Source organism: Saimiri boliviensis, chromosome 11 (assembly GCF_048565385.1).
Source record: "Saimiri boliviensis isolate mSaiBol1 chromosome 11, mSaiBol1.pri, whole genome shotgun sequence".
Classification (NCBI taxonomy): domain Eukaryota; kingdom Metazoa; phylum Chordata; class Mammalia; order Primates; family Cebidae; genus Saimiri; species Saimiri boliviensis.
The window spans coordinates 81,527,129-81,784,886 of NC_133459.1; the positions used below are offsets into that span (position 1 = coordinate 81,527,129).

At 36.4% G+C, this 257,758-nt stretch overlaps 2 protein-coding genes, 1 long non-coding RNA gene, 1 other non-coding gene and 1 pseudogene across 12 annotated transcripts; 3 read left to right on the forward strand and 2 right to left on the reverse strand.

Annotated features, from left to right (window-relative positions):
* Positions 1-52,416: 52,416 nt before the first annotated feature.
* On the reverse strand, positions 52,417-71,068 carry LOC141580450 (uncharacterized). The gene is made up of 3 exons (XM_074381543.1): positions 71,044-71,068; positions 70,239-70,931; positions 52,417-57,782 (listed from the first exon to the last, which is right to left on the reverse strand). The coding sequence occupies exons 1-3, from the start codon at positions 71,066-71,068 to the stop codon at positions 57,646-57,648; spliced, it is 855 nt and encodes a 284-aa protein (XP_074237644.1). The 3' UTR covers positions 52,417-57,645.
* On the forward strand, positions 70,841-207,817 carry PRKACB (protein kinase cAMP-activated catalytic subunit beta). Of its 8 annotated transcripts, none has more exons than XM_074381083.1 (12): positions 70,968-71,112; positions 149,082-149,105; positions 150,826-150,849; positions 155,194-155,255; positions 157,334-157,462; positions 159,459-159,557; positions 160,849-160,931; positions 170,832-170,958; positions 172,290-172,385; positions 177,208-177,330; positions 189,103-189,267; positions 204,526-207,817. In XM_074381083.1, the coding sequence occupies exons 1-12, from the start codon at positions 71,067-71,069 to the stop codon at positions 204,649-204,651; spliced, it is 1,104 nt and encodes a 367-aa protein (XP_074237184.1). In that variant the 5' UTR covers positions 70,968-71,066; the 3' UTR covers positions 204,652-207,817. The 8 variants fall into 8 exon arrangements, with proteins under 8 accessions (XP_010345382.1, XP_074237184.1, XP_074237189.1 ...); XM_003921370.4 differs by lacking the exon at positions 70,968-71,112 and adding an exon at positions 138,575-140,277; XM_074381084.1 differs by lacking the exon at positions 70,968-71,112 and adding an exon at positions 140,298-140,867.
* LOC141580286 (thioredoxin, mitochondrial pseudogene) lies at positions 75,802-84,479 on the forward strand (annotated as a pseudogene).
* A 1,220-nt stretch (positions 207,818-209,037) lies between the features above and the next one.
* LOC141580287 (uncharacterized) lies at positions 209,038-238,351 on the reverse strand. Of its 2 annotated transcripts, none has more exons than XR_012512466.1 (3): positions 238,036-238,351; positions 223,535-223,658; positions 209,038-211,953 (listed from the first exon to the last, which is right to left on the reverse strand). It is a non-coding gene; the product is annotated as an uncharacterized LOC141580287 (long non-coding RNA). The 2 variants fall into 2 exon arrangements; XR_012512465.1 differs by lacking the exon at positions 209,038-211,953 and adding an exon at positions 217,668-219,151 and having other exon boundaries at positions 238,036-238,347.
* A 6,340-nt stretch (positions 238,352-244,691) lies between these two features.
* LOC120366229 (small nucleolar RNA SNORA2/SNORA34 family) lies at positions 244,692-244,828 on the forward strand. The gene has a single exon (XR_005580964.1). It is a non-coding gene; the product is annotated as a small nucleolar RNA SNORA2/SNORA34 family (small nucleolar RNA).
* Positions 244,829-257,758: the final 12,930 nt, after the last annotated feature.

A 257,758-nucleotide genomic window follows, 5' to 3' on the forward strand; every position in this document is an offset into this window, starting at 1 on the left:
ACACCTATGATCCCTGCATTTTGGGATGCTGAAGCTGGTAAATCACTTGAGCTTAGGAGTTTGAGACCATTTTGGGCAATATGGCAATACCCTGTCTTTATGAAAAATATAAAACTTAGTTAGGCATGGTGGTACATCTGTAGTCTCAACTACTCAGTGGACTGAGATGGGAGGACTGCTTGAGCCCAGAAAGTTAAGACTTCAGTGAACCATTGTCATACCACTGTACTCCAGCCTAGGTGACAGAGGAAGACCTTGTCTCAAAAAATATATATATATGTATTAAAAATAATGCTACAAAATATTTACTGAAAGAAAAATGTGCCTTTGTAGAATGCCAACAATCACCCAAATAATCATATAAATAATAAGATTTTCACACTCTTGAACTATATTATTAGGTAATTTTACTTGGAGATCTAAGTCAATAATTGCGAGTATATTTGCTTAATTTTATTCCCAGTAGAAGCTACACTTGAGGACCTTCACACATCCTATGTTTATATTATTCTAAGTCCTTGTAGGTTCTAAAAACAAATTTCACAGATACACTCTTAAGCACAATATGGAAATATAGGCCCTACTAGAATGAAAAACCATATTCACTTTTAATCCTAAATCAAGGATGCAAATAGGTATTGATGCATATTATATACTCAAGATAAATGTTTAAAAAAGAAAATGCCTCTTACTCTGAAATGTCAACCCCATAACATATGTAGCAGTAAATGTTTCTTTCTGCCAAAAACACTCATTTGGCACTGATTTTTGACAAGTGAAAAGGCTTTTTGCACATTTGTATATATAGTTCACTTAATTTTGAGAAGCACTGATCCTTCCCTTTCAAATTTTCCTTATCATTTAAGTTGTCTATTTCCCTATCATTATTGTAGCAAATTCCAGAAACAACTTGTTTATACTTTCCAAAAAAATAATGGGTTGAAATGTATGTGTATTACCTAAGGAGGAAGCTGGTATAAACTGTAAATAGGCATCGCAGAGTAGTTTTTTAAAAATTCAGTTAACTTGAGAAGACACTTTTTCCTCAAATACTTGAAAAGGAAAAAACCAAAAAGACTAATAAACCAATAAAAGTCGTCCTCTTATTTACATATGACAGCAAATACTAGCATCTATTGTCAAAACTAGTATCTAAAACAGGCAGCTATAGACCAATTTCAAATCTCATTATGATTCTGCATGCTAATTCTGCCTGGCTTTTTCTCTCTAGCTCCATTTTTCACATTGTAAAAACGGTGGGAATAATATCTGCCAATCTGTAAAATTCTAGATTCAAGAGATGCTTTAAAAATTATCATCTAGGATATGATCAAACCTAAAGCTAAATGAAAATGCCCCCATGTGGTTTTATAAATATTAAACTGCTTATAGAAAGTATTCAGGTTCTTTTTTTTGGGGGGGGGAGGGGGAATGTTCAATGTCTAGCTTTTCTCTCCATAAAACAACTAGCATGTATTTGTTAGTTAACTGCAGACTGATTCTAAATATAAACTAAGTTGTGTACTAAAATTACCATCCTGATTTTTCAGCAATCACTATGAATATTACACATGGTCACAGATTTTGTTAAGTACCCGGAAAAATAGATTTTTAAATCATAGTGATGACAAAATACACATGAAAACTTTCCCATCAAATGCAATAATTGAAATTAAACCCAAGATGCTAACTTTTTGTGCCAACACTACACATTGTGACCTAGTATTAGGACCCCATCAATTAAAGTAGAATTTTACAAAATAAAGTTTAAGTGGAGTCATTTCACTTACAAAAACAAAAATACCTCACCTTACAGGAGAGGCATACCTGGGCATCCTGAAGATTCCAATCTAACAAATAGCATTGAAATTATCTTGAAGCTGCTACCTAGATTACTGCTGAGCCACCTTCCAAATCTAAAAATGCTCCATTTATTTTAAAAAGTCAACTTCACTACATATATACTAATGGAAGAGGGAGGAAAATGTTTATAAAAACAGCTACTGCCATATTGTTGAATTAGACATGGCACCAGCTCACACTCTGCAAAATAGTGGGTAAGAGAGATAAAAATGTTCTAAATAATCCCTTGTCAAATATACTGTTCCATTATACATAACTAAGCAGAAAGACAAATATAACACAGAAGTTAGAAAGCTCAGGCACTACAGCACAATTTAGAAAAAGCAAACAATGTGGATGGTTCAATATGCCCAGTGGACCAACAATCTCATCAATTTCAAAAGAAAGGATCAGAGATCTTTGAGTCAGCCACAGAGAAGACCCAGAGAATGCTGGACTACTTAACTCTAAAGCTTCAAAGGAAATGTAAGCCAATTAGTTGCATGCAAGTAAAAGTTGAAAGAAAAAGGGGGAAAATTTACTTAGCATTCACCTTCCCAGAGCCAAAACAATTCCAATACCTTGAATCTGTCAACTACTGTGTGTGCTATAGGCAGAAGTGTGTTAACAGATAAATGTCAAATGGGAAATAACAAAAATAAAGATTAGTGGAGAAAAGTCAAGCTTATTTAACTTTTCTACTTTAACTGCAGGGAAAATGTTTGCTAAGCTCACTTCAATTTTGACAGATAATGCCTGAGAGAAATGGAGATAGATTTACCACCTTCTAAGAGCTTACAAACTTTTTAATAATAGGTTTCAGCTAAGCACAGGACAAATTCTGCCTAAAATACTCTGCCTATGTCAGTGTTGAACTTCTATCAGAAAGCCTCTTTCAGGACCTGAAAAATGGGGTGCAAATCCTTTTTTTGGTTTGAAATGTGATGCTTTTGCTTTCATTGTTTCAACTCTTTCAAGACTGATGGCATATTATAAGAACCTGCCTCTCTGTTCCCTAGTTGTGCCCTCAGGCATATTCATCTGCCTTGGCTCTGCCTCCACTGGCTCTCAGAGATGCTTAAAGGCCTGCCTACCCAATAGATTCCCAGCCTTGTGACCTCAATCGATTCCCAGCCTTGAAAGAGAGTGGAGGCAAGACAGAAAGGAAGCTCAGAGAAGTACCTGAGGAGGAAGTCAGGAGCCCAGCCAAAGTACCTGTCCAACATTGGGCCCCTGCCTTTCTCATTGCAAGAAGGTAGTACCATATATCCCTTCAATGGATAGAGGAAATGGAGGCACAGTTTCTCTCCTCAATGAGGGGAATCTCCTCTGGTGGAGGGATGCTGGAGACAAGGGGAAGGGAGCATCTGAATGCTAAGAGATGTTGGGAACGTTATGCATCTCCCAATCACTGTTCTCAAAAGTCATCTCTGCAGGGGAGGCATGAGGGCTTTTTAATGTCTGTCAAGTGTGCTTCCCTTACACCTTATACCTTCTGCGCAGGACTACTGCTCAGACCTATGCAAAGGTCCCATATTTCTTCCCTCTCCTTTGTGAATTTCCCAAATTAGAGTGCAAAAGTCAGGTCACAGCTGTGCCTTGCAATACCAGGACACTGAAGCTGGAGACCTGGGAATCTAATACAGAAGAATGGAAGAAGCTGAAATTTGAAGGAGATAGACATGGTGTGTGTTGTGAGTCAGGGAGTGCAGTTGAAGTCCACAAAAACAACACTGGAACCAGAAAATAGTCTATCACATATTCTCCTTCTCTGACTATAAACTCTTGCTCACTCTTACCAAGCCTCTTCTCCAAATTAACATCTTCTCTCCTCAGTAACACCAACTGCCTGCCTTTCTCCCAGTCCCCATGATTTAATCAGTCTTTCTAATCAAAAGAAGTTGCTTGAAAGAGTATAATCTGAGGAGCCACAGACAAGATTGAGTGTTATTAATTATTAATATGCAAATACTCTATAATCAACATGTAAGTGTTCCAAATGGAACATGGGGAAATGATATGGTTTGGATATAGGTCCCTATCCAAATCTGATGTTGAATTTTAATCCCCAGGGTTGGAAGTGGGACCTGGTGGGAGATATCTGAATCAGGGGGACATATCCATCACGAACAGCTTAGCCCATCCCTTTGGTGATAAGTGAGCACTCAGTCTGAGTTCTCATGAGATCTGGTCACTTAAGGTGTGTGGCACCACCCCCTCACTCTCTCTCTCTCTCTCCTGCTTTCCGCTATGTGACATGCCTGCTTCTCCTTCCCCTTCCCAATGATGGGAAGCTTCCTAAGGCCTCCCCAGAAGCAGATACTGATATGCTTCCTATACAGCCTGCAGAACTGTGAGCCAATTAAACCTCTTTTCTTATAAGTTACCTAGTCTCAGGTATTTGTTTATATCAGTGAAAGAATGACCTAACACAAGAACCCAGTAGTTTCAAAACTTGCTTAATATAGTGCAATTCCAAGACCCTTTAACCCAGAAATTTTATTTCTGAGACTCTATGTTAAGGATACAAAATACAAAAAAAAAAAAAAAAAAGACCATATGCACAAAGATGTTCATCACAGTGCTATTATTATCATCAATAATTGTTTATTATGATGCCATCAATAGTGACAATGAGGAATGATTAGGAAACAATACACCTACCAAATGGAAAATTATGTAGGCATTTTTAAGCCTATTAGGCATTTTAAAACTAGCATTAAGCCTAATTGTAATTAAATGAAAACTAAAGTTATAGAATTTTAAATTTAAAAATAATATGAAAGTAATATAGATAGCATAATTAAAAATACACATGAAAAAAGTGGAAAGAAACATGTCAAAAATGAATAGTGATTGTCTTTAGTTGGTGAGATTATGAAGGTGTTTTTTTCCTTTTTGTATTCTTGTAGTTTCTAAATTGTTCATAAATCTCTAACGGGGGCCAGAGCTAAAAGGCAAATTCCTTTGGAAGAGGAAAAATTGTACTTGCACAGAAAATCTTTTCTGGGTTTAGTTGACAACTAATCCTTTTAGTACCCAGGAAACAGACCATTTCCTGAAAGAGGACTCAGGGCAAAGGATATGGAAAATGTAAGAAAGAGAAAGGATTAACAGATCAAAAACAGATCTCACTGCCTGACCAAGTTTCTTCATGATCTTTCACCATGTATCCAAAGAGCATATGAGCACTTCTTATCTGAACCTTTATGTGGCATTCTCTTTGCCTATCAGAAACCTTCCCAACTCTAAGACTGATTTAATTCACTTCAACCCATGAAGGTTTTTCTGTTCCTCTGATCATCCAAGGCTCTACTATTTCTCGTTCCTCTTAAGGTATTGCTATAGCAGTTAAGTCTGCACCACCTTTTTCTGGTATTAAGCCAATTCTAAGTTATTTGTTAATTACTCATGTGTAAGTAAATATTTCTCCTGCTAGACTTTAAGTTTCTTAAAGTGAGGAATTTAGATGGTTTACAGACTATAGTCACTGGACAAACAGAGAAGGAGAGAGAGAGCAGTTCTAAAGTCAAGTTGGTATTATATTAATACTCTCAGTGATGTCATCTAAGTAAAATGTGCTGCCTCTGTTTTAAAACATTGCTGCTGACCATCCATCACCAGGCCATGCACTTTCCTTTTTTTTTTTTTTTTTAACAGCAGTGATATTGTATTTTTGCTTATTCATTCATACCAGTGCTGCTGTCCCCCTTAGGATTAAACAGATTGGCTTGCAAGATGTCTTGCCAAGGTTCAGAATATAGGTTATAGCCATGTAAAGAACAAAATCAAATGACCTTTTAGGAATCAAACTCAAGACTTTTCACAAGACCCCACTTCTCATAGTCTCGTTTGAAAAACAAATATAAATCTGTACCTCCATTTTATGTCCTTATTTAGGCAGTGGATTTTATCAACATCCCATTAACTTAAAAAGAATTCTCCAATGCAAGTGGCTCAATACTTTAGATAATTTAGAAATGTAATGAATCAAGTAAACGATGGACTCATGATGGAATCTATTCCTGCCTATCATCAAATACTATGTTGAGTATTTAGAGATAATGAGCATCTGTACTATAGCAACCTGCCTTCTGAGACATAAACAAGAGATGTATTTCTTAAGAGAAAATCCGTAAGTCCCTAATGAAAGCAAGTCAAAAGACCCATCAACAGGCAAAGAAAGACCTAGCATCCATTATTTTTACAGAAGAACCATACAAGATCAATATAATTGTTGTCTCTGAAGGGCAGGGTAACAACAAACTAATTAAGTTTTCCCTATATAAAAACTACATTTTACTACAACATGCATATTTCTAAACTAACAGTCAAGGCTTGTCCAAATTCCACCGCTTACTGAGTGATCTTGAACCTTCTCTGAATTTTGTTCCTTAGTCTGTAAAATGGAGTTATCACCTGTTATGCAAAATCACAGAGTTGTAATGAATCAAGTAACATTATCTTAGTATGAGTGCATCTGTCAACCTACTGTTGGGTGCAGTTCAGTTGCCCACTTTATGAACTAAGTAACCATTATTATTGCAAATGTCTCCCTAACACTTAAGAAAAAGATTTCCAGAGTTCTTTCTACTTTTTAAATCAATTTCTCCAACCCAACACCTAAGCATCCACATGTCACTGCCAACAATGTGTTGAACATCTCCTGTTATGACCTCACTCTGTAGTATTGTTCACATATTATTCTTTGCCATATGCTTTCTAAGAAAATATATTTTTCATGATTCAAAGCATCTTACTTTCATATTGAAAGAGCAATAATTCCATATGCAGAAAGTTTACAGGTTGTTGCTGCTGTTTGATATTACTCCTCAATTAATTAATTCTATGTTTAATATCTAATAGCGCATATATATGTATACTTGGACACACTTCATTAATACAGTGGAAAGTCTATGAACTATACAGAGTCAAGAAAAACTGTATTCAAATTCCTGTCCTGTGACCTTGAGAATGTAATTTAACTTCCCTGCTCCTCAGTTTCCACATTTGGTTCTGGGTTCTTATGATGGCTTAATAAAATACGATATATAAAAGTAAGTGCCTAGGCTCTGAAGGTATTATTTCCTACCTTCCCTAAATCTTTTTTTTTTTCTATGCCAGTATCCATCAAACACACACAGAATACAAGGCAACTTTCACAGGGTATCTTTCACATCAGTCGAGGGAATGCTGAGATGTGATAAAAGTGGATGATGGCATGAGTCAGGCATCCACTGGAGCAAGACGTGTAGAAAGTGAGAGGTATCAACAAGGGCCCTAGACTTCACTCCCATGTGCGAAAAAGGCATTAATGTGACACACTTTCCAGAATGCCCCGCATACTCACGGAGGTTTATACCAAGACGTGGGAAAATGACGGTACTAGGGAATAAACCAGCAGAGAGCCTCCACCTTCACCCCACCCGACCTCGCCTGTCCGAGTCTTCCACCTGCTGCCTAAAAACTGAGGTGAGATCACGGCAACTGACCCCGTCCCCTCCGCCCTCTCCCTCCCCCATCCTGCCCAAACCTCTCGGGGCACCAATGGTGCTGAATCATTTGCACTAACGCAGCAGCTCCCGGTTCCGCGGCTCCCGGCGGGGACAGTGTCCCCAGAGCAGTGACGGTCCCGGGATGGGGGCCCGGGATGAGGGCCCGGGTGGAGCCTGTGGGCGTGGGGACGTAGAAGGGGGTCGGAGGTGGATGGCGGCGGCAGGTACTCACCAGGGTGAGGACACCCCAGCCCGAGCCCTCGCGTCTCCGCTGGAGGCGCTCCCCTGGCTGCTCCCGCGCCTCGAGGCTCCCCCGCGGGCCGCCGCCCGGGCTCCGCAGCCTGCGCTGGTGGTCCGGAGCTCTCCTCCGCCCGCCCACCGCCCGCGGCAGCCACGGCTCCGGACTCCGGCGCTCGACACGGAGCGCCTGGAACAGCTGTAGCTGTCCGAGCGGGTGGCTGCTACCGACGGGCCAGACCATTCGCCGGCCGCGGCCGGGGGTGTACGACGTGCCGAGAGGCGCGGGCGCCGGGGGCCGACGACGGTTGGGAGGAACCAAGGACGCGGGGAGTCCTCTGCCCCCTCGGAGTCAGGAGTGCTTGGGGACAGGAGGGACCCGCCGAGGGTCCGCTGCGGCTTCTGGAGATTTACTGAAGACACTGCTCGAGCTTTCCCGCGCCACCCCCGCTCCCCGTTTGCCTTGGTCCCGCTCGGGGCTCCTTCGGAACGCTGCAAACAGAGGACTTAGCAACGCCAGCGCCGGGGCGGCGCCCCTCCTCGCAGAAGCGCGAGGCGCCGGCCTGAGCGCCTCCTGCCTCCTCCCTCCACCTCCCGGCCCGAAGCGCCGCTGACCACAGACATCTTCCCACGAAACAGTGGTTGCTTCTTGAATCGTTGAAGAGAGTCTTCAGATCGTTTAAGCACCTTTGTGAAGCAAAGAATAAACAGCTCGAAAGTTAGGAAATAAAATCAGGTGGGGCCCCATCCCGTAGGTGCTTTGTAGATCCAGGGAGGTGAGGGACAGTTCGGACCTAGGAGTTCCTGCTAAGCAAATTTTGAACCACGGCAGATGGGGGGGAAAAATGTAGATTTAGGAAGCCATTTCAAGATAGATTTACAAAAGATCATTGCAGAAATGAAAGAAGATTGGAGGTTCATTGTTCACCATTTTAGAGATGAGTGTCTTGAAAACGGAAAGGCAATCATGTCCTCACATAAAATGAATTGTATAGAACTGGAAGAAGTCCCCACACATGAATTCCTTAGACTTTTGTGGTCCCTACCTCTGTCACACTGGGCTCACAGAGGTTCATTTCAGACCATGGTGACGATCAGGACAAGTGTACAGTTTTACTATAAGAAAGAAAAAAAAAAAAAAAACAGAACTGGCAAGTACCTATAAAATGTGATTAAAGGTAGCAAAACAAAACCAAAAAAAAGCCCTCCAAATGCATCCCAAATAATCTAAAATTTTGCAGTTTAAAGTGATTTCCTCTGGATTAAAGTTTTGTCCTTTGTTGAGTAAATCAACATAAATTGAGCCCTTCCTATAGACCACTGTACTGAGAGCGGTCTCATTTTCATTTCTTCCTTTATACTTCTAAAATCTCCGGTGAGATTTGTAATATCTGAGAAACTGGGATCAGGGTTTATCATGCTGGGTTAAAGTCTCACGGTAATAAGCGGCCGAGCAGACGTTGCCACCTGGAGTTTTCAACTTGTTCCTTTCCCCTAGAATACCTCTGGGTACGGTACATGTTAAACAATGTCACATCTATGAATCCAACCTGAATGTGAGTCTATTTAACCTTCCTTTGTGAAAATAGGTTTTAGAGTGGAGAGAGGGGGCAGTTAGGTATCTAGGGTAGGCATCACCTTCAGGTAAAAAAAGTGACCAAAAAGAAGCTGGACTTTATCCAGAGCTAGCCAAATATCGGCGTCACAATATACTGTCAGGGTCATATGAGGGTGAAGAGGAACTCTCCACTGCTGCCTTGTTAATCATCTTTTACATCATCATTTTCACTATATTACACTTTGCACTACACGTACACTATTACTATGATACATGTTATCATTCTACCATTCCCAGGAAAGGGCAAGAATTTTTCAGTGAACCTATTATAATGGATCCTCATATACCTTATCAAAATTTTTTTTAAGTAACAGAAGTATTCGCAACGCTTAACATCACCTCAAGAAATCAGGAATAAAATTAAATTGTTTCCATATGATATGGCATTGTTATTATGTTAATCGTTGTTGTAAAGTTTCATCCGTCAGCACCAGTACAGCAGAAATCCCCAGAGCTCCATGTTGCCAAGGAGCTGGAGCATTGGTTCCCCCAGTGGGCCAGAGTAGCCTCAGGCTATTCATATATGAATTTATTTGTATTCACAAACTACCATGATCTGGGAACATTCCAATGATATTACTTTTTAAATAATACCAGTAAGAAGAGAGCTAGAGAGAAAGAGAATACTTAATGCCTTTGATAAAACTGCAGTGTGAGCCACAAAATGTTAAATCTTGATGCAAGATATTCAAGTACCTGCTATGTGTTGGTCTCTTACCAAAACGTGGTGACAGTAACCTTTCAACTTACTCTTGCTGAATAGAGTGTTTAATTGTGTTGTTTCTGTTTGCATTTAACTAACACTTATTAAATCATAAGTGTGTTTCAGTGAGTAACTAGTATTCTGTGAAGTAAGTACTATTATCACATTTTATAAATAAAGAAATAGAATTACACTTCTATTATTAATTTGTTGCATTAATTTGTCAAAGATAGCACAACTGGAAAGAGACAAAGTTGGATTTCAAACTCAAACCAATAGGTGATATTAATCTCAGCCTACTTTTACTGTCTCCTGCTGTAGAGAGAACATGCAGTAGAAAATATATTCTTTATTTATTTTTTAAAACCTGTTTTCAACTCTCATTTCTCAGAGGAAATGAATCATTTCCCACAAAGAGGATTTAAATGACAGTCCTCCCAATGGAAACATTGGATACCCTTTTCTAGGTTTCTGTAAAAAATGAACCTTCTAGCATAAAATTGACCAGTGATGCCTAAAATTCTTGCTACAAAGTTATGGTTGCAGGAATTCTTGCATTAGACTCTGGAAACTAGATTCTTACGAAGTTCTGTAGGTAGTTCTAATGTACAGCCAAGTTTGACCAGACCAAAATGGACAAAAAAAAGTTCAGCCTCCTAGACTTAACATCTTAATCCCATCTTTTATTGAGAAGGAAATGTGAGAATGGTATTTAAAATTTACTTTATGTAATTTTACATTTATCATGTAAAATGTATTTATTACAGGGTTTAGAATTTGTTTCAGTGTTGTTTTGATTATTCCTAACAAATCTTCAAAAAGCCCCAAATTTAAAATTATACTTATTCACAATTACTTTTATGTATAGATATTGGACTTTAGGCCCTTTTCAATTATTATATGGCATTTTATATAAGACAAAAAATAATTAGTAGTGCATTAGATTTATGTATTAAATTTTGGAGAATTGACATGACAGTAAGTCATTTCATCCAAGAAAATGATAAGATTTTCCAATTTTTATTTTCATTTCCAATCATATTTTTATAATTTTGCTTATATATGTTCTGTAACTTTCTTACCAAATATACCAAATTTTTTATAGCACTTGCCTTCTGAATGAAATGTTCTTCCCATTTCCTTTTCTGGGGGCTTTTACCAGAAAAGAGAGAAGATGATGCTTTCTGTAATTTATTTCATATTCATGCAGAGCAACAAATTCTCTTATTACTTGTTTTTTCATGAGTCCCTTGGATTTTCTAAGAAAACAGCCATATCAGGCCAGGTGCGGTGGCTCACACCTGTAATCCCAACACTTTTTGAGGCTGAGGCGGGCAGATCACGAGGTCAAGAGATCGAGACAATCCTGGCCAACATGGTGAAACCCCATCTCTACTAAAAACACAAAAATTAGCTGGGCATGGTGGCGTGCACCTGCAGTCCCAGCTACTCTGGAGGCTGAGGCAGGAGAATTGCTTGAACCCGGGAGGTGGAGGTTGCAGTGAGCCAAGATCGCACCACTGCACTCCAGCCTGGCGCCTGGTGACAAAGCGAGACTCTGTCTAAAAAAAAAAAAAAAAAAAGAAAGAAAGAAAGAAAGGAAAAAAAGAAAACAGGCCTATCAGCAACAACAAAAACTTTGTTTCTGACTGGGCACAACAGCTTAAGCCTGTAATTCCAACCCTTTGGAAGGCTAATGTGAAAGGATCACTTGACCCCAGGAATTTCAGACCAGCAGACCAGCCTGGGCAACATAAGGAGATCTGGCTCTACAAAACATTAAAAATAAGCTGAGTGTTGTGGCACCTGTCTGTAGTCCCAGCTGCTCGGGAGGCTGAGGTGGGAGGATCCTTTAGTCCAGAAGTTCCAAGCTGCAGTGAGCCTTGATCACACCATTGCACTTTACCCCAGGCAACAGCGTGAGATTCTGTCTCAAAAGATATATTTTTTTTATCATTTATACCAGTTATTTTATTCATATTTGTTCAGATCACTAATGTAAGTGTTTATGGTAATGCCTGATTCCAGATTTTAAGTGAAGGATTTAATTTTTGTGATTTAGGATGACGTTCACTAGTGGGCTTTCCTTGATTACATAAGAAATTTTTTTCTGATTCCATTTTGCTTAGAGTCACTTGACTTTTATCTGTTGCTTTTTCACAACTTATGGATAATGGTTGAGCTCTTTTCCCTTTAATTTTTAATGTAATCAATATGTAACTAGACTTCCTGATATTGAACCACGTTTTCATTTCTCTAATAAGGCCTATTTTTTCACTCCATGTTATTCCTGTAATTCATTCCTCTGCTGTATTCTGTAATATGTTATTTATACACTTGGCAACTATATTCAGAAATGAAATCGCCCTGTACTTTTAATTATTGTTGTACTCCTTCTTAGGCTTTGGTATTCAAGTTATTCTGGTTTCAAAAAATTAACTGAAGAGTGTTCCATTTTTTTCTAAGACCTACAATAGTTTAAATAATATTGGAATTATCTGTTCTTTAATAGTTAGATTAAAAATTCAGCTGTGAATTCATCTGCCTGCGGCCTTTTCCAATAGCAGATCATTAATCACTTCTCCAATCTCTTTGGTAATAATTGCTCTTTTCAAGTTTTTCACTTCTTCTGTGTCATTTGTGATCATGTATATTTTCCTAGGAAACTATTCACTTATTCTAGGTTTTATTTTTCTAATGTATTCCTAGTACCATCTTTAGTATTTAATTAGAATTGTTTTAATGTCTTTCCTGCTTTCACACAATTAATTGTGTCTAATTTTGATCGTATTATCTTTTTCTTAGCAGGCTCACATGTTTATTTGTCTTTTTAAAGAAGCAATCTTTGAATTTATCATTCTTTTCTACTATTTTACCTATTTTAATAATTTCATTGTTGATACCCTCTTCAGTTTCTTTTGTTTTGTTTTTGCTATTGTTTTTGTTCTTAAGTGAACTCGTTACTTAATTCCTCTAACTCACCTTTCTGCTTCTGTAATTGAAGGCAACACATTTTCCTGTGTTCAGTTTTTGCTGTGCCCCATTATTTTTAAAGTGTTTGATTTGTCAGTGTTTCTGGATATTTCTTTATTCTTTAATTTCCTCTGTCATACAAGGTGTGTCTTATTGTGTGCTTCTTTATTTTCAATTTATTTTAGTGAACTGTGGTAAGAGAATGTAATCTGTAAGCTTTATACTTCTTTGATTTTGATTTTCCTTTCAGCTAAACACATGATTTGTTTTGTGAAAGTTTTAGGGAAATATGAAATATATTTATATGTGTGTGTATATATACGTGTGAGTGTATGTGTGTATGTGGGTGGGGATGTGTGTGTATAGGTATTTGTGTGTGTATTCAAGAAATAAAATGTTCTACATTAATATGTGCTCATGTCTGTAATCTCATTACTTTGAGAGGCCAAGGCAGGAGCATCTCTTGAGGCCAGGAGTTTGAAACCAACATGACCAACAAAATGAGACCCTGTTTCTACAAAAAAATTGGCACACCTGTAGTCCCAGCTACTTGGGAGGCTGAGGTGGGTCACTTGACCCCAGAAGTTCGATGTTACAGTGAATGATGACCACACCACTGTACTCAGTCTGGGTGACATAGTGAGACCCTATCACACAAAAAGAGTGCCATAGACTGAATGTTTATGTTCCCCCAAAAATTCATATGTTGAAACCTAATTATCACTGTGATATTATTAGAAGGTGGGGGTGTTGGAAGATGATTAGGTCATGAGGGCAGAGCCCTCATGAATGAAATCAGTGCCTTATAAAAGAGGCCCCAGCAAGCTGTCCTGCCCATTCCACCATGTGAGAACACTAGCAAGAAAACATCATATATGAACCAGAAAGCAGGCTCTCACCAGACTCCAAATCTGCTGGCACCTTGATCTTGAACTTTGCAGCCCCAGAACTGTGTCTATGGTATTTTGTTATAGCAGCCTAAATGGACTATGGCAATGCTTAACAAGTTAAGGTTAATCATTGTATAATTTACTTACTGTATGTTATCTCCATAGCTTTTCTCTTTTTTTATCGAAGTTACTTCATTTCTGGGAGAGATACACTGAAAAAATCCAGAACAATTATTTTTATCACGTTCTTTAATTTCCTTTTGTTAATTGAAATAAAATGTTCCCTTGCAGTTCTAAAGTTTTGCTTGTTTATTGAGGTTTTTTATTTTGTTTGCTAAAAACAGAACATTTAATCAATTTTATAATATCTTTCCTAATATTACTTAGTGCTTTAACCTTCTATTCTGCATTGTTTGCTATTAAAATTGCCTCTGTTCATGTCTTTCTGTGCTTTCCCATTGTTTGGTTTGGTTCTTCTTTTATCTTCAGATTTTTTTATTACCGTATTTTAAGTATGCATTTTTCAAAAATGTAAATCTACTTTTTTAAAATAAAATCTTTTTTTAATAAGAGAGTTTAAGTCCAATCACATTTGTGAAATGCCTGACATGCGTAACTTTATTCTTCCTGTCTTATTTTGTACTTACTTATCATATTGTTTCCCCTTTTACATTTTTTGTGGTTGCCAGTGTGATCACGTTTCATTAATTCCCCTTTCTAATCATTTATTTGCTAGCTTGCTGGGATTTTTTCTTTTCATAAATGGTTATCTTCCCTTCCCTTACTCTTATAATAAAATAGTATTACCATATCATCATATGAAGGAAAGATATTATTTTCCTGTTAGTTGTATTAGTTCATTTTCATACTGCTATACAGTTTTTATACTGCTATACAGAGCTGCCAGAGACTGGGTAATTTATAAAGGAAAGAGTTTTAATTGATGCACAGGTCTGCATGGCTGGGGAGACCTCAAGAAACTTACAATAATTGCAGAGTGGGAAGCAAACACCGTCTTCTCCACATGGCAGTTGCATGGAAAAGTGCTAAGGGAAGCTGGGGGAAAGTGCCTTATAAAACCATCAGATCTCCTGAGAACACACTTGCTGCCATGAGAACAGCGTGGAGGTAAGCACCCCATGATTCATTTACCTCCCACAGACAGGGTCTCTCCCACGATTCATGGGGATTATGGGAACTATAATTCAAGATGAGACTTGGGTAGGGACATAAAGCCAAGCCATAGCATGGGTCCTATATTTCCTCTCTTTCCTGCATTTGAATAAGACAAGCCTTGTATAATATCTTCACTTAACTTCCTTTTTCAACATTCTTTCTCTCCTGTCCTCCAATTCTACTTCTCTCTTCATCATCCTCCATCTCTAAAGATTTCTATTCTGGTCTATTTACTGTTTGGTTCAGGCCTTTTCTTATGGATTTTCCTGTGATAAATACTAAGTAATAAACTCTTTCTTGTATATCTATGAATATTTTTATTTTGTGTTGAGAGGTGAATCACATCCTGTCCAGGTACTGAATCCTTTGGTTAGGGTCCAATTCTTAAATTATGGATACTAGTTAATTTTTGTTTCTAGCTTCCATTATTACAAATGTGAAATGTGATGCAAATCTAATACTTTTTTATTGTAGATAATTTGTTCTTACTGCTTGAAACTTGCAGAGTTTTCCCTATAGCTTTAACATTCAAGAATTTTACCACAAGGCCCAGGTGTGGTAGCTAACACCTGTACACCAACATTTTGGGAAGCCTAAGTGGGAGGACCACTTGAAGCCAGGAGTTCGAGACCAGCCTGGGCAACATAGTGACACCCTTTCTCTAAAAAGAGAGAGAGAGAGAGAAGAATTTCACCACGCTTCGGTCTTAAACTAGGAAATTTTCTTCTGGTTATTTTAAATTATTGCCTTTTGAAATTCAAAACATACTTTTATTTCTTTTTGAGGTTCATTCTCTTTTGCCTTAAGCTTTGAAGTATTTCTCAGACCTTGATCTTTCAGACCTTCAGTTGAGATTTCTATAGAGAGTATCATGTCCTTCAGACCTTTTTGTGAATTTTTTATTTGGGGAGCCATGTTTTCAGTTCCAGAAAGAATTTTTTATGCTGCTCTTTAATGGTAATTCAAGTTGTCACTGTCTCCTTTAACTCTAACAGTGCTTTGTTTGCTCTGATGTGTGCTCTTCCCTGAGCCATTGGATAGGTTATTTTTCTATATCAGTTCATTGGAGCTCGGATGCTTAATGACAGGAATCTCACCGACAGTGAAAGATAAAGCCCTCTCCACCTAGAGGGGCTTACAGTTGAAAGCAGAGAGGCCATCAGACCCTGCTCCAGGTCTTGAAGGAAACTCTCCTACTCTTAAGTCTCCTGGTACTCTCAGAGCCTGAGAAACAGGAAGATCCAGTCTTCCTGCACATTTCTTTCTTGCCTTTCTGAAGGTATGGAGATCTGAGCCAACATTGTCTTCTGTCCAAAGATCCACAGATCTCTAGCCACCCAGCATTCCCCAGGCTCCGGTGCTCTTTGTCCTCACTAAGTCCCTGCTGTTGTTCTTTGCCCATCCTTTGGGAGACAGAGCACTGGGCTAGGTACCCTCTGCTAGAATCCCCACAGAGCCAGAGACCTCACTTCTACCCGGTTGCACATGGAAGCTAGCCGCCATTAGACTCCTGAGAGGCAGACATATTAAAGCTGAGGATGAAGGGAACTGTGTTGTGTCAACATATGACAAGGTCTCCCTTAGGTCTAACTGTATTTTTCTGTAACTCAAATTAACTTTTATTTGAGTCTCTCACTCCATCAGGCCACAAAGATTTAGTCTCAATCAATTCAAGATCTTCCCATATTTTCCCTGGATCATGGTTCTATGGTTCTTATATGATGGATGCTGAGATGTAAAGGCAAAAATATGCATCTAATCTGCATCATCTATTTTACTACCTACATAGAGCCAAACTGTCTGTATTAGTTATTACTGCATGCTGCACGTTCTAACATCTATTTTCATGTTATAAAAAAGATACATAAACAACAATAAAGCTAAGATTTACAGGGCTCTAGGTAGTCTATGCTTTGAAGATCAGTTAGGGCTTGTCTGGAAGACTAATGTCTGCCAAGAATATATCTGAATAAGGGTCTGAGGAGTTTCTTGGTAAAACAGAACTCATCCTGTGCATGTCCTTTGTAGGGACATGGATGAATCTGGAAACCATCATTCATAGCAAACTGACACAAGAACAGAAAACCAAACCCTGCATCTTTTCATTCATAGGTGGGTGAGAACACACAGACACAGGGAGGGGAGCATTACACACTGGGGTCAGTGGCGGGGGCTAAGGAAGGGACAATGGGGGTCGGGAGGCTGGGAGGGATAACATGGGAAGAAATGCCAGTTACAGGTGACGGGGGTGATGATGGAAGCAAACCACCTTGCCAAGTATGTACCTATGCAACAATCCTGCATGATCAGTGCATGTACCCTAGAACCTAAAGTACAATTAAATAAAAAAAAAAAAAAAGAATTCATCCTAAGGGAGAAAAGTGCAGGCACACAAATTTGTTTCAATAACCTTGACTTTGTGCCAGAAGGAAGGGATGATTTTAATTGAGTTTGATATCTATTACTCACACTGTCCTCCAGCCCAACTCCCATGTTTAAGTCCTGGGAAGATGTTAGTCCTGCAACACTAAAGAGCCTGTTATATTGGAAACTCAGTAAGACACAGAAAGCACAAAACACCTGGGAACTCCATGACAAAGATAGGTGAGACTTTTTGTTTAATCTTTGGGTTATTGCTATTTATTTGTTTTACTAATTTCAGTAGCTTCCATTTCTGTGAGTGGTAACTTATCACTGACATTAGCAGTACCAGCAAACTAGGGGAGAAGTGGCACAGAAGGCAGCAGCAGACTCGGATTTCCTGGGATCTCGAGCAGAGGGGAAACTCATGCTGCCCCATGGTGACCAAGCATCCTTAGCTGAGCAACTCCCCACCAGCCCCATTCATCTCCCTGAAATAACTAGAACATGCTAAGTGGAACTCAAAGTATCTCAGAAGATACAGAAAGAACCAAGTTTAACTACTTGTAGTTTTTGTGTCTCCATTCACCCCCAGCAGCTGAAGTTTGAGGAAACACAATTTTATAATCAAAATCTGACCCAAAATCTTAAGGAAACTGGGTCCCATAAGAAATCAATGATTGGACCAAGGATTAAACCAAGTCATCTAGCTCATAACCCATGTTATTTATGGAAGGAATGACTCAAAGTAAATCACAAACAAAGCACATGAAAAAGACAAACCCTTAAATATTTGTTCTACTAATTATGGTTCTATGATTTTATGGTGCAAAAAATTTGAAGACTACACATTTGTTAGCACCTCAGACAAAAAGTGATCTCTGGTCTTCCACATGACTGCCATACTCAGCTGATACAATCTCAAGAAAGAATATGGCTCTTCTTTTTTTTTTTTTTTGATACAGAGTCTCACTCTGTCACCAGGTGCCAGACTGGTGTGCAGTGACGCAATCTCAGCTCACTGCAACCTCCGCCTCCCGAGTTCAAGCAATTCTCCTGCCTCAGCCTCCCGAGTAGCTGGGACTACAGGCACATGTCACCATGCCCAGCTAATTTTTGTATTTTTTTAGTAGAGATGGGGTTTCACCACATTGGCCAGGATGGTCTCGATCTCTTGACCTCATGATCCACCCGCCTCGGCCTCCCAAAGTGCTGGGATTACAGGTTCATGGCTCTTCTTATCCATTGCAATCCCCACTTCTTTCTTTCAGGGACGTGGCTTAAGGTTTTTTGTTTGTTGCTCCTGGCAATGAATACCTTAATTGTAATTTGCAAGTCTGATTATTTGAAGAGTGAGACTAAAATTTCTAGTTGGTAATTATAGTAAGTCAATGTGTTAATAACAGGACTCAGTAAATCAAATTTATCTTCATAAAAAAATTGTAAGCAATTAAAGCTAAATCACTCACAGAAACTACAGGCTTGGTAGATTATTACAGTAAAAGAGCTAATAATGATAGTTATTTTTACTAAGCTTTCAGTAAGCACAGTACTCTCTACAAAATATTTCATTTTATTCTCATTAGAAGGCCATATTATATCCATCTTATAGATAAGGAAAGTGAAATCTTCAATGTATCAAACAACTTTCTCTGTTTACAAAGGAAAGTGAGATTCAAAACTCAGTTTGTCTAAATCCAGTTCATTCTGATTTCTGGCTTCTCTTCCTCATTAAGGAAGAGAAACCAGTATAGTTCATCACATCTGGGGACTCAAATATGAGGACAGACATACAATATTTCATCCCCAGGCCAATTCCTTAGGAAATCATTCCATTTGCCAAGAAAATAATGCAACATTAAACTTGCTAACATTTTGGTTCACGCTCAGATTCCAAGATAATTTCCTTAGAAGCACAAGGAATGAAATCCTGACTCACAATAAATAATCCTATCAAATGGAATTCTGTACTGTCTTTGACCTTGCTCTTTTGCCTTAAGTCACTGCCAAGACTAATATAGATCTCGTAATATTCTCGGTGAATAAAGAACAATCATTGACATTCATCTAATTATAAAAAGAAAAAAAAGTATCTTTACAATGCACAGATCATTTGTTTTCCAAAAACAGCTCTTTCCTTAAAGTATCATATAATAATCCACATGATGATTTTGCATTTTCAGTGTGTAAAAATAGTTACCCTAGTATTATTTTCTACCTTCCCTCATTACTCACTGCCAAAACAAAAGATTAGCATTTTACATGTTCATTATTACCTAAATATTCAAGAATAAAACTAAGAAATAAAGCATAACAAATAATAATTTAATTCACAAATGTTATTTGGTATTTTTTTGTCTGTAATTTCAACAATAACATTGTTTTGCATATAACAAATACCAAATAAATATTCGTTGAGTGAATGAATGAATAAAATCTGGATTACAGATTTCTGAAATCTGTAGACCTATTGCAAAATTATTTTGTCTTACCTGCCCAGAATCCATTCACATTACTCAAGTGATATAACAACTATCTTGCTGTGTTACCTATTCTCCATTGTGTCTTCCTGAAACATAGTGTCTTCCTAAAACCAAGGGATAAGTGTGAGGACTAAGCTGGTTATCAGAAATACTCCCAATACTTTAACTCTGGAGTACCAATGACAGTTGGAGTTCATTCCTTTTAGTCGAGGTACCCTAACAAGATAGTTAAGTAATCTTTGTTGCCTAAACCCTTGGAAGTACCCTGGTTCTTGTGTAATTTTGAATTTTTTTATGTTTATTGTTTGTTTCTTTCTTTTTTTAGAGACAGAGTCTCACTGTATTGCCCAGACTGGAGGGCAGTGGCACAATCACGGTTCACTGTAACTTCAAACACCTGGGCTCAAGTGATCCTCCCCCCTCAGCTTCCCAAATAGCAAAGACTACAGGCATATGCCACGATGTCTAGCTAATTGTTTTTTAATGGTTTTACAGAGACGGGATCTTGCTGTGTTGACCAGGCTGTTCTTAAACTCCTGGCCTCAAGGGATCCTCCTATCTCAGCCTCTCATAATACTGAGATTACAAGTGTGAGCCACTGGTCCTGGCCTAAACCTCTTTCTTTAGCTTACCTGTAGGTTCAGTTAGTGCTCCAATATCAATATAAGTCTTTTTTCTTAAGTTATCCAGAACCGAGTTCTATTACTTAAAACTAAAGAATGAACAATTTCAGTTTTCTTTTAAGATATTTGATACAAAGTTAGTGTGATACGAATTATCACTCTAAACCTATAAACAAGAAAAAGCTGATTAATCTATTAAAGGACAACGCGCCACGGAGCATTTTAGAAAGCTGCAATCACTAGGCAGCTGAATTGAGTAAACTGAATTCCAAAGTGAGACAGATTCCTTCAAAAGGAGACAGAGCACATGAATATTTAGACCTCTGGCAAAGTATGGGAAAAACTGGTAGTCATCATATAAGTGGATAACAAAAAAAATGATCTAAAATAAATTTAAAACAAAATTAAGCCATATGTAGGACAGCATGTGAGTTTTGGATAATTGACAGTCTCAGAAACAAAGAGAGACTTCACCCTTGGACTTTTTTCACAGCCCACCACAGGGTACTCACAAAAGACTGAGGTTCTGGCTCAACTCACTGGCTCAGGTGTGACGAAGTGATTGGTAACTGTTAGGGGATGGGCACACGACCCGACTTGCTTTTGGTTCCTTTTCTTCTATGAAGCAGACACCTTAAATCACTGGGAAAGGAGCAGATAACTCTTTTACCTACAAGCAAAGACCCATTTCACATGAAAAGGGTAGCAGCAAAATGCATCTCCCTCTTGGGGAGAGGCAAGAAACCGTCTTGGGCCCTGTGTCTTACACCCCTACTAATCAGAAATCTGCTGGCAGTGGGGGAGAAGCAAGATACTCCTGCACAAAACCAACCCCGGATCAAGACAGTTTCACTTGGAGGACGTGCAAGAACAGTGAGAAAGTGCCACTCTGTAGGTCCAGCTGCAAAGGGCCCAAGAATGAAGCTGGAAAAGGACAACAGGAAGCCCCTCCCTGGAACAGCATTATACCATTGAGGAATGGGGAGCACGAGTGTGGGGAGAGATTCCCTCTGCAGCACAGGTGTGCAGAAATGACTGAAAGCTAAGGGAGTAACAAAAACAATGAAAGAAACCCTTCAGCACCCTGTTTTCTATCCCAAAGGGTACAAGGTAGTAAGTAGTAGTGTAACCACTAAAGGAATGAAGTCTGTGGCACACTGAAAGCAACAAATGAAGGACAATACCCAAAGCGAACTCAACACCTAACTAGGCTGACCCAACTCCACACTAACGGCCTGACAGAAGAAGAGCATATCCAGAAGTTAATACTGTTTACCTGCCTGTATACATGCAGGCCGCATATACATAATGGCCCAATATTCAATCAAAAATTACAACACTGAGGCTGGGCGCCATGACTCATGCCTATGATGCCACAGCACTTTGAGAGGTCAAGGCAGGAAGACGGCTTGAACCCAGGAGTTGGAGACCAGCCTGTGCAACTTAGGGAGACCCTGGCTCTACAAAAATTAAAAAAAAAATAACCAGATGTGGTAGCACATGCCTGTGGTCCCAGCTAGTCTGGAGGCTGAAGTTGGAGGATCTCTTGAGCCTGGGTGGCTGAGACTGCAGTGAGCCGTGACCATACCACTGCACTCCAGCCTAAGTGACAGAGCAAGATCCTGTCTCAAAAACAAAAAAATTACAAAACTAAACAGAAATAAAAAACAACCTACTATGAGGATGTAAAGCAATTCACAGAACCAAGTTTAGAGATGATCCAAATATTATTAACTAACAGATGAAATCTTTAAAGTAATTATGAATAATGTGCTAACAGATCAAACATGTAAAGTGTACAACATGCAAGAACCAATGAGGAATTTCAGCAGAGAAATAAATCAAGAGCCTTCTACATTTTTGAGGAAATTAGGTTGCTAAACAGTGAGCTCTAACTAAAACAGCATTTAGCTATTTGAGATTTAAAACAACTTTTAAGGCCCAAAATGTGCACCAGAAATAAATGGGCTTTGCTATTGTCAGTAATACTGCAATGAACACTCTCATTCATGTGTCTTTGTGGTAGAATGATTCATATACCTTTGGGTATATACCCAGTAATAGGGTTGCTGAGTTGAATGGTAGTTCTGTTTCTGGGTACTTCAGGAATCACCGCACTGCTTTCCACAGGGGTTGAATTGATTTATACTCCCACCAATAGTGTATAAGTGTTCCCTTTTCTCCACAACTTAAATGCCCGACAATGACAGTTTGGATAAAGCAAATGTAATACATATACATCATGGAATACTATGCAGCCATAAAAAAGAATGAGATCATGTTTTTTACAAGAACATAGATGGAGCTGGAGGCTATTATCCTTAGCAAACTAAAGCAGGAACAGAAAAGCAAATACCATGTGTTCTCATGAAGCAGAAGCTAAATGAGGAGAATTCATGGACAAAGAGGAAACAACAGACACTGGGACCTACTTGAGGGTGGAGAGTGGGAGTTAAGAGAGAATTAGAAAAAATAACTACTGAGTAGTAGGCTTAGTACCTGGGTGATGAAATAATCTGTATAACAAACCTCCGTGATGTAAGTTTACCTATATAACAAACCTGCATATGTACTCTCGAACCTAAAATAAAAATTAAAAAGAAAGAAAGGACTGAGCTGTGAACATTGGCGAGGGCCTCGTAAGAAGAATTTGCTAATGGGTTAGATATAGGATATGAAAAGAGAGAAATTAAGAAAGCTTCCAATCCATCCTAATTAGAACTATCCAATTTTGTTAACTGAGCTCTAGAAGCCCACCAGATAAGGTTGTTGGGGGCGGGAGAAACAAGCAGTTGCATTTTAGACACATTAAGCTTAAGTCGTTTATTAGACATCCAAGTGGAACTGTCAAGTAGAAAGTTGAATGTATGAGACTGGAGTTTCAGAGAGATATCTGGGCTGGAGAAATAAAATCAAGAATTAAAAACATACAGATGGATTTGAAGCCATGAATCTAGCTGAGGGATATAAGAATGGATGTATATAGAAACAGAAAAGTTTCAAAGACTAAGCGTCAGGGAATTTCAAATTTAAGAGGTTGGGAAAAAGAGAAGAATCCAATAAAGGAGACCTATCCGCTATCCCTAGACTAGACATATCTGATTGTTAATGAGCCTTATATGACTGGTCATCTTAAAAACCTGGAAATATAGACTTTTAAAAATAACGAGCAAACATAACATTCTTCTATTTGTACCAGGTTTTTGAGCTAATATTTTTTTGCCAAACTGAAAATTTAAAATGAGAATATATGTCACTTTCTGTTAATAGAGTTTTTTGGGGTTTTGTTGTTGTTGTTTTGTTTGTTTTAAGAGGGAGTCCTACTCTGATGCCCAGGCTGGAGCACAGTGGTGCAATCTCAGCTCACTGCAACCTCCGCATCCCAGGTTCAAACGATTCTCTTGCCTCAGCCTCCTGAGCAGCTGGAATCACAGGCACCCACCACCACACCTGGCCAATTTTTTTGTATTTTTAGTCGAGATGGGGTTTTGCCATGCTGACCAGGCTGATCTCCAACTCCTGATCTCAGGTGATCCACCCACCTGGGCCTCCCAAAGTGTTGGGATTACAGTGCGTGAGCCACCGCACCCCGCCTAATAGAGTATTTTTTAAATGTATAGAATGGTTGGTTTTTAAAATAATTTGCGTTTAGCCAAACATACCATTATATAAATCTATGAATGTAACAGTGACATAAAAAGAATATAAATAACAAGTTCTGCAGTATTTGCACTTGTATAGGAAGTACTGCCAAATGGTGCTAAAGAAAATAAATTTGCAGTTATAACGAACTATAAATTCTGCATACTAATGAGGACTTTAATGTTTTTCAAAGCTTTGGATATTTTCGATACAAATTATGGCTGCATCTTTTCATAGAGTCAGTCATGAAGTATGACATACTTTCATGTAATAACCATGTGTTCTACCTTTTGCGTTTGATGTTTTGACATCTGGGGCCTTGCTGACCATAGAAGGGCAGCTCCTCCCAGGGACAGCTAATTCCTAGACGGCATGCAGCTCACCTGCCCGCACATCTCTCATGTAGTAACCAAGCAATCCTCACCTCCCTCCTTTACAGCATTTTATGCCCAGTGCCACTATTCACCTAACCTAGTCAACCCAGATTCACGTACCAGAAAACTAGGGACAGCCCTATGCCCCAGAGACTGTGAAAATTGTTTAAACTAGACAATCCTAAACTTACTAACCAACCATGGTACTTCCCCATATAGCCCTGTGTGGTGAGACAGCTGTTTCTCCTGTTTCTAGGTAACTGTGAGTGAAAACTTCTTCCTTCATGACCATCATTTCTGTGTCTTTGTGTCTTACCACAGCTGATTAAAATAAATCCTGGGTACCTGATTAAAATATTGTGCATGTAACCTCACAGTAGGAGGTAACTAGAACAATACCAAATTTTTTAAATGTCTAGCTCAGAAAAGGCAAAAATCTCCCAATTCAAGTTTTTCTTACTGTCTGTCTGGCCTCTTACGTTAATAAACAAATGATACAGTCCTCTCTGGTTTGCTGTAGGTAACATTAAGTAGGAAAACAAAGCTTTCTATTTTCACCATGTACCATAACTTAAGGCCTAAAGATAAAAGGTTTCAGTAGACAGAAGTTTTTGTCATTTTCCCTTTTTTTCAGAACAACTTTTTTTCTTTTTTTTTGAGTTAGAGTCTCACTCTGTCGTACAGGCTGGAGTGCAGTAGCACGATCTCAGCTCAAAGCAGCCTCTGCCCCCTTGGTTCAAGCGATTCTCCTGCCTCAGCCTCCTGAGTAGCTGGAACTACAGGCACACACTGCCACACTCCACTAATTTTTGAATTTTTAGTAGAGACGGGCTTTCACCATGTTGGATGGTTTCGATTTCCTGACCTTGTGATCCACCCTCCTCCGTCTCCGGAAGTACTGGGATTACAGGTGTAAATCACTGTGCCCAGCCTCTGAACAGTTTTTTAATTCATCTTGGAGATGATTAATATCTGCTCCAGTTCTACTGTATTTTCTAGTATTCCTTTTCTGACAATTCTTAGCAGCCATTTTATTTTTATCCCTCGTATACATGTATCATTTAGAAGTTTAGAAAGAGATTGGCTGAAATTAGCCAAAAAGTGTGTGCTATTATTTATACTGGACTCTCCTATGAAAGCAGAATAAAATTCATCACATTTATTTTTATTTTATTAAGTTGGTGCAAAAGTAATTGCAATTTTTGCATTACTTTTAATGGCAAAAAACAAGATTACTTTTTCACCAACCAAATATTTCACTATCATCTTTATAATAAATTCAAATGTATTAATACTTTGAATTTTAAATTGTATATATTTAATATATTACATTAAAATAAAATGTATTATCTTAAAGAGTTCTCTGTCACGTGGTTGAGGTTTTCTGTGGGGAGGATGCTATCTAATGAATCTTTGGAGAATCATTAATATGACATAAATTAAGAAAATTTATATTATAATTACCTACTTCTTTTTCCAATGAGAAGATTGATGTGTAGAAATGATAATTGTATTTTTTTTTTTGCTAATTCTTTTTTTTTTTTAATTGCATTTTAGGTTATGGGGTACATGTGAAGAACATGCAAGATTGTTGCATAGGTACACACATGGCAGTGTGGTTTTCTGCCTTCCGTCCCCTCACCTGTATCTGTCATTTCTCCCCATGCTATCTCTTCCCACCTTCCCACCCCCCTGTCCCTCCCCCATTTCCCCCCAACGGACCCCAGTGTGTAGTGCTCCCCTCCCTGTGTCCATGTGTTCTCATTGTTCAACACCCACCTATGAGTGAGAACATGCGGTGTTTGATTTTCTGCTCTTGTGTCAGTTTGCTGAGAATGATGGTTTCCAGGTTCATCCATGTCCCTACAAAGGACGTGAACTCATCATTTTTGATGGCTGTGTAATATTCCATGGTGTATATGTACCACATTTTCCCTATCCAGTCTATCATCGTTGGGCATTTGGGTTGGTTCCAGGTCTTTGCTATTGTAAACAGTGCTGCAATGAACATTCGTGTGCACGTGTCCTTATAGTAGAATGATTTATAATCCTTTGGATATATACCCAATAATGGGATTGCTGGGTCAAATGGGATTTCTATTTTTAGGTCATTGAGGAATCGCCACACTGTCTTCCACAGTGGTTGAATTAATTTACATTCCCACCAACAGTGTAAAAGTGTTCCTATTTCTCCACATCCTCTCCAGCATCTGTTGTTTCCAGATTTTTTAATGATCGCCATTCTAACTGGTGTGAGATGGTATCTCAATGTGGTTTTGATTTGCATTTCTCTAATGACCAGTGATGATGAGCATTTTTTCATATGTTTGTTGGCCTCCTGTATGTCATCTTTTGTAAAGTATCTGTTCATATCCTTCGCCCATTTTTGAATGGACTTGTTTGTTTTTTTCTTGTAGATCTGTTTTAGTTCTTTGTAAATTCTGGATATCAGGCCCTTGTCAGATGGGTAGGCTGCAAAAATTTTTTCCCATTCTGTTGGTTGCCGATTCACTCTACTGACTGTTTCTTTTGCCGTGCAGAAGCTGTGGAGTTTGATTAGTCCCATTTGTCTATTTTGGCTTTTGTTGCCATTGCTTTTGGCGTTTTGGTCATGAAGTCCTTGCCTACGCCTATGTCCTGAATGGTTTTGCCTAGATTTTCTTCTAGGGTTTTTATGGTGTTAGGTCTGATGTTTAAAAAAAAAAAGAAAGAAAGAAAGAAATGATAATTGTCATCAGTTTCTAATCAATTCAGATTCTGGACTTGGAACAGTGGTGATCTCAAGTCTGCTGTTTTGAATATTAAAACACTAATTATGGAATGGATCATAGCTCCTCCCTCTGCTATTTGAGTATTATTATCATATTATATCATATTATGCTCTATGAACCAACAATGAAAGAAATTTCAGGTGGCTAAACCAGATTAAGAGTAAGCAAGAACAGGTTGTTGAGGAGGCACAAACATCATGAAGGAATGGTGGAAGCATGGCTGCAGACACTCCAGTCTTACAAACTGGGATATCTGCCTATAGAAGTGTAGAATCAGCTGGGGGAGTAGGCTGAGCTGGTTGACTTGGGTGAGTAAACCCTTCTTTTCATCTAATTGTTGTGTGGCCCTCGAGGAGTTGATTCTGTGATTCCTTTTTAAGTTTGTCCTCTTTCACCAGCTTATGTTTCTATCACTGTCTGAAATTAAGCATATCATTTTGGTATAAGGGTTATGTCATGCCTGCAAAGTCTGTCAATCAAGTCCACATTCTGCTGGAATGGTAACTGAGTGGCCATGGGCCCAGGAGAGGTGACACTCCTTCCACCTTCTCCTTCCTTACTATTTTGCCTCTCCACCTTCCACCTGGTGGAGGGGGCAGTGTGGCACAGAAGCAAGAGCCTAGGAAAGCTTTATGAAGCCCACACAAATAAACTGCAGATTGCTTCCTAGTTTGCAAATTTAAAATTTTCTGCTGCAAATCAGGACTTTACTGCCAATTGCAGCATTCCTGAGGACAGCTGGGAGACTGGAATCAATGCTTGACTAGGTTCAGAGACACAACACCACTTAGTAGTAGCAATAATCCTGATAGTAGGTATTATTATTGCTCTAGGCACAGCACTATCTCATTCAGTCCTCTTAACAATCTTATGAGGTGAGTACTAGTATCTTCCCCATTTTACAGATTTAAAAAACTGGTTTAGAGGGATGACCCGAAATGACACAGTGTATGGCAGGGCTCAGTTTCAAACCAAGGTCTATGTGGCCTCTACTTCTGCACAAGAAAAATGGTCCTGTATTTCCTGAAAGTCATCCTCAACATTTACCTCCCGGTCTTTAACTTATACAGACTATCCTAATTGTACACTGCCAGAGCCTTCTGTACTTCTTTCTCAAGACACCCATCATATATATAAACAGCTTTTTTGATATTTGCCTCCCCTCACCTCTGAGGGGGACAGAACCATGTCTGCCTTGCTTCCCATTCTATCTCTCAGGCCCAGTGGTTAGTAGTCACTTAATAAAAGTTCTTAAAATATTTTTAAAGTCTCATAATTTCGGAATTTCCACTTTAACATACATGAAAACATTTGATTCTTATATCTCTGGAGCAAATTCTGTTTTTTAAAAGGTATACTCTTCATGACTTGAACAAGAAATTTGACTTGACTTCCCATGGATAACATACTTCTTATAAAACACAGATTTGTAAAGTCACAGCATATGACCATTTAGAAAGCTATGCAGTTCAAGTCTCTCATTTTATAGATTAGGACCCAAACAATCATGTAACTAAAACAAAGTCACACGGTTAAGCATAACAGAGCTGGAATCAAAAGCCTGACTTCTATTTAGTGAAGTTAGTGAACTTTTGAAGTCCACACGTCATTTAATTAGTTGACAGCTTTCCATTTCTAGAAACATAAATTCAAAGTTTTTGTGGTTGTGTGTAGTGGGGGGAAAACCTAAGCAGTAGAGTTTCAGGAAAATTAACATAATGTGATTTAGAGAACTTGGAAGACGAAAAAAAATCAGAATAATATTGGCTGAGACCTTAGATGTGTCCGATATATTCAAAATCAAAGGATAGTGTAGAAAGGACCAGGTGCTTGGTGGGAGTGTTAGGAATAAATCAACAAAAGAAACATGGCTTTCTTTGTAAATAGACAATTTCTTTTCCTGTTTCTTTAGCAGTGTGACCGTCCTTACATTATGTTATACATCTTGAAGCCTTTCATTCACAACCAGGACAAATGATGTGGGAGCAGACGCCATGGTTTGTCTAGCAACTAAATGGGAGCCCCACTGGAGCTTGTACCAATACAAACACTCCACTGTCTGTGTTCTGAGGGCAGAGAAATCCACAACACTCACAGAGTGTGCATTTTTTAAAATGTGCTTGGGAATCGCCTACTTCCACTCACAATGTATTCCCTCAAAAAATGAAAAGTGTCTGAAACTATGAAACTCAAAACTAGACACGCATGTTACAGAATTGTAGTGGTTTCTGTATCCAGAGAATTCAAACTTAATTATAATCATGTTTTAGACTATCTTTAATGATATATTTTATCATTTGTATATCTTTTAAAATTTTGTTATTTACTCTTGCAGTTATTAAAATATACACCAGGCTAACAGACAAAATGGGCTCCCTGCGGATAACTAATTTGCTAAAAGTTAAAATAGAATCAGGTGGCCATGGTGGGTCAAGGAGTGGTTACAAACTCTATGTTCTCGGAAACACGCTGTAAAAGTGTCACAGGACCTCTCTTTCTACAATTGAGCCAAACCAGTTCTTGTCCTGCCAAGATAAACTGCCACAGGAACTCTCCTGACCCCAGCAGTCGAAAGAAACATTTGACAGAGACTCCTGGTTTGGGGCTTGGAAACTGCTCAGTCAGGGCTTGGCTGTTTCGATCAATCAGAATTGAACCAGTTTGAATCCTTCACTTGCATAAATGAACCTGATTGAGAATTCAGACAAGAATTTTCCCTGTTTAAGCCAGACCCTCCCTTTGTTCTTCAGAAAGTACACTTTCACTCGTACACGAGGCTGTGCCTCCCCAGTCTGAAGACTTTTTTTAATATATAGAAAATAAAGCTCTTCTTTTTTCCTCTGTAGATCTCATGATCTTTTGTTAACACCGTTGTTTGGCATTGTACCAGGCATTTTATTTCATGTATTAGGCTGACCTGCTGTAATGAAGAGACTCAAAAATTCAGTGCTTAAAAAAAATAGAAATCTGTGCTCTCTCAAGTAACTGCCTGGAGTGTAAACCAAAAAGCATCTGAGACAGGTCTTAATCAATTTAAAAATTTATTTGGTCAAGGTTAAGGATGTGCCTTGAAGATAGGTCTATGCCTTTCTTTACAGACGATTTTGAGGGATTCAATATTTAAAGGGGAAAGGTGGGCTGTAGAAGAAAGAGGAAGTATATGGAAATCCACATATTGCAAGAGAACAGGACCAGCTAGGGGAGCAGTCAATTACGCATTCATGTGGTGCTCAGTAAATCAGCACTTTACATGAGATAAACATACAAGGTGAACATAGGGTAGCTAGCTACCTGTAGACATATTTAACCTCTTATCTGTAGCTATCTGATTCAGAACAAAAAGAAAGGCAGTTTCTTGCATGACTCAGCTTTTAGCTTAATTTTTTCCTTTTGACATAGTGAATTAGGGTCCCAAGTTTTATTTTCCCTTCACATTTCTTCCCCTTTTCTTTTTAAAATCTTTTTGAGAAGAAAGTTTAGAAGAAAATGAGTCTCTGGTTTTGGGTTTTCTCTGATCTCTTGTGGCTAGGACAATTTATTTCAAGACAGATAAGTCCCATGTTGTTAGGAAAATTAGTTTTCAGCAGATTGTGAAGTCTCACGTCTCACAAAGAAAAAAACAGGAGAAGAAAACAATAAAACAAACAACAACAACAAGAAGTCCTGGAAAACAGATAGCCATATTACTCCAAAGTCCATACATCAATAGGTAGGTATGAAAGTGGCTTACATATATGAAGAGGTTACTGTTCTTTTCTTCCAAAGTTTAAGTTCTCTGGCTTCTGTGTTTCAAATCAGGAAAAATGTTGGGGGTAGGGGGATAAAAATAAAGAAGGACAAAATTGAAACAAAACTAGTTTTGGAGACTTGTGGCCCAGGAAAAAAATTAGCATTAAGTCCAAATTATACAAAATAATAGAAATCAAAAAACATTGGACAAGGTTAGAATCTAATAACAGGTTGTATTAGTCCATTTTCATACTCCTGATAAAGACATACCCGAGACTGGGAAGAAAAAGAGATTTAATTGGACTTACACTTCCACACGGCTGTGGGGGCTTCAGAATCACGGCAGGAGGCAAAAGGCACTTCTTATGTGGTGGTAGCAAGAGAAAATAATAAGATGCAAAAGCAGAAACCCCTGATAAAACCATCAGATCTCCTGAGACTTGCTCACTACCACGAGAACAGTATGGGGGAAAGCACCCCATGATTCAAATTATCTCCCACCGGCTCCCTCCATAACATGTGGGAATTATGGGAGTACAATTCAAGCTGAGATTTGGGTGGGAACACAGAGCCAAACCATATCACAGGTGTACTATAATTTATTTTGAAACATAAATTTTCTATCTTCAATTCCCCAATTTTATTAACAACAAAATCATAGTAGGACCAATTTATTCTTAAAATAAATTTTAGTCCTATTATACTTGGAATGATTATTTGCATAAAATGCAGCACTAACAATCATTTGCCACATAGGCTCTCTCTCTCTTTTTTAAATTGGTTTTGCTTGGAAACATTTTCACAAGGGACCTTAGATTGACATTTTTAAAAGCCTCAAGCCAAGCCAATGATTTATCTGTGTCTGCAGATACTTGTGAATTGTGTGAAATCTCTTCTTTTTGAGGTCCCAAGAAAACTTAGAGTTCCTGGGCCTGTCAGAACGTGAGATTCTTTACTTAACATGGATCCGGATGCTGTAAAGGACAAGGTATGGGGCCAGTTTTTCTAAAGTGCTTCTATCAGCTCTACAGGTCAGCCTCATTTTCTCAAGACAGTCTGAAAATGTCATTCCAGTCAAAGCTTGGTAAAATAACCGGTATATAATGATAAATAATTATATCATAAATATATATAATTATATACAATATAATCATATATAATTATATCATATTATATATAACAGATTCTTATTGATTTTATGCAAATAACTATGTTGTCATAAATTAGGAATACTCACAAAAATAGTTTCCAAATTTGGGAGGAATTAAGCTGAGAGAAAGGAATTATGTTTCAACTTTTGCTCATAGGAGTAGAGTTTACACAATTGGTAAAAACTGTAAATAGCTTTAAACATGTTTTCTTGAGTATTAGAAAAAGAAAATAAAAATAATCAGCAAATATTTTCCATAAAAAAATCATAAATTATTATTTCAGTCTTCTGTTAGTTCAGTTCATGAATTATCTCCTGTTTTGTTCAATGCTGGATCAACAATCCTTACAAATACATCAGCTCTCCATGAAAGTTCTCCATGAAGGTTTTGTCTCTATTCCAATTATACAATCTCTAAAGTTACTGGAAATCTATATTTAAGAGTCCTCAGAGTTCTGTAGCTCATTATAAACCACTCTCTAAAAGGATCAAAGTAAAATAACAATTGTGGATGACAAAAGTCTTACAACAGCCATGGCTAAAGACACAATTTACAAGGATATTTGTTTACTTCTGTGGCATACAACAATGTCACATAATAATTATAATTACTACTACTATTATCCTAAAACATATCAGAATCACAGGAATCTCAAACAATTTTGGAACACATACCAATAATATATTTATATAAATGTATATCTCTAATTTTATGTATCCGGAGTGAATGGAAACAACCATACATATTTTCCAGTTTGACTTTTCTCTTTTGATTTTTATACAAATCAAGAAATCTTAAAGGTCTAGCAATACTTCAGTTGGCCATCAATCCATAATAATAATAGCTAATAACAAAAATAATAGCAACCACTTATTCACTCCTTTTAGTTATGTGGGCAATTAGCATTGGGGTGTTGTTAACGAAATTTCATAAGCATTCTGTGATTCCCAACTAAAGTATCATATCAGAGCTTATAGTCATAGCCAATCCAAAATTTTATTACCAAATTTCTATGCAATTTTCTTGTCTATTAACAAAACTACTTGTTGATCCCTAATACCAAAATGTGCCATCATTCCTTCCAAGTGGATGTGCAAAATCTAGACAAATTCTGAATACCTGGGCTACTGAACCTGGAGTTGGATGAAAGCTCAGACTCAAAGATATCAAACTAAAAAGAGAATAAAAGCCACCCAATGTTGCAAACCACAACTGGCATGGAGACAAGATGAAAGCAAAGGTTTTTAACTTTCTTGTAGAAGCGTTTTGCAGAATATCCGTTTTGAAGAAACAGTATAGCCATCCATGCTTTGTTCCTCATGTTGCCTATCCATCTCAGAAAGACAATATTAACAAATCACAGTGGATGGCATACCGGCCTATCTTTAATGTATCCCCAAGTTTCTTAAGTACCTTTGAGGGTCTCTAAAATCTGTCCCTGATGACAGTATGTAACTTCCCCCACCAGTCCTATGATGGGAGTATTATTATCAGCTCAATTTTGCAGATGAGGAAATAGAGGTTCACCAAGTAAAAATAACTTGCCCAGGGCACAAATCTAGGAAGTAGCAACCAGGGCTTAAACTTAACTCTGCATCTCTATACCTGCCCAGCTGCATGAAGCCCCAGATTTGGCAATCATTGGCGTACTCGTCATTCAACTTTCTCTCCCAGTCAGGCAGCAAGTACTATCGTTTTAATCTATACAATAGTTTTCAATTTGTTCTCATTTCTATATTATTATTGCTCTTGAGTTAGTTCAAGAGCTTTTCATTTTTTCCCAAGATTTCTCTAATTCTAATAATTACCTAATCTTGCCTTAGATTTTGTCCCACTTTTATTCCATCCTCTATATTATTGTCGAAGTGGTTTTGTTTTAATAACACAAATCTAATCTTGCCTCTTTCATGCTTAAAGCCTTCACTAGCTCTCTGTGGCCTCTAAATTAAGTCCAGATTCTTTGTTTGATATAAAAGACCCTTGGAAATTTGCTCTTGCTTAGCTCTTACTCTCATCAATCCCACCACCACCAACTCCTCTACCCAGCTGTACAGCCCCAATAAGGAAAAGGGTCACGTTTCCCATTACCAAGCAGCTCTGGTCATGGACTTACAAAGAATTCTCTATCTCTGTGATTAATTATCAAAAAATTTAAAGCACAAAGTCTTTATCAACTATATTTAGGTAACCATGTATACTTGTGTTTCTGTAAGATTTTTCATAGGCAATGATGAAATATATGGAGATGCTTTTTTTCTGTAACTTGGCAAATATACCCTGCTATGAGTGACTGGGAGTTCTATTTTCTCTTTCTGCAGTGAAGTGAGTAGTTGGTTTTTTAGACTGCCCTGACTTTTGGTAGAAAGAAGCATTTCCAAAATAAGCACTATACAAAAAGTTTTTTCTTGCTCCTTAGAAGTCATTTATTTCAGTGTGGAATTGTCAAATGTCAAACCATGACTGCGTGACTTGATATAATACATTAAAGGTAATCAAAATAATTGCTGTCCCTCCCCTTTAGGGCCATCCTTTGTGCCCTATTGGTGGCAGGCAGGCTTAGCTACGTGACTTGCTGTGACCAGAAATAGGGTAGAAGTGGTGATGCCAACTTTCAGCAGAAGTTCTATGAGCCCTCATATGATCTTACAATTTCACAATTGCAGCAATGGCTACATACAGGTTTACTTTTCAGCCTAACTCCAAGAGAATGAGATGTGGTACAGAATTTTACTCAATCTGAAGCTAACATAGAGTAAGAAAGAGATCTTTGTTTCTTTCTTGTTAGGCCACCAAGATTTTTGGAACTCTTTGTAACTCCAGCATACCTAGCAAAAACAGACCGATGCGATTGAGGCTTTGATATTCTCCTTCCCCGTATTTCACTATGTACATTATTTATTTACACATTCTCATCTGTAAGTATTTAAGCATCTTTGGTTGGCTTTCATATGCACCATAATGAAGTCTTAGCACATATCTTAATGAAGTCTTAGCACATATCTTCAAAATTCAAAGAGGGAACATTGACTCTCTGAAATCTCAGGTTTGAAAGGGACCTTAATGTCATCTGCCCAATTCCCTATATAACACTTGCACATTCTACATTATTTTCGTGACCAACGTCTGCTTAAACAACTCTGGTGGTGGGAAACTCACTCCTTCCCAGGGAAAGTCACATCATTTGAGGCAGCTTGACTCGTTAGAAAACTCTTCCTTATGTTTAGTGAAATTTGTTTTTCCCTTAATTTCATATGGTCAGTTTTAACTCTATAGCCATATGCTTCTCTCCTTTCTCCTTTTGTCTGGTCATCTCTGGGCTAATCATTTCTGGAGCATTTGAATATGTGTCATAGGCCATGATTTAAATTCCTCATGACCGTAATGGTTGCTTTCATCCAAAAGCACTTGCAGTTTGCATCGTCCCTCTTAATGTGTGTGCTCAGAACCAATTAGAGTCATAGAAGTATGCTTTGATACCTGGGGCAGAGTATAGACAGCCTATCATTTCCCTTTTTCTGGACTCTATATTTCTACTAATTCAAACTAAAACCATATCAACTTTTTTGACAATTACATCACATTATGGGGGAGAGGCTTTTCTTCTCAAGTAAAATTTAAATTTTAGAAAGGGAAATAGAAACAGAAAACAGATTTGTAAATATGAATAAGACTATACTACTGGATATGGAGAGAATATTTGCATTATGCCACAAAACCACTTCAATGGCTTTTGCTAACATTAAATGATCAACTCATAACCTCAGCCATTTTCCAGGCTTCTCGCCTTTTACTTCTCTTTCTAAATAACCTTCATCACCATATTCTTAGAGAGGTATACACCTCCTTCCATCCTAACTAAAAAGGTCATCTACTTTCTATCATATTTCCCAACTGCCCTACACAATTACTTTTTCTATTTTGTTTTCCTATAGCACTTTTAGATACATCTATTAAACCCACTTACCACACTGCATCATAGTTATTTACTTACATATCAATAAACATCACCATGAAGGATATTGTCAAATTTAAAATTTTATTCCCTGCACTTTAAAAAAGATATGGCTAACACTTACTGAGTTCTTACTACCTGCCACTCTTCTAATCACTGTAAATACACTATCTGGTTTAACGCTTATCACAACCTATGAACTAGGTACCATTATTGTCCTCATTTTTTCTTTTTATGATATGGGGTCTCACTCTGTCACCCATGCTGGAGTGCAGTGACATGATCATGGCTCACTGCATTTTCAACCTCCCAGTTGAAAATTGATCCACCTTAATTGATCCACCCACCTCAACCTTCTGAGTAGCTGGAACTACAGGCTTGCGACAGCATGCCTGGCTAATTTTTTAATTTTTTATAAAAACAGGATTTTGCCCTGTTGCTCAGGCTGGTCTCAAACTCCTGGGCTCAAGCAATCTGCCCACCTTGGCCTCCCAAAGTGCTAGGATTACAAGCATGAGACACTGCACCTGGTCCCTGTCTTCACTTTATTTATGAGCAAATGGGGCTTACAGGGGTTAAATAGCACTCCCAAGGTGGCACAGGCAAGACGAGGAAGAGTTGTAATTCAGACCTAGATCTTTCAGCCTCCAGTTTGTGTATAGCAAACACTAAAGATTTATGGTTCGGGCCAAAATGTCAATTTCTTAAAACTTCCAAGTCATGAATATAACAAAAATAGCTTACTCACTAAGTGTTATCCACTAAAGGATGATATTCTTTAGTGGTAATTTCTCTCAAACAGCCAAGGCTCTACCTCCAAGTCCTGTGGATCCCTTGGCAGGGTGCTGGTGGTTCCTGTCCTCTGATTTTCCACTACTGCTGCTACTGCTGCTGCCAGTCTCTGCTCCACCTCTTGAGGGCCTGGATCAGCTGCCTCTCCCTCCAACACTGTCACTGTCCTGTTCCCAGTTTTGTTGGTTCCTCCTCTTACTGCATAAGCAAGTTGCCCTATTAAAAATATTTATTTTAATTAAGACTCAGTTCTCATATCTGTGATATTTACCTCAAAGTGAGTGTGTGTGTGTAGACAGTACAGTACACGGAGGGTGAGAGTGTGGGGAATGGAAAAGAAAGGAGTCAAGACACATAAGTTAAAGTGAGTAGGACTACTGGTAACTTTCTTAATACTCAGTTTCCAGAGGAAGGCAAAAGGCTAGGCAAGCCCCCACCTCATTACCCTAACATTTGGTTACAGTAACTTTGAAAAAAATGTGATTTTAAAATCAATGCAAATAAATTAAATATTTATTTTAGATCTTTCCACAGATATATGCCATGTTCTGATAGCAGCTGACAAAATATTAGGTGGAATTAAATAAAACTTACCATTCATTGTTTATTGGATTAATAGTATTATACATACTAAAAGGTAGGAAAAGATGGAGAGGAATATTTTGAATGACTTAAATGGTTAGCATAGAAAAGAAGTGGCCATAGCCAAGCAAATTTATTTAGGAACTACCCAGAGCAAAGGGATTAACCCAAGAGACAATAGAGCAACAGGCAGGGATTAGAACTGTTGCAGAATAAATTTTTGTGTCTCTCCCCAAATTAACATATTGAAACCCCAACTCTCAGTGGTGTTGTGAAGCCTCTAAGGAAGTAAGATTAAATGAGGCCACACAGGTAGGGCCCTGATCCAATAGGATTGGTGTTCTTGTAAGAGACACCAGAGTTCTTATGTGCTCTAGATAGATAGATAGATCGATTGATTGATCTAGATCTATCTAGACATATCTCAGTTAATTTAGAAAGTTTATTTCACCAAAGTTGAAGACATGTACCCATGACACAGCCTCAGGAGGTCCTGATGACATGTGCCTAAGGTGGTAGGAGCACAGCTTGGTTCTATACAATTTTGGGAGATGTGAGACATCAATAATATGTGTAAGATGTACATAGATTCAGTCTGGAAAGGGAAAAACTTGAGGCAAAGGTGGAACAACCCGAAGCTGGGGAGGGAGCTTCCAGGTCATAGATAGATAAGAGACAAATGGTTGCATTATTTTGAGTTTCTGATTAGCCTCTCCAAATGAATCAGCCAGATATGCATTTATCTCAGTGAGCAGAGGGGTGACTTTGAATACAATGAGAAGCAGGTTTGCCCTAAGCCATTCCCAGCTTGACTTTTCCCTTTAGCTTAATGCTTGGGCCCCAAGAATTATTTTCCTTTCACATTTTTTATATATAGGGGTGTGTGTGTGTGTGTGTGTGTGTGTGAGTGTGTGTGTGTGTGTATACATATACACTATATACATATATCTCCTCTGTGTGCACATCCTAGACCACATAAGGATGTAGTGAGAAAGCAAGAAGGGAAACCTTTTTGCAAGCCAGGAAGAGAACACTTACTAGAAACCAAATTGGTAGATGTCCAAGATCAAGGTTCAAGACGGAACCTTGATCTTGGACTTCTAGACTCCAGAAATGTGAGAAAACAGATTTATGTTGCATTAGCTGTGCAGTCTATGGTATTTTGTTATGGCAGCCCAGTAGACTAATACGAGGACCTAGAGAGTATCAAGAAGTAGCAGCAAGGACCAACCATGTGCATCCTAAGGCAAGCAATCAGTAACACAAAACTGATTCAGGACAGGTCAGTAGAGACCACTGGAAAAAAGCAGAAACCTAAAATTTTGAGATAAGACTTTTGGATAGGGAACCAAAGCAATATATATATAGGGAGTGAGGGTTTAACTTAATTGTAAACATTTATAGACTACTTTTTACATGTCAGAGCTGTAGAGCAGTCTGAAAATTATAGTTACAATACAGACAAGCAATTAAGTCATTATTATTTCTATGTAAGTGAATTTAACTTGCTTATCATCTCCCCATGTACACTCTGCAGAGAAAAGCACCTCCAGTATTATAACACATAGGTTCCCTGCCATGTGAAGTGTGGGCTATTACAGTGGGAAAGGCCAGATGGAAGCCACTAGAACTGCCTCTACCAAGGAAAATAGTAAACAAAAAGCAACACCATATCGCTGGAGTGATTGCAGAGATTATTGCTGTGATCAAGCACTGAAGGATGCAGGGGTGGTGATTCCCCCAACATCTTCATTCAACTAACTTATTTGGCCTATGCAGGGGATAAGTGGAACTTGGAGAATGATAGTGAATTGTTGTAAGGTTAAGCAGATAATGACTGCAGTTGCAACTGTTGTATTAAGTTGGTGCAAAAGTAATTGTGGCTTTTGCCATTAAAAGTAATGGCACCAGCCATCGTGGCTCACACCTGTAATCCCAGCATTTTGGGAGGCTGAGGTGGGTGGATCACACGAGGTCAGGAATTCAAGACCAGTCTGGCCAACATGGTGAAACCCTGTCTCTACTAAATATACAAAAATTAGCCAGGCATGGTGGCATGCCTGTAATTACAGCTACTCAGAAGGCTGAGGCAGGAGAATTGCTTGAACCTGGAGGCAGCGGTTGCAGTGAGCCGAGATCAGGCCGTTGCACTTGCAACAGAGCAAGACTCCATCTCAAAAAAAAAATTGCCAGGCATGGTGGCACATACCTGTAATCCTAGCTACAGGGAGGTTGAGGCAGGAGAATCACTTGAACCTGGGAGGCAGAGGTTGCAGTGAACTGAGATTGTGCAGCCTGGGCAACAGTGCAAGACTCTGTCTCAAAAATAAAATAAAACAAAAATAAAAGTAATTTTTTTAATTGCAAAAATAACAATTAAAAGTAATGGCAAAAACCACAGTCACTTTTGCACCAGCTGAATACCAGATGTGGTTTTATCACGTGAATGAATTAACACATCCCCTGGTACCTGGTATGCAGCTATTCATCTGGCAAATGCCTTTTTCTCTATTCTTGTCATTAAGACCCAGCAGAAGCAATTTTCTTTCAGCTGGAAAGACCAGTAACATAGCTTCACTACCCTACCTTAGGGATTTCTCAACTCTCCAGCCCTATGCATAATTTAATTTGCAGGGATATTGATTGCTCTTCCCTTCCATAAGATTAATCCATTACATTGATGGCATTATGCTGATTGGACTTAGTGAGCAGGAAGTAGCAACTCCTCTAGAATTAATGGTAAGATATTTATTTGCTAGCAAGTGTGAAATAATCTGACAAATATTTAGGGAACTTCTAATTTTGGGGGCTCCGGTAGTGTGAGGCATGTCAAGACATCTCTTCAAAATGAATAATAATTTCTTGTATCTAGCCTCTCCTAAAACCAAAAAAGGGGTACAATGCTTAGTGGGCCTCTTTAGATTTTAGAGACAACATTGTGTTGGTTAATACTGAGTGTTAACATGACTGGATTGAAGGACACAAAGTATTGATCCTGGGTGTGTCTGTGAGAGTGTAGCCAAAGGAGATTAATTATTTGAGTCAGTGGGCTGGGAAAGACAGACTCGCCCTTAAACTGGGTTGGCACAATCTAATCAGCTGCCAGCACAGCTAGAATATAAGCAGGCAGAAAAATGTGAAAAGAGAGACTGGCCTAGCCTCCCAGCCTACATCTTTCTCCTGTGCTGGATGCTTCCTGCCCTCAAACATTGGACTCCCAAGTTCTTCAGTTTTGAAATTCAGACTGGCTCTTCTTCCCCCTCAGCCTGCAGATAGCCTACTGTGGGACCTTGTGATCATGTGAGTTAGTACTTTAAAAACTCCCCTTTATACAGATATGTCTATTCCATTAATTCTGTCCCTCTAGAGAACTCTTACCAATATAAGCATGTTCCTCATTTCAGTGTGTTACTCTGGCCCATTTACCATGTGATCTGAAAAGCTGCTCATTTTGAGTGGGTCCTAACACAAAAGATCAAAATAGGTCCAGGTTGTTGTGCAAGCCTCTGAGAAACACAGGCCATGTGATCCTGCAGATCCAATGGTGCTTGAAGTGTCAGATAGTGATGTAGTTTGGACACTTCAGTAGATCACTGTAGGCAAATTTCAAGGCAGACCCTTAGGATTTTGGAGGAAAGTCCTGCCATCCTCCACAAATAACTAATTTACTTTTGAGAAATAGCTCTTGGCCTGTTACTAGGCCTTAGTAGAGACTGAACACTTAACCATGGGTCACCAAATTACCGTAGAACCTGAGCTGTCCATCATGAATTGAGGTAACACCAAGCCATAAAGTTGGGCCTACACAGTAGTACTCCACCATCAAATGGAAGTTGCACATACATCATGAGGCCCAAGATAGCCTCAAAGGAACAAGTAAGTTATATGAAGAAGTGGCCTAAACACCCACGGTCTCCACTCCTGCTGCACTGCCTTCTCTCTCACAACCTGGACTATGACCTCACAGGGAGGTCCTTATGACTTGATGACACAGAAAAGGTATGAAACTGATTTAGAGATGGTTCCTTAGAATATGCAGGCACCACCCCAAAGTAGACAGTGACAACACTACAGCTCCTTTATGGTACATACCTGAAGGTCAGTGGTGAAAGGAAGTCTTCCTGATGGGCAGAAGATCAAGCAGCACACCTTGTTTTCACTTTGCTTGGAAGGAGAAATGGCCAGACACGTGATTATATCCTGATTCATGGGTTTTTGCCAATGGTTTGGTTAAATAGGCAGAAAATTTGAAGAAACATGACTGGACAGTTGCTGACAATTTGAGAAAGAATTATATGGGTAGACTTCTCTGAATGGGCAAAAAGACATAAAGATATTTGTATTACTCTGTTCTCATGCTGCAATAAAGACATACTTGAGACTAGGTAATTTCTAAATGAAAGAGGTTTAATTGACTCACAGTTCCACATGACTGGGAAGGCTTCACAATCATGGCAGAAGACTAATGAGGAGCAAAGTCACATCTTACATGGCAGCAGGCAAGAGAGCGTGTCCAGGGGAATGCTCCTTTATAAAACCATCAGATCCTGTGAAAGTTATTCATTATCATGAGAACAGTATGGGAAAAACTCAACCCCATGATTCAATTACCTCCCACCAGGTCAATACCATGGCAGGTGAGGATTATAATTCAAGGTAAGATTTCAATTGGGAAACAGAGCCAAACCATATCATTTGGCCCCTCCCAAATCTCATGTCCTTTTCACATTTCAAAATACAATCATGCCTTCCCAACAGTCCCCCAAAGTCTTAGCTCATTTCAGCATTAACTCAAAAGTCCACAATCCAAAATCTCATCTGAGACAAGGCAAGTCCCTTCTGCCTATCAGTCTGTAAAATCAAAAGCAAGTTAGTTACTTCCAGATACAATGGGGGTACAGGCATTGGGTAAATATATTTGTCCCAAATAGGAGAAATTGGCCAAAACAAAGGGGCTACAGGTGTCATGTAAGTCTGAAATCCAGTAGGGTAGTCATTAATTCTATTAACTCTTGAAGTTCCAAAATGATCTCCTTTGACTCCGTGTCTCACATTCAGGTCATACTGATACAAGGGTTCCCATGGCCTTCTGCAGCTCTGCCTCTGGCTTCACAGGGTAGACCCCTGACTCCTGGCTGCTTTCATGGGCTGGCATTGAGTGCCTGCAGGCAAAGTGCAAGCTATCAGTGGATGTACCATTCTGAGGTCTGGAGGACAGTGATCCTCTTCTCACAGCTCAACTAGGCAGTACCCCAGTGGGGATGCTGAGTAGGGGCTCTAACCCTATATTTCCCTTCTGCACTGCCCTAGCAGAGGTTCTCCATGAGGGCCCTGCCCTTGCAGTAAACTTCTGCCTGGATGAACATCCAGACATTTCCATACATCCTCTGAAATCTAGGCAGAGGTTCTCAAACCTCAGTTCTTGACTTCTGTATACCCACAGGCTCAACACCACCTGGAAGCTGCCAAAGATTGGGGCTTGCACCGTCTGAAGCCATGGCCTGAGCTGTAACTTGCCCCCTTTTAGCCATGGGTGGAGCTGAAGCAGCAGGGAATCCCTGGGCCAGGCCCAAAAATCCACTTTTCCTTCCTAGATCTCTGGACCTGTGATGGGAGGAGCTGCCATGAAGACCTCTGGCATGCCCTGGAAATATCTTCCACATTGTCTTGGGGATTAACCTGCAAATGTCTGCAGCTGGCTTGAATTTCTCCCCAGAAAATGAGTTTTCCTTTTCTACTGCATCATCAGGCTGCAAATTTTTCAAACTTTTATACTCTGCTTCCTCTTGAATGCTTTGCTGCTTAGAAATTTCTTCCACCAGATACTAAATCATCTCTTTCAAGTTCAAAGTTCCATAGATCTCTAGGAAGTTCCAAAGTTTTCCACATTTTTCTGTCTTCTTCTGAGCCCTCCAAACTGTTCCAGCATCTGCTTGTTACCCAGTTCCAAAGTCACTTCCATATTTTTTGGTATCTTTACAGCAGCACCCTACTTTACCAGAACCAACTTACTGTATTAGTCTGTTCATACACTGCTAATTAATACATACCCAAGACTGGGTAATTTATAAAGGAAAGAAGTTTAATGAACTCACAGTTCCATGTAGTTGGGGAGACCTTACAATCATGGCAGAAAGCGAATGAGGAACAAAGTCACATCTTACGTGGCAGCAGTCAAGAGAGTAGGGGAACTCCCATTTATAAAACCATGAGATCTTGTGAAATTTATTCACTATCACAAGAACATCACAGGAAAAACATGCCCCCATAATTTAATTACCTCCCACTAAATCCCTCCCATGACACATGGAGATTATTACAATTTAAGTTGGGATTTTGCTGGGGACACAAAGCCAAACCATATCAATATTTGTGTCTATATGAATGCTAATCTAAGTGTTACTCAGCAGTGGAGAAGATGGAGTGAAGAAGATGGCATGTCAGCCTCTTTCTCCAGCCACTACTGTCATTGCACAATGGACTCATGAACAAAATAGCTATTGTGGCACAGATGGAGGTCATGCATGGACTCAGCAACATGGGCTTCCACCCACCAAGACTATTTGGCTGCAGCCACTGCTGAGTGCCCAATGTGCCAGCATCTGGTACCAACACTGAGTCTCTGATATGGCACCATTCCCCAAGGTAATCAACCAACTACCTGGTGCAGGTTGATTCCATTGGACCGCTTTCATCATAAAAGAGGCAGTAGTTTGTTCTTACTGAAATAGACATGTACTCTGGATACAGATTTGCCTTTCCTGCATGCAATGCTTCTCCCATCCATCCATTCAGTCATCTATGGACTTATAGAATGACCTATCCACCATCATGGTATTGCACATAGAATTTCTTCTCATCAAAGATCTTACTTCGCAGCAAAAGTAGTTCAGTAATGTATCCGTACTCATATAATTCACTGGTCTTAACCGTATTGCCCACCATCCTGAACAGCTGGTTTGACAGAATAGTGAAATAGCCTTTTGAAGACTCAGTCCTAGCACCAGCTAGGTGGCAGTACCTTCCAGGGGTGAGTCAAGGTTCTCCAGAAGCTTGTATATGCTCTGAATTAATGTCCAGTATATGTTGCTGCTTCTCCCATAGCTAGGATTTAAGGTCCAGGAATCAAGGAGTGGTAACCGAAGTGGCACCACTCTCTATTACCCCTAATGACTCACTTGCAGAATTTTAGTGTTCTGTTCTGGTAATCTTATGCTCTGCTAGCCTAGTGGTCTTTTTTCCAAAGACAGAAATGCTTTTAACAAGAGACACAACGATTCCACTGAGCTGGAAGGTAAAACTGTCACCTGGATATTTTGGACTCTTCATGCCTCTGAATCAACAGGCAAAGAAAGGATTATGTTGGCTGTCTGAGGTGATTGATTCTAACTACCAATGGGAAATTGTACTGCTAATCTACAAAGAAGGTAAGGAAGAGCATATCTGGGACACAGGAGATATCTTAGAGCATCTCTTAGCATTATTATGTTCTGTGATTCATGTCAATGGAAAACTACCGCAGCCCAATGGGGTCAGAACTATGAATGACATGGACCCTGCAAGATTTGGATCACTCATGTAAAGAATCATAACTACCTGAGGTGCACTGGCCAAGAATGAGTAGTGGAAGATGGTAATTATATATGTCAAAACTATGACCACATATAATTGTCATGAGTAATCCTCATTTTTGTATGAATATGTGTGTGTGTGTAACTTTGTTTTCCTCTACCTCTTACTCTTTTCTCGCGTAATGTAGATATATTGACTTACTATCTTAATAGTTCGGTCTTCTTAATTTTGCACCATAGTGTTTAAGTTATGAGATACCAAGGAGAAGAGCAAAGACCACTCAAGGATTTGACCTCCCCTCCTGGGGAAGACGTCAGTGCATTTTCAATTGCACTCAGAATAGTTATATCATTTTAGGTGGAATTCTGACCTTCTTATTATCTTTATTTGGATATAAAGTGTGATTTAAAGAGATATGTATGGGTGTTAAATTGTGGGGGTGAATTTTATTTATTATTATTTGAGATGGAGTCTCACTCTGCTGCCCAGGCTGGAGTGAGGTAGAATGATCTCAGCTCACTGCAACCTCTGCCTCCCGGGTTCAAGAGATTCTTCTGCCTCAGCTTCCTGAGTAGCTGAGATTACAGGCGCCCACCATAATACTCAGCTAATTTTTTTTCCCTATTTTTAGTAGAGACAGGGTTTCACCATGTTGGTCAGGCTGGTCTTGAACTCCTGACCTTGTGATACGCCCACCTCGGCCTCCCAAAGTGCTAGGATTACAGACATGAGCCACTGCACCTGGCAGTGGTGGTTAATTTTAAAGTCAATTTGACCTGGATTCAGGGTGCCCAGGTATATGGTTAAACAAGTATGTGGTTAAACATTGTTCTGAGTGTGTCTGTGAAAGGGTGTTTCTGGGTGATATTAGCATTTAAATCAATAGACAGGGTAAAGAAGATTGCCCTCCCCAATTTGGGTGGGTCTTGTCTAATCCATTGGAGGTCTAAATAGAACAAAAGGAGGAGTAAAGAGAATTTGCTCTCACTGCCACCCTACTTGAGCTGGAACATTGGTCTTCTGCCTTTAGACTTGGACTTATAATATTAGCTCTCCTCGTTCTCAGGCCTTCAGACTAGAACTGCAACTACAGCTCTGACTTTCTGGGGTTCCCAGCTTTCAAACAGCAGATCGTGGGACTTGTCCTCCATAATCACGTGAACCTATTACATACACACACACACACACACACACACACACACACACACACACACACACATACACACACCATTGGTTTTGTTTCTCTACAGAACTCTAATAGAAAAATGGGGGTAATTTCTCACTCTCTTCAGGATGTGAATTGACTCATTTTCATGTTCAAACACCATCAGTTTCTCCATCCTGCTAAAGAATTTTCTTCTCACTCTTCTCCCTTCAACAGTGTCTGGATACAGCAGAAAAATCCTGAATCTACCAAATTATAGTCATGTGACCTTAATTTTTCTGTACCTCATTGTCTCATCTTTAAAATAGACTAGAATAGATTTTATAAGTTGCTAGGAGAATTAAATGACATAAAGCATATGAATGCTTAGATCAGGTTATCGCACATAACAAATACTCAATATATATTAGCCATCACCACCATATTAGAAGAGGGGTTTGCAAACGGCAGGTCATGGGACTCCTCAGCCTCCATAAAGGGAGGGGGTCCTGGGGGCTTCCAGCTTTAAAAATATACTGGTCCTTTCTTGCTTCCCCCAGTGAGGATGTAGCTTGTTCTTTGGTGTCTGGGAGTAAGTGGGACTGTGCGATTACCCCAGGCATCACCTTCACTCTCATGGACTTGCTGATTATTTGAGTCTTAGTTGAATCCTCCATCTGGTTCCTTGTTTCAGGTGTTCTACCTGTAACTTTTATTACAGGGTTTCCCTGACCGCTTCTATAATGTCTCCTTGGTAAATACACTGACTTTTAATTATCATCTATTTTCTGTATTTTTTTTTCCAGAAGGGCTAATGGCACCTTCTTGTTCTTCCCTATTCAATGTTTACCTTTAATACTATCTATGCTCTAAGTCCTGGAGTCTCTGGTTTTGGTGGTCCAAAGCAAATCTTTTTAGAAATTAAAACAAAACAACTTTTCTCTCAAGGCCTAAGCTTTGCAAATCAAAACTCTTTAGTTTCATACTGTGATGCCTGCTGAGTGTTTAAAAAATTCCACTTATTATTTCTACAAAATCTTTTGTTTTAAACTTTATCTGATTTGCCCCTGCTGTGATGAATATTAGCCCACTAAATGAAGAATTCAGATGTAAGCAAAATAATATCAAAGGAAGAAAAAATAATTTCAAATCATAGAAATCTGATAAATAGGATGGATTGACCTGATGTAGAATATACACCATTTATCTGCTTCAAACACATAGAAACACTGTATAAAATATAAAATATTGTTTTTAACTTGGTGAAATCAAAGGAGAAAAAGAAAAATTCAAAGTGCCAGAAATTCGCAGGAATTCAGAGTTGGAATGGTGAACAATTGCTTATAAGATTACCAGGACTGAACGCAATTATTAAAAGCAGGGGGCTAGAATTTTAATGCTTGCATAAAAAGGAAAATCCATGTCCCATGAATATCATGTTTAAGACATAAGTTGAGATAACTACATATAGCTTGAGAAACTATGTGCTGCCGTCTTCGGGGGCTTCCCAAATACTAAGGGAAAAAGAAGACAAAACAAAAAGCATCAAATGCTGCATTCTGTTCAAGGCCATGGATAGCAAAAGAGTCACGGAAAAATATTTGAATTCTCAACTTATATCAAACATAGAAGCAAAAAAATGCTGGTTAACAGAGTAATAAACCTGTGGACAAACTAAACAAGCATTAGATTTCCTAACAACAGGTAATAATATAGCATACATGTAGCAGAATTTCAAGCATTCTAAGATTATTATATTTTTCAGGAAGCAATGCAGACTTTAACTTTACACTTACGTGAGTGTTATTTTAAACATTCATGGTTTACCAAGAAAGAATAGAAATGTTCTTACTCCTTTGTAATACTCCTATGATAGCTACAAAAACCTACATAGTACAAAAAAAATTTTACCAAAAAGTGGAAAACTTTATGGAGAAAGTTATTAAACTTTATTAAGGACCTGATATGATTTGGTTCTGTGTACCCACCCAAATCTCATATTGAATTGTAATTCCCAGTGTTGGAGGTGGGGCCTGGTGGGAAGTGAGTGGATCATGGGGATGGTTTCTAATGATTTAGCACCATTCCCCTAATGCTGCCTGATGATAGACTTCTCAGGACATCTAGTTGTTTGAAAGTGTGTAGAACCTCTCTCTTGCTCTGTTTTTCTCTCTCCTGGCTGCCATGTGAAGACTTGCTTGCTTTTCCTTTGCCTCCACCATGATCGTAAGTTTCCTGAGGCCTCCTCAGCCATGCCTCCTGTACAGCCTGTGGAACTGGTTTTTCTTCATAAATTATCTTTTCTTCATAAATTATCCAGTCTCAGATAGTTCTTTATAGTGAGAATTGACTAATACACTGCCCAAATGGATAAAGAAAGATTTCATGCTCATGAATAAAGATAGTCAAGATTTCTTAAATATCAATTCTTCCCCAAATTAAGAGTATAATAAAATTGCAATTCAAATTTCAACACGCTTTTCACAGAATTTAAGAAGCTGATTATAAATTGGATGGGAAAGTAAAGGATTGAGAAGCAAACAGAACACATGCTGCCAGTCATCAAGTAATAAGAATTAAAGTACAGACATATGGAAGCAAATGAAACACTTAGAAACAAATTATGAATACATGGAATCTTGGTATGTGACAACGGTAGAATAACAAATCCTTGGCAAAATGATGAAATATTCAATAAATGTTGCTGAAAAAATTTGCTACTCACATCAAAAGTATATTACCCCATGTGCAAAAATATATTTTCAAAATAGAGTAAATTCACTAAACAGGATAAAAAACCCTTTAAACTCTTGAGGGAAAAGATTAGAAAATAATGTTAAGTATTTCTTATATGTGAGGCTAAGTATTTGGGGTTTTGTCCTGTAGGCTAAGGGAGACATTGAAATGTTTTAAGCACAGGAATGGCATAATGCATGCAGAAGACAGCTGAATTATTGTAAACTTAATCAGATGTTAATTTCAATTACAGCTGCTGTTCCACAGGAAGTCTTTGCTGGTGGTGCAAATCCACACATCTCTGATGCCTTATATACAAGCTGTTGATCTTGTGTACGCATTTATTTTCTCAACCTATAAATAAAACTCTCAGAAACAGTTTTTTGCTGCTAAGTCCAGCAACACACCCTGAAGCTCCTGCCTCAGCATTACAGCCACTATTTAGACCATGCCAAAATTTTTAAAATTTTTCCATAGGTTTTAGGGGAGCAGGTGGTATTTGGTTATATTAGTAAGTTCTTTAGTGGTGATTTGTGAGATTTTGATTCACACATCACCTGAGCAGTATGCACTGCTCAGTATACACTGAACCCAATTTGTAGCATTTTATCCCTCACTACCTTCCCACCTGTTCCCCCCAAGTCCCTAGAGTCCACTGCATCATTCTTAAGCCTTTGCATCCTTGTAGCTTAGCTGCTACTTATGAGTGAGAACATACGATGTTTGGTTTTCCTTTCCTGAGTTATTTTACTTGAGTAATAGTCTCCACTTTCATTCATGTTGCTGCAAAAGCCATTATTTCATTCCTTTTTATGATTGAGTAGTATTCCATCACACATATATGCCACAGTTTCTTTATCAACTCATTGATTGATGGGCATTTGGGCTAGTTCCCCATTTTTGCAATTGCAAATTGTTCTGCTATAAACAAGTATGTGCAAGTATCTTTTCCATATAGTGACTTCTTCTCTTCTGAGTAGATACCCAGTAGTGGGATTGCTGGATCAAATGGTATTTCTACTTTTAGTCCTTTAAGGAATCTCCTCACTGTTTTCCATGGTGGTTGTACTCATTTACATTTCCACCAGCAGTATGCATCCACATCACCATCTATTATTTTTTGATTTTTTTTATTATGGCCATTCTTTCAGGGATAAGGTAGTATCGCATTGTGATTTTGATTTGTATTTCCCTGATAATTAGTGAGGTTGAACATTTTTCCACATGCTTGTTGGCCATTTGTATGTCTTCTTTTGATAATTGTCTATTCATGTCCTCAGCCCATTTTTTGATGGGATTGTTTGCTTTTTTTCTTGCTAATTTGTTTGAGTTCTTTGTAGATTCTGGATATGAGTCTTTTGTCAGATGTATAGACTCTGAAGATCTTCTCCCACTCTGTTGGTCATCTTTTTTTTACTCTGCTGACTATTCCTTTTGTGGTGCAAAACTCTTTAGTTTAATTAAGTTCCACCTATTTATCTTTGTTTTTATTGCATTTGATTTTGGGTTCTTGGTCATGGAATCTTTGCCTAAGCCAATGTCTAGAAGGGGTTTTCCAATGTTATCTTCTAGAATTTTTATAGATTTAAGTCTTTGATCCATCTTGAGTTGATTTTTATATAATGTGAGAGATGAGGATCCAGTTTCATTCTCCTGCATGTGGCTTGCCTATTATCCCAGAACCACTTGTTAAATAGATTCTTCTTTCCCCACTTTATATATTTTTTTGCTTTGTTGAAGATCAGTTGGTTGTAAGTATTTGGGTTTATTTCTGGGTTCTTTATTCCATTCTATTGGTGTAGGTGCCTGTTTTTATACCAGTACCATGCTGTTTTAGTGTGACTATGGCCTTATAGTATAGTTTGAAATCAGGTGATGTGATGCCTCCAGGTTTGTTCTTTTTGCTTAGTGTTGCTTTGGCTATGCAAGCTTTTTTTGGTTCCATATGAATTTTAGAATAGCTTTTTCAAGTTCTGTGAAGAATGATGGTGGTATTTTGATAGGAATTGCATTGAATCTGTAGATTGCTTTTGGCAGTACATTCATTTTCACAATATTAATTCTACCCATCCATGAGAATGGAATGTGTTTCCATTTGTTTGTGTTGTCTATGATTTATGTCAGCAGTGTTTTGTAGTTTTCCTTACAGAGGTCTTTCACCTCCTTGGTTAGGTTTATTTCTAAGTATTTTATTTATTTATTTATTTATTTATTTATTTATTTGCAGCTATTGTAAAAGGGGTTGACTTCTTGATTTGATTCTCAGCTTGGTCACTGTTGGTGTATACCAGAACTACTGATTTGTGTACATTAATATTGCATCCTGAAATTATGCTGAATTCATCTATCAGTTCTAGGAGCTTCATGGAGGAGTCTCTACGGTTTTCTAGGTATACAATCATATTATCAGCCAACAGTGACAGTTTAACTTCCTTTTTATCAGTTTAGATACCCTTTATTTCTTTCTCTTATCTGATTCCTCTGGCTAGCATTTCTAGTACTGTGTTGAATAGTAGTGGTGAAATTATGCATTCTTGTCTTTTTCCAGTTCTTGGAAGGAATGCTTCCAACTTTTCGCCATTCAGTATTATGTTGATGGTGGGTTTATCATAGATGCCTTTTATGTTCCTTGTATGCTGATTTTGATGAAGGTTTTAATCATACAGGGATGCTGTATTTTTTTAATGCTTTTTCTGCATCAATTGAGATAATCATGTGATTTTGTTTTAATTCTGTTTATGTGGTGTATCACATTTATTGACTTGCAGATGTTAAACCAACCTTGCATTCCTGATATGAAACCCACTTGATCATGATGGATTATCTTTTTGATATGCTGTTGGATTCAGTTAGCTAGTATTTTGTTGAGGATTTTTGCATCTATATTCATCAGGGATATTGGTCTGTAGTTTTCTTTTTTTCATTATGCCCTTTCCTGGTTTTGATATTAGTGTGATACTGGCTGCATAGAATTATTTAGGGGAGGATTCCCTCTTTCTCTGTCTTGTGTAATAGTGTCAATAGGATTGGTAGCAATTCTTTGAATGTCTGGTAGAATTTAGCTGGGATTCCCTCTGGTCCTGGACTTCTTTTGTTGGTAGTATTTTTATCACTATTTTAATCATGCTGTTTGTTGTTAGTCTGTTAGAGTTTCTAAATTTTCCTGATTTAAGCTAGGAGGATTGTATCTTTCCAGGAATTTATCAATTTCCTCTAGGTTTTCTAGTTGGTGTGTGTAAAGGTGTTTACTATGTATCTCAAAATAATAAGAGTTATTTATGACAACCCCACAGTCAATATCGTGCTGAATGGGCAAAGGCTGGCAGAATTTTGGGCTTTCATAAATAGCTCTATCCATCCAAATTCCAACTCTATCACATGATGCTTCAATAGTTCCCTTTCGCTGTCAGGGTAATATAAAAACACATTAGGATAGGTTACGAGTCCCCTTTAATTTAGTTGTTTTCTATGTCACCATTGAAAACTGACACAAGATAAAGATGCCCTCTCTCACCACTCCTATTCAATATGGTATAGGAAAATCAGGCAAGAGAAAGAAATAAAGGGTATTCAATAGGAAGAGAGGAAGTCAAACTGTCTCTGTTTGCAGATGACATAACTGTATATTTAGAAAACTCCACTGTCTCAGCCCAAAACCTCCTTAAGCTGATAAGCAACTTCAGCAAAGTGTCAGGATACAAAATCAATGTGCAAAAATCACAAGCATTCCTATACACCAATAATAGACAGAAAGCCAAATCATGAGTGAACACCCATTCACAATTGCTACGAAGAGAATAAAATATCTAGGAATACAACTTACAGGGTATGTGAAGAACCTCTTCAAGGAGAACTACAAGCCACTGCTCAAGGAAATAAGAAAGGAACAAATTGAAAAACATTCTATGCTTATGGACAGGAAGAATCAATATCGTGAAAATGGCCATACTGCCCTAAGTAATTTATAGGTTCAATGCTATCCCCATCAAGCTACCACTGACTTTCTTCACAGAACTGGAAAAAACTACTTTAAATTTCATATGAAACCAACACAGAGCCTGCATAGCCAAGACAATCCTAAACAAAAAGAACAAAGCTGGAGGCATCACGCTCCGTGACTTCAAACTATACTACAAGTACAGTAACAAAAACAGCATGGTGCTGGTACCAAAACAGATATATAGACCAATGGAACAGAACAGAAGCCTCAGAGAATATCTAAGGATATCTAAGGAAGGGTGATTTTCTAAAGAAGGGTATGAAATTCTGTGCTATCATCAGTGTAGAATTTGAAATATAGAAGACAAATGTTTACTGTATATTATTTAGGACTTTGTTCAGCCGCTAAAAATAACATGAAACCTAACCAACAGAGGCTTAAAAGGGGATTATGTATTTCAGAGATTCAACAATGTCATAAAAAAAACTAGACTTCTCTATCTTTCTGATCTCTTATGGTTTTTGTCCTTATACCCAGGCAGAAAAAAAGGTGGAAAGATAGCTAGGAAAGAGAAGTACCTATATCAGTAAATTGAAAGCCTTTTCATAAATCCTTAGCTTGTATCTTCTTACTCAAATTGATCACATATTCATCCTGAGCTGTAAGGAAGCCACGGAAGCAACACTTCTTAAAAACAATATAAACTCAAATAAAATTGTGCTTATATTGGTAAGGAGGAAGAAAAAATGGACTTTGGAAGGCAACTGGCCATGTCTTTAGTCTTGAGCTTTTGCGTTTCGTTATTTGTCCTGATACTTAGTTATTTTTAGAATATAAATCACACATTTCTCTGTACAATCCTTTAGCTCACTTTCATTGTCAGGATAAAATAAAAACACATTAGGATAGGTTGCAAGCCCCCTTTAATCCAGTTATTTTCTACTTCCCCATCTATATCTTTTCCCACTTCCCCATAACAATCCTTCCATATTAGAGTATTTGCATTCCCCTGATTGATCTGACCACACTCACATTTCACTGCCTCTGAACAGGCTCAAATATATGTTCTGCTTCACATGTTTGTTCCCATCTCTCAAGCCCTCTGGCCAACTTCCATTTCCACTTCAATGCTCAAGTGTAACAATCTTTTTACTGAGTAGTTTCCCCAAAGTCAGAGTTAAATACCCTCCCTCTCAGTGCTCTCACAAAAACTAATGTGTGCTTATAACACTCTGCATTGGAAACACACACTGAATTAGATAGAGTTTGCTTATCTGCCTCTTCTCTTAGACGGAACAGGCAGAGCATACAGGCTCAGGAAATGTTTGCTAAATCAATAAATGAGGTCATCTCTATTACATGATGCTTCTAATAACATTATTTTAAAATATAGAAAGCAAATGTTGGGAAAATTATAAAGAAAGTCAACAAATCCACCATCCTAGTGGGAGATTTTATTACCCGCCATCAGTATTTGCTAGATTAAATAAATATCCAAAAATCAGTAAACTTCTATAACACTTGAACATGATTAACAAATTTAACTTAGTAGACATATATGAAACAGTAAAATAACTGCAGAACACACATGTTTTCATGCAGACTTTTGACACGTATAAAATTTGACCATTTAACTGGTCATAGAGCATGTCTAAACAAATTCAAAGAATGAGATAACACAGAAAAAGTACTCTCACAACAATGCAACAATAGTAGAAATTAATAACAAAATCTAACTAGAAAATCTCTTATAGCTATAGATTTCATTTAAAAATATGATACATTTTGAGTTAACTTTTGTATTTTGCATGAGGCATGGATCAAAGTTCTTTTTAAAAGATGGATATCCACTGTTACAGCAGTTTGGTTAAAAGGTTTTCCTTTCTTCACTCAAAATGTACCTTTGAACCTTTTGCACCTTTGCCAAGAATCAACTAAAAATATATGTATGGGTCTATTTCTGGCTACGTGTCTGTCTTTACACCAAAAGCATACTATCTTAATTACTGAAGCTTTATCATAAGTCTTTAAATCAGGCAGTATATATGTTACAGCTTGCTTTTTCTTTTTCAAGGTTGTGTTAGCTATTCCTTCTAAGTCCTTTGCATTTCTATGTGAATTTTAGCTTGTCCATGTTATAAAAAAAAAAAAAAGTAATGTGATTTTTGCTTGGGAATGCATAGAATCTATAGATAAATTTTGGGAAGAAGTGACATCGTAACAAAATTGGTCTTCTGATGCATGAACATGGCTTATCACTTCATTAATTTAGCTCTTTGTTAACTGTTTTTTTGTTTTGTTTTGTTTTGTTTTTTTCTGGAGATGGAGTCTTGCTTTGTCATCCACGCTGGAGTGTAATGGTGCGATCTCAGCTCACTGCAACCTCCACCTCCAGGGTTCAAGCAATCCTCCTGCCTTAGCCTTCTGAGTAGCTGGGATTAAAGGCATGCGCCACCACGCCCAAATAGTTTTTGTATTTTCAGTAGAGACAGGGTTCACCATGTTGGCCAAGCTGGTCTTGAACTCCTGACTCAGGTGATCCACCTGCGTTGGCCTCCCAAAGTTCTGGGATTACAGGCATGAGCCACCAAGCCACCATGCCACCAGGTTAACTTCTCACAGCAATATTTTATAGTTCTAAGTTTACAGGTCTTGAACCCCTTTTTCCTAAGTATTTAATATACTTTTGTCACATTTATTCCTAAGTATTTAATATATTTGATGCTATTATAAGTTGTGCTTTAAAATTTTTAATGCATAAACTAGAACTTCCAGTAAAATATTAAATAGAAGTAGTGAAAGCAATCATTCTTATCAGGTTTATGATCTTAGGAAGAATCTTTCACCACTTGTTAGCCTTGGGGTTTTTGTAGATGTCACACATTTGGATGAAGAAGTTCCCTTCTATTCCTAGATGAAAGTTGTTTTAAAATCAGGAATAAAATTGGATTTTGTGAAATAATTTTCTGCATCTATTTGGGATGATCATGCTTTCAATATTTTACCCCATTAATATAGTAAATTACAATACACTGATTGCTTTTCAAATGTTAATATAACCTTGCATTTCTGACAATCCCTACTTGGCAATGATGTATTATCCCTTTTATACATTATTAAAATTGATGTGTTAGCATTTCATTTAGAATTTTTGCATGTATGTTAGTAATTGATATTGGTTTATAGATTTTTTTTCTTTTTCTTTTTTTTAATTGAGTCTCGCTTTTGGACCCAGGCTGTAGTACAATGGCACAATCTCGGCTCACTGCAACCTCTGCCTCCTGGGTTCAAGCAGTTGTCCTGCCTCAGCCTTCCGAGCAGCTGGGACTACAGGTGCCGGCCACCACACCCAGCTAGTGTGTGTGTGTGTGTGTGTGTACGTGTGTGTGTGTGTGCACGTGTGTGTGTGTGTATTTTTAGTAGAGATGGGGGTTTCACTATGTTGGCCAGGCTGGTGTTGAACTCCTGACCTCAAAACAGGTGATCCACCCATCTTGGCCTCCCAAAGTGCTGGGATTACAGGTGTGAGCCACTAAGCCTGGCCTGTAGATTTTTTTCTTTTAACATCTTTGTCTGGTTTTGGTAACAGAGTAATGCTTGTCCCATAGAGTGAGTTAAGATGTATACCCGCATCTTTAACTTTCAGGAATACTTTGTGTAGACTTGGTATTATTTTTCTTAAATACTTGGTGGAATTCATTAGTGACGCCATCTGTACTTGGAGTTTGTGCCCCAGTGCTAGGCAAAAATTTGTTAGATATGACAACAAAATCATGATAAAAAAAAAAGAAAAAATGATAAATTGAATTTTGTTAAAATTAAGAAAAGAACTTCTATTCTTTGACAGCCAGTATTAGTAGAATGAAAGACAAACCACAGATTGAATGGATATATTTGCGAATAACATATCTGATAAAAGAACTGTATTCAGAATAAAGAACTCTCAAAATGCAATAATGGAAACAGAGAACCCATTAAAAATGGGCAAAATGTTTGAACAGATATTTCACCAAAAAAAGATACATGGATAGCAAGTAGGCATAGAAAAAGATGCTCAATATTACTAGCCATTAGCTAAATGTAAATTATTACCATAATAGAATACTATTATACATTTGTTAGAATACCTAAAATTTAAAAGACTGATTATACTAAAGTACTGATGAAAGTGTGGAACAATTGGAACCCTCATACTGTTGGAAATGTAAAATGTTAGAATATCTTAGGAAAACAGATTAGCAATTTCTTCAAAAATTAAACATATATATCTCATATAATCCAGCCATTCTACCCCTAGGATTCGCCCAAGATAAATGAAAGCATAAAATCATACAGAGACTTGTACATGAATATTCACAGTAGCTTTACTATAATAGTCAAAATTGGAAATAAATATTGATGAACAGGTGAATGTATAAAAATAGCCATACAATGAACTACTACTCAACAATTGAAACCAGTGAACTCTTGATGCATGAAACAACACGGATCAATCTAAAAATAATTATGCAGAGTGAAAGAAGCCATACCAAAAAAGAATACATACTGCCTGAGCCTGTTATTTAAATTGAATGAAATACAAACTAAACTATAGTGACAGCAAGCAGACATATCATTGACTAGGACTGGGTGGGGAGAGGGGCATGAGGGAAAGATTCCAAAGGAGCAAAAGGAAACTTTTTAAGGTGATGAATATGTTCATTATTATAATTAGAGTGATGGCTTCATGTGTACATAAATTTTAAAAATTATTACACACTGAAATACGTCAATTATTTTCAATAAAGCTGACAAAATATTAAATACATCAGAAATACTATAAAGAAAATAAAAAGTCCAACCATTTGTAGTGGTTAATTTCAGGTGTCAACTTTACTGGATTGAGGAATGCTTCTGAATCTGCCTGTGAGGGTGTTTCCAGAGTAGATTAACAGGTGAGTCAGTGAACTGAGAGAAGAAGACCCCTCCTCAGGGTGGGCAGGCATCATCCAATCAGCTGGGGGCATACAGATGAGACAAAACAGGGGAAAAAAGAAGTGATTGGTGATTCTCTCTGTCTGTCTCTCTCCCTCCCTCTCTCCTTCCCCCACACTCCTTTCCTGGAGCAGGATACTTTTTCTCCTTCTGTCTTTGGACACAAAATTCCAAGTTTTTCAGCTTTTGGACTCGGCAACTTGCACCAGAGGTTTTCCAGGGCTCTGGTGCCTGACTGGGAAGCTGTACTGTCAGTTTCTTTGGTTCTGAGGCTCTTGAACATGGATCGAGCCAGTCCTGGATTCTCTTCACCTTGGCGATACTGTGAGCCAATTTCCCTTAATAAACTCCCTTCCATATATCCTACTGGTTCTGTTTCCTCTTAGAGAACACTGATTAATACACGATGAATGGGGAGAAGATAATTGCCACATATATAGGCTACAAAAAGTTAGGATGTAGTAAATATGCAGAGCCCCTAAGAATCAATAAGAAAAATGTTAACTCAATACAGAAGTGGGTAAAAGTAATGGAGAGAAATGTCACATAAGTGGCTCTCAAACATGAAATTTTATACAAATTTTTTCAGCATGTAAATTAAAACCACTTTTCAAATTGGTTAAATGGGAAAAGTAGACAAGAAAGTATATGTGAGAATGTGGAATAGTAGGAAATAATTATTAGCAATTGCTGGTGTGTATATAAGTTGATGCAACTAGTTTTAAAAATAGTTTGCTATTACCTAGGAACATTAAGCATGCTCAAACTCTACACACTCTCAATTTCAGTATTAGATATGTATCTAAATACATTGTTGAGTGTGTATGCTTATAAGCAAGAATGTTTATGGAAACATTGTTCAAATAAAAAATATTCTAGAAACAGTCTAAATATCCATTAGCAGTCTAATAGACACATAATTTATGGCATAGTCATACAATTGTATATTTGTGATATTATAGACATGTAAAAATGAATGAACTACAGTACCAAACTCAACATGATTATACCTCAAAAGCAATGCTGAGTGAAAGAAGCAAATTACCTAATTCTTACAAATTCTTATAAATTTCAAAAACAGGCAAAACTGAAGAGCATATTTTTTAGAGCTACATGCTTAGGTAGCAAAACAACAACAATGACAAAAGCAACCCAAAAAATAAACCCACAGCAACTATAAAGTCAAAGGATGATTAATTAAATCAAGGTATTATTTATCTTTGGATGGGAAAAATGAATCAGGGAGAGTCAGTGCATCTGAGGGATAGTAATGTTCTATTTCTGGCCTGGATATGGGTACGAGGATTTTGTTTTTTATTAAATTTGTGCATTTATATTTATTTATATCTATATACTCCTTTTTTTAAGATACTCTCCACTTCACAATTTGAGAATATTTACTGCAAAGAATGGAAAAAAGATAGGAGCTAGGGGATAGGGACTAAATACAAGGCTCATGCAATTACTCACACAAAAGAGATCTGAAGACCTGGGACTATATGTTGTCTGGAAGTGGGATTGGGGACAGCATGAATCACTATTTTGGATTAAATGAGTTAATATCAGCGCTCTGCATGGTATGTGACCCAAAGTAAGACTCAATAATTGTGAGTTTTCCTCCTTCAACTCTTTTCTCACTGACTCCTCATACTGTAAATGTATGGGGAAAATATACCAGATAAACTTTCAGTACTAATTCAAGAAGTCCAGTACTATCTTGTAAGTACTCTTAAGTGATGTCTAACCAACTGTGTGTTGGGACTGTTGATCTAAAGCAGTTGAAACTTTGGATGCAAGAGAATAGTGTAGTGGTTCTCAAATTTAAGTGTGCATAAGAATCACACTTAAATATATAAGGATTAAACACACACATAAATAGCAACACACTTTGTTAAAAGGCAGATTTTTAATTGATACATAATAATTATACATGTTTATGGGGTACCCATGATACTTTGGTGCATGCTTACAATGTATAATGATCAATTCAGGGTAATTGGGATAACCATCGCCTCAAGCATTTATCATTTCTTTGTGTTGAAAATATTCGAAATCTTCTTTTCTAGCTATTTTGAAATATATATTACATTATTAATAACTATAATAAAAAAGGCAGATTATTTTGGTCCCCATGAAATATTTTGATTTAATAGGCTTAGTTAGAGTCTAGAAATATGCATTTTTACAACAAGCACTCTCTGATGGTAATAAAGCAGATGGTTTAAACTAGACTTTTGGAAACATTGGTTTTACTCGTGATGATTTTGGAATGAGACAGATATGGATTGAAATGAAGTCTATATAGTTCTTGATTTCCTAGGTATAAATATTCGGGCAAGTTATATTACCTGTCTCTGATGTTCGTCTTGTGAAATGGGAATATAACACCCTTTTAAATATATTACTTCATATAATTCACAGAACAGTCAATTGTGTGAATTATATGAAGTAATATAGTTAAAGGGTTTTAGTGCAGAGCCTAGTAGATACAGGAGCATTCACACAATTTAGTTAGAATTACAGTTGTTGGTGCTATTGGCTGTGATTTTGTAGCCCAAAGGTCAGCTGGGGCCATTCAGCTACATAAATCTGCAAAAAGTTAATTCAGATCCCAATCACATGGATTTTGTATCTAAAACCTTCCTCATTTTATACATACCTGTGATAGGTTTATATGTTAATATATAGGTCATATAATTTCTGAGACACTCTGGTTTTCTGATTTACTGTCTGTCAAAAGTTTTTGGCCTTTGCTGGATAGTATCTTATGGCTCTTCATTTCTCTATCATAATTTTAAGTCAAAGGCAAAAATGCCCTTTATACTTTATCATTTCCTTCAGAGTAACCACAAAGATGGGCTGTTGCTTGTAGCAAAACTTGAAGATTTTGGGGCTACTTTAAGTGATACACAGGAAACAACTCAGAATCACATGTTAGATCTTTTATCTGCAATAGCTACCCTTGTCTCCTGCAAACTTGCTAATTTTTCCCTTTCTATGTCTCTTGTTTACTCCCTTCTTTCTAGATTACTCTAAATTTGGAATGCTCCTTTAATTAAACAGAGCAGTTCAGCTCTCTCTAGCTACTCTTACACTTGCATAGTTACTGATTTTTTAAAAAATGTCTTTTATTTAGCAAGAGTTATTGTTTCTGAGAGAATAATTGTGGTTATAAGTAGTACGAAATAAAAACATAAAAATCACTTTAATGTACTACAATGGTTCTGCCACATCCCACAGATAGTATTTAAATATTCACTTCAACTTATAGGTCAGAAAAATTAAAAAATTATATTTAAATTCATTCTCTTTAATTAGACTCTGAGTAATTATTTAATATAATATTTTAAAAAGAAAATTAAACTTGTATTTCCTTCTTTATCCTTTCTGTGTTTGCAAATAATCATGAGTTATAGGGGTAAGAACTTCTAACACATCTGTGTGAAGTTCATTGAAACACTGGGTTGGGACTCTAGAGGCTAGGTTTCAGTCCTGGTTTGTTCTCAGACAATTTAACAAATCCACTTAACCAAACTCCCTGTTTTCACTGTTTTCAAAATGCAGTGGAGAGTATTCATTTTCTATTGCTGCTGTAACAAATTACTATAAAGTTTGTGGTTTAACACAACCCAAAATTATCATACAGTTCAGTAGGTTAGAAGCTTAACACAGGTCTCACTGGGTTAAAATCAAGATATGAGAAAGGTTGTTTTCCTTTCTGGAGACTACAGGAGAATTGATTTCCCTGCTCTTTCTATCTCCTAGAGGCTGCCCGTATTCCACAACTCTTGGCCCCCTTCCTCCATCTTCAAAGCCAGCAATGGTATTGAGTCCTTTTCACATCTCATCACTCTGACCTCCTCTTCTGCCTCTCTCTTCCACTTTGAGGAATCCTTTGATTACACTAGGCCCACAGGTATAGTCCAGGGATAACCACCCTATTTTTGCATCAACTAATTAGAAAAATCTTAATTTCTCATTTTCATTCAAGGAGCCATATTCACAAACTGTAGGAATTAGGACATGGACATCTTTGGGAGTGACATTATTCTGCCTACCACATCAGGTAACAGAATATTTCTAGTATATTTAATAAAAAATGTCTATGACTTTATAATAAACTTCAGCACATATTTTTGGAGGGGGAAAGGGGTGCTCCAAACAGCTCTACTGATAAGAAATATTTGTCTTTACTAATATTGTTAAACAAATCCTCTATAGTGGACATTGTTTTTTGTGTTTTTTCTTTATGTTTTTTTTTTTTTCCTAAGTGTTCAACTTCTATTCCATCTTCTTTGGTAATGGAAAATTTGTGCTCTAGCACTGATGAGTTTCATGGGACTGCTAATCATTTGCCTTGCTCTGGGTAAGAAGCAGAAATGTAACCCAAGGTAGGACAATTGAACTGTATCCTTAGAAAGTGAATTGCAGGAAAAGGAACAAAACTGAATAGGCTTTGTTTTTGTTTCCATTCCATTGGCTACATCAGGGGAAATAGTCAGGTAGTAACTGCTATTTCAGCTCTTTGTAGCTACCTAGTTCCTGAGTGTGCCAAGCCTGATTCTTTAGTTTTCCATTCCTTCCTACATGCAGCTAAACATTCTTCCAATAAATTTGTTTTGCTTATATTAGTTGGAGTCCATTTCTAGTGTGCAGTCAATCAAATTAATAAAAATAATATTCCTCTTTCTTTCTTGACTTTTATGACTGCATTTTCTTGTTCTTTTTCAACTTGTCTGACCACTGCAGGCTCCTACTACACCAGACTCCTTTTCTTCTCTCTTCTATAGCTATTTATTCTTAGCTGCCTTTTTTTCCTCTACATTCTCTATTTCATGCATAGTTATGGCTCTGACTCTCATCTTTATACTAAATTCACAACTCATGTATCTTTTTAATTTTTTTTCAATAGGTTTGCAGGGAGCAGGTGGTGTTTGGTTACATGAATAAGTTCTTTAGTGGTGATTTCTGGGATTTTGGTGTATTCATCACCTGAGCAGTGTACACTGTACCCAGTGTGTAGTCTTTTATCCCTCACTCCCTCCCACGCTTTCCCCCTGTTCTCCAAAGTCCAATGTATCATTCCTATGCATTTGTGTTCTCATGGTTTAGCTCCCACTTATGAATGAGAACATATGATGTTTGGTCTTCTACTCCTGAGTTACTTCACTTAGAATAATAGTCTCCAATTTCATCCAGATTGTTGAGATATATATATATATATATATATATATATATATATATATATATATACACATATATATATATCACATGTAATACTATTCATTCATTAAAAGGTATGAAACAATGGCATTTGCGCAATCTGGATGAAACTGGAGACTATTATTCTAAGATTATATATATTATTCTAAATATATATATATATAACATTTTCTTTATCCACTTCTTGATTGATGGGCATCTGGGCCGATTCCATATTTTTGCAATTACAAATTGTGCTGCTATAAACATGCATTTACAAGTACCCTTTTCATATAATTACTTCTTTTACTCTGGGTAAATACCTAGCAGTGGGACTGCTGGATCAAACAGAAGATCTACTTTTAGTTCTCTACACTGTTTTCCATAGTGGTTGTCCCATTTACATTCCTGCTAATAGTGTTAAAGTGTTCCCTTTTCACCATATCCGTGCCAGTATCCATTTTTTTTTTATTGTTAAATTATGGTCATTCTTGCAGAAGTAAGGTAGCATTGCATTGTGGTTTTGATTTGCATTTCCCTGATAATTAGTGATGTTGAGCATTTTTCTATATGCTTGTCAGCCATTTGTATATTTTCTTTTGAGAATTGTTTATTCATGTCCTTAGCCCTCTCTTTGATGGGATTGTTCTTTTCTTGCTAATTTGTTTGAGTGCTTTATAGATTCTGGTTATTAGTCCTTTGTTGGATGTATAGATTGTGAAGACTTTTTCCCACACTGTTGGTTGTCTGTTAACTATGCTGATCATTTCTTTTGCTGAGCCAACCGAATTATACAACGCCTTTAAAAAAATAATTTTTCTAATCTTATTATTACAACTTACATAGAACATTACAACCTGCCTAGACTTTGTTTTGTCCTAAATATCCCTTTTTCTTGAACAAACCAGTCATTTTATTTTAGCACAAAAATTTACCAAACAAGATTCTTTCTTGTATAAAATTACTTTCCTTTTTTTCCTTTTCTACTAAAATTACCTCTTCATAACTTTAGCCTTTTTTACATTTCTTATTTTTTGGTTCCTTTTACCTTGTTTTATATATAACCCTTAAATGAGCTTTCAATTAGACAAATATATTTACCTTTTAATAAGAATATTAAAAATTTTTTCCTATAAATTTTTAATTAAAAATCACCCAGATACTTAATATTAATAACATTGGATCCTAAATTATATAACATGTTTGTTTACAAGCATTTATGCCATTACATTTACCTGATTTATTTAACAATTTACCCATATTATTTACAAAAACTGTGATATTCATTATTTCCCTGTTAACTATTTCTATAGCTGTGAATTTTAGGTGTTAAGTAAGAAACTTAAGGTTAAATATAAAGTTATTTTTCTCAGTAACTCAGGATTTAGCTGTTTTCATTAAACCAATAATATTGCATGTCTTACTTGTCAAAAATTATCCAAGCAAAAATCATTTTGTCTTGAGCTGGGTTTTATAGTTTTATAGCCCTTATGGCTGATCTTATAGAATTCTGCAGGAGTAAACAAAAAACCACACGATCAAAAATGCCAACAATTTTTCAGACATCTCTAATGTTATTTTACCAATAATTTTAAAGCCAGAATTTTTATTAAAGAATTTACTTAAGTCACATTAACTTGAAAAAGCACTTGACTAGTCATTTCTTTTGATTATCTGATTTAAGTGATTTTATTTTTTAGCCAATTAGAGCTCTTTTATATATTTTTGATGCTGAAACATTGTGTACACAACACATAAATACATAGACATTTGGATATGCCAATAGAAATGCATCCTATAGATTCATAAGATCTTTTTTTCTTTTTTTTTTAATCTTAGACATTTAAGTTCTTGATAACCTGTTTCACTACCCTAGGCAGTTGTCAGCTAAATAGCCTTAAATTTGCATGTTAAAGAAAACAGCTCTAAGGTGAAAATCAGCAAAGTTTACAACTCAAGGTACTGGTATGCCAGAGAGAAATTAAAACAGATTGAATTTCTATAAACATAAAATTATAGAAATTATAAAGGCCTTTTAAATACACACACACACACACACACACACACACACACACACACACAGAACCATAGCTTTTACTTCAGAACTTTAGCCATGAGATAAATACAAATTCTCTGGCTTGCAAAATAATAATAATAATAATAATAATAATAATAATAATAAAACCTGTTAGATCCAAGCAGTGGTTTTTATCTCAGTAGAAAAGTAACAGCAGATTTAAAGTAGGCAGAAGAGAAAATAGAAAAAAAGAGAACTTAGGAATTCTATTGTTTGCAGGTCTACCTTAGCGCTCTTTTTCCTTCAGGTAAATGTGCATGAAGACCATATTACTTCCATTTTACACAAATAGAGGTGCCATAAAACCTAGAGTGGTTGAAGAGGGCGTTATTCCCCTTGTTTTCTCCTCATTCTTAGATTATTTGTTTCCTGTACTTTTTTTTTTTTTTTAAAGGAGGAACTGAGCTGTGGCCTAGGGCTTTTGTGGAGTGAAACAAAGTGTTTGCTGCTTGTGGGCAGGACTCCACAATGTGTCACCATTCATTGCCACCATTTCATGTGTCTCAGTTTTTCTCTCCAGAGATCTAAGCCCCTCCAGGTGGGCTCAAAGTGTGGAGTGACCAGCATCTATATGTGCTTGCTGGACTAGCCTTTTTAAAACTAATTTTGTTGGGGGTTCCCTGTAGGCCTGCTGCACCCTAGACATTCCCATGAGACATTCCCAGGGGTGCCTTTCAGTTGGGAGGAGCAAATGTTCTTTCTCTCTGGAACTGAAGAAATGCAGTCTCTCATTTTACCTATGAAAACAACAGTTCAGTTCCTCACTCAAATGTGAACCAACAAGCCAAATTGAGACTAATTTTGGAATAAAAGCAATAGAAATGACCCTTTAGAATGCAAGGATTAAATTAGGATCTGAACCAAAATTAGGATCCTTAAAAATCTTCCCAGGAGGAAAAAAAAAAAACTCAATAAATCAAGGACCCTCAACCAAAGGGAGGTGCAGGACTCAGGACGGCTCGCCAGATCCACGAGAGGAGAAGCTTAAAGTCAGGGAGGCTTCAGTGGGCCCCCACTGGTATGTTAGCACTGAGTTTGGGCAATTCCTTTGGGCCCTGAGTCTTCTCTGAGGCCCAACATGTTTGGGTGCCAAACTATTGCTGATGAAAATAGTAAAATTGTAAAATATTTTGAAGAAATTTATTCTGAGCCAAATTTGAGTGACCATGACCCTTGACACAGCCCCCAAGAGGTCCTGAGAATATGTGCCCCACAACTCATATAATGATCTTTTTATTTCCCTGCTGTTCATCATCCCCATAGAGAAGTCCCACTACCAACTCGAACTCAGTATGACCCACGTTACACATCTCTCACTAATTTAAAAACCAGTGCCGGGCGTGGTGGCTCAAGCCTGTAATCCCAGCACTTTGGGAGGCCGAGACGGGTGGATCACGAGGTCGAGAGATCGAGACCAGCCTGGTCAACATGGTGAAACCCCGTCTCTACTAAAAATACAAAAAACTAGCTGGGCGTGGTGGCGCGTGCCTGTGATCCCAGCTACTCAGGAGGCTGAGGCAGGAGAATTGCCTGAGCCCAGGAGGCGGAGGTTGCGGTGAGCCGAGATCGCGCCATTGCACTCCAGCCTGGGTAACAAGAGCGAAACTCCGTCTCAAAAAAAAAAAAACACAAAACAAAACAAAAAAAAAAAAAAACAGTTTTTTCCCCTTTATTCCTGATCTACTTATCCACTCACTCAGGATAGAAGATTGATATAGAGCTCTAAGTCTTTATTTTCGCTATATTGGGCATGTTATTTTTGTCTACTCCATATGACAGTTTCTTCTAGCAAATTATACTTCTCTCGTTTCATGTCAACCATGGCCTCCTTTCCTCATAAAAAATGTGAATGTGACCCATGCAGAACCAATGTTTATAATATACAGGTTGGCTTCCTAATTCAAAAATCCAAAATGCTCCAAAAGCCAAACTTTTTGAGCACCAGTATGATGCCATGGGTGGAAAATCCCATACCTGACCTCACATGACAAGCTGAAGTTGAAATGCAGTAAAAATTTTGTTTCATGTACAAAATAATTTAAAATATTGTTTAAAATTACCTTCAGACTGTGTATACAGAGAATATGAAATGTAAATGGATTTTGTGTTTGGACTTGGATCCCATCCTCAAGATGTCTCATTATGCATATGCAAATAATCCAGAATCCAAAATCTGAAAACATTTTTGGTCCTAAGCTTTTTGGATATGGGATATTCTACCTAACTTTATAATATATGGATGTTGGGAAAGAGAAGGCATTACTATTTAGATTGTTAAGCTGGGAAAATGTAAATTTGTCATGTGGAGAGAGCCTGTTTGACAGAATACAGTCAAATATATGAACAGAATAAGGATAAATATATAGAGATATATAGCCTTGGATCTATCTAATTCTAAAACCATATCCAACCTAAATTTCCTGGTTCTGTGACCTAGTAAGTTCTGCTTAATTTTTCTTATGCTAGTTTGAATTGGGCCTCTATCATTTGTATTATGCTAGAGAGTCTTAACACTTACCAAATTCTATAGATCTTAACATTCAAATATCTGACATGCATTCTTTCTATTTTCTTCCATTGCTGATGTACTATTGAATGACTTCCTCTCATTATTTTATTACAATAGTCACCTTGCTGCCAATCTATTGTTTCTCCAACATATCCATCACATTACTATAAAAGTTACCTTCTTAATAAAATGTGGGATTATATTACTTCTCTCTTTAAATATCCTCAAGTTCTCTATTGCATAATAAAGCCTGTATTTCTTTTCTTTTCTTTTTTTTTTTTTTTTTTTTTGAGACAGAGTTTCACTCTGTCGCCAGGCACTAGGAGGCTGGAGTGTAGTGGCACAATCTCGGCTCACTGCAACCTCCGCCTCCTGGGTTCAAGCAATTCTTCTGCCTCAGCCTCCCAAATAGCTGGGACTACAGGTGTGCGCCACCATGCCCAGCTGCTTTTTGTATTTTTAGTAGAGACGGGGTTTCACCATGTTGGCCAGGATGGTCTCGATCTCTTGACCTTGTGATCTGCCCGCCTCGGCCTCCCAAAGTGCTGGGAATAAAGGCTTGAGCCACTGCGCCCGGCCTAAAGCCTGTATTTCTTAAGTGGCATTTAAAATTTCCCCAAATACATACAATCTTATCTGAACCTACTATTTCTATTCATTTACTCACTCATTCAGCAAATATTTATTGAGTTCCTACTATATGCAAGGCATGATTCTGGATATAGTAGATATCGTGATGACGAAATCAAAATTCCTTCACATATAGCCTATATTCCAGTGGGAAAGTTGCGACCCTTACTACATTTTTCCACAACATCTGGTCTAGTACGACCTGGGGATAATTTGCATGCAAGCCTCTGCTCAAGCTGTTCTTGATGTTCTTCCCCACTTGTTAAACATCAAAATTCAATGTTAAATTATCTATGATTTAATGGCATTTACCTTTATGTTTCCTAATTGCTTACATTTATGCTATAATACAAATTTATCTCATTTTACGCAATTACTGATTTATATATTCATCTTGCCATACATAAAACCTCCTTGAGGACAGAGAACTGATTTTGTTCATTTTTATCCCTTTCATAATACTTTGCATATAATACAAACTCATTATTATTCTATTTCTTGTAATCGAATTTGTTCAATGAATGTTGTTGAAACATAAGCGTGAGAAAATAGAATGTTATTGAGGAGTGGGGGACAGAGTTATAGTTACTGAGTGCCTATGATATAACAAAAGTTATCCTAGGTGTTTTTCATAGACTTTATGATTTAATACATATTACTTCGCACTACAGGAAACTAAGTTAAGGTAAAAGAAATAATTTCTAGAAAGATTCCCTCTAGAATAGAGGGAATATCAAAAGTCTTTAATTTGGTATATATGTGGCTTAGTGCACACTATTTATTGAATTTTTTGTATGTGGGGCAAAATATTACATCTACAATACAAAACCAAATATGATTGGAGATGACATTATTGTGATATTGTTGCATGCTGACACAAATCTGCACATTATGTAGTCCAAATCCTTGCTTCCCGATCTTTATTTGAATTAATTGAAACCCAGAAAACAATATAATAAATTTCCTTAGGAAGTAAACTCACTCTCTTCAAGTCAATGGGATTTCAAATGGAGAGAAAGCAATTTACAACATCCACAAGTTTCTGTTCAACATTATAGACAAACGGTCAGACTTTGGAGCCCAATTGCCTGGGTTCAAATACTGCTTCCACCAGGTAACAGCTGTTAACCTAGGGTAAATCACTTCTCTATGCCTTAATTTGTTCGTAACTAAAATTACAGTAAAACCACATGCCTCATAGGGTTCTTATGAGAAGCAAATGCGTTCTATTTGTATAAAAGTTAGAATACAGTATACATTATTAATTTAACAGGATTAGCAATAATATGACGTTTACTAAGAATATTCTACTTATCGCTCCATTTTTTGTCAGTAATGAAAATTTTTTTTTTTTTTTTTTTTTTTTTTTTGAGACGGAGTTTCGCTCTTGTTACCCAGGCTGGAGTGCAATGGCGTGATCTCGGGTCACTGCAACCTCCGCCTCCTGGGTTCAAGCAATTCTCCTGCCTCAGCCTCCCTAGTAGCTGGGACTACAGGCGTGCGCCACCCTGCCCAGCTAATTTTTGTATTTTTAGTAGAGACGGGGTTTCACCATGTTGACCAGGATGGTCTCGATCTCTTGACCTCGTGATCCACCCACCTCGACCTCCCAAAGTGCTGGGATTACAGGCTTGAGCCACCGCGCCCGGCCCGAAAAATTTTTTTAAAGTCTGAGAAATTTCAAGTCAACAGGTATTCATAAAACACCTACGATGCCTGGTGCCTTGGGAACAGAATAAATTGGGAAATTACAGTCTTTCTATTTTGAATTTGGAATAGATGGAAAACACAGGGCAAGGTGCAATGGAACATGCAAGAACAGAAATGCTAGAGTGCCACATAATTTACCTAGGTAAAGCTAACAGCAAAATCAATTACTCCAAGATTTATATTAATAAAACCGCAACTAACAATTGGGAATGTATTTTCAGATCTACACAGAAGCTGCTAAATACAATACCATACATCAGCAAAAGTTCTGCAGAAATAGTAAAACTTTCCTTTATTTTCACTTGGGAAGTCTGAAAACATCACAGGGCTTGTGACTGGAGCCTACTAACCCCGAGGACAACGTGGTGGGCTCAGCGAATACCTCAATGTCCGAAGAAACGAGAGGCTCGAACCACGACCATGCCTAGGACCAGGCTTTTCCCGCGGCCGGTGCCTGGCAGATGCAGACTTAAGAGGCCACCCTCGCGCGCGACGTCCAACCCGACGGTGCTGCTCCCCTCGGACCTGGCACTGCGGGGAGAAGGCAGCCTTTGGGTGAGGAGCCGCCGCGTGGCGGGACAGAAGCAAAACCACACGAGCCGCGGCATAGTCTCCCGCGACTCCACTCCAAGGCACCGGAACGCCAGGATGAGGAAGCACTCTGCGTTCCGCAAAGCTAGCGGTTCCCACTCCACCTCCCACTATGTCAGGGATGGGCACCCGAGCGCCAGCCCGGGCGACAGCGGCGGAGGAGGCAGTCCGCACTACCTCAGACCCGGACCCCAGGCTCTGCCAGCTGCGGTCCACCGCCCGCCCCCGGGGTCCCGAGCCTACGTCACTTCCGGTGCGCGCGCCCGCCCGCGAAGATACAGCGGGGCCAGAGCCTGACCCGGGCTCGTGGCTGCCCGGGGGCGCGCAGAGAGGGCGGGCCGCGCGAAGGGGGAGTGTCTGCCCGCCGCCGCCACCGCTGCCGCCGCCGCAGTCGCCACCGAGGAGTTTGCTTAAACCCTTTTCTGAGACCCGGCCGGGTCTTCCCGCCCGGACTCAGGGCGCCAGCGCCAGTCGCAGTCACCACTCCGACGGGTACAGAAGCGGGAGTTGCCTCAGACTGTGGAGTGGCGGGCACAGCCCCAGCCCCCGCTTCCCCTCCCTGACCCCTTCTTGCCGTCGCCCCAGACATGGGGAACGCGGCGACCGCCAAGAAAGGCAGCGAGGTGGAGAGCGGTAAGTCGAAGGCCGGGTCTGGGTATCCGCTGGGCGGGCCGGCGCGGGGCACCGAGCGCTCCTCCGGGTCGCAGACCCTGAGGCCGCGGGCACTGGCCAGGCCTAGCAGCGGCCGCCGGGAGCCATTCTTGGGGGTCGGGGTGACCAGCTGCCTTCCTCCTCCATCCCGACCTCCAGCTCCGCGTTGAGGGTTGAGCGCGAAGGGCCGGATGGGGGGAGCTTGGGAAGAGCGTTCCCTGGGATTCCCTTTCTCACTCTAGCGAGGAGGACTTGCACACATTCTGGAACACTTCCCCAAATATGGTCCGAGGAAAGAAGTCCCTAGTGCCATCCCACCCCTGCTTTCCCCCCGCACCGACTCCTTTGGAGCTACAGGTAGTACTGTAAGGTTGGCTCTTCTCCCTCCATCACTTGGGTCCAGCCCAACCTTACAACAACGCGGGGGCTGCTAGTCTGGCTCTGTGCAAGTGAGGCTAATCCTGAGTGGACAACCCTGTCTTAGATCGCCTTCATCTCTTCAGATTAGGAATGGAAAGCATAATGAGACCAAACAGCAACTTTATCCATTAGAGAAAAAAGCCAGACAGGTTTGCGTTTTCTCTAGACATTCAAGGATCTGCTACAATGCCTTTAAAACTTAAAGGTCATTTGGAGTTGAAGTGCTTCCAGAACACGGTTAATTTCTTCTGAGAGCTGAAGGTGCGGGTACTCCACACTTTACATCAAACAGTAGAAAATCATCAAAGTGGAATTTCTGTATGGCTATATGGTGTGTGTGTGTTTGTGCACGCGCGCGCATGTATACACATGCATATATATGTATATATGTGTCAATCAGGATGGTTGTGCAAGAATTGGTTTGCCTTTGTAAAGTTCATCTATTTTTATAATTCAGAATGGCCAAATAACAAATGGTATTTGTTATGTCACTAGGAGTAAATGGCATCTTAGCACTTAAAGTGGGCCTGGTGATTTTAGTTTCTGTAAATCTTACTTGTAATGTTTATATGGTTGTAACATAAGAATTAGGCTTTATAATTTAGCATGAAGAAAATAGCTTTTTTCTGTATTAATAAAGTAGAATTCATTTAGAAGGATTTAGTCATTCATTTTGTTTAACATAAATAGTGAGATCAGATAATATGGTTTTTATGTTTCATCAATAAGGTTTTAGTTTTAATTTTCAGGAGCTCCAGAAAAGTTTGATGAACTATTATATAAACTATTTAAGAACACAGTATGCCATATGGAGATTTAAAAAGCCAACATAGAGGTAGAATTTATGTTTGTTTGTTTGTTTTTGGAGACGGAGTTTCGCTCTTGTCGCCCAGGCTGGAGTGCAGTGGCGCAATTCCAGCTCACTGCAACGTCCGCTTCCCAGTTCAAGCGATTCACCTGCCTCAGCCTCCCGAGTAGCTGGGATTACAGGCGCCCGCCACCATGCTCGACTGATTTTTGTATTTTTAGTAGAGATGGGGTTTCACCACGTTGGCCAGGCTGGTCTGGAACTCCTGACCTTAGGTGATCCAACCACCTCGAGCTCCCAAAGTTCTGGGATTACAGGCTTGAGCCACCGTGCCCAGCCTATGTTATCTTTTTTAAATTGCACAAATATGGTAACTACCCATACAGAAAGGATAAAGAATGCAAAAAGTGTAAAGAATTATTTGTACCTGATAGTGTTGTCATTTTTCGTGTTAATTTAAAGCTCTATTAACTTAAAACGTGTTAATTGTGTTACAAAAGAGTGTGCTTGGAGATTGGTCATATTAGTAGTTTTCATTAGCAAGTCTTGACCTGTATAATGTTTATATTTTTGATAATGATAGTAGACTGTTCTGTGACCTATATATTTTCTTCAGGGAGAATTGTTTTGGTAACTTAATACCCTTAGACAGTATTAATTTGCAACTCATAGTTGTAAGATAACCTCAGAATATTTATTGAAAATTAAATGGAAACTTTAAATGTGTATTTAAATTATTTCTATGAATAAATTCTTTCCTATGTTTTAAATGTTAATGACGGTCTAGTTCTTAAGTATGTTAGTCAGCTTTTTGTGTGACTGTATGTATGGAAACTGAAGGTTATTATAATAGTTTAAAATGCTGTTGTGAAGTGACAAAAGAAAATAGCAAGTTATGTGTTATGGGGAAAATTATTTGAAATGTCATGTGTTGATTAATGTTTGTAACTTCATTTGGAGCAATGTTATCAGGTATATGTTGCTGTTCTACTGTAGTGAGTAGAAATTGTATTGCTATGTTTTAAAACTTAATGAAAGAACTCTTATCATTACACACCTAACTGTTCTGTGTATTTTTTTAAAGAATTATTCTTGAAAATATTTTTCAAAACTTAGAAATATGTGACATGAGAGGTCAGCCTGTACAATCATTCCCTTTCAAAGATCCTGACCTCTGCAGAAGCTGGAGTTGAGATCATACTGTTAGTAATAATAGAGTAAGAAATAGAGTCTGATGCCTGGACTCCATTCAGCATCCCTAAATAATCAATTAATACATTTATTTTCAAAATATTCACTAAATGTTTTACTTTCAATTATAGACTATAAATAAAAGCTAAAAGTGTTACTGTCTAATGGAAAAGAAAATATGTATATGTAAGAGTTACCTGAAAGGCAAAACACAAGTGCTGACATTATGGAAAATGGAATTAGAACTCTGAAAATTGCTGTATGAAAATGTTTGATTTGAAAGTTGATTAAAAATGTCAAGTCGGTTAAGATTTCAGATTCAGTTAGAACCAAGCTTCAGAAAGATAGGTGATTCCAGAGCTCAGTTCTAAAAATATTCCAGAAGAATGAAGTTAGGCATAAAAATAATTTAGGAGGGTCTTGGTTAGCTTTGACTATCTGGTGCCTGTGTTTTACTCTACCGAAACTTGTCCCTCTATTAGAATAAACATTTTCTGGGGTAAGACCTAAAAGTTAGGTGAGATTCCATCTTCATCTCCACAGGTTTTGGAGATAACATTGAGTTGAGTACCTGTTGTTCTGCTATAGTGAATTAGGAAATTGTATTGATGTATCTCAAAACTTAATGAGAGAATAACTGGTACTCTTATATATATCTAACTGTTCTGTGTTTTTAAAATTACTCTTGAAGATATATCCCTTTTAAAATTTGAGCGTAGTTATTTAAACATCAGCTAATATGCAGAAGCATAAACTTTTAGAAATATAATAAACTTCTCATTTTAAAGTTTTAAACTCTTGTCAGTTAAGTTTGTTTTACTTATCCAGTCTTATCTTTTACTCCAGCCTCAGTCACCAACACAAAAAACATATGCCACTTCTTTTAACTTGGGAAGGGTTTTTAATTCATTTTTTAAAATACTATACCACCAGCTTGCCTGTGGGGCTTTGTGTTATACATTCATTGCAAAAATGTTGAGGCCCGTGGGTGAAAAGTGTTGGTAGAGATTTGGATGTAGATTCTTTCATTACTGCAAGTCATAAAGTCATCATGTGACCTAGTGTTCACACATGATCTTTGAATATTTTCCAGAGTATCTCTCTGTTCTATGCATTTGAAAGTCAATAGGAATTAACCAAAGAAATTCACCAGTAAACTAGGTTCAACTAAAATACAAGTTTCTTAACAACTAACATTTTTTGAGGACTAATATATGCCAGGTTCTCTAGTGCTTTGCATGTATAAACTTTTACTTAATCTTTTTAAACCTGAAGTACTTGAATTCTTTCCTCATTTACAGATGAGGAAACGAAGGCTCTGAGAGCCTACGTGACTTACTTAAGGTTGCATAGCTAATAAGACAAGAAGCAATGTTTATGAAATTCTAACCACTTTGCTGAAAAGTCTCTATATCCAATAGATTAGCCAATGCTAAGATACACAGAATAGCTTAGACCTTATTTTATTTCAGTTTATTATCAATTATAGCACATTTCAGCTTTCAAACATGACTTTATTTGGTATATTAAAATCTTAAATGAAAAAGTTTTTTTTCTTGTACCATTCTCTGGATTCAGTTTCGTCATCATTAAATTATCTTTTCAGATTCATACTTAAAGGTTTCATTACTACAGCCCTTATATTTATTTTTTCCCATTTGTAAATGTATACTTTTTCTTCTTGCCAAATAGTCAATCAAAAAATTATTATTTGAACTTGTATTACCATTTAAGAAGTATCAGCAAATTTGCATTTCACTGTGATTTAAAGTAGCGCTGTCCAGTCAAACTTACTGTGATAATGGAAGTGTTCTCTACCTGTGCTGTTTACTTAGCTACTAGCCACATGTCTAGTGAGCACTGGTAATGTGACTAGTACCACTGAGAAACTGTATCTTCAACTTACACGTGAGTAATTAGTGTTTGGTATATTGGAAAACACAGGTTTAGAACATAGCTGTTTTTGCATTTAATAAAAATGCCAATCCATCTTTCTGTCATCTTGGTTATTTGTGGATCCTTACAAGTATGTGTAGATGAAAGGAATGTTGGATTTAACTTTTCTCATTTAAGAATTAACCAGTTTCTTTAGAATTCTTTAAATTCATTTAAGAATTTAACCAGTTTATAAATGCTTATTCCCTCAGAATAAGCATTTATAAACTTAGTGAACAAATTATTATAGTTCAATAATTTGTGTATAATTTATTAACTACAAAGTTAAATTCTTTCTGGGGCTGTACTAGACTTAAAATTTTGTTGTTTTTAATATCTCAGTGAATATTCTCTTATTGGAAAAATTTTTATAGATTTAAATGTTGATGAACAACAAATTTAGTGATTTCTTATATCTTATGTATTTGTACCTTTCAATTATCAAAGGAAAATTAGTAGCAGATATTTGTTCCAAGTCAGTAGAATGTAGAATACTTGGGAAGTCTTTCTTGGGTGAAAGACAAGTAAAATCAAAACAATCAGTTATGCAATTTTGATGATAAATACATATGATCTCATCTAGTTCCATGATTCTGTGATTCTGTTGGTACAGATTGTCTACTGTATCAAATTATCTCATGTTCAGGAACCATTTTTCCTATTCTCCTCCTCAGTGTCCTTCACTTAGGCTGTAGACAGATTGTTGCTTTTTCATTGCCAGCAGCAGGATAATTAGAGGCATGAAAGCCAGCTTAGAAAAGTAAGCCATGGCTGAGTGACAGAAGCAGCATGTGAGAAGGTCCTAGGTAAGCCAGGATAGCTATTAAGATCCTGTCAGATAATTAATAGTTGACCATAATTCATTTTGACATTCCATTAAATTAATTTTTAAAAATGAGTACAATTTATGAAATTGTATATCTAGGTGATAAATGTCTGTATACATGGGTGATCAAATTTCCTCAGATTAATAAATCTTACATTTTTAATGAAAAACATTGTGTTAAATATAAAAATGTGAAATTTATGAAAAGTAAATATACTTAGGTCGGTCTCAAATTATTTTGAGTAATCTTACTTGTAAATGTATTCCTTCAAGAATGTTCTGTATAGTTCTTTTTTCATTGCTTCATTCATTCCTTTATTCAGTACACATAATTGAGCTCCTAAAATGTGACAGACTCTACACAAGATTATAGGAATAAAGATTGAATAGGACACAGTACCTGCTCAGGGTGCCCATATTCCAGAAGGGGAAGAGAGACATGTCAACAAGTACATGAAACCTGTCATGAATCCTTTCATTAAAGTTTAGTGGGAGAACCAAGGGAAAGAATGGTCATTTCCACTGGGATGGGGAGGATGAAGTTCAAAAAGGACTTCAAAGAGAAGTTGAGCCTTGAAAATTATAAATGTTCATCAGATGGATTATAGGAGGAAGGGTGTTAGGAGTAGACAGAACATTGTTAAGTGAAGATGCCGAGGAGTGAAACTGTGTAGCATATTCAGGATAAGGAAGTTACCCATTATGACTAAATGGTGGAATGTGGGGTTGGTGATAGGAAGAGGGGACATTGTATAATGATAGATGAGACTGAAGAAATGGACAGAGGGCCACATAATATAGAGTTTGAATTTTATCTTTTAGACACAAAGGATATATTGTACACTTGGAAATAAGAGAGAAACATGATACAAATTGGGTTTAAAAGAGGTTACTTTGGTGGTGATGTAAAGATAAATCATCAGGGTGCAAGTGTAGTAGAGGCAAGATCAATTATTAGACTCATAAGATAATTTGGGTGAGGGATTTTGAGGCTCTGAACCAAGATGGTAGAAGTAGGGATGGCGAAAAGGATCTGAAATGGGAGAAATTTGAAAAATTGAGCAGAATTTATTTTACTGATGGCATGTGTGAAACGAGGAAAAGGAGGATTGGGGATGACACGTTAAGTTTTTAGCTTCAATGTTTTGGTAGATGGGTTGTAACACCAGTAATAGAGTCAGAAAATGAATACAGAGGGCAGGATTATATTGCAGAAAGGGGTGGGGACATACTGAACTTGGGATACCCATGGCATTTCTGATAAATGATAGTTGATTGGTTATCACACGTGTGGATTATCTTTTATCTCCCAGCCTTGGGGGGAAATGACCTCAGCTGGCGAAGGGACCTTTTCCACATTTTATCTTCATTTTACTCCTCTTTTCTAAGACAACTGATTGGAAACTATAGAAACTAAACATCTGGCATAACTTACATAAATTAAGAATTTTATATACTGAAAGTTCAACCTTTTTGTTTTGAAAAGAGGAAAGCCAAAGTACTGATAAGAACAATTGTAACTTTTAAAGAAACAAAATAACTTAAAATAATAAAATACTACTCTTATAATGTAAGTGTGTGTCCTCTAAGGTATTGAGTTTTGTAGTTATGCAGGGTAATGGAAAGAACATGTAAAATATAGTACCAGCATCTATTATGTACTAAGTAAATGCCAGTTTTATTCCCCTAGAGTCCTTTAAAATAGATATTTAAAAGTTCAGGTGTAATTTAGTAGTAAAATCATAAACTGAGAGTAAGAAAAATCTAAATCCTTTTTTTCTAATATGTTCTAATACCTCACTTTGGATAAATGTTTTAATATCTCCAAGTGATGGTATAAAATTGAGAGGGATGAATTAGATAATGACACTGTAATCTCTTCTTCCAGCTTTATAATCCAATGCTTCTATTATATTTATTAAAAGAAAAAAAAATCCACTTAGGAAGCAGCAAGATTTGGGAATAAATCATAGACAGCGCTCACAAAATGTGTGGGCAGAGAAGTGGCAAATGATCCTCAATTGAGCAAATAAATATATATAATAGTAATATATTTAGGGAAAACTTTTGATCTAAAATTTACGAACGATAGTCTCCAACAGGAGTGTCCTTGACAGGCAGGGAGGGCTAGGCTGTGCATCCCTTCGCTTGCTCTGGAAGAAGATGGCTCAGCGACTTCTGAGGAGGTTCCTGGCCTCGACGTCTCCAGGTAGCCCTCTCAGGGTCAGTGGCAACCCGTCCCTTCTGAAACCCTGCAGACCCCACAATGCAGTCCTGCTGGCCTGACTGTAACACCCAAACCAGCCCGAACAATATACACCATTAGGATCTCCTCAATGACCTTTAATATCCAGGATGGACCTGACTTCCAGGACGAAGTGGTCAACAGTGAGACACCAGTGGTTCTGGATTTCCATGCACAGTGGTGTGGACCCTGCAAGATCTTGGGGCCAAGGTTAGAGAAGATGGTGGCCAAGCAGCATGGGAAAGTGGTGGTGGCCAAGGTGGATGTTGATGACCACACAGATCTTGTTATTGAGTCTGAGGTGTTGGTGGTGTCCACTGGGTTGGTCATGAAGAATGGGGACATGGTGGACAGTTTGTGAGCATCAGGGGTGAGGATCAGCTGGAGACCTTCCTGAAAAAGCTGATTGGCTGACAAGCAGGGACGAGTTCTGGTTCTCTTCCCTGAGTGGGACCCCAGTAGAACTTAGCCCTTCCGTGCGAGCCCTTCCTGCTTCGTCCCACATGCCTTTTGTCCCCTCCCTCCAGGGCCTGTGGCAGTTCTCCCAGGATGCGTGGAAAGAGTGCTGCCAGCCCACAGTGCTCTTGGTCAGGCAGTCACACCTTGGTCCTCATCTCTGGTCCTTCCAGTCTGAAGCCTCGTGCATGGCTTGTCTGCCACCTGCATTTCTCTTTCCTGCTGCTGTTTTGTAAAAAGAAAAAGAAAAAAGCCCAAATTAGCGAGAGTAATATATAATTTTATCATTTTCATAGGTCTTTAATGAAGTTAATCATCCCTCCTACTGTGAAGAGCAGACCCTGGGTACCACCCTGAAATCACCTGTAGTCACCCATCCCCACCCCCAAAGAGCCCCCTCCCACCTAGCCTCCCAGGCAGGGGGCCAGAAAATGAGTGATGGGCCGAAGAGCCCTGGAAAGCCTTGACTCTGGAAGGCTCCAGGCACCTCCTTCGCCCATTGGTCCTCTGAGCAGGGGGCTTAACTGAACAAATAAGACTGAAAAAGTAAGGGTCTGCACCTAAAAAGACAAATTTATGAATCACTGTACTGATGTTTGGAGATATTTTCATGTTGTACTACAGGTAAAGGAACCATCAAAATGTTCACCATCAGGGTAGAGTGTTAGAAATTAAACATGAAACATTCTACCATTATGTGAAACCATTAGTGTGCTATGTGTAGTTGTGGTGTTTTGTATATAGCAGAACCAGAGAAAGTTTAGATCAGGGGCAGCTAATAGGAGTAAGAGCATGGGAGGTCTATGTTGTGTGTGAATAAACTATATATATATATATATTTGTTTAATCTAGAAAAATTAGGGTTACATGACTAAAGCATATAAAATCAAGAAACAGGAGAACTCATGGACTATTCCTCCAAACTTATAAAAGCTAGTTGTAGAACAAGTAAAATGGATTATAGTAAAATCTTGATTTAAACTGGGCTTAGACAATAAAGGTATTTAACTGATTAGTCATTTATGTTTAAAGGTGAAACATATGTGTTTACAAATATAGGTAGTATTTTTAGCAATTTAGAAAGCTAGAAAATTTTAATGCTTTTTTTTCTCTTAATTTTTAAAATTTTTATTTATTTATTTTGAAACAGAATTTCACTGTGTTGCCCAGGCTGGACTCAAACTCCTGGGCTCAGGCAATCTTCCTGAGTAGCTGGGACTACAGGTGTGTACCACCGAGGCTTGTTTTTTTCTCTTTTTATAGGTTTTATAATCTCTGCAGCCCTGAGCACTTTCCAGAAGAATCATCAGTATTCATAAGATAGGTCTTTTTTTTTTTTTTTGATAATACTAAGGTTTACTACCATTATGCAAATAAATTGTTTCTCCTGATAGGGTGATATAGCTTAAATTGCTTTAGGTGGATTTCTTCATTTTAACCTGCTATAATTATTCATTTGGTTTATTTTTATTTCCTAACCAATGAAATAGGGAGTAAAGAGTTGTCTTCATATAGCTCACAGTCTGGTAAAAGATTTAGACAAGTAAAAGCACAATTACGAGAAGGTTGTAGGAAGTGGATTATAGGACATGTTTTTTTTTGTAATGTGAATTAGATTCTGTAATGCTGTGTATCTATGCAGAAAATTTTCCGAATCAAATGTGAGATTCTTATAAGAGAGAAATGCTCTAGTTGAATTGATACACTAGCATAATTGAAATTAGTTGTGCCTTAGAAAATCCAATGTAGATGCCTTATCTTTTTTGTGACCTCATGTAACAAGATATGAAGTCCCAGGCTCTGTGGCCATAGTTTAATGTTATATTTACTGTTGTCTTATATTCATATGTTAACTTTTCAGAGACATCTGAAACTTGTTTTGTTGTAAGACAACTGTGAAATGTAAACCTTTAAGTGTGTGACAAACCTGTTTTCTCGATCTGGACTTTGTCCTTAGAAAATTAAAGAAACTAAAATTATTTAGTAAAATAAATATTCCATTTCTGTACTGTATTCTTCTTAAGTAGATGACCATATAGTTTCAGCCGGCCATTGTTGTATGTGAGCCACAAACTTGAGAGAAGATATTGGTACAGGTTATTTGACCCTTACCAGGGACTGTCAACTAGAGCACCTACACGTGACCTCTACATGTGGCTTGAGCCTCATAACATGTGACTAAGTTCCAAGAAGGCGGGAGAGAGCCAGGTAGAAGCTGTATCACCTTTTATGACCTAGCCTCCAAAGTCAAGCAGCATCACTTTCAGCTGCATTCCGTTCATTAAGTGAGTCACTTAAATGAGTGTATCAAGAGAAGGGAAATTAGATTTTTCCCTTTCATGTAAGGAGTTAGAAAAATTTTGGGACCACATTTCACATCTTCTTCTGCAAAGCTAGTCCCTCCATTATGACTTTGGATCCCAGCCCCTCCTGTTTTCCATGGAGTCTTATGTATTCTTGTCTTTTATATCTATAATAATATGTCTTCTCATTTATTTAAAAAATGTATACCTCTTTCCCCTTCACTTTCAGTTTTCTCTTTGACCCTGCTGTCTCTTTCCCTTTCTCATCTCTCATGTACTAAAGTGAACTGGCCTAAGATTTACAGTATATGTGGTCAAATCAGTTGACTTTGGTGGCCAGGCAGGTAACTTTAATGTGTCTTAGGTAAAACTTGAGACGAGAAGAAAGAAAAAAGAGAAAAGTGTTCTTTTTCTGTTCTTGCTATGTTATAGTTACTTACAATCAAGATACAGAGAACTTAAATTTAATGTAGCTCAGCTTTTAGAATACAACTTGGTTGAATATTTTGCTCTGCATATTAATTTTTAAGTATTAACATGAAGTTATAATATGAGGTATGTAACCACATTAAAAAGGTCAAACTGGGTTACATGCACAACCTGGCTTAAAATGTAAGAACCTATTCTCTAAATACCTTTAGAATCTTTGACCTAACAATTTTTTGGTTCTTTATGATTAGATTTAACTTTCTTGTTTTTTGGTTTTTGCTGTTCTTTTGAGACAAGATCTCACTCTGTTGCCCAGGCTGGAATGCAGTGGTGCAATCATGACTCCCTGCAACTTCTGCCTCTTGGGCTCAGATGATCCTCCCACCTCACCCTCCTGAGTAGCTGGGACTATAGGCATGTGCTGCCATGCCTAGCTAATTTTTGTATTTTTAGGAGAGATGGGGTTTTGCCATGTTGGCTGAGTTGGTCTTGAACTCCTGGGTTCCAGCGATCCACCCACCTCAGGCTTCCAAAGTGCTGGGATTACAGGCATAAGCCACCACAACCTTCTTGTTCTATTACTCACACAGGTTTAGCATGAGAAGCAAACACATTAATGACTTCTTATCTTTAATCTTTATTGTACTCAAAGGCATCAGTGACCCAAAAATCTTCAAATGCTTTTTCCCAGTAATTTCTGTGACAATAACAATGGGAGCTGTAACTTTTTTGGTTTCTGATATGATTGGTTTTTGTTTTGATCTACTTTATAATATTCTGTGTTGTAGAATTACAAAACTATGTTACAGTAGTGCTATTTTCAAATCAAATTTAATTAAAGTATAACATACATTTCAAAAGTATTCAAATCCTAATTTATAGGTTGATGAATTTGATAAAGTTAACACCTGTGTGAATTATCACCCATACCAAGAGATAGAATATTACTGAAACCCCGGAAGCTTCCCTCCTGCCTCTACCCAATTATTACTAGCCTTAAAATGTGGCATACTGCATCATATTTTCCTTTGTGACTGCCTTCTTTCACTCGTGTATTTGTGACACTTATTCATGTTTTTGTCATAGCAGTGGTCTATTAATTTTCACAGATATATATCACTGTATAAAAATATAGCAAAACCTATCTTTTCTATGATTGATGTAAATTTGGGTTGTTTCCGGTTTGGGGCTCTTAGAAATAACGCTTTGAACTCACTTGTACATGATTTTTGGTAAATACATGTATGTTTTGATGAATATGTATTTAATGAATGTGTTTTATATATATACTGATATGCATACATGCATATATACATGGATGTGTGTCTTTGTGTGTGCATGAGAGAGAATGATATTGAATTAATTACTGGATTTCTGGGTCACAGATCATATGGTTCTAGTAAATACTGCCAAATAAATTTTCAGATTGGTTGAACCTATTTCTAACCAGCAGTGCGTGGGCTTATTGGCACTCCACATCTTTTCCAAACTTGATGTTTTTCGTATTTCTAGTTATACCTATTCTGGTAAACATATCCTGGTTATAATTTGTACGTCCCTGATGACTGATAGTGTTGATAACTTTTTCATGTCTATATTGGTCATTTGGATATCCTCTTTTTATATAATTTTTTTCAGGTAGTTCCCCATCCCTTTTTTGGGGTGTTCTGTTGTCTTTCTTTAAAAAAAATTGATTTGTAGAGTTATTTAACATGGGTACAGGATTTTTTTCCCCAAGATATGTACTACAAATGTCTTCTTCCATTTCATAGCTTGCCTTTTCACTTTCTTAACAATGTCTCCTTCATACTATTTAATATTTTCAAATTTAAAAATAATTTACAAATAATGATTTTTGTTTTATTTGGCCTTCTTTGGTCTTCTTTAAGAAGTTCTCACTACCCTAGAGTTACAGATACTTCCCTATATTAGGTTTAGAAGCTTTATTTTACCTTTTATATTTAGAACTACAGTCTATCTGGAGTCAAGTGTGTCTCTCTCTCTCTCGCTTTCTCTTTCTCTCTCGCTCTCTCGCTTTCTCTTTCTCTTTCTCTCTCTCTCGCTCTCTGTGTGTGTGTGTGTGTGTGTGTGTGTGTGTGCATGTGTGTGTATATGTGTCATGAGGTAGAACTCATTTTTTAATATCAGTATTTGACATATCATCATTTTAAAAGGAAAAAGAAATTGTCCCTTCAAAGCATTGTAATGACATTTTTGTTATCAAAGGCTGAAAACATTTGATTTACTTCTTTTCTGTTCCATTGGTATTGTCTGTTTTAGTGTCAGTACAAAACTGCATGAATTCATGTAACTTTGTAATAGAAGTCATCATAGTCAGTAGTATAAATCCTAAAACTTCATCGTTCACAGTAATTTTAAATATTCTTTCTTTTTGAATTTCCTTTAAGAATTTTAAGTCAGCTTGTCAATTTCCACATACATAGTTATATACACTAACCTTGTAGGAATCCTAATTAAGATTTGATTGAATCCATTTAGTAGTTTGAGAAGTAGTTTGAATCTAATTAGTAGTTTGAGAAGAATTTTTATCTCTATGATACTGAATTTTTAAGTCCATGAAAAGTATCTCTCCATTTATTTAGATCTTCTTTAACTTCTTTTAGTAATTATTTATAATATTCTGTAACTTCTTTTAGTCATGCTTTGTAATATGCTGTTTAAATTTTAAATATAATTTTAAAATTACATTTATTTTAGTTTTACATGCTTTTTTATGTTACTATAAAGGTTATCCATGTCAAAGTTTTATCTTATAATTTTTCATTGTGAGTATGTATATAAGCATAAGGTTAGAAATTTTATGCTGACCTATCTGGTCATCTTGCTAATTTTATTAACTGTAAATTATTTATAAACACATTTAGATTTTATATATACACAATCAAATCACTTTTTTGCTTAATTCTGACAGTGTAATTTTTTTCCTTTTAGTCCTTATACATTTTTTCTTGCCTTATTGCACTGATGAGGACTTGCAGTACAGTAATACATAGAAATAATGATAATAGCCACCCTTGTCATATTCCTGGTGTCACTGAAAAGCTTTCAATATTTTGGAACCAGGCAGAAAAATTTTAAGATACCTGTTATCTGTTTAAGGGAGGTTTCTTCTATTCCTGGTTTGTGAATTATTTTTCTTTTGAGAATGGGGATTTAATTTTATCAAATATTATTTCTGCATCTATGAGTTTTGAATGTTAAATTAATATTGCATACCTGGAATAAACCCAGTCTGGTTGCAATGTATTATCCTTTTCATATCTTTTTTTTTAATGTAATAGTGAATTTGGTTTGCTAAAATGTCTCAATATGTTTTCTCTTTATCATTATTCCATTGTTTTTTCTTTGAATGGCTACATTGGTTTATTTTCAGATATTTGGGGTTTTCAGCTTAGTTTCACTGTGTTCAAAGAACATGTTTGGAAAGATTTCAGTTCTTTGAAGTTTGTTGAGACTTGCTTTATGGCTCCCCATATAGCCATATACAGTAGTCACTTATAAATATTCCAATGACTTTTGAAGAGACTGTCTATTCTGCTTTTGTTGCCTACATCTACTTTCTCTCTCTCTCTCTCACACACACACACACACAGACAAGCTTAATTCACATTGAATTCAAGTTATTCTGTATCATGTTACATTTCTGTAGAGAGGATTTATTTTACTTCTGGTATGATTCAGTGTTATTCTTACTAATTACAGTTATGTACTGCATAACAACATTTCAGTCAAAAGCGAATATACAATCATGCTTCCAAAAATTATACTACTTAATTTTTAATGTACTTTTTATATGCTTAGATACACAAATACCATTGTATGATAACTGCCTACAGAATTCAGTACAATAACATGCTGTATAGGTTTGTAGCCTAGGAGCAATAGGCTATCCATAGAGTCTAGGTACGTAGTAACTGTCTAGATTTGTGTAAGTGTACTCTATGTTCGTACAATGACGAAATTGCCTAATGATACATTTCTCAGAATATATCCCTGGCATTAAGTGAGACATGACTGTATTTAACACCCCATCATGCATTATTATTATTGTTCAGGGCCATCAATATTTATTTGTATTTATCCTATAATTTGCTGTTTTCTTTTTTCACTTATTCTTTCATGCATTCTCCGGTCTAAGTACTTGTGCCATAAGTAAGCCTTATGTAAAGGTGTCCTACTGATGAATTATGTCAGTGTTTATTTATCTGGATTTTTGTATTTCTTACTTTTTAGGAAATATTTTATAAATATAGAATTTTAGGTTGAGAATTACTTTCTTTCTACACTCTAAAGATGTTTCATCATGTTATTTTCCATTGTTTTGTTGAGAAGTCAGCTGTTAGTCTCAGTGTTGCTTTTTGAAGGTAGTATATCTTTTTCTCTTTGGTTACTTTGAGATTTTCCCTTTGCCTTGGTTTTCAGTAGTTTCACAATACGCCTACGTGATTTGAACAAAAACACTACGTATTTGCAACTTTTTAGAACCGTGGCTCAACATATTTCATTCATTTAAGACAATTTTCAACTAGCATATCTTAATATATTGCCTCTATCCCATCTTTTCTTTTCTCTTCTTCTGGGATAAAAATTACATGTATATGTCAAATTTCTGATATATAATTTAAATTATTATATTTTTAATCTCTATAAAAATTATTTTTAATCTCTAGAATAAAAAATTCAGTTGATTTTTCAGTTTATACTTATAAAATTTTCTACTTATTTATCTTCTTGTACAAATTAATCATAGCAACATTAAAGTTCTATTGTCTGAATTTATAATTTATAATTTTTATTACCAGTGTGTTTTTCTGTAGTATGTTTTTTCTCTTATTTTTGGTTATTTGGTCTTACCTTTTAGCATGCTTGGAAATCTTTACTGGAATGTTGGTAATGGAGAATGCAAACTATTTTGTATCATGTTATATTTCTTTAGAGAGGACTTATTTTGGCTGATAAGAGTTGGGTCAGATTGCGTTGATCCAGTCAACAATTGAGATGAATTGTCTATTTCCTATTTATCCTTACTCCTATCCATGGAGCCTCTCAGCGGTTTTGACTGAAAGTCTGACGATGTTTATTAGGGCCCTACTCCATGCTAGCCCTGAACTTTAATTTTTGTTTCCTCACTGTGAGACTACTGAAATATTTGCTTACTTTTCTAATCTCCTAAAAAGGTACTTATTGATATCTGTTCTTCAGTGTCATGCCTTAGGATCTTAGACATCTGAATGCTTCAAGAAGAAAAAGAGCTGCTGGGCAGGTACGTTTAAGTCTGCTGTAGCAGAACTCATAAACCCTCCCTTTTTTCCCCAGATGCTCTGTCCCAGGGAATTAGGGCTTTATTTATGAGTTTCTGTTGTGCTGCTGGCTTTTTTCAGGGCTGCCCTGCCCAGCAAGGAGGCAGCCTAGTCACTGTCTGCCTGCAGAGGCTTTGCTGAGCTGCTGTGGGCTCCACCCAGCTGCCATGTGAACTTCCCTGCAGTCCTGTTTATATGGGTATAGTTAAGTACCTTGGCAATGGTGGCCCACCTCTGTAATGGCAGACTCTCTCTGTAATGGCAGGCTGCCTCTGTAATGGTGGGCTGCCTTGGTAATGGCAGGCTGCCTCAGCAATGGCGGACTACCTCCCTGGTGGTGGAGTGCCTCAGCAATGGCAGGCGCCCCTCCCCCACAGAGCTGGCCCATCCTAGGTTCAGCTGTGCTTGCTGTGAAACTCTAAATCCAGAGTGTTTCAGATTGCTGTTTTTTTGTGTGGGGGTGGGACCAGCCAAGCCTGATCACCTGGCTCCCTGCCTCAGAGCCTTTTTTTTTTTTTTTAGTTGAAAGGTCAACTGTCTCCCAGATATTCCAGTTGCCTGTTGAAAAGGCGTTGGGATCTGTGTGATATCCCGTTTGGGGACCCACTGCGCCAGCTGAAACAGCTGCGATTTGTTTGCACTTTTTTGCCTGGGAATCTCCTGGCCTGGCTCCCTGTTTCAGTCCCCTTTTCTATCAGTTGAATGGGCGACTCTGTCTTCCCGGAACTTCAGTCGCCAGCTAAAACGGTGCCTTGACCCGTGTATTTTGTACAGAGAGCTGCTGCACGGAAACAGCCCCCAGTGACATGTGGGGCTCCTCCCCCTGGGAATCTCCTGGTCTGTGGGCAATAAAAATCCGTCTGGAAATGTGGCATCCACTCACCCTCTGTGCTTTCGCTGGAAGCTGCAATCCTAAGCTGCTACTAATCGGCCATCTTGAATCCATCCCAGAAATAATTTTTACCAGCTCTATGGGCATCCCTTAGTCTAGTCAAGTTGATACATAAAATTAACCACCATAGTGGGTGTATATTAGGATATAATTGTGCTTTTAATTTTTGTTTCCCCGATGATTAATCATGTTGAACACCTTTTTATGTGCTTATTGGGTTATTCAGATGTACTTTTTTAGATTTAATGCCTAATTAAGTCTTTTGCCTATTTTTCTACTGAGAAAAGAAAATAGGAGTTATTATTTTGCAGAAATGTTACACATGCACATAGTTTATGAACATAAATAAAAATATTTTCTCCAACCCTATGGGTTGCATTTTATTCTCTTAATTATATATTTTGATGAGCACAGTTTTTAGTCTCAATATACGGAGGATGCTAACTTTTTTCTTTTTGCTTAGCCCATTTGTTTCCTTTTTAACAAAACCTTTTTAACAAATCTTTGCCTATTCCAAGTTCATGAAGATAGTTTATTTTTTTCTTTTAAAAGATGTATTATCTTTGTCACATTTAGGTCTGCTTGCATGTCTCAGAGCAGTAGAAAGCAATACTATCAGTTGTGAGGAAGAATTATGGGGAAAGTACTGGAGGTTTGCTAAAGAAGAGAAGGTATAGAAGTCATCTTGAAGAATAGGAGATTGCATGGACTAGGGAAGTACAATATGATTGCCAGAAACCAGTAAGTGTACACTTGAGGTTTCTGGTTATAAACTTCGAATCATGAAAAGTCAGAGTAGTTTGTTTTTCTCCAGCCTTATTCAGTTGCACAAGTACAGGCACAGAGTAGATGTAGAGATTTCACCAGGGTTGTGGTTTTTTCCAAGCAAGTATAGACAAAATGAGAGGGGGCAAGTGGCTAAAAATGTATGCAGGAAGTGATTATAATGCCTGGCTTTGGAATTTGTGCTTTTTAAGGAGGAAAAAAGATAATATTGGGGTATCAAGCATCCTGAAAAGGATTGGAGATCCTAGTAAGATTTAAAGATTGTTGAAGTTGAGATATTAAAAGGGAGTGATCTAAAAAGATAGAACATGGTTTTCAGAGGGAAATGGTAGAATGAAATGGGCTAAGGATATGATCTTTGGAGTCAATGACTAAGATAGGGTAGGATGGGAATGTATATATTAAGTGAATTTAGATATTGTATTAGAAAGGTTAGAGGATATACTTATTCAATGAGTATATACTACAAATAGTCCAATTTTATTTGTAGTGTTAAGTATAGTAAGAAATATAGGTACAATGCCTGTTTAAATATTCTACAAAATATTTTAGTGAAGTACTTTTTTAAAATTTAATTTTTAACTTAATGTATTTTTCAGGTAAAAGGATAATGTATTCAGTGCATTTTAATGGAATGAGATTGTAATTAATGTTGTATAGTAAAAGACATAGTAGTATCATGTTTATATATTTTCTAGAATAACATTTCAGTTTAAATGTGTATCTATTTTTGAATTTAAAATATTTATACTTGAATAAATGAGGATGTATCTTTATTTCTGTGGAAATATAGCTTTTATTAATAGCGAATATAAATGTGTCTACTTGAGAAAGTCATTGCATTGTACCCCCGCCCTTTTTTTTAATTAAATTGATATCCTTTGAGAATTTAGGCGCTAGCTACTTAGGGGATCAGAGGTTACTTACCTGGGCACTTAAATTATTAACCTGGCATATGGATCACATTGACATTCAGAAAGTAAAAAAATATTCTCAAAGAAGCAGTAATAGACATCAGAGAATATTTCATAATTCACACAGTTGCTTTCAGATTTTTCTCTTTTGCAAGATAGAAATAGTTTCTAATTGTGAGGTTCAGGTATCCTATGTAATGTGTTGCTCTTGGTACCCAGAAGATGCTCAGTAAATAGTAGCTGTTGTTTTTAAGGGGAATTCTTAAGCATGGTCTATATAAATTAGGCTCGTTTTTAACAAGTTATTTGTATTATCAGTCCGTGGACAACTAGAAACAACAAATTAACCCACTGGGAGTAATTTTACGCTAGATTGTAGGGAACTTTGTGTTTGTCCATTTTTACACTGCTATAAAAATATGAGACTGGTAATTAATAAAAAGAAAGAGGTTTAATTGACTCACAGTTCTGCATGGCTGGGAGACCTCAGGAAACTTACAGTCATGTTGGAAGGGAAAGCAGGTATGTTCTTCACAAGGTGGCAGGAGAGATTGTGAGCACATGAAGGAAGAACTGTCAAACACCTATCAGATCCCATCAGATCAAAAACCATCAGATCCAGTGAAAACTCACTCATTGCTAGGATAACAGCATAGAAGAAATCTCTCCCATGATCCAGTCACCTCCTACCGGGTCCCTCCCTCAACATGTAGGTATATGGGGATTACAATTTAAGACAAGATTTAAGTGAGGACACAGCCAAACCATATCAAATATATTTATATTCATATCCTCAGGATCATTAAGAATAAAAAGATATAAAAGTGAAAGGGGATATTTTAGAAAGTTATTTAGCAAAACTTTAATAATTACAAAATGTGGCTTATATCTCACATTTATTTCTCACAGTAATGCTATGTAGTAAGAAGAATACTGAGACTTAGAGAAGATAAGATCACACACTTATAATGGCAAAATTTGGAATGATACAAACTCCATCAGTCTGATTCTAGGCCCTCTGCTCATAAGCACCACATTATATCATTTCCCTCACACAGTGAAAATTTTTTTAAAAAAATTATGCACTTGAAACTCATCAAAACTGAAGGACCTTAGAAAATCTAGCTACCTACCTATTATGTTTTTAGAATATTGCATAGCTTTTCCTGTATGGCAGGCACTGTTATCAGTGCTATAACAACTCATTTAATCTTTACAACTCTTTGAAGTAGGAACCATTATTCTTATTCTATACAAGAGAAAATTGAGGCATAGATTAAGTAACTTGTCCAAAGCCACACAGCTAAAAAGTAAGCAAGCTAGGACTTGGACCTAAGCAGTCTGACTCTAGAGTGTTCTTAACCACCATGCCATATTGACTACCTTTCTAAAAATTCGTAGTTTTTACTTCATTTAGTTTTCTCCTTCGTTATAATCTTTTCAGTGATAAGAAACTCATTACGCCAAGGCTGTGTGCAGTCAGAGTTACATCAGAGAAACAGAACCAGTAGTATATATATCTGAAGAGATACATTGCAAGAAATTGACTTATTGATTGTGGTGGCTGGCTAGGTAATCTACAATCAAGGGCAAGCTGGACCTCTCAGTCATAGGTTGAAGCTGTACTTTACAGTCTGTTTCTTCTTTGGGGAAGCTTCATTTCTGCTTTTAAGACTTTCAACTGATTGAATCAGACCCATCCAAATTATCTGATAATCTTTACTTGAAGTGGACTTTAATCACATCTACAAAATACCTTCACAGCAACACCTAGATCAGGGTTGAATAACTAACGACTATACCCTAGACAGGTTGACACATAAAAATGTCCTGTAGGTAGGCAATTTTTTCCCTTAAACTCTGACAGGTTGGGGGATTGGCAGTTCATTTTCCCAAGTCAGAAATGGAACTTTCTACTTTCTTTTTAACTTTTGTTTATTTATTACTCATTCTTGTCACCTCCTCACCTCCCATTATCACAGCCAAAAAAGATTTCAGGTGTTTTGCAATAGAAGGCACATATGATCTTTAAAGCAAAATTGTAGAAACAAGAGCCTCGAAATCAAAGGCAAGAACATGAACCAGTAAACCTATGTTGAAGCTAGTTACTGTATTTGAGCATAAAATTTAGCACTTTTTACATGGTGAGAGTACAGTATAAAGCCACTTTCCTAGTGCCAAATTGTAACAGCAATTTAATCTATCTAAATACAGGGAGCAGTGATTTATATAATAAATGAGATAATTGTCATTTAATAAAGATTTAGAGAACTCTCTCTAGATTCCTTTGTTCATGAAGGAGGGTCTCAAAGCTGTCTGCAGTTATATTTTTATGGTAATTATTTATTAATATCTCTTGACTTTAAAATTCTCTTAACAAATAAAATAACTACCTTTAAAAAAATACTGTAAGACCCTTTGCTGTGACCTCAGATAATTTAAAGTGATGCCTCATAGGTCTTTAATTAGACTGAAAGTCTTATAAGAATCTTGTGTGTATGGCTCACATAACTCAACTAGACAGTTGGGGTTTTTAGAAATCTTAAGGACTTGCCCATAGCAGTCTTATGTGAGGCCCAAGGTAGAGAAGGTCCTCTCCAAAGGAAATGTGGATGTGGCTTTTGTCTATTGGAATTTATTAAAATTTGATATATGAGAAACTCACAGAGTTTTAAAAGAAATTGTATGAATGTTGATTGGAAGGGTCAGAGATAATTCATAATGAAAAAAAGTGTTCAGGCCTTTAACCTCCTGTGGAAAGGAAGCAAGCGGAAAAGCTACTGAGCTCTACACATAGGCCATTTCATGTGGAGGAATGACTCAGAGAAGGCAGTCAAGAAGCCAGAGTGTACAGCTAAGAGACAAGGAGAAGCACTGTCAGGACTAATCAAGCAATTAGTGACATGTGCCCAAATGGATTTTAGAATTGCTATTGATGAGGGAGTGTTACATACCTCTTATTTTCCCTCTTTTTGAGTGGGAGTATCCATTGCAATTTCTAATGCTATCTCACCATTGTATATTGGATGTGTATTGGCCAGATAACTTGTCTTTTTAGGTCACAGGTCTTCAGATTAAGAGAAACTAAGTATGAGAAGTTGCAATCAGGAAACTGGATTTGAGGGGCCTCATCTATACCTGCTTTTGATTTCAATTACATCCTGGATGTTAGGATGAGGCTTCTGGGGCTCTTGGAAGGAGTTGAGTATATTTTGAAAATGGAGGAATAGTCTGTGACAAAGTAAAGATGGCTGCAAATTCTTAACTACCCTTTTCATTTAGAAGCATAGCTAATTTCTTCATTCCATTGAATCTGGGCTGGGCTTTTCATTGCTTTAACCAGTATAATATGGTGGGTGTGATGCTGGATTGGTTACAGGGTTGAGCCTCTATCTTCTTAGAAGCCAACTGCTATGCAAGAAGTCTGACTATTCTGAGACCAACATGCTATTCGAAGCCCAGCTAGCCACTTGGAGAGAAAGGAAAAGAGGGATGGGTTGTGGGGATGGGGGCTAGAGATTGGTAACACCAGATAAGATAAATATTTCATGGAGCTTTTAGTCAGTGCAGACTTCAGCTGAAGATAGATGAGAGAGTGACTCTTCCAACAGTGTGAAGTGAGCCAGCAGACCTATTACTTCACTTGGGCTGTTCCAGCTTCTCGTAGCTGTTGAGCCACCCAGCTTAGACCCCAGACAATGTGGTATAGAGATGAACAGTTCCTACTGTGTGTTGCCCAAAATTTTTGACCCAGAAAATTTTGAGCAAAATGTGGTGGTTGTTTTAACTCTAAGTTTGTTACGTAACAGAGAGCTGAAACACAAATGGGAGAACTAAAGATAGAAAAATTTTATCACCTATCCAACCTCACAGAGCTAGTAAGAACCAGTGCTTTCCCCTTCCCTTTTATTTTTAGTTGACACATAATAATTGTACATATTTACAGGAATACAGAGTAATATTTTAATACGTATATAATAGACAATGATCAAATAAGGGTAATTAGCATATCCTTACCATAAACATTTATCATTTCTTTGTGTTAGGAACATTCAAATACTCTCTTGTAGCTGAAAATATACAGTAAATTATTGTAAATTATAGTCACCATACAGTGCTATAGAACACTAGACCTTTTCCTATCTAGCTGTAATTTTTAAAAATCTCTAATAACCCACAATTATCTAATTTTCTCTTCCTAACTTTTAATAACCACAACTCTCCTGTCTACTTGTATGAGCTCAAGTTTTAAAAGCTCCCTCATGTGTGTGAGAACATATGGTATTTATCTTTCTGTACCTGACTTATTTCACTTAATATAACATCCTTTAGGCTCATCCATGTTGCCACAAATGACAGGATTTCATTCTTTGTTATGTCTAAATAGTATGTCTATAAAATAGTCATTGTTTATGTATACCACACTTTCTATTAATCTGTTGATATACATTTAGGTTGATTCCATATCTTGATTATTGTGAATAGTGCTGCAATAAACATGCAGATATCTCTTCAGTATACTGATTTCCTTCCCTTTGCATTAATACCCAGCATTGGAATTGCTGGATTGTATGTTCTATCTTTAGTTTTTGGAGGAAGCTTCCATATTGTGCCATAATGGTTGTACTAATTTACATTCCCACCAAAAGTATATGAGAATTCCATTTCTCTGCATCCTCACCAGAATTCATTAATATTTTTTCTCTTCTTAACAATAGTCATTCAAATTGAGGCAATATGATATTGTGGTTTTGATTTCGATTTCCCTCATGATTAGTGATGTTGAGCATTTTTTCATATACCTGTTGGCCATTTGTATGTAGAACCAATGCTTTTAATCACATGTCAAACTGCCTATGTCCCAGTCCTTTCCAGAGGGCCCTCTAGAACACTTTTCCCATTGTAAACAAATTTATTTGCACCTACAGCTTTTCAATGGAATGGAGGTTTATTCTTTAGGACCTTGCATCTACTAGTTGGGCAGTTGGGGTCAGCATATCTTTTTGACTTAATTCTGTAGTAATGATATCTGAGATACAGCTGGGAACCATTCTTTAGTTTAAAAATCTCAAGCAGGACTCTCCTTGGAGTGTTCTCTTAAAAAAAAAAAGTGATTCTCTTAAAAGACAGTTAGCACAGTACAGCTGACTGAAAATTTCTTAAGTGAAATTCAGGATAGTCTGTATAAATACTAAAAGGTAAATAAACAACATAGTCCTCATGAGACAGTAAAGTTTTTTTTCAACTGTCCCTCTGACTGCACTAACTGAAAGTCTTCTTTCTTGACCATTCTTTAGAACAGAATACCACTGTGGTCACTCCTCCCTTCTGGATGTTTTTTTCTGGACCATCCAGTTCATTTCCACCCCCTTAGTATGAAGAGAAACTTTCCTCTTTCATGTAACAGTCAATCTGACATCAAGGCATCACAACTTGCTTTTAACAATAGAGTGAACATATCAAACTCTTTTTCTCAACAAAATAATTTTTGGAAAAAAATATTAAGAAGGTGAAAATTTCCATTCAACATTACATACCTGTAAGAAAAGAGGAAGAAAAATCTCTACCAGAATTCCAGCATTTACAGATAACCACTGTTAGCATTTATTTATTTATTTTTTGAGACAGGATCACCCTCTGTGACCTAGTCTGGATTGCAGAGGCGCGATCACGGCTCACTGCAACCTTCACCTCCTGGGTTCAAGTGATTCCCTTGGCTCAGCCTCTTGAGTAGTTGGAATCGCAAGTGCATGTCACCACAGCCTAGCTAATTTTTGTCATTTTTAATAGAGACAGGATTTTTTTTCATACTGGTCAGGCTGGTTTCTAACTCTTGACTTCAGGTGATTCACCTGCCTTGGCCTCCCAAAGTGCTGGAATTACAGGCCTGAGCCACCACACCTAGTGTGTTAGCAGTTTTTGAATACTGTTGGTTTTCTATATCCACAGATTCAAACGTTCAAGGATTCAACCAACCATTCAAGGATTCAACCAGCCATTCAATCAAAAATATTGAAACAACAAAACAATAAAAATAATAAAACAATAAAGAGTAGTAGAAATAAAAATACAATAACTATTTACATTACAGTGTAATAGGTATTATAAGTAATCTAGAGATTATTTAAAGTATGCAGGAAGATGTGCATAGGTTATATACAAATACTCTGCCACTTTATGTAAGGGACTTGAGCATCCATGGGTTTTGATATCCACAGGGGCCCTAAAACCAATCTCCCATGGATACCAAGGGATGATTGTATAACCTCTTTAAAAGTTTATGGGAGAGTTTCCTCCTAGTCAACATAGTATTGGAAGTCCTGGCCAGAACAGTCAGACAGGAGAAAGAAATAAAAGGCATTCAAATAGGAAGAGAGGAAGTCAGATTATCCCTGTCTGCAGACGACATGATTCTATATCTAGAAAATCCCATAGTCTGCCCAGAAGCTCCCTGATCTGATATACAACTTCAGTGAAGTTTCAGGATGCAAATAAATATACAAAAGTCAGTAGCATTCCTATACACTAACAGCACCCAATCTGAGAGCCAAATCAGGAATAGAATCTCATTCCCAATCCCCACAAAAGGGATGAAATATCTAGCAATACAGAGCTAATCAAGAAGGTGAAAGATCTCTACAATGAAAATTACAAAACACTGCTCAAAGAAACCAGAGATAACACAAACAAATGGGAGAACACTCCATGCTCTTGGATAGGAACAATCAATATGGTTAAAATGACCATACTGCCCAAAGCAATTTATAGATTCAATGCTATTTCTATCAAACCACCATTACATTCTTCACAGAACTAGGAAAAAACTATTCTAACATTCATATGGAACCAAATTTTGCTTCCTATTCTCTAATCTGGATGCCTTTTATTTCTTTCTCTTGCCTGTTTCCTCTGGCTAGCACTTCCTGCACTATGTCAAATAATAGTAGTTAAAGTAGGCATCCTGGTCTTGTTCTAGTTCTTAGGGAGAATTCCTTTCTCTTTGATCTTTTGGAATAGCTGCAGGACGATTTGTATTAGTTATCCTTTGGTAGGATAACTGTACATTTGGTAGAATTCAGCTGTAAATTTATTTAGTCCTTATCTTTTCTTTGCGGAGAGACTTTTTATTACTGGTTCAGTCTCTCTAGTTGTTATTGAACTGTCCAGGTTTTCTGTTTCTTCCTGATGTCATCTTAGTAGGTTGTATTTTTCCAGGAATTTATTCATTTTCTCTAGGTTTTCCAGTTTGTCAGCATTTAGTTGTTCATAACAGTCTCTGATGATCTTTTGTATTTTTGTGATATCAGTTGTAATGTCTGCTTTTTCATTTCTGATTTTGTTTATTTGCATCTTCTCTTTTCTTAGTTAGTGTAGTTTATCAATTTTGTTAATCTTTTCAAAGAACCAACCTTTTCTTCTGTTTATCCTTTATGTTGTTTCTAGAGTCTCTACTTCATTTAATTCTGCTCTGATCTTGTTTCTTTTCTTCAGCTAATTTGGGATTTAATTTGTTCTTGCTTTTCTATTTTCTTGAGGTATATTGTTATATGTTAATTTGTAATCTTTCTACTTTTTTGATAATAGGCATTTAGTGCTGCAAAACTTCCCATGATGACTATGCTCCCAAATTGGCATCTTGACACAGCTGTTCATGTCTAGGTGGGAGTGAGTGACCCAGCATGAATTCCTTGTCTGATGCAGTGCCCTCACACAATCTCCAAGTCACCATCCATGCTAGTTTCAGGGTTCCTGTTGGTGGAGGAGTTCTACTGAGGTTTAGTTCACAGCAGTCTGTGGCAGAGATGTGAACTGCTGAAGTTCTGTCACTTACCCTGTCCCTGCAATACTTAGCCCTTCTAGGCCCCAAGCCAATCTTGACCAAGCTGGTCACTTGTTTCCTTTTCCTTCTGTTCCTCAAACGTTCCCTATGTGTTCTCCATTACACTCTAGTGTTCTCTCCTAGATGTTCTATTCATGGTGTTTTAATCAATTAATAATTCCAATTCTTCTTTCTGGAAAGAGCAGGTACCTCATGGCTCTAGTCAGCCATCTGGTACCAAAATCCCATTATTCGTAATTTTCTAAATTTCAAATAGATGTGTATTCAAAATGAATACATTTTAACATTACAGACAGAAATATGGACTTGAAGCAAATATTCTAAAATATCAATAATAGTATTTCTTGGTGCTGGGAATAAGAGTTACAAAAGAAAAAAATCTAGGAAACCAATATAAAACAGCCATCATTCTCTTTGATTACCTAATATAAAGCTTAAAGTGAAGAAAAAAGCCTGGAAAATTGGCAATGAGGACCTGAGAACAGCAGAAAAGAGTGAAACAACAACTCTCCACCAAGGACACTGACCTTTGATTCACAGAATCAGTGACTATTGTAGGAAAACCTAGGACTCTGCTTGAAAACAGATATTTTAGGGATCACTTATAATAATATTTACTTCTTAAGTTGAGGAAGGTGGGAAGTCACTTTTGTTGTTACCTAGCAGCTCTTAGAGATGAATTTGTATACAAAAAGTACTTGACATATATATCAAAAGTAGGGTGATCTAAGAAATACTCTTGTTTTTGGAATATGTATTTAATACGTTTCTTTCAGTTGCAAGAAGCAGAGATCCTATTCAAACTGATTGACATAGAAATGAAATAAATTTTTTAGGTAACTTGAAAGTTCAAGTGGTGAAATAGCTTTTAAGCATTAGAAATATCTGGGACCTCAAATGATGTCATTAGATTTACATATTTTTCTTCTTCTTTCTGTGTTTGTCTCTGTGCCTCTGCCATCTCTTTCTCTGTCTTACAATATGGATATGATTTTTTTCATTGTTCAGAAGCTGGAGCTGGAAGTGACTAAAATAATTCCGAGAAACCGTATCTCCATGATCATGATTGTCATCACAAATATGTATTCACATGTCATAGAAGAGTATCTAGTGGGGAGAACTTTATTTTTATCCAAAACTTTAGGAACAAAGAATCCAGGAAATAGAGCTTTCCAGCCCATCCTACTATTATAGAAGGAGAATGGAAGGGACATTGAAAGAACCAATTTGCTATATCCAGCATGGTCCACTCTTTTAGCTATTCATCACCTATTTATACCTTTCTACTGACGCTTTCAAAGAGTGGCAATTACACTATGCTACAGCTAACTTAATGCTACTATCCTTCATAGAAATGAAAACCCTCAACTTCTACCCAAAAGGAGAGGTCTAAAAATCCATCAATCCCTATATCAATTTCTGGATGATATTCACTCATATCATTTAACCATAATATCACTTTGACTTTCTGCAGCCTTGGTGCTGAATTATAAAATAATGACCACGCCTTATGTAAAATTATTGGGGAAAAGGGAGAAGGAAATTGATGTGTTTATATATACACACATACAATGGCACACATATAGCATAGCAAGGTGGCATTTATGGGCAGCTGCTATAGTCCTTGTTCTGTTTGGAAGTTTGTTTTTTTTGTTTTTGTTGTTTTTTTTTTGTTTTTTTTTGAGATGGAGTTTCGCTCTTGTTACCCAGGCTGGAGTGCAATGGCGCGATCTCAGCTCACCGCAACCTCCGCCTCCTGGGTTCAGGCAATTCTCCTGCGTCAGCCTCCTGAGTAGCTGGGATTACAGGCACACGCCACCATGCCCAGCTAATTTTTTGTATTTTTAGTAGAGACGGGGTTTCACATCTTGACCAGGATGGTCTCGATCTCTCGACTTCGTGATCCACCCGCCTCGGCCTCCCAAAGTGCTGGGATTACAGGCTTGAGCCACCGCGCCCGGCCTTTGTTTGGAAGTTGGTTTGAATTTCCCACTGCCAGCATGTAAATGTAGAAGGGATTTTTTTTAGGATAGTAGTTTAGACCATCATTCTTGAATCATTGAGACCTTGGTAATGTTTCCTATATTGGATTACTGAAGTCTTCTCTGTTTTTACACTCAATATGCAAATTACAGGAAGTTTCTTATAGTACTATAATTTTCTTCCACCTATAACACAAATTTATGTCTCAGTAATAACCAGGATTAATCTCCCAAACAGAAGTAATTCTCCTTTTCGGCCTACTTTTTTTTTTTTTTTTTCCAGTGAAATGTGACCAGAATACCCAGATGGCATTCTAAACTTCTGGTTCAGGGTATTAATTGTTATGGGTACTTCCCATACTTGAAGAGTACTTCTATATTCATATTTCTTGATGAGTACTTCCAAAGATATTAAGATTTCTCAACTGTTAGAATCCAAAGTTACAGAGACAAGAAGTAGAAAATTTTCAAATGGGTAGCTTATGGTATTATAGTTCATTAATTCTAACATACATACTTTTTTCTCATATTTTAGTATATTTGAAATTAGGATGTTTCCTAAAATGATGACATCAGTCAGGCAATTCTTGTAATGTGCTTGTTATTGTCTATGTATGCACAAACATGAAAATGAGTATCAACAGGTTGGAAGAAGAAAATATAGGAAATAGTAGTAGAGTGCTTCAAGAAATACCGTGTCAACAAATATTTTTGATATCATAAAGAATAATAATTGTGTAAAAACACAATATTATATAATTTTTTGACTGACAATAGTAACTGTGAGTCAAAAAATGATCTGGAAGAGTCAGATTATGAATATGAAGGCATTTTAGGAATTTCTTAAAATTTCAAATGTTCTGTTCATTTTATATGTATACAAGAGTGATATAAAAAGTTATGTCTAAATAAATCAAAAATAGTTCTCTTAATAGAGAAAAAAATTATAAGTGACAGAGTAATACCTCATAGTTTAATTGCTGTACTCTTTTTCTTTTTTTTCTTAGTGGTACGTGATATAATGATGATTTTTATAATTGATAGTCATAGATTCAATGAAATAGGGTAGTGATAGCTACCACTTCCACCTCTACCTTCTGGTTCCCAGATATGTTTTTTATGATTGAAGAAACACTATGTAATGGTCCCTGAGAAGTTTCTTTTGTATGTGAGCTATAAGATTTCTTTCAAGTCTTGATCTTAGGTAATTTTTGAAGTAACAATATTCACTGATAATTTATCTTTAATGTGCTAGACTTCAGGAGTTTTAGTGTATCTTTGTTATTGTTACTATTTTGTGTCAATTGGCAAGAGACTTAAATGTCTTTTCTAACATGTTCATATTCTCTTCATGAATTACATTATGAAACAAAGTGTGTATTTCTTATTTTTATTTGAAATTTTTCCTTTTTTTATAATGTAGTGTATTTGTATGTTATACAAAATAACTTGAATTCACTTTTCCATATAGGGATATTTTAATTGATTTTATGTCTCATCTTTGTAATTTGTTTTATATTTCATTATGTTTCTCCTAAATTTATCTTGTTTTCTTAATATATAAATTTAAAGATGAAAAAGTAGGTACTCCTCGTATTTATGTATTACACACACATATTCACATACATATATATGTATACATTCAAATCACGAAGACTGTCATTTTTTACTTTTTAGTTGAAAAATCCCCAAACTTCTTTCCAATCGTAGCTAAAACTAACTGCACATTACCATCTTAACTTTCCCTTATCCAGATCTCTAAAATGCCTGCTACCACTCCATTAGCACCTGACATAATGGAAAGTGTGAAGGGGAAGTTGGATAGAAAAGAGACAGCAATCTCAACCAATTGCAATTAAAATGTCTTACTTTTGCAAGTCTTACAAAAGCATATGTCCTTGTGAACACAAGCTAGAATCTCTCCCAGGATATTCGAAAGGCCTGCACTTGAGAGGTCCTGAAATTTTTTCACAGTAAACCTGCTGTGGCCCTCAGATTTCAGTTCCGTTTGTGATAGAAGGACTCTCCTCTGGCTGGCCACTTATGATTCCCTTGCCCGCACTCTCTTTTGTGGGGTCCATAGGACATAAATGTATTTTCTCTGCTCTTCCAGGTTGAGCTCCCTCTCAACACAACTCTTTTCACCCTGCCACTGTGCAGAGGTGGCTTTATCTACCATTTAGTACCTTTACATTTTGTACATTTGGTGAGTTCTGCAAAACAGCTTCTAACTCTTATAAACTCTAAGTGATCCGGGTACATGTCAAGTCTCTGAGTGGTTCCCTTGAAGCACCTCAATTGATTTGAGGTAAGGGTGAAACACCTTCTTTCCTAAATGTGTTGCGTATCTCATAACTCCTCCAAAATAATTCTCTCCAGAACTCTTCAACCTCTCCCTTTGATGTAAATTGGCTAATGTTGGCAGATCTGGCTTTAAAATCTCGTTTTTGTAGGTGGTTTTGTTTTTCATTCAGAAAGGTTGGTCACGTGATAGAAAAATAAAAATAACCATGCTGATACAAATTGGTGTTTTAGCTGTCTGCTTAATTGCTTTCGGCCTTCAGTTTTCTCCAACATCTTATACTCAATTGAGCAAACGTTTCTTAATTTGAGGGTTTATGTGTTCTAAGTCCTGTGATAGGTACCAGGAATGCAGAAATAAACAGATCCATTGTAAGCAGTCAAATGTAATAGAATAATAATATGGCTGATCTGCCATATATTAAGTCATAGTGTCTAAACTCCATTAAACAAACCCAATATAAGAACAACTCTTTTCTTAGAAGTTATATGAGATTTTATTAAACATTCTACCTTGCTGTTATGTAGTAATTATGATTAAATATAATATAATGTAACATTTATTTGTATTTTTCCATTAAATTTTTTAGTGAATTAAAATGATATTTTGCAATTGTATGGGGGAACTTTGGAGGACTTAATTTTTTCATGGGGTTGTATAAGATTTATGAGAGAGGAAAAATGGGTATTAGTTTCTGATATGTCAGTATATGTGAGAGTTTTATAGTTTGATTTGTAAATATCAAATTTGTAAATATCATAAAATAATGTTATTGCATGGTTCTAATATATTACACTTTTATTTCTATAAGAACTTAAAATTGTGTTTATCTTATATTGCCAAAATTTAAGGTAATGATAATAAAAGATTTTTCTGGTATGTGAAGCCTAAATGGCCCCATTCTGCCACCTTCTGGCTGACTCCATTGCTTATAATACTGTGAGGTAAGTGCCATCTGTTGTGTCATGGTTGGCAGCACAGCATACTTTTAGGGGCCTGAGTGATTTCAAACGGGGTCAGTTAAAGCTATAATGTAGTTCTAGTGCCTCAGACTCACATTTATTTCATCATTCTAAAATGTGTTAGAATTTATTGGAGTAGGATACCGCATAGTGATGTGTGAGATTGTTTCTCCCAGAGTATGGAGTTGTAGTTTCTTTTGACTTTTCTTTAATACTAAAGTTTCTTCAGATATTACTTGATATTAAAATGATATCAACTTTGTTAGCTATTTATCAGAATCACCATAAGAAAGTTATTTGGGGCCGGGCGTGGTGGCTCAAGCCTGTAATCCCAGCACTTTGGGAGGCCGAGGCGGGTGGATCACGAGGTCGAGAGATCGAGACCATCCTGGTCAAGATGTGAAACCCCGTCTCTACTAAAAATACAAAAAAACTAGCTGGGCGTGGTGGCGCGTGCCTGTAATCCCAGCTACTTAGGAGGCTGAGGCAGGAGAATTGCCTGAGCCCAGGAGGCGGAGGTTGCGGTGAGCCGAGATCGTGCCATTGCACTCCAGCCTGGGTAACAAGAGCGGAACTCCGTCTCAAAAAAAAAAAAAACAACAACAACAAAAAAAAAAAAAAGAAAAAGAAAGTTATTTGGAGAGTGATATAGAAATTAAAGTTACTGACATCAGCACCAATTTCTCATAAAGAAACTAAAGTTGAGTTCAGTAATCACTTATCAGAGTTCTAAAATAAAAGGAGAAATCATATGTACAACAACAAAGCACTAACAAAACCTTAGTAATTTAAACCTCTACTTTTGTGACACCTCTATATATTGCCATTTATTGAAAAATAATTTGGGAAGGCTTAAAACTTTTGGAAATGCAATTCACTTAAAATTGGTTTGATAAATTTCTTAAAAAGGGATAGAGAAAATAAAGTAGAACACTTTATAATAGAATGTGTTTGTTACCTTTTGCAACACACCTAACCTCTTTGTCCCTCTGGAAAATGGGATAATAATAACCAATATGAAGGTAGATTGTTGAGAGGAATAAATGCTTTATTTGCTTCATGTAAAACACTTAGAGCAATATCTGACATATGGTAAGTTAGCATTGTTATAGTTAGTCTTACAACATTTAGAATATATTGCATAGTCTAATATAAGAGGATTCCAAAGTATTCTAGACTGTAAGCTTTGTATTTTCTTAACAGTTTTACCCTCAGTAGTATTAAATTAAAAGAGAAATTGAAGCCTAGAAATGCATAGCTCCCTAAATTAGTGTAGAAATATGTATGATATACTGGGGCCTAATAAAGGGCCTCTATTTCTGTTTGTGACTCATTGTTGAGATACCTAAAGCTATCTCATAGAAGAGCTATAGTATCTTGAAGAATTTAATGAATTCAAAAACATTTATTGAAGGCATCCTGTGTCATCACCATTGTGTTAGATTCTGGTAAGAAATGATATGAAAAGCTCGCAAAAAAGAGTTAGACGTATAAACAGGTAATTACTACAATGTGATTAGTACAACAATGTGGATGGATGTTAATATAATATAGAAACTAGAAGAGACGAACTAACATTGAACTACATTTTGATTAACAAGGTGGAAAATGCTAGGAGAAAGTCATCTTACATAAATAGAACTTCTGTGCATGAATTTTGACTACTAGTTTACCTGAAGTTTCTGACATTTTGTATTAGTAGCACTTTACAGCTTTTCATATCCAGAGTGCTTTTTCACATGTTACCTGAAGAATTAGGTTTTCAGGTTATTTGAATGGTGAAAATTGGGCTTCTATTATAGTAATTATGGGTGAAGGTGAAATGTGTATTTTTTAAAACTGGAAATGTACAATGTTTCTATGTGAGCCTGTAGCCCCCTACCTTCACCTCCTCATGCTGTGGAGTCAGGGCAACTACACTAGCAGTCAAATAAATGTCTGACATCTGAAATTTGCCCTTATCAATGCTCTTGAGGGTTCTCATGTGAGTGAAAAGAGGGACTGTCCCACACCCTGTAACATTTCTGTGGTGGTAGTTATCGTTGAGGGGAGAAGTTTCATCTTCATATTTCAGGTGTTTAGAAAGCCCACCTGTGGATATTTAGATATGGGACTAGCTGACCATAGTCTTGGCTGGGGTGTTAGTAGATCAGTGAAATTTTCTCATCGCTCTAAGTGTTAAAGGGAGACAGTGCCCGCACCAACCATGACTAGGAGTTTCACATGTCCATATTTCATATATTTTAGTACTCTGGAAATAGAATCCCACTTTCCTCTTCCCTATCACCTTTACTTTAACTCCTTTTAGTTTACTTTACTCTTTTCAGCTATCTTTTTCAAATCTCCATTTGGATGTCTAGTAAGCATCTCAAATTTAATATGTCCAGTAGAATCTTTTATTACAACAGCCCTCCAGCCCCTTCCTTCTAAAACAGGATAGTTCCCTTGACCCCTTCACAGGACTCTCAAAGGGATTGACTCATTTACTAAGCCTACAGCTCTCAACCCCTCACATGCAAATGAGTGGATGCAGGGACTGGGACAAGTGCTTCTGGGTGTCAGCAGGAGTAGAATTCTGTACAGTCCTGTGGCAGCTTCTAGGGGTGGGGTACCTCTGACCTCTGGAGTCCTAGAGGGCATGTGTTACAGTGTGCTCACTTAGCTTTTCCATCCACAGACAACCCTAGTGTTTAACAGATCAGTGGAGGGTCAGGGTGACAGCCTTTTGCACCCACCCTCTTGGTACCCAAGTTCTTGTCTGGCATCCAGGAAGAATGAGGTCATGCAAATGAATTGAAGGGTGGTGAATGTGGAGGATTTTATTGAGTGTTGGATGTAGCTCTCAGTGGGATGGGAAGGTGGAAAGGGAATGGAATGGGAAGGTGGTCTTCTCCTGGATTTCAGCCATCCCCTGCCAAACTCTTCTTTGAAGGCCCGCCATCAAGCTCTTCCTCTGAAGTCAAGCTGCTTCTCTCTAATGTCCAGCTGCTACTTCTCTTCTCTCCTTCTCTGCTGCTCTGCTGCTGTGCTGGTGGGGAATTGTTCATTTGGATCTAAAGCATTCAGTCCAAATACCCACCACTTTCATGCTCAAATATTATAATAGAATAGTTTTTTAAAATCTCACTTGAACAGTTTGGTTGTTTGCATGCTTCCAGTGTTTAGACTTTAAAAAAATATATTGAAATGTACTTTGATTTTATTTAATTTAAATAAATAATAGTCACTAAATAGTTATTATCTCCTCAATAAGTTGTATATCCTCGATAAGCCCTGAGTCAAATGTATAGCTTGATGAAATCACTAGTTAGAATAAATAATAATTCACAGTAGCTCCTAAAAATACTTGTGAGAAATTTAAAATAGCCTCACTTTTCTAAAAAATGTAGAAAATGAGTTGAATTTTTTTCACTGTAGGCATAAAATAATAAGGACTAACACAGTTCTCCCTGTAGCTATTTCAGGAACTATGCTTCTGTAAAATTATGTGTGTTCCTATTGCCCAGTTTTGCCCATGTGATTTTCTGTGATGATGGAAATGTTTGATGTTGACACTGTCTAAAAGATAACCATTTAGCTACATGTGGCTGTTTGAGCACTTGAAATCACGGCTCATGTGACTGAGGAACTGAATTTTTAATTTTATTTAATTTTAATTTGCATAATCATGTATCACTAGTGACTATAATATTGGACAGTGTACTCTAGACTCAAACATGTGAATAAAAGCAATTTGAATTTCTGGAAGAAAAATTAGATAATACTTTTCAATATAGAGCATATGTTTTGAGCAATTGAATATTCTCACATTGGAATTGTGAGATTAAATAAATTCCATTTCCCTTTTTATGTTGAATAGTAAGATAATTTTTGTATATTATATTAACTTATTGCTTAATATTCAGCACAATTATAAACATTTTTATTTTACTATACTTTGAGATTTATGTTACTATTAAAATTTTAGGTGAGTCCAAGATTAATAATATGGAGTGTGATTGTGAAAATTTGCTTATATATTTGAAAATATATCAGTTTTCCAAGTGTGAATCAATTTCATATTGATAATGGAATCATACTTGTTAGTAGAAATCATGAAATTTTGTATAAAAATTACACTTTTTAAAAGAAATGTATGCATGTAACTTTTTGTCTCATAAAGGATGTGACAAAAGTGATACATCTTTACTGTGGATTTACTTAGAGAAATATATGTTACTTTTATGCTAAGATTAAGTTGAACCATGTTGAAAGTCAAACTTTATCTTTTAAATTTTTAATTTCTAAATCTATTATTAAATTATTAAAATCACAAGTGATAAGATTAGTTTCTAGTTCCAATTAAGATGGAGTAAGTAAGTGCACATCACTTTATTCCTCCCACTGATTACGCCTAAAAAAAGATTCTGAACATAATACATAAAGTAGCTGTGGAAAGACTTTGAAAAGTAAATATAGCAGGCAGATTGGAAAGGGAACTCAAAACTTGAAAAGAGACAAATACAGTAGTGAATTTCCTGCTTTAAAAAATTCCCTCCTACATCCTCCAGCTTAGACTCAAGGCAATGTGAATTCCAGAACTGTACCATGGATTCAGATAGCAAATACACCAAGAGAAACCCTCTCTTTTTCTAATGAGAGAGCCTGTAAGGAATCCCCTGTGACAAGGGAAAAAAAAAATGAATGAAATTTCATTTGTTTATTTGTTTTCTGGTCCTGCTTTGAGACAAGACATACTCCTAAAACTGCATTCCTGTGTCAGTGACAATAGCAACAATGACCAAACAAGTACCTAAAACTATGAGAAAGAATGGAGATGACACAGAAAAGAGTCAGTGAATTAGAATAGAAGATCAGAAGAAATTGTTTGTTGTAAACAACAGGAAAACATTTGTTTAAAAAAGGGAAAAGAGACTTAAGATTCTGTGGGACAATATAAAAATGTCTAACATACAGGTCTTTGAAATCACAGTAGGAGAGGGAAGAGATTGCTGCAGAAATGTTTTAAAAATTGAATATGTAATGGCTGGAAACTTCTCAAATTTGGCAACTGAGATAAATTTACAGATTGAAGAAGCTCAGCGAATGTCAAGAAAAACCACATCAAAAGATATAACCAAATTACTGGAAACGAAAGAGATAATTCATCAACAGCAATGCTGCTTTAAAAGAAATGCTAGACCAGTCACAGTGACTGACACCTGTAATCCCAGCACTTTGGGAGGCTGAGGCATGTCGATCACACTGTCAGGATATCGAGACCATCCTGGCCAACATGATGAAACCCTGTCTCTATTAAAAATCCAAAAATTAGCTCGGCATGGTGACGTGTGCCTGTAGTCCAAACTCCTCAGGAGGCTGAGGCAGGAGAAAGGCTTGAAACCGGGAGGCGGAGCTTGCAGTGAGCCGAGATCGAGATCGCGCCATTGCACTCCAGCCTGGGTGACAGAGTGAGATTGTCTAAAAAAAAAAAAAAAAAGGAGAAATACTTGGAAAGGAAATTATTTAAACAGAAAAGAAATGATACCAGAGAGAAACTTGGCAATTCATGAAGAAAAGCAACAAAAATGATAAATATCTGAATAAATAGAATAGATTATTTTTTTCTCCTCTTACTTTTATTAAGACATATATAATGGCAGAAATAAAAAGTTACAGTATCTGTTGTGGTTTCCAATGTATGTAGATAGGAAACAACTAACAATATAAAGGAGAATAATTTAAAGAGAACCAAATCTCACACCTATAATCCCAGCACTTTGGGAGGCTGAGGCGGGTGGATCACCTGAGGTCGGGAGTTCAAGAACAGCCTGGTCAACATGGTGAAACCCCATCTCTACTAAAAATACAAAATTAATCAGGCATGGTGTTGCATGCATGTAATCCCAGCTACTCAGGAAGCTGAGGCAGGAGAATTGCTTCAACCCAGGAGGCGGAGGTGGTGGTGAGCCGAGATTGTGCCATTGTACTCCAGCCTGGGCAACAAGAGCAAAACTCTGTCAAAAAAAAACAAAAACAAAAACAAACAGTGAGAGAGAACCAAATGTCTCTAAGGTTTATAAATTTCCCTTGAGGTGATAAATTTTAATTCTGGCTGGCAGTGGTTGCTCACGCCTGTAATCCCAGCACTTTGGGAGGCTGAGGCAGGTGGATTACCTGAGGTCGGAAGTTTAAGACCAGCCTGACCAACATGGAGAAACCCTGTGTCTACTAAAAATATAAAATTAGCCTGGCATGGTGGCGCATGCCAGCAATCCCAGCTGTTAAGAAGGCTGAGGCAGGAGAATAGCTTGAACCCAGGAGGCAGAGGTTGAGATGAGATGAGATCATGCCATTGCACTCCAGCTTGGGCAACAAGAGTGAAACTCCGTGTCAATTAAAAAAAAAAAAAAAACTTTGTAGACTTTGAAAAATGAAGTACATATATTGCAATCTCAAGAACAACATCAAAAACAGGGAAAGAAAGCAACTATGGAGATGTTCAAGTAATTCAAAAGAAGGCAGATAAGGAGAAACAGGAATGAAAACCAGAGAGAAGAGACTCCATTTTTAGCACTGACATGTAAAGAACCTAGAGTTCTTACAACTCTAGTGTTCTTACAAGCTAAGAAACTGAGAATCAGTGGTGTTTTTTTGTTTTTTTGTTTTTTGTTTGACCTGTCGGAGAACTGAGATTGCAGAGCAACCGCTAGCCTGAAGTCTGGAGAGGGAGAGAAAAGCAAATCCAGAGACTCACAGCAGCAATCTGCTTACCTAGAGCCAAAACTACTGGAGCCATAAATTGGTAGGAACATTTAAATGATAGTTTCGACAAATTGCTGGAGGCTGAGTGTGGACTAACATGGGAGTGTGACACCTCTGGGAGCAGCATTCTTAGGGAGGCCCCTACACTTTTCATGGATTTTTCTTCCAGGTACTTTATCAGGTACTTCATCTTCTCATGAAGATCCTGGGAAAGGTCCCTTGTAGTTCTAGCAGAGGGAAAGAGGATAATCATTATGAAATATACCCAGAGTATTCTCCAACAAAGATCTACTCTGTAGGGGAAAATACACTATTAGACCTCTATCCTGGTTTGGGCAGGGCATTTTCCCACTTCAGCTCCCTCTAGCCTTCCTGTCTCAGTTTAAGTGGGGGAAAGCTATACCAGTGGAGAAATGCCCATGAAGGTCATAGCTCAGAGAAAATAGGCAAAGTTAAAAATGAAGGTTTAATCCTAAAATTGTAGAATGTTTTTCATTCCCCATATCTTACTACCACACCAACAGAGCTCTGCTATAATAACCATGCATTTCAGCTGCAAGAGCTGCAAGGATGGATTTTTTTCTGAGGAGAAGTACTAAGACAAGGTCAAAGTCAATGGAGGAGACAAACATAACGTTACTAGAGGAACTTACTTGAAGTTTCTGTTATCTATAGCAAACATTAAATACCTCCTGGCCAGATTGACAAATCAACACCATAAGTTTACCTCTACTCATTACTCAATGCAATATGGTGAACTTTGAACAAAAAAAATTGGAAGACACACCTAATGGCAAGAAAAAAGAGTCTGTAGAGATAACGCAAGAATCAGAACCAGACTCAGATATTACAAATATGTGAATTATCAGCTAAGAAATATAAAATAACCATGATTAATATGTTAAGGAACCTAATGGAAAAAGTAGACATCATGTAAGAGCACATGAGATACATAAAGCAGAGAGAAACAGAAAAGATCAAAAGGAAATGCTAGGCATAAAAAAAGCATTATAATAGAAATGAAGAATGCCATTGATAGGCTTATCAATAGAATGGGCACTGCTGAGGAAAGAATCAGTGAGGCTGAAGATAGGTCAATAAGAACTCCATAAACTGAAATAAAAGAGAAAAAATAATGAGAAAACAAAAACAGAGCACCCAAGAACTGTGGGACATTTTTAAAAAGATATGTAACTTATCTATCATTGGAATACCAGAAGAAGAAGGAAGAAAAAAGAAGAAATATGTGAAGTAATAATGGCCAAGAATGTTACAAAATCAGTGACAGACTTTAATTAAAAATGCAGATCCAGGAACCTCAGAAAATACCAAGCAGAATGAATGCTAAAGTAACTGAACCATACACTTTATATTCAAACTGCAGAAAACCAAAAACTAAGAGAAAATCTTAGAAGAAACAAGAGCATGGAGGGGAAAATAAAAATTTACCTATGGAAGAACAGAAGAATAATTATGGCAGACTTCTCATCACCATGCAATCAAGAGCGTGGAGTAAAATATTTTAAAAATTGAAAGAAAAATGTATATCCAGCCAGGTGTGGTGGCTCATGCTTGTAATCCCAGAATTTTGGGAGGCTGAGGCAGGTGGATCACCTGAGGTCCGGAGTTTGAGACCAGTCTGACCAACATGGAGAAACCCTGTCTCTACTAAAAATACAAAAATTAGCCGGGTGTGGTGGCACATGCCTGTAATCCCAGCTACTTGGGAGGCTGAGGCAAGAGAAGCACTTGAACCCAGTAGGTGGAGGTTGCAGTGAGCCGAGACCGCACCATTGCATATCAGCCTGGGCAACAAAAGTGAATCTCTGTCTCAAAAAAAAAAAAAAAAAAAAAAAAAAAAAAAAATCCGCTGACCAAGAATTGTAGATCTGTGAAATTAACCTTCAAAACTTAAGGACAAATAAAATAAATACTTTCTCAAATAAAAACTAAGGTTATTCATTGCCAACAGACCTGAAACTCAGATCTACTTAAATAAAGGAAAATAATACAAGGAAAAAACATGAAAGTAAAATAAGGATCTTTTATTTTTCTTATCCCTCATTGATCTGAAAGAAACTGTTTAAAATAACAATAGTAACATCGTACTGGGTGATAATGAATCAGGAAGTTTTCCCTGATCCCTTCGTGGTGGTAGGGGGCAGTGGGAACTAGAGTGTCGGTGCTGGAGCTAGTTGGCTCCTTTGGCCAGCTTCACATAGCTTCACTTGGCTTCCCTGGGTTTCACTGACTCAGATCTGCTGCACTCTTCCCCTTGTGGGAGGAGAAGCACAGCCGAGCCAGTGCAGGAGCCAGGACGAGTGCTTCTGCACACCAGCAGGATTCAGACTCCATGCAGGCCATGGTAGCACCTAGTGTGGGAGTACTTGCGACCCCCCAAACCCCCATAATGAGTGTTACAGTCAGTGCTCTTTTAGCTTTGCAGTTCATGGATGGCTTAAGCGTTTAACAGTTCAGTGGAATCTCTTTGTCTTTTCACAAGGGCAGAGGGTCAATGTGATAGCCTTTTGTATTCTGAGCTCTTGTCCTATGTCCAGGAAATATCAGGTTACACGAATGAATTGAAGGATAGTAAACACAGGGGATTTTATTGCTGATGGAAGTGCCTCTCAGTGGGAAGGGGAGCTGGGAAGGAGATTGAGTGGGAAAGTATTCTTCCCTTGAAGTCTGGCCTGGCCAGACTCTTTTCCGAAGTCCTGCTGTCAAGCCATCTCTCTGAGTCAAGCTGCTTCTCTCCAACGTTCAGCTGCTGTTTCTCCTCTCCATGTTCGGCTGCTTCTCCTCTGCCAGCTGGGTCAGGGGTTTTTACGGGTACAGGATTTGGAGCATGGCAGGCCGTGGGTGGTTTTGGAAAACGCAACATTCAAGCGAGGGAATAACTGGAATGTATGTTCTCACTTTGAGCCATGCTTCCAGGTTTGAGGATGGGGCTTTCGCCGGGTCTCCGCCCTTTTCTGCCTAGAATTTTTCTGTCTCCTTTCCTTATCAGTAATACCATATGGACAAGGGATGAATGACCGCAGTGTTACAAGAGATAGGAGAAAGTATTTGGGAATACTCTGTTACAAAGTACCTGTACTACAAAGAAAACAGTAGAGTGTTCTTTGAAGGTGGACTTAGATTAGTTAAAAATGAATACTGCAAACTGTGGGACAACCACTAAAATAAATTCTAAAAAGAAATATAAGTGAAATGTTATGAGAGGAGATTAAGTAGAAACATATAAAATGTTCACTTAAAACCAGAGGAGAAAGAAAAATAGGAGGGGGAAGAAATAAATGCAACAGTTAGAAACAGTTACAAACATGGTGGATATTAATATAACTATGTCAGTAGTCACTTTAAATGTGAATAGTATAAACACATCAATTAAAAGGTAGTTCAGAGTGGATAAAAAACAAAACTCTTTTTAGAAAAGCAATACTTCCTCCCATCTCTTATGACATGGCAGTTATTCATTTTTCTTGTCCATGTTGATGTTATCACTTAGTATGTTGTTACTATTGTTACTTTAAACAGTTTCTTTTAGATCAGTGGAGAATAAGAAAAATAAAAGATATTTATTTTACCTTCATTTTTTCTTTTATGGTTTTTTTAAGGCACGCTATGCATTGTAAGAAACCCGCCTTAAATATAAAGAATAGGCAAGGTAAAAAAGGAGAGAGGTGGAGAAAAATATACCCTATAATCACTAACCAAAAGGAAGCTGAAGTAGCCACAAAAATTTCAGAGAAAGCAAACTTCAGAGCAATAAACATCAGGGATTTAAAAAGTTCCAGGGATCATTACATATGAATCTGGCAATCAGTTCTCCAAAAAGACTTATCAATCCTAAATATATGAACTTAACAACAAAGTATCAAAATACATGAAGCAAAAGCTGACAGAAATGATAGGAAAAACAGTCAATTCCACTTTTATAGTTGAAGACTTCAACACTCCTCTTTCAATAATTGATATAGATTAAGCAGGCAGAAAATCAGTGTAAGTATGTAATTGACCTGAACAGCACTGTCAGTTTGATGTAATTAGCATTCATTAAATGCTGCATTTAACAACAGCAAAATATACATTTTTTCTTTAGCTTGTAGGAGCATTTACCAAGATAGACCACATTCTGGGCCATAAACCACATTTAACACATCTCTTAAGACCGTAATCATGCAAAGTATGTTCTTAGATCACAGTGGAATTAAACTAGAAAGCAGTAACAGGAAGAAAGCTGGAAATTAGTTAAAGAACGTATTTCTAAATACCACTGGGGTCAAAGAAACCTCCAGAGAAATTTTAAAATGTTTTAAGCTAAATGATAAAGTATAATTTATCGAATTTTTAAAAATTTAGTAAAAGCAGGGCTTAGAAGGAAATTTATAGCCTTAAATGCATATCCTCAAAGAGAAGAAAGATCTAAAATCAGTAACAAAAATTTCCACCTTGGAAAACTAAAGAAGAGCAATTTAAGCCCAATGCATGCAAAAGAAAAGAAATAATAAAAATTAGAGCAGAAATCATTGAAATGGAAAACAAGAAAATCAACAAAACTAAAAGTTTGTTATTAAAAAAAAGTCAATAACATTGATAAAATTCTAGCCAGGATGAGGAAGAATAAAAGAAGATAGAAATTACCAGTATCAGAAATGAAAGATGGACTTCACTGAAACATCCATGGGCAGTAAGAAGATAATAAAGGAATATTATGAAAAACTTTATGCCCAAAAGTTTGACAAATGAAATGGACCAATTCCTACAAACTATCAAAACTTACACATGTGTAAATGAATCTGAATACTTCTATAGCTTTCAAAAATTGAGTCAATTATTTAAAAATTATAATTAATAGTTTCCAATAAAAGAAAGCATCAGGACCAGATGAATTTACTGGTGAAATACACCAAATAAAAGTTAATACTAAGATAACAAACAACCCAATTAAAAAGTAGGCAAAAAATCTGACCAGCCATCTTATTAAAGATATAGATGTCAGGTAAGCATATGAAAAGATATTTAATATTATTTGTCATTAGGAAATTACAAATTTAAAACAATGAGATACCACTGTACACTTACTAGAATGGCTGAAACCTCCATCTCTCTCTCTCTCTCTCTCTCTCTCTCTCTATCTCTTTCTCTCTCTCTCTCTCTGACTGCCAATTGGTGACAAAGATACAGAGCAACATAAACTCTTTTTCATTGCTGGTGATAATGAAAATGACACAACCACTTTGGAAGACAGTTTGGCAATTTCTTGAAAAATTACATATAGTCTTACCACACAACCCAGCAGTCATACTTGTAGGTATTTAACCAATTTAAAAACAATATCTGCACAAAAACCTGCACATGAAAACTGTACATTATAGCTTCATTCATAATTGCTAAAAACTGGGAGCAACCAAAATGTCCTTCAGTAGGTAAATGGATAAACTGTGATATATTCATTGATATGGCTAGGCTTTGCATCACCTTCCAAATCTCATCTGGCATTGTAATCCCCATATGTCAGGGGAGAGAACAGCTGGAGGTAAATGAACCACTTTTTCACCCTTATTTGGAAAATAACAGCATTAAAAAAAAAAATGTTTACTGCTTGTGTAATCAGTGTCCTGCAGTACAAGGAACTCTAACCTAGGAGTTTAAAGACCTAGGTGACTTTGCAAGTCACTTAATGTTTATAAGTTTATTTTTTGCATCTTAAAACAAGGATAATAATACCTGTGCTGCTTACTTTAATTGTAAGGATCTTATTTGCCTTACAATAATATCAAAATGGTTTTACAGAGCAAATCACTTTATATGTTGTAAAATGCTTGGTAAGTATGTCATCACTATTATTAAATAGAAGAAACCATTATTTTGTAGTATTTTATGGCAATTAAAGCTGGTTCAACTCTGAAAATTTCTATAATTTTAAAAATTAATGCAAAATGAATAAGGAATAAAATCAACCTCATGAAGTTGATTACACTCTAGTTTTAAAATCTTATTTAACTACAAGATAAGCCATTCTGGCAAATTCTAGGTGCATGGCAGGACATTTAGTGCAAGTTAAAGTTATGGAAACACCATTAGGAAGAATAAAAAGCAATATACTTCTTAAAATTAATTTCACTTAGGAAGAAATTCATAGTTTTAGTTAAAACTGCAGTTGTTTCTTTCTAGCAGTAGATGCCAGTAGAGTTCTTCTTCTTTTTATTTATTTTTTTAAATCAAGAATCAAATATCCTAAGCACTTTCATAGCAATAGCTTCCTGGTCACATTACCATATGTAGAAACATTGCTCTAAAGCAGGCGTCCCCAAACTATGGCCCGGGGGCCACATGCGGCCCCCTGAGGCCATTTATCCAGCCCCCCCGCTGCATTTCAGGAAGGGGCACCTCTTTCATTGGTGGTCAGTGAGAGGAGCACAGTATGTGGCGGCCCTCCAACGGTCTGAGGGACAGTGAACTGGCCCCCTGTGTAAAAAGTTTGGGGATGCCTGCTCTAAAGATTAAATATTCTATTTTTCTGGAAGGACTTGATTACAAATTGAAACAATTTTATTTTTTTAAGCTGTGCAGATTTAAAATACAGTGTTTTCAGGATGAACTCATCTAGTGAAGTTTACTCTTTTTGCTATAGTAATTTTGTTTTAAAGGTTATGCATTGTTTTAATCAGTGTTCTAGTTAGGAATCTGCAGTTTCTGTACTTGAGCAACATTGAATATGTATTAAAAATCTGGCTAGACATGTTAAAAATGAATATGGTCGAGCTGAAATGTTCGGATTAGTTTGTGTATTTGGCAATGGAATACCATGAGTGTAATATTTTGGGGAGGTTAATATGTCGGAGAAGTGAATGATTAAAGGGGATGATTGGAAGCAGAGAAAACAGTAAGTTATTTTAAGAAATCTGCATTGGCACTGAATAAAAATGTAATTCAAAGATGAATAAAATTTAATAACAATATAGAGAAAAAAAGGAGAAGTTTGATATCAGTTCTATTGCTGTTGTCTCTATATGTGAGCAAATTGGTGCTTGTTGGATTATCTATAAATATGGTCCTATCATGAATAGAATTCAAACATTTTCAAGCATTTGATGATTCTACTTTAGACCTTTAAATAGTTAAAAATGAGACGATACTTCTTTCAACATGTTTATTGAGTATGTCATACATGCATTTCATTTGTGAATTCAAGTAACTCACAATTTAGGGTCATATAAATTCATAAACAATACCTTTTAACATAATATTATAAGATCACTGAAAACAAAGGAGCAAAGTTTATCTTCCTAGTAAGTGGATACTTCACTGAAGAGGTGACATTTGAACTGAGCCTTGAAGATGATTAGAATTTCCTTCATTAGAGCAAGTCAAGGGAATTCAGTAATTTTATCCACTTCCCTTACAGTGTCAGTCTATGCTCTGTAGATGTTTATTGAAGACTACAGACATTTTAATCAGTGTCTGTTTTGTATAAGGCACTACCAGATGTTAAGAAACAAGTTATCGTTATGCACAAATAACATTTATACATAAAGCTACAAATTTAAGAAGTTTATCTTATAGATACTATTGCATTTCTGTTTAGATTGATATAAATTTTATTACACAAAACAAGTATATAGAAATGAGCTGTTACCGTGGCAAAATTCATTGGCGCTTTGTTACTAAATTGTTATGCACATATAATATTTATACATAAATCTGCAAATTTAATTTATCTTTTAGACGCTGTTACATATTTGTTTAGATTGATACAAATTTTATTACACAAAACAAAATACACAAATGAGCTGTTAAATGGTAAAATTCATTAGTCAGTGTTTTCTTATTGACTTTGTACGTAGTCCTAATTTGGTAACATTATTGTTCCTATTTATTGTACTTATCATTATTGTTTCTATTTTTCATGTTTGTCAAACAGTTGGCAGTAAATCTGAACTAAGATTTTTTTAGATAGATTGTTTTAGATAGATCTTTTTTTTTCTTTCCTTTCCTTCCCTTCCTTTTTATTTCCCTCCCCTCCCCTCTGCCTCCAAAGAAAACCACGCAAATTTCTTACCCTTTAGTGTCAAAAAACAAGTACTCAAAATTTTTGTTAAATGCCACCAGTTACCAGTTACTTTCATTCCTGAAAATCAACAAGGCAAATTTTATTTACTTTTAATCCAAAGAGATGTTTTGGCCAGTTGCAGTGCCTCACGCTTATAATCACAGCACTTTGGGAGACCAAGGTGGGCATATCGTTTGAGGCCAGGAATTTAAGACAACTCTTGGCCTGGACAACATGGCGAAACCCCATCTGTACTGAAAATAAAAAAATTGGCTGGGCGTGGTGGCGCGTGCCTTGTAATCCCAGCTTCTCGGGTGACAGGGGCGAGGGCAAAACCCCATCTCTACTAAAAATACAAAAATTACCCAGGCGTGGTGGTACGAGCCTGTAATTGCAGCTACTCAGTGGCTAAGGGACAAGAATTACTTGAACCCAGGAAGTGGAGGTTGCAGTGAGAGGATATTACACCACTGTGCAATCTGTCTGGGCAACAGAGCAAAACTCTGCTGGTGTTGTTAAAAAGAGAGAGAGAGAGAGTGAGAGAGAGAAAGAGAGAGAGAGAGATGTTTCTAAGTGAGATCACTAAATCAGGGATTTAGGTAAGTAGTAGTCTTCAGTGGTAAGATTTTAAAATAAGCATGTCTCAGCCAACTAGAAAGAACATTTTTTCTCTCAATTGAAATTTCTTGGTATGGTGAATTTTATGTAATTTAAATCTTGTATTTTTTTTTTCAAATTTTAGACTTTTAAAATATACTCCTGGTAGTAGACATATATCAGCAGATTATAAGTTTGATAAGCAATACTGACATACTGTCTGTAGTTCTGTACGTGTTAGACCTAAATCAATGAATTAGAAACTTTCCATTTTTTAAAGTGCTATTTCAGATTGTTTTAGTTATATGTTTTATAAATTTGTTTTGTAAGAGTTTTGTCATACCCATTTCATACTAGTTTTTTTGATGAAAAGTTAGCTGCTTATAGGGATTCATAAAATCTGTATATTAGTTGATTTCCTAGAAAAAAATACAGCCTGTCTTTAGCATGTCGTATTTGGAGGACAGCTTGGCCTTCAGTTGTTTGCATAGACTTGTCATACATGTTTAACTAGTTTTCTTTTATTTAAATGTTCAGCCCACTATACATATATATATAAAGTTTTATATTTAATGCTGTCATTGACCTGTATATTAATATTAAAACACCCAAACACAAAGCCTTTTAGGCAGATATTGCAAGTTTTTAAAATCCTTATCTCTAGCTGAGATGAAAAGTGTTTTGCTAAGAAAAGCTCAGTAATGTGCTGTTTTATATTAACAGGAAACAGAACAGCAGTAGTGGTTTGAATACCCTGCAAACAGGAAGTTTGAGACATGCATAGCTCTTAGCTTCTGTGTAAGAAGTTGTGAGCTCTTTCTGGAAATATTTGCAGTTACCTTAAGTAAAGTGTAAATGCACATGAATGGCAGCTTATAGAGAACCACCTTGTAACCAGTATACAGGTACAACTACAGCTCTTCAGAAATTGGAAGGTTTTGCTAGCCGGTTATTTCATAGACACTCCAAAGGTACTGCACATGATCAGAAAACAGCTCTGGAAAATGACAGCCTTCATTTCTCTGAACATACTGCCTTATGGGACAGATCAAGTAAGTTTTATTTTTTAAATGCTACATTATAACTAGCAGCTAAAATGGTAATTGGAGTTTTACAATCCAGCATAAAGAACCCACTTTTGTTTGTCGTTTTCTAATTTTCACAAGGACATTTTACAAGATAAAGTTAAAAGAATTCCACAAAAACTTGATTGTAAGTTGAACTGAATCATGCAGCTTTCATCATTGTATGGTTTTATTTTTGACAATTTAAGTTCAATATCAGTGACAAAGTTTTCTACAAAATTCTTACATCATTTCTAATGTATTGTTTTTTGTTGTTGTTTTTACATAAAAGCGAAATACTTACGTTTTAGAAACAATCATCTGTTTACTTCTTAAAATGTCTTGTATTTATAAGCTTTAAACTTTGAAAGGGCAACAAGACTCTTGAATTTATAATTAGATTTCTATTGTGTTTGCCATGTTTTTATTTTTAAATGCATGTGTGAAAGTTATTTCAGTTTTACAAACAGGAATTTAAAAAATAAAACCATAATTATTCTATCTAAATTCTTACATTTATAACATTACAGATATCAAAACTTTTTATTTCATGTTTTTTATACATATGACTCAAAAGCAGGAAAAAATTGATTATGCATGAATTACATTCCTTCCAGGCACATTAAAATGTTTGGACTTACTACTTTGCTTAACTGGTACTATGGAACCATTTTTGGTGCCATACACTCTAAAAGATAAGTTGCACATATAAACAATACTAGTGCCGCCATTCTGCATCTCACCTTGGACCCTCCTTAAGGTATTTTTGTCACTCCAATTAGAGGAACAACAGAATTACCCTTGAAACTTTTGCCCTCTTTGGTGTGTTTGTTTGATCATCAGATAGCACTAGGGTTTGATCTTTCTATTTATGTATTCAATAGCAGTTAAGGAAGAAAACTCAGTTTAACAACCACAGCAAAATCAAGAATGGCTTACAAAAGTTCTAGGTTTATACAGCACCTTAACAGTGTTATAGAAGCTTATTTGAATTAATTTTTTACTGAATCAGAAATTTTTTTTACATTTTTTCAAACTATTTTAGGGAGATTGAGGAAGAACATATGTTTGTGCACTTTTTTACACTTAAAGGGTTTTGAGTTAAAGTAGTCTTTACTGTATAGCAAGTTGATGGATTAGGAATTAATATGAATTCATATTAATTAGGAATTAATATGAATGATTAGGATGATGAATTATATATATACATATATATATATAATCTTCAAGTTAATATGACATATTATTAAACTTTACCATGTAACAATAGCTTATTAATTGTTATCTTTGCCCTATTCTTTTAAATTGCAGTCTCCTAAATCCTTTTGGAAATTATTTATGCATTTCAAGTATCTTTTAATTTAAAGTTAAATGAAGAATAAAGACAGAATTGAATTAATTTCTGTTTCATTAATACCTGCTCCTCGTATAGTGGGTGTTTAGTAAAAATGTCTCAAATAAATTAATGTTAGGGGTTTTTAATAATTAAAAGTTACGTTTGAACTAGACTTTCACCACTTTTTAAATGTATGGGACCTGTGATGCTTTCTAAAACACATTTTAAAATCTAGTAATGGAAAATAGTATGAGCCATGGTTTCTCTTGGAAAAACGGACTGATAAAATGCTATTTTTCATTTTTTTTTATCGTGAAGTCAAAACAAATAGAATCATTGTACACAAAAAATTAGGAGCAAACCATGTAGCCCTGCAAACAATATATATGATGTAAGAAATACTTAAAGATTAACTGAATGTTCATTGAAGTATTACTTTACTTGACTCTCCTTTTTGTATCCCCAAATACCATAGTAGAGATAATAATTTTATATCTAAGGATGAGTATGGTAACATGAAGTTCTAATTATGAAATGTATTGATATAGAGGAGAAAACAGTGATAGAGCTGAAATAGAGGAATCCTATCATTTCAAAATTCCGAGGTTTATTTTTGTGGTGAAAACATAATTTTTATTCATTTGGCAAATTAGTTATAGAAGGAGCTCTGACTGTGCAAAGTTTCATATGAACCACATTCTTCAAAGCTTCCTAAAGCAGTTTACTTGTATGACTCGTTTGACAAGAAAGGGGAATGTAATGTCTCCTGATGATAAACACTGAATATGTTTGTTCCTAAAGTGTTTTTTAAAAATGAAATCAATTAAGCATAGAAACTATACCAAGTTACAAAAAAATTAAGTTCATAAACTGTTGTATAAAAATTGATTACCAATTTAGGAGATACGAAATGCAACAAGCTTTAATCCAAGTTTCTTTCTTGTCCAGTGACATTATATATAGGAAGAAACAGAACGAAGACCACATAGTGGTCTCCAGGTGTTTTATCTTTTACTGTTAAACTTACAGAAATTTTTACGTTTGATAAAATAAATATGTAACAGCTAATTGCATGCACATATAAATACATGAAGTTCATAGAAAAGCATGGAGGAATTTTGCTTTTTGTTCCAACTCAGAATGAATGAGAGTATTGACATTCATTAAGTTCTCTTTCTAGCAAATTTATTATGGTTATCTTTTTAATCTTTGTTTGATCATAAATGTGTAAAGTTATATAATGCTGATGTAATGAATGTCTAACTGCAGTATTTTAAGAAGCAAATAGGTCAATGCCCTCAAATACTTTTTCTTTCTCCTTTCCCATGAATTGACAGGCCGTTTTTCTTGTAAATACAAATCCGTATTAGCAAATCTTAGATTTAAATATGATATTAAACAAATGAGCAATTTTGATTAGGGATATCCTCACACAAAATTATAAAGTGGTTACAATTGACCACTTTAGTCAGTTCTACCTTCGCAAATTTTATGCAGTCTCTCAGTTTACCTCCTATTTGTTAGCCTATTGAATCTATATCATTTTAACTTCTCAGCTAAAAGACTTTCTACATTGTCTTTTCAACAGCGTTTCCCACTTGCAACTATTGCATAAGCTTCTTTTTAGTAGTCACTTTCTACTTAATTTCTACTCATTTGGTAAAACTATTTTGAGTATTTAAGCGAGGTTCTAGGAAATATAAGATCTAGTTTTTATCCTCAAAAAGAGTAGGAAGAGGCCGGGTGCGGTGGCTCAAGCCTGTAATCCCAGCACTTTGGGAGGCCGAGGTGGGTGGATCACAAGGTCGAGAGATCGAGACCAACCTGGTCAACATGGTGAAACCCCGTCTCTACTAAAAATACAAAAAATTAGCTGGGCATGGTGGTGCGTGCCTATAATCCCAGCTACTGAGGAGGCTGAGGCAGGAGAATTGCCTGAACCCAGGAGGTGGAGGTTGCGGTGAGCCGAGATCACGCCATTGCACTCCAGCCTGGGTAACAAGAGCGAAACTCCGTCTCAAAAAAAAAAAAAAAAAAAAAAAGAGTAGGAAGAGCAAACATAATAATCAAGGCGTAATGAAATAGTTGCTTTAGATGTCTAAGTAGCTTACTGTGGAGGCTAAGTGTAAGAAAAATTATTGCTAAAGAGAAAATGGGGACCTTCAAAAACATTAACAAATAAATAAAATTTTGAGATCCAGTTAAGAAGGTTATTTTCAGAAAATAACATACACAAATATGTGAAAATGTAAGCATTTAGAAATTACTTAAAAGATTTAGTAAGATATTGTCTGGAAAACTAGTTTCTGGATTTAATTAAAAGCTTTCTGTTAGATATCCAGAATTTTGTACTATGCTATATTAGTGGGGAGCCAATGCAGTTTTTTAAAGTGGAAAATAATATAATGAAACCTTTGTTAAAAGAGCCTAAAGATTTTAACTAGCATAATACAGAATAAGTTAACTTGCTTACTTTACTACATGGAAATGTATATAGCTACTGTACATTTTCTGTTTTTGCTGGGCATTTAATTAGAAGTAATGCTTTTGACATGGCATGGCAATGAATAGTCAGATAATAGATTCCTCTTATACAGTGCTTATTCAAGATGCTGCTTCTGTCTGGAATTCTTCACTTCCACCAGTGATGAGATTTGCCCATAATTTAGGTATCCTCTTAGTTATCATCTCTGTAATAAAACCACCAATGCATCCTATTTATCTATCCTTCATCCTTATTAGAATCTATGCTCTTCCTTATGTTCTTATATCATCTTATACTTACCTTTTAATGTGGTTTATTCATAGTATTTAAAATGTATTACTGTAAATCCATATGAATCTCTCATATTTGATTTTGAACTCCTTGAAGGCAAATAACTTGTCAGTTTATTTCAGTATTATTACCATAATTTTCAATAAATCTTGAGTTATTTGTTAAATTAACAGTAAATATTGCTGCAGTATTACGCAAGTGATCTTCTAATTTCTTTTATTGTGATCTTTGCAATTTATTTTAAAAGCCTATGACCATTAACTAAAAGCAGTCAAATACTGACCTGGCTCTAGTAAATGCCAATTTTTAGTGTTACCTATGCATTTTTATCATGATTTTTAACAAAAATTTTAGTAATTGGCAGACTTTTAGTAAAACTAAAGTAGTTGGGATATTAAATGATGTTGAAATCAGGAAATGATTCATGGGCCGTTTAGCAATGCAAATACTATATCAAATGTACAAACATAACCAGAAGCTTTTACTTGCTTGTACTTTGCAAAAATAGCCATGTGACAGAGTTAGAAGAGAGCTTGCTCCTCCAATGTGGTCCCTGTCCAGCATCATTAGCATCTCCTGGGAACTTGTTAGGATGAAGAATCCCAGACCCCACCTAGACCTACTTAGTCAGAATCTACATTTTAAGAAGATTTCCCAGCTGATTTATATGCACACTAAGGTGTGAGAAGCACTTTTTGTCTAGTAACATTTTAATATGATTTCTAAATGTGTGTCTTCACTGGAGAAAATTTTGAAACTACAAGGGAAAAAGAAAAAAGTAAAAAAAACCTCACAATTCTGTCAAAAGGTAATGACTGTTACCATTTTTGTATATATACTCTATTTTGTGTATAGACATACAAATTTCTACCAGATCTTTTTTTATTTTATTTTTATTTTTTAAGACAGTCTTGCTCTGTCACCCAGGCTAGAGTGCAGTGGTGGGATCTCGACTCACTGCAGCCTCTGCCTCCCAGGCTCAAGGGATCCTCCCAACTCAGACTGCCGAGTAACTGGGACTATAGGCACATGCCACTATACCTGGCTAATTTTTTGTATTTTTGGCAGAGGTGGAGTTTCACCATGTTGCCCAGGCTGATGAACTCCTGAGCTCAAGTGATCTGCCTGCCTTGGCCTCCCAAAATGCTGGGATTCCAGGCCTAAGCCGCTGCACCCAGCCCAGCTCCAAAATTTGGATCTTTCAATACACAGTGTTTAGTAAGATTTTTCCTTATAAGGAGTTGTTCTACAATACTATTTTGTATTAAATCAGAAGGATGTGCCATAATTTATTTAACCAATCATTGGCCATCTAGGCTGTTTTTAATGTTTTGCTATTACATTAAAAAATATCATGATAAACATCCTTGTAACTAAATCTTTGTACATTTTAGGATATTTTTTATTTTATAGGATAAATTTGAAGAAGTTATGACCATTTTAAGGCTTTTGCATTAAATTAATTGAATCCCAGGAAAACATGCATATCTTTTTGGAGTTAATTATCATGATTATTTTTTCATAGATTATAGCACTTGAGAATGTGTGAAAATAATTGTATAACTGTTATCCTTAATGAAATTTTTAAAAACCAATTTAAGGCCAGGTATGGTAGCTTACACCTGTAATCCCAGTACTCTGAGAGGCTGAAGTGGGCAGATCACTTGAGGTCAAGCATTTGAGACCAGCCTGGCCAACATGGTGAAACACTGTCTCTACTAAAAATACAAAAATTAGCCAGGTGTGGTGGTGCACACCTGTAATCTCAGCTACTCGGGAGACTGAGGCAGGAGAATCACTAGAACCCAGGAAGCAGAGGTTGCAGTGAGCCGAGGTCATGCCACTCACTGCACTCCAGCCTGGGCAAAAGAGTGAGACTCCATCTCAAAAAATTAAAAAATAAAAATAACGTGAAAAAATGAAAACACATTTAACATTATAAAGTTTATTCTCAAAATAATATCTTTAAAAATTAAAAAATATAATGGCCCAGTATACTTCCGTTACAACTACCAGTATCATGGTAAGAACATTATATGTTTGAATATTTGTCTCCTCCAAATCTTATGTTGAAATGTGATACCCAGTGTTGGAGGTGGGGCCTAGTGGGAGGTGTTTGGGTCTTGAGGGAAGATCCCTCATAAACGGCTTGGTTTCCTCCCAATGGGTAATGAGTGGGTTCTCGCTCTATTAGTTTATGCAATAATTGGTTGTTTAAAAAACAAAACAAAACAAAAAGCACCGGGCGCGGTGGCTCAAGCCTGTAATCCCAGCACTTTGGGAGGCTGAGGCGGGTGGATCACGAGGTAAAGAGATCGAGACCATCCTGGTCAACATGGTGAAACCCCGTCTCTACCAAAAATACAAAAAATTAGCTGGGCATGGTGGCGCGTGCCTGTAATCCCAGCTACTCAGGAGGCTGAGGCAGGAGAATTGCCTGAACCCAGGAGGCGGAGGTTGCGGTGAGCCGAGATCGCGCCATTGCACTCCAGCCTGGGTAACAAGAGCGAAACTCCGTCTCAAAAAAAAAAAAAAAAAAAAAAAGCATAGCACCTCCCCATCTCTCTTGCTCCCTCTCTTGTGATATGCCTGCTCCCTCTTTGCCTTCTGCCATGATTGAAAGCTTCCTGAGGCTCTCATCAGTAGCACATGTTGGCACTATGCTTCTTGTGCAGCCTACAGAACCATGAGCCAAAATAAATCTATAAATTATTCTCCCTCAGGTATTTCTTTATAGTAATGCCAAAATAGACCAATCCATAACAAAAATCTGGATGTGGAAAATATGGATTTGATCATTTAGCTCCATTCTTTATAAGTTGAACCTAGAAAGTTTATTTCTTCTCCCCTCCTCCTCAGCTTTATAAATGTATACTTGACAAATAAAATTGTATATATTTATGATGTAAAACATGATGGTTCAGTATAAGTATACATTGTTAAATGACTAAAACAAATGAATATCCATCACCTCACATAGTTTTTTTAAATAGCAAAAATTTAAGAATGAATCTCTTAGCAATTTTCATGTATAGTCATCCCTCAGAGACACTGCAGATCTAATTCCAGACTACCACAATATAGCTAAAGTCACAGTAAAGCAAGTCACACACATTTTTTGGTTTCCCAGTGCATTTAAGTTATATTTACAATGTAGTCTATTGAGTGTGCAATAACATTACATCTTTTTTAAAGTATATATCTTAATTTGAAATTATTGCTAAAAAAAAAAAAAAAGCTGATGATCCTCTCAGCTTTCAACGAGTCCTGATTTTTTTGCTTGCAGTGCATCTTGTCTTGATGTTTGGCTCCTGATTGATAAAAGTGGTGGTCACTGAAGGTTGGGATGGCGGTGGCAATTTCTTAAAATAACAACTAAGTGACAATTGACTAAGTCTTTTCATAAAAAATTTCTCTGTAGCATGTGATATTTTTGGTAGCATTTTACCCACAGTAGAACTTCTTTTAAAATTGGAGTCAGTTCTCTCAAACCTTGTTACTGCTTTACCAACAATATTGATGTAATATTCTAAATAGCATCTTCACCAGAAATAGATTCCATCCCAAGAAACTACTTTCTGTGTTCATCTGCAAGAAGCAACTGCTCACCCATTAAAGGTTTATCATGAGATTGCTGTAATACAGTCACATAACCAGGCTCCACTTTTAATCCTAGTTATCTTGTCATTTTCACCACATCTGCAGTGACTTTCTCCACTGAAATTTTAAACCATTAAACTTATCTATGAGACTTGGAAACAACTTTTTCCAAACTCCGGTTAATGTTGATATTCTGACCTCCTCCCATAAATCACAATGTTCTTAATGGCATCTGGAATTACTCCTTTTCAGAAGGTTTTCAATTTACTTTGCCCAAATCCATCAGAGTAATCACTATCTGTGACACCTATAGCCGTATAAAATATATTTCTTAAATATTAAGACCTGAAAGTCAAAATTACTTCTTGATCCATGGCTGCAGAATGGATGTTGTATTATCAGCCATGAAAACAACATTCATCTCCTTGTACATCTCCATTAGAGCTCTTGAGTGATCAGGTGCATTGTCAATTAGCACTAATATATTAAAAGGAATCTTTTTCTGAGTAGTTCCCAATGGTGGGCTTAAAATAGTAAACCATGCTGCAAACAGATAATGCTGTCATCTAGCCTTTCTCATTCCATTTATAGATTACAGGCAGAGTAGATTTAGCATAGTTCTTGAGGGCACTAAGATTTTTGGAATGGTAAATGAATGTTGGCTTCAACTTGCAGTCACCAGATGTATTAGCCCCTAGTGAGAATCAGCCTGTCCTTAGAAGCTTTGAAGCCTGGCATTGTCTTCTCTCTAACTAGGAAAGTTCAAGATAGTATCTTCTTTCGGTAGAATACTGTTGTGTCTGCATTAAAAATCTGTTGTTCAGCCACATTCATCAATTACTTTAGCTAGATCTTCTGGATAACTTGGTGCAGCTTCTCCATTTGCACTTGCTGCTTCATCATGTACTTTTATGTTATAGAAATGGCTTCTTTCCTTTAAACCTCTGAACCAACCTCTGCTACATTCAGACTTCTGCAGCTTCCTCACCACTCTTAGCCTTTACAGACTTGAAGAGCCTCAAGGCCTTTTTCTCAATTAGGCTTTGGCTTACGGAAATGCTTTCATTGGTGTGATCTTTCCAGATCAGCAATAAGGCTGTTTGCCTTATCATTAGTGTGTTCACTGGAGCAGCACTTTTTGTTTCCTTCAAGAACTTTTTTCTTTCGCATTCTCACCTTGGCTGTTTGGTGCAAGAAGCCTAGCCTTTGGCCTATCTCAGCTTTCAACATATCATCAGTACTAGGCTTAATCATTTCTAGCTTTTGATTTGAAGTGAGAGATGTGCCATTCTTCCTTTCATCTGAACACTAAGAGGCCATGTAAGGTTATTAATCGGCGTACTTTCAGTATTGCAGTGTCTCAGGGAATAGGAGGGCCAAAGGAGAGGGAGAGAAATGGGGGACCAGCTGGTGGGTAGAGCAGTCAGAGCACACACAACTTTTATCAATTAAGTTCACCATTTTTATGAGCGCAGTTTGTGGTGCCCTAAAACAATTACAATAGTAACATCTGAACACAGATTGCCATAACAGATACAATAATAATGAAAAAGTTTGAAATATTGTGAGAATTATAAAAATCTGACACAGAGACGTGAAGTGAGCACATGCTGTAGGAAAAATGGCACCAACAGAGTTGCCTGACACAAGGTTGCCCAAACCCTAAATTTGTAAAAAGTGCAGTATCTGCTGAGTGCAATAAAGCGACATGCAATAAAATGAAGGGTGTACCTGCATTATTACTAAATGCAATCACCAGGCTATATGACGATTCTCCAGGACTTATTTATCCTGTCCAACTGAAATTTTGTACCCTTTAACCAACATCTTCCAAATCTTCCTTTCTTGAACCCTCCCATCCATCAGCTCCTGACAACCAGCATTCTATTCTCTGCTTCTGCAATTTTGACATTTTTAGATTCCACATGTGTGAAATTATGCAATATTTGTCTTTCTGTGTCTGCCTTATTTGACTTAGTATAATGTCCTCCAGGTTCATTTATGTTATCACAAATGAAATATTTTCCTTCTTTCTTAAGGCTGAATAGTGTATTCCACTGTATAGTTATACACCACATTTTTAATCTATTCACCTATCAATGCAAATGCACATGGATGCCATATCTTGTGAATAATGCTATAATGAACATGGGAGTACAGATATCTCTTAGACCTACTGATTTCATTTCCTTTGGATACATACCTAGAATATTGCTAGATCATATGGTGGTTCTATTTTTAATTTTTTGAGGATTCTTCATACTGTTTTCTGTAATGGCTATACTAATGTATATTCTCACCAACAATGTGCAAGCATTCTCTTTTCCCCACATCTTAACCAATGCTTGTTATCTTTTGTCTTTTTCATCATAGCCATTCTAACATATGTGAGGTAATAGCTCATTGTGGTTTTAATTTTTATTACTCTTATGATTAGTGATGTTGAGCATTTTTCATATACCCATTGACCATTTTTATGTCTGCTTTTGAGAAATGCCTATTCAGGTCTCTTGCCCATTTTTTAAGTTGGGTTATTTGTTTTCTTGCTATTGAGTGTTTTGAGTTCCTTACACATTTTTAATACTAACTCCTTATTAGATATGTGGTTTGCAAGTATTTTCTCTCATTCTATAGGTTATCTCTTCACTCTGTCGATTGTATTCTTTTTGTGCAAAAGCTTTTAGTTTGATCCAATGAACAAACCAATAAGGAATATAGAGATTTTGAATCAGTAATCAAAAAACTCCCAACAAAGTAAAACCCAGTAGTACTTCATGGCGTCATATGTGAATTTCTATCATTTAAGGAAGAATAATGCCGGTCCTTCTCAAACACTCCCAAAGTAACTGAAGAGTGGGGAATACTTCTAAACTCATTTACCAGGCCAGCATTGCTCTGATACCAAAGCCAGACAAGTACACTGCAAAAGAAAATCATAGGCCAATATTACTAATGAACATAGATGGAAAAATTCTCAACAAAAACCTAGCAAATTAAATTCAACAGCACATTAAAGGATCATACACCACAATCAAGGATGGCTTAACATATGCAAGTCAACATATGTGATACACTATTAACAGAATGAAGGATAAAATTTATATATAGACATCTCAGTAGATGCAGAGAAAGCTTTTGAGAAACTTTAACATTCTTTTATGATGAAAACTCTCAAAAAATTAGTTATAGAACTACTGTACTTCAACATAATAAAGGCTATATAGGATAAGCCCACAGCTAACATCATACTCAATAGTGGTGAAAAGATTAAAGCTCTTCATGAATAAGGAAAGGATGCCCACCTGTTACCACTTCTACTCGATATAATACTGGAAGTCCTAGCCAGAGTAATTAGGCAATAAATAAATAGCATCTAAATTGGAAAGGGAGAAGTAAAATCTTACATATGTGCAAATATTATATATTAAAAACCCTGAAGACTCTACCAAAAAAAAAAAAAAAACTGTTAAAATTAACATTCAATAAAGATGCAGGATACAAAATTAAAATACATAAATCAGTAGTGTTTCTGCATACCAACAGTGAACTATGGAAAAAAGAAATCAAGAAAGCAGTTCTTTTTACAATATCACAAAAAAAATGCATAGGAATAAATATAACCAAAGCAGTGAAAGATTTGTACACTGAAAACTAAAGCATTTATGAAGAAAGTGAAGAAAACACAATGAATGGAGCTATCTAATGTTCATGGATCTGAAGAATTAATATTATTAAAATGCCCTCAGTATCTAAAGCGATCTACTGATTAATGCCATCTCTTTCAAAGTTTCAGTGACAATTTTCACAAAAATAGAAAAAAAAATTCTAAAACTTGCATAGAACCACAAAAGACCTTAATAGCCAAGGCAATCTTGAACAAAGACTTTTCCACTTTTAAAAATTGATCGGTTAGCAGTAGCAGGTGATCTGAGAGACAAATAACTTTGAAAATAAGATGTCATTCAGAAAGAAATAATAAGTTGAACAGGAAGAATGACATGTTTTCTGAGAGATTGAATATTACTTGCATATTCTAAAACCATGGTTGCTTTTAGCTCTGATTTCTAGTTATTGTTATTGAACAAGTATGGCTCACTTGAGATACAAATAAGTTGTCATCTTTTAAATATTTAGTCTAATCACTGACACACTTGTCTATTCAAATTAGCAAGACTTCCAAGGAAGTCTTTTCTTAGAGTCTTCTTTCAGCTGCTTCAAGTACTGCTACATTCCTAGGAGTTTACTCATTCCAAGGAGACTAATTTGCTTTCCAAAAGTTGAAGAAAGAGATGGGGATTTTTTTTTTTTGAGATGTAATATTGCTTTTTATTTTTATTTTTTGGAAACAGGGTCTTGCTGTGTTGCCCAGGCCAGAGTGCAGTGATGTGATCATGACTCACTGTAGCCTTGTTCTCTTGGGCTCAAGCTATTCTCCTACCGCAGTCTCTCAAGTGTCTGGGAATATAGGTTCATGCCACTGTGCTAGGCTAATTTTTTTTAAGTTTATTTTTCGTAGAGATGAGATTTTATTGTGTTGCTCAGACTGTTCTTGATCTCCCGGGGCAAGCAATCTCCTATATTGACCTCCTAAAGTGCTGGGATTGCAGGCATGAACATATAAGCTAGTGATATCATTTTCAGCTGCTGTTGATTTTACCACTGCTACGTTGTTTCATGATTTAAAAGTGGCCTCAACAAATTTTATGTGTCCTTGCTCTTGTTGATGTGATGCGACTGATCCTTGCAGAGACCTCAGTGGTTCTTAATGGCAGGATGATTCACTCTTCAGTATTATGTTCATTCAAGGGTTATGTCAAAGGATTTCATTTCCTTAATTTATACTCATATGCTTAGTCATCTCGGCTTCCTTGCCAAGTTGGATGTGTGAGAAGGTACTTTCAGCCTATCCCCACACTGTACCAGAATTAGCCTTTCTTTCTTGAAATCTAGTCCAGGGATAGCAAACTAGTGGTCTGTGAGCCAGATGCAACTTGCAGATATGTTTTGTTTAGTTCTCACAGTATTTTTTTTTAAATAGTTGAATTTTATATCATTATATGAAAATATTAAGTAACCATGATTTTAAATCAAGAAATTCATTTAAGTATCTGGACTTTGATATGCTTGAACCATTGGAGAAACTGATTTCAGTGGCCTCTTATTCTATCATGAGAAAAAAATGGTTTGCACTGAATAACTGTCCTCTTTAATCAGATATACACTCTCTGATTTGCTGCAGCCTTCACTATTTCTATTGCTTTACCTGCCTGGCCTCTGTAGGCACTTGGATTTAGCCTACAATGTCTCTACTTTTCAGTCTGAATCACCAACCCAGATTCTCCTTTCTTCTTTGATAAAGCCTCCTTAAACATATCTTCCTACTCATGAGCCATAGATCTATCACTAAAATCCATGAAAGAGATTTTTGTAATTCTGAACCTCAGAGAGGATGGAGTCTAGGAGTTGATCCCTTTCAGAATTCCTGTTTTGTTTTTTTATGCAGATCTATTTACCTTCTTTCCCTTAGTTCTCTCTGTTTACCACAAAGTATTGAGGAGAAACAGCCTTTACAAACCCTCAAAAGATTTTTGTTAGATCATTCCCCCAAGGTAATGGATGCCTACCAGTCTTATATTTGCATAATTAAATTGTCCACTGAAATGATTCTTCCCATGGCAAAGATCTGTTTCAAGCCAACTGTTTCTTCCTTAGTAGAGAAGAATTTGACAACTTTTTTAAAAAAGAATGGAGGTATGTTTTTATCATATAACTCACTCATTGTAAGTGTATCATTCAATATTAATTAGTAAATTTAAGGATTTGTGCAACCATTAGCACAAATCGGTTTTAGAACATTTATGTAACCCCACAAAGTTCTTTTGTTACCCATATCCAGTCAATTCCCACTCTCACCTCAACCTCAGATAAACACGGATCTGCTTTCTGTCTCTACAGATTTTCATTTCTGGATATTTTATATAAATGAAATTATATAATATGTAATCTTTTGCTTTTGGCTTCTTTCATTAGAATAGTACTTTTGAGGTTCATCCATGTTTTATATTAATAGTTGGTTCTGATTTATTGTTGAATTATAATATGTTATATGGATATAATACATTTTGTTTATCCATTCTGCAGTTGATGTGCATGAAAATTGATTTGTTTTTGGTTATTTGGATAATGTTGCTATAAATATTTGAAAACAAGTCTGTGTGGACATATGTTTTTATTTTTCTTGGGTAGACATATACAAGCAGAAATTTCTAGGTATATGTTAAATTTATGTTTTAAAGAAACTGCCAAACTGTTTTGCAAAGTGGTGGTACCATTTTACCTTTTCACCAGTAATGTAAGAGGATTCCAGCTTTTTCACATGCTCATCAACACTTGGTATCATCAGTCTTGTTTTGTTGTTGTCGTCGTTGTTGTTTCTGAAACAAAGTTTTACTCTGTCACCCAAACTGGAGTGCAGTGGCACAGTCTCAGCTCACTGCAACCTCCACCTCCAGGTTCAAGTAATTCTCCTGTCTCAGTCTCCTGAGTAGCTGGGATTACAGGTGTGCACCATCATTCCTGGCTAATTTTTGTATTTTTAGTAAAGTTGGGGTTTTATCATGTTGGCCACGCTGGTCTTGAACTCAACTCAAGTGAACCACCCGCCTCAGTCTCCTAAGTGCTGAGATTACAGACATGAGCCACCGCCCCGGCTCATCAGTCTTTTTGATTATGGCCGTTAGGTGGATGTGAATCATTGTTCATACTGCTTCATTTTGTATTTCCCTAATCACTTTATGATATTGAGCATATTTTCAAGTTTTTATAATCCATTTGTGTATGTACTTTGGAGAAATTTATTTTCAAATATTTTGCCTACTTTCAAAAGTTGTTTTTCTTCTTATTATCAAGTCTCAAGAATTCTTTGTATATTCTGAACTAAGTTCTTTTCCAAAAATACATATTTCAAATATTTCCTTCTAGTCCATCTTATGTTGTCATTTTTAAAAATGATGTTTTGAAGAGCAAAACTGGTAATTTCAGTGAAGTCCAGTTTATCATTTTTTCCTTTATGGATTGTACTTTTGGTACCAGATCTTAAGAAATCTTAAGAAATCTGTGTCTAACTCAAGGTAGTGAGGATTTTCAATCTGTACTTCCTTCTGAAACACTATTTTTTTGGGTTAATTTTTATATATGGTATGAAGTATGAATTGAAATTCTTTTTTCAACATGTATATCCAATTTTTAACTGCACTATTTGTTAAAAAGTATTTCCTTTCTCTATTTAATAATTTTGGCATCTTTGTCAAAAATCAGTTGCCCATAAATGAAAGGGTTCATTTCTGAATCCTCAGTTCTGTCCCAGTGAACTACATTTGTCTATCCTTATGCCTATACTACACTGTCTTGATTACTATAACTTTAATGTAAGTTTCGAAATCAAGTAGTGTATGCCCTCCAACTTTGTTCTTCTTTTATCAAAATTGTTTTGTCTAGTTTGGAGTCCTTCGCATTTCCATATAAATTTTAGGATCAATTTGTTAGTTTCTAAAGAAAAGCCTTATGAAATTTTCATAAAGATTATATATTGAGTCCATAGATTAACTTGTAGGGAATTGTTACTCTAACAATATTGAATCTTGGAATCTATGAATATGAAATGTTGCTCCATTTATTTAGATATTCTTTAATTTCATTAGTGTTAAAGTCTTGTAAAAGTGATTCCTAAGTACTTTATTTCTGTCCATATTATTTTGAATGGAGCTATGTCTTAATGTCACATTTGGATTGTTTGTTGCTAGTATATACAAATGTTACTGATTTTTATATTGATCTTATATCATTCTGTGGGGTTGCTAAACTCATTTTTTAGTTCTAGTGGTTTCTTCATAGATTCTTTATAATTTTCTATATATAGAATCATTGCATCTGCAAATAAAGACAGTTTTTATTTCTTCTTTATCCTTTAATATCTATTTTATTTCCTGATTGCACTGGCTAGGTTTCCCTGCACAAAGATGCATAGAAATGATGAATGCCTTATGCCCCATTTTACGGGGAAAGCATTCCATCTTTCATCACTAAATATGACATAAGTACAGAGTTTTCCCTGCCCCACATGCCCTTTGTCAGTTTGAAGAACTTCCTTGCTAGTCCTGGTTGATGATATTTGGTTTTATAGTTTATTAATATGATGTAGTCCATTAATTGATTTTCAATGTTGAACCAACCTTACCTTTCCTGGAATAAATCCCACATGGTCATTGTATATAATCCTGGTTATATACTGCTAGATTAAATTTGCTAACATTTTGATAAAGGTTTTCGCATCAATGTTTGTGATGGATAGTGGTCTATAGTTTTCTTTTGATCTTTGCCTAACTTTGGTATTAGGCCTCTCAGAATGAGTTGGGACGTGTTCCTGCCGCTTCTGAATTATTATTATTATTATTATTTTGAGACGGAGTTTCCCTCTTGTTACTCAGGCTGGAGTGCAATGGCGCCATCTCGGCTCACTGCAACCTCCGTCTCCTGGGTTCAAGCAGTTCTCCAGCCTCAACCTCCTGAATAGCTGGGACTACAGGCGTGCACCACCATGCCCAGCTAATTTTTGTATTTTTAGTAGAAACGGGGTTTCACCGTGTTGACCAGGATGGTCTCGATCTCTGGACCTCGTGACCCACCCATCTCGGCCTCCCAAAGTGCTGGGATTACAGGAGTGAGCCACCGAGCCCGGCGTCTGAATTCTTAAAGGCGCGGTGGCTCAAGCCTGTAATCCCAGCACTTTGGGAGGCTGAGGCGCGTGGATCACGAGGTAAAGAGATCGAGACCATCCTGGTCAACACGGTGAAACCCCGTCTCTACTAAAAATACAAAAAATTAGCTGGGCATGGTGGCGCATGCCTGTAATCCCAGCTACTCAGGAGGCTGAGGCAGGAGAATTACCTGAACCCAGGAGGCGGAGGTTGTGGTGAGCCGAGATCGCGCCATTGCACTCCAGCCTGGGTAACAAGAGCGAAACTCCATCTCAAAAAAAAAAAAAAAAAAAGAGTTTGTGTAGGGTTGTATTATCTTTGAATGGTTCGTATAATTAACCAGCGAAGCCATCTCAACTTGAACTTTTCTTTGTGGGAAAAATCTGAATTACTAATTCAATATTTTTATTTGTTATGGGTTTATTTAGATTTTCTATTAGTTTTGGTAATTTGTGCCTAAAAGTTTATCCATTTCACCTGTTATCTTATATGATTGGGTATGGTTGTTTATAGTATTCCCTTATAATTCTTTGAATTTATTTAGCATCAGTGGTGATATCATAGTTTAAATTCTGATTTCTGTAATTAACATCTTCTCTGTTTACTTTCGATTTATTTTGTTTTGATATTTGGAAACTCTAGTGAAAGTTTTATCAATAAGACTTTTGGTTTTTATTCATTTTTCTCTACTGTTTTTCTATTTATTTTACTGAATAGATTATATATAATATGATAACATAAAATATAATAATCTATCTATATATAAAGCTTTAGTTACTGATTTGGAACTTCTTTTTACTCTAAATGGTTAAAGCTATAAACTTTTTTCTAAACCCTGCTTTAGCTACATCCAATAAATGTAAATATGTCATAGTTTATTTTCATTCACCTCAAAATATTTTCTAATTTCTCTTGGAATTTCCTTGTGATTTAGTATTTAAATATTTGGAGATTTCTAAAATTTCTCTCTGTTTTTTATTTCTAACTTAATTCTGCTGTGATTATAGAATATATTTTGAAAGATTTAGCAAACCTTTCAAATTAATTGAGACATTATATTGTCTAGCATTTGCTGAATATGGATAATATTATGTCTGCTTGAAAAGAATGTGTATTCTGCTGATGTTAAATGCTGTATTTTATAAATGTCAAGATTTTTTTGATGGTGTTATTTGTTTGTCTCTTTTCCAATTTCCTGTCTAGTTTTTCCATCAATTATTGAGAGAAGTATGGAAATCCCCAACTATTAATATTAAATTTTTTTTTTCTCCTTTCAATTTCATCCATTTTTGTTTTAGTACTGTGGGGGCTCTTCTATTCAGTTTATATGCATTTCAAATTGCCAGATATTTCAAATGTATTAGCCTTTTATCATTATGAATGTCCTTTTTGTCTTATAATATTTCTTGAATTAAAGGCTATTTTGTCTAATATTGATAAAGGCATTCCAACTGTCTTATGGTTACTGTTTGCATGGTGAATCTTGGTTTTTCTCCTTTTACTTTTGGCCTATTTATATCTATAAATCTAAAATGTGTCTCTTATAGATGGTACATAATTTGACCTTGATTTTTATCCAGTCTGATAATTTCTGCCTTTTGATTTGCGTTTCTTCCATTCATGTCTAAGGTAATTATTGATATGGTTGGATTTGTATCTTCCATTTTACTGTTTTCTGTCTCATACTTTTTGTTGTTCCTCTTTTCCTTTTCCACCACCTTCTTTTCTATTACATATATGTAGTGTGACATTTAGATTCTTCTGTTTTGATTTTTTAAACTAAAATTTAAAAGACATTTTTTATTTGCTTTAGAGACTATACTACACATTTTATCTTGTCCTAGTCTATTTCAGGTAGGTACTGACTTAATTCTGGTGAAAGACAACTGCATTAATCCAATATAGCTTCATTTCTTTTCCAAATTTGTGTTTTTTCACATATATTATATATTTTATAAACCCAGCAACATAATGTTATAAGTATTGCCTCATACAACTTTAAGTCTCTTAAAGAAATTAAGAGGTGAAAACAGAAAAAAAAATGTGTATTTACACAGCATTTTATGTATATATTTACCATTTCAGTGCTCTTTATGTCTTCAGTTTGAGCTATTGTCTAGTGTTATTTCCTCTCAACTTTAAGGACTTCATTAGATATTTCTGCTCGCAACAAATATCCTCACTTGTTTCTCTGAGAATGTTTCATTTCACCTTTATTTTTGGAGGATAATTTTCCCAGATAGAGAAATGTTGGTGGATGGACTTCCTTTCTTGCTTCTTTTAGCACTTCATTTCTCTGCCTTCTGGCCCTTCTTATTTCTAATGAGAAGTCATTAATCATATTCTTTTTCTCCTAAACATGATTATTCATTTTTCTCTTGCTGCTTTCATGACTTTTCTCCTTATCTTTCAAGTATTTGACTATGATGTGTCTGAGTGTGGATCTTTTGGGGTGTATTTCATGTCGCATTGGTTGAGTTTCTTGGATCCATAGATTACTGTTTTCCATCAAATTGGGACATTTTCAGCCATTATTCCTTCAAATGTTTTTTCATCACTCTTTGTCTCTCTCCTCTTTTTCCAATTTGCATGAGATATACGTTGGTTTCCTGGATATCCCATAAGGTTCTCAGGCGCTGTCCAGTTTTCTCCTGCCTTTTTTTCTCTGTGTTCTTCCAACTGGATGATTTCTATTGGTCTGTCTTCCAGTGCACTGATTTGATTTTTTACTCTTTCAAATCTGTTGTTTAAAATTTTGGTTATTGTACTTTTCAAGTCCGCACTTTTTATTTTTAAATTTTTTTTTCTTTCTGTATTGAAAGTTTCTTTATGTTGTTTCATTACTGTCATGTTTTCCTTTAGGTATTTAACACATTTTTCTTTTAATAATTTTAATATATGTATAATAGCTATTTTAAAGTCTTTAAAGCCTTTGTCTGCTAAATTCTATATCTGGGCCCATTCAGGTACATTTTTTATTGACTGCTTTTTTCTTCATTATGGATCACACAGGTTTTTGTCAAAAATGTGTTTTTTAAAATAACATGATAGTAGCTCTGGATTTTGATTATTTTTTCCTTGAGGGTTGGTTTTGTCTATTTTTTTGTTAATAACTTCCTTTGTCTTAATCTGTAGAATCTATCTATATCCCTCATGATATGTGACTGCTGATTTCTCTGCTCAGCTTTTTTTTTTCTTATTCTAATTTTTCTTATTTAACCTGGCTTCCTAGGGTTTGCCTGGGTCTCCGTAGTTTACTTGTTATTTAATGATTGATCAGAGGTTGTGCTCAAACACTGGGACCAGCCAGTGCTGATGGAACTGTGTGGCAGTTGACGAGCACATGCAATATTTAGGCAGTTTTGAAGTCTGTTCCAGCTTTAACTTTCCGGGCCCTCTTTTGTCTCCTTTGTGCATGTCATTATGTCCTAGTCAGATTGTATAGCAAGGTGGACAGACTGGGTGGCCTGGTGAACTTACGTAGCCGCTGTCTGCCTGTCTGATCTTCATTTACCCTGGTATGTTTCTTGCTATACCACCAATGTGCTGGTAACCCCTACCAGGGCCATAGCCATAAACTTGTAGAGCTGGGCACTTTCCTTATTAATTTCTTTCAGCTTGCTCTCTTTGTTGACAATATCACTAATGGGTTTTTTGGCCTTCACTCCAAATCAAATCAGCCCCCTCTATTGTCAGCCCCTTTCAGAAGTGAAGCTGCTAGTTTTCATGACCAGCCCTACCCTGGTAGGAGTACTGTACTGACTGAGCTATAAAGGAGTGGGAGCAGCCCCAAGCAAGAACATCTCTGACTCCCAGTGTTCTTAGGCAGAGTTCAGTGATTCCTCACGAATATGTGTTTCTCAATTTGATGTTTATGATTTCTCGATTTCCAGAACCATGAAATCATTGTTTTTGATAATTTTGTCCAGTTTCAGAGTTGTTTCTTGGGGAAATTTCCTGACTTACTTCTACGTCAACAGAAGTCCTGCCTCAAATGGCAACTGTTAAAATGACAAGTTCACTTGCTGAAGTTCTACTTAACAAGGATCCATTCTACAGTCTTTGTACCATTTTGGTACAGATTTTGGGTCTCTGGTAATCAGAACAATCTGTTCACCATGCTACCCAGTCAGCCCACTTTGCTATACAATCTGTCATCTTAGTCCTGTTTGAGGAATTTTACATTTCAAAAATAATTGCCAGTAACTTTTTGGGTATTATTTTCTTTTGAATACCACATGGATGGCATCTGACACTGTTTATAATGCTGAATTTAATTGAAGTTTACAAATAAGTTATTCTATGATTCTCCTTTAAAAATGCAGATATACATATATGTATATAGTAGTATATCTTGTCTCTTCTATAACAGAATGTTTAAATGGTTAACATTTGTGCTGCAGTATAGCTTTCTGGCTCATGAAAAATGAAAGCTATCAGCGATCTGGGCAATAAGATTCATCGCCAATAGTCACTAGCAACAGCACACAGCATTTTAATATCAGTGAGGTCCACAGCTAGCAGTAAGAGCTGGTGTAATTGAAAGACGTTTAGGTGCAATCATTCTGCTGTTTGTTCCTTGCCAGGTTCAACATGGGATTATGTGAGTATTTGAAGAAAACAGCAATTTTTCTGTATCTTTGAAAGATGTAAAAAGCGTAGATTAGTGCTTAAATTTGAGGAATGTGGTAATTTAAAATCATGTGGCTCTAAAATAAAAAGGTATTTTATTTGTCTGGTTGATTAAAGCTTTATAAAAGCTACGCCATGGATACAAGTGAACCGATAATTCTGGTCTAATGTTGCCGTGGTAACAACTCATGCTGATATAATTGAGAACATCTTATACATCCTGGTTCGAACATTTTCTCCCTGCCATTTTGAGTTGTTCTAGTGGTATATGAAGGAGGCTGGATAACTAGCTTGAAAGAAATTCAGTCTCGTCATGGACATCTTTGGCATTAATCTGATGTTTACTAGTGATATCTCATGCTAGGCAGTTATGCTTTGCTTCTAGGGGCTTCTCTTTTTAAAACAAAAGAAAGCTCTTTTCATTTTCTGTGTGCTGCATGCTCCAGTGTGTGTGTTTACACCATCGGTTCTTCTCCCTCTAGAGATTAGCATAACTCCCTTTGCCGTTGGATTGTTGTTTTGAGCAATATGTTTTGGAAAGGTTGGTTTTCATCATGAGTGGTAAGTATGCTCTCTGAGACTCTGCAGCTGTTTATTTAAAAAATATATACTTATAAAAGGAAAAAATATTTTTGAAGGGGCAGTTATAAAGCCATAGCTACTGTGAATTATATTTTGTGGTGATGCTTTTGTACCTAAGCATTATAGTAAATTGCCTTCAAAAACCATTAAGAACTGTAAATAATTAATGGCACTATTAATAGTCAGTACCAATAATCAGTTTCTGATTTTCTTTATGGTTTGATTTATTGTATTTTTTGGACACTGTTATTAATTGTGTTCTAAATTAGTAAATAGACTGACCATAAGAGAGGATTTTCTTTTAGTATCTGATCCTGAAGATAATTAGTTTAACTTTCCTTTGATTAGCTTTGTCATCCTAATGCTAATTTTTGTTAGATTATTCTTATTAGATTTTTAAAATACTAATCTTGAAAATAAGATGCTGCCAAAATTTTGTTGATGTATTGGTTGCTTTTACCTACAATTTATTGAGAAATAAGGATATAATGATGAAATAAATAGAGCATTTTGGTTTGGTAGGGTTCATTAAAATTTTTAATAGACAGTTTTTTCGGTAAATAATTTTTTAGAATAAGTACACTTGTGACAATGAGTCTCTTTTTTGTTATTATAATGTGATTTATTTTTTCTAAACATTTCCAATACTGTTGTTTTTTTTTTTTTTTTGAGAAAATATACTACAGTATGTACTGCAGTTTATCATAGGGTAAAAGCTGTCACTTCAAGCCAAACCTGCAGCTAAAAATAGATATCCTGTTGTTAGAGTGAGAAATATTTGCTTAGAGGATAATTCATTAGCATCTTTTGCTTAACTAAAGAATAAGATGCTTGGAAGTTAACCTTTGATTCAGATATTTTTAAGAGAAGTCGAATACTGTTTCTCTGATACAGTCCTATAATTTGCATTTAAAAGATTTGGAATTGGAATTTTAGAAACTGAGAGGTGAATTTTTGCTGTATAATGATAGAATTCAAAACTGACTAACCTTTTCTTTCATAACTGGAAATGACCTTATTGTAACCAATAAATATTCTTTATCCTGCTGCAGTACAATATAAACCTCTTAAACACTGTTATATATTTGTTTATAGAATAATATTAGACATTAAAGGGATATTTTAACATGCCAAATATTAAGAATTAACTGGGTTGTTATTTTCCTGTTATTGAAGTAGATCTTTCTGATCTGCTGTTTTAAATTTAAACTAATATTACAAATTCAACATACCCATTCCTTAGGATTTCTGTGGATATCAAAAGTGAATATACCTGGTTATTATACGTTTATTTGTTTGAATCAGGCCAATGTATGTTTTCTCTTTGAAATTTTGGCATATAATCTAGAGTCTCTAGGTAACCACTGTGGTGTTCTGGAGGTTTTACAATAGGATAGATTGGATTTAGCTGACGAAAAATGTTGTTGCTTCACTATTGCTTATTTTTCTTTAAAAAGCTATGCATTATAAATGATATTTGATATATTTGATCATACTGGCCTTCTCTTCTAGCCATGTTCCACCATAATAATCATCGTCATCACAACTAGGCATTCTGACTTTGTCAGGATTGCCCAATTTCAACTGATTTTAATCATGTCATAAATGGTTAAATGCCCTAGCCATTTCAAAATGTGGAAAATTACAAGTGAGGTGTGGTTTTGTTAGTAAAAATAAGCAAATGCTAGGCCTTTTAATCTAAGTCTATAACTACACTTGTGGTATTTATGTGTATGTGGTACTTTTCTCATTATAAGGCTATTCCTTTTATCCTTTGCCAATTAAATGTTAGTTTTTTTCTGAGAATCTATCTTTGGCCTTCTTTTGATGCTACATTCTCTCCAAATAATCTCATCCATGCCTACGTCTTCGATCATTACCTGGACATTCAGTTCAAAAGTGAATTTTTTCTTATTGTCCCTAAATCTGCTCCATTTTCATTGACTCTGATATCTGTTAATGATCTCACTGCCCATGCAGGAAGTGAAAACAGAAACCTTGGTCATTTCTAACTTGTTTCTTACACTCAGGCATGTACTCAGTCATTAAGTTCTATTGATTCTATATCAGAAGTCACTCAATATTCTCCAGTCTTACTGACACCGGGAAGACTTCTAGATCACTTCTTAATCCTATTACAATAACTGCATCACTGGTCTCCCAGCTTCCAGTTTTATATCCTTCAAGGCCATTTTCCACACTGAAATTTTTTAAATGCAAAAATGCCCATTTTTTAACCTAACAAAAATTTTCTACTCCCTGTTGCCTTTAAAATAGAGGTTAAACCCCTTAGTAGGTTATATGTGATCAATGACTTACCTTTCTGGTTTTATTTGCAAAATCTCTCTCATAAATTTTGATCTAACCATACTATATTAATATAATTCCTTGCTACCTTTCCATATTTATATTCTTTATTATAAAAATTTGGAGCACTAGTCAGTACCTCCAACTCTGACCCTGTAAAATTAGGTGATTTATCTGTACTCCCAAAGCAAACTCACAAACTATAACAATTATTTTATTATATTGAAATTATAAATTTGTGTCTCTTTCTAATTTCTAAACATTGAACACAAGTCTAAGTTAGTGTCTTGTTCATTGTATGTTTCTAGTAGTCACCCCAGTACCCCAAACATAGCAAGGAACCCCATAAATACTTACATAATTAATGATTGACTAAATATAATTCCTTTTTATATACTTGAACATTTTTCTTACATTGCCGGTAAAAAATATCAGTGTGAGTTTTGATTTTTTGGTTCAGAAAAATGCAATAACCATAGTATTTACTTGTTCCTTCGTCATCTTTGTAGGATTAAGTTACATAAAATGCTTAAGAAATTAAGTTGTACCAATCAGTACATTTATCTTTCTAGTATTTCAAAAATTGGTTATAAGTATGAAAAGAACCTTCACTTTTAAATGTTTTTGTTACTCATAACACTTTTTGTGAACTGTTTGCTCTTGTTAAGCAAACAACTTCTGTAAAGAAATACTAAAGGAACTTCTCTAAAAATCTATCAAACTATTTTAAGGCCCTTTTGTTTAGAGGATATAGCAACTTACTCAAATAAGCTTAAGCAGAACAAGATACAGGTCTTATTGGGATGCAGAGTATGCCATGAAGCTCAAAGGCAAAAGTAGAGTTGAGCTGTCCCAAAGAGTAGAATTGATTTGGAAAGCTGACTGGAATCATAATAATATCTTTCTCTGGCAAAGATGCCAACACCTAAATAAATCTCAGTTTTTCTCACTGAGATTACATGACATCTTGACTTTTTTCTTTGTAATTGCTTTATTATCCTCATTGTGTGGAGAATAGGTTTCTCTGATGCTTGTGCAAAATGAAGCTTAGTTCTCTGAAAGTTTCAAAGTTTATGGGCTCTCCTAGTTCCTATGCTTACTGATATAACTAGCATAATTATATGAAAATCCTGGGTGAGAACTTTGGCCCAGCTGTAGCTGAGGGCAAATCTCTGAAGAAGAAGGCATGAATTTGCTGTGAATTACAGCACTATACAGACTTGAGACCAACACTTCATTAATTTCCCTTTCTGAATCCTAACTAAAAAATATAAGAAAAAAAAATTGGGAAGCAGTATATCAGTTCTGAAATTAAAGATGAGTATTTGCCCAAATATGTACAAGATTTGATGATCAGACTCCAAAGTCTAATTAACAGTTTTAACTTGAGTAGGTTTTCTTCATGGAAAAGAAATAATAGTTTCACCCTCACTAATTTGAGGGATGAGGAAAATGAGTGGAAGATCCAACACTGCTCATTACTTTGATTCTAAAGCAGCTGTAGAGGGACAACCAAGAATGTATTAGGCCATTCCAAGTTGAAAAGTGGCTTCTCTTTAAATATGCAAGGCTCTTTCCTAACATGGAAGGTATCATCACCAGCAAGAAATCTTATAGTCCTGGCCACATTCCCATTTATGAAGGTCACGGTATTACTTAACTAATAATGTAAACATGTGTACACTAAATGATCTGAAGAGTTTATTCTAACAGCACCTAAATAGGAAGTGAGAAGGCCCAAAGAAAAACCACTTACCTTATTTGGAGCATTTGAAAAGTTTTGAAAAGCTTGTAATTGTTCATGAATGAATAAACAAGAAAAGCAACAATGTGGAATCTATAAAAGAGCATATACACCACAAAACAATAAAGTCACAGTCTTTAAGAGGTAGAGAATGGACTTATATTTAGAAAATATGTTCTAAATGTAAGAGTATAAATACAAAAAATTATAGATTGTATCTGTGTTAATTCTTAAAAGTTTCAAGTGAGCATGGACTTAGTGAACTAAGACATGAAACAAAGATAAAACAAGAAACTAGAATGAAAAGATTACTGGCTGAGAGGCAGGAATGGAAAAGAAACATAATGATGTGATAGGGAAAAGTTATAAGAAAATAAACCTGGCATTTGCAGAATATAAAGTTGCATTAGAGGCAGTAAAGAGCAAAATAGGCACTGCAGAAAATTAAATTAATAACTTGAAGATCTAACTAGATAGACCCTAATAGAATATAGAGGAAATGGACAAGATAAAAATTTTAAAATTAAAAGTATGTTGAATACAAGTAGGACAAAAATTTAAAAAGAAAATAAAAGTAGGACATTTTACAAATTGAATGGATAGGATTCCAACAGAACAGAACAGATATGATTAATAGAACAGAAGCAATCAAAAATATGATTTAGGATAACTTGTTAGTTGAAGAAAAACCTGAATCTATAAATTGAAAGAGCCTATTTTGCTTTGACAAGATTAACAAAGATGCCGACACCTAAATATATCCTGGTGAGTATTTGGAATTTCCAGCATAAGAAAATAAAATCCACAAACATTCCAATATCTTTGCATCTTACAACCTAACATGAAGCTTGTCCTATAAATAAAAAAATCCAAAATTGGAGACTAGATAACTTAAAAATCTTTTGGGGGCAGAAATTATCAAAGATCATAGCACCTTGAAATGCTCAATAAACTGTAACAAGTGTCCCTTTAAATGAATACCTGAATTTGCTGTTTAAGTGAATGCTGATTTAATTAGGATTAAAATAAATTCTCAAAGTACAAAAAAATCATGTGGTAAATGAAAACCAGAGCTGTAAGGGGGAACATACTTCAACTGCACTGAGGACATTTTTAGACCTTGGTGGAGCTTTTGTTTAAAATGGCCTCACAGAGATGGAAGGTAGGTTTTTAAATACCTGCAGTTTAGGATTTCTTAGCCCCCTGTATAAAGCCGGAATCCTACAAAGATCATAACCTCAGTGAAAGCATAGATTAGAAAATAAAACAGTTCTACTGACAAAAGGATAAAATAAGGAAGCTTGCATTTCTTGGCTTGGGTTCCTGGGAGCAGGGGAGGAATATGTGTTCATGTATAGGATGCCTCTCCTGAGACTATTTAATCAACTGCCTCCTCTCAAGTAGGTTTCAGGTTTTAATCTGTATTAATTGTGTGGTTTAGGAACCACCAATAAAATACTTTATCAGAATAGTTGCAGGCCTGTAACATATACTCTACAGGCAGAAGCTAATACAAAACGCTGTATTGGGGCACATCTTCAGACCAAGACCTGCAGGTTTCTTGCAGCTAAAGCCCCACTGAAGTTTGTGTTCACAATCTGAAAGCAAAATAGACGCACACACACACTTACACACATACTGCAAATGATATTGAGATACAACAGGATTCGAACCTGCCAATAATGTCAGTAGACATAGTAAGATCATCACATATGACTACTATATTTAATTAGTGACATAAAAATAAATATAAGAGGAAAAAATGTATATAATTCTAACAGAGACTTAGAATATACAAAACAAAATTGACTTATGTAGGAGAAATTTCATAGATATAGAGAATTCTAACCCAGTAATTGAAGAATACACAGGAATATGTATAGCACTTATAAAATTAATTATATGACTAAACATATAATTTCAAATACTTGATATAAATTTCAGGACATTTCAACAAATTTCAAAGACTTGATATACAGGCTACAGTATATCAAGTATAATTACTTAATTACCACAAGGCAATTAAGCTCAATCAACAATAAAAGGCCTAAAAAATCACACAAATGTATATATTTGGGGATTTAAAAAATTTAACTCACCAAAGAATTAACTCATAAATTTAAAGTCTATGTATCAGAACTTGTGGGGTGCAGCAAAAGTGCATACAGAGTTAAATTTCTAAGTGCTTAAATTAGGAAAAAGAAAGACATTCATGATGTAAGAAAACAAGTTAAAAACACTGCATGGTTACTCAAAAGAAGAAAGAAACTAATAAAGACATGAGCAAAGATGAATGGGTGGAAGGGAAACATTCAAAGAACAAAAATTTCAATCTTGTATGAAATTTTCCAGAGCATTGAAAAAGAGAAAATATTCTTAAATTCATTTATTGATTCCAGGATAGTTTTACAAGTCAAGTATGGGAAAAGAAAATTAGATACATTTTCTCTGAAGTTAGGAATAGGAAAAGGATGCTCACTGCCATTGTTTCTGTATGTCATTGCACTTTTAGTCATAACTTGAGCAGTGAAAGACGAAAAATGTGGAGAGAACCAAATCGTCATTATTCATGTGTGATTTGTGATTGTTTACATAGAAGACTCAAGTTAATCTACCAATGTGATTTCAGAATTGATGAGAGTCTGGCAAGAATGTCAGATATTTTAAAAAATCAATATATAAACATCAACCATGTTCTATACATCAGCAACAAACAAAAAAAAGTAATTTTAAAAAATCTCCCTTTTACAATAGCAACCAAAGTGCTAAAAACCTAGATATAAATCTAATAAAAGTGTAATAAGACCTTTAAGGGAAACAGTATAACATTCTATCAAGGATTATTTACCTAATCTTTAACAATAAGATATAATTTTATATTCATTAGATTAGCAAAATATGGAAAGTCTGACATTAACAAATTTTGTTGAGGATATGAAGCATCAAGGATATGGTGGGAAAATAAATTGATGCTACCATTTATTGAGCCATTTGTTACTGCAGAAGTTGATACCATGCATTCGTTATCATCTAGGAATCAATTCTTAGCTCTATATTGTCTGAAAACAAGACAAAATATTTGAATTCAGGCCTCTCTGGAAAATCATTGACATATGATTGTAGTAGATACAATACACCTGCAAGAAAAAACCTTGATGAACAATGAAGGAAATGAAGTATATTTCAAGGAGCATTTCAAAGATTGTCTGGGTCATTAGTTTTAGGACTATAAATTTACTTTGAGTTTTCATTACAAAATTATATAGGAAACATCACCAGTCAAATATAGCATGGATGGCCTGGAAAATCCTCAGCATCCCCAGATGGAGAGCTGTTGGGAGAGAAAGCATGTACATGTGATTACTTGTGAATGAATACACTGTGAATTCATAGTCTATCCATCTATCCATGTAGATGCTAGTAATATGTTAATATATTTCTTTCTAGAATGATTATGTAAATATATGTCTCATTAAAAGTGTTCCTATTTTTCCATATAAAACTGTAATAAAAATTTTGTTTTTCACAGTTTCATGACGCAATTATGCTTGTAACTAAGACTTGAAAAATTGACAAGTAATAAAACAGAGAGAGTAAAGAAGAGTAAAATAAATATTGCAACAAGAAGTATAACTTTCATTGCCTATTAAACTTCCAAATACTCATTTATATGTGACTTTTGTCTTTGTAGAAAGACTAATTAATCCTCTTAGAAATCAAAAGTAGGCATAGTCCTATCCAATAAACTGCACAATTACAACTGAAGTGTTAAAGCTGTTTTTTATACCCACTATCATTTTCAAAGTTATAGTGAATTTAGTTTGAATCAATATGTTTAAATATGATGAGGCAAGTAAAGTGCCCTGTCAGCAAAGTAAACACAATTATTCTTCCATTTCAAAGGATATAAGATGATAATTTATTAAAATATTTCCCGAGAAGAATTTTGGTTGGTTAAAAAAAGGATATCCAAAGAATTTCTTTTAATCCTTATATAAAACGTTTTTGGTGTGTATGTTCAAGTTTTTTTTTTCATTCTATTTCTATGTGCAGTACAGTAATGAACATGTATGGATGGGTAACTTCTTGTAGTTATGTTATTTTATATGTTATTTAATCTCTGTTTATTCTTTTTGATCAAGCACGCAAGTCATCAGATGCATCTGGTAGGAAAACTTTTTTTTTTTTACAGAACAATTCTGTTACTTTGATTATTGTAAGCTAAATTTTTGTGAGATATTTTTGTGGCAATTAGAATATTTTGTATTGTTTTTACAGTTCTGTTTACTGAAAATATTTTTAGTGGATGTGGGGAGGGGGAGGGTATTTTTAGAAATACCAAGTAGAGCTCTAAAGAGGTAGATGTTTTTAAATAGGGATGGAAGAAGACAGACTAATGTGTGCCCCTAGATGTACACTTTCCAGAGATTTTAGCAAGATTTTGGAAGAGATTGTTCTCTTCTGTTACTTAATGACAGAACTTGGTATTTTCATAGGTAACTTCCCTTCGTTTCCATTCTGTTTTGTTCTTTCTGGCATACACTAAATAATTCTTAAACGGAATAACGCTTTTATTAAGGTAAATGAGGGAGATGAAAATAATGACAAAGACAGTAGAAGGAACATAAATTATTATCATTTCAGCAATAAATTTTTCAACAATTATTTCAAAATTGACACTATTAAAACATATCATATTATTGTTTATGGTTCCTAATATTTTATCTTTTTCTAATAGAAAATTTTATAATAGCCTTGTTCCTTATTCCCTACAAAAATCGCCATCAGGGTTTAACTTACTGAAAACTGTAATCCTCATCATCTCTCATTATTTTATCTGGATCCCCGCTCCCTTAGCAAAAGATCTTGCCTTCTATTTCCCAGAAGAAATAGAATCTAGCAACTGTGAACTAACTCAGTTTACTCCTCTTTCTACCCATCCATTGAAAAGTATCCCTATGCCAAAAAATACCTCGATGATTCAGCACCTGCTTGCCTGGGCACTTCATCTCCCGCTGATGTTTTACATATACCCAATGCTGTGGTTATTAAAGTCAGCTGCTATTTCCTGGATAAACCATGCTCTTCTTCCATCCCATTTTTGTAAGATCACCTCAGCCTAGAAGGTCTTTTTCCCCAACTTTATCTGCCAGAGGAATTCTTTATCTTTCAAGATTCAGCACAAATGCTGTGTCCTCTGTTATGCCTTACCTTACTGTCCAAGAATTTCCCTCTCCCAGCTCTCACAGCACCTTATAATTGCCTTTTGTTGTTGCCTTTGTCCTATTCCATTATGATGATTCATGTAAGCTCCTCATTTTCTTAACAGTGGTGATACACTTACTCTTTGTAGTATTCAGAGTCTGGCTCAGAATCTGACACCACTAAATGGTGCTCAATAAATATTGTTGAAAATATTGTTAAATCAGCACTGAGGAAGTAGAATGACTGAAAAATACTAGTCTTTTGGGAAGAAACCAAGATTTTTAATTAATAGTGTCTTTCCTGCAGTAGATTTTGACTGAACAACATAACTTCAGAGATGGTATTGCAATAGTTACAGGATATGTATTTCAATATTTACTTCTTAATATTATTATGAAGACTATTGTTATAAGAACTTAAAGTTTTTGTTAGTTTTTGTTTTAAGGAAAATAAGAAGGGTATTGATTTTGACACTAAAGAGCAGTTACTGATTTTACTTCTTTACTGTTTAATTTTAAGATAACTTATTTGAATAATGCAGTCAAATAATTGAATTTCTACATTAACATTTTATATCTGTATATAGTATTCTGAAAAAAAATGTGTATTGGTGACTTCATGCTAATATGTTATTTTTATTCATATAATTTAATCATTGTCTAATTTATTTTTTGGATCAAGCTTGCTCCTCTTCAGAAATATCTGGTAGGCAATTACTTTTTAATAAAACAAATATTACCTTTAAAATTTTTTATTTATTGTTTGCAAGTTTTTACTTTCCTTATAAAGTTATATTTTTATTAATTATATCGAGTTGATAAAATATTTTCATTGATGAAGGACATGGTTTGTTTAGTTTTGTTGGGTTTTACCTATATAAATGATTTATATTGCAATTTCTTGTGTAATACTTTAGAAAGAATAACTATAGCATCATGAAACAGTAGAAGTTGTACAAGCCAGTATAAGAAAGATTAATATATACCACTGAAATTAGATTACCCAGGTTAATGAGTAGTTTTTGAAAATACATTTATACTGTTGTAAACTTTGCATGAAACAGTGAATATTTTAACTGTGTATTTACCCTGGAAGGTTTTTATTTTGTTTTTTTCTATTGTCGGTTTGTTCCTTTTCTATTTTTCTTATATAAATTGAATAAAAGTTAGAGCCGTGTAAAAGAAGAAGGTGAAATTTGTCTTATTAAAAAGAAACTGGAGAACTCAACATTTAGAGTTGTAATCTGTTTGTGAATCTTAAAGTAGATTTATAAACTCTAAATACGAAATATGAATGATACTCTTTCAAGACTCGGATAATGGCATACTATAACAATATACTCTTTTATAAGCAGTAACCTAGTTTATCTTACACAGCACCCAAACATATTTAATAAATACATTTGTTAAATGTTAATAGTGAAACATTCTTGTCATAGTAGAAGTATCTAAATTATATGGGATGAAGTTATGCTGTGCCCTCATTTTCAGGTCAGTTTTCCTAATGTTTAAAATAAACTTTGACATCTGATTTTTAAACTATGTTCTAGGTATAAATACATTAAAAATTTGAGGTGAGAATAAGAACTAAGTTGTGCTTTTATATGCTTGTATAAATGGATAAAAATTGTCTCTCTTTTTTTTCATCTCATGAATGTGGGCGAATATGTTCCTGCAAAAAAATCTTTGGTGAACATATAGATTCCGTTGGTATGCTCATTACCTTTAGAATGCAATGCAATAGACTCTTTAAATGATACAAACAGAAAAAATATATATTTGAAAATGTATACTTCCAGAAATAAATTATTTTTTGTATGTGTCCTCTTTTTAGTAGTACCTAGTTTTCTCAGATACTGACCAATACAGAATAAAATGTATTGCAGAAAAATTATTTGAAGTATTTTTTTCTTATGAAGAGTTATTAATCACTGTTAGATGCTTTGGATTTAGGTACCTATCCTCACACAGCTAGGAAGTATTAGAGCTAATATTGTAACTCAGATATGCCAAGCTCCAAAACCATCACAATAGTTTAAGTGGTTAAATGTAGATATGGCTTATATATTAGAACACAATAAGTAAAGCAAAAAATTGAGAACTTGAAAGCATATGCTTTTAGGGAATTCTGGGTTGAATGTGAAGCAGTATTTGAATCTGACTGTCTCTCTCACATCTTATTTTATTATCTGCAAATGCTTTATTTCAGTGGATACAAATTTTTTAAATAGCTAGATAAGAGAAAGGCATTTAGAAGTTACATACACCAGTATCTAAATGTAATAAAATTCAAAGCAAATACATGTGGTTCTAGATTGCCTATTGTTTTAGGGTTACACATAATCCAGTATATTGTGAAATATTTATTTTTGGTAGATTTGTTATTAAAAGATGTATATTTTGGTTAACATGTTTTTACAAAGAATTAACTATGTTCATCTTTGCATCTACATAGTACACATATAAACTGGAAATTTCATGTGTAGATTTTTTATATGACAAAAATATGTTTCAAGGACAGGTTTTCCTCATGGAACTACTAACAACATCATACTTAGTGCCCATCCTTTAATAAGGAAATCGCTTTATATGTTGATGTAATTTGTAAAATTTAATATATTTGATTAATACCCATTTCTGATAATTGTCACATAAGACCTTTATGAAAACTTTTATTTACTTTCTTTAGTATTTGAGAGTAAACTCAGGAATATTGATAAGTACAGAGAATATTTTAAAGAATTTCTCGCATATTCTATTAGTGAATAAAGTTAAATAATACCTGAAATTTTTCTTTTAGCTTATCACCAAGGAGGGAAAAGGAATTTTTTTTCAACTTACCATCTTTGACAAATACTACCACTCCATCCTTTGATCAGTTACTTTTTTCTTAACTCCAGATCCACTTAGCATAAGGTGACAGGCAAAGCTGAAACAGGATGTTAAGGGTGTTTTTTTACCTTCCCTGACTCTCTTCTTTGTCTCTAAATTATTTTTAATCATGTAGGCATCTGGAGAGTTTATATTGCAACTTGATGTGCAAGTTCTATAAATAAAGATAACTAAAAATATTTTTCACAAGAAACAAGAGGTGTATTTTGGGAATCACAAGTTGTTTTTTTTAAATGCCACAGTGCATGTTGCAATAAATTATGTTTTTAATTTAATTTATAGCCATCATGTCCAAGTGAATGCCATGTGCAGATGTATCTGCTCCATGGGAAAAAATAAAATCTTACATATGAAATCACTCTTTTTCAGTTGTAACTAGTACATTAATTTTTAGAAGTAAGAATGACTCGAACCATCCTTAATTCCAAGAAAACAACAATTTGGCCAGCACAGTGGCTCACACCTGTAATCCTAGCACTTTGGGAGGCTGAGGCAGAAGGATCACTTGAGGTCAAAATTTCAAGACTAGCCTGGTCAACACAGTGAGACCCTATCTCTATAAAAAATAAGATAAATAGCCAGATATGGTGGTGCACATCTGTAGTCCCAGCTATTTAGGAGGCTCAGGCAGGGGGATTACTTGAGCCTAGTAGTGTGAGGCTCTAATGGACTGTGATCATGCCATTGCATTGGAGCCTGAGTGACAGAGCAAGACCCAGTCTTAAAAAGAAGTAATAAAAAGAAAAGAGAAAATGTAAGAATTTGCCCTCCTTAATCCACCCCTCAAGAAGAATTAGATTATATTTGGATGATTAGGTGAAATTCTTTGATTCATTGTTTTAGTACATGCGATTTTCCTACAACGGGAAAGTTCTAAGTTTAAAAATTCTTTTTCTCAATTTTTCTAAAATAGGCATTCTGAGAGTATTTTACAAGAAAACACAAAGAATAGTTTATACAATGTAATAAAATAATGTCTTCAGAGATTCATACTCCTGTTACTTAAAAACTAATGCCTGCTTTTGGTGCCTGTCATCATCATTTTGAAATCTCAAAACATTTAAAATGCCAAAAGCCGTTTTGGTTAGCAACAGTGTTTTGCCAAAGCTATCACATTGGTATGACATTTATAAAGAAGGAAAAATAAAATATACTTTAGAATAGGTACCTATCTCACTTTAATACTACTGTATCATTGGGAACATTAAAGAATTTGTGAGCCCTTTGCTAGTATAGTCAAGTTTTATTCTTTTACCCAAGGATGTGAACAACAATACATTTCGTTAATGCCTTTTTATCTCTTTGGAATATTTTTTCTATTTATTTTTAAACATCTGATATTGTTTTCTAAAATAGCTTTTGAAAAGGTGGAAACTTTTAACTGGTTCATTTAATTTACAAATTAAAAACTTCAAATCATAGCTCTATAAAATAATATGTATATTTGATACCCCTAATGGGTATCAATATATAAACATTTGGTTTTGAATTGCTTTACTTTAGTGTACATTTTAAATTGGGTATTCAGACATTTAGTTTATGCTGCAAATTTAGAATGAAATTGTTAACCTGGATTTTTTGTTGGTGATGTTTTGTTCTGTTTTTACGTCTTTGTTGGTGTCCTTTATGTGTTAGTCTGTGCTTTTATTTTTTCCCTTTACCCTTAGTAAAAAAAAAAAAAAAAAAAAAAAATCTAATAAATAACATAAATCCTTACACCTGAAAACAGTTCTTTATAAAAATCAATTATTTTTAAAATTCCACAAATGTTAATGTTCTCCAGATGTTTTCAGTTCTTGTATCTAAAGGCTCTGTTAGTATCACTGATGACCTTTTTACAATCCCTATTTTGTCCTAGATTAATTTCTGAGTTTCTTACATTACTTTCTGGTATGTTTTCAGGAATAGAATTTTTGTTATGACATTTGAAATTATCAAAGTGATTTCCTTACAGAACAATGTTAGAGATTCTTAGAGATTTGAGAAAGTTTTTAGAGATACTAAATAGCTCTCTGATGTATCATGGTGATAAATATACATTTTATCACAATAGATGACATGACTGTTTTCTTAAGCAAGAAAACATGTAATATAAATATTCTTATACATAATTAAATATTCTTACAAGACAAATTTGTTTTTATATGTATATTTTCAGTGAAAGAGTTTCTAGCCAAAGCCAAAGAAGACTTTTTGAAAAAATGGGAGAATCCAACTCCGGTAAGGAATATTTAGACTTTTCTACAATTTAAAGATCTCTTGTTAATAAAAATCATGATTCTTGCCTAAGAAATTTATTACTTCAGAAATTTTAATTTTCTTAGTAAACAGAAGCTTAAAATGGGACTTTTGCCAGTTATATTTTGATGTATTCATAATCTTAATGTATATCTAAATTGCAGAAGGAACTAATTTCCAGTACAATACCTAATTATAAATTTTGATACTAATTCCAATTGCTATACAATTTTAATATTTTTATTAAATACAAAAATAAGAGTCCTTTTGTACAGTTTAAAATTCTCAATCATAGAGAATTTGGCTGTCAACAACATTCCTGGTACACAGGCATCTTTTTTATCATTTTGTTGGGGTATGTCCTATATAATTTAAGTATTTTTAGATCCTAACTAGGATCTAAAAACTGTTTATAAACAGAGCCATCTATACTTTATAAAAATAATCTTTTAGAGTTATAAATAATGAATAAATTTTAATAGTAAATTAAATTTTAAAGTCTTCTTTCTAGCTCAAAAGTTTATATTTCAAGTATTTTCGCACTGAAGAATTCTAAGTAAATGTTATTTAAAGATGCCATTACTACCAAGATTTAGAGTATGACCTATAAGTTAAAACATAGTCACAAAGATTAAACATTGTGATTACAAAATGTAGACATTGTGTAACATGAAACTGTAAGAGAAGTAAGGAAGATAACATATTTTTATAATACAAAGAAAAGCAATGAAAAAACCATAAAGAGCAAAAATGCATGTTCTGTTGCCTATTAATAAAATTTGTTTTAATTATTTAGTTGGAACTATGGTAAGATTTTAATCCATCTATGTTGATAAAACCTAAAATTAAAGATAAATTAATTCAATCAGAATTATGAGTGTTTGCATTGATAAAAAAATCTCATAACTAAAAATTACTTCAAATTTTAAATTGTGAAATCAAAATATAATGAAAACAAGTTATAAGTAAAACAGAATTGCTTGCTCTCCGTAATGATCCAACAGGAAGCTAAAATGGGTCTCAAAAGGCAACATTTGATTTGCAATACAGATACAATCCAACTACAGTGAACTCCAGTACCTATTCAGATTCCTCATTGGATGAAGAATCATACTGCATCACATTTTTCTCAAGCTAAACACTGCATACTGGGCCTTCAAAATATTTTTCCGATATTTTCATGGAGTTCTTTGCATTGAAAACCTATTAAACAAATGGGTCAGCAATTACTGCTTGTTGCTGTTTAACACATAAATTGTTCTAATAATTTTCATTTTGTTGTGGCAAGAACAAATTTTAATAGATTGATGTATCCAATTATTTGCTTCTTTTCGGTGGTCAAAGCCAAACAAAGATGTTTCCTTATAACAAAACATCTATTCAAGAAAAAAAGAGTTTGATTATTGTTCTGGGATTCCGCCTCTTGGTTCTTTGTAGAATGAGGAACGCTTCTTTCCTTATTGCTACTGTTTTAGATAATACTGTGTCATTACAGCATACAGAGAGAAAGCCACGAGGCTCTCTCATGCTGCTGTTATCTAGTTCTACAAGCTTATATAAGACAGAAATGAAGCAAGATGGATTTCTTCATAGGTAACTTTAGTGAAAGGGCTCTGATTCCTTAGTTTATCTATTCATTACAGTTATTTGCAAATGCATTAAGTCTGTATTGCTTCTATGACCATCAGTATGCCTCTAGTCAGTTTGTAATTATTAAAATACAAAACCGATTTATTAGAAGTTCAGTCCTAAGATTAAAAGTTCAGTACTAGGAATGCGTACTGGCATGTAATCTTTAATGTTTCAGCTGAGGCTCTTATTTCCTTCTATTACTATTATGTTCTGTTTTGCAATACATTCTCTCCTCAGATATTAAATCCTTTCTTGTTCAAAGGGAAAAATAGAACCAATAACCTGGAATCTCAATAGCCTTTTGTATTGCTTTTAAATGGATAGTTATAAATTGAATCATCCATTATGATTATGTATTATTGAAGCATTTATAATTCTCATAGTGTTTTTATGAGAAGTTTTAATTTTATTTGTGTATTTATATGTAGAATAATGCTGGACTTGAAGATTTTGAAAGGAAAAAAACCCTTGGAACAGGTTCATTTGGAAGAGTCATGTTAGTAAAACACAAAGCCACTGAACAGTATTATGCCATGAAGATCTTAGATAAGCAGAAGGTTAGTATATTTGTTGTTATTTACCTTTAGGGTAAACTTTAGTTTTATCAGCTAGACTATTAAACAGATTCAGTATAATGACTTACTATTGACACCTTGAAATAATTTTATTATTACATTTACTTTTTATCCTTATTTATTGTAACTATATGATTCATAGTTATTATACAGTCAGCCCTTCCATATCCATTGGTTCTGCATCCATGGATTTAACCAATCACAGATTGGGGATATTTGGGGAAAAAATTACATCTATACTTAACATGTACAGACTTCTTTTTCTTATTTCTTAAACAGTACAGTATAACAACTGTATACATAGCATTTACAACATATTAGGTATTATAATTAAAGTATATGGAGAATATGCATAAGTTTTATGCAAAGCCTCTGTCATTTTATATAAGTGACTTGAGTACTTTGGCATTTTGGTTTCTGCCATAGGTCCTGGATCCAACCCCCAGGGATACTGATGGACAGCTGTAATTTATTGTGACAACTATGGACTAATTTGTTATGTAACTAGTTAAAATGTATACAGTAGTGACCTAACCACTTCATGTTACAGATTTTGAAAACCTGAAGCCCAGAGAGTTGAAATAATCTCCAGAGTCAGATAGTTAGTTAAATAGAAGGCCTAGATTAAAACACAGATCTGAAAGAAAAAACAAAAACCCACAGATCTGGCTCCTACTCAGTTTCTTTGCTCAATATTATTGGTATACTCCTAATTTTATATATCAATACCTGTCTGGTGTCTTTAATTACTTTTCTTACTCATATTTATTTAACTTCTTGACTTCTGTGACTATTTTCGCATTGACAGACTCTAGCAAGAAGGAATGCCACCTTCTAATGATTTACACATATACAAGAAAATTATTTATATGTCTTGCTAAGGTCACCTATTCTTAAATTCACAATAGTATCACATATGGAATAGAATTACAATCTTCATGAAGCCAACGTAAATTACTTACCCCTTCTATTGGGTAGAAAATCCGGAGCAAGCTTAAGTCTAAATGACTGAGGATACAAAGATAGTTTTTGTGGCCAGGTGTGGTGGCTCAAGCCTGTAATCCCAGCGCTTTGGGAGGCCGAGACGGGTGGATCACGAGGTCAAGAGATCGAGACCATCCTGGTCAACATGGTGAAACCCCGTCTCTACTAAAAATACAAAACATTAGCTGGGCATGGTGATACATGCCTGTAATCCCAACTACTCAGGAGGCTGAGGCAGGAGAATTGCCTGAACCCAGGAGGCGGAGGTTGCGGTGAGCCGAGATTGCGCCATTGCACTCCAGCCTGGGTAACGAGCGAAACTCCGTCTCAAAAAAAAAAAAAAAAAGATAGTTTTTGTTAAGAAGATAGTTTTTCCCCCCAATATTTTGTGTGTCCTCTTCTATGGCAGTATAAATTAAATTTTTAGAATTTATACCTATTTTTATTTACACATTATACAGTGAAGATTGTTCATTTTTACTCACTATTTTTTAATTATGGACTTTCTCTTCGTTCATGATTTTCTTACTGATCTTCTGAAGTATTTGAAATCAGTGTCTAGTTATTGCAGAGATTTGGACCAGCTTTTATAGAGGACTTTAAGTCATTAGGACCTTAGTATTTTTACATTAATTTTTAATTTACTTTACGTAATTATATATTTGTTTATTTAAGTTTAATTGACGTAACTAACTTTTAAGTAATTTCTTATGGGTCTGTTTCTTATTCCTACTTAGCTCTCACTTCTTAATTAAAGCTGTAGTTGACCTTCATAAGACCAAGTTTTAAATCCTCTATTAGGTTTTTATTTGAATACTATTATTAAAAGTAATGGCAAAAACCGTAATCAATTATGCACCAATATAATTTTTGGTAATTGTTGTTATCTTCCTTATCCAATTCTAACAGCTTTGCTTATCCAAGTTCATTACTTGATAATATAATGTTTTAATTTTGCTTAAACACATTAAAAATATTTATCTCTCAATTACAGGTCGTTAAACTGAAGCAAATAGAGCATACTTTGAATGAGAAAAGAATATTACAGGCAGTGAATTTTCCTTTCCTTGTTCGACTGGAGTATGCTTTTAAGGTAAATTTTAGTAATATCTAAATAAGATATTTTCAACCTGATTTTTTTAATGTGAAGCTATAAATAGGATTCTAAACCAGATAAGCCTAGAGAATATAATTAAACAAAACAAATATCTTTAGAGTTTATGTAATTAAATCCTATTGTGCTTATAAACTCAGCTAACATTTGAAAAGGTTTTGATTTTCTTTGGAGAAATTGTTCAAGGTGATATATGCAATTCTTCATGAGTTGCTATTATAAAATGAAATATTTCAATTTATCAAAAACCGTAGGGATATCTTATTAAACAATTCTTATACTTAACACAAATTAATACACCCATCTTCTTTTATTTAACCCTTTTTGCCACTGTCTCACCATCTTCTTTTTTTTTTTTTTGAGACAGAGTCTCGTTTTGTCGCCAGGTGCCAGGCTGGAGTGCAGTGGCGCGATCTCCGCTCACTGCAACCTCCGCCTCCCGGGTTCAAGCAATTCTCCTGCCTCGCCTCCCAAGTATCTGGGATTACAGACACGTGCCACCACGCCCAGCTAATTTTTTATATTTTAGTAGAGACGGGGTTTCACTGTGTTGGCCAGGATGGTCTTGATCTCTTGACCTCGTGATCTGCCCACCTCAGCCTCCCAAAGTGCTGGGATTACAGGGGGTGAGCCACCACACCTGGCTCATCTTCTTTTACTTAGTAATTTGAGTTCTAGTCTTTTCACTTATACAAAGCAGAATAATTTTTGTTTCACTATTGAAGTGTCTGAAAAATTGTACAAGATTTATTATGTAAATTGGCCACTTTTCAGCTCTTTGGAATAATACTGGCATCTGTCTGCAATATTGAATCATATGAAACATTTTAATCTTTTTTCCCCTTTATTCTTTAGATTAAATGAAAACCTATGTATTTAAGATATTAAAATGTAAATATTCTTGAATTATACATAAAATGTAAATATTCTATTAACTTTTTCAAATTGTTTTTTCACTTTGTTATTTATTTGCATATATTATAGCACTATTTTATTGCCTGAGTGTTTAATTGTTTGAGAACTAGATGGTCTCTGCAAGAAAAGGAAGAGCAAAAGTCCCAGACTAATTTGTGACAAAAATAACTAGGAGGGGAAAAACATGAGTGTCTCTATATAGAAAAGCTAGAGCATATTTCATTGATTCTTTATTTCTCAAGATTATTAATCTGTCAGAGGATATTAAATTTTTCTTTTTCTAATTCAATATGATATGATTTAAAAAATTTTTACCTAAGTTTAAAAATTTTATTTCCTTTTTATTTTTTCATAGGATAATTCTAATTTATACATGGTTATGGAATATGTCCCTGGGGGTGAAATGTTTTCACATCTAAGAAGAATTGGAAGGTTCAGGTAACTAATGCTTTTGCGTTCTTCAAATCTCGTATGCTTGTGTTGTTTAACCAAATTTTTAAGTTAATGCCAATGCCAAAAATTTATTTTGTTTGATTAATATTTTAGCCATATGAAGTGTTGTTAGGTGGAAACAAAGAGGCCACATCATACACAAGTTTTAAAATTCAAATAAAAGAACTTGGAAGGCAATTTAAATGTTATACTATTGGTAGGTTTTATGAGGGTCCACTATTTGAAGATTTTTCAGAAAATGCAAAAATTAATTGAATTTGAAAATATCAATATTTATTAAACAAACATTAATAATATAACTCTGGGACAGAAGATTGTGTTAAGGATGAAGATGGAAAATAAATATACAGAGAAATAATAATGGTATTATGGTAATAAAACTATTAAAGTTTGTTTTTCATAAATTTAATTCTCCTTTAAGTTCTTGCTAAGTTTAGTTTTGATAATATATGCATAATTTAAGAGTAGTTTATACCTCATCAGTTTATGACTAATAAGACCTCACAGTTATTAAAATAGTTTATAGAATCTGATCGTTTTACCTGTGTGCAATAGTTTATAAGCTTCTACTGTTCATTAATAATCACTAATAAAATAAAGCTAAAGTAAAAAACAGATACAGCTTCATTCTGTTTAGTATGTTAAGTCAAAGTAAAATGTAGAGACATATCTCTAAATTCAACATTTTATTGAAGAAGCAAAAGTTGCAGTTTGAGGCATATACACAGACCAGGTGGTCTTCAATGTGTCTAGAAAATAAAGAGAAGGTTGGAAGTTTTATAAAAAGGAGAAATTTTACGTTTATTTGTTTTGAAACAAAGTTTACTAGGACTAGTCAAGTTTTGGGAGCTGGCAAGCTGTGATTGGTGAGTGATGGTGGTAGATCAAACTAGTCTGAGTTGCAGTAGGTTGTCTCAGTAGCTGTTAGAGAAAACTGGTTTCAACTTACAACAGGCAGTTTCAGCAGCTAGGCTTATAGAAAATTTATTTTATTTTTATTTATTTATTTATTTTTTTCTGAGACTGAGTCTTCCTCTGTTTGCCAGGCTGGAGTGCAGTGGTGCCATTTCAGCGTACTACAACCACTGCCTCCTGGGTTCCAGTGATTTTCCTGCCTCAGCCTCCCAAGTAGCTGGCACTAGAGGTGCCTGCCACCGTACCCAGCTGATTTTTGTATTTTTGGCAGAAACTAGGTTTCACCATGTTGGCCAGGCTGGTCTCGAATTCCTGACCTCAAGTGACCCACCCTCCTGGGCCTCCCATAGTACTGGGATTACTGGTGTAAGCTCCCATACTTGGCCTTAATTCTTGGAGCAGGGGACAGGTGCTGTGTGTCCTGAGTGCTTTATTTCCCTGGCCCCTTGACTCTGATTTAGTTGCTTATGATGAGAATCAGCTTTCATATTTTTCTCTTTCAATCAAAATCTCTGAAAGCATTGCTGATCAACCACCTTGAAGTTAGGCTTAATTGTTTGTTGGTGCCAGGATGGACTTATTCTAGTTGTTTCTGTCCCATATATGAGAGAAGGTATGGGGAGAGGGGCCGTCTCTGTCACGGAAGTAGGTCACATTCAAGTAACCAAGAGGCCAGAAGGTAAATTTTTCTCAAAGTAGGTGTTTGTCTGGAATCCAGCATCGAGTTCCCTCTTATCACTTCCATAGGTATTAGCAGTCATCTTTAAGTGCTGGGCTAACATTATTCTGTTGGGACTTTACAAAGATTAGATAGGCACTAAGAACAAAGCTTACAAATGATAGGAAAAAAATTAACAATATAGTAAAATTTATTTGTGCAGTGCTTTTCAACTAAAGCCCAGGCCTAAGGGCAAAAAACTAAACAAATTAAAGGACCAGGGGAAACCAGTGAGACCTCCTGTTGGCATTGACTAACATTTTATGACTGGGTTGAACTAAAGCAGAGAATGCCTAACTTTGCAAGAGGGACCACCAGGACAAATTAAACTAAAAATTGTGTTAAAGATATTGTCGATGTTGTGGACTAGATGAACTGAAAGAATTTCTTAAGTCAGGTTTTGTCCATGGCCATAACAGGTCTCACCAGTACCTATAGCAGTAACTGACTGGGAATTTTTAATTACAGTATTATTCAGTTAAGTGAAAAAGGGAGGTATTAAGAGGGGTAAGAGTTTCATTACAATATGGAGTATTGTTCCAATGTCTTGAGAAAAGCTGTTTACACCATGGAAAACATTAACTTTCTTGGCCTTGTTTACAGTTTAAATGTCTCTGACTATGGCTTTGGACAGTTTGATGAACTTTCTGTGTGGCCATACATCAGACATGAGATTTGTTTCTTAAAATTTACATAGTTTCAGCTTACAGGACTTGAGGAACAGAGCGGTTCTCATTTTAGAAATTTTATGGAAGAAAGTTTGATTGGAGGAACCTAGAAGAATTTAGGACCTTGTCTAGTCTGTAGGTGGATAACAATACTCAAAAACAAAGTATAGACTTACAGTCTAATAACAGCTGTATTATAGTTATTCTTTAGAAACAACTTTTTTCTCTACATTGATTACATAGGAATCTTAGATTTTTTTTTTTTTTTTTTTTTTGAGACGGAGTTTCGCTCTTGTTACCTAGGCTGGAGTGCAATGGCGCGATCTCGGCTCACCGCAACCTCCGCCTCCTGGGTTCAGGCAATTCTCCTGCCTCAGCCTCCTGAGTAGCTGGGATTACAGGCACGCGCCACCATGCCCCACTAATTTTTTGTATTTTTAGTAGAGACGGGGTTTCACCATGTTGACCAGGATGGTCTCGATCTCTTGACCTCGTGATCCACCCACCTCGGCCTCCCAAAGTGCTGGGATTACAGGCTTGAGCCACCGCACCCGGGGGAATCTTAGATTTAAAAACTTCTTGAGGCAAAGAAGCCAAACTAAGGCAGTCTTTAGATTTTATTTACAATCCTTAGATTCCTGGTCCTGCCAGGAAGTAAGTTTTTATTTACTCATAGTAATGCTGAGAAACCCTTGAATTAGGCATTTTATGTACTTTTAAAATGCAACAGGTTGGTAAGAACCTTGGAAATATAATCAGTGTTTTCAATTGTATTCTGCTGTAAGCAGAGAACAGATTTTTACTGGACTTAATGCAAATCATCGTATTCCCATAAAAGTACTTACAACTAATTTTTGAATAATAAGGAGAAAAAAAGGAAATGCTTTTATCTTTTTTTTTTACAAATATATACTTTGCCAAATTGCTACAAATTATAAATAGCTTAAGAGATAATTTTTTAAAATCTGGAAACCAAAATATTTAAGTAAAGAACTAATGATGTTTTAAATGAAAGTTATGAAAACATTATTTTTATCAATTACTTAATTTTATGTAAGTAATTTTTGTTTTGCTTGATCTTGATTAGTATTTTCATTTACTCATCATTTTTTATTAGCATTTTGGAAATTTTTATTTAGTCAATTAATCTTAAAGTTATTAGAAACCTGTATTTAAGAGTACTTGTTGGGATCTTTTCCACACATCTGATTATAAATGATTCTGGGAATTCAAAATAATAGCTCTGGATGACAAAAATATAGAATAGCCATGGGCAAAAATCTGATGAAAGTTTACAATGAACAAATAAACAAGTTATTTCTATTATATCTAGCATTTTAAGACAATAACCAGAATTATGAAAAACATTAATTTATATGAATTTATATAATTTTTAAAACATTCAGATGAACAACATATCCGTAAATGCAACTAAAACATGTAATATCACATCATTTATACAATGTCTTTTATATAATTTACCAAACAAATCTGATTATTTAATATATCTACAAGATGAGATCTGTGTCTTCGGATGTTTTTCAAGGGCCACATATGGAAAATCCCAAAGCTAATTCTAGATCAAGAACACTTAAGTTAGGATTTGATTTTTGTGGAGTTTGTTAAAGATCTTAACAGAGTCAAAACACTTGGTCAAAACAGAATAACCGGTCACTGTAAAATAATAGTCATTTAAATGAAAAACCTGATGAAGACAACATAGGATGTTATCTTGATAAAATATAAAATCAAGCTTTTTAGGCAGATTACCAAAATGGTACAGAAAAATTTTCTGCAGTATGTTCATTTTTTCTTATTTCTTTTTCTCATTTAGAGCTTTCCATTAAAAAAAATTACCAATCACCTGAAAGTTAATTGAGTACTTGAATTTAATCAGACACAGGATGAATGTGTGCAGGGTATGAGTGTACACTGTTAATATCAAATGTTTACCCAAATAAGAACTTAAAGTTAGATACATGAATAGTCTGTCAACAACTCAGAAGATACAGATGTTTATTAAATCAATAAGATTCAATTAATCCTATGTATCAAATAATTGCATAAACAAAGATCATTTTGTTTTAACATGGTTTATAGCTTCATGATTTTAAGAAATTTATCAAGAGGCAAACATCAAACTCTCTGACCAGGAAATCCAGACAAAAATCTAAGTTGACAATTTTGAAAACATTTCTGATTTTGTTTTATTAATAATTGTTTAGTTCGTATAGTTAAGTCTTGTTGAACTGGACCCTTTATCTTTATGTAATGCCCTTCTTTGTCTTTCCTGATCATTTAAGGTCTTTTTTATTTTATGTAAGAATAGTGACTCCTGTTCTTTTTTGTTTTCCATTTCCATGGTAGTTCTTTCTTCATCCCTTATTTTGAGCTTATGAGTGTCTTTACAGGTGATATGGGTCTCTTGAAGATAGCAGACAGTTGGGACTTTTCTTTTTATCCAGCTTGCCTCTCTTTGCCTTTTAAGTGGGTCATTTAGGCCATTTACATTCAGGATTTGTAGTGATATGTGAGATTTTGATCCTGTCATTATGTCACCAGCTGATTGCTTTGTAGATTTGTTTTCGTAATTGCTTTATATTGTCTGTGGGCTATGATCTTAAGTGTGTTTTTATGGTACCTTTCATGTCTATGTTTAGGACTCCCTTAAGGACCACTTGTAAGGCTGATCTGGTGGTAATGAATTATCTTAGTGTTCCCTTGTCTGAGAAAAATTTTACTTCTCCTTCACTTAAGAAGCTTAATTTGGTGGGATATTAAGTTCTTGGGTGGAATTTCTTTTCTTAGAGGATGCTGACAATAAGCCCCAGTCTCTTCTGGATTATAAGGTTTAAGCTGAGAGGTCCATTGCTGATGGACCTGATGGAGTTCCCTTTGTAAGTGACCTGACATTTCTCTGCAGCTGCCTTCAAGTTAAGTGGAATATATACACCATGGAATAGCACACATCCATAAAAAAAAAAAAAAAATGAAATCATGTCCTTTGCAGCAACATGGAAGCTTCTGGAGGTCATTATCCTAAGTAAATTAACACAGGAACAAAAATCCAAATACTTCATGTTCTCACTTTTAAGCGAGAGCTAAACATTGAATGTACGTGGACATTAAGATGGAAACAGTAGACACTGGGAACTACTGCAGAGGAGAAGAAGGGAGGAAAACATCGGCCGAAAAATTACCCAGTGGGTGTTATGCTCACTACCTGGGTGATAGTAACATTCATACCCCAAACCTCAGGATCATGCAATATGCCCATGTAACAAACCTGCACATGTACCCTCTGAATCAAAAACAAAAATTTTAAAAAATAAATAATTTTAAAACCAATTAATTTATCTAGGATGTACTTAAGTCATGTGAACTAAAATATTTTATATTAGTATGCATTTATCCAAATAGAATTCCTTAAGGGATTTCTAGACAACTATGTCAGATTTTATTATATAGACACAACATACAACATAATATATGTACATATGCATAAAAACATCTAAACACCTACACAAATTTATAAGTAAAAATCTTACAGCTTCTTTTTTAGAATTCATGAGGTAGTAAAACAATAAACCAGCCAGTTTATAAAAAGAGAGTTAGATCCAAATTGTTGTTTTTCTAACAAAATGGGATAAGGCTAAACTTACTAAGCTTTTTTTAAATAGGTAATATTATGAAGTCTGTGAACTAAATTATAGGTAGAGGGCTTTGAGCCAGTTAGCAATATACTGGATTAGACAAAGAATTATTAACTGTGAAAATGTGAATAAATTATGTGAGGAGACCCAAATAATAGGAGTTATTCTAACAAAGTCTGTACAATATTTTCTTGTCTCAGTTCTTTGTCTCTGAAGATAAGATTGTTGCCATTTCTTTTAGTATAGAGACAGTGTCCTTTACATTGGAATTTTATCTTAAAAACAAAACAACATGAAAATCAAAATGATTTTCTTTTATATCTGATGACTTTCCAATGTTTTTACTTAAATAGTCAGTATGCCAAAATAGGAAAAGAGAGTTTAGTCTAGATTAGGATAAAGAAGAGGAATTGTAAAAGTGGAGGGAAAAGCTTCAGAGAGGATATTGTCTTAGCTAGCTTTGAGACAGTATTTTGTAGCAAGGCAATCTCTGAGTCCTGAAATTTTTGTTAGCCTTAAGATATCAGTTGAGATATGAGTCTTATTTAGAGTATATGATTTTATGACCATGATCTTTTAGTTTTGTTGTAAGAACAACAGACTGTTTGAATAATTCCTATAATGTTTGAACACTTTACCAGCTGGAGTCCCAGAAAATATCCTGGCATGCCTTTAAACTTTGAGAGCCTATTTTTAACTAAATGTATTTAGGTGATTCAGTTTAATGCCAAATACACAAAAGCCAATTAAACACAAGTGCTGAATACACAAGGCCAAATAAACATAAGTGCCAACAGAAAATAAAGTATGTCCTTACCAGAAAGAACAATAAGTCTCCAAATGAAAGGAAGAGTACCCTCAACTAAACATCAAAACTGAGGTCTAAGCTTTGCAGCTGAAGTTAACAGGGGGAAAATAATCCTCCCCAACAGGAGATCAGTCAGCCAGGAGGCAAAAGACTCCTCTCAGACAGGAAGGGGAATGAGAAAGACCCTTTCCCAACCAAATCCCAAATAAAAGAGAACTCAACCAAAATTAGGAGTTTAGTCCAAAAGAGACTCATCAAGTGGAAAACAGGTGATCCCCCCACCTCAGAAGCAGCGGAACTGAAAGGGTCCCAATGTGGGTACTTCATGCTGTAGTTCCCAGGGCCAGAGATTCTCCCTGAAGTAGGATCCCACTTCTGACACCAACTAAATCAAAGTCAAAAAAATAGAGAGAGAGATGAATCTCTAGATTCAATATTTTACTTGGGAAGCAGAGATTGCAATGCAAGGCATACACACAGACCAGGTGGTCTTTGGTGTGACTGAAAAACAAAAAGAAGGTTGGAGGTTTATAAAAAGGAGAAATTTTACATTTGTTTTGGAACAAAGTTCTTTGGCACTAGCAAAATTTTGGGGAGCTGGCAAGCTGTGACTGGTGAGTGATGGCGGTGGCTCAAACTAATCTTAGAGTCACAGCAGGTTGTTTTAGTAGGTATTAGATAAAACTGGCTTCGGGTTACAGCAGGAAGCTTTAGCTGCTAGGTGTGTGGAAAATTTAATTCTTGGAGCAGGTGCCATGTGCTCTGAGTGCTTTATTGCCCTGGCCCTTCAATTCTGATTTAATTGGGTATGACAAAAATGACTCAATTTGTATAATCAACTTTCACAATTAAATATTGGCATAATTAAAACACAAGTATGAGCTAAAACATGACTGATGATGGTAATTTGATTCATAAAATGATGATGGCAGACTCAGAATATCACAAGATGATATCAAGCAATGACCAAACATTAGTTATCCTAATGACCTAAAGCCTAAGCCAAGATTCATTTATTGACTTAAAATGTACAGGGCAACTAATATAATTAATAGTGTCAGGCACTGTGCAAACTAAAGTAGTTTCTACTTATCTTTGAGAATTTTCTTTCCCCTCCTGTTGTCCTCTCTGTCCTACTGCCCATTGTTCAAGCTGAATCCTCATATTGCCCTGTTATTATTTAAAGTTTTCACTAAAGTACTACACCTCAACCTCTTCTCAAAAAGGTTTTTGTTAACTTTCTATAATTGTTAACTTCTTTTCTTTGCAACTCCCCACAGTCTTACTACTCTTTGAAATTGACTTTTTAATACTTGACTTGGTACTTAAACAGCAAGTTGATTGAAGGAATTCACACTGAGACACTTGTCTTTTCTCATCTTTCACAAATACTACATATACACTTGAATGATTGATAATATCCATCTTAGAAGTTTTGAGGCAATAGGAATATAAGTTATTGTTTTGCATGGCTTTAATCAGAATCAAAGGAGTCTTTATAATTCTCTACTTAAAGCTGTCTAGACTTAAAACTACCACAGCATTAGCCCTTACTATTGTCTTCCTACATTTAATTAAACATCAAATGGAAATATCCAGTAACAGTTTGCACTTGGAATATTTACTTTCACCTTTCAAGAATTTGATTGTAGACTGAGCACATAGGCTCATATAAGCCTGTAATCACAGCACTTTGGGAGGCTCAGGTGGGTGGATCACTTGAACTCAGGAGTTCAAAACCAACCTGAGCAACGTGGAAAACCTGTGCCTTCCCACTACAAAAAAATACAAAAAAATAGCTAGGCATGGTGGTGTGCAACTGTAGTCCCAGCACCTCGGTAGACTGAGGTGGGAAGATTGCATGAGCCCAGTAGTTTGAGGCTGCAGTGATCATGCCACAGCACTCCAGCCCTGCAACAGAGCAAGAAAAAAAAAAGAATTTTATTATAGATCTATGTAATGTATGTATTCCTCCAATTAAACACCAGGATTTGGAAATTAATATTTTATAAGTAAACAGCAATAATACTAATGACATGTTTACAGATGCATAAAGGAAATAAGAGGGGACCTCTCAGGTCAAATGTTTCCCAGTTTAAGCATAAATGTTGCAATGACCAGAATGATTCTTTTAATCTCTGCTTACAATGTTCTCCTCATTCCTTGTCATTTGGCATACAATGTAGATTGATAGTGTTGGATGAAGCTGAAACTGGAAAGGTATTATAAAATTTTGATCCCCAAAAGCAGTTTTCTTTACATACTCATTCTTTCAACAAATATTTACTGAGCTCTTGGGAAATGTAGTGACAAGCAAATTTCAGGCAGTTTACTAGAATTCAGTTAATACATTAGAAGATATTAAATTAGAAAATTGGTACATCTTTTTGGATTTTTCAGATTATGACATCAAAATTACACTGATCTATCAATCTAATATATACATAAAAGAACTGTACATATTTACACTAACGGAGATTATACCTATGTCTGTATATCTATGTAAACATGCAGAGTAGAAGATTTGGAAATTCTCCTGCCAGAATTATATCTATATGGTCTCTGAATGGTATTAGAAGTATTCATTATTCTTTAACAATATTTTATGATATTTTCCCTTATGAATGTATGTCATTTTTGTAACAGGAATTATTACAAGACTAGTAAAGTGACATTAATCTGCAGATAAATTCAGCTAAAGAGATTCTATGTAGGGAATTCTATAAACACTTGAAATTTGTGAGAAAAGTAGATGGAGCCTGTTAACAAAAGCAATGGCGCTGATAGACAATCCAGTTGTCACATTTGCTTTCAAATCATTCTTAAGATATGACATAATTAGAAAGACATCAATATATTCAAATATAGGCAATAATGATTTATAAGAAGATAATATTTTAAGTTTATATTTTCCCTCAACTTATTCTTCCCTATAAATTTGCCAGAGCTTTATTTGAACACAATATAGAGATTTTCAAAATATTTGGAAACTAACAAGATTCTTTATATACATTTTTTAAAAAATACTTTTTGTTCCCATACTTTATGTTAATTTTTATGTATAATCTAATTAGAATGTATTAACTCATTTTTACAGAAAATCAATGTTTTTGTTCTTTGCAGTGAACCCCACGCACGGTTCTATGCAGCTCAGATAGTACTAACATTCGAGTACCTCCATTCACTAGACCTCATCTACAGAGATCTAAAACCTGAAAATCTCTTAATTGACCATCAAGGCTATATCCAGGTATGACTTAAATACATTATGTATAGTGTATTTGAGAAAATACTAAGGAAGACATTGTATGTATGTAATCCCAACTTGGTCCTTTTTTATGAAGGAGACATTTACTTATTCCTAATAGTTTAAGTAGAGCTCAGAGTTTCACTGCTGTGACAGAGAAGCAAAAATCCTATTATGAAAGGAACCTGTTTATATCTCCTTTAATCTGTAATTGTGAACTTAGTATAGGCTCTTGCATAAGGAGATATTAATAGCTAAATCTGTTAGCACTTATTAGTACCAGGCATATTTCAAGTGTTTTACATGTATTATTTCTTCAATCCTAATAAACCTATGAAGTAGAAATACCATTGCTATCTTCATTTTAAAATTAACAAAACTGGCTGGGTGCAGTGACTCACACCTGTAATCCCAGCACTTTGGGAGGCCAAGGTGGGCGGATCACCTGAGGTAGGGAGTTCCAGACCAGCCTGACCAATATAATAAAACCCTGTCTCTACAAAAAAGACAAAATTAACTGGACATGGTGGTGCATGCCTGTAATCTCAGCTACTCAGGAGGCTGAGGCAGAGAATCACTTGAACCTGGGAGGCAGAGGTTGCAATGAGCCAAGATCACACCATTGCACTCCAGCCTGAGCAGCAAGAGTAAAACTCCATCTCAAAAAGAAAAGAAAAGAAAAAAAAAAAAACTAAGCATAGCAAGGTCATTTAGCTCATAAATGGTAGAGTCAAAATTTGAACCTAGGCAGTCTGATCCCAGAGTCCATGTGCTTTACGACTGCAGTGTAACTGCCAAAGGATCCCTGACTACCAATACTGAACTGGTATCAATATTTTCTTTCCACTTCTACTATTAACAAAGTGGGAACATTTCTTTTTACACAATTGTTGATAGATTCTCCCATTGACATTTTTGAACTTCTGATGCTACAATTAATGGCAAAGGGCACATTGGGGTAAGGCAAACTTTTAGCATTGTTTCATTTTTATTAATGCTATTTATTTTTACCTTTTTTTTCACTTTTTTATTTCTTGGGTCTAGGAACTTATGACAATGTCTGAAAAGTGTTTTGTTATTCATTTGTTCCTTTTCTTTGTTATTCATTTGTTCCTTTTCTTTGAGGAAATCCTTTAACCAAAGGATTTCCAACTTTGGTTATTCAAACCTTCATTCACTAAATATTCATGAATGAATCTCAATTACATGGACTTAATTTGTTTTTCCATTTCTTTCATGGTTTCAATTTGAATTTTAAACTTTCAGTTTAGGCTCAATAAATATATTTATTGTGAGGCAATACATTTTCACTAGTATTTTCTTTTCTTTTATAGGTCACAGACTTTGGGTTTGCCAAAAGAGTTAAAGGCAGAACTTGGACATTATGTGGAACTCCAGAGTATTTGGCTCCAGAAATAATTCTCAGCAAGGTATATTCATATCAATATATAAGAAGTAGAAATATGAGGCATGCATTCTTATGAACTTATGTAAAAAGAGTTTGTTGATCTAATTTTACATTTTTAATTTGATCTAAGTTATGAATTTAAATCTATTTGTGCATGATTACTAAAGAATAATTATTTAGCATCTACTGCTAATCCTATAACCTCTGTCAATTTTAACTCTGCGTCTTAGAGAAATAATATGAATAAATGTGACCTCTAGATCCATGTTTTGCAACCAAAACATAGTCTTTTCTTAATTATTCCTAGTAACGGGAGGGTAGAGAAGACTTGCTCTGGATTACACCAAGAGGTAAATCTAGAGATGATATGTACTAGCTGTCCATTCTTTATTTGTTTCAAATTTACCATTTAAATAAAAGGAATGTATGAGAAGTGTTTTTAAATCTTAAATAGGACTATTAACAGCCATTTAATAGTTTTAGTCTTATTGAAGGCAGCTCTACTTTTCTAAATAGTGAAATATGGTGAGAGAAACTGTACTTATATCTGAAAGAATGGTTTAACTTTTCCTCTACCATCTCTTCGTGGAGAAATCTAGAAAGGAGAACCTAACAATAACCAGGCACAAATAGGAGAGAGGAAAAGGAAAGGGATAAAACACATGCTTCAGTAGTTTCCAAATGGAATCAGTGAAATATGACTAATCTATAGAAGTGTTAAAATAAAAGATTTCTTTCAACTTCTCTCTCATCATCTTTTATGATTCAAATAAGGTATAACTTCTTGATCTTTTATAGTCCAAATGTCATTGCAGTTAACACATTTCTTCTTTAAATACAGTTAACGAATAATGTGACATTAAAATGAGCACTAATACTTTTATAAATGTGTATATATTGTAAAAATAATACTCATTTTACAAATTTAGAAAATACAGAAAAACACAAAGAAACAACCAAAAAAAACTATATGTAATCCCACCAACCTAGAGGCAACCTTTTAAAAAATATTTATTTATATGTGTATATATACATATATACACACACATATCCACACACATATATATGATAATATATTATATATGATAATATATAAGAGTATATATATATATATATTAGCTTATATTTTAGGTTCAGGGATGCATATGAAGGTTTGTTACATAGGTAGACTCATGTCATGGGGGTTTATTGTACAGATTATTTCATCACTCAGGAATTAAGTCCAGTACCATAGTTATCTTTTCTTTTCCTCTTCCTCCTCCCTACCCCCACCCTCAAATAGAACCCAGTGTCTGTTATTTCCTTCTTTGTGTTCATAAATTCTCATCATTTAGCTCCCACTTATAAGTGAAAATGTGGTATCTGGTTTTCTGTTCTTGCTTTAGTTTGCTGTGGATGACAGCCTCCAGCTCCATCCATGTTCGTGCAAAAGACATGATCTTATTCCTTTTTATAGCTGCATAGTATTCCATAGTGCAGGCATCCCGAAACTTTTTACACAGGGGGCCAGTTCACTGTCCCTCAGACCGTTGGAGGGCCGCCACATACTGTGCTCCTCTCACTGACCACCAATGAAAGAGGTGCCCCTTCCTGAAGTGCAGCAGGGGGCCAGATAAATGGCCTCAGGGGGCCGCATGCGGCCCGCGGGCCATAGTTTGGGGATGCCTGCTATAGTGTATATGTACCGTATTTTCTTGATCTAGTCCACAATTGATGAACATGTAGGTTGATTCCATGTCTTTGCTATTGTGAGGAGTGCCACAATGAATAAACAAGTACATTTGTCTTTATAATGGAATGATTTATAATCCTCTGGGTATATGCCCAGTAGTGGGATTGCTGAGTCAAATGGTAGTTCTGCTTTTAGCTCATTTTAGGAATCTCCATACTGCTTTCCACAATGGTTGAACTAATTTACACTTCTACCAACAGTGTATAATTGTTCACTTTTCTCTGCAGCTTTGCCAGCATTTGTTATTTTTTGACTTTTTAGTAATAGCCATTCTGACTGGTGTGGAATGGTATCTTACTGCAGTTTTGACTTGCATTTCTCTAATGATCAGTGATATTGAGCATTTCTTCATATCCTTGTTGGCCACATGTATGTCTTCTTTCAGAAAGTATCAGTTAATGTCCTTTGCCCACCTTTTCATGGGGTTGTTTTTTGTAAAATTTGATTAAGTTCCTTATGGATGCTGGATATTAGACCTTTGGCAGATGCATAGTTACCAAATATTTTCTCCCATTCTGTAGGTTGTCTGTTTACTGTTGATAGTTTTTTTGCTGTGCATAAGCTCTTCAGTTTAATTAGATCCCACTTGACAGTGTTTGCTTTTGTTGGAATTGCTTTTGGTGCCTTTGTCATGAAATCTGTATCTATTCCTGTACCTATTCCTGTGTTCGGGATGGCATTGCCTAGGTTGTCTTCAAAGGTTTTTATACTTTGGGGTTTTGTATTTAAGTCTTTAATCCATCTTGAGTTGATTTTGTATATTGTATAAGGAAGGGGTCCAGCTTCAGTCTTCTGCATATGGCTAGCCAGTTATCCCAGAACTATTTATTGAGTAGGGAATCTTTTTCCCATTGCTTGTTTTTGTCAGCCTTGTCAAAGATCAGGTGGTCATAGGTGTGTGGCCTTATTTCTGGATTGTCATAGTTGAAATCATAGTAAATGTATATAGTCTTATCTCTGACTTTTTTTACTTTCATAATAACAAGCATGGAAACATCATTCTAATGGCTTGTTTACAAATGTACCATGAAGTATTTAGTCACTCTTCTATTGTTGAGTATTCAGGTTTTATTTTTGTATTTTGTTTTTTATTATTATAAATAACTATGATAAACATCTTTATACATAAAGCTTTTTCTGTATTTTACATTATTTCCTTAGCATACATTCCCAGAAGCAGAATTACTGGGTCAATGACTAGGAATATTTTTAAGGTTTTTATAAATATTGCCAAATTGCTTTCCAAAATTATTATGCCATTTTATACTTCTACCATTAGTATATTAGAGTGCCTATTTCATAGCACCATCACTGGGTATACTCATATTTAAAATATTTACTGATATAATAGGCAATAAATTGTATCTATTTTCATTCTCAAGTTTTTTATTTCTTTGTGTTTTTTTGTTTTTGTTTTTGTTTTTGTTTTTGTTTTTTGCTTTTTTGTTGTTGAGATGGAGTCTTGCACTGTTACAAGGCTGGAGTGCAGTGGCACAATCTCAGCTCACTGCACCCGCCGCCTCTCGGGTTCAAGCAACTCTCCTGCCTCAGCCTCCTAAGTAGCTAGGACTACAAGTGCGTGCCACCATGCCTAGCTAATTTTTGTATTTTAGTAGAGATAGGGTTTCGCCATGTTGGCCAGGATGGTCTTGATCTTTTGACCTCACAATCTGCCCACCTTGGCCTCCCAAAGTGCTGGGATTACAGGTGTGAACCACTATGCCTGGCCGATTAATTTTTTAAATGCTTAATAGTCATTTGGTATTTCGTTGTGTGTCTGTAAATTATTAGTTCATCTCCTTTGCCCATTTATCTATTTTAATTTAACGTATTTCTTATTGTGTTCTGATTTCTATACCGTGAGTATTAACTTGTGTCTGACATATTTACTATAAGCATTAGCACACAAGTTAAACATATAAATCAATAAGTTAAGGAGAGCTAATGCCTATTTTTGTTAGAAAACAAAGTGATATTCCTATTATACCACTCCTTCCCTTAGAAAGTTATATACAGAATCAGGGAAAAAAGAGAAAAAGAATATCTCTATAGTATTATAGAATTATGTTTTTGCTAGAAATTTGAAAACTAAATAGTTTGTAAAGCTTCAGTTTTGACAAAAAGGTGGAATGATAGAGGGTACTTCTGAGGGTAAAACAATAGATCTGTGTAGAATTCAGTTTATTTCTCTTCATGACCAGGTTGTCGGGGTTTTTAAAAAATCTCTTGGGCCAGTTGATACTGATCATAGTTGATAAACTACATTAACATGTTAATATAAACATGTTATTCTTATTTGTTTTCTTGTAAATAGTTCTAGATCTTAATTTTAGTAAGATTAATATGAAAAAGAATAATTAAACATAACCTTTAATTTTTGCAAACCTTTGGTTTGCAAAGCCCTTTTTATACACATTACTCCCTTTTATATGATAAAGTCCTCACAAAAACCTATAAATTCATTTTTTTTCCTGCATACCTTTTAGAGATAGGAAGCAAAACAGTAGATAGCAGAAGTAAAGTATACTTAAATATTTACATTAATTAAATTCTACATTAAACTTTTTGTTTTCACAAAATCCTCTGAAACAGATGGGATTGTCCCTAGCAGATTCACCCTCCTAACTCCAAAAATACAGAGTATTTTGAAGTCAACTTCACTATTTACTATGTAGTTCAGTTTCTATTATTTTCTTTGAAAATGTTTGATCTTTCTAGGCATGCTGTGGAAAATTTAATTAGTAAGATTATGGACCTAGAACAGGCCTTAAGAAGTAATGTGGTCTAATTGCCTTCCTGTTATTGAGCAAGAACTAAATTATCCCCGTGAAATAAAGAAAATTTCGTTATCTGTAATATTCTTAATCACTTAGAAAGAAGATTTAATAATCTTTCCTAATATCCAATTTCAATATCTGTAAATTCCCTCTTTTGTTTAATTTAAATCTGACCTGACACAGTTGGTTCATTTTTAAATTCTATCCTGAATAGCTGCTCAGCAGCTACTTTAAAAATTTTTTATATGCGTCCAGGTCATTTTGAAATTACCTTTGATTTCATTCTCTTCTGAGTAACTTAAGTAACAATTGACATTGGTGTTGGTTTATCTCAGGGCTACAATAAGGCAGTGGATTGGTGGGCATTAGGAGTGCTAATCTATGAAATGGCAGCTGGCTATCCCCCATTCTTTGCAGACCAACCAATTCAGATTTATGAAAAGATTGTTTCTGGAAAGGTAAGTAGTATTTTTTTTATTATTCTCTTATTCATTGTTACTGTACATGAATTTTAAGCTTCATGGATTGAAACCATATTTTGTCATCAGAGTGTTATTGAGAAAAATATAGAAAAATCTATAGTTGGGAATCTACATTGGGAAAAATATAGAAATCTACATCAAAACATAGAATCTACATTGGGAAAAATATAGAAAAATCTATAGTTGCTGCTTTTACTAGCATAAGAATTGACTCATTTAAGTCTCTTAAGAAAAAAATGACAATTTTATCGAAAAATTAGAAAAATGGCAAAGCAATGTCTATATTTAGTATTTTTATCACAAAGAACAGGATGATAGCCATAATTCTCAATATTCCTTCAAATAAATAAAAAATAGTTTTTTATTTCATGTGTCTGTCTTCATGGAGACAAGTTTTAGGGGCTCTTTTATATGCCCTTGCATTTTCAGGAGAGACTTCTAGTTTTAATTATGTTTAATACTACAAAATTGGAAGTAAAACTGAATATAAAATGAATAAGCCTTTTTAAGATGGAAATTTATAGAACTGATTTTAACAGAATTGTTCGTGTAGATTGTGATTATCATTGTCATTGGTTTTTAGCAAGCATGGAAATAACATTAATTTTTCTTGAACATGAGTAGATTTACTGTGTTACAGTTTTTTGCATTTTGTAAATTACTTCATAAATCTTCCTTCTTTTGCACTTCTCTCATTTTGCTTTCAAGAGTATTTTGTTTAGGGTCAATCATTTGCTCTTGCCTTAGCAGATCTTTCTTTTTAAAAGACCATAGTTGACTCAATAGAAATGAGCCTGAATCTCCTACCATGCAGCAATGAAAGAATAGGCTTTTGAACATTCCCTGTAAATTAATGACAAAATATATGGGAAGGGATATTTTGCTTATTTTCCCTTCTTTCTATTTCTATAAGTGGTCTTTGTCTTCCCCCGTCCCCCACATAGTTCCATCTAGAATATGATCAGGAAATAGTGCATCATTCTTGTAACATATTACCCTGAGATGTTATATAGTTGAAATTTTTTGTTTTATTTTTTATTTATGTTGTATTTTGTGACCTTCTTAGGCAGAGATAAACCTAATCAACCTGAAGAATCTGGAAGGAGATGGAAGGAAAGGTTCTATTTCTTTGTATCTCAGCCAGATTCAAATTCCACATTTAGTGTGAAAGCTTACCATTGGCATCTATCAACTTAAAATTTCCAGTGTTAACTATTCACAAGGTACCCTGAATGTCCGTATTGTAGTAATTTATCTCTTTTGCCAATACTTAAATTTAAATCATGGATGCTGCACAGCTGGGCTGTAGGAACAAGACACTTGCCAATAGAATTAGTCTATCCAATCACCTAGAATATGCATTTCAACACAGTATTATTCCCTTTCTTACAGTACATATGCAGTCTACTGGGTCACAAGATTTCCCCTTGTATTTTGCCACATTGTATGCAGAAAGTTTTATGTATTGTTAGTATTCACAAATTAGGAGACAGACAACCCCAACTATGTCAAAGGTAAAAAATAAATACCTCTTACAGATAAATAAACTAAGCTAGGTGTTGAACGCTGTGCACTGATAAAGGCAATACAGAAAAGCAGAATGCAGTACTTATTTAAACAAGTATTCATATCACTGTTCTTGTCACATTTGTAGATCTCTGGCTTTAGATTTCTTATTTTTGTAATTGTTTTCCCCCGGCAGAACTTTTGATATGAACAAAACAAAACTTTGCAAAAAATTAGCAGACAAAACAGTGATTTATTTTTGAAGAATTTGGGAAGTGTAGACTCTGAAGAGGACTAAAGGTCATATGAAGGATGATGAGAGAACCAAAATACATTAAAATCACAAATGGAAGAATATCTTACTAATATAAAAACTAAGAGTGTAAAAATTATAATAATTGTTTTAAATAATTTAACAGTAATTATAAAGTTCTTGAATCTTTACTATATGGCTTTTATTTATACTTCATAAAAGAAATCCAATTTTCTAACAAAGATATTGTCATAAATAAACATACATTTATTAACAAAAATTGCTTTAGTTAAAATTAATGTGTCTTCATCTTTATGCATTGACCTCAATTTGCCAATCATTCTTCATTGGTTAAAATTTATATTCAGCTGTTTATGAATATATATTCATTTTATATCAAACTTTAAAATGTTGTACCTGATAATCGGCATATATTCTAAAATCATAGCAGTCTAAATCCTAGGCACCTTAGAAGAACAGCAACATAAAACTTTATTATACTACAATATTCTGTTTCCCCCCTTCATTTATTTAGAAATATGATAGGATATTTGGTGTACTTTTGTTTTTTAACTAAAAGTACCAGATTATCTCACCCCATATGGGATATAAAATTATTCCTATCTCTTCATTTACTCATCTAAAGTAGAAGTCATGAAAGCGGAATATTGCCATTAAATGATCTCTAGACTCTGTATTATGTGAAGTATAGATTGTACTGTTTCCCAATAAGTCATCTGTTTCAATATTCAGATTCAAACTAGAATGTGTTTCTATTCACATTGCAGAAGTATTGTCTCCCTGATTAGTAGCTAAAAGCCGAATTAGAAACCAACTAGTTTTTTTTACACTTTTTTAATTGTACAGTTAGTTAAAAATCCAATTTGGTCTTATATTTGTGGATCCTTGTATTTGCATTTGAAATTTTAATGGTTTTAATGACGTATCATTTAAGAATATGCTTTTCATTCAGAATTATTTTTATTTTAAAAGCATATTATTTTATGCAACAGCATCTTAAATTGATTATATCCTCCATTTTGAAGTCATATTATGAAGATTGTAAGTATCAATGGCTTATCAAAGTTAAAGTTAAATTTATTAATTAAGTGATAGATTCACTGAAATACATATATATATGAACATAGATTGTAAAATGCTTTCTCTATTACGATATTTTAACTCAAGCTGGTATTTTTAAGTGCACAGAAAGATGATCAATCAACTTGTTAGATCCTCTCCTACACATATTTTGCCTTTAAAAAACAGAGGAGGTGGTATTTAAATGTCAAATTATTCATGCAATGTTAAGGTTCGAGTCTACAGATGCATAGTCGACAGAAAAGATTTATGATTCCTGCATTAACTATGCCTCATCATAGCAATACATATGCTGTTTCTATATATAGTCTTTAAATTTCATCCCTCAGTGTCATGTACTCTATGACAAGCATCAGTTATGGTCTCCATAACACCTCTATCTGACTGCATTACCCATGGAAATATAGAAAGTTTACATTGCAGTCAAAAATTATACTTGCAGTTAAGGTACTTAAAGTAATAGCTACTATGGAAACCATAACTTTATAGTCCTTGACCTATATGATTTTTAAAAATCTTAGCTTCAACATATCTAATGTAAATATTGTTCCACTCTTAATGAGTAACAATGTGTAAGAAGACATTATGCAAAATATAGAAGTATAAACATAAGTATATACTGAATGATCAAAGAATTGGTTGATATTTCCTGAAGGGAAATTCAACATTCACATGAGGGGTAATTGATTATCGCCCAATTACTATTCCTTTCTATGTCAGAGGTCCCCAAGACCATTTTCAAGTTTGGTGATTCACTAGCAGGACTCAACAAGATTCAGCATACAGTGATACTCAAGGCTAAGATTTATTACAAGAAAAGGGTACAAAGTGAAATGAGCAAAAGGAAAAGGCAGTCAGGGCAAAGTCCAGAAGAAACCAGATACAAGCTTTCAAGAGTCCTCTCCCAAGGCAGTCACAAGGGATACACATAATTCCTTCAGCAACGAACTGTGACAAGTGTAAAATTTTATCTACCAGTGATCCTCGTTAAATACTCAGTACCTGTTTTTATTGGGGCCTGGTCACATATGCACCCTCTGCCTTGCTCATGCCAAAATCACGGCTCCCAGAACAAAAGTAGATGTTCAGAATAAACTATATTGTTTGTACCAACAGTCTAGGTACAGTGAGCCACTTTAATCATTTAGGAAAAGTTTCATATTGGTATAAGGCACTGGTACTGTTTAAGTTGCCAGACACCTCCCAAGGGCCAAACTTGTAGCATTTCTTTCTAAGGGTAGCAGGCTCAGGCCTGCTATGTTACTGCTTTTCTACACATATTCTGTTTCCTAAGTAACATACACATATGCAGATATACCACTATACCTTTTCTAAGATATTATTGTCAGTGCTTTTAGGGAAATTACGTGTCATTTTCTGTTTTGCTATGGCCATAGTCAAAGAGACTCAGAAGTACTTAGAAATCATTTTCATAAAACACAAAAGCAGTTTTACTCTTTGCCTAAAACCCAGGGCCAGTTTTAAACACTTGACTGTGGTTATTTAAAATTCTTGTTAATACCTTCTTTGTGACAGCTCTTATGGTCCTATGAGCAAATAATTGCAAAACTGGCTTCTTATGTGGGAGCAGGGGGAGGGAGAATGGGGTGGATCATAATCCTCTGCAATCATGTAGACTCATTATATCTACCACTGTTTCTGCATAGGTAAGGGAACAGATTAGAGAGCCCACAGGTGCAGTACCAATATTTATAAATATTTTTAATCTCATAGCTTTCTTTTCACATATAGAATCAAGGCTGATTAAAGATGCTCAGGTCTTATGAGGTAGTATGGAACTTGGCACTGTATCTGTTACATGCCTAGTGTGTGAAAAGTATTGTGCCTATTGAAAACTTGTTTAATGTATATGTTAATTTTTGATACATCAGTTCTTTACTGGGGTGGCAGATATTTTTAGAACTTACTGTACCTAATTTAGAGATAATTTGTTAAAATTTATCTCAACATGCTTGTGGCCAGAAGTTAATAGATTATTGCTTCTTGGCTGTGTGCAAACTCCTTTGACTCATGTAAGCCTAGGAAGTTTTATCCCAATTCATAGAAGATAATATTACTAGTTAAATGATCCTTTCTCCTGCCAATAATTGCAGAATAGCAGTAAGATTTTTCCCTTCTTTCAGAGGTTAACGTTGTAATTTCTATGATTAAGCTTAGTGTAAACAAATCTGATTTGGCCTTCTTTTATTTCTTTTTCTTCTTATTATTTATTTATTTAAGATGGAGTCTTGCTCTGTTGCCCAGACTGAAGTGCAGTGATGCAATCTTGGCCCTCTGCAGCCTCTGACTCCTGGGTTCAAGTGATTCTCCTGCCTCATCTCCTGAGTAGCTGAGACTACAGGCACGTGCCTCCATGCCTGGCTAATTTTTGTGTTTTTAGTAGAGGCAGGGTTTCACCTTGTTGGCCAAGCTGGTCTCAAACTCCTGACCTCAAGTGAATCCACCTGCATTAGGCTCCCAAAGTTCTGAGATTAAAGGCAAGAGCCACAACACCCAGTCAGCTTTATTTATTTCTAAAAGAAAAAAAGTCAGGCAAGGCACAGTGGCTCACGCCTGTAATCCCAACACTATGGGAGTCTGAGGCAGGTGGATCACAACATCGGGGGTTCAAGACCAGCCTGACCAACATGGTGAAACCCGGTCTCTACTTAAAAATATAAAAATTAGCCAGGCATGGCAGTACACACCTGTAATCCCAGGTATTTAGGAGGCTGAAGCAAGAGAATTGCTTGAACCCGGGAGGCAGAGGTTGCGGTGAGCCGAGATCATGGCACTACACTTCAGCTTGGGTGACAGCAAGACTCATCTCAAAAAAAAAAAAAAAAAAAGAAAGAAAAAGAAAAAAAGTCAGTAAACCAGTTAGTGAATTAAAATCACTAAGTATTGATACCATGAACAACATGAATGGATTTACTTTTTGGATGTAACTTCCTCTTGAACTTTTAGAAAGTAATAGTTATTCCTAAAACTCAAATGTACAAGACTTTATAATCAGTGCTGAAAGCAGAGCAGATAATCTGTTGAGTTTGCTCAACTCCGAGTGAGTTTCACAGTTCATTTAATATATTACATAATGTAATTTGACAGTAGTTTAGGATATCAGCCATCTTGACAATGGTGTCCTTATAAAACAAAGTTATAGTAAGACATTTTTTCCCTCACTTTGTTAAACTTAGGACCTTAAGATAAGTGTTTGTTCTATAAATTAATAGGTGGAGCCTGAGACAAGAAGAAAGGAGGAACTTCCTATGCTTTCCCAATGACTTTTCTAGCAAAGACTGTCCTTGGCTAGTCTGTAAACATAATGATGGATACGGTTGTCTTCCAAGTTCTTTCTTTGAGTCAAAAATTCAGTTTCATATGATTAAAATAGTATTCTAGTGGGAAGGCTTAAAAATGAAAAAATGTGTTGAATTAATGTCTACAAAATTCTAGGCATATTACAAGGCAGTTTCATATGTTACATATTTTTTTCATACCTGTCAGATAATACTCTCATTGTTTTATAAATGAGGAAACTGAGAGTGAGAAAGTTACGAGTTATCCCTAGATTGCAGAGCGTGTATATAAGTGGAGTTGGGATTGGAACCCAGGAATTCTTTCTACTAAAGAAATAGCTTGGTAGAATTTTTTAAGTGGCAAAGATGTTTACTTTTATTTCATTTAATTCTCTAGTCTTATATGTAGGTAAATCAAAACTCAGAATTACTCAAAGACAAAAGGAAATTTGTGGCAAAACAAGGGATAGAAGAATCTAGTGCAGTGATTTATTTGTTACTCCTTCATTTGGCTTCAGTGACTTTGTATCACTGATCATTCCCTCTCCACCTCCTTGAATAGAACCTCTTCTCTTGTTTCTCTGTACTTTCTCAATTGGTGGTTTCATCCAGTCTCATGACTTAAATGCTCAAGGTAATTCCCCAATTCATTTTTCCAGTCCATACCTGATTCCCAAATTCCATACTCTTGTATCCAGTTTCTAACTTGAAATCTTCGTTTGGATGTCTAATAGTACCTTAAATTCAACCTGTCTAAAACTGACAAGTTTTTCTTTCCTTTTCTACACTCCACCCACTCCCCCTGCACGAAGCCTTCCCCATCTAAACTGATGACAACTCCACCCTTTCAGTTGGTCAGGCCAAGACACCTTGGAGTCCTCACTTCATATCTAATGCACAGGGAAACCATTTTTGCCCTGTCTTTAGAATTTACAGAATTCAGCCACTTCTTACCACGTCCACTGCTGTCACTCTTGAGTCACTAGAGTGATTTCTTAAAAATGTTAAGTCATATCCTATTATTCTTTTCAAAATTTTGCAATAATTCTCCATTTTCTGCAAACTAAAAGTCGAAAACCTTACAATGCAGAGTTTCTTGAAGAGGGATAGGACAACGTTGTTAAAGGATTACTAGGTTGCTAACTTTTAATTGTCTTCCTCACTAGAATGTAAACTCCGTAAAGGCAGAAATCTTCAGTTTATTTTGTTTACTAATATAATCCAAACACATGTTCTGAGATTTATTAGTAAGCACATAGTACTTGCTTAGTACAAGCATAACATATAGTAGAGGTTCAATCAATGTTTGTCAAATTTCTATTCATTGATTCATTAAATACTTATGAAGCTCATAGCATGTGCCAGACCAGTTCTACAGTTGTGGTCTCTGCCTTCATGAAGATTTCATGAAATGTGCTTTATCTTTGGTGTCTCTCCTGAGAAATATTGACTCAGAAGGTCTTCTGTGGATTCGAAACATTTTTTTAAGTATCACAAATGATTCCAATAAACACCATGTGTTGAAAGCTTGTTTTTTGTATCTGTACCTCACTGGGGAAGTAGATTTATTTTCAAGAAAATAAAATTATCAAAATCAGGAGTAATATGGTCTCAAATGGTTGGAAAAGAATCCTAAACAAGAAATAATATTGAAGAGAAAAGGTTTAAGGAAAACACTTTAGGAACTGTGTATATCACAAACACCTCTTTTATGTTATACAAACAGCTCGTCCATGTTAAATGATGCCAGTTTCCAATAACCTTATCTCTCAGACTTACTGGCTTAATTACTTTAGGCTGTCTTTCTCTTTTCAATATCTACCTCTTTGCATTTACTTTCACATTATTTGTTCTATCTTGGACTGGCAGAAAGCTCCTAGCTATATGTCAGGAAGATTAAGTTATTTTCCCAATAATTCCACTAACTGGGTTGGTAGCCTCACTGGAGCTCAGATTTCTTATCTTAAAAATGAGAGTTGAGACTCAATTAAACTAAGCTCCCTCTCCCTCCAATATTTGAGAATTCTGATCTCACTTTCTATAGTAGTTATAATTGGTAATAATGATAAGAGCAATATCCTTTTGATATAATTTTAAAGGAAAAATTAGATAGTCACTCTTCCCATCATAGAAATCTTTAGTGTCTCCAGATTGATGAATTACAAATAAAGGTTGTACATTAAAAAAAATTATGTTGAAGTTATCTTCTGTTTTTCACTAATTCCAGTTTGATAAATCAACATGGCTCTTTGGAAAGTTCAGTCGTAAGGAAATTACATTTCAGGTTACATTTTAGAATAATCATAAGAAAAAATACTTTCACAGTGACTTTCATTATTTCTCCCTCAAAATACTTTAAAAATATGATAGATTCCCATTATTAAATGAACCTCTATGAGAGTATGGGCTGCCTATCAGAATCTCCGGGGAAGCGGGTGTGATGTGGAGGTAAGGAGGATGTGTCTCTAATTTGAAAAAGTTCCCGAATCACTCTGATATCTGCCATCACATCCCACCACCATTCCCCATTTGAGAATCACTGTTCTGAAGATTAAACACACACACACACATACACACACACACACACACACACACACACACACACTCAAGAACATAACTTTATTTGCATTCCAAAATAAAGGACTACATTATTTAGAATGCTTTTATTCTTCATGCATTGCATTGCATATTACCTGAATTCCAAAGATAATCTGTATGTAGTGCAGTACTACCTGCCATCTCAACATAATGAAGGGGATAACTGGTACATTACCATTAAACAGTTCACATAGATTTAATACTAAACAAATATGGATATACTTCAAATAAATTATTTCTTTGGAATCTAAATAAAGTTTAGATTTATCACTGGAAAAATCTGAGCTAAAAAAACCACTGGAAAAATGTCATGTTATTTTTAAAGTAGACAGTATGTCCTTTGAATAGTCCTTACTCTCTAGTTGTTTCTTCATCTGGGATAAATGAGGAAATGTGCAGCAAAATATTTTTAAGATGAAAATTGCAGCCTTTTAGAAGTTTCCTGATAATGACTATTTTTTCAGTCATTGAATCATGGAAGGAGAGTAGATAATTAAAAATATATACCCTACGTTCAGTGTACCCAGTTTGGAATTACATCCTTACTATTTATTAGCTCTGTAATCTTGGGCAAAGTGATTTCTTTAGGTTTCAATTGCTTCACTCCTACCTATAAAATTTGGATAATTATCATACCTATGTTTTGGATTTTGTGAGCCACTGCATAAAGTGTTTAGCATAATGCCTAGCTTCTAGTAAACCATTGTGCCAAGAATAAAACTAGAGAAGGTGGATGTTCACATATCTTACTGTTTTAGAACATTAAAATTGTTCATAATCTAGGATAATAAAGAGCCTTGCAAAAATAAGATTTTGAGTTGCTAATTTATGTGAATTGAGCCTAAATCCTGGTCATTTATTAACTATTAACCCTTCAAATAGTCTTTGGTTGCTTGACACAATATCAGCTTTCCTCTAGTATGATAACAGTTTCAATTTACTGTATTATATTATTTACACTTAAAATGTTATGATCTTTTACTAGCATAGCAAATAAAGCCTCTGCATAAAGTAGTGAACAGAGTTGAGAATAGTACTTTTCAAGCTTTCATGTACATGTGAATCCCTTGGAGATAACAGCTCAGATTTTCAGGCCCAATGCCCCCATCATCTGAGGCAAGCCACAGGAATCCGCGTGTTTATCCTTTTGTCTCGCAGTTTATTCTGATGTACATGGGTCCTAGGGCCAGATTTGAGAGACATTTACTTATAGAATAGCACAAAAGTGGCAGTCAAAAGACTATGGTTATGAATCTAACTTTACTATAAAATCTATCTCTGCATGCTGAGGATTTAACTTCTACTTTGAGAACGTAAGAATGTATGTCAAGTATGTTGAGATTTTAGAAAGAATATAAATTAAGGAATCTATATATTTGAAGACAGTATAATAAAGAGCAAAATTCATGAAGCTACAAATTATGACTAGATTTCTATTCCCAGCTCTGACACTTTATGGCCTGATGACTGGAAAGCTATACCCAATACCATTTCTGAATCTTAGTTTCTCCATCTTTAAAATGGAGTTCATACCATATTCACTGAATTTGTCCTATTCAACTAGAATGTAAGTTACATGAAATCAGATACTCGCCTGGTTTTGCTAACTGCTCTATATCCAGCACCTGGTATAGTGCCTGATATATAGTAGCTACTCAATAAATAATTGTAAAATAAATGAACTACAGTATTTGAAATAGTCTAATAAATACTGAGAATAAAAATGGCACAATACCTTCCCTCAGAAGCTCAGAGCCTGGGGCAGACAGAAATATGCAAAAATACTACAGCATAATTGAATAAATAAATGTATTGTAAAGAACAACTGAGGTAATGTAATGATGCACTACCTAAATTGTTAAGTGGTGGTAGCACTTGTAGTGGTAGCACTTGTAAAGAACCAAAATAAGAATGCAGAGAGTTCTAGAATGGGTTTTTTAACCCTTTAAAGTGTTTTCTACAAAGGTGCTATGATCGATTTGTACATGAGACTAATAATCCAGATATGTACACATACATGTGTGCATACATATGTGTGTATGGTAAGGAAGAGGGTAGTGGAAAGGATTGAACACAAGTTGGAAAGGATAGTGGAGAGGTAGTAATGACAGAAAAGAATAAGGAGGCATAGATGCAGCTATTCCATTCCTTCATCCTTTGGTGGTACCCATTTTAAATTTTTTACTACCCATACCAATAAAACTGGAAGAACCAAAAGTTAGGTTGGTGTAGAGGAAAAGATGTGTTAAAAAAAAAAATAGACTTAGGTCTCCTATAAATGGTACTTTGACCTTATTTATTGCCAAAAATCATCAGTTATTTGGGGTTTTCCATTTGTTTTTAAGGCCAGAGGTCAGACTTGTAATTACGTCTTCACAATTTAGTAGGTAGAAAAAATGCTTTTAAACCAGCCTAAGTCATTTTTATGCTGTTGCATAATAGAATTATTTTTAAAAGCCAACTCCTGATAAATTAAAAATGGTTTCCCATGCTGTGAAAGGCAGTGTGGGTTTTTACAACCATTTTTAGACTTCCTTTTTGATAGATCTCTTTTCAAAATGTACATACTGATTTCCTTCATATGCTGGTTCTTCTATTTATATTACAAAGTTAAATTTGTATATCTTTCAGACACAGATTTATAATGTGTTATCCAAAGAGATTGCTCTTAAAGATAGGTGAACCTTCTGATATTATTACAACAGTTCTGTAGGTATGCACATTTTTCTGGAGACTGTTCCATTTTTTTAAAGACATCATGTCCAAAGCAAGGCCCTAAGAGAACAGGTTTAGTTCATTCACCCAAGTAATAATTCTCTTCCTTATGACTACTGTGGGGACTGTAATGTATAGTTAAAACTATGTGAAGGTCATCTCTCCATATTTTTGTTTATATAAATATTTGTTGCCTTAAAAAAAACTTTATGAAATTAAAACAGAAATATCATGAGTCTTAGAATGTGTGTTTTACCACATGGTGTGTTTGTGTAGGTCCGATTCCCATCGCACTTCAGCTCAGATCTCAAGGACCTTCTACGGAACCTGCTGCAGGTGGATTTGACCAAGAGATTTGGAAATCTAAAGAACGGTGTCAGTGATATAAAAACTCACAAGTGGTTTGCCACGACAGATTGGATTGCTATTTACCAGAGGAAGGTGAGACTTCCTTTTTTAATTTTAAAAGCTTTTTTAAAGTTGGTGTTTGAATTATATGTGGTAGAGGTATTTTCATCTTAACACATAGTTTTAATTTTTTTACCTTTTGAATTAATCTTGTGCAGGATCTAAAGTACTTTACAGCCCACAACTTAAAAATGAGTTTCCCCTTATATATATATATATATATATATATATATATATATTTTTTTTTTTTTTTTTAGGTGGAGTCTCGCTCTGTAGTCCAGGTTGGAGTGCAGTGACACAATCTCAGCTCACTGCAGCCTCCACTTCCTGGGTTCAAGTGATTCTCCTGCCTTGGCCTCCCAAATAGCTGGGACTATGGGTGCATGCCACCACACCTGGCTAATTTTTTGTATTTTTAGAAGAGACTGGGTTTCACTGTGTTGGCCAGGCTGGTCTTGAACTCCTGACCTCAAGTGATCTACCTGCCTCAGCCTCCCAGAGAGCTGGGATTACAGGCATGTGCCACCATGCCCAACCCCACCTAGCTTAAAAAGAAACATATATTCTATTTTAATCATCAACCTGAAATGTTTCCTTTGTTAAATTTTTCCTATCTATGCCTGTTACTCTTTACAAAACTGTGAAAATTATATATTAGACAGTGTTCTAAGGGTTTTCAAAACTAATGAGAAGCCCCATTAGGAAGATAATATCTATATAAATATAGTTGCCCATCTAGAATTGGCATGTGCCAGATATATAATAACATTAAATTGCTAGTTTCATCCCTTTTTAGTCTTCATTTTGACCTCCCTATGGCATTTATCAGGATTACACATTTTTAATCTAGTGTTTCCCAAACAGACCATGCTTTATCACACTCTGTGCCTGTGTAAATTTTTTTTTCCTTTAAGCTGAATGACTTTTCCCATTCGTGCATCTGCCCTACTCTTAATTATCTTTTAAGATTTAGCTTAAATCGTACCTCTACTCTGATATTTTTCTCTGATGGGTATTCTTTAGTAATATATACTCACTGTTGTTTTAAAACATTTCATTGAGAACAGGTACCTTATCTTACTTGTTTTCGTATTCCTGTCATCTGGAAAGAGCTTTATGGTTGGCACATGCTCACTAAACGTTTTCTGACTAAAATGAGCATTGGTCTCTCTTTAGATATGTTTCCTTTATCGATTCGAAAGCTAATTTGAACATAATTCATGCAATAGGGGTTTTAATTCATGCTTTTTTCGGAAGGTCAAAACAAATTATCTGAAGTTACTACTTTTCTTCTTTTAACAATTATTTATTCACATGAGATTTTTTCAAATAGTTATCAGGTGCCTGCATATCTATTACATATTCTGCAAGGTGCTGAGAATACAATGATGAGCAAAATCAACCTTTATTTCTGCCCATATGAAGCTTATACTTTCAGGGGACAGGGAGATTAGTTAGATGGTCATATAAATAAATGTAAATTACTGTAGTGTGAGAAATGTGGAAATTCTGAAAAACTTTGCACCTGAGTTTTTTGAGATTTATTTTATTTGGTCTTTTGTTTGACTCTTTGCTTGCTTAAGGGATTCTTAGTGTTAGAAATTCAGGAAACTTGAAGACTTGAATATAAATATAAATATCAAGTTAATCTCTGGCATTAGTATACCACCATAATAAAATAGAGAACAAATCCCAGCTAAACAGTAGTATATTTAAAAGAAAGTAGTTTTTGTTTTGTTTTGTTTTTGCAACACAAGGTGCCAGTATAGCAGTTGTGGTAACAGTAATATATCAATTGATGGTAGTTATTTCACCTTTATAATAATTCGAGATATTTAAGAAAAGACTTTGCTGTACTGAATTACATTTATCTCTCATTTTGCTTCTTAAATGCTTAAAGATAATTTGCATAAAGTGTTTTCATTTTGAATATATATTTTTTCTTTTTTTTCATAAAACCAAAACTTCTAATGTTTTAGAGACTTGTCATCTTTAATAATGTCATGCAAATACATGATTGAGTTTTCTTAAGGAAAAAAATTAATGCTGTAAGTATTAAAAACACAGTTTTTCTAATTTATATATTTTACAAATGATTACAATAACAAGCAGGGTGCCCTGGCTCACACCTGTAATCCTAACACTTTAGGAGGCCAAGGTGGGTGGATTGCTTGAGTCTCAAGAGTTTCAGTCCAGCCTGAGCAACATGGTAAAACCCTGTCTCTACAAAAAGTACAAAAATTAGCTGGGTGTGATCGCTCAGCCCTGTAGTCCCAGTTACTTGGGAAGCTGAGCCTGGGAGATTGGGCTACAGTGAGCTTTGATTACACCACTACACTCCAGCCTGGGAAACAGAGCAAGACCCTGTCTCAAAAACAAAATTGCAAAAACAAAACAATTGAATAATTTTAAAATGCAGCAAAAAGAAATGTAGCCAGACCAAAGCAATGTGAATGCAATACAGCCTCTCTATCTCACAAGAGGGATCCAGAAAATCTCTGTTCAAAGTTCATGAAATATCATGAAATATGGCTGTTAGCACTATTATCACAAATAGATGTGTTATATAGTCAAGAACAAGATTCATAGCACTTTAAAATAGATTTAGATCTCATAAAAAGTTTGTATTTTTCTAAATTTGCTAGCACCAATGCGATATTGTATAATTAATAAAAGCAACTCTCTATAACTTCTCCTTTCAGTCTTCAATTTAATCCTGTGAAATAAGTGATGCCATTTTCCCCATTTTACAGATGTGGAAATCAGCTCAGAGGGGTTAATTAATTGAAACATAATCATGCAGCTGCTAAATAAGACCTATATTTGATCCCATGTTCTTCAGATTCTCAATTCCAGGTCACATTATCCTTTTAAAGTCCTTCTGACATGGTTATTAAAATGAAGCTCCAAAGCACTAAACAATACATTGTTTCACAAGATTTTCATGGATCTTACAGGTATCATCTTCTTAACTTTTATGCTGTGAGCATTTTGGGAGTAGGATGACTGTCTCAAAAGGTAGCAAAGAAAGAGAATAAACTATCGGGTTAGGTAGACATTGATTTGAATCCCTGATCAACCAATCATTAGCAGTATGATCATGAACAAATGATTTAACCTCTCTAAAGCATCAGTTTTATCACCCTTAAAATTTGGATTTGGATAGAAAATACAAAAGGCAGAGTAGTTTGGTGAGGAAGATTGGATAGATTGGCCCAGGCTCCATTTTCCTTTCTGGTTGAGATAGGTTTCATTTACTTATAATCAGGTAATTTATTAAGCAATTGAATTTGAAATTATCATAATTCCACCATCCAAATAGAACCTCTTTTAGTATTTGACATATGTCTTTTTCCTTTTTTTTCCCTGTGCTCTTCATCACTGCAGTCCAGTCCTATGATCTCAGTAGCCAGCTAAGATCTACTTCCTCCAACCCTGCACTTTAACTCTCTCCTTCAGTCTCTTATATCACAGTTGCTATGTACTACATAATTACATCTGAGTGAGTTACTGCCATATTGTACAATCATTTAAAAATAGGCCAGGTGCAGTGGCTCACACCTGTAATCCCATCAGTTTAAGAGGCTGCAGTGGGAGGATCTCTTGAGCCAGGAGTTCAAGGCCAGACAGGCAACATAATGAGACATCGTCTCTTCTGAATATGAAAAAGAATTAGCCTGCTGTGGTGGCGCACACTTAAGTCCTAGCTACTCTGGAGGCTGAGGCAGGAGGATCACTTGAGCCCAAAAGGTCAAGGCTGCAGTGATCCATGATCATGCCACTGTACTCCAGCCTGGGCTACAGAGCAAGACCCTGTCTCTAAAAGAAGAAAAAAAATCCTACTCCACAATAAATGTGTTTATTTAACTTCTATTTTCTTTTAGTGCTTTCTGAACTCTAACTTATTTTTGTTGTTGTTGTATAATAATTAACCAGTTGTCCCCTCCATACTATTGAATAATTCTTATTTGGCCTCTTATTTGAAATTCTACCTTTACTAATATTAAATTAACATATATATTGATCTATTTCTGAACTTATTTTTTGTTTTTATTGATGCATAATATTTTTATATTTTCATAAAGTACATGTTATATTTTAATACATGCATAGTATGTATAGTGATAAAAGCTGGATATTTACCATATCCACTGTCTTGATCATTTATTATTTCTTTGTTTTGGGAACATTTCAATTTTCTGTTCCAGTTTCTTTGAAATATACAATATATTGTTGTAAACCATAACCACCAGCTGTGCTATCAAATGCTAGAACTTATTTCTTCTGTCTAACTGTATGTTTGGTCTCAGTAGCTTAGTTCTCTTTATCCCTTCCCCAACATGGACACATCCATCCCAGCCTCTGGTAACTGTCATTCTATACTTAACCTTCATGAGATCAACTTTTTAAGGTTCAGCATATAAGTAAGAACATGTGATAGAGTCTTTCTGTGACTGACTGATTTCACTTTACAGAATGTTCTTTTTCCATCAATGTTGCTACAAATGACAAGATTTCATTCTTTTTTTTACAGCAAAATAGTATTCCATTGTGTATATATATTACATTTTCTTTACCCATTCATTTATTGAAGGACGCTTAAGTTGATTCCATATCTTTGCTATTATGTATAGTGCTATAATAAACATGATGATTCAGATATTGCTTTGATATACTGATTTATTTTCCTTTGGATAAATGCCTATTAGTGGAATTGCTGAATTGTATGGTAGTTCTATTTTTAGATTTTTGAAAAATCTCTATACTGTTTTCCATAGTGGCTGTGCTAATTTACATTTTTACTGACAGTGAATAAGAATTCCCTTTTTTCCACATCCACTCCAGCACTTGTTATTTTTTGTCTTTTTGATAACAGCCATTCCACCTGGGTATGATATTTCACTGTGATTTTTGATTTGCATTTCCCTGATAATTAATCATTCTGAGAATTTTTTCATATACCTGTTGGCCATTGTAAGTCTGGTTTTGAGAACTGTCTACTCAGATCCTTTACCCATTTTAATTAGATTATTTATTTTTAGCAGTTGAATTGTTGGAGTTCCTTGTATATTCTGGATATTAGTCCCTTCTTGGATGAAGAGTTTGCAAATAGTTTCTTCCATTCAACAGGTTGTCTCTTACTCTTTTGATTGTCTCCTTTGCTCTGTAGAAGCTTTTAATTTAATATAGCCCTAATTGCCTATTTTTGTTTTTGTAGCCTGTGCTTTTCAGGACTTAGCCATAAAATCTTTTTTCTTTCTTTTTTTTTTTTTTTTTTTTTTTTTTTTGAGTTGGAGTGTTGCTCTTGTTGCCCAGGCTGGAGTGCAATGGCACAATCTCAGTTCACTGCAACCTCCACATCCCTGGCTCAAGCAATTCTCCTGCCTCAGCTTCCTGAGTAGCTGGGATTACAGGCACCTAGCACCATGCCCAGCTAACTTTTGTATTTTTAGTACAACAGGGTTTCACCATGGTGGTCAGGCTGGTTTCAAACTCCTGACCTCAGGCAATCCACCTGCCTCAGCCTCCCAAATGCTGGAATTACAGGCATGAAACACTGCACCTGGCCCATAAAAATCCTTAACTAGACCAGTCTTTAACTAGAGCATTTCTCCTATGTTTTCTTCTATAATTTCTATAATTTTTATGGGTTGGGGCCTTATCTTTAAGTACTTAATTCATTTTTAGATTTGGAGATATGGTGAGAGAGAGGGATCTGGTTTCAGTCTTCTGCATATGGATATCCAGTTTTTTCAGCACCACTTGTTGAAAAGAATGTCCTTTCCCCATTGTATGTTCTTGGTGCCTTTGTCAAAAATCAGTTCTCTGTAATATGTGGATTTATTTCTGGGCTCTCTGTTCTGTTCCATTGATCTCTGTGTCTGTTTTTATACCACTACCATGCTGTTTTAGTTACTCTTGCTTTGTAGTATATTTTGAAGTCAGGTAGTATGATGTCTTAGCTTTGCTCTTTTTGCTCTGGATTACTTTGGCTATTCAGGCTCTTTTGTGGTTCCATACAAATTTTAGAATTTTTTTTTCTGTTTCTGTGAAGAATATAATTGGTATTTTGACAGGAGTTACATTGAATCCATAGATTCCCCTGGATAGTTTGATCATTTTAATAATATTGATTTTTCTGATTCATGACCATGAGTTGTCTTTCCATTTGTTTGTGTCCTTTTTAATTTTTTCATCAGTGTTTCATAGTTTTTCTTGCAGAGGTCTTTCACCTCTTTGGTTAAATTTATTCCTAGGTATTTTATTTTATTTTTTGTAGCTATTATAAATGGACTACATCCCTGATTTGTTTCTTAGCTAGATCATTATTGATGTACGAAATGTCACTGATTTTTTATCTTAATTTTCTATTCTGTACCTTTACTTAATTTGTTTATCAGTTCTAAGAATACTTTGGTGGAGTCTTTAGGTTTTTCTACATATAAGATCATGTCACCTGAAAAGAGGGACAGTTTGACTTCCTCTTTTTCTATTTAGCTGCCTTGTATTTCTTTTTCTTCCCTGATTGATCTGGCTAGGACTTCCATTACTATGTTGAATAGGAGTGGTGAAAGTGGACATCCTTGTCTTGTTCTAGTTGTTAGAGGAAAGACTTTCAACTTTTCCTCATTCGGTTAGCTGTGAGTTTGTCATATATGGCCTTTATTATGTTGAGGATCTTCTATGCCTAATTTGTTGAGAGTTTTTATCAGGAGGGGATGCTTACTTTTATCTAATGCTTTTTTCTGCATCTATTGAGAGGATCATATCATTTTTGTTGTTCATTCTGCTAAAATGATATATCATGTTAATTGATTTGCATATATTGAATGATCTTTGCATCCCTGAGATAAATCCCACTTGATCATGGTGTATTATATATTCGATGTGTTATTGGATTTTTGTTAGCTAGTATTTTGTTAAGGATATTTGTGTCTGTATTTGTCAGAAATATTATCTGGTAGTGTTCTTTTGTTGTTGTTGTTGTGTGTTGTCTGGTTTTGTATCAGAGTACTGCTGGCCTTGTAGAATGAGTTAGGAAGAATTCCCTCTTCTCCAATTTTTTGGAATGGTATGAGATGAATTGATGCTAGTTCTTCTTTCTAAGGTTGATAGAATTGGGCAATAAAGCCATCCAGCCCTGGGCTTTTCTTTAATGTTTGGTGGGAATCTTTTTATTACATATGCAATCTGTTCCTCATTATTGGTCTGTTAAGATTTTCTATTTCTTTCTGGTTCAGTCTTCGTAAGTTGTATATGTCCAAGAGTTTATCCATTTCCGCTAGGTTTCCCAGTCAGTTAGCGTATAGTTTTTTATAATAGTCTCCAATAATCTCTTGTATTTCTGTGGTATCAGTTGTAACATATTTTTATTTCTGATTTTGTTTATTTGGGTCTTCTCTCTTTTTTTCTTGGTTAATCTAGCTAGCAGTTTATCAATTTTGGTTGTTTTTTCGCAAAAACAACCTATCATTTTGATAATCCTTTGTATGTTTTTTCTCTATTTCATTTAGCTCTGCTCTGATCTTTATTATTTCTTTCCTTCTGCTGATTTTGTTTGTTTTGTTCTTGCTTTTCTAGTTCCTTGAGGTACATTATTAGGTCGCTTATTTGAAATCTTCATACTTTTTGGTGTAGGTGTTTATTGCTATAAACTTCTCCTCAGCACTGCCTTTGTTATATTCCATAGGTTTTGGTATATTGTGTTTTCATTTTTGTTTGCTTGAAGAATTTTTTTATTTCTTTCTTAATTTCATTAGTCCAGTAATCATTCAGGAGCATGTTGTTTCATTTCCATCTATTTGTACAGTTTCCGAAGTGCTTGTTGCTATTGATTTCTAGTTTTTTCCATCAGGATTTGAGAAAATGCTTGATATAATTTCAAGTTTTTAAAATTTGTTGAGACTTGTTTTGTGGCCTAACATAAATGGTCTATCCTGGAGAATGTTCTGTGTGCCTATTAGAAGAATGTGTATTCTGCAACTATTGGCTAAAATGTGTAAATGTCTTCTAGGTACATTTGTCTACCGTGCAGTTTATGTCCAATTTTTCGGTTGATTCTCTGTCTCAATAATCTGTACAATGCTGAGAATGGAATATTAAACTCCTCAATTATTATTGTATTGGAGTCTGTCTCTCTCTTTAGTTCTAATAATATTTGCTCTATATATCTGTGTGCTCTAGTATTGGATTCATATATATTTGGAATTGATCCCTTTATTTTTTATTATTATTGTATTGGAGTCTGTCTCTCTCTTTAGTTCTAATAATATTTGCTTTATATATCTGTGTGCTCTAGTATTGGATTCATATATATTTGGAATTGATCCCTTTATCATTATGTAATGACCTTCTTTATCTCTTTTTACTGTTTTGACTTAAAGTTTTCTTTATTCGATATAAATTTAGATACTCCTGCTTGTTTTTGTTTTCCATTCATATGGAATCTTTTTCCATCTCTTCACTTTCAGTCTATCTGTGTATTTACAGGTGAAGTGAGTTTGTAAGCAGCATATAGTTAGATCATGTCGTGTTTATATATTCAGCCAGTCTATATCTTTTAAGTGGATAATCTAATTCATGTACTTTTAAAGTTATTATTTATAGGTGAGGACTTATTCTTGTCATTTTAAAAATTGTTTTCTGGTTGCTTTGTATATCCTTCATTCCTTTCTCTCTCTCTTATTGTTTATCATTGTAGTTCAATGGTTTTCTGTCATGGTAACATTTGCATCCTTTCTCTTTCTCATTTATGTGTCTGCCCTACCAGTGACCTTTATGCTTTCTTGTTTCATAATGGTAAATGTCATTGTTTCACTCCCAGATGTAGGACTACCTTAAGCATTTCTTGTGCAGCTGGTGTAATAGTGATAATTCCCTCAGTTTTTGCTTATGGAGAAAGACTTTTTTCTCCTTAATTTTTGAAGAAAAGTTTTCTTGGTTAGTTTAGCTAGCTGTTTACCTTTGATAGCAGAGTTATTTTTTTTCTTTTAGAGCTTTGAATATATAATCCCATTCTCTCCTGGCCTGCACGGTTTCCTCTGAGAAATCCACATTAGTCTGATGGAGCTTCCCTTACATGTGACTTGATGCTTTTCTCTTGCTCTTTTTAGATTTCTGTCTTGGTCTTTGACTTTTGACAGTTTCACTATAGTGTGTCTTGGAAAAGACCTATTTGGATTGTATCTATTTGATCTTTGAGCTTCCTGTTTGTGGATTTCTAAATCTCTTAAAAGAACTGGGAAGTTTTCACCTATTGTTAAATAGGTTTCCTATGTCTTTACCCATCTCTTTACTTTCTGGAAAACCCAAAATTTCAATATTTGATTGCTTTAACATGTCCCCTATGTCATGTATGCTTTGTTTATTCATTTTTCTTTTTTGTTCTTTTTGAGGGTTTCTGTCTGAATTATTTCAAAAGACTTGTCAACTCAGTTCTTCTCCTTGATCTAGTCTACTGTCAAAGCTCTCAGTTTTATTTTTTACTTCATTCACTGAATTCTTCAGTTCCAGGATTTCTGTTTGGTTCTTTTTTTACACTATCGATCTCTTTGTTGAATGTCTTACTCATATCCTGATTTGTTTTCTTAATTTCTTTGTATTATTTTTCTGTGTTCTCCTCTCACTGAACTTCTTTAATACCATTATTTTGAATTCTTTTTCAGAAATTTAATCTTTTTTTAAAAATTGGAATCTGTTGCTGGAGAATTATGTTCTTTTGGAGGTATCATGTTTCTTTGCTTTTTCATGTTTCTTGTATACTTACATTGACATCTCCACATCTGTTGTAACTGTCATTCCCTACAGTTTTTAGGATTAGTTTTTGTAGGGTAAGACTTTTTTTCTGCAGATGTATCATCATGTTGGTTTGCTTTTTCTCCTTCATTTTAGTTTTTATTCTGTGTGCATACAGTAGTGAAGTCTCTATGATTTCTTCAGCTGTAATTAGCATCAGTGGATGTCTGTGATTTTCTCAGTGGCTTAGGCCTCAGTTGTTAGTGGAGGCTGTGGTGAGGCTTTGCTGGGGGCAGGGACACCAGGCATCCTGATCCTCAGGTCCCAGTGGTGGTAGCAGCAGGCCAAGCATACCTGCCCTTGGTTCCCTGGTGGGCATACACTGGCATCAGTTTTAGCAGATGTACATGGGCCAATTCTTAGGTCTCCATGTGGCTTGTTTACCAGCAGTGGCAGTAGCAGGCTGGACAGATAGGTGATACCTTAGTCTCCTGTGTAGCATGTGTAGCATCAGCAATGGTAGTAGTGATGGCAGGCCAACCTTCAGGCACCCAGGAAGTACACACTGCTGCTAGTGATGATAGCAACAGGCTGGGCAGGCCAGGCCTTAAGCCATCAGGTGGCATGTGTGGGTAAGTGCCAGCAGTGGTAGTGGTGGCAAACTGGGCAGGTCCAGCCTCAGGCCAGTAGTGGATGTGGCAGGGCAATCCCCAGGCCCTCAGATGGCATGCTTGAAAATTGGGGTTGCAGTGCCAGGACGTGTAGGTCTTTTCTCAGGCCCCTCAATGTTGCATATGGGCACAGGGTGTGGTGGGCCAAGTCAGGCAATTCCCAGGCCCTCAAACAATGTGTTTGAGTGCAGGCAGTGGGTGGTTTGTGTCTGTTTAGTTAGACGCGCTGATGGTGCATGTGCATGCCAGAAGCAGCAAGCAGGGCGGATGGATCCCCAAGCCTCCAGACAGTGCATTCAGTCACTGTGGGAGGTACCACCAGGAAGGGAGGGCCTGTCCTCAGGCTCCCCTGTTGTACCTGTGGTTGCAGGCTCTAGTGGACAGGGCAGTCTTCAGGACTCTGGGCAGCATGTTTTGATGCCAGTGGCTAATGGCCTGAGTTTTTTTTTGTTTGTTTTGTTTTTTTTTTTTTTGAGACAGAGTTTCACTCTTGTTACCCAGGCTGGAGTACAATGGCACGATCTCGGCTCACCGCAACCTCCGCCTCCTGGGTTCAGGCAATTCTCCTGCCTCAGCCTCCTGAGTAGCTGGGACTACAGGCGCACACCACCATGCCAGCTAATTTTTTGTATTTTTAGTAGAGACGGGGTTTCACCATGTTGACCAGGATGGTCTCGATCTCTTGACCTCGTGATCCACCCATCCTCGGCCTCCCAAAGTGCTGAGATTACAGGCTTGAGCCACCACACCCGGCAGCCTGAGTTTTTTTTTTAATGCTTCCCAATCATATATATAGGTACCCAGAGTGATAGGCAGAGGGAGGTGTGCTGGGGCACTGGGAGGGGTTGCACCTAAAGGGACAGGCTTGTCCTCAGGCCCCCATTGGTGCACCCAGATACAAACTCTGGCAGGCAGGAAAGGACTATTCCTAGGCCCCAGGACAAAATACATAGGAGGTGGTAGGCAGGGCGAGTCTGTCCTCATGTCCCCAGATAGCATCCAGGTGAGCCAGTTCTCAGGCCCACTGCAAGTGGTGCAAATACATGGCAGCCCTGCTGTCGGGGCTGGGCATTGCTATCAGTGGCAGTGGCCCCAGGCAGGTGGCTCTCAGGCACTGACTGGGGAATGTGTGCTTTGGCTTCCTTTACCCCAGAAACAGCCTTCTCTAGTGTGCTGCCCTAACTGTTCTTTGCAGTGGAGGACATTGTGTGGGCTAAAGTGCTGGGGACCCTGCTAAACCATTGGGTCCAGCCAGCACTGTGCCACTGCAGCCCTCTTGGTGGACATGGGGTGCCATCAGTGGGGCTCCAGGTGTATAGAAATGCATACAGTCTAATGGTAGTTGGCCTCTCAAAATGGCACTGTGCTTCAGCTTCTTGGGTCCTGGGGGGTGTGGGACTTAGCACAAACTCCCTCTCTGGAACAGTGCTATTGTGTGAACTCTAGGCAGGTCCCTATACTTGTGTCAGAATTCACAAGGGTTGTGGGCATCTTAGATGGCTAGGATTGCAAGAGTCTGTGGTGGAAATGTGGACCACTGGGGATTTCTCAGTTACCTTTTCCCCACACTGGATAACCTCTTCTGGCTCCCAGCTGGTCCCAGCCATGCCAGCTGCTTTACTTCCTTTTGCTTCTCCGCCTCATATGTTCCCTGTCACTTCCCCGCTAAATTTCACTGTTCTATCTTGGAGGTTCTTTTCAACATGTAATTATCTACTCAATGTTTTGGTCCTTCTTTGTGGAGGAGAGTTATGGGTCAGCCATCGTGAAGTCCTGACCTTTATTTTTCATGAGTTCTTTTTGTCTGTTCTTGTGCTGTGTATGTTACTGCTTTATGTAGCTTTATAATATTTTAATAAATATTAAATAATAATATAATATTTTCTTCACTCTTGTTTACCCTTCCCAAATTTTTTGTTTTCTTGCCCCATGTGCTTTATTTTAGAGTCGTTAGGTAATTTATATTTCCTGGAAAATCATCCTTATCTCCTGCATGTTTTCTGTTTCTTTTTTAATTAGACTTGCCAATGGTTTTTTTTTTTTTTTTTTTTTTTGTCTTTCTAAAGATTTATTGAATTTGGGGATTAACAGTAAAGTTGCATATTAATTAGGAGAGAGCCTGAGCCTTGAGAATTTACCATTATGAACATGTTGCTTCTGCATTTACTCAAGTATCTTTTGTCCTTCAGTAAAGTTTTAGAAACCCCCTTTCCTCCATACAGGAATGAATTTATGTCTTAAAGTTATTGATTAAATGTATATTTTGATTGCTATTATTAATGTGTTTGCTTTACCATTATAGTAGGATATGGGTATATCATAATTTCTATGTTTATATTATAATTGGCCATCTACTAAATTCTGTTACTGATTTCCACATTTTTCAGTGATTCCTTTGGATTTTTATTGACAATCACAAGAGATTGGTATATCATTTTGTCTGTCCCTTTTCAGTATTTACATCTCATTTCCATTTTTGTTTTATTATATTTATTAAAATGCCTACAACAATATTTTAATGTCTTGTTCCTGCTTTGAATTGAAATGCACTAGAATATATTTTCTGTGATTATTTCTATAGTTTGTTGCCTTTCATGTTTTACCACCAAATATAAAGTTGGCTATTTGACTGAAATAGGTATTCTTTATCAGATTAACAAAATATTGTTGATTCTTAATGCACTTATTTTATCTTTTTTAACATGTTAGTGTGATGAATTATATCAGGGAGACATCCTGACTTTCCTGGAATGAATACCATTTAATCATGGGGTGTGATTTTAATATTTGCCTGAATCTATTTCCTAAAATTGTATTTGGGCTTTTAACTTCCATAGTCATAAGTTTTATTAATCTATAATTTCTGTTTTTTTGAAGTTGGGATTATATGGGATTCATAAAATGAGTTTAGAAAGTTTCTATGCTTTTATTCTTCAGAAAATTTAGGAACATAGAATCATATCTATTCCTTATCAATTTTAACAAACTAATTCTTGGATATTGGTCTCTTCAAGTTTTTACTTCTTGTCAATTTAAGAAATTTATGTTTCCAATAAAATCATCCATTTCCCTTTCTTTCTTTATCATTACTTACATTACCTTTATTATTTTATTTATTGTTAATTAATGCTTTTTAGAGGTATATTTTTTAGACTTCCTTGAGGTTTGTCAACTTTATTCATATTCTAAAGATTTATAATGTATTTGAATCTTTTCATATTTATATTTAGAAATAAAATCTTCTGCCAAATAGCAATTATTTACTAATCTATTCATGTTATGTGTTTAGTTTTTAATAATTATTTCTAAAATGAGGTAGAACTAAACTGCCACTACTCATTTAGAGTTTATGTGCTTTTCAAAGGGCTTGACTTATCTCAGGTAATAAATAGCTAACCTACCAACAAGCGGCACGTTGTAACATACAGTTTGTAGTAATGGACAAATTGATTGACAGCCGAATCTTGATTATCAATGAAACAGATGTAAGGCTCCCTGGATAATTTACAAATAGAAATAATAGAGTACTTTAATTTGGCCATTTATTTTAATATCTTCTCAACTATTATAACTATGCACAACAGGGCAAAAATCATAGTAAATATGAATAGAAAATTTTCATTGTCTTCTTTATTCTCTGATGCATCTCCAAATGCATCAAGGGAAAAAAAAAAAAGGCAGAACAAAGAAGTGGCCTGAACAACTCAAACTGTACAATCATTTTCTCCACATGATTGCCCCAATAGATTTGTTATTCTAAATTGCTGGCTGGCTAGACATTAGGTAGCTATTGCTTAGCTCATTCTTCTGGAGCATGCAAAACAGCAGTCTCCAAAACAGGGCATGCAAGGCAGCCAGCTGTCAAACAAAAAGATAATATGAGAAGTCCCATTCCTGCTTATTTTTACATTATTCTTTTTAAATGCCTTATTTGTATGTATGTCTTATATAATAGCATAGTCATGCACCTAAATAATTTATAAGTAGATAACTACATATATTATATGTACTAGAAAATGTTTTACTGAAAGGTATATAAGTTAAAAATCTTTGGAGAACTCTGGGCCAGAGGTGGAGAATCATGAATTTGAAACCTGCTTTAGCCGCTTTTTAGTCGTGAATTTGGTTAACTCTTTTATAATCTGTAAAATGGGAGTAAGAACACCTGTTCTTCCTTCCTCACAGTGTTGTATTGAGAACAAAATAAAACAACTCTGGTAGTTTGTAAATTCTATAAAGGCTGTGCAAATTGTGAATTTTTAAAAAAGTTTTTAAAATCTTTTCCTCAAATGTATTTAGTATCCCCATTTAATCTTTACAGAAGACCATAATCGAAGTAGTGGAAAGACATTTTACTTTCAGGATCAAAGGAGAAAACTGTTTAAGATTTAACAGTTCTCTCATTCTAAAAGAGATATGTTTCTTTCCAACCTCTCAGAAAGTTTTGATGGTCAGCTATTTTAAACAAAATAAACTTGGGAATTAATAAAGGAAAGCAATTAAAAGTAAGTCTGAGATTTATCTGTAACTTCAGGAGAAAATAATTTTTACAAAATGGATAGAAAAAGATAAGGTTTTAAAAAACAAGGAACTGAAAAAGGAAGACTAAAGTTTTATAACCTTAGAAGCCAAGATTTTGGTAATTATCCCAGAAACTTCTTAAGTATTTCGTTGACCTGCATACTTCCTTGAATGCAAATGTTGAGGTTAATAGCTAACCTACTGCTTACTGCTTCTTCTAGCAGTATTATATTTTAGGAACCTAATGGCATCTAAGGATTCCACCATGCAATAACAGTGGGTATTTATTTTTCTCAGTGTTTGGAAACTGTCAGGAATTTTTTTTTCCTTTTTCTTATTTTTTTTTTCTCTCTCTCAATAATAGGTTGAAGCTCCATTCATACCAAAGTTTAGAGGCTCTGGAGATACCAGCAACTTTGATGACTATGAAGAAGAAGATATCCGTGTCTCTATAACAGAAAAATGTGGAAGAGAATTTGATGAATTTTAAAGAGGAACAAGATGACATCCGAGCTCACACTCAGTGTTTGCACTCTGTTGAGAGATAAGGTAGAGCTGAGACCGTCCTTGCTGAAGCAGTTACCTAGTTCCTTCATTCCAACTGAGTGAGGTCTTTATTGCCATCATCCCGTGTGTGCATTCTGCATCCACCTATGTAACAAGGCACCGCTAAGCAAGCATTGTCTGTGCCATAACACAGTACTAGACCACTTTCTAACTTCCCTTTGGGTTGTCTTTCTCCTCTCCTACATCCATTTCTTCCTTTTCCAGTTTCATTGTTTTCTCTAAACAGTGCTCCATTTTATTTTGTTGGTGTTTCAGATGGGCAGTGTTATGGCTACGTGATATTTGAAGGGAAGGATAAGTGTTGCTTTTAGTAGTTCTTGCCAATATTGTTGTTGGTCAATGGCTTGAAGATAAACTTTCTAATAATTGTTTTTACTTTGAGTAGCTCAGACTCGGTTTTGCCAAAACTCTTGATAATTTTTGAAGACTGTCTTATCACCAAGGAGATTTATACAAATTAAGACTAACTTTCTTGGAATTTTCTGGCAATAAATTTTGGCAGACTAATATGTACAGCTAGACCCAGAAATTTGGATTGCTATAAATCAGAGGTTCTAGTTCCCTTTCCCTCCTTTTATATCCTCCTCCCCTTGAGTAATGAAGTGACCAGCCTTTGTAGTGTGACAAATGTGTCTCATTCAGCAGGAAAAACTAATGATATGGATCATCACTCAGATTCTCTCACTCGGTACCAGCATTTTTGTAGGGATTAGAGAAGAGTTTAAGTTTTCTAAACCTTAACTGTTCCTTAAGAATTTTAGCCAGTATTTTAATAGAACATGATTAATGAAAGTCTTAAAGTTTCTTCAATAGTTCTCATCATAAACTTTTTAAAGGAAAATAAGCAAACTAAAAAGAACATTGGTTTGGATAAATACTTATACTTTTCAAAGTCAAAAAAATGCTTGATTATTGAAACAACATAGAGGTACTTATATTTAAATGAGGGTTAACTGTTTTGTCTTGTAACTGTTAAAAATGAAAGAAGTTGTTTCCAGCTAATGATTCTGGTGTACTATATTTGTGAGCCTATAGTAGGGGCACTGCTGCAACTTCTGCTTTCATCCCGTGCCTCATCAATGAGGAAAGGGAACAAAGTGTATCAAACTGCCACAATTGCATTTTCATTTTGAGGTATGATATTTTCAGATAGTTCATCATTTCTAACCTCTTTTCTCTCAGTAAACAGAATGTCTAAACGATTGTGCAGATACAATTTTAGTATTTGAGAGGTTAGTTCTTTTCCTACACCTTTTTTGCCAACTGACTCAACAACATTGCTGTCAGGTGGAAATTTCAAGCACTTTTGCACATTTATTTTAGTGTTTGTTGAGAATCCGTGGCTTAACTCAGTTGTTTTGCTTTTTCTTTGCTTTTAATTTTCCCCATCTGATTTTATCTCTGTTTTAGTGACCTACCTTAAAACTACACACAAGAAGAGTTAAACTAGGTTCATTTTTATGATCAATTTACATGCATATAAAGTGAGTTGTTTTTAATCAAACTGATCTTAATGTATATAACCATTCTATTTGCTTTATTATCGGTGCAGGTAGGTCACTCACATCACTTCTTTTCATCCGTACCACACCCTTGTAAAATCTTTGAAGACTTAAAAAAAATCCTGTCTGAGATGTTCTTTTACCAATCTATATGTCTTTTGGTTATCAAGTGTTTCTGCATGGTAATGTCACGTAAAGGCCAATATTGATTTCACTGGTCCATCTATATTTAAAACGTGCAATTTAAAATACTCTGCTCTAGCAAGTTTTATGTGACAAAAGCATATCGTCATGTTAATAAATTTAAAACATCATTTGTATAAAATATTTTAATTTTCTTGTATTTCATTTAGACCCAAGAACATGCTGACCAATGTATTCTATATGTAAACTACAAATTCTATGGTAGCTTTGTTGTATATTATTGTAAAATTATTTTAATAAGTCATGGGGATGACAATTTGATTATTACAATTTAGTTTTCAGTAATCAAAAAGATTTCTATGAATTCTAAAAAATATTTTTTTCTATGAAATTACTAGTGCCCAATGATAGAATCTACCTTAGGTAGATGACCCCTAGACATACATTGCTTTTGAGGGCTATTCAGCCATTCCATCTTAAGGCCACTCTATTTAAAGGCCATGAGCAAGCTTGTCATGAGCAAATAAGTCAAAGGAGTCCATTTCTAACCAATCAAGTACACTAAATTTGAATATTTTTAAAGTATGTAAAATTCCCAATTTCAGCCACAATTTAGCCAAGAACGGGTTAAAACTTGAATAAGAAATAAGTAGCATAAATCAGTATTTAACCTCAAATTACATTATTTAAAACAGAAGATATTATATTATGCTCAGTAAATAATTAAGAGATGGCATTGTATAAGAAGGAGCCCTAGACTGAAAGTCAAGACATCTGAGTTTCAGGCTGGAAAATAGTATGATCTCAGCCTCAGTTCTCTTATCTGTAAAATGGAAGAATTGGATTAGGCAGTTTGTAAGATTCCTCCTGACTTTCACAGTTGTTGACAAGATTGCCTTTTTATCTGGTATTTTGAAAGGATATATTGCTTTGAAGGAAGTCTCAGTAAGGTGATATATTTTAGGGCATCTTCCTTCTTATCTCTGACAGTGTTCTTAAAATACTTTGAATATCATAAGAACCTTGGTGTCTGTCCTAATTCCTTTCTCATTCACTGATGCTGAATACCCAGTTGCATCAAACTGTCAACCTACCAAAAAAGATATTGTGGCTTATGGGTATTGCTGTCTCATTCTTGGTATATTCTTGTATTGACTGCCCATTGGCCTGAAAATACTCATTGTAAGCCTGAAAAAAAAATTTTCTTTCCCACTGTTTTTTCTGCTTGTTGTAAGAATCAAATGAAATAATGTATGTGAAAGCACCTTGTAAACTGTAACCTATCAATGTAAAATGTTAAGGTGTGTTGTTATTTCATTAATTACTTCTTTGTTTAGAATGGAATTTCCTATGCCCTACTGTAGCTAGGAAATGCTGAAAACAACTGTGTTTTTTAATTAATCAATAACTGCAAAATTAAAGTCTCTTCAACAGATAAGACAATTGATTGAGTCTTGAATTCTGCTTGATGCCCTTATCTTTGGATTTATTTTCCGCTGATAGAAGAGATGCTTATAGATTCCTAGTCTTTGTGTATTTGGGTTGGTTTCTGGGCGGTGGGAGCAGAGCAAATGGGTGAGGAATATACCCACCAGTTTACTCACACTAGATGTTTACTAAGAAACTGCTAGATACATTTCATAGTTTCTCAAAAGTATTTCTACTTCCTTCTCATTTCTCATATTGGTTCAGATTACTCCTAACACAGTGTTCTAAATATTCATATTTAAAGGATTTGATACTTCAAAAGCTGTCATCCTTATACTGTAACAATGAACTATTAATTTCTAATTTTTTCTTCGGGAGTGTTTTTGAGCTACACATTACCTCTTTTCATTTTAGCCAAGTTAGTGTGTATTTTCATAGTTGTCCTTTACCTCAAGAAATAATCATTTCTTTAGATAATTTTAATGGCTTGCCATTTTGTATGATTGTTCTTACAAACATTTATATTTATGTATTTTATAACGTGGAGCTTATTATTTTTATACCAGTGCTCACTTCATTTTATCATTATCAGGGTTTAATATAAATTGTAATTTTCTCATTTCCTTGTAAAACTCATTACAAAAATCTAGGTATGTCTTCACTGCAGAACTATCATCATTTGAAATCTATTTAACTGTGAATTTTTTTCTCTTGCGCACAAATACTGGATATGAAGTTAGGTACTTATTTTCATTTAAACTTTTTTGAAGATTTTCCATATGCTTCTTTAATAGCCTTTATACATGGTGTTATGGCCTGGATTGTGAGCTGTGAACAAAATTCATACTGATATTTAACCACTAATACCTTAGCATATGATTATTTTAGGAGATAAGGCCTTTAAAGAGTTAATTAAAGTAAAATGAGGTCATATGGGTAAGACTTCATCCAAGATGATTGATGTCCTCATAAAAAGCACACAGACAAAGGGAGGACCACATGAAGACATAGGGAGAAGATGACCATCTATAGGACAAGGACAGAGGCTTCAGAAGAAGCTGACTCTACCAACATCTTGATTTGGGACTTCTAGACTCCAGAATTTTGAAAAAATAAATTTCAGTTGTTTAAGCTGCCCAGTCTGTGATACTTCATCTTGGTAGTCATAACAAACTATTAATAATATACCTGCTGAGCTAAGTATTCTTGTGGTAAAAGGCTTGTATTGATTTCTCTTCATATGCTTTATACTTGGGCAAAACTGTATTTACCACAGGCCAAAAAAAAAAAAGTCAGTGTGGTCACAAACCTCAATGCACCTGCTATCTTGTTTCTGTTCTTCTTGGAATACAAGCAGGAAACAGTAGCCACTAAGATGCTAAGAGTAAGGGAAAGCATGGGTAACTCAAACCACTACTAACTCCTGGTCAGACTTACCCGTAGAAGGATAGCTCTCCTCTCGAAGCAGTCGTAATGTAACATAAAATTAAGCACACCAGATTCCTTGAGTTTATGGTCTCTGCCCATCATTTAGTGGTGATACGAACAATGAAATAGCCAAAAGGAAAGCCGGAGTGCAAATGAAGGGTTAATGACAGTACCCCAGCTGGTTCGTCCTCTCCTGATTATTCAGGGGTTAGTAGTGCTCACAGCAAATGATGGCCTTAATGTATTTAGTTTTCTGTTGATGCTCTAACAAGTCTTCACAAACCTAGCAGCTTAAAACAACATAAATTTATTTTCTTACAGTTCAGGAGGTCTAGCAGCCACAGTGAGCCACACTGGGTTAAAATTGGGGTATTGGCAAGATGCGTTTCCTTCTGGAGGCTCCAGGGAAGAAGCCATTTCCAGCTTCCACCTTCTGAGGCCACCTGCTTTCCTTGACTCATGATGCCGTTCCTCCATCTTCAAAGCCAGCAACGTTAGACCAAGTCCTTCTCATGCTGCATCACTCTCACTTTTTCTTCTGCCTCGCTGTTTCACTCTTAAGGACCCTCGTGATTATATTAGGCTCACCTGAGTAATCCAAGCTAATCTCCCTATTTTATTTATTTATTATTTTTTAAAATTTATTTTTATTTCAATAGGTGTTGGGGGAACAGGTGGTGTTTGGTTACATGAATAAGTTTTTTAGTGGTGATTTCTGAGATTTTGATACACCCATTACCCAAGCAGGGTACACTGTACTCATTGTGTCATCTTTTATCCCTCACCCCTCTCCCACCCTTTCCCCTGAGTCCCCAAAGTCTATTGTATCACTCTTATGCCTTTGCGTCCTCATAGCTTAGCTCCTGATTATGAATGAGAACATATGATGTTTGGTTTTCTATTCCTGAGTTACTTCACTTACAGTAATAGTCTCCAATCCCATCCAGGTTGCTGCAAATGCCATTAATTCATTCCTTTTTATGGTTGAGCAGTATTCCATGGTATATGGAAATCGAATTTTCTTTAACTACTCATTGACTGATGAGCATTTGTGCTGGTTCTATATTTTTGGAATTGTGAACTGTGCTGCTGTAAACATGCTTGTGCAAGTATCTTTTTCATGTAACAACTTCTTTTCCTCTGGGTGTATACCCAGGAATGGGATTGCTGGATCAAATGGTAGACCTACTTTCAGTTCTTTAAGGAATCTCCACACTGTTTTTCATAGTGGTTGTACTAGTTTACATTCCCACCAACAATGTAAAAGTGTTCCCTTTCACCACATCCACGCCCACATCTATATACTTTTTTATTTTATGATTATGGCCATTCTTGCAGGAGTGAGGTGGTATTGCGTTGTGGTTTTGATTTGATTTGCATTTCTCTGATAATTAATAATGTAGGGCATTTTTCCATATGCTCATTGGCCACTTGTATTTATTCTTTTGAGAATTGTCTATTCATGTCCTTAGCCTACTTTTTTGTGGGATTTTTTTTTTTTTTTTTTTTTTTTGAGACAGAATCTCGCTCCATCTTTCAGGCTGGAGTATAGTGGCATGATCTCGGCTCACTGCAACTCCGCCTCCTAGATTCAACTGATTTTTCTGCCTCGGCCTCCCAAGTAGCTGGGATTACAAGCATGTGCCAGCATGCCCAGCTAATTTTTCGTATTTTTAGTAGAGATGGGGTTTCACCATATTGGCCAGCCTGGTCTTGAACTCCTGACCTCAAGTGATCCACCCACCTCAGCCTCCCAAAGTGCTGGGATTAGAGGCATCAACCATCATGTGTGGCTGGAATTGTTTGTTTTTTACTTGCTGATTTTAGTTCTTTGTAGATTCTGGATATTAGTACTTTGTGGAATGTATAGATTGTGAAGACTTTCTCCCACTCTGTGGGTTGTGTGTTAACTCTGCTGATTATTTCTTTTGCTGTGCAGAAGATTTTTAGTTTAATTAAGTCCCAATTATTTATCTTTGTTTTGTTGCATTTGCTTTTGGGTCCTTGGTCATGAAGTCTTTGCCTATGCCAATGTCTAGAAGAGTTTTTCCAGTGTTATCTTCTGGAATCTTTATGGTTTCAGGTCTTAGATGTAAGTCTTTGATCCATCTTGATTGATTTTTATGTAAGGTGAGAGATGAGGATCCAGTTTCATTCTTCTACAGGTGACCAACCAATTATCCCAGCACTATTTGTTAAATAGGGTGTCCTTTCTCTCACTTTTTACTTTTGTTTGCTTTGTCGAAGATCAGTTGGTTGTAAATGTTTGGCTTTATTTCTGGGTTCTCTATTCTTTTCCATTGGTCTATGTGCTTATTTTTATAGCAGTACCATGTTGGTACTGGCTTTATAAACTTGTTAATAATAATATGACCGGTACTTATTTTTGTTATCTGAAGTATATTTGTTTTGCTCTCTATTCATCGTCACCTCTGTAACAAAATTTTTCTATTAATACATTTTCTCAGTTGAAATACTCAGAATGGTTTTTATTTTCCTGACTGGACAACCAATTGGCATTTCCATTATTACCACAACACTCCTACATTATACTGAATAATCCTAGCCATCACTGTTAGAGAAGAAACAACAATGGTAAAATGAAGACCATTCCAAATAAAAGAGAACATTTTCTACCAATTGCTTCTCATTAAGGAATTCCAAAATCGTATTTCAGGAAAAAGGAAAATGGTCCCACAAAGAAGAAACAGCCTCAGGGAAATCTGAAAGAAAGAAAAAAAGAGAGAAAAACAAAACCCCAAATAAACATCTTTAGAAATAAGAAGTTAGCTACAGAATCGCTTCTAAAACTTAGAAGAGAATCCTGGTTAAAAATTTAAAAACATAAACCCATCCTTCCCTCTTTCCACTATTCCTCCCCAAACACACTGATAGGATAGAGCATGTTTTGAAATATCTTCAGTAACATATATTGCACTCAGAACAAGATAAACATCTCCACACACCAGACACAGAATGGAAATAGACGGTGTTAAGTGGTACCTGTGCCTGAAGCCACAGACACTAAAATATAGAAAAGGCTCTTATTATAGTGAGGTAATTACAGCAAACGCAAAAGAAAAAGATAAAGAGATTTTTAAAAATTCAGAGATGGTAATGGATGTTGAGAACAAAGACGATCTACAATTAGTATAAGAAGCTAATGAACAAAATAGAAAAATTATTCAAATGTATCATACAGAAAGTTTATATCCAAAATGAAGGAAGAACTAAATTTACATTCTGAAAGAACACCTGTTTTTCAGGAAAAACTGACATACAGCTTTCAACACCAAGCCATATTCTGGTGAAGGTTTTCAGTTTTAACAACTAAATTATTATGCATAAAAGTCAAGCAACCACCAAGGCTGGGGATGGGGTGGAGAGGGAACCAGGTTGGCCTCATAAGTTGCCACAATAATATTCCATGCCAAAAGATGATTATATATACCTATAAAGTTCTAGGGAAAAGGAAGTATGAGCCAAGAGTATTATTCCCAATCAAATTGCATTTAATTTAAAGGCACAAGGCAGACACATTTAAATATCAAAAAGAAAAAAAAATAAAAAACCAAATGAAGAACTTAGTAATAGAGAAGCAGTAATGTAAAGCTCATGGTAAACACTGAATCTGTCTTAATGTAGTTCTAATTATAAGCAACTATGATGACTACAATCATAGAAATGAATGTAAATGTTTTAAACCTTGGCAAACTTAGAATAATAAAAGTAACAAATTTGGACGTAAGAGAAAGAAAGAAACTTCTAACTTCCATACATTTTTATAGCAGGACGTCAACTAATGGAGTCTAAAATTAGTACATGAAGTTGGTTAAATAAGATAATGACTCTAACCTCTTCATTTTTTCTTTATGATTTTGTAATTTTTTTGTGGGGAAGGAACATACATAAGCAGTTTTCATTTCCATTTTCACTTCAACTTCTTGTATTAAATTTAATTACATTTATTTTTATTTCATGTTCTAGTGAATTAGATTTGTAATATAGGCAAAATTAAACTGAATACTTTATATTAAAAAACATAATACAATTTTACAAAATTAAAGCTATCTAGTTATGTACCTTTGTATCTCTCTACCCTTCTGTCTCCGTGTGTGCACAGAGAATAGTGTAATAATATTATTGATGGTATGAGATTTGAGGTTAGTTCCTAATTTTTCCCTTATACTTTGTTGAATTATTTGCATTCTTTGAAATGTTAAAATAATCAGATAAAATAAAGGTGCCCAATAATGGAGCATTGATTTCTGTATTCATTAAAAAGAAATCATCAATCTGGTAAGAGTCCTACTCTTAATAGTTAAGATGTTTTCACCAAGGTTCAGTCTTAAGAAACCTTGATCCTTTAGGTTCTTTTTTTGTTGTTTTGTTTTGTTTTGTTTTGTTTTGTTTTGTTTTGTTTTTGTTTTTGTTTTTGTTTTGTTTTGTTTTGTTTTTTGTTTTTCTGAGACTGAATCTCGCTCTGTCTCTTAGGCTGGAATGCAGTGGCACAATCTACGCTCACTGCAACCTCCTCCTCCCAGGATCAAACAATTCTCCTGCCTCAGCCTCCTGAGTAGCTGGGATTACAGATATGTACCACCGCGCCCGACTAATTTTTTTGTATTTTTGTTAGAGATGGGGTTTTGCCATGTTGGCCAGGCTGGTTTCACACTCCTGATCTCGGGTGATCCACCCTCCTCGGCCTCCCTAAGTGCTAGGATTGCAGGTGTGAGCCACTGCGCCTGGCCTGATTCTTTAATTTCAAGGTGGAATATGTGATACTATATCATCAATATGCTTTTGTGCAAGCCACCAGATATCACTAAAATGGCTTCTGTAGCATTACTATTGCCATGAAGAAATGTTTCGTCTCATTCTTCATTTCTCAAACTCATGAGAACCCTTTCTTTTAACAGCCAGACCACTGCCATGTGAGGGGGAAAAAAAAACCCTCTTATCTTCACTTCCAATTTCTTCACCACAATATGCCAAAAACACGTAATCAACACAACCAACTTGTTATTAAAGTTTCTATCCATTTTTTAATAGTGAGTCAAAGTTAGGAAGTACGTGGCTGAGTTAGACTGTTTTCTGTGAATAAATCATGTGGTTAATTGGTATCTAGAAAAAGCCTCTTATTCAAGTAGCAATGACCTTCTTTGTCATTTACTTGTCTGTTGATAACCTTATTCCTGTTTATACCATGGTTCTGAAAATAATCACTAACCAAACACAAGTTTTCTTACATGTGATAAAGAAAAAGCTGCTGAGTGTTTTTCCTTCATATGTCACCAACTCCTAAAATCCAATTCAGAATCTACTCATCAGCCATCTTTCCTAGCTTTAAGGTAACAATACATTGCTCTAGATCAGATGCCACGGATACGCTTTTTCCTAATTTTGCTTTCTCTCCATACATATCACTTGTCAGTTACTTGGGACTGGTTTTATAGATTTCCTTATACTGGAGTGTCCAGTACTGATTTTTGCTAAGAAGTTAGACTTTGAATCCTGCTTTTGTACTTCTGGAATTGATAGTGATCAACATCCGCTCCCTAGCAAGTGGCAGACTACACAATGAAAAGTCATTTTTGCAAAAATAGAACAGCAGCTGACTCTCATAACCAGGAAGGCCAACGGTAGACTTCTGTCCAATAAGCTCTAAAAGATCAGAAGATACCATCAGAACTCTGCTTCTCTCTGCCTCTGGGCCCTGCTTTCCTCAGAATTGACTTTATCCTCAATAAGCACTCTCTTCATAGGGCAGAAAATGAACCACCAGCCACTCGTACTTTCAAAAGAGTTTTAGACCCAGTTAAAGGAGAAGGAAGTCTCCTGCACTATATCAAGTCCCAAAAGGGACTCTGGTTGTCCAACCTGGGTCAGAGCCTACTTTGGTAGCTGGACAAGGTGAAACACACGATTGATAGCCTCATCAGAATTATGTGCAATAGGAGAGGGTTAGCCCTCCAGAGAAAGATGTGCTGCTCAGACAAGGAAAGAGCTGATGTTTACTAAAATTTCTTCTTCATCTTTAAAAATAAAACCCAACAATTTTGTACAGAAAATAATTATTTTAAAATAAAATAATAAATAAGTAAAATAATTATTCCCTACTGTTTTAGGAAAAATTATGGGTTGACAAGAATGATAAATGTAAAATTTCACTGATACCATATACCACTTAAGAAATTATCCTAATAAACAGCATCATGGATGAGAAGCAAATGATTGCCCAATCCTACAAAATCTTGCTGTCAAAGATTTATGGTTTTTCCTCCTCCTCCCACTTTTATTTTTCTACCACTTATGAGAAATCATGAAACTCAAAAATTTATTTTTCCTAATACATAATTCAAAATTAATATTCTCAATAGAATCAGCTTCACTATTTAGGTTTAACAATTATTTTGAGTTAAAGTATTAATTTCATTATACTCATTGCCACTTTTATCTTTTAATAAAAATTTTGAAGACTTTTTAACAATAAAATAAAACATTTAACAATAACATGTAATTAATGTTAAATGTTATTCAGAACAAACTATATACCCTGTTAAGTGAATGTTATTTTTGGAAAAATGATGAAGTACTTCTGGGACATTATGGTAGTTCTAAACTTGTTCACAGATTCTTTGACATTTAAAAAAAATTATTTATTTTAATTTATTTATTCCTCCTACCAAGAAGTAGAGACATTCCTCCTATTTCCCTCCCTTTGAACATGTGCTTACATTGTTGACTTACTTCTAACCCGTATAGTGCAGGAGAAGCAACAGCATGTGACTTCTAAAGCTGGATCACAAAAGAACAATACAGCTTCAACCTTGTTTACTGATACATTCTAATTTGAAAATCTGAGTCACCATGTAAGAAGTTCAACTATTGTGCTTGCATCAGCAGTACATATACTAAAACTGGAAGAAGTTCAACTGTCCTAAGTAGAATGCTGTGAGGAAGCCCAGGCCAAGTGTAGAAGCCGTACATAGGTATTCACATCAGTATCTTCATGTGAGGGCTGAACCAATGGCCAGCATATGTAAAGATTTCTCCACATGATACCAGCCCTATCCATTGAGTCACCTCAGCTGTTCAGGGCTCCCAGCTGAGCCTCAGGCATCCTGGAGCAAAGATAAGCCATTTCTGTTGTTACCTGTTTAAATTTGTGATCCATGAAATTTCTAAACATCAAAAATTGATTGTTTTAAGGGGCTAAATTTTGGAGTAATTTGCTAGTCGGCAATAGATAAGTGGGACAGATACGCCCAACTGTTAAGAATGTGAAGGGTAAAATTACAATAAAATTCTATTGTGTACACATCGGATGGGTAAAAACTGAACAGCCTAGTGATATAGCTATAGAGAGCAATCAAAAAAAGCTCTCAAACGCTGCGTTGGAAATGTAAATTGGTCAACCATTTTAAAAGGCAAACCTGACAAAATCTAGTATCAATAACATTGCCTAAGCACATGTCCTGTGACTACAGGTTTCACAGATAGGAATATAGCCTAGGAAAACTCATTTGTCTATTAGGAGATATGTATTTAAAATATTCTTTGCAAAATTATTTGTAGTAGCAAAAAGTTGGAAGCACTCTAAGTAGCCATGAAAGTGAAAGTGAATAAATAAGCAGAGGCAAATTTACATGATTGAATTCTATTCAGGTGAGAAAATAAATGAATTAGACCTACAAACATCAACATGGATAAACCTCAGAAGTATAATTCTGAATGGAAAACAGGTAATTACAGAAAATGTTCTACATATTATACAGTTTATATAAAGTTTAATTTTTTTATAAAATAAAACGATTATTACCATAATATGTAAGGATATACATATATGTAGCAGCATAGTGGTTAATTGCAAATATGAAGCCAAACTAACTGGGTTCAAATTATACACAAACACCAACTGTGTATCTGTTGAAGAGTTACTGAATCTCTATGGACTCTTCTTATCAGCAAAATGGACTAGCCTGACCAACATGGTAAAACCCCATCTCTACTAAAGATACAAATATTAGCTGGGCCTGGTGGTGGGCACCTGTAATCCCAGCTACTCAGGAGGTTCAAACAGGACAATCACTTGAACCCAGGAGGTGGAGGTTACTACGGTCAGCCGAGATTGCACCATTGCACTCCAGCGTGGGCAATGAGAGTGAAACTCCATCTCAAAAAAAAAAAAAAAATGGGAATAATAATAATACATATCTCATAGAATATGCAAGAATTTAGCATTTTAAAAAAATTTATTATACTTTAAGTTCTGGGGTACATGTGCAGATCTTGCAGGATTGTTACATAGGTATACACATGCCATGATGGTTTGCTGCCTCCATCTCCCCTTCACCTACGTTAGGTATTTCTCCTAATATTACCCCTCCCCAACCTTCCCACCCCCTGCTATCACTCCCCTAGCCTCCAACCCCCCAACAGACCCCACTGTGTGATGTTCCCCTCCCTGTGTCCATGTATTCTCATTTTTCAACACCTTCTTATGAGTGAGAACATGCAGTGTTTGGTTTTCTGTTGTGTCAATTTGCTGAGAATGACGGTTTCCAGATTCATCCATATCCCTGCAAAGGACACAAACTCATTGTTTTTGATGGGTGCATAGTATTCCGTGGTGTATATGTGCCACATTTTCCCTGTCCAATCTATCATCCAAGTCTTTGCTATTGTGAACAGTGCCATAATGAATATAAGTGTGCATATGTCTTCATAATAGAACGATTTATAATCCTTTGGGTATATACCCAGTAATAGGATTGCTGGGTCAAATGGTATTTCTAGATCCCTTGAGGAATTGCCACACTGTCTTCCACAATGGTTGCACTAATGTCCACTCCCACCAACAGTGTCAAAGTGTTCCTATTTCTCCACATCCATCCTCTCCAGCATCTGTTGTCTCCAGATTTTTTTTTTTTTTTTTTTTTTTTTGAGACGGAGTTTTGCTCTTGTTACCCAGGCTGGAGTGCAATGGCGCGATCTCGGCTCACCGCAACCTCCGCCTCCTGGGTTCAGACAATTCTCCTGCCTCAGCCTCCTGAGTAGCTGGGATTACAGGCACGCGCCACCATGTCCAGCTAATTTTTTGTATTTTTAGTAGAGACGGGGTTTCACCATGTTGACCAGGATGGTCTCGATCTCTTGACCTCATGATCCACCTGCCTCGGCCTCCCAAAATGCTGGGATTACAGACGTGAGCCACCACGCCTGGCCTCCAGATTTTTTTTAAGGACCACCATTTTAACTGGCATGAGGTAGTGTCTCAATGTGGTTTTGATTTGCATTTCTCTAATGACCAGTGATGATGAGCATTTCTTCATGTTTGTTGGCTGCATAAATGTCTTCTTTTGAAAAGTGTCTGTTCATATCCTTCACCCACTTTTTAATGGGGTTGTTTCTTTTCTTGTAAATTTGTTTTAGTTATTTTAGATTCTGGATGTTAGCCCTTTGTCAGATGGGTAGCTCACAAAAATTTTTTCCCATTCTGTTGATTGCCTGCCAGTTTACTCCAATGATTGATTCTTTTGCTGTGCAGAAGCTCTTAAGTTTAATTAGATCCCATTTGTCTATTTTGGCTTTTGTTGCCAATGCTTTTGGTGTTTTAGTCATGAAGTCCTTGCCTATGCTTATGTCCTGAATGGTATTGCCTAGGTTTTCTTCTAGGGTTTTTATGTTGTTAGGTCTTATGCTTAAATCTTTCATCCATCTGGAGTTAATTTTTGTATAAGGTGTAAGGAATGGGTCCAGTTTCAGCTTTCAGCACATAGCCAGTGTTCTCAACACCATTTATTAAAAAGGGAACCCTTTCGCCATTGCTTGTTTTTGTCAGGTTTGTCAAAGATCAGATGATGGTAGATGTGTGGCATTACTTCCAAGGCCTCTGTTCTGTTCCATTGGTCTATATCTCTGTTTTGGTACCAGAATAGAAGATAAACATTAATAATCCAAATAACAGAAATTAGAAGGTAGAAGGGGTAGTGAATGGAAGAATGCCTCTGTCTTACAAAATGAGAGCTCAGAGACATCACTGAAAGTTAATAGAACAGGAAAGAGAGATTTAAGTAGGTATAAAGTTACACAAAGGTATCCACAAAAGAACTAAAGATATTGTTGTTAACTATTAAAAATAATTAGGATGAAGAAGGAGAGGGAGACATGGGGATATAAGATAATAGCTAGAATTTTAAAATCAACAAATGGAAATATAAATGTAATTGAGTCATAAAGTTTTTTTCACATTTCACTCAGGGCAGAGAAAACATAGTTCCTTTACTTTACCCCTTATCAATCTGGCTTTTCTCCCAAGCCCCCACCATCTGGCTAAGGGAGGAAATAATTAGTGTTTATACTACTCATTTTCAAGCATAATCCAGTCTGATAAATCAAGCATTTCCTTAGAAAACAGTCTCTCAGAGAGCACCTCTTCCACCTAACTCTTCACCTGAGATGACATGCTTGCAGGTAGAGAGAGGGCAGGGTTTATCTGTATATCCTCATTATATTGGGAAAAAGGGGCCTTGCCTTGTGCTGGACTTTGGGAGTGATTGGCCAGCATCTGCAGCTCTTTGGCAGGAGGCCCATGTATGCCCTGCATTTTTCAGTTCCTTTGTTAAGCTCTTCCACCTGCCAGGCTCTATTCTAGGCACTGGTCTAAGTCATCATTCTTTCCCATAAGTTACCCCAGTCTGCTCAGGCCCCTTGAGGTTCCCTTCCTCTCAGCTTACAGCATGTTTTGTCCACACCAGACATTTGGCTGACCCCTGCAGTGATTCTCAGGCACAATGGCTCTGAACACATGAATGTACTGTCATCTGTTGTGAGATAGCAGTTGGTATTTAGTTACTAATAACTAAAACACCAAAGATCTTTATTGATTTATTGTGATTTAACATTAGAGCAGATTTAAGTAATTCCTCTAACAGCATTTTCATAGTTACTTGCATTCTATTATAACACACTTTCCTTCGTGGACAGAAAAAAAGAGTGGTAACTATGGCCCCACAAATACCCAGGGAAGTGTACCGCACATGAGATCACCATCATTGTGTGCGTGATGGTAGAAGTGTGTGGAATTGCTGACGTGTTTCCTTGAGACAGCGCCTGTATTATCACACTGCCTTATTCCTCACTGTCTGCATCCCACCAGGTAGCGTCAGCCTGGCAGGCAGGAGCTGGGTCTTAGGCCTCTTTGGATCAACCTGCAGTTTCTTCACATAATACACGTTGACTGAATGCCCAAATGTTGGGCTGAGAATACTCTGAACCCACTAGCCCAACAAGGTTGTAAGTGGGTGGGTAATATAAGCTGTTGATTCTGGTATGCAAACCTTAAAATTTTATTTTACTACTATATCATCAGTAGCGCAAGTGGAACAAGTATGGGCTTTAAAATATTGCATCTCACGAGAATGGTATCTTGGCCCTTTCATCTACTGGTTGTATAAAATTGAGCTAGTGACTTTGCCTCTCTGATCCTCACTCTCCTCATTTGTAAAATGGAGATTAAAAATGCTAATACAATTAAAATACATTTAAAATGAAAAAGCACCTAAAGCATGTCTTGGTTCACAGTAGATATGCAATGGATGTTCATTCTTTTCTCTTTCCTTCAAGGAAGACAGATAGATAATATGCTCAGGGACACAGGGAAGATAAAACTTCAAACATCAAAAAGGTGGCATCTAGTATCTATGTAGGTCCAGGAGCTGGTTTTTCTTTTTGCACCTGGCATCTGCCCTGCAGTTGGACAGACTGTGAGTGACTGTGGGAGCTCCCTTGAGGCTGATCTTCAGCCCAGCTCTTCTAGTTGGTTTACAGGCTTTGCTAGCTGGGCTCCCCATGAAGACAAGTGCCCCTTTGTGCCTGTTCCTTCCATTTTTAGACAGATGACTAGTTCCTTCTCCATTTGAGAGATCAATGCTGTGTAAACTGTGGTCCTTGCCCAGATCTATGACTGTATTGCAGAGGTCTGCAAGGTTCACAGGATGCTGGCACTTCCTGAGATGGCATCACTATGGGATTAAAAGCTTGAACTGGAGTGGCCTTCCCCTGTGAACTCTAAACAGGAGGCTTCATGCCTGGACAGGAACACCTGGGAACACCGAGGAAATACAGAGGAAACAAGCAAAGCTAAATTCCACTCCTGTTAGCCCCTTTATCCCCCTGAAAAATCCCTTTATATGAAACATTAGCCAAGGGTTGTTATTTTGTCTGGGTTATGGGGAAAATCATGTTGTTCTAGAAAGGAAATGAAGTGGCATTTCTTGGCAGCCAATTTTGAATTCTGCATTTTAAATTATTCGAAGCACTTCTGCAGCGGGTGGAAGATAGCAACATGTTCAAAGAGAGGAATGAGAAACTCATCAAAGAATCACACCTCCTATTTGATCACAAATAGGGCAGATGCCATCTGTCTAGTATGACTTCATTCATTCACTTGTTCATTCAGAAACATTACTAGACATGTCCATTGCGAGGGTCCTATGCTGAGTATTCATAATACAAAGATGATAAGACACAAAGATGGGAGGTGTGCATGTGAATAAAAAATTAAAGTCATGTGAGATGCAATAAAAAATGCATAATCAAAACACAGTGATAGCCTTGAGTAAGGGTTGTGGAAGTTGCATTAAGGAGGGAGTCAGGGAACAGTTCACAAAGTAAGACCTGGCCTTTGGTTTAAGGATGAGTAGATCTCCATGCATATCAACGGGGAAGGGCATTCCAGTCAGAGGGAACAGCAAGTGTTCTCTTATGCCCTTATGTGTATGGAGAGTGGCAACTAATGTTCTGTAATACTGGAATATCAGATAGCAATGAGAAAGTGGTAAGAAATTAAGTTGGAGGCTAATGCACAGTCATATCATAAGAGGCGTGGAATGCCATACTAAGGACTTTGGGCTTTATCCTTTACGTTGTTGGAAACCACTGAAGGATGTTAAGTCAAGGAGAGATATGACGTGATCTGAGCTGCCTTTTAGAGATTGGCTTGTACTATGTACTGAATGTGTTCCCCAAAAAGTCATATGTTGACATCGAATCCCCAAAGATGGTATTTGCAGGTGGGGTCTTTGGGAGGTGATTAGGTCATGAGAGTAGATCCCTCATAAATGGGATCATTGCCCTTATAATAAACCAGAGAGCGAGCTGGCTTTCCTTCTGCCATGTGAGAGTAGTCATGTCTTCAAGTCTGTAACCTGGAAGAGAGCCCTTACCAGAGACACTCTGATCTCAGACTTCCAGCCTCCCGAACTGTGAGAAATAAATCTCTGTTGTTTATAAGCCACCCAGTCTACAGTACCTTATTATAGCAGTTGAAGCTGACTAAGGCAGGCTGAAATGAGGAAGAAGAATGGATCCTAACAGATGAACTAAAAGAGAATTGTTATAATGCAGTAAAGGGGTAATCAAGGCCCTAGGTAACGTGCGAAAGAGGGAATGGATTGCAGGACTTGGAGATCATTCAAGCAAGAGACTGAAGGTTTTAGGCTTGAGCAACAGATTTGTATAGGGAGACAGTAAGTCAGTGTGGCTGCCCAGCATGTAGTTAGAGATGTCGTTCTCAGCTTAGCGTAGAGGTCTGGCTGGATGAATGGGCTTACAAGTGATTGTGCACATTACGTAATCCTTACACATAATGTGATAATTTCCAAAGGGAGCATAAAGAACAGAAGTTGCAAACGGACAATCCAAGGCCAATACAGCAGCAGATGTGTTAAAGCCATTTATCTGAACTTTGTTGTCCTCATGCAGATAATAAACTGCTTGCAGGTTGTAGGTACTTGCTAAATATTTGTTGAATAGATAAATGAATGTAACCATTCGAGAACGATTGTTTTCTAAAACTAGCAGAATGAGCAGAGATCATTTCTCTCATAAGCTTCTATAAATTAAATAATTCAAGTTATTTAATGTACATGTACTTGTTATCTGAGTGGGGTTCTAATTTTCTACTTAAAGACTGGAATCCTCAGCTCCTTGTCAGCTCATCAGAACCAGCCAGGATTAATTTCCAGAGGAGCTCTTGGATCAGATGACAAAGCACCTCCTTTCACAGTCCCACTCCTGAAATGGCCTTTAATAATAATATCCTAGGCCATATAAAATGAAATCCACCTCTGTCTTAATCCTGGATGTTGCAGACCATATTCCCGGTTCAACACCTAAAGAGCTAACCTAAGAGACCGGGCTCTGATACTTGCTGAGCTAAAAGAAGCAGTCTTGTCTTGTGGTTAAGGGGAGAGGGCTGAGGCACAACAGCCATCCTCCTTAGAGGCTTGGCATACTTACAAAGGTCAAAATGTGGCAGCATGTGGGCCCCGGACATGCTGGATGATGAAAGCCTGATCTACTTGGCCACATGGGACAGGTTGCCAAGGCTAAGGAGAATCTGTGTTGTGCTGCCACAGTCCCACTGCAAGAGAAGAATTCCAAATAGTCTGTGAATAGAAAGCTAGAATTCCAAGACACACTTCTAGCAAAAGGAAGACCCATGAACTGAGATCCAGAGGGCAAAGTCTGAAAGAATGAGGGACATCCTGCCTTCTATGAGGAAGGGCGGCTCAACGACTGTGTGGACTGAATGAGTGGGTGAAAGGGAGAGCCATGTGCTTTCATGTCAGTGATGTCAGAGAAAACTGTAACAACAATGAAAGAGTCATGACAGAAACCAGGTGGCAGTGGGTTGAGAATATGCTTTAGAAAGTCTCAGGCAAGATGGGAAAGTAGGTCAGGGTGCTAGGAAGAAATGCCATAATGAAGGAAGATTTCTGTTGTTTGTTTAGTTGAATACTTGGTTTTATTTTTAGGATTGGAGAGGAGCAAATTTATTATCTGAGGAATGGGGAGACTTTAAACATAGGAAATAAAATGAAAGCCACAAAGATGAATATAAGGTGAAGAGACGGGACAAACACTAGTCTCAGATGGGGTTAGTCAAAACTAGCTATTGAGTATTTACTGTGTGCCAGACATGGTCCTGAGTCTGGGAATAAACAACACAGACAGACTAGTCCTTTCTTAGTGATATTTACAGTCCAGATAAAGCGTATTTCCATCCTTCTTTAGTTGCAAGTAAAAGAAACTTTAGTTGCAAGTAAAAGTAAGAGAAAAAGAAAACTTACCAACCCATGTAACTGAAAAAATTCAAGCAGCACTTCCTCTGAACACTCAGCAAAATGTCTTCAGGACTCTCTCTCTCCCTCTGTCTCCCCCTCCCTTTCTCTTTTCCACATCCTCCCCCTCCTCTTTCCTCTTCTCTCCTCTCTCTCAGCTTCACTTTTCCTTTCTATTGATTTCATCCTCAGGCAGTCTGCATCCATGTGGGTGAAAAATGGTGCTCACTCTGTCCATCATTATATGGTCCTTAAGGCCCGTTGTTTCAGTAAAATCAATAGTCTGCCTTTCAATGGCTCTGTCAAGACTGGGTAGGCTCTGGTTGATCCAGGGTTATGTATGTGTCTCTTCTGACCCAAAAACTCTGTCCAAGGGGAAAGAGTGTCTTGACTGGCCCTGAATGGTCACAAGTCCACCTCTGGAGCTGAAGGAGGAGTGGCGTCTATACCAACTCAACCATATGGGCTGAGCACGAAAGAGGATGATTCCAAATGGAAGTTTGAGCTTCTTGGCCAGAGAAGGGACACCAGGGCGGCAGAAAGAATATGAGTCTATTACAGAAGGATTGCTCTTGAACAGAAAGAATTGCCTCTTGTCTCCTCAGGCTGGAGGGAAGGAGAGAAGGGCTGGTACCAAAATAGACAACTTTGAAGATGCAAGCATGACAATAAGCCCTAGCAGACTGGGTTCCTCCAGAGAAGCAGAGGCCGGTGTATGTGCAGGGTGGGTGAGAGCAGAGGTCAGCTGGGAGACTGGTGGGAAAGGGTTAAGGTTTGGAAGAGCAGCAGAGGGAATAGGAAAAGGAGCTGATAGTCAAGAAAAGATTGTTAAGAGTTAACTGATTTTGAAAGCCATGAATTGGTCATAGCCCTAATCTGCACAATTGTACAATTTTCTCTACAGGCTCAGTCCTGAATAATGATAGCTGTGGCCATTTGTGTAGAAAGGGCACAGTGAGGATCCCAATCTTCCTAGTCATTCTGGAGCAATTAGGCTATCAGGCAGATCCCCAGGAGTTGTATTTGTACAAGGGCTCTCAAGCCTCCCAAGAGAAAAGATGAAGAGGAACAGTGGTGAGCTCTATGGGGCACAGGGTTGAAGTGACATGACCTACCACATCTCAGAAAACCCTCTGCTATAGACAAGAAACTCACTGAGTGGCCTCACAGTGCCCAGTCTTTGGACCGATTCTGGTCCCTGGCACATTAGAGATGACGATTATGCAAGCTGCACCTCTGGCTGGTGGCTGGCAAATGCTTCATGACCCTGTCCCTTGGACTTTACCCTGTTTACTGTATTCTGTGATGCTCCTACTGAATATCAGGCACATTACATTTGACATCTTATTTTGCCCTCTCGGTACGTTGATAAGATGGGTCTTCTTAGCCCAATTTTGCAGAAGAGGACATTGAAGTTCATAATGCTGATAAACTTGCCCAAGGTGACACAGCTTGCAGGAACAAGGGCTGAGTTGTGTGTAAAGATAGGCCTTGGCCTGTCACTTGCCCTCCTGTTTCTCATCACTGGAACATCCTAGAACAGTGTTCTAGGATGAACGGCATTCCCTAAATTGCAATCCAAAGATTCCTGGAGGTCCTCAAACATATCTTCAAGGTATGTGAGAATGTTTTCCTCCTTTAAAGAGCCTGTAGTTGAGTTTCAGAGACCTTAGCCTAGAGAACAGTGTCACCTGTGGGGAGATGCCCACACTCAGCCCTGAGCAGGTGTGCCCAGGAGCTTCAGGTGTGAGTGCTGAGCTTGCTGGGTGTGAATCACAAAGGAGAGAAGCCACCCTGGCTAATCGCAGCATTACCTTTGCCAGGGTGGGCTGGGGAGCCAGGAGGAACACGCAGGCCACCAAGTAGAGAATGTCAAGGACAATCATGACTATGGCAGAAAAAAACCGGCTTTAAAAGGGCAAGGTCAAGAGGTCTCAGAATTTTAGTATAACACTCAAGAGGCTCAGACCAAATACCATTACAAGCATGACTCACTTCTCTGCTTGTCCCCAGGACTGGGACTACCTGGAAAAATGAGAATTAACCAGGGCTGCGAAAAATATTACATTGAAAAACAATTTACACTTTTAAAAAATCCTATTTTCTCTTAGCAAAAGCCCCTCTGGAAAGGTATTATTAAGCCTATTTTATGGGGGAAGAAACTGAGCTCAGAGCAGTAAGTTTACACAGAAATATAGTAGCAGGCACAGAAATCAATCTTAGGACCTCCCAGTCCAGGACATTATCACTGAGCCCACTCGAAGCACAAATCCCAGCAGAACTGGAGAGATCAGCGTGGAGGTCAGTTGCTGTCTCCTTGAGTTATCTAGTTAATATACTTCCATATCAATGTGCCATTTTCTCCTTCTGTAAACACAGTGAGTCAACAGAGGCCTTACAAAGGAATATTTGCTGGTGAAAAGTTGTAGAGCGGGGCAAAGGGCTCAATGTCTCTCAGTCAGATGATGGGAAATTTTCCCTGACTGCCCCACTACCAGCGAGGCCCTCCCTTAAATAAAGCCAAATATGTCATTTGCTTTCATTGCTGAGGTAAACACAGGTCAGGCATATGGATTTTGACTTTTGTAATACAGGAGGGAAAATGGGACTTTGGAAAGCACTAAATGTGTTCAGCAGAAGTCCCACAATGCAGATGCCATCATTCGGTCCTTTCTGCTGCACTTGGTTTTCTGGACAACTCCTCAGTGCCCGTCTGAGAAAGAGGTAGTGAACCAGTAGCACTTGGGCCAGAGTCACCTGGCTGATACGATTTTTTTTACCTCCACAGTGTTTTTTTTTTCCCCAACATTTAACTTTAGAAACCTTAATGTCAATATTTAACATTTGGGAAAGATCGTTAAAAAATCAGATTTTCTACTGACCTTAACAAAACAACAACCTATATTTAAAAATGGGCAAAGAACATCAATAGACGTTTCTCCAAAGAAGATATGCCGACAAGCACATGAAAAGATGCTCAACATCACTAATCTTTAGGGAAATATTAATCAAAGCCACAAAATACCACTTTATGCCCATGAAAATGGCTCCTGTATAAAATAAACAAACCAAATAGAAAATAACAAGTATCGGTGAGGACCTGGAGAAACTGGAAGCCTTGTACATTGCAGGTGAGAATGTAAAATGATGCACTCCTTGTGAAAAACAGCATGATGGCTGGGTATGGCTCACGTCTGTATTCCCAGCACTTTGGGAGTCTGAGGCGGGTGGCTCATCTGAAGTGGGGAGTGGGAGACCAGCCTGACCTATGTGAAGAAACTCTGCCTCTTGTTACAAAAGTAACCAGGTGTGGTAGCGCATGCCCATAATCCCAGCTACTCAGGAGGCTGAATCAGGAGAATCTCTTGAACCTGGGAGGCAGAGGTTGTAGTAAGCCGAGATCACGGCCGGGCGCGGTGGCTCACGTCTGTAATCCCAGCACTTTGGGAGGCCGAGGTGGGTGGATCACGGGGTCAAGAGATCGAGACCATCCTGGTCAACATGGTGAAACCCCGTCTCTACTAAAAATACAAAAATTTAGCTGAGCATGGTGGCGCGTGCCTGTAATCCCAGCTACTCAGGAGGCTGAGGCAGGAGAATTGCCTGAACCCAGGAGGTGGAGGTTGCAGTGAGCCGAGATCGCACCATTGCACTCCAGGCTGGGTAACAAGAGCGAAACTCCGCCTCAGAAAAAAAAAAAAAAAAAAAAAAAAAAAAGTAAGCCGAGATCACACCATTGCACTCCAGCTTGAGCAATGAGAGCAAAACTCTGTTGCCAAAAAAAAAAAAAAAAAAAAAAAAAAGAAAGAAAAGCAACATGATGTTTCCATCAAAAACTAAAAAATGTAATTATATGTGATACAACAATTTAACTTCTGAGTATATACTCAAAATAATTGAAAGCAGAAGCTGAAACAGGTATTTATACACCAATGTTTATAGCAGTATTACTCATAATAGCCAAAAGATGTAAGAACCACAGTGTCCACTGACAGATAAATGTATGATAGACAAAATGTGGCACATGCATACAATGGAATATTATCCAGCCTTAAAAAAAAAGAAACTTCTGATACATGTTACAACACGGATGAACCTTGAAGACATTATACTAAGTGAAATGAGCCAATTATAAAAGGCAAATCTTATATGATTCCACTTACATGAACTGCCTAGAGTCTTTCATAGAGACAGAAAGTGGAATGGTGTTTGCCCTGGGCTGGGACGAGGGAATGAAGAGTTACTGTTTAGTGGGTGTGGAGTTTCAGTTTGGGAAGATGAAAAAGTTCTGGAGGTGGATGGTGGCGATGGTCACACATAATGTGAAATGTTTACTTAAAAATGGTGAAAATGGTAAATTTTATGTTACATATATTTTATAATAAATAAATAATTTAGTTTCCTTTTTTTCTTGAAAAAGATAGAATAAAACTATGCAGCGACACTGAGTTCGATAATGTTGTGTCCCTGACAACAAAAGAGGCATCTGAACAAGGTCTCACATGAATCCACATCTAAATAGTAGATTACTGTATTACCCAAGAATAGATTAGGATTCCACCCACAAGCAATCAAATCCCAGAAGGATTAGAAGGACCTGTGCAGGCCAGGCACAGTGGCTCACGCCTATAATCCTAGCACTTTGCGAGGCCAAGGTGGGTGGATCACCCGAGCTCAAGAATTCAAGGCCAGCCTGGCCAACATGGTAAAATCCTATCTCTACTAAAATCAAAAATTAGCCAGGCATGGTGGCACACGCCTGTAATTCCAGCTACTCCGGAGGCTGAGGCAGGAGAACTGCTTGAACCAGGGAGGTGGAGACTGTAGTGAGTTGAGATCGTGCCACTGCACACCAGCCTGGGTGACAGAATGAGACTCCACCTCAAAAAAAAAAAAAAGACCTGTGCAGTAAAGGGGAATCACTTGACAAAGCTTGAGACTTCAGTGTTATTTCAGGGATACGAGCTCCCCACCAAGGCTCAGAGGACTAGTGACTGGCCGGGTGCACACTGATCACCTGGACCACACCATATATCCGTGCATTCATATGGTATATCATCATATCTGGACCACAGGTATAGCACACAGAACTAGACAGGTGAGACCCCACAGTTTTTGAGCAGGGAACACCCTTCTCCATGGGGGTGCTATGCTTGGGCCTCACTGCTTAGGTAGAACTCCACTTATCATACATGCTATGTCTTACCTGGGACCCAGGTCACCTGGGGAGCCAGAAATTCCTCCAACCAGAGCAAGAAGCCCAGGAGCTGGCTGAGATCTCCCTGAAACATGGGGGTGGGCCTCACAGCAGTATGGCCAGGAGCCCACTGCCGCGGTGCTCCCAGGGGCATATTGCAGGAGCAGTGTTGGACTAAGCAGGACATATCAGTTACCAAGAATGGTGTTTGAAAGAAACACCAGATAAAAGAATAGGAGACAAAACAGGCGGGATATGGATGAATGTAAAAGGATAAGGAAGAAGGAGGAAGTCTTATCAGTTGGAATAGAGTTACTAAATGGGAAGAACTAACGAGATGATAAACTAGAGGGAGAAGATAAGAGTTAAACTAGAGGACGTAGAGTCAGAATGAGGTGTTGGGGTTCCTATGGCTGCTTCTGTGGACCTCAGAATCACAGAGCACCAGCCTGAGTATCCTGCCATGCGTGAGTGTGGGATGCATCCTCTCCCTGGGCCAGAGATGTCCCTAAGAAGGGAGAGAACTCCAGACCCATCACAGATTCCACTCTGAAATACACTTAGGAAATTCAGTTATCCAAAAATCTCTCAGACAATATCCATTTCACTAATATCATAAAATGATTTCTTCACAAAATTTAAAATAGTAGGATTTTTTAAAAAATTATAGAAAATTGGACCAGTTGTGCAAATAGAAAATTATTCCAAAGGTTTTGTCAAACCAATATTTGCTAAGGTGCTAATCCTAATGTTCAGTAAATGCTGGGCATTCCGAACCTGAAAGGTTTCAGTGACTACGGCAGTGGAAGAATTTTAGACTGAAGGCTGAATTTGTCCACAACTACTTCCTTCTACCCCTGAGTTGTTTCCTATGGCTGACTAGTAATTAATAGAATTTGTGGTAATAATGTGCTAGCATGTCATAAATCTTACGTGTTCAGCATTTGACTTTATTATTGTGGGCCTCCTGGGACAAAGATTCATTTCCAGCTGGGCAGTCTGTCCAGTCTTTGCCCATTAGGAGGAAGTTGTATAATATGCTTTTGTGATGTTGCTACAGACAAATATATTGATGGGCACCTAAGCATCTTATTAATTGTGAGCCTAGACTGCAGAAGTTTCATAATTTTCTTTCTTTCATTTAATATGCATTTCACCGAATAGAAAAGTGAAAGAAATAAAAAGGATTATGTGTTAAAATTAGTTGAGAAGAAAATTCAATTGAGGCATCTTTTAAGTTAATTTTAATAAAGTGCTAATGCTTTGATACCCAAAGCCAGAACCAGAAATTCTGTTAAGGCCCACAGGCTACATGCAATAGGAAGAACTGTGTCCCAGAGGTTGAATAATGCCTCACCCCTAACTTAGGACTCCCCCAAATACTGAGCTGCTTCATTTACCTAACCAACAAATATCTAAGGAAACTAGGAGGGATCCTATTATCCTACTAACATTAGATGGTTCCCGGAAAAATCAACATAGAAAGATACAATTGTAACAATGAAAGCCAGAAAATGAGTACTGATTGGGCCAGGCTCCAGTTGCTCAAGTTTATAATCCCAGCACTTTGGGAGGCAGAGGTGGGTGGATCATTTGGGGTCAGGAATTCAAGACCAGCCTGGCCAACATGGTGAAACGTTGCCTCTACTAAAAATACAAAAATAACTGGGCATGGTGGTGGGTGCCTGTAATCCCAGCAACTGGGGAGGAGAATCATTTGAACCTGGATTCAAATAAGCCAAGGTGGTGCCAGTGCACTCCAGCTTGGGTGACAGTGTTCATCAAAGAAAGGAAAGGAAGGGAGGGAGAGGGAGGAAGAGAGAGAGGGAGGAAGGGAGGGGAAGGAAGGAAGGGAGGGAGGGCAGGAGAGGAAGAGAAGGAAAGGGAAGGCGGGAGGGAAGGAGGGAAGAAAATGAGTACTGATTAGATAGCTAATATGTGCAGGGATTCCCAAGGCTCTGAGGATAGCAGGGTGATGAGGAGGAAGGATGGTGGGCAGGAGGAGTGATTCAGGGATGGAGTGACTCTACAATGGACAGAGATGAAGCAAGCAGTTCTCTTGTGTCCAAAGTTGTCTGGTGCAGCCAGTGGCTAAGCCTACTGTGCTTGTCACTCACATCCCCACCTCTCTAGTTTTAGGAAGCTCTGTTGCTTAGAAACGCACATAAAATGTGAAGTGGGAGTCTTGCAAACCAACCCACTATGCCCTGTTTTTATTACGTTTACAGCTTTTCAAGGTGAAAGTCTACATTTAGCCTTGCCTTTTGCTTTCTCCAGGAAATTCTAGACAACTGCAGAGAAGCTGTGAAGTTGCTCTTGCCTCAGTGGGACCCTGTGCTTTCATACTCTGACCTACGGGAAGTCTTTAGTCCAGAGGCTGAATCTTCTTTAGGACAATGAATAATCTGGGAGCCATTTATGAAGCTGTGCATGACTGTTACTCCCTTTATCGCCTCTTAAATGCCACAGCATAACTTTGGGTATGGGAACTTTTTAAAGAAATAATGGGTTTTTTCTTCTTTGGCTTTTTAAAAAATATAAAGAAATGACGGTAGCTATTTCCAGACCAGCTGATCTGCTGTTGTGGGATCCTTCCCTAAGAAAAAGACAGGATCTGTCTGACATCTTTCATCTATGCACTCCCTTTTCTCCCTTCTAATGAAAAATGCTGCTGTGATAAAACTCCCTTTGCATCAATCTTAAGCCTCAAAAGCCATCTTGCTAATGCAAGATGCTGGCATTTTTCTGTGACAAGAAAATGAACAATTTGCTATTTTCTTAAGTGAATAAAAGCTGTTCCTCACATTTTTTCAGAAGTAGAAAAACAAGAAGAGAGTTTTAGGGAAAAGATTGAACACGTTTCCAATATGTAGACATCGAAATTTACCAGGAAGAGGGCATTTGAACCTTTTTTCACACCGCTGCATATGTGGATTTATGACCTTGTTCCTGCTATTTGCTATCTCACAAAGTAGATTATAAACCATCACTCCACCCAAACCATACTGGAAAGTGTCTCTAATTCTATAGAGCATATCATAAGTAGCTGTTCAATTAAAGGAATAGGGTCTAGGCAGGGGTGTCCAATCTTTTGGCTTCCTTAGGCCACACTAGAAGAATAATTGTCTTGGGCCACACATAAAATACACTAACCCTGGCCTGGCAGGGTGGCTCATTCCTATAATCCTAGCACTTTGGGAAGCCGAGGTGGGCAGATCACAAGGTCAGGAGATTGAAATCATCCTAGACAACATGGTGAAACTCTGTCTGTACTAAAATACAAAAAAATTAGCCAGGCGTGGTGGTGCACACCTGTAGTCCCACATACTTGGGAGGCTGAGGCAGGGAAATCACTTGAACCCAGGAAGTGGAGGTCACAGTAAGCCCAGATCACACCACTGCACTTCAGCTTGGCTACAGAGCAAGATTCCATATCAAAAAAAAAAAAAAAAAAAAAAAAAAGTCTCATAATGTTTTAAGAACGTTTACAAATGTGTGCTGGGCCACATTCAAAGCTGTCCTGGGCTGCATGTGGCCCACAAGCTGCAGGTTGGACAAGCTTGGTCTAGAGTAGGAAGATCTGGACCTGAGAGCCGCATCCATGACTAATCCCTGGATAGCCCTGAGCAATGTTAGTGACACCAGGTAAGCTTGCTTCCTCATCTATAAAATGGGGCTAGCAATAGAACCTTCTTCAGTTTCTTCCCCTGTAAAAAAGAAGTAACATTACATGACTCACTGGGTTAGTGGGAATATGAAGTGAAATGAAAGGGCATGCAGTATGTGAAGCACAGAGTGTACTATGCAGCAGACACTTAATCAACGGTAGTTCCAAGGGTGATGAAAATATAAAGATGGTGTCTAGACAATGCTGTTCAGCTTGGGCTGGGACGTCACACGAACACAATGAGAAGAGCTCTTCTATGGCCCGAGTTCACGGAATCTTTTGACAAATGCTGAGAAGCTCTTGCTGTAGTTAGTAGTCTAAACTAAATTTATTTCACTCTATTCATTAGTTCTCTCTATACATGAATGCCCCATAATCACAATATATTCAAATTAGGCATCTTAACTTTTGTTCGCCTCCTGTGGACCTTGCCCTTCTTTCCATATTCATTTAATGTTACGGATCCCTGATGCAAACGAGCAACCTGAGAGCGGCCCTGTAGCTTCCCTAACTCTCTCCCTCCCGAACCAGGAACCATTCCGCTTCCTGAACGTGCCCTGAACACATCATCCTCACCACTCCTTGACCACTACTGCCTTATAATATGCCTCTTCCTCTCTCTCCTGCACTATTGCAATAGCTTCTTAGCAGTTCTTTCTTTCTAATCTCTTTGCCTTCTGCTCCACCTCCCTCCATACACTCCTACTGCAGTGGTCATTCAAAAAAGCAACTTGGTCGTGTCAGTCCCGTGACTAATCCCCTGCAATCCCTCCCTACCAAGAAAAGAATTATCTCCCAACTCTTGGGCAAATGTACAGGCTCCACATGCTCTACGCTTCCTTCCCATGCCAACCTCACCCCTGCCAACCTCACCGCCAGTAACCTTTCCTGATTGCTTACATGTCAACAATGGGAAACTGTAATCTCAAGAATACTGTGGTAGCCAGACTCCAAGATGGCCCCAGTGATCCCTGCTCCTGGTCTTCACCCTTTTTGTGGTCCTCTCCCGCCTCCATATTGTACCAGGATTGGTCTGCAGGACCAACAGCATGGCAGAAGTGAGGATATGTCAAGTCAGAGATTAGGTTATCAATAACTGCAGCTTCTTTCTTTGATTCTTTCTCTTTGATTACTCTGTCTCCGGGAAACCAAATGCCATGCCGTGTCCTATAAGCAACGCAATGGAGAGGCCCACGTGGTGAGGCACTGAAGCCTCCTGCAGCAGTCACATGAGTAAGCTTAGATACTGCTTCTTCAGCCCCTTCAAATGACTGCAGCCCCAGCCAACAACTTGGCTGAAATCTCATGATTGACCACAGGGCAGGATCAGATGGTTAAGATTAGTGATCCTCAGAAATGATGAACCCTTAGACACTTATTGTTTTAAGCTGCAAAGTTTGGGAGGTAATTTGTGACCCAGCAATAAATAATGAATGCAAATCTCATCTTCATTTATACCTCATTTTTCTTGTTTATTCTGTTAAGAATAGTACATACCTACCATTCACTGCACCATGCAAGCCTCAGCTAAGCAGCCACTTGCTCTATAAAACTACCTTGCTTCTCCTCAACATCCTCTCAGATCTGTCGTTTTTGTTTGCATAGCATCTAATATTTACCTTAACTGTAGCACTTGTCACATTGTCCCATGACAGAATAATGCCCCCCTGAAAAATGTCCACATCCTGATCCCCAAACCTGCGAATGGCAAATTCCCTTAAGTGACAAAAGGAAATTTGTAGAAGTGATTAAGTTAAGGATCTTGAATTAATTACACAGCAACGTGGCTGTGTAATTATCATGAATTATAGGTAATAATCATGAATTATGTACTTCAAAATTGCTAAAAGAATAGACTTTTAAATGTTCTCATTACACAAAAAGGATAAGCACAGTCATCTGCACACACAATGGTTCAGCCAACAGTGGATGGTATCCATGACAGTGGTCCCATAAGATTATAATGCTGTATTTTTTACTATATCTCTTCTAGGTTTAAATATGTTTAGACACATGAATATCTAGCTTGTGTTACAACTGCCTGCAGTATTCAGTACAGTAACCAGCTGTACAGGTTTGTAGTCTAGGAGCAATAGGCTATACCATTTCTCAGAACGTATCCCACTTGTTAAGCAATGAATGATTATGTGTGAGATGATGGATATGTTAATCAGCTTGATATAATCATTCCACAGTGTATACATATATCAAAACATCACATTGTACCTCAGAAAAATACACAATTGTCTGTCAATTAAAATATATATATATAAATATATATATAAAATATATATATAAATATATATATATAATATAATATATATTATATATATATATATAATATATATATATAAAATTATAAATATATATATATAATATATATATATATATTTTTTTTTAAGTCAAAGGTCTTCAGCGACCCAGGAGGAGTCAGAGTGAGAGGGGAAGGCCAGTGAGGATGGAAGCAGAGACCGGGGAGATGTGCTTTAAAGATGGAGCAAGAGCTAGGAGCTAAGAATACAGGCGGCCCCTAGAAGCTGAAAAGGACAAGAAAACAATGCTTCCCTAATGCTTCCATAAGGGATAGACTCCTGACACCTTGATTTTTAGCTGAATAAGATCCATTTTGGACATCTAACTTCCAAAACTGTAAGAGAATAAATATGCATTGTTTTAAGCCATGACGCTTGTGGTAATTCATCACAGCAGCAATAGGAAACTAATGTGTCCTGTCTTTGTTCGCTTACCCTCCTTCCCCACACATACACACTAGACCATTCACTCCCAGGAGACTGTCACATCTCTCTGTTTATTCCCAGCACCTAAATCAATGCCTGGCATATATCAGCACTCAATAAAAATGTGTCTCTTCGTGGAATAAATGAACTATTTAAATCCTTCAGGCTATAGTTTAAATATTTTATTTATTATGCAGTTAAATCCTAATGACTTCCTTCAAGCAGATTTTTTTCCCCTTGTGAAGTAATCGGTTTCCTGAGATCCAGACAGACCCAGAATTCCTGTCTAGGAAAAACAAAATCTCAAAGGCATATCCTTAGAGCAAGAAAGAATGCTGGAGGTCATCCCCTGGGTGTGACTGAGATTATTGCTAGAGTAAAATCTTTATTTCCTTAAGTGCAAAGTTTAAAAGAGGCATAAAAATGTGCTCAGAGTCCAGTGAAGAAACTCAAATATAGGTAAAGAGCTGGGTTCTAGATGGCAGCATCTGATCTTACTGAGGGTCCATCCACTCTGCCCCTAAAAAAAGCTGTGAGACCCTGGGAAAGCCACTTATCCAGAGTTCCTTCGCCTGTATAATGAAGTGGTTGATTAAGATTCATTCGATATTTCATTCCACAGAGTTAGTGAACACCTACTACATACCAGATACAGGTCTAGATTTCAGGAGCACAACTTTAAACAAAACTCTCTGCCTGGTGGATTCTACAGGGGAAGTTAGACAATAAATTAAATAAGAAAGATATACAGTATGTTACATGGTGACAATGCTATGGAGAAAAGTAAAACAGGGAAAGAGGATAGTGGATATGGGAGTGGAGGTGGGTGAGGAATTCCGTTTTCAGCAGGCTGTCAGAAAGGTACTGAGAAGGTAAAGTTTGAAGAAAGTCCAGGGAAGATGAAGAAACATCCAGATAACTGGGGGAAGGTTTTCTAGGAGTGGAAATAGCAAGTGCCAAGGCCCTGAGGTGGGAGTATGTCTCGTGTGCTCAAGGAATGGCAAGGAGGCCAATTTGGCGAGAACAGAGGCGAGCAGGAGATAAGATCAGAAGAGGTTTTAGGGAGGGACCAGTTACTATAAGCCAGCTCTGTCTAATGGAAATATAATTCAAGCTACAAACATGAATTGGTTTTGTTATTTTAATTTTCTAGTAGCCACAGTAAAAATGTAAAGAAAAAAAACAAGTCAAATTGATTTTAATGCTATATTTTATTTCTCCAATATATCAAAAATATTATAATTTCCATATATAATTACTATGAAAATTATTAATGAGATATTTTACATTCTCATTTTACATTATTTCAAACTAAGCCTTCAAAGTCCAGTGTGTATTTTGCATCCCAATTCCAACTGGCCACATGTCGTGTGTCCTATAGCCATAGGTGGCCTGTTGTTACTGCCTTGGACAGCATTACTGTAGAGCTTGATAGGCTTTTGCAAGACCTTTTAAGGCTTTTAACCTTGGAGGAAATACAAAGCAATCAGAGGCTTTTGAGCAAAGAAGCAACATGATCTGAGTTATATTTGGAAGGACCACGTTGGTTGCTGTGTTGAGATAGACTGCAGGGACAAGGGAATACGCAGGAAGACAAGGTGGGAGGCTCCCATAGTCAAGCAGGCAAGAAGTGGTAGTGGCCCCGCCCACATGGCAACAGTGGCAATGGGACAAAAGGTGGAACTCAGAACCAGGGTCTCCTGACTGATTGAATAGATCATGAAAGGAAGCGGGATGTTGGGAATGAAGCCAGTGGGAAAAAACATCATGGATCGTTTCTCGAGTTTTAATCACTTGGTCACAACATTTAAATTGTCAAAGTTCAAGTGTCCTTCTCTGCAAAATGGAGATAGCGGTCTTTCAGAAAGAGGAACCCCAAGTACAGAAGCCCTGAGGCAAGAGCGTGCCAGGTCTGTTCCCGGAAGGAGAAGGAGGCCAGCGTAGTTGCAGAGGAACAAGCAAGGAGGAAAGTAGTAGGAGATAGGGTCAGACAGGTGATGGGAAAGTGTTTATGAAGGGATTATGTTGCTCTTTCTACAATTTCAGAGTATACAGGGGATAATGAGAAAACTCACCCGCAAACGAAGCCTGTGCCACTCGGCTGTGGTTAAGAACTCAGCCTCAGACTCTTCCAGGGTATGTAAAAGAGAAACAAAGCCAGATGTTAGTGAAAACGGATTTTGTTCAGTAGCTACTGACAAGGGAAAGGGCTGAGCCCATTCAGATTTGCACAGAAGTGACTGGGTGTTTTTAAAGGAGAACGAGGGAGTAGGAGAGGCGTGAGCGGAGGCTCAGTGGAATCAGGGAAGTGAAAAATTACAAAAGGTTGGTCAATGCAAATACAATTAAGCCAACTGTGAATGCTTGCTGGCAATTATTGAAGTTAGGCTTCTATCCTCCCAAAGACACTGGGAGACAGACCCTATCCTTCCTGAGGATTACATTTCAAAGGAATGGCTTTCAAGTCCATGAGAAAGACACTCCTGAGTTGCAGGAGATGCATACACATCTCAAAGGGACAGAAGAAAGATTCACAATTGCAAGCCCTTTTTAGTAAATGAGTTAAGAAAGGGAGGTTAAGGACTGAGCTCTTCCAGGCAGGAACTCAAAAGGTGTTTGAGTCTTCCCAGAGACAAGGCTCAGATTGCTAAAAGCCATTCTAAAGTATGGCCACGTCTCTCAAGAGAGAGTGAATAACATGTTTGTGCCCAGAGTTTTTGCAGTTCTCAGGCAAAATGATCCATTTCTGTGGGTTTTTTCTTTTTTTTTATTTCTAAAAATTCTATTTAACTAAATATATATTGAAAGTGTTTATAAAACAGAGTTCTTTTGATTTGCTCCAAAATGAGAAAGTTGTACAGAGGCAAATCTGCTGTGAAGATAATGAAGCTTAAGCTTTAGAATTCCTCATTTTTACAGACCTCTTCTGAGGGCCTTTGTACTTTTATATTCGTACATTGATTTTTTTTTTTTTTCCTTAAAGAGGCTATGTCCAAACTGCATAAGCCTTAAGACCAACAAAATCTGAATATCCCCCTACTTAGGAAAAGCTTGTCACCTTAGATCTAACCTGGGAATAAAAATACCTGACTTGGGTAAAAGTAGGGGAGAGGCTGGGACACACCTGTCTCTTAAGCATTCCTGGCAAGGGCCTGCCATTTACATAGTAGGAAAAGCAGCCAACACCTACCCAGTCGCTGCTCTTTAGAAAGGTGAAGTTAAACAAAGAGAATTATCTGGAAGATTTATATGTTTGCCTTTCCCAGCCTCGTTGGTTATAAAATCAGGTGTGCTGTTTTTTTTTTTTTTTTTTAATGTAGATTTTATTTTTTAGAGCAGTTTTAGGTTTGCAACAAAACTGAGCAGAAAATAGAGATTTCTTATGTATTCCCTGTCCTGACACTGGCATTTTCAACATCACCCATTTTTTTCTTTTTTGAGACGGAGTTTCGCTCTTGTGACCCAGGCTGGAGTGCAATGACACGATCTCGGCTCACCACAACCTCCACCTCCTGGTTTCAGGCAATTCTCCTGCCTCAGCATCCTGAGTAGCTGGGACTATAGGCACGCACCACCATGCCCAGCTAATTTTTGTATTTTTAGTAGAGATGGGGTTTTACCATGTTGACCAGGATGGTCTCAATCTCTTGACCTCATGATACACCCACCTCGGCCTCCCAAAGTGCTGGGATTACAGGCGTGAGCCAATGTGCCCAGCCCCACATCACCCATTTTTAACATCTGCACCACAGTAGCGCATTTGTTACAATTGATGAAATAGTATTGGCACAGCATTATCACCCAAAGACTATAGTTTGTATTAGGGTTCACTCTGTGTTGTACATTCTTTGAGTTTGAACAAATTCTTAATGACCTGTATCCAACATTATAGCATCATACAGAATAGTTTTACTGCTCTAAAAATCCTCTGTGCTCCAACTATTCATCTCTCTTTTTCTCTTAAGCCCTGGCAGCCATGGATCATTTTACTGTCTCCCTAGTTCTACCTTTTTCAGGCTCTCAGACAGTTGGAATCCTACAGTATTTAGCCTTTTCAGACTGGCTTCTTTCATTTAATAATATACATGTAAGTTTCCTCCATGTCTTTTCATGATGTGATAGCTCATTTCTTTTTAGTGCTGAACAATATTCCTTTGTCTGGATGTATCACAGTTTATTTATCCATTCACCTACCAAAGGACATCTCAGCTGCTTCCAAGTGTTGGAAATTTTGAATAAAGCTGACATAAACATCCATATGCATGTTTATGTGTGGACATAATACCAAAAGAACATGATTGCTGGATTATATAGTAAGAGTATGTTTATGTTGTAGGAAACTACCAAACTGTCTTCCAAAGTGGCTGTATTATTTGCATTTCCACCAGCAATGAATGAGAGTTCCTGTTGCTACACATCCTCACCACCATTTGGTGTTGTCAGTGTTCCAGATTTGGACCACTCTAACATGTGTGTGTAGTGGTACTTCATTGCTGCTTTAATTTGCATTTCCCTGATGACATATGTTATGGAACATCTCTTCATATGCTTATTTGCCGTATGCATATCTTCTTAGGTAAAGTGTCTGTTAAGGTCTTTGGCCCATTTTTGCAACTGGGTTGTTTGTTTTCTTATTGCTGGGTTTTAAGAGGTTTATTTTGTTTTGTATTTTGGAAAACAGTCCATTATCAGAAATGTCTTTTGCCAATATTTTCTCCCAGTCTTTGAATTGTCTTCTCATTATTTTGACACCATCTTTGGTAAAACAGAAGTTTTTAATTTTAGTGAAGTCTGGTTTATCAATTATTTCTTTCATAGTTATGTCTTTGGTGTTGTACCTAAAATGTTATCACCATACCCAAGCTCATCTGGATTTTCTCCTGTGTTATTACATTCTAGGAATGTCACAGTTTTGCATTTTACTTGTAGGTCTTTGATTCATTTTGAGTTAATTTTTGTGACAAAAGTAAGAGTTGTGTCTTACTCATTTTTTTCTTTTGGTATGTGATGTCCAGTTGTTCTGAGACCATTTGTGGGAGACTCTTTGTGCCATTGTATTGCCTTTGCTCCTTTGACATACACAATCTGCAGGGTTTCTCTCTGAGCTCTCTATTCTGTTCCACTGATCTATTTGTCTATTCTTTCACCAATACCACACGGTCTAGTTTACCATAGCTTTATATTATGTCTTCAAGTCAGTGTTAGTCTTCCAACTTTACTCTTCAGTGCTGTGTTGGTACTTCTGGGTCTTTTGCCTCTGCAGATGAACTTTAGAATCAACTTGTTAGGCCGGGCGCGGTGGCTCAAGCCTGTAATCCCAGCACTTTGGGAAGCCGAGGCGGGTGGATCACGAGGTCAAGAGATCGAGACCATCCTGGTCAACATGGTGAAACCCTGTCTCTACTAAAAATACTAAAAATTAGCTGGGCATGGTGGTGCGTGCCTGTAATCCCAGCTACTCAGGAGGCTGAGGCAGGAGAATTACCTGAACCCAGGAGGCGGAGGTTGCGGTGAGCCGAGATCGCGCCATTGCACTCCAGCCTGGGCAACAAGAGCGAAACTCCATCTCAAAAAAAAAAAAAAAAAAAAAAAACCAATCAACTTGTTAATCTTCACAAAATGGCCTGCTGGGATTTTAATTTTGACTACATTGAATCTGTATGTCAAGTTGGCAAGAGCTGACAGCTTGACACTATTGAATCTTCCCATCCATGAACATGTAGTATTTTTCCATCTGTTTGGTTCCTCTTTAACATCTTTCATTAAAGTTTTGCAGTGTTTCTCATATGGATCTTGTGTGAATTTTGGTAGATTTATAACTATTTTATTTTGGTGGAGGACTTTTTTTTTAATTTCAAATTTCTTTTGTTCGTTGCTTGTTGTCATGGATTGAATATATCACGGATAGAAATTTAATCCCCAGTGCAACAGTGTTGAGAGGTGGAACCTAAAAGAGGTGATTAAGACATGAGGGGCTCTGTTCTAATGAATGGATTCATGCTTATTGTGGGAGTGGGTTCCTAATAAAAGGATGAGTTTGGCTCCCCTCCCCTCCCCTACCTCTAGGGGTGGGGGGCCCTTCCCCTCTCCCTTTCTAGCCTCTTCCCTTCTTTTTCCCTCCCCTTCCTTTCCCTTCTACATATATGCTCTCTTGCCCTTCTGCTTTCCACCAGGGGATGCACAGTAGGAAGGACCTCACCAGATGTAAGCCCCTGAACCTTAGGCTTCCCAACCTCCAGAACTGTAAAAAATAAATTTCTATTCTTTATAAATTACCTAGTCTTGGTATTCTGTCTTAGAAGCATAAAACAGACTAAGATACTGGTATATTGGAAAACAATTGACTTTTGTATATTAACCTAGTATTCCTCAACATGCCCATAATTACTTATTAGTTCCAGGAGACTTTTCTGCCAATTTTTTTCAGATTTTCTTCATGGACAATCATGTCATTTGCAAACAAAGACAGTTTTATTATTTCCCTCCCAATCTGTGTCTTTAATTTCTTTTCCTTGCTGTATTATGTAGAATTTTTCATCTGCTGTTCAGAAGCAGTGGATAGAGGAAACATTTTGCCTTGCTCCTGATCTTATGGAAAGGCTTCAAGTTTCTCATCATTAAGTATGACATTATCTATAAGGTGTTTAGTTTTTTCTTTTTGATTGTTTTTACAGATATTCTTTATCCAGTTGAGGAAATTTCCCTCTATTCCTAGTTTACTTAGAGTTGAGTGTCTCCCTTCTTCCAGGTCAGTTAGGTGTTGGCAAAACCCCTGAAGGTTAGGCTCTGGTGAAATAGTTTCTCCTAAGGGCAGATCACATTCAGAAGAACATAGTGTTCTGGTGTTTTTTTGTTGTTGTTGTTGTTGTGTTTTTTTTGAGATGGGGTTTCGCTCTTGTTACCCAGGCTGGAGTGCAATGGCGCGATCTCGGCTCACCGCAACCTCCGCCTCCTGGGTTCAAGCAATTCTCCTGCCTCAGCCTCCCGCGTAGCTGGGACTACAGGTGCACACCACCACGCCCAGCTAATTTTTTGTATTTTTAGTAGAGACGGGGTTTCACCTCGTTGACCAGGATGGTTTTGATCTCTTGACCTCGTGATCCACCTGCCTCGGCCTCCCAAAGTGCTGGGATTACAGACGTGAGCCACCACACCCGGCTGGTGTATTTTTAAGTGGTTCTTTTCCCCTTCCCCTAGCAGAAGCATGAGGGGATTTTTCTCCAATATTCACTGTGGGATGTGGTAGAGCTTCTAAAGGTAAAACACAAAAATGTGGGAGGTCTCTTAAAGACTGGGTCCCCCTAGAGTTTTCAACTTTTCCACACTCAGCGTCCAGCAATTCATCAATTACAGTTAAGGTTTTCCTACATGGGCACTAGTTGCCATGGAGGGCCCTGTAATCTAACCTCTCTTAGAGATCTAAAAAGGGTTGTTGCAGGGTCTTACCCTCTCACTCAGGCTGGAGTGCAGCGGTGCTATCATGGATCGCTGTAACTTCGAATTCCTGAGCTCAAGTGATCTTTCCACCTCAGCCTCCTAAGTTGCTGCAACTATAGGTGTGCACCACCACACCAGGCTAATTTTTTAATTTTTTGTAGAAATGGGGTTTCACCATGTTTCCCAGGCTTGTCTTGAACTCTTGGGCTCAAGAAATGCTAACCGCCTCAACCTCCCAAAGTGCTGGGATTACAGGTGAGAGCCACTGCGCCTGGCCTGTTCAGCTTTTTCCTTGTTGTTAGGGCCGAGTGACAACTTCCAAGCTTCTCACATGCAGACTGGAAACTGGAAGTTGGTGTGTTGCTTTTTTAAAGTATAAATTCTGGGCCTTACCCCAGACCTACTGATTCAGTCTCCAGGGGTAGAGCCCAGGATCTTTACCTTAAGAAATCCTCACCAGTGGGCACCCATGTATTATGGCTTCTGAAGCATAATTTTATAAGAATTAAACATAACTCTGGAATACTTCTGTGAGAAGAGTAGCCTTGGCCCCAGAAACAAGGTAGAAGGGTTCCTAAGTTGTTCATTATTAAAAGAAACACCCAATCAGGGATTTATAGTTTGGTTAGCTCTTCATCTACTCTCAAAAGTGCACCCAATAAAATGAAGGGCTAGGACCAATACAACCAATATCCTAAGAGCAGGCCTAGGCAAGAGGAGATGGACACCAAGGTACTCCCTAGGGTGATCCTTAGAGATGTGGTTTGAAGATCACCACATCTTTGAAGGAGGAGGACCTGTGTCAGAGCAGTGGGAAACTTTGCTTTCTAGCCTTCCAGTTTCCACACCTGGCATGATTCTGGCTGGACCACAAGAAAGAGCTGAGGAGAGTGAGCCCAAAAATACCTGCCTACATGACAGCTGCAGTTTAGACAGGTGAGATAATTAGCTCAGGATCATCCAACCAGTAGGCAGGTAGATGTGAGATGATGCAGAAGAAGGTATCAGCAGGAGTGACCCTCTGTCCCTATTGTGTGAAATAAGCATGCTTTGCTGTAGAAAAGAAGGAAACCAAACAAATCATTAGTACCAATCTGGAAATGAAAAGAAAGGGCATCCCCATGATACCACTGGGTCCCTGGACTGGTACCTTCCAAGGCCAATCCCACCTCTCTGCCTCCTACTCTTGTGAACCAATGAATTCTTTTTTGCTTAAGGTAATGTGAGTTGGGTTGCTATACCTCGAAGCCAGAGTGTTCTAGTAAAAGTATTCCATAGGTATTAAAAAGAACGGTGGGTCCTGATTCAAGGCCAGCAGTTTGCAGAAGCTGTTGGTTTCAAGCAGGAGACTAAATGATTGTCTTTCAATGGTCTCTTGGCCATTTTATAACTTTGGAAATGTAACGGCCAATTCATTAGAAAGGAACATTGGGCGAAAAAATGATGGACAAATATACTGACAATAGAATAGGATACAATAATTATTAAATGAAAAAAGTCAAATTACACAATAGTGATTTCGGTAGTATTCTATTGGTGTATATAGTGTGTTTTGTGTGATTTTATGTTACCTTATTTTATTTCATCTTATTTTATTTGAGTAAATGACTAGAGAACAACTGGAAGAATACTTACCACACTGTTAGCAGGAGATGGGATTGGGAAGTTCACCCAATTCGGAACCACTTACTGATGATAAGCGTGTATTACTTTCATAAGAAAATACTAAATGGAAAAAAAAAAGGAAAGAAAAGAAAGTTAGTCACTGAATGTACCAGATACTTGATGCACCAAGCTTTCTGGCTTTCTTGTTAGGGAAAAAGAAAGTTAGATGTAGCAAACAGAATAGGTTCTATGGTTAAGCCAACCAACACTATATTGACTGAGACAGTAAGTCAGTGAGACATGGACAGGCTTAAGTATGTACAACTGAGAGAGTTTGTGTCACAGGGAATTAAATGCCCGGAGTCTAACCAGTCAATAAAAATACAAAAAGGGCTAAAAAAGCGATCATTCATATTGAATCTTCACAGTCCAGGGGTGGGGGATCTGGAGGGAGTGAGAATCTTACCCAGGGTACTGAATGGAGACCTGGGAACATCAACTGGCTAGAACTTAGAGGGAGGCTTTGCAGGTGCTCAGAATGCGCAGCATCGCCACTTCCAATTATGTGGGCTGCAGAAAAGCCCCATTAAATAGTCACTTAAAAGGGAGAGATTAAATGGGAGGAGTGCCTGGAGAGGAAGCAGAGAGGGGATCAGCAAGTCAACACAAGCTGAGAATGCTAATCCAGAGGCAGAAAAGCCCACCCTGAATGGGAATGGAATGGATTCCAACGGGATGGTTTTGATGGATTCTGTTACATTATTTAAAGATTCAGAGTAAAGGATGCCCCATGACTTTGTAAATCATTAGAGAGGCAACAAGAAAGTGTATATTTTTCCACTGATTCACATGACAGCAAATTCCAGGAATTAATAAAAGAAAGTTTAAATATCTTGGTAATAACTCACGAATTTCATAAATTTTACCAAAAAAAAAAAAGGCATGTAGCAAACAATCAGAGATGAGTTGGTTTTCTTAGAATTAATGTACCAGAGAGGATATGAGAAAAAAGGGACTGAGTCAGAGGCAGAATTAGGTACTATTTTCAGAAAACAGCAGACTTGGCCACAAACCAAAGGGCAGGCAATGTGCATACACTCAGCTCTGAAACCAAGTTCCACATCAATCTCTCTTGTCAAAGCTACACACAGAGATAGCAAATTGTTATCTTACCATCTAAGGATCTAAGATAAATGTTGCATGACAACATAGTACTTCTGCCAAGAAAACTTGTACCAACAGGCATCCTGCCTCTGAGTTCAGACTCTGTCCATCCTCTGTTGATTTGCAGACTACAGTGCCGAAGCCAGGAAGACCACTTACCATACTAATCATGTGTGGACATGCTCAGCTCTTTTGAAACTCTCTTGTCCTAGCAGCTAGAGGTAGAGGCAGAACTTGAGCACAAGTCTTCTTAATCTGACTTCAAATTTGGCTTTTTTTTCTTTGTCTTCTAAACTAGGATTTATTTCAACCCAGGCCATCCATCCATCCACATCCATGTAACCAGGAAAGTCTCAGGCACTGTGCCTGGTGGTGGGGAGACAGAGTCAATAAGACATTATAGAACCAGATGTGAGTGTGATGCTTCCATTATAATTATAGGACCATGGACTTATGGTCTCACTTTCTAAGCCTCAGTTTCCTCAACTTTAAATTGTAGCTGAAGATAGGCACCTTTGACAGTTATGTTGGGGATTAGAAATAATGTAAGTAAATTGCCTAGAATGCTCAATACGTAACACATTACTATTATGAAAGACTACTAGAGGATGAGACCTAACTGAAGGTTTTAGCTGAGACTACAGGTGTGCACCACCATGTCCGACTAATTTTTTTGTATTTTTAGTAGAGATGGGGTTTTACCACGTTGGCCAGGCTGGTCTTGAACCATTGACCTCAGGTGATCCACCCGCCTCAGCCTCCCAAAGTGCTGGGATTACAGGCATAAGTCACCCTGTCAAGTCGATTAGAGTTCCTTAAGTCCAAACTTTCCCCGCTCTAGTTTTGAAGTTATAGGCTTTACTTCTGTTCTTTAAGTAGTTCCTCTGAAATCAGAACATGCATACTTTAACCTAACCTAGAAAAAAATTCTACATTTACTATCTTTATAATCTTCTCAAATATGCAAAGAGCTAAGAGTGTTTTAATGTCTTTCATCACTTCAACATTACCAGCTATTATTTTTGAACTCCACAAGTTACACTTCATTATTTATTTGTATGGTTTTCACCAGCAGTATGTGTTCAGATTTACCTAACAGTTTATCTTTTACTTTACTTAATGTCTTTTCTGTATCTCAGACTTTCCTTTTCAAATCATTTTCCTTCTTCTTTAAGACATACTGAGAAGTTCTGTTATTGAGGTTTTATATGTTAAACTTTCTCAGTGTTTATTTAAACTGCCTCTTTCATCCCCATGTGGAAAAATAGTGGTGGCAGAGAAAGTCAGTATCACTGAATATCCATGTGATTCTCTATGTTTCCCTGTTTCCCTTGCAGTTAGTTTGGGAGCTTGTGACCTATTCTGGCCAATGATCTATGACTAGAAGTGACAAGTTTCACTACTAGACAAAGGCAGCTGGGACCTGTGCTCCTGCGCATCCCCTTTCCCTTCTGAGTGATCTCACAGGTCCCTACAGCACTGGATGCCGCAGCTACAGAGGGCAGCACTCTCTCAGCCTGAGTCCCTAGTAATGGTGTGAGCAGAGGTCCACACAACCCATACTGGGTGTATAACATGAGAGATAAAGATACTTGTTAAGCCACAGAGGTCTCAGAGTTAATTTGTTACTAAGGCATAATGTAACATATTCTGACCAAATAATTTTAATGGATAAATAATTCTATTTGAGAGTTATTCTCTAAGTACATTAAAAATATTTTCCCACAAATTTCTGTCTTATATTTTTGTTGCTGAGAAGCCAGTTATCTAATTGCCATTCCTTTATTGGCTGTTTTATTTTCTCTTCAGCTCATTTTAATGTCATCTCTTTGTCTTTGGCATTCTGAAGTTTTCCAACAATGTGTTTAGGGGTGTGTGTGTGTGTGTGTGTGTGTGTGTGTGTGTGTGTGTGTGTTCGTGTGTGTATGCGGATCTTTTGGGGTTTTGGAACCTGAGGTTATCTTTAGTCAATTCTAAAAATGTCTCATTCATTGTCTCTTCAGTTATTGCCTCATCATCTCCTCTGTTGTTACCTCTTAAAAAATTTTGGTTACAGGTGTTGAAGCATCTCACCTTGCCCTGCCTTCCAAACCCCTCAGCCCCTCTGTCATATTTCCCAGCCCCCATCTCCCTGTGCTGCGTGTGTGTAAGGTCTTCTGCTCTCTAATTACCATTCTTGAATCCTCTCTTCAGCTGTGGACCTGTCCCCTATAACCTCTTCCACTGCACTTTTAATTCCAATCTGTTTATTTTTAAATTATATATAAGTTCTATTTTGTTCTTTTTCAGATGTGATAGACGTTTTTATGGTCTCTTTCTTCTTCCTTGCATTTATACTTCCATTATAGATTTTAGTTTTAAATTTATCCTTACATTTAAAAGTTCTATATATTTTATTACTCATGTTAAGTTCTTTAGGGTAGAAGTCCTCTCTCTATATGTACTTGTATTTTTATTATTTCAGATTGTTTATATACCTGGGGATATAAGAAATATACCTCTGGGTCCTTCCCTGTCCCTGGATGTCTGATGCTGGTTCACCTTTAGAATACCCACTATTGTAAGTAAACCAGTATCACCTTATATTTGCTGTTTAATGTATCTTTCTCTTGTCAGTGAGCTTGTCTTCAATTGGTCATCCTTCTACAAAAAGCTTCATTATTTTAATTCAGAAGATTTATGAATCTTTCTAATGCCCAGAGACCTACCCTTCTTTCCATATTTCTAGACTGCAGCTGTGTTTTGGAGAATCCAAAAGTTTGACCTTTGGATAAAGGGATGAGGCTGTACAAACTTTGGCTTCTTAATACCATCTGCCTGGGAATAAAAACCTCTATACAGGAAGAAATAAAGGAAGGAAGGAAGACAATTTTTAGAAAATCTGTAAACACATTCTTCCCACTAAGAGGACATGAGAGCAGGTATCCTGTATTTTAGGGATGACTTTTCAATGACTAGGGGTGGTTTCCACAGAGAATTTGGCTTCCTATCCATATACTACTATAAATCTTGGTATATCAACTACCTAAAATTAACCTGCATTTCTAACAGATTTATAGCTAGTAATGTATGTCACTCCAATTCTTATAGTAAGTATAGGTATCACCTGTTTTGTAAACTCTTTAGACTGTAATGTTCATTTATTACATATGATAAAAGAGATTCCACACTGAGAAGAAGAATGAAGAGGAGGAGGAGGAGAAAAACTATCACCAATAATAATTCTGGACTTGTTTTAAAGTATACACTTGGCCCTTCCCCACATGTAGTGTGATGATTAACAGCCCGAGTGTGAACCTCAGGTGTCCCAATGTTCACAAGGATGTCAACCTTACCAGTATTTGCAGGTTTAAAATTTAAAGCATATGGATCCATCATCAGTATCAGCACATAAAACCTACTTTAGTCACTTATCAAAGATTCTACTGTCCAACACCTACCAAATTTTGACTGAAAGAGCTAATATTTATAAAACATTGTTGAATGACAGGAAGTTTATCTGTGTTAGTTCCGGTGGCTTAAAACAACAGAAATTTATTCTCTTGCAGTCTGAAGGCCAGAATTCTGAAATTAAGGGGCTGGCAGAGCCATGCTCCCGCTGAAGCTTCTAGAGGAAGATCTTTCCTTGCCTCTTCCAGCTTCTTGTAGCTCCTGGTGCTCCTTGCCTCGTGACAGCACAACTTCAGTTCCTACTTCTGTCTTCCCTCTGTGTCTCTTTGTCTTCACATGGCATTCCTTTCTTCTGTCTCTCCTCTTCTTACAAGGACACCAGTCATGTTGGATTAGTATCCACCCTACTCCAATATGACCCTAATTACATATGCTATAACCCTATTTCCAAATAAGGTCACATTCTGAGGTTCTGAGGGTTAGGACTTCAACATATCTTTTTGGGGGACACAACTCAATACATTAACACTATCTGGTCTTCCAGAGAGATTTTATCCACCAAATAAGCTTGGATCCTACTGTCTTAGAAACACAGGAACTGGCTTTCTCTGGACTGTGTTTTGATGTCATGTTTTCTGCGGTTTTTTTTTTGTTTTTTTTTTTTTTTTTGAGACAGAGTTTTGCTCTTGTTACCCAGGCTGCAGTGCAATGGTGCGATCTCGGCTCACCGCAACCTCCCCCTCCTCGGTTCAAGCAATTCTCCTGCCTCAGCCTCCCGAGTAGCTGGGACTACAGGCACGTGCCACCATGCCCAGCTAATTTTTGTATTTTTAGTTTTTTAGTAGAGATGGGGTTTCACCTTGTTGACCAGGATGGTCTCGATCTCTTGACCTCGTGATCCACCCGCCTCGGCCTCCCAAAGTGCTGGGATTACAGGCTTGAGCCACGGCGCCCGGCCTATGTTTTCAGCTTTTACTAAGCCAAGCAAGAAGAAATGGCTTAATGAATGGCACTATTGAATTCACTAAATAAAATTCACTAAGAATCATACCTAATTTGATTTTTTTTCAGAACTGTTACATTTTTCCCCTGGAATAACTGTTAGGTTTTCTTTTAGAGTCAACAAAAATCATATATCTAATTACATGTTTCTTTTTTATTTGGTTGTCAGGAAGCTTAAACATTTCGCTGTAAGGTAATTTTAATAACTTTGTGGGATGCTACAGCTACATATCTTCATTTTTTACTTCTCTTGTGTTGGTATTTTCTTTCTGATGTTAGTTTTTAAAATTGCTTTTCATATTGTTACAAGTCCCAATACTTTGTGGAAAAAAATGGGTAATAAGTAGGAAAAAAGATTTATGAATCTCTTCCTGAGTCTCTTCCTTATTCACAGCAAATTTTCCCCTGACTCAGCTCATCCATCACGGAGTGACTAACCAAACATTATAAGCTATCAATATTAGTTCTCCAGTTTACAGTATAAGTGGATGATTCAAACAGTACTCAGATAAACAGAGGGAAAAACAAAAAAAATCACTCCCTCTATTTTTGAGCAAATCTTACTGATTTCCTTCAGAAAGTTTTGGTGGATTTTTTTTTTTTTTTTTTTTTGATCTGGAAAAAAAATATCACAGAACCCATGCAACAGTAAAAATAAGAGAAATCTAGAAAAGCAGAGGAATCAAATGAGAAGAAATTAAATCACTGAAAATCACATTAAAAGCATCAAGGAGTAAAATTCAAACTGCAGAAAGCTGGACATGAAGGGCAAGCTATTGAAGAAAATAATCACATGGAATTTGGTGGAAAATGACATGGAATGAAGGTGATCAGAAAGGAGATGAAAGACGTAGACCATGGGCAATGGAGAACTAAAATTTGAGTGACTGTTATTTTTGAAGATGTGAATGAGCAAACGGAAATGAAAAAATTACGCAATAGAAGAATGTTATGAACTAAAATATGTTTTCAAATTGAATTTTGAAAAGGCATATTCCAATCAAATTTAATAAAAGCTTTTTTTCTTAGAACTTTAAGGACTAAAATAAATAGAATCCTATAGTCATCTAGGTGGAAGGAAAAAGGTCATCTTCGTAAACAAAGAAATCAAGAATATTCTAAGAAACGTTAGATGCTAGGAGAAAATGGAACAGTGGTTAACAAACATAGGAAGCAAAAAACATTCTATACCTGGTCTAACTACCTTCATGTGTAATGGTGTCAGAAATAAATTCTGAAATATGCAAGAATTCAAGAAAAATAGAATTTATGAACTTCTGAAAAATCTGTCAGGAAAAAAATTAAGACAGTAAACAGATAAGTAACCATAAAATAAAATTTATGAATGAGAACGTCATGATGTACAGAAGGTTGAGCCGTGAGCTTTAAGTCTACTACACATATTTAAATAATTGGCATTTTAGGTAATAAAAATTAAAGATAGTTGTTTTAATACTTAAAAGAAAAATTACATAATATAAACCATAATATTTTGATGACAATAGACTGAAACAAGAATCACATTTGCTCTCCAAACTAAGAGGTGGGAAGAGAAGAATTTAAGTAGACTCATTTCATCATTTCATCATCATTGCATTTCTAAACTTAATTGAAAGGCACAAACGTTAGCATGTTATTTAAAACAGACTTTACAACTCCCCAGTTGCCAGAGTGGGGTGGGCAGACTTCTTAAACAGCTCCCAGTTGTCCCTACCTCCTGGCATTCATGCCCTTATGTTTGTTTACAGCTAATTACTTGCCTTTACCAAAAAGAATGTGGCAAAAGCAATAGGATTTTCCATGTGAAGTTGGGTTATAGAGGGCTAGGACTTCTGTCTTGCTTACACTCTTACTCTGACTCTTCCCGCATACCCCTTGCTTTGATAAAGCCAGCCGCCATGCTGTGAGCTGCCCTGTGGAGAAGCCCATTTGGCAAAACTAAGGCCTTCGGTTGAACAGCCCATAAGGAACCAATTCTGGCCTCCAACCACATGGTTAAGCTTGAAAGCAGATCCTCCCCAAATCTAGCCTTCAGTGGAGAAGAGCCCTATCCATTACCTTGATTATAGCGGTGTAAGAGACCCTGAAGCAGAGGATTCAACTAAGCCACACCAGGACTCCTGACCCACAGATAGTGTGAGATAATTAAGTATGTGTTGTTATAAGCTGCTGTGTTTTGGGGTAGTTTGTTACACAGCAATAAATAACTAATGACAAATGTTTTCCTTGACCAGACTCTAGCACTTCTCTAAGCCCTCTTCTTGGTAAGTTACCAATCTTGGCCTATACAGACTTGTACAAAAACTAACATGCTTTCTAACAGTTCAAGGCCACATCCCTAGGTGGACATTAGCTCCTCTAAAAGTGCATCCCTGAGAAAGCTCAAGGATGCCAAAATAATTTACTATTTGTTTTAGCCAACACCTGGTAGTAGGCCCCTGACCACTCTTTCCTAGAACATTTAAATGGCTGCAACTGTGATGCCTTCCTGTCTCTCTGAGATGTACATGTATCTCCTACAACTCAGGAGTGTCTTTCTCAAGGACCTGAAAGCCATTTCCCTGAAATATAATCATCTAGAAGAATAGGGCCTCTGTCTCCCAGTCTGTAGGAAGATAGAATCCTAATGTCTGTAACTATAACCTACTAGAAACAGCTGGCTTTTCCACTTTATGATGTGCAACCCTTTGTAATGTTTCACTTCTCTGACTCTTGTGAGCACTCACTCACCCCTTGTCCTACTCCCGTTTTAGGTGGTCACCTCTGTACACATCAGAGTTCAGTTCACGCTGAATGCTTATCTCTGTTGTAATGGTCATTACTGATTGAAGTCTGTCCTTGTCACTTTAACTATTGTCCAGCTTTGTTTATCTTTGACACTAAAATGTAGAGGAAGATAAAAATTAAACCAAGACAAAACAAAAACAAGGAAAGCACAGATCGTAAGCAAAAGAGCAAAAAAGAACAATGTGAATTCAAAAAATAAACACGTGACTGAGATAATAAACATATCTAATTCAAATAATTTCAAGTGGGATACAATAAGCTATTAAAAAGCATTACATGAAACAAAGACAGTCACTTTATAATGGCAAATGACACAGCTCACAATAAAGAAATTACTAGTATAAATGTTTATGTATCAAATAACATAGCATTAAAATACATAAAGCAAAACTTCAAGAAATAAGAGAAAACAGCAAGATAAATGTTAAGAAACTTTAACAAATTTCTTTTTAGTCTTGAACGATGAATAAAAAATATATGTTATATGGAAGATGTGAATAACAATTATCAAAAAGATTGAGCCAATAATATTACGTAATAGATGCTTAAATTATTATTTATTATTTAACCTGAGAGCCTGCAGATAAAAAATACTATTTTATGTACTCACGTGATATGGTTTGGATGTGTTTCCCTGCCCAAATCTCACCTTGAACTGTAATCCTCAGTGTTGGAGTGGGGCCTGGTTAGAGGTGATGGAATCATGTGGGTGGATTTCTCATGAATGGTTTCGCATTATCCCCTTGGTGCTGTCCTCACAAGAGCTGAATCAATCCTTCTGAGATCTGGCTGATTAAAAGTGTGACACCCACTCTCTCTTGCTTCTGCTCTGGCTATATGACCTGCCTGCTGCTCCTTCACCTTCTGCTATGACTTAAACTTCCAGAAGCATCCCCAGAAGCCAAGCAGACGCCGGCATTATGCTTTGCTTCCCGTACAACCTGCAGAACCATGAGCCAGTTAAACCTCTTTCCTTTATAAATTATCCATTTCTCAGGTATTTCATTATAGCAATGAAAGAATGGATTAATACCTCATGTAACATTTACAGCAAGAAGTCACAAGCACAGCATAAACATTTAGAAAATATATACCATTTAACAGGGATTATTTTAGGAATGGGTTTATTGGCCATTTTCACTCTCTACTTTACGTTTCTGATTGTTTTAATTTTTTTACCACACAGTGTATTTTCACAATAAATAAAAAAAATCTTGGCCAGGCGCGGTGGCTAAAGCCTGTAATCCCAGCACTTTGGGAGGCCGAGGTGGGTGGATCACAAGGTCGAGAGATCGAGACCAACCTGGTCAACATGGTGAAACCCCGTCTCTACTAACAATACAAAAAAAAAAAAAAATTAGCTGGGCATGGTGGTGCGTGCCTGTAATCCCAGCTACTCAGGAGGCTAAGGCAGGAGAATTGCCTGAACCCAGGAGGCGGAGGTTGCGGTGAGCTGAGATCACGCCATTGCACTCCAGCCTGGGTGACAAGAGCAAAACTCCGTCTCAAAAAAAAATAAAAAATAAAAAATAAAAAAATAAAAACAAAAAAAATCTTTAAATGTTCTACCCCCTTTCCTCTTTAGAATTTTCCTCAATATTACTAAATCATTCCATTTGCTTTCTTTTCTTTTTCTTTTTCTTTTTTTTTTCTGAGACAGCAACTCACTCTATTGCCCAGGCTGGAGTCCAGTGGCATGATCTCAGCTCACTGCAACCTCCACCTCCCAGGTTCAAGCAATTGTCCTGCCTCAGCCTCCTGAGTAGCTGGGATTACAAGCACCCGCCACCACGCCCGGCTAATTTTTGTAATTTTAGTAGAGAGGAGGTTTTGCCATGTTGGCCAGGCTGTTCTTAAACTCCTGGCCACTCCTGCCCTCCTCAGCCTCCCAAACTGCTAGGAATCCATACATGAGTCACCACGCCCGGCCTTTTCATTTTCTTATAGGAAGAAACTGTACCACTTTTCTTCCAAAGATCAACAATCAATAGTTCCTTCTTCTCTAGGAAAATGTTACATCAGTTACATCCTCTGAATTTCCACATTTCTGCATCTAGTGGCTTCTTCACTTCAAGCTGTCTCCTATTTCCAGTCCTAGAGCATCCTTTCACATTAAGGACCAAGGTTTCTCCTGCCCTTCTTTGCCAAAGTTCCCCATTTGCCAAATTTCTCAAAATTTCTCGATTTCCAGAATTTAAATCTACCTCAGTCTATGTTCTAGAATACACAATAAAATGGTCAGATACTAGCTCCATATGCAGAATCACCATGAAGGAGACAGCCACAAAATGAACTGTATTAGTAATTCAAATTCTATAAATGATATTGCCATTTGATTTACAGCATTCCAGGAAAATTTGATGTATCTTAAAATTGTGTGGAAAACAATGTATGTTTATATATAAAAATAGATTCTAGGCTCAGAAAATTATAAACAGATTTTTCATCTGCATGAATGAGCAGTGGGACAACCAGCTCACGCAGGACGCAGGACAGTCCTTTGCTGTGCAGGACTGTCCCAGTCAGTGGAAGGTGTCTAGCATCTTCGACTCCACTAACTAAATTCCAGTAGCATCCTGCTCCCTGATATGGATTGGCTCTGTGTCTCCACCCAAATCTCATCTCAAATTGTAATCCCTGTGTGTCAAGGGAGGCAGGTATTGGATCATGCAGGTAGTTTCCCCCATGCTGTTCTCATGATAGTGAGTGAATTCTCACCAGATCTGATGGTTTTATAAGTGTTTGGAAGTTCCTCCTTCACAGCACTTCTCTCTTTCTGGCCACCTTGTGAAGATGGAGTCTGCTTCTCCTACCTCCATGATTGTAAGTTTCCTGAGGCCTCCCTAGCCACGCAGAACTGTGAGTTAATTAAACCTTTTCCTTTATAAATTATCCAGTCTTGGATATTTCTTTATAGCAGTGTGAAAACACACTAATACACACCACAATCACTGGGACAAGTAATATCACTGCTCAATTTCCAAAAGAACCCCTGGAAGCAGTTCAATCCCAATAGATTCTTGATCTCTAAATCCAGAGGCCTCTTTTCTTGTCATTGGCTACCTCTCTAGAGCATTTGACCTGCTGAGAAACTGCTCCTCATCTCTTCACCCTCTCTTCATCCTATGTCACTGTACCCCCACAGCCTTCCTTTCCTTCTTAACCAATTCCTGCCTGGTATCATTATCTAACTTCTCACCTCGCCCTGTCCACCCCTGCTGTCCTTCTTTTCTCCTCTCCACATGCTGTTCAACTTCCTCTCCTAAGTAATTGACTCTCAAAATGCCATTTGTACATGAAAAACCCAAATCCACATTTCCAACTGCCACTTAGTCACTTACACAGAGAAAGCCTTAAGTTATGCATGTCCAAAATCAAACTGCAGGTCTACTTCAGGAACATTGTGGGTTCAGTTCCAGACCACCTCAATAAAGCAAATATCACAATAAAACAAGTCACAAACAAGATTTGGTTTCCCAGTACATATAAATGTTATGTGTACACTATACTATATTCTGTTCAATGTGCAATAGCATTATATCTTTTGAAAGGCACTTACCTTAATTTAAAAAACATTTATTGCTAAAAAAAAATGGTAATGATCTTAAAGCCTTCAGCAAGTCATAATCTGTTTGCTGGTGGAGGGTCTTGCTTCAATGTTGATGGCTGGTGAGTGATCAGGGTGGCAGATTGCTGATGGTTGGCATGGCTGTGGCAGTTTCTTAAGATAACAGTAAAGTTTGACACATCAATGGACTTATCCCTTAAAGAACGATTTCCCTGTAGCATGTGATGCTATTTAACAGCATTGTTTACCATAGTAAAACTTCTTTAAGAATTGGAGTCAATCCTCTAAAACCTTGATGCTGCTTTATCAGCTATGTTTAGACAATATTCTAAATTCTTTGTTGTCATCTGAGCAATGTTCATAGCATATTCACCAGGAATAGTTTCTATCTCAAGAAACCATTTTATTTGCTCAATCATAAGAAGCATCTCAAGTTTGATTATGAGATTGCTGCAATTCAGTCATATCTTCAGCCTCCACTTCCAATTCTATTTCTCTTGCTATTTCTATCACATCTGCAGCGATTTCATCCACTGGAGTCTTGAATCCCTCACAGTTATCCAAGGGACTTGGAATCAGTTTCTTTCAAACTCATGTTAGTGTTATATTTTTACCTCCTCCCACGAATCATGAATGCTTTTAATGGCATATAAAATGATAAATCCTTTCCAAAAGGCTTTTAATTACTTTGCCCAGCTCTATCAGATGAATCACTATCTGTGACAGCTATAGCCTTATAAAATGGATTTCTTAAATAATAGGAATTGAGAGGCAAATTTGCTGCTTAATCCACAGGCTGCAGAATGGATGTTGTACTAGCTGGCATGAAAACAACATGCAACTTC

What these genes read in the sequence shown, in the direction of transcription:
- LOC141580450 (XM_074381543.1), bottom strand. Translation starts at nt 71,068, where the DNA reads ATGTCTGGGGCGACGGCAAGAAGGG. An exon ending in TGGGGCGACGGCAAGAAGGG is followed by an intron (nt 70,932 to 71,043) that starts GTCAGGGAGGGG and finishes TGGCGCCCTGAG; the next exon opens with TCCGGGCGGGAAGACCCGGC. An exon ending in CCCACCACGTTGTCCTCGGG is followed by an intron (nt 57,783 to 70,238) that starts GTTAGTAGGCTC and finishes GTATGCCCCCAG; the next exon opens with CTGATTGGATGATGCCTGCC.
- PRKACB (XM_003921368.4), top strand. Translation starts at nt 119,008, where the DNA reads ATGGCAGCTTATAGAGAACCACCTTGTAACCAGTATACAGGTACAACT. An exon ending in AATGGGAGAATCCAACTCCG is followed by an intron (nt 155,256 to 157,333) that starts GTAAGGAATATT and finishes ATTTATATGTAG; the next exon opens with AATAATGCTGGACTTGAAGA. An exon ending in TTGCTATTTACCAGAGGAAG is followed by an intron (nt 189,268 to 204,525) that starts GTGAGACTTCCT and finishes TCTCAATAATAG; the next exon opens with GTTGAAGCTCCATTCATACC.